Source organism: Myotis myotis, unplaced genomic scaffold, assembly GCF_014108235.1.
Source record: "Myotis myotis isolate mMyoMyo1 unplaced genomic scaffold, mMyoMyo1.p scaffold_m19_p_2, whole genome shotgun sequence".
Classification (NCBI taxonomy): domain Eukaryota; kingdom Metazoa; phylum Chordata; class Mammalia; order Chiroptera; family Vespertilionidae; genus Myotis; species Myotis myotis.
The window spans coordinates 36,588,571-36,865,069 of record NW_023416324.1 but is presented as its reverse complement, the minus strand read 5'-3'; the positions used below and the strand labels follow the sequence as shown (position 1 = coordinate 36,865,069).

At 52.0% G+C, this 276,499-nt stretch overlaps 2 protein-coding genes and 1 non-coding gene across 14 annotated transcripts in view; 2 read left to right on the top strand and 1 right to left on the bottom strand.

Annotated features, from left to right (window-relative positions):
- The first annotated feature begins 91,598 nt into the window (after positions 1-91,598).
- On the top strand, positions 91,599-241,933 carry SSBP3 (single stranded DNA binding protein 3). Of its 9 annotated transcripts, none has more exons than XM_036350998.1 (18): positions 91,599-91,788; positions 92,796-92,868; positions 93,092-93,153; positions 95,766-95,850; positions 205,825-205,914; positions 222,624-222,704; positions 223,578-223,637; positions 227,198-227,264; positions 227,366-227,442; positions 232,044-232,132; positions 232,793-232,841; positions 233,422-233,457; positions 233,982-234,036; positions 235,284-235,354; positions 238,861-238,939; positions 239,158-239,186; positions 239,320-239,421; positions 240,224-241,933. In XM_036350998.1, the coding sequence occupies exons 1-18, from the start codon at positions 91,733-91,735 to the stop codon at positions 240,251-240,253; spliced, it is 1,191 nt and encodes a 396-aa protein (XP_036206891.1). In that variant the 5' UTR covers positions 91,599-91,732; the 3' UTR covers positions 240,254-241,933. The 9 variants fall into 9 exon arrangements, with proteins under 9 accessions (XP_036206891.1, XP_036206896.1, XP_036206894.1 ...); XM_036351000.1 differs by having other exon boundaries at positions 91,603-91,788; positions 232,068-232,132; XM_036351001.1 differs by lacking the exon at positions 222,624-222,704 and having other exon boundaries at positions 91,601-91,788.
- A 6,825-nt stretch (positions 241,934-248,758) lies between these two features.
- LOC118677837 lies at positions 248,759-248,865 on the bottom strand. The gene has a single exon (XR_004974563.1). It is a non-coding gene; the product is annotated as a U6 spliceosomal RNA (small nuclear RNA).
- Positions 248,866-262,674: 13,809 nt separating this feature from the next.
- The window catches only part of LOC118676703 (NADH-cytochrome b5 reductase-like), a 19,594-nt gene continuing 5,769 nt past the window's right edge, over positions 262,675-276,499 (top strand). The window contains exons 1-5 of one of the 4 annotated variants that reach the window (XM_036350992.1): positions 262,675-263,222; positions 267,756-268,054; positions 268,209-268,357; positions 271,474-271,561; positions 275,543-275,647. In XM_036350992.1, the coding sequence (XP_036206885.1) occupies positions 262,838-263,222; positions 267,756-268,054; positions 268,209-268,357; positions 271,474-271,561; positions 275,543-275,647 (1,026 nt within the window). In that variant the 5' untranslated portion in view covers positions 262,675-262,837. Of the gene's footprint in view, positions 263,223-267,619; positions 267,711-267,755; positions 268,055-268,208; positions 268,358-271,473; positions 271,562-275,542; positions 275,648-276,499 lie in introns of those variants that run through there. The other 3 variants (XM_036350994.1, XM_036350995.1, XM_036350993.1) reach the window with 3 other exon arrangements.

Sequence of the window (276,499 nt, the reverse complement as noted above, 5' to 3'; positions counted from 1 at the left end):
TATGCAGATGAGGGAATGGGAGCCCAGGGAGCCTCTGGCCGCCTCCCTACCCTCTCCAGAGAACTGTCATGGCTCAGGCTCCCGGGTCTCAGTCTAGTCCCCTCACCTTACAGACGGAACATGAAGGCCCAGAAATGAAACGTGAGCCCCAAAGTCACCCAGGAAGGAGGGCGTCCAGAAACACCACTCCTGACCTCAGATGTGGAGTCCTGTCCACCCCCTCCCACGACAAGGCATCAAGTGAGAGAGGCTGCAGGGAGACTCCTGAGAGGGTGTCCCCCAAGGTGCAATCAGTGTTATTATCAGGAATGAGGAACAGAAGCCCCGCCCACCCACAAAGGACTCTCTCCTCTCTGCTCTTTAGTACAAAACCGACTCCTGTGTCTCGTCAGCAGTTCTGTCCAGGGTGGCACCCCAGTGGCTATTTCCATGGATGTCTGCCTCCCTTTCCCAGCTCACCTGGGAGCCCCCTGAGGGATGTGCCCCCTCCCCACCAGCCCCCAGACCAGGGCCCTAAATGCCGGAAACATGAAACACACCTGCACGAACCACAGCCTTGGGAAGGCAGGCGGAGAAGAGACCATAAGCCATAGCTATGCCAATGCTCCTCAAACTTCAGCATCAGAATCAGCCCTCTGCTGAGAGGGCTATTAAACACAGCCTGCTGGGCCGTCTCCAGGAGAGCCCGAGGAGCGGCGTTTCTAACAAGATCCCAAGGGATGCTTGTTTTGCTGGCACCGGGACTCTACTTTGAGATCCAGTGAGCTAGGTCAGCCCTCCCTTTTTACAGCCGGGGCAATGAGGCCCAGAGATTTCAAAGGCAGCTCCTGGCAGCATATCAACATCATCATCAGCAGCAGCAGCAGCACTGTCATCGTCACCACAGCCCTGCTGACCCGCCCAGCACTGTGCACGCACTCCATGTATCTCACCAGCCGCGGGCCTCGCCCTGCGAGGAAGGTACTGTGATTATCCTCTGACAGGAGAAAATGAAGGCAAAGAGTCATTTGTCCAAAGTCACACAGTTGAAGAACCCTGATCTGTATCTGGAGCCCACGAGTTCAACCACCACTCTACACAGTCTGCTTACAGCTAACGCTGGTCAAGGAATTCTCTAGAGCAGTGGTTCTCAACCTTCCTCATGCCGGGACCCTTTAATACAGTTCCTCATGTTGTGGTGACCCCCAACCATAAAATTATTTTCGTTGCTACTTCATAACTGTAATTTTGCTACTGTTAGGAATCGTCATGTAAATATCTGATATGCAGGATGTATTTTCATTGTTACAGATTGAACATAATTAAATCAGAGTGATTAATCACAAAGACAATATGTAATTACATATGTGTTTTCCGATGGTCTTAGGCGACCCCTGTGAAAGGGTCGTTCGACCCCCAAAGGGGTCGCGACCCACAGGTTGAGAACCGCTGCTCTAGAGGTTCCCAATTCCAGTTGGTTCATTTCTGGTGTGGGATGAGCTGTGCGGCACTCAGCCCAAAGGCCTGGTCCTCAGGCGCCCTGCATCTTCAGAAAGCCTGCCTCTTAAGCCCAGTGAGCCCAGAGTATTTTCTCCCACAAATACTTCTTTTCCCACATTACATCCTTCATCAGGCCCCACCAATGGGCCTTCCTGGCTGGAGGACAAATGTTTGCGTTAATTCTTCAGGTCCATATCCCAGCTCTCCTTCCCCATACAATGACAAAACACAATGGAAACAATCTCCATCTCTATTCCATGGTGATACTGCATTGGGTCACCATCAGGCACCAGTCTGTCTCCACCATCAGACTAGGAACGCACAAGGGCAGGGACCTCATCTGAGTCATGAGTTCTCAGCACAGGGCCTGCCGGGAGCAAGGGTTTAGTGACTAAATGATAAGGAAGGTAAATGATGGAAGGAAGGAAGGAAGGAAGGAAGGAAGGAAGGAAGGAAGGAAGGAAGGAAGGAAGGAAGGAGAGAAAGGAGGGAGGGAGGGACGGAAAGAGTGTAGGAGCAAATGAAGAAATGAACTAGTGAATAACCAAACTCCCAGGAATTCCCTCTGCTGGGCCTTTTAGTTTTCCCAGATAGGACTACAGACTTTCTAGGTAGGAGGGGATCTCTGACATCATCCACTCCAGCTCTCACTTTCGGCACTGTCCTAGCTGAACCCGTCCATGGGCCAGAACCTATAGCTCTACCCACCACACACATACCTCTAGTGCCCAGCCTCCACTTGCATACCTCCCAGGTTGAAGAGCTCACTCCGTCTAAGGCTGCCTGTACAGTTAAGGAGTTCTCATAGGCAGGTGGGTCTTGCCATCAACCCATGACCATGGCTCTAGGTCACCCAGAACAAAGCTGCTCCCTGGCCTGTGACACTGGCAGAGATGTGAGAGCACGCGCCCTGCCCTCTGCCTGGCCCTGGCCTCCCTGTCCAGACTGACTTCTAGTCTTCCCAAGCCATGAGCAGGGCTCCCCATGGTGCCTCCCACACCTGGGGTTTCCTCGGCTCCTGCTGTTCTCTCCATTCTATTAACTCTACATCCCAACCCTGCCCCCAACAAGGCCCGCTCAAGTGGCACCACCTCCAGGAAGTCTTCTGGGCCCCACCTAAGTGGAAATGACATCCCCTCCCTCAATCCCCTCACACAAACACTCACACACCTCACAGCCCTTTCTTTCTCAGTCATGCTGTTTTTTTCTCTTAGATTGGGCTGGTATATGTTAATTTCTCCTTGACCATGAGCAAGCTGGCAGTGTTGATTCATCAGGGTATCCTGCCCCCCTCCCACTAAATATTCAGGGCCTTGATCAATAGTAGATGTTCAGTGTCCAAAGAATGAAGGAATGAGTAATTGAATGGGAAAGAACAAGGGAATGTGTGAGTGAACGGAAATAAATACATGAATGAATGAATGAGTGAATGAATACACGAATGAATGAAAGAATGCTAGTATGTTGTCATCCTCTCCTATTCTCCAAGCTAAAGACTCCCAGTTCTTTCTGGGGGGCCGTGGGCATGACATGACACAATAAAGGAAGTTGTGGGATAAATGGGGAGGAGGACAGAAGGGAGGAACAGAGGAAGGAGGTAGTGATACCAGCGAGATAGGAAGTGGAGGTGACCTAAACATTGCTGCAAGGCAGGCCCCTCTCAGACCACACGCTGCGCTTTCAGGAGGAGCTGGGCAAGGGGAGCAGTGAGCAACCTGTCCAATGATGCCAGGGCGAGAAGACACAGAGCGGTGGGGATTGGGAGGAGGGAATGCTAGCAACGCCTGGAGGCCAGAGGCAGGATGCTGTCCAGCCAGCCCTGAACTCCCTGCTGCCCAGCAGGCTCAAACACGCCCTCCCTCCCCTTCTCTCACCACGTCCTCCTGTCCTCTCCCGTGGAGGCTGAACCCCCTCCTTGGCCCAGCTGCTGGGGGTCTGGGCCAAGCCCGACTTCCTCCATTGGGTCCTTGCAGGAAAGTTACTCACAACATGGGCTAGTGCTCCCCAACACACACACACACACACACACACACACACACACACACTGCCCAGTGAGTCAGCAGTGGCTTCACACACTCTGGACTCTGAGCCTTGTGCCCATAGGCCCTCCCCAGGGCCAGCCTCCTCCATCCTAGTGAGAGGCCTGCCAGTCCCAGCTCAAACCCCAGATGCCGCTGCCCCAGCCCGCACAGCACACCTGCACCAGGCACTCCCTGGAGCCCAGGACCCCGCAGAGGCAGATGTGCTAGGGAGGGTGCTGGAACGGAGCAGGAGCCCGCAGCAGGAGGATCCCAGGGAAGGTGGCTCTTCTGAGGCAGGGAGGTGGGGAGCCACTGCGGTGGTTGGGCCCTTACCCAAGTGATGGGACACTCTAGTGCCACAGCTTGCAGGAGGAGCCGAATGGGAACAACAGAGAAGCGGTCGCTGGGGAGGCTCTGAAACAGGCATCCGAAGTCCCAGAGCAGAGTCTCATGGGGGCGGCTGCAGGAGGCTGGAAGGAGGCACAGGAAGCAGTCGGGCAGAGGCACGGGAGGGGCGGGGCGGGGCGCTGGGTGAGTTCCTGGAGGAGCCTGGTCCCCTCTCCTCCCCCTCACCGAGCGGGTGGAGCATCCCCCTCCCCCTCACCCCTCCCCCCTCCCCCCCCCCCCCCCCCCGCGGGCTGCTGAGCCTGCTGTTCACAAAGGCCCAGGGCACCCGGCTGGCTGGCGTCAGACACTCCGCCCCACGAGGCAGGCGTCAACCCCAGGCACCCGGCAGAGTCTGGACCTGGCGGGTCCACGTGGAGCAAGCAGGGCAGGCGCTCAAAAGCCACCGCCCCCCCCTCCCCCCCCCCCCCCCCCCCCCCGTCTTTACTGCTAAACCAGCCCCTCGCCCTCTTAAAAAGCAACACCTAGTTGTTTACACTTTTATTGAGCACCTACTATGTGCCAAACACTGCTGCTGGGTGCTGGGATGAGGTTCTGAGCCCGACGCACTGTCCTTGCCTTTCTGTGTATCCACAGAAAAAAATAAAAATGGCGAGTCTTGCCAAAACCGGTTTGGCTCAGTGGATAGAGCGTCAGCCTGCGGACTGAAAGGTCCCAGGTTTGATTCCGGTCAAGGGCATGTACCTGGGTTGCGGGCACATCCCCAGTAGGAGATGTACAGGAGGCGGCTGATCGATGTTTCTCTCTCATCGATGTTTCTAACTCTCTATCTCTCTCTCTTCCTCTCTGTAAAAAATCAATAAAATATATTTTTTTTAAAAAATGGCGAGTCTGAAAAGAAGAAAGAAAATAAGACACCATCTATGATCTCTCTTCACTCAGAGAATCCTTGTTGATATTGTGGGGTCTGTGCTTCCAGCTAGACTAGAGCTGAAAGATGAACACATGCTGATTGGGGGAGATGGAGGCACCCCTCCTCCTCCCACTGCGTGTATGTATATATGTGATGTGATGTGATGTGATGTGATGTGATGTGATGTGATGTGATATATAATACGATAGATATTAAATATATAATATAGGATGCAATCATAAACCTGGAGCAGCTGCCTAGAAAAATCTCCACCAGTGTTCATGTTTGGGGTACAGGCTCACCTGGCAAACTTTGAAGGGACCGGACAGAGGATGATGGTAGTCCCTGAAAGACTGCATAGCTGGGGAAGAGGGGTTTGGCAGTAGGAGTGCATTCCACACCAGGATGGGAGAGTGGGAGGGATCAGTCATTCCAGACACCTCCCAGGGGCAGGCACTTGAAATCTTCCCGCCCCAGCACCTCTGGGAGAAAAGGAGAGAGCTGCCCCGCTGAGCTCAGCCACACCTGGGGCCCAACCAGCCTCCTGTGGGGACCTCTGGCTGTGCAACTAGATGGGGCCCTCTCAGCTCAGCAGAGGCCCCAGGTGTCAGCCACAGCAAATGACTTCGGAGATGGAGCTTGCTTTCCATGAGCAGTGAGTCACATTTGAGGACACCCAGAAACACATGGGAAAGGTGGGCTTGCAAGGAAGGGGGTCCCCACGCTGGCAGGGTGGCTATGGGTTGGTATAAACCATGAATTAATTTTTAAAATATATTTTTATTGATTTCAGAGAGGAAGAGAGAGGGAGAAAGAGATAAAAACATCAATGACGAGAGAGAATCATTGATTGGCTGCCTCCTGCACGCCCCCTCCTGGGGATCCAGCCTGCAACCCGGGCATGTGCCCTGACCTCCTGGTTCATAGGTCCACACTCAACCACTGAGCCGTGCCGGCCAGGCTCATGGGTTAATTTTAATGTGACACTGCTTGTAATCAAACAGTGACCACTAGGCATGTTCAGGTTATCAAAAAATAAGTGACCATATACTAGCTTGTAATCTGATTTTTTTTTCTCAACGATTATCCTAAATATCTTTCCATAGGTTTTGTTTTGTTTTGTTTTCGCTCTGAACAACAGAAATTTATTTTCTCAAAGTTCCAGAGGCTAGAAGTCTGAAATCCAGGTGTTGGCAGGGCCCTGCTCTCTCTGAAGACTCTAAGGGAGAGGCTATTCGGTGCTGTTCTCTTCGCGTCTGGTGTTGCCGATAATCCCTGGCGATCCTTGGCTTATTGTTTCAGTCCATTCCCCGCCTGAGTATTCACATGGTGTTCTCCTTCCTTTCCATAATTTTCATTGCTACATATATCTCTCCTTATGAATCTACTCAAATTTATTTAACCAATCTTTCTTTTTGCTTTTATGACTTTATTGAGATTACATACAATAAAATGCATATATTTAAAACACATAATTTGATGAGTTTTGACATTTATTTTAGATATAGATATATCCATAAAAACATCACCACAATCAAGGTAATGAACAGATTCTTCACCCCCAAAGTTTCCTTATGGCCCTTTGTAATCTCTCCCCTCTGTCCCACACACGCCCCTTCTCCACATCCCTAGGCAAACAACAGGCCGCCTCTGTCACTCTAGATTAGTTTGTATTTTCTAGAATTCTGTATAAGTGGAATTTCTTTTCAATTTTGGAATCAGCTTGTCAATTTCTAAAACTAAAAATAAAGTTTTTCTATTTCAATCAGAATGTTGCTAGTATATAGGAATACAATTGCTTTTTGTATGTTAAGTATATATCTTGAAACTTACTAAACTAAGTTTTAGTAGCATTTTGTAAATTCCTTAGAATTTTTTCATAGATGATCATATTTGAAAATTAAGACAGTTTTGCTATTTTTTTAAGTTTTTATTGATTATTAGAGAGAGAGGAAGGGAGAGGATGAGAGAGATAGAAACATCAATGAGAGAGAAACAGCGATCGGCTGGCTGCCTCCTGCATGCCCCCTACTGAGGATCGAGCCCACAACGGGGCATGAGCCCCGACTGGAAATCGAACCAGTGACCTCTTGGTGCATGGGTCGGTGCTCAACCACCGAGCACACCAGCTGGGCAAGACAGTTTTATGTTTTCATTTCCAATCTATAGACCTTTTATTTTTTTGCCTTGCCTGATTGTCCTGACTACAAACTCCAGCACAACGTTAAATAGTAGTAGTAAGATCCCAACATCCTTTCTTTACTCTTGATCTTAGGGAGAGGGCATTAATTATTACTTTATTCCGATGCTAGCATAATTAGTGATAACATAACTATACACAGCAATGACTGAGAACCACATAAGTATATAGCACTAAACCCACACTAAATGCATTTCCAACACAATTTTCCTTTTGGCACCTCACAAAAACCCACAGCCATTCCAACACCACCCAACACAAGTGGAAGATTTATGAAGAAGTCAAAGTGGAAAGAGACAGCAATCTCAATTGATTGTGGTTAAAGTAGCCTACTTTTCCAAATTCTACACGATCACATGATCATGAAACCACACTGCATTATGAGGACTGGTTGAAGGGTCAGCCCTTCTGCACTAGACTATGAAGTGTGAGGACTTACTCATCTTGACCCTAGCACCTGACATCACATCCAGCCAAAGTAGATGCTCAATGAATTTTGTTGAATGGTTTGTGTGAGCATGTGAAATAAACCCTAGACCAGCGGTTCTCAACCTGTGGGTCGTGACCCCTTTGGGGGTCAAACAACCTTTTCACAGGGGTCACCTAAGACCATTGGAAAACACATATATAATTACATATTGTTTTTGAGATTCATCACTATGCTTTAATTGTGTTCAATTTGTAACAATGAAATTGGGGGTCACCCCAACATGAGGAACTGTATTAAAGGGTCGCGGCATGAGGAAGGTTGAGAACCACTGCCCCTTGACTAACATTAAAGAGCCTGTGTTTGAATCCAGCTCTGCCACTGATAAGCTCTCAGACCTTGAGCATGTCACTTAATTTCTTTGATATTCAGTTTCTTCATTTGTTTATATCAGTCTTTTCTAAAACATAATTTTAGTTTAAAGACTTTTTTAAAATATAGTTTTATGATTTCAGAGAGGAAAGGAGAGGGAGAGAGAGATAAAAACATCAATGATGAGAGAGAATTATTGATCGGCTACCTCCTGCATGCCCCCTACCGGGGATCTAGCCCACAACCCGGGCATGTGCCCTGACCAGGAATCGAACCCAGGACCTTTCAGTCCTCAGGTCGACGCTCTATCCACTGAGCCAAACCAGCCAGGGCTTTAATGACTTTTTTACCAAAGAAATATATGCATATGGTTTCAAAATTAAGCAGTTTTAATTTGGAAAGATTTATACTAAAAAGCCACTGTACTCTATCCCTCTTCTCTTAACTGCCAGTCCAGCTCCCAAGAAGCAACACTTCTTAACTCTTTTAGCTATTTCTTCTGGTTGGTATCTACATCTTTACAAATAATGAGCTTATACGGCAATTTCTTGCTTTATCAGTTTTAAACATTACCTATAGCCATTCTTCCATGATAGGTGATAACATATACCACCATCATCACTCTTCTCTCCCCACACCCCAACAGTGTCCTACCAATGTTTTCAACTCCTCCATGATTACTTTTGTAACGTTAAGCAATACACATACACTTTTTTCCATTGTTCCGTGCTCCACAGACAGCAGTGCCTGGCTCTGCACTTTGTAAAATAAGGATATGAGGGCCTTTACTGCCCCCTTTAGCTTCTACCTCTCAGCTTCCCTATCTGAATTTTTAAACTGTCAAGGTTGTTGACATTAAATTGTGTTCTGTAACCATAATTAAATCTTCAAAGCTTTGACTATAGATTGATTTCAATGTACAGTCTTTACATTATTATCAACTAGGGCCATGGTCGGCAAACTGCGGCTCACGAGCCACATGCGGCTCTTTGGCCCCTTGAATGTGGCTGTTCCTAAACCTTAGGAGTACCCTAATTAAGTTAATAACAATGTACCTACCTATATAGTTTAAGTTTAAAAAATTTGGCTCTCAAAAGAAAATTCAATCTTTGTACTGTTGATATTTGGCTCTGTTGGCTAATGATTTGCCGACCACTGGACTAGGGGAATGTTAGTTACATCAGAGCCAACTGGGTTCTGTCACATTTCCTTTCTTATAGAGCTGTTTGTTTTTCCTGGAGTTTCTAAGTATTTTTGTTTTTTCTTGTACTGTTTTCCTTCATTTATCCTCATCCATTAGATCTGGGCCGTTGCAACGCTCTGTGCTTTTACACCCTGTGGCTATCTCTGTCACCACTCTATTATATCAGGTGGTCTACAGATGCACTTTTTTTCTGCACAGAGCCCCCCATCCTCCTGTTCTAAGTTGACCGGTTGCTCTATAGGTTTACTAGTGTGATCATTAGTGCGGTTCACAGAGATTCTGGTTCTCTGCCTAGATGTATGGTAGAATCCCATGTTCCTGCCCCCTTCATCGTTAGGTTGGCCATGTGACTGCTTCTACAAAGTTACATGGTTTCTTCTAGTTGGGAGCTTTAAGTCAGTGCATGATTTATCTCTTCTCTTTAGGCTGAGGGGCAACCTTCACTATGGCAGCTTGAATGAGAACACGGAGCCGAGTCCCTAGCTGGCTCAGAATGGGCACATTGATGTGAGCAAGAAATAAGCCCTTGTTGGGTTAGGCCACTGGACTCTGGGGGTGTTTGTTTCCTCGACATAACCCAGCCGCTCCAAACTCCTCTAACTGCATTATGGTCTCTCAAAGAGAGCAAAGGTCATGGCACCCAGTAAATTGGACAAAATAACTGAGGGAAGGGGAACTAGAGATAGGGCTCTCCCACTGTAGCAGGTCCAGTTAGAGAGACAAGCCATGCTAGGAATCTCCCACCGACATGGAAGTTGGTACTAGAAGTACACTGTTGCCATAACAAAACCTAAAATATGTGACATTGACTTGAGTTTATGCAGGGAGGAGCAAAGTGTTATTGGAGGTAATGGTGAAACATTTGGTACAACTATTCCTGCAGTGCATGGGAAGACAGGTCACAGACCTAATAAACTTTAAGCTCAACGAGAGAGGATGGAAATAGAACATGGGGAATGCGCATTGTGGCTGTTGGCTGTATTTAGCGAGGCACTCAGTGGACAGAGCATCCATCCGCCTGTGGACTGAAGGGGTCCCAGGTTCAATTCCAGTCAAGGGCACATGCCCGGTTGTGGGCTCCATGCCCGGTGGGGGGCTTGCAGGGGGCGGCCAATCAATGATTCTCTCTCTTATCATTGATGTGTCTATCTCTCTCCCTTCCTCTCTAAAATCAACAAAAATATGTTTATAAAAAAAGAAAAGAATTGGCCAGTTTGCAAGTTAAAATGAAATAGAGAAACAGTCAAAACATTCAAGGACTTGCAGGATTGCTTCTCAATCCCAATGTATAAAAGATGAAACTGAGAATTTTGAGTGAAAACAGAGGTATTGCCCTCAACACACAGCATTTACATTTAAAACCTCTAACTGCATTATGGTCTCTCACAGTAAAGGTCATGGCACCCAGAAAATTGGACAAAATAACTGAGGGAAAGGGAACTAGAGATATGGCTCTCCCACCATAGCAGGTCCAGTTAGAGGGACAAGACATGAGGGATTTCATTTAGAGAATCGGTGTTGCAATGTTGGAAGTCTGGAAGAACAGAAAGAGGATGCTGGTATAACCCGGATACTAATGACTTCAGGAAGCAGCTACTGCTCCCAGGGCTGAGGCAGTCAGCGACTGGTAACTGCCAAAAGCAGCTACTCTGTTCAGAACTGAGGAATAAAAAGGAAGTGGTGTGGATACCAGACCTAAGTGTTTGGAGGGAGGGCCCACTTGGCTGCAACTCAGACCTCTGAGGGGGTACCACATGGCTGATGTGTGGACACTTAAGGGGGATACCAAGTAGCTAGTAATGGGGACTGGTCTTCACACCACTTCACACCACAAACTTCTGAGTGGCTGGGGAAATGCCAAAAGAGCACTGCCTGACCTTCAGATTGACTTATGACCAGAAAGGGGATCTGTGGATGGGAAAAAAGGAATACTACGGAAAGTAACCTCCGAGGATGATCTGATCATAGATTCCTAACTGGGCCGGTCATGGGGGTAGTCACGCCCCAGGCATACAACTTCTTAGGAAAAGGCTTATCCTTGCCTTAAGTAAGCCCTGTCCTTAGGTTCTGTGTATTTAGGTTAACACACCTTTGAAATAAGCTCTAACCACACTCAAGCACATAATCTTGTGAACTACCCTACAATCCAATCCCCACCTTGCTTTTCCTACCTCCATGTAATCTTCCTCAGTTCCCTCCTTAATTTCAAATGAAAAAAAGAAAGAGAGAGAGAGAGAGAGAGAGAGAGAGAGAGAGAGAGAAAGAAGAGAAAGAAAGAAAGAAAGAAAGAAAGAAAGAAAGAAAGAAAGAAAGAAGAAAGAAAGAAAGAAAGAAAAGGAAAGAAAAGAAGAAAGAAAGAAAAGGAAAGAAAAGAAAAGAAAAGGCCAAAAGAGGCTGGAGGCTGAAGCCATAGCTGGCCTTTGCTCCTCGGGGATGCTGGTAGGTGCTGGAGTTAGGAAGGAAGTCCTGCTTCCCCTTCAGCCACCTTCTCATCTCCTGCCAATTCCTCCCATTGGAAGAACCTAGCAGGAAGCCAACAGGCAAGGACATCTGGGGAACGGTGGTTTGCTGAGTTCCATCAACACAGACCAACATATTTAAGGGTGAGCTTGGAGCTGAGAGACCATAGGAAAACAACAGACACCCAACAACGCATGCTGGCCCAAGATACATGTAAATCAAGGAGATATGTAAGGTATATAAATTCTGACCACTATGTTGTACGCCTGAAACTATATGTCAACTATAATTAAAACATAAATTTTATTTTTTTTCTTTTTATAAAACTCCTCTGTTTTTCTTTTATTAATTTATTGATTTTAGAGAGAGGGGAGAAAGAGAGAGAGAGAGAGAGAGAGAGAGAGAGAGAAACATCAATGTGTTGTTCCACTTATTATGCATTCATTGGTTCATGCTTGTGTGTGCCCTGATCGGGAATTGAACCTGAAACCTTGGTGCATCAGGATGACACTCCAACCAACCTAGCTACTCAACCAGGGCAAAACATAAACTTTAAATAGTTCCAGATAAGAAGTCAACTAAGTTTTTAAAAGAGTTGTAGTCTCAAAAAAACTACCAACTTGAGCTAAAAGATTGTAACTGTTCAAGTAATAAAATGTCCCTTGGGTCCCTAGCCATCTATAAGAAAATGACTGAGAAATGACTCAATCACCGATTTAGGTATATTCCTCAACATTCTTTTGAGATGTGGCCAAAGAGGGGGATGAAAAAGGAAGGACCTCCTACAGAGCGCCGCAGAGACCACAGAGAACAGTGCATAAAGGAGCCGTTACCCAAAGATAGCTTCCATCTCCATGGCAGGGGGCCCTAAACAGAATCGCCAGGAGCCACTATCAACTACTGTGTGTCTCCCACTCTTTCCTTTCAGAATAACAGTGTTTATCATAATTACCATCTTCCAGTTCCACCATTATGTTGGAGGTGGGAGAGCAGCAGGAACCATATTGTCATTTCTCCAGTTCACATCTGCAGGTTAAGATGAGCCACATTTGGCCCAGCTGGTTTTGGGCTTGATCCCCAGTTGAGGGCATGCAGGAGGCAGCCAATTAATGATTCTCATCATTGCTGTTTCTCTCTCTCTCTCTTTCCCTCCCTCCCTCTGAAATCAACAAAAATATATTAAAATAAAAATTTTTTAAAATGAGCCACATCTTCACCTGACTTAGAAAGCTCCGTGCATCATTCAGAAACCCTCCCCCCTGGATGACCTTAAAGGCAGAGATGATGGACAAGGGTATTTGGGGCAGAGGGCATAGCTTGTACCAAACCCTACAGGTATGAGAGACCACAATGATGCCATGCTGTGGAACAAAGAAGTGGGGCACACCACCCCACTTTGTCCTATTTATTGTTAAGGTTTAGCTTAAGGTAGGGCCATCCATCCCTCCTAGAAGTGGAGCCCATGTCCCAGCAAGAGGAGGGGGCTTCACCTAGGTCACAGAAACCTGCATGAATGCAGCCAGATCCCAGGCCTCCCAACTCCCAGTATGTTAGGAGTGGGTTTCCCCCTACCAGACTCAGGGCACCTCCTCCCTTCTTCCCACTGCCACCCCTCCCCGCAGCCAGGCCCTCAAGCTCTCAGGGTCCCCCAGGCCGGTCCTTGGCACTCACACTGCCCATTCTCATTTACTCCCTAAAACACCCCCGCAGTATCTGACCCTGAGAAATTTCAGACATCCCAAGGAGAATAGCTGCTTATAACCATTTGCTAATTACATGTATGGATGTCAATTAATTCATTTAGCTAATTAGCCACTCAGTGAGCACCACGCACCAAAGAACTGTAAAAGACAGGCATATGGTGCGGGAGGGGGTCGCTGGGTGCTCATGCAGCACGCAGGGACAGGGGAGGCACGGTGGCTGCAGCTCCTCCCCACCCCCAGATGGGTGGGGGGAGGAGGCTTAATGGCTAGGCTGCTGCTGCCATAAAATAGAATTACAGCTTTCCACTAATGGCACTGGGAAAACACGCAGGCGTGGGCACAGACAAGCACACATGCACAAAAACACAACTCTGTTAGCTTGCAAATATAGCATGCACATACCCATAAGCACAGCTCACATGCACACGCACACAGATAGACACACATACAAATATGTGGACACCTGGGGTCATGAGGAATCAATCCACAGAAATTGTTTTTTCAATGATTAAGTTAAGCATCTATTGTAGATGTTCTTTGAAAGAAGGGTATTTCTGGTTGGATATTTAACATGGGGGTGAAGAAATATAGCTGAAAAGAAATGACTGCCGAAACCGGTTTGGCTCAGTGGATAGAGCGTCGGCCTGCGGACTGAAAGGTCCCAGGTTCGATTCCGGTCAAGGGCATGTACCTGGGTTGCGGGCATATCCCCGGTAGGAGATGTGCAGGAGGCAGCTGATCGATGTTTCTCTCTCATCAATGTTTCTAACTCTCTATCTCTCTCCCTTCCTCTCTGTAAAAAATCAATAAAATATATTTAAAAAAAAAAAAAAAGAAAAGAAAAGAAATGACTAAGGCTTATACTTCAAGCTCAAGGTGAAACCACTCCCTGACCATTACTGTTCCCAAAATGGATACTACCTATCATTTCTTTTTCTTTTTAAAAAAAATTTTATTTTATTTATTGGGGGTAACATCTATATATATAAAAGCCTAAGTGACTGTTTGGTTGTTCAACCGTTTGACCAGTAGCTATGATGCACATGACCACCAGGGGGCAGACATTCAATGCACAGGCATGGAAACATGGAACAGACTAATGAATCTCAGAGGGAAAGGGGAAGGGGGAGGGTGAGAAGAGATTAACCAAAGATCTTATATGCATACTAGAGGCCTGGTGCACAGATTTGTGCAAAGTAAGGTCCCTCAGCCTGGCCTGCGGGGATCAGGCCAAAACCAGCTCTCCAACATTCACTGGTTAATAAAATTACATGTTTCAAGTGTACAATTCTGTAACACATCATCTGTGTATTGTTTTGTGTGTTCATCACCCAAGGTCAAGTCACAGAAATTTTCTTAACCAAGTTCTACCTTAGGTGGAGGCAGGACAAAGGGAATTCTCTTTTACTGCATCCAACTTTGCGCCAAGCACCGCGCTTAGCCCTTCCACGTACATTACTTCGTTTAATCTTCATCTAACCCACAAATGAATTATATTCATTTTTAAATTGATTTTAGAAAGAGAGAGAGAGAAACATTGATTTTTGTTCCATTTAGTTATGTGTCCATTGATTGATTGTAGTTTGTACCCTGAGGATCGAACCCGAAAACTTGGTATATCGTGATGATGCTCTAACCAACTAAGCTACCCAACCAGGGCTGAATTATATTCACTTTACAGATCAGGAAACTGAAGATCAGATGAGCCAAGACACTTGCCCAAGGCCACACGGCTGGGTTTTTATCTGCTTGCAGTTGGTGGGCTTTTGGGAAAATAGCTCTTTGGGGGTGAGGGGACCAACTGCTTACGGGGTGAAAATGGGCTGCTCACAGGCTTGTGCCACAGGGATGAGAAGAAAATTGAACACATGGGAAAGAGGATTGATGTGAGAAGAGAGACACACACTGGAGACTCTATCACAAATGTCATTTTCTACGGGAACGGGATCAGCCTCAGCTTCCTCCCATGAGTCCGCTCCGCTAGGCCCAACACTCGGGACACATGGTGAATGAGGTCTGAGCTCACAGCCAAGTGAGACAGAGGCTGTAACATAGGCTGTCACCAGAAGAGCGAGCATTTAAGCTGACTGGATGGAGCGCCCACGCTTTCCCATGTTCCTGCCCTCAAGAGAGGCTGGCTCCAAAGCCTAAGATTTCCCCCAACTCCTCTCCGGCTTCTTCAATCGGTCCTTCCCCTTGGAATCCCATCCTGGATCGGCACACCCTTCCTCACCCCATAATGACCACAGGGTTTGGCCTACCCCACAAAACAAGAATGAAATTTCCCCCAATTTAAGGGATAAAAAGAAAATTCTGACACCCCTCTTCCAGCCTCTCCTTTCACCTCCCCCCATGCCCATTTATCAAAGGGATAATAGGGGACCACAGGTTAAGAGGTTCGTTTACTCATCTATTCAACAAACTCCAGAGCATTCCTCTGGGCTAGAACTGGATGGATGGTCTCAAACACTATTCTAAGCAAAAAAAAAAAAAAAAAATTGCAGCTCAACCCCCAGTTCACATCAACATGATGTCCAGTACTTCTATCATTTAAAAAGCGTCCTGTTGCAAATGACAGAAAATCCAACACAAAGAAGTTTCAGCAGAGGGAATGTATTGGCTCACATAACTGAGAAGTCGAGAGGTACCAGGCAGCTTCAGGCACAGCTTGATTCAGGGACTCGCGCAGTCATTGGGACCTGCCTTTTTCTTTCTCATTCCTCCCTCTCCACATCTTGACTTCATTCTAAAGCTGCACCAAATTCAAGGCCACCAGGAAAGAGGTGGCTCTTTCCAAGAGCTCCAGAAGCACTGGGATTCACTCTGGTTAGTTGAGCTCAGGGCACAGGCTCACCTCTGGACCAATCAGCATGGCCATGGGAATGCCCTGCTCAGATTGGCTGGATCAAAGGGGAGAGTTTCATTGAGACCACTTGGACTGCGAGGACTTGTCAAAGAGGGGGGATGGCCGAGGATGGGAAGGCAAGCTACCAATACCCACTACAATGTTCTAAGCATTCAAGGCAGGCAGAGTAGGGAGTATCAGCCCCATTTTGCAGCTAAGGAAACTGAGGCTGAGAAAGGAGAGACGCCTAATAAAAATTACACAGCAAGTAAGGGATTGAGGCAGAGTTTGAACCAATTCCTTTTCCTTTCCACCTCGAGTCTTTCCCTTAAAACAAGTATCCGGCAGCACTCTCTAGGCATCAATCTGGAACGAACCACCTTCCTCACGCCTTGCTGTTCACCAATCAGGAGCCTGGGCCAGCAGGACCTCCTGGCTCCCTGGGAAAGACCTCCCAGCCTGGGGACTCTGGGAAAGCCAGCCTGCTCTGTCTACATCGAACCACAGCCCCACCCATAGCCCTTTGTGCTCACTCCAGGAAAAAGCCGAAAACCTGCAACACAACTCTCGCCAGGCTCTCTCTGCCCAGGTATGGAGAGGGGCCGGCCCAGAGGGCCCAGGAGCAGCCCTGCCACCACCAATGGGAATTGGAGGATACACACCAGCTTCCTGTCCCGAGGGTGGCATGATGAGGCGGGGCCTGTTCTGCCCCGCTGCCCACAGGAGTAACTGGCCTGCTAACACACCCTTTGCTGGCTGCCTTCCCTGCCCTGTCTCACTCGCTCTTTTCCCTGCTTCCTGGGATCACTCTTGCCCAGGCTTGGTTTCCAGTCCTTGCCTGGGATCTGCTTAGGGAAAAACACAATGTAAGATACTCCCCCCTACTCTTCTCTAAAAGGAGGGAGAGGAAGCTGGAGAGGGTTCAGTAGAGCCATAATTTTCAAGTCTTTTTCTAGTACAGTGGTTCTCAACCTTCTGGCCCTTTAAATACAGTTCCTCATGGTGTGACCCAACCATAAAATTATTTTCATTGCTACTTCATAACTGTAATATTGCTACTGTTATGAATCGTAATATAAATATCTGATATGCAGGATGGTCTTAGGCCACCCCGGTGAAAGGGTCGTTCAACCGCCAAAGGGGTCGCGACCACAGATTGAGAACCGTTGTTCTAGTAGAATGCTTTTTTCAAAGACTCTTCTTCTCTGTCTGGCTTTCAACCCCCTGCCCTCCGGAAATCCAGGCCTCATCCTTTCCTCCCTCCCTGTCACCCATTGAGTCCCTGATATTCCACAACCCCTTTTGAGTCTTGTGAATTCCTCAGTCCCTGGCATCTTCTAAACCAACGCCATTTTATTCTCCACCAGGTTGTGTGCTAAGGGGAGAGGGAAACTTGTGGTCCCTTGGTGAGGGAGGGAGTGGGTTGTGGAATTGGATGTAGTGTGCTCCTTCCCCAAGCATCTAAAAACAGACACATCCCACCCGCCAGCAGGGCTCAGAGGTTGAGCATTGACCTATGAACCAGGAGGTCATGGTTTGATTCCCAGTCAGGGCACATGCCCAGATTGAAGGCTCGATCCCCAGTAGGGGGCGTGCAGGAGGCAGCCAATGATGATTCTCTCTCATCATTGATGTTTCCATCTTCCTCTCCCTTCCTCTCTGAAATCAATAAAAATATTTTTAAAAAATAATAAATGTAAATAAAAACAGACACATCCCACACCTCAAAAATTTGTTTCCTATTGAACTCTCATATGTCTACATATTCTCTCTGATAATGTAATGGCCTAATTATGCTATTAGAGCTCTCAGCCCCTCTCACTGTGGAAACTTTACAAAACTCCCTTTAAAAAAAAAAAGTATTGATTTTAGAGTAAGAGAGAGGTAATTGTTATTCCATTTATTTACGCATTCATTGGTTGCTTCTTGTATGTGCCCTGACCAGGGATCAAACCCGCGACCTTAGCGTACTGGGAGAAGCTCTAACCAACTGAGCCACCCGCCAGGGCCAAAACCCTCTTATAACCCTCCGTGGCAGAGTGCCATGTGTCAGGGTCCCAGACTGCTCGAGGCCTGGTTTCTCCCCTGCTTCACGAGGAATGTCAGAGGTCAGTCTACCTTGCTGTCTCCCTTTATCTGCCTCCTCCCCCTCCCTCTCAAGGCTTACCTTCCCATGTTCCTCTGGAGTCTTTGGAGCTAGGGAATACCAGCTAGCAAATGCTGTGCAACAAATCACATCAAAGCTCAGTGACAGAGCACAACCATTTATTTGCTCACAAGTTCTGGGCCAGGATTTCAGGAAGCTGGGCAGCTCTCATGTGGGGTCTCTCCATGGGGGCAGTCAGGTGTTGGCCAGGGCTGGAGTCATCTGAAGGCTTCACCAGCCTGGGGATCCACGTCTCAGGAGACCCACTCACGCGGCTGCCAGGTGGGCAGGGAGCCTCACCACCACCGACTGCCCTATGGGGTCAGAAGCCCCAGGAAGGGCAGACGGAAGAATCAGCTTCATTGCTGGTGAGGGGAGATTGGGGAATGGGGTGGAGGTCTTCCACCTAACCCAGATGTCAGCAGGCACTGTAGGGTGATGGTCTCCCCCATAGGGGACCTCGAACAAGACCAGCCCAGCCAGAAGTTCCCCGAATGTGTGATCCCCAGAATCTGTGAGGGGAATACAGGATTGTTTGATGCCACTTCTTTGGGGTTAACTTGATATGCATTAGTAAACCATCAAACACCCGCTATCTCCACATGCACTGCATTTTAAAGCGGTGAGTCTGCCCCGGATTGTCAGGCTCCCTGCGATTATCAGTCAAATGGGTCACTACTTCTCTGCCTCCCTCTCCCCCTCTGCCTTCACCTCCTCACCCCGATGGAGAAAAAGCGAGAGGAGCAGAGAGAGAGGCCAAGAATGTCCTTCATTCCAACACATCAACTCCAGCAGACAGGAGGAGATGCTAACAGCCCACACCCCCACCCGTGCCTGTTCTCCACCCCTCTGCCCAGCCTCCTGTGCACACACACACCCTTCCCCATTGCTGTTGCTTTTAGCTCTTCCTCCTCTCCCCTCCTCGCCCCCCGGGCCTCTAGCCAGCATCTGTACAAACACAGGGCCTGGCTAAACACAGAGACTTCTAGTCCAGCCTCCGCTCTGAGGAACACAAAGACTCCGCAGAGCTGGAAGGTACAGCTTGTTCCGAGCTAACTGAGCGACGGTGGCAGGCCACCGAGGAACCAGCCCAGGGTGGGCGTGGGGACAGGGTCGGGGGTTAGGAATGTCCTGTTCCTAAAAGGAAAGACATTAAACTATTTTTAAGCCAAGAAGGGGATTTCTGGGGAGGTCACTGGGATAGCCCACAGAACAGGAAGAATCTTGGCAGGAACCCGGGTGGCGGTGCCAGGGGCCTTGACAACTGGAACATAAGCCAAACTTTTAATGATTACATCTAGGGGTGGGATCATGGAGCACTTACGCTTCTCCCATACATTGTTTGGACTTCTTTCTCAACAATCATGTATAATCATATATGATTTCCATTTAGAGAGAAAATGGGGGTTTGAAGTAAGGAGGGGGGGTGGCTGGAGCCCCACAACCTCTGTGCCCCCTCTGCCTTCTGGGGCACCTCCAGGGAATGATCGATCTCTCAAGACCTTCCAGCTCAGACCTACCGTCAAACGCCAGCGTCTGGACCTGCTCTGGGTCCGGGCTCAGCCTCGCCTGCCATGACCTGGCCCAGGACGGCAGCCAGCACCTCAGACCCACCAGCACCCCACGTGTAGAGATCTGGGTACCCACTGCTGGTCTTCCGCCTGCTGACAAATGATCCTGCCTTCCAGCCACAAGCTGTGACTCCCAGGCTCATCCGTCAGCCACCCAGCCAGTGCAATCGGAGTTTAATGATGTCATGACAGGAGTGATTACAATGGAATTGTTAATTACCTTCCAGCCATCAGCGGCTCCTGCAGGCCCTCCGCCATGTGGCAGCTGCCGCGGCCACCCCGTGCCTGCACGTACCTCCTCTAGCCTCATCGACCACCTACTGAGCTCCCAAAGGCCCTGGGATACGGGAAGGGCCTTTTGTGGAGGATGATGAAGCACCAGTGTGTCCCCCAGGCCCTGGCGCTCCGAAGGCCTGAGTACTTGCCTCTGGTTTGAGGTGTAGGACCCATGCCGTCAGTCCTGAAGGGAAACACGGACCACACTGCTTATGGGCACAGTCAGCGGCTCCCCACTGCCCAGCGTGAAGGCTAAACCCCTTAGCTGAGCATTTGAATGTTCCACGAGGGAACGCCCAGAGGAAGGTGCCTGCCGGCCTCTAGTTTCAGCTCCCATCACTCAGCTCCACACACCCCAGCAACACAGCTGCCTGCTGTCCCAGCCACGCCTCAGACTTTCCCCACCCCATGCCCTTGCCCAGGCTGTCCCCATCTTCACCCGTAGCTCCATGCACACAATTCCTACCGGGTCTTCCAGGCCTACACCAAGTGCTAGCTTTATAGAAAAAAAAAGGGGAGGGGAGGGTGACCAAGATCCTTTCTCCCGCCCACACGCCCCACCTCCAAGTGACTTTGGCCTCCTGGGACCTCCCCTAGCACTTCATATGACCTTCCATTCTCACACCACTCCCAGTGGCCATGTCCTGCCTCTCCCACAGCCGTGAGTCTCTAAGCGCAGGGCCTCGCACTCACCACAGGGCCTGGCGTGGATTCAGTGCCAGGTCTGAGAGCCGACTCAGGAGGAAGGACATTAAAGTGGCCCAGAGAAGAAGGCAACATGAGCCATTGTTTCCTCCTTGGGGGGACCCTGTGCCCCCATCCAGGCCCTCACCACCTTACATGGAGTAATGGCCCCTCACTGGTCTCCCTGCAGCCCACCTCCACCTGCAGCAGCCAAAGCAAGCTTCCAAACTGAACACTGAGTCGGGTTCTGCTGTTCCTTGGCATAAAGCCCTCATCCCCTCGGGGATACGTTCCTTAGTGTTCCAGGCTCTTCGTGACCATAGCAGGCACTTCGCTGCCTGCACAGCACCCCACCACACACAGGCCAAGGCCACAATAGCCATGCACATAGCTCACAGGTGACTGGGCCTCAGCTGGACCTACCTGGTCCAAGCTCAGCCAATTGGATGTTCTCTCTACCCCTGGGAAGTGGGCTTCCGGATGTGGAACTGGGAGGTGTATAAGTGCTCAGGAGCCATGGGGAGGCTCCGTCCACTTGGGGAGGACAAATGAAGGGACAAGCATGAGGAAAGGAAAGAAGAGGGCCCCAGAGGGATAGAAAGATTCCAGACCCTGTCCTCCTGGCGTCCAGGTGAGGCTCCTGTCTCCTCTAAATGTCCTTTCTGTCTTCTGCTTTCTGCTCTATGTGTACAAAGAGGCCTGGCCAGTTTGGCTCAGTGGCTAGGCAGGGGTGGGCAAACTTTTTGACTCGAGGGCCACAATGGGTTCTTAAACTGGACCGGAGGGCCAAAACAAAATAAACTGGACTGGAGGGCCAGAACAAAAGCATGGATAGAGTGTTTGTGTGAACTAATATAAATTCAAAGTAAACATCATTACATAAAAGGGTACGGTCTTTTATTTCAATAGTTTTATTCATTTCAAACGGGCCAGATCCGACCCGCGGACCGTAGTTTGCCCACGGCTGGGCTAGAGCGTCGGCCCTCTGACTGAAAGGTCCCAGGTTCAATTCTGGTCAAGGGCACATACCTCAGTTGCAGGCTCCATTTCCAGCCCCAACTGGAGGCAACCAATCGATGTGTCTTTCTCACATCAATGTTTATCTCCCTGTGTCTCTTCCACTCTCTCTAAAAATCAATGGAAAAAATATCCTTGCCGAAACCGGTTTGGCTCAGTGGATAGAGCGTCAGCCTGCGGACTGAAAGGTCCCAGGTTCGATTCCGGTCAAGGGCATGTACCTGGGTTGCGGGCACATCCCCAGTAGGAGATGTGCAGGAGGCAGCTAATCGATGTTTCTCTCTCATCGATGTTTCTAACTCTCTATCTCTCTCCCTTCCTCTCTGTAAAAAATCAATAAAATATATTAAAAAAAAAAAAAAAAAAAAAAAAAAAAAAAGAAAAAATATCCTTGAGTGAGGATTAACCAAATAAATAAATAAATGTATAAAAAGATGGAGGAAATTTTGCTCATCCAAACAAGTAGAAGAGGAAAATTTTTCCTCTACTTCTAGGTTCTTTTGATTGGTCTGATAATCAAATTGGCATAAAGCAAATTAACAAGAGAAAAAAATTTAATTTTGTACAAACCCAAAGATATGAGACTCAAGGGCAAGTTGGGCATGATGAGGCTTATGTACCAGCCTGGGCTAAGGAGTGGGGCAGGAGCCTGGGGCGTCAGAGGGGAGGGGTGAGGCACACGACAATAAGAAGGGCAGGTGTTTGTAGCTAGATGTTTGCCCTGCCATGCACATAGGTCACTCAGCTAAAAATTATCTCTGTAATAGCTCGCTTTCTGGGCCAGACCCCCTATCTAAGTTCCTTTAGGTAGTTGAGGGAGAGGTTAAAGTTTTTCTTGAGTCGGCTGGGTCTTGATTGCCTTCAGCTCAGTCCACATGCCATAGTGGCACATTCTGGGGACGCCTGTTCTGCTCCCCTTCACATGTATAATTCGAAACAAGCATCATATGTGTTTGGAAGAAATTCTCTGTAAAACCACTTGGGGAGCAGTAGGGATGTGGGGGCACACGTTCCCAGGGCTGGTCCACATTCCACAAGGGGGCAAGGGAGCTGCCCTCTGAGAGGCAGACCAGAGTGTCACGCTGCTTCTAGCAGCACCCTGGGGTAGGGATTCCAGAGAACCAACCACCCGTTTCAACCGCAGCCCTGCCCCTCACTGACTGGACCACTGATCTCCGGCCTCAGTTTCCTGGTCTGTGAAAGGGGTATGCTGATAACAGCACTGCCTCGGCGGGTGATTGGGAGGATTCAGTGCATTAATATGTAGGAAGCACAGAGTAGCAACTGGTAAGGGCAAACATCCACAAGTGTTAGCAAAGTGGCTGCCGTTGACATGAAGTCCCGGTACCAGAGTCCTGAGGTAAGTGCAAGTGTGCACATTTGAAGCCAGGAGCTGGGCCCAGGGGAATCCGAGAAGAAAGGAACTGGAGTGGACCATTCAGCACTGCATTCTGGGCAGAAGGCAGTGGACTCCCTGCCCTCACAGAGCTGCTGTTCTGGCGGGGAGCAGGCAAGAAACAGGGCCCTATCAGATGACGACGCACAGACAACAGAAGCCGGGAAGGCAAATGGGTGGCTGGAGGGCTTCTCTGGGCCAGGTGGTCAGGGAAGGCCTCTCTGAGGCGGTGACTGGGCGGACTAACCCCTCAAGCACCAGCCACGTGCAGGGAAGCCAAGGAGAGAACAGCATGTACAGGGCTGGTGACGGGGTGGGAGGGGCGGATGCCACCAAGGTGGGAAGCAGCATGTGAGAGGGCAGGAGAGGGGGACCCCCAGGGCAACAGCGAGCAGGGTCATGGGCAAACAGACCTCCCCCATAGATTCTGGTAGGTTCTTTGCTAGGAAGCATGAACGGCAATGGCGTCTGGTCTAACCTGCAACTCATCCCAGTGCTCATTCATGTTTTGGGGTGGCTGGTTCTCTTGGGGGGGGGGTGCAGGGAGGATCTGAATTCAGTGAGGAACAAAAACCAAGACAACAGGCGCAGGTACCCAGTGGGCCAGGCCCCCCGGCCTCTCTTCCTCTAAACTTAGCCCTTCCTACAGGGCTCCACCGACTCCCAGGTTCCCCCAGAGCCCAGGCTGACTAGCCTGCAGCCCTAAAGAGGCCGAGAGAACTCCCCTTTGTCCCGAGGACCTGCCAACGACCAGGGGCTCCCTCAGTGAGCACTAGTGAGGAGAGGACGGAGCACTGGTTTGGGAGTCAGCAGACTGGGTTTCAGTCCTCGCTCTGCCACTTAGTCCCAGATTCCTGGGCAAGCCACTGGGCTGCCCTGCTCTGTGAAACGGGCTCTGGTTCTAGAGAAGGTGGCTGGGCTTTGCTCGCGCCACGTCAGGGGCTATCAATCTCCAGAGACGCCAGCTGTCCCTTTTGCCCTCCTAGGTCTGGGGCCAGTGGGACAGCATCATCTCCGATGTGAAGAGCAGAGACAGGTACCTCCGGATGAATGCCTTCCAGGCGCCAAGCTCATGCCAAAGAACAATGGCAACAGGGCCTCTGGCCGGTGTGCCTCAGTTGGTTGAGCATCAACCCATGCACCAAAAAGTTGCTGGTTCGATTCCCGGTCAGGGCGCATGCCCAAGTTGCAGGCTTGGTCCCCAGGAGGGGGGTGTGCAGGAGGCAGCGATGGATGATGTTTCTCTTTCTCCCTCTCCCTTCCCCCCTCTCTCAACATCAATAAAAATACTTAAAAAGAAACATACAAACAAAAAAATAGCAACAGACTAAAACCACAAAGAATGAGCATCCAGTAGGACAGTGTTGCTACTGAGCAGATCACCCAAGCCGGCAGAGTCCAGGCTCTCAGGGATTCGAGTTTGGTGAGGAAAAAGATGAATTGGGTGTAAGTCAAAACACCAAGCACTTTCTTTGTTCCACGTGAAGAAAGCATAGCTTCTGACAGACCAGCGATACCCAGGTGGCAAGCAGGTCTGCCCCAAGGTCAAGGCAGAGATTATCACTCTGTACAGAGCTCTACACCCATCACCACTGACCCTCAGGACAACCTCGCAAACGTGGCTTCTTAAAATGAGAAACTGAGGCTCTGGGGAATAACAAGCAGGCAGTTAGCAGGCTGAGCTCAGAAGTTTGGGTGGGATGGGGAGGAGCCAGGCCAGAATCCCTGCCTCAGGCCTTTGGGGTTGGTGGGAAATGTGCAATCTTCCCAGGCTGCATGGGCTGACCACCTCCCCTCTCCTCTCAGCAGTCCCCCTTCCACACCCCCACACCCCGACCACCACCACCCCCACCACCCCCACCCCACCCTCCCACACACACACACATCATGGGGTGATTTTTCAACCCAGACTTTCCAACCTCACCTCTCCCAGGCAGCCAGACACCCCTGACCCCCCACAGCTGCCAGCCAGCCCTGCCTGCCTCCTGGAGCTGCCGGAAGTCGCTCTGCAGACACCCCCTAGTGGAAACAGCTCATTATGGGATGGGGAAAATGTGCTAGAACATTAGCTTAATAAATCAAGCGCTCCTGGGGCCCTGCAGCCAGGCTGCTCTGGGAGGAGGGGCTCGGCGCCCACCCCTGCTGGGCCTGGAGGGGCCAGGAGCTCAGAATGCCAGGGGATGCACCGCCCCTCCTACCCTGTGGAGCCAGGCTTGCACCCCCACTCCTCAGAGTCAGGCGTGCGCCCCTAACCTCAAGGGGCCAGGCTTGCACACCCTCCCTGTGGCCGCCCCCCTATGGTACTAAGAAGCCTGTGGAGAGGCCTTGGGAGCTCAGACCAGCCAGGGTTTGAATCCCGGTGCTGCCACTTGCTAGCCTGTGATCTAGCATGAGGGCCTCCTGGGAGCCTCAAGGTCTCATCTCTACAATGAAGCAATACAGACACTGCTGATGGAGGGCTAGAGAGCCAGTGCTCTCACAGCTCACCACAGCCTTTCCCATGATGCGGCCTTCCCACTTTTCAGAATGGTGAGAGTTAGAGCATGTAGCTGGTTATTTCCAGCCCTGCCGACCCTCTGCCCAAGGTCACTACCAATCCTTGGCCTTGCCTCCATCTCAGAGGGTACTGTGCAGGGTGGCCAGGTCCTAGAGCAGCGGTTCTCAACCTGTGGGTCGCAAACAATGAAAATACATCCTGCATATCAGATATTTACATTACTATTCATAACAGTAGCAAAATTACAGTTATGAAGTAGCAACGAAAATAATTTTATGGTTGGGGGTCACCACAACATGAGGAACTGTATTGAAGGGTTGTGGCATTAGGAAGGTTGAGAACCACTGTCCTAGGGGATAGCTAGACCTGCAGAGTAATAGGCTTACCTCTTGGGTGCCCGGGGGGCTGGCCGCCCTACCAACTCTACCTCCCACCCCAGCCAAGGAAACCCCAACCAATAGTAAAGAGGCTCCCTCCTACCAGGACCCAGGAGCCCCAGCTTCCCAGCAGCCTGCCACTCCTATGTCCCTTCTCCCTTCCAAATCCTTCCTAGTCCCTTCTCCCCACTTTCCTGGGCAGTGCAAGAACTGGCCCCTCAGCCTTTCCCATCTAGTCCTGGCTCAGCTGCTAACCACTGGGTGCCTGCAGCGAAGCCCCCCTCCCTCGGTCTCAGTTTCCTCCTCTGTACAAGGCTTAGCCCAGAGGATCCTAAGAAGGTCCTGCTTACCACCACCCACCACCCTTCGCTGGTCTAGGCAGGGAAGGGCTGCGATACCAGAGCTCCTTAGCAGGGAAAACCGCCGTATAGAGAACTAATTCCTCCTGCTCGCTGGGGGGTGGAGAGAGGCTAGAGAGAGAAAATTCAATTACCAGACCATCTATTTGTCAACTCCTCCCTCCCCATTGACTTAATTTTCTCCCACAAACCCAGAGTCAGAGGAGGCCAGAGGAGTGAGCCTGCAGGCCCAGGGAGGGAGGGACAAAAGAGAGCTGGAAAGGGAAAGGGAAGGGGGAACCCCAAAATGGACATGGGATGGGCCCACTGGACACACATCAAGCCAAGAAGCCTCACTTGGGCCAAGAACAAACAAGCAGCACCCAGAGACGAGAGAATAGATATTCTTCTGGGTCTAGCCCTGCCCAACATCACTTCCCCCAGAGAAGCCTGCCTGAGTCTCCCAGGCCCAGTTAGGAGCCTCCTCCGGGCTCCCACAACCCCTTCGGTTTCCCAACACCATGCTTATCTGGTCTGTTTACTTTCATTCATTTATACAACAAACATCTGTGGAACATAGTATGTTTCAGGCTAAATGCTGGGAATGGAGCTAAAAGCAAAAAACAGCCGCAGTTTATCAGGGAAGACTGATCCTATATAACAAAACCCTAGTATGCTAAGTGTCCAGTCGTCTGGTCAGCCATTCAACCAATCAAAGTGTAATATGCTAATGATATGCTAAGGCCACTCAACCACTCGCTATGACATGCACTGACCACTAGGGGGCAGACGCTCTGACCGGTAGGTTAGTTTGCTGCTGAGGTCCAGCTGATCAGGGACTGAGTGAGACTGACAGGACATGTCCTGGAGCCCTCCCATGGTCCCTTCCCGGCTGGCCAACCTCCCACATCCCTTCCCAGCCCCAATTGTGCACCAGTGGGGTCCCTCGGCCTGGCCTGTGCCCTCTGGCAATCCAGGACACCTTGGGGGATGTTGGAGAGCCAGTTTCAGCCTGATCTGCAGGCCAGGCCAAGGGACCCCACTGGTGCATGAATTCATGCACCGGGCCTCTAGTAATAACGTATGTATAAACCTGCTTCAAATATTTACTACTGTGCAACAAATCATATCAAACCTTCATGGCTTAAAAACAGCAACCATCACTTTCTTCCCTCCAACTATTTCTGTGGGCAAGGAATCCGGAAAGGGGACAGCTGGGTGGCTCTGGCTCCTAGTCCCACAGTCAGACAGCATCTGGAGATGGAATAGCAGAGGGCTGAGCAGCTGGACGACTGAGCATCCCTCTCTTCCTTTAGTCTCAGGACTTCTCCACAGAATCGCTCCATGTAAATGAACTTGGGCTTCCTCACAGCATGGCGGTTTGAGGGCAGTCATGGCAGCTGGCTTCCACCACAATGAATTCTCCAAGAGAACAAAGCAGACAGCCTTGGCGTTTCTATGACCTAGCCCGAGTCATAAAAATAGTGTCACTCCCATCGCCCTGCAGGTTAAGGCAGTCATAAAGGTCCACGTAGGCTCAAAAAGAAGACATTGAGACCCCATCTCTTGATTTGATGGGAGGAGTGTTCGAGTCACATTGAAAGAGGAACATATGGGATGGGAGATATTATGGCAGCCATTTTTAGAAAATACAATCTGTTACAAAACCCACTTAGATTTAAATAAGATCGCCTCAAATGCTCCATTCACCCTTGGAAGTTAACTCCTCCACATTTCACATTTCTGCAAATTCCCCAGGGGCTGATTTACATTCCCATAATCACCCCTGATTCTAAGTTCCTGCTTCAGCTGCATTTTGGACTATCCCACTGGCCTGCGGGTGTTAATTTTGTCACAAGCCGTAAGACTTCGACAGAAACGCAGCCCCTGCCTCAATTTCCACCAAGCCATCACCTAAGGCAAATGAGGACACCGTGGGCCCTGCTGAAGATTTAAGGAGGCAGAGGAGCAACTCCAGTGACTTGCAAATGAATAGTAGACATCCCTGCTTGTAATGGAGGCTTATTCTGGGCCTCTTCACTCCGAACACCTCACCCTCTGCCCTCTCTCCTCTTCTGCCCTCCTCTCTCTTCCTCACCCCTTCCTCTCAACTCCACCACTCACCCACATTTTTGTCAGCTGAGCAGTTCTCCTGGACAGACCCCTTGCCATAAACGTGGCCCCGGGCATTCATTTGGAAGCTTAAGGCTTTCCAAGTTCAGAGCCACCCTCCTTGAAGAGGCCTGGGTGCGAGGAGAGAAGATTGGCCTGGATTCCTTGATGCAGCCATGGATTTTTCTTCCATTCCCAAGCCAGGACCATCAAATGGGACAGGGGCTATAATGGGGAAGGGCTTTATGTGTGTCCTATCGCTTCATCTTTGGAAAAACTCTCCTCTGTCTCCTCTGCCTCCCCTCACTGCACTAGGAGTCCTTAGAAGCCGGAGCAGCCTAAGTCGTTTGGGTCGTTGGAGCCCACACAGGGTAAGCACACAGGCCAGGTTTCTGAGATGACAGCACTTCAAATGGCACTGAGCCGGAAGTCAGGCCCCGTTTAGGGTCCTATATGCAATTCACTGGAGCCAACCTACCCACCCCTCCCCAGAGGACAGACCTGCTCTGAGACCATTGCTGTAGGCTGTCCTCATTGCTGACTGTGGAGCACCCAACAGGAAGACACATCAGGAAACTCAGCAGAAAAGTATGCAAAGGGCACAAACAAGTCACAGAAAGAGAAGCCCAGATGACTAACAAGTACATAGAGAGCTGCTTATACTCACCAACAATCCAAGCAATAATCCAAATTAACATCCATCACAAAGGCAAAAACTAGAGTGGTGGATAATACCGGATGCTGGCAGGCGCGTGGGGGGGCAGGAGCATACTGCTGGTGGGCTGCCAAGTGCTTCAGTCATGCTAGAAAGCAACCAAACAACATTTAGTAAAATTCAGTAGGTGTGTGTCCCATAACACAGCCATTGCACCCCTGGGTATGCCAAGGAAATTCTCACCCAGGTTCAGGGGGACACGTCCATGACGAGTACAAGGCTGATCTGTCAAGGAATTGTTGTTGAGAGGAAGAAATTCGAGGCAATGTAGATGTCCATCACCTGGTGAATGGATCAGTAAAAGATGGTAGATGTGTGATCAGAAAACTGTACAGCAACTGGAAGCAACCTAGAGAGGCCTTCAAACATGCAGTGCTGATCGGGGGGAGGTGATAGTGAAGCTACAAAATGAGACCTCTCCCACCCAAAACAACGCGCATGTTTTACAAACACATTTAAGGTCATATATGGAATTCACTGGAGGGGGTGCTCATGGAAAGAAGAGACTGAGAGAGAAAACTGAAAGTGAGTCGGTGGAGGATTAGGAAGAAGAAGAAAAAGCACAGTGTTCAGAGCTTTGTATGTATCATCTCATTTCATCTTTGGAATATTCTACGAAGTAGGCACTATTTTTTTTTAATATATTTTATTGATTTTTTACAGAGAGGAAGGGAGAGGGATAGAGAGCTAGAAACATCGATGAGAGAGAAACATCGATCAGCCGCCCCCTGCACACTCCCCACCGGGGCTGTGTCCGCAACCAAGGTGCATGCCCTTGACCAGAATCGAACCCGGGACCCTTGAGTCCACAGGCCGGCACTCCATCCACTGAGCCAAACCGGCCATGGCCGAAGTAGGCACTATTAATATTGCCATTTTTCAGCTGAGACAGCTGAGGCTAGGAGACATCATTCTATTATCCAAGGTCACATCACTGTGGCAGTGAGTACAAGTGCCAGGTTTCCACCCCAGGCCTTGGCCATGGGGGTCACTTCCTTCCTGCCCTGTCTGTTGTCAACCCAATCCCAGCTCAGCTGAATTCTGAATGCGGCTCCAGGAGCCTGGCCTCGCTTCTCCGTCTGGTACTGTGGCTTTGGGGTGTCCACTAGCTGCTGACATTCAAACCTCTTTAGACTCTGCCTCATCCATGCCCTGGGATTTCCCCCTCCCCCAGCTCTGTCCCCTTCAAATCCAGCCCCACACTAGCCAGCAACCGCCCCCCCCCCCCACTCCCCCAAGAATGGGTCCCTCCAAGAGAAGTTCAGGTCAGTGCCCTCTAGGAGCTGATGGCTGCCACCACCTATACACTAAGTCCAACTCCATCCGGTGTTCAATGCCCTCCACACTTGGGCCCAGCTGATCTGGGAAGCCTCACCTCCCATTACTCCCCTACATACTTCTGATGCTGGTACTTGCCATGCCATGGACCTGCACACCACCTTGAACGCCTTCCTCGGTCCTCCTCTGCCAGTGGGACCCTCAAATCCTGGAAGACCACCTTCTCCTGGGAAGCGCTTGGGGCCCTCCAGATGGCTCAGTGGACTAGAGTGATGTCAAATCAGCAAAGGCTTTTAGAGACAGACCACGTGGGTCAAGGGTTGCCCTACCTCTCACTAACTGTGCCTTCTCTTTTTCTTTTGTAATAACAGAAAACTATTTATCCAAGTTCTTTCAGACATAAGGAATATTATGCTATGGTAGTTTTCTTGCCTTTTTTTTTTTTTAATTGAAGTATAACTTGCGTGCACAGATCTTAACTTCAAGGAATTCAATGTTTTGACAAATACCTTAGTCATTGTGATAGTCATCTTCCCTCTCTGAGCCAGTTTCCCCATCTACCAACTGGGATAATGTCAACCTTATAGAGTTGTTGCAAGAGAGCAAAGTATTACAACAAGTGGTTAGCACAGTGCCTGGCACACAGCAGGCATCATGAATGTCTACCACTATCACTCCTCACAAGCTGCTTGCACACAGCCTTCAACAACAAAAACTTAAGTGAGCATCTACTCACTTATGACCTGCAGGAGACCAAAGGGTAAATGAGAAATGAAGGCTGCCAGTCTCCTTTGGATTTTTTAAAAATATATTTTTATTGATTTCAGAGAGAAAGGGAGAGGGAGAGATAGAAACATCAATGATGAGAATCATTGAATGATGAGAATCATTGATTGGCTGCTGCCTGCATGCCTCCCACTGGGGATCAAGCCCACAACCTAGGCATGTGCCCTGACCAGAATCGAACCATGACCTCCTGGATCATAAGTCGACATTCAACCACTGCCATGCTGGCCGGGCATCCTTTGAATTATTAACCTGTGCTGTGATGGGTTCTGTGATAAAGGAAAGCACAAGGGACAACAGGAGTTCAAAAAAGGAACCCAGCCCAGCTTTGAGGATCAAAGAGAGCTTCCTCAAGGGGGTGACGCCTGAGCAGCATCTTCAAAAAGCCAACTGCTGAATGAAGAAAGGGCAAGAGGCCTGGGTGCTAGGAGATAAGATTTCAGGCAAAGCAAACAGTATGGGCACAGATCTGATGGTTGGAGGGAACGTGGTGTAGCTGGGGAACTGCAAGTAACAGCTACTGGAGTAAAGGGAGGGTGTGGGGTTCGGCAGAGATGAGTTGGCAAGGCCAACAGGGCAGACCACAAGGGCCTTGAATGCCACACAAAGGAGATGGGCTTGCTCTGAGGGCACCACAGAGCCAATGAAGAGGTTTACAGCAGGAATGAACAGGTCCATTTGCTGTGCATTTCAGAAGGTTCTCGCTGTGCTTTCTTCATCCTGCTTGACCCAGTGTATTCTTCATGTACCTCAGTGTACCGGCTCCTTGAAGGCAAGAACCATATCTGAGTTCTCTCTAGAGCCTTTCAGATCCTTTATGGGAAAAGGGTAGGTTGGGTAAATTAAAATAGTCATTTCTGCATTCCCAGAGCCTGGTTGCAAGAGGGAGGGAGGGTCTCCCAAAGTGAATTCAGCCCAGAGCTCAGAGCCCTCCCAAGGCTCCCTGAGGCCAGCACATGGCGATCCCAGCCCCTCAGTCAGCACACAAGGACCACCTCTATCTGGCTCCCTCTCCAGCCTGCCCTTACACTTCAGCTGCTCTGTCTTCCGGTTTCATTAAGACTCATGCTCTCTCATGACTTGTGCCTGCCCACGGTGTTATCCACATCATTCCCTCTCCCTGGACTGTCTCCCCCCCCCCCCCCCTTTACCTCTGCACAGTTCCTACTCCTCCCTTGGGACTCAGCACAAGCACCACCTGCTTCAGAGAGTCTTCCCTGATTTCTCCCCAGGTTGGGTGAGGGTCCTCTCAAGACCCCATAATACCAACCATCTTCCTATTACCCTGCCAGTAGTCTCTGCCCTGGTCTGTGGGATTTCTGCAGAGATGGATGGTCTAGTTCGCCTTCGTATCCCCAAGGCCTGGCAGCATCTCAGAGTGATGAGCTGTGGGAGCCCAGGGAGCAGGGCAGGCTCGGGGAGTCACAGGCAGCGTCCCTAGGACACAAAGGATGTGTCAGAGGAAGGCCCGAAATGAGGGGGAGAGGTAGGGTGACCCTGAGGGCGATGGAAGGCAGGGCAGGGCCTGAAGCAGAGGAGGGTGGGTGTTGTGATTGTGAAAGCTCAGTGTGAGGGAAGGTGTGGAGGAAGGCACAGCCCTGGGAGGACTGCAGATTAGGGTGGTGGCTGAGGGAGGGGGAGCAGGGAATGACTGCAGAGAAATTGAAGAGAAGAAAGGACCGGACTTTGTGCCTGGCTGTTCGTGGGTGGTAAGGAAGAGGAAGGAGGAAGGAGGAAAGGGCTCCCGGTGCAGCTCCCCTGGTCTCTAGGGAGAGGGGGAGGCGGCCAGCAGCCAGCTCCAACACCAGTTCCCTTGGACACAACCCCCATGGGCCCTTCCCCCACCAGCGCCAAGCTGCAGCCTCTGCAGCAGCCCCCACCCACCCAGTTTTCCCAAGGGGTGGACTTGACGCTCGGCTGGCTCCCGGCCCACCGCTCCCTCCCGCCGTCAGCTCGGCGCTCGCCAGAAGGGCAGGGGAGGGGCGGCCGCAGGAGCCCTGCAGGGAGGGAGGAAGGGCGGGTGGAGGAAACTGCTTCGCCGACCCCCACCGAGGAGCCGGGAGGCGCTGAAGAAAGGGCGTGACAGACAAAAGAGGAGGAGGAGCCTACAGTGTCCCCGAGCTGTGCAGATGCCAGACGCCTTCCCCTTCTCTTGCCCACCCCCACCCCCCCATTTTAGAGATGGGGAAACTGAGGCAGCAATTTAGGGGCCCAGCATGCAGGTTTCAGTAGGCCCATACCCTTCGCTTGGACCCCTCAGCCTAGAGCAGGCACTTCCACCCCAGGCTCAGGGGCCCCGAGTGCAAGGGCAGACTGGCTCGGCCTGAGGTTCCAGCCCCCCAGTCCCATGGGACAGAGGCTGGACTGAGAGGTGCAGCGAGCTCTCACTCAGCGGTGTGACTGCGCGAGTCAAGACCGCTCGGTTTCCAGGTGTAAAATGCCCGAGAACGCCTCTCAGACAAGGAGCCACTGAGGTCAGGGATGGAAAAGGGCTTTGTGAACCCAAAAGCCACAGGACCCCAGGAGGACTGGGCTCAAACCTCAGGTCTTTGCCCTGGGCAAGTCGCACCCCTCTTTGGGACTCAGTTTCCCCAACTGCACACTGAGACAACTAGATCCAGTGACCTTAAGAGCCCCCTCCATGGGGAGCCTGTAGGATGCACCCACTGCCTGCTAAAGTTTCACATTCTGAGCAAAGATGTAATCCCCACCCCACATCCACCACCCCACATCCATCCCACATCCACCACCCCCACCCTCGTTACTGACGCCTGGAAGCCCCCCATCCCGGCCGGTCACCCGTGGGCCACCGGTCACTGCAACCTCCCACCGACCCATCAGGCACTCAGTCCAGGACTAGGCGAACCTCAAGGCCCCTGGCCGCCCGGCTGCACCTCCGCCGGCGGCCCCTGGGGGGCAGTGTTGCCCCGAACTTGGGCCGCGGCCGCGGCTGCCCCCGCCCGAGCCGGCGCCGGGAGGATGCTCGAGTTCTGGGAATGTTTGCCCGCCCGCCCCCCCGCCCCAAACTCCGTCCCCCCGCCCCAAACTCCGTCCCCCTGCGGAACCCGCCCGGTGCGGGCTGCTGCCGGCTCCCACCTCTCCCCGCAGAAGGGGGCCCGGCTTTTGTTTTTGTTTTTGCGGGGGCCGGGGGGGCAGGTACGGGGCTCCGGCTGCTCCGCGGACTGGGCTGTGGGGGTCAGAGATCCCAGGAGGGCACTGAGGGCGAGGGGGCTGGTTCTTTCAAGAACCTGCCGGCCGCTTCCCCATCACCCCTTTTCCCTGTGACAGCCCCGATGTTTGGCGGATCCACCCCGCACCGCCGCCCCCAGATCCAGCGCCAGGGACCCAACCCCGCCAGGAAGTGCCGGGAGCGAAGGGCAGGGGCTCGCGGGTCCGGCGTTCCCGGCTCCACGACCAGCCTCGCTTTCACCGGTTCTGGCCCAGGCGCCGGGGCCGGGACACAGCCGGGATTTGAGGGGCTGGTTTTGGGGGGCGACTCCTGCTGCGAAGTCCCCCCCACCTCCAGCTGTGAGCAGCCAAGTCAGGGGCTGGAGTGAAGACGGTGAAGGGGAAACGGAGGGGAAACCCCATTCAACTTTGGTCCAACGGTGTAATTGGGGGGGGGGGGGGAGCAAGAATTTAAAAGCCCCAAACCCACAAGGCAGATTTTTTAAAAAATTATAATTGAAAACATCTCGAAGTAAGGGCCGCCAGAAACGGGCCCGCTCCCCCCAGCCTCATCCCCTCCCCTCTCCCCGGAGTCCGATGAAGTCATAATAAGTAGGCTGCAAAAAAAGTGGGGGGGGGGGGGCAGGGGCACAGGGGTCCCAGGTTGGGGCCCCGGGCGGACACAGTTTGGATGCTATGGTTACGCGATCCGACCCAAACAGCGGAGCCGGACAACAATAGCGGCCGCCGGAGGAGGAAATTCCTTCCGGGGTGGACGGCGCGGGGGGAGGGGCGCCTGGCTGGAACGCCGAGGCGGCGGCTCCGCCAATCAGCGCGCGGCCGCTGGCGGTTTCAAGGTGCCCCGCGCCGCGCGCCCCCCGCCCCCCGCCTCCCCTCGCGCTCCGCGCCGGCCCTGGAATTGCTGAGACGTTTCCCTGCACGCGCCCGGGTAACCCTGCGGGGGCCGCGGCCGGCCGCCCCCTCCCCAGCTCGCCCCCCGCCCCTCCGGAGCCCACCGCCCCGGGAAGGCCGAGCGTTCCGCTGCAGGAGCTGCTGGCACCGGAGGGAGGTGGGGGAAGAACTCCCTCCACGCCGCCCCTTCCATGGGGTGGGTTCCTGCACGAGCCTGTTTTCTATTTTAAAGCTCGTCTCGAGAAAAAATGAGAGAGAGGGAGGGAGGGAGGGAGGGAGAGCGAAGGTCCACCCCAACTCATGCAGCCTGGGAGCCTGACCCCTGCCTGGCTGGCCGCGGGGCCGTTATATAACGAGTTGGGTTATTGATATTGGCGTCCTGGCCGGGCATCTGGCACGCAGAGGTGCAAGGGCAAAGCTGGCACTTAGACCCCCTCCCTGTTGAAGGTACCTGCCTTACCGCGGGTCAGAGGAGCCAGGCTATTCATGGGGTGCCCGTGGGGTGACTGTGCCCTCTCCTCCCCCATCTAGCAGGGACTCTGCCCAAGTCCCCCCATTTAGAAGCCCCCAACTGGCTCCCAAACCCCCCCCCCCCCCCCCCCTCAGCCCCCTTGCAGCCAGGCCCTCCACTGTGCCTGCTGCTCTCCTGCCAGCTGCCCAAAGCCCCAGAGCCGGCGTGCTGGGCACTGCCAGCACCGAGTTGGTCCCGTTCCTTTTTTAAGCTCCCTGAACCGGGTTTCTGCGTGCTGATGCCTCCTGGGCATGGAGCACCACTTCGCTGAGGAGTAGACGCCTTTTTATTCATTGCATATTAAAAGATTCGCTTCTCTGGAAGGATCTAATGTTCAAAAAGTATTTGCCTCTCTCACTCTTTCTCTCCCTCTCTCTTCATATATAGCGGGGATAGCCCTCCAGTCCCTCGTGTGTCTCTTGATAAATAAATAATGAGATTTTATTAATTATGCACGTACACTATCTGCAAGCAGATTGCTATGTCTCTCGATGCTTAATAAAATAAAATAAAATTTTTTAAAGAAAACCTCTCCACACTGAAGCTGGATTTTTTATTTTTTTTCCCCCCTTGCAAGCAAACAAAAACTTCAAGGGGCCATATGTCCTCCAAGGAGGGAGAGGAAGGCAGAAGTTGGGGAGTGCACGGGGTACGGAGGGAGGGACTAAAAGGGGTTCCTCTGCAGATTTTCAAGGCAGCTGGAGGCGACCTGCTTCACGTTCACCATGGAGCTGAGGGCCTGAAAACGCACCAAGGTTCGCCTGGGCGTCTGTGTGCTGGGCGGGATGGGCAGCTGTTAATAGTAAACAGGGAGCAGGGAGCTGGCGGCAGCCCAGTCCCTCTCTCCATTCTGTGCCCCTCCTCAGAGCCCCCAAACGCCCGCGCTCTCAAAGCACACTTGGTTTCTGGGCATGTGGGCAACTATGTCCTCAGTGGCCAACGCAGTTCTTGGCCCATAGTAGCGCCTCCACAAATATTTGCGTGTTGAAGGAATGGAGGTGGAACATTACCTGGAGTGAGGGAAAGGTTGCAAAAATGGCCACGGGCTAGGTCTTGGGGCACCAGGGCTTTAGCCCTCAGATACTGGGGGAGGGGTTTGCCCCTCAAGCTTTCTGGCCCGGGAAGTGGCAGAGCAGAGCCGAGCGCTGAAAATTAACCTAGACGGGAGACAAGGGAGAGAGGTGCGACAATACAGCCGTGTTAGGCAGAGGTAGTGTGGCTGGAGAGAAAGGGACATTGGAGTTTCAGCACCTGGAGATGAAGAAGTGGGAGGGGTCAGAGGTGAGCTTTGATTCAAAACCTTCTGGTTCCAGTTCTGAATAGTAAGTCGGTATGAACATAGAGATTGAAGGTGCAGAAGTGAAATGCTGTGTCTTCTATCAAATAGGCAACTGAGGCTGAAATTACAGAAGAATGGAGACCCCAGAGGAAGCAAATACAACTGCCCATAGAGTTGTTTGTCCCGGGAGTTGTCCTTTGGGACCCATAGGCCCCAAGAGGATTCGGGGTCAGTTGGGGTCCCACAGCAAGACAGTGGCCCAGTGGCCGAGCTGGCACCCCAGCCCCACGCTTCTCGCCTCCTACTCAATAATTTGCACTACATCCACCTCACAGGAGAGAAAGTTTTCTCAGCCAGCGCAGGGCAGACCAAGTGTACTGACAAAAGGGTTAACTAAACTGGGCGTGTATTACGCAAGTTCAGAAATAATTTTTTTTCCCCCCAAGGGAGAAGTTCTGAATGCCATTTCTCCTGCCTTTGAGAGGTTTACATATCACTGAGGAGGTAAAACATAAGGATAAAGTTGAGCTGGCTGAGGTTACCACAGAGCTATCAAGCTGGGTCTTGTTGCCCGAGCCCTGGCATCTGCTGTGTAATTTGGGGAGCATTTAGTCTCCCAGCCGTGGGTGGGGGCAGCTGTCTGGCTTCTCTTCCTCTATCTTCCTAATTTAGAAGGACCAGGATCCGTTCCATGTGTGTGAAGAACATCTCTCATACCTAGGAAAGGGAAGGAGATGCAGAAGCTTCGGGCGTGTGGGATTTGGGGAGGAAGGACCCAGATGCAGCACGAGCCCCTCTGAGAAGTCATGACCTGCTGCGTGACCTTGGGCAAGGCCCTTGGTTTTCCCACAAATCAAATTGGGGGAGAGGTCGGCCAGGAGGCTGGTTGAAGATCAAGGATCCTTCTTGCTCTTTGGTTCTATGATGTGGGTCCAACAGGACCTCGGCGCTATTTTAATTGGTATCAGCTTCTGCCCCCATGCAGCCTTCATGCCCGTCTCTTGCCCCGCCCCCCTCCAATTCCAGTTGTGGGGTAAAGTACAAAAACACAAATCACCTGCAGGCTGCAAAGGTGTCCAAATCACAGACAGGCCCAAGCCCCAGTATTCAGTGTCTCCCGCACACACATGCAGCAGAACCCTAGGGTCAGACACCCTCCAGGCTGAGAGGTCATCTGGGATGCTGGTCTCTGTCCAGTCCCTGCTTGAATGCCACTGCCACATACGAACTCCAGCACAGCACAGCCTAAACACTACGAGTCCTGTCCACCAAGATGTCCTGCTAATACATCAAAGCCAGCATGTACCGAGATTGAACTCTTGATGTTATCCCCAGCAGACTTAGACTTGCTCCTCCTCCCCTTGTTCCTATGTGTCCTGTCTCAAAACACTAGCATAAAAAAATACATAAATAGGGCCCTGCCTGGCTTGGTTCAGTCGATAGAGCGTCGGCCCACAGACTGAAGGGTCCTGGGTTCGATTCTGGTCAAGGGCATGTGCCTGTGTTACAGGCTCAATCCCCAATCCCAGTCAGGAGACTCACATCGATGTTCCTGTCTCTCTCCCTCCCTTCCACTCTCCCCCTCCCCCTCCCCCAATAAAATATTCCCCTTTCATTAGTCAGTCTGCATGTCCTGATGTTCAGCCTTCTTACTGTCATACAGTCAGTTCTGCCTCCTCATCCCCTGCCTTACCATCACTCATCTCTATGGTGGTATCAGCTTCCTAGCTGGTCTCCCTGCCTCCTCACTAGTCCCACACAAATTATCCTCCATGATGCCTACCAGAGGGCTCTTTCTTTATATATATATACACGAGAGGGCCGGTGCACAAAATTCGTGAAGAGGGGAGGGGGGCCCCCTCAGCCCAGCCTGCACCCTCTCCAATCCAGGGCCCCTTGGGGGATGCCCGGCTGCCCTATCACAATTCTGAACCACTGGCTCCTAATCACTCACCTGCCTGCCTGCCTGGTCGCCCTTAACTGCCCACCCCCTGCTGGCCTGATAGCCCCTCACTGCCTCTGTATGCTGGCCTGATCGCCCCTAACTGCCCCCCTGCCAGCCTGGTAACCCTTACTGACCCCCTGCCAGCCTGGTTGCCCCCAACTGCCTCCCGCTGCTGGCCTGGCCGCACCCAACTGCCTGCCCCCCACCAGCCTAGTCACCCCTTACTGCCCCCCCCCCCGCCAGCCTAATTGCCCCCAACTGTCTCCCCCTGCTGGCCTGGTCGCACTCAACTGCCCCCCTGCTGGCCTGGTCACCCCCAACTGCCCCCCCACAAGCCTGGTTGCCCCTCACGGCCTCCCCGCCGGCCTGGTCGCCCCACACAGCCTGCTGTTCAGTCGTTTGGTCATCCCTCACTAACCCTGCTGCCAACCTGGTCATAGGCAGCCATCTTGTGAGGATGTGAGGGTTAATTTGCATATTAGCCCTTTATTATATAGGATGTGTGTGTGTGTGTGTGTGTGTGTGTGTGTGTGTGTGTGTATTTTTTTTTTCAGAGAGGGAGAGAGAGAAACATCAATGATAAGAGAGAGAATTACTGATCGGCTGCCTTCTGCATGCCTCTTACTGAGGATTGAGCCCACAACCCGGGCATGTGCCCTGACCGGGAACCAAACCGTGACTTCCTGGTTCATGGGTCGATGCTCAACCAATGAGCCACACCAGTCGGGCTACCAGAGGCTCTTTCTAAAGCTTAACCTGATTATGGCACTCCTCTGCTTATAAATAAATGATGACCTGAGTTGCTCACATAATCAAAATCCAAATTCCTTAGCATGTTCTTAAAGTCCTCTCACTCTGGCTGCAGTCCCACTGCCACCTCCCAGCTGATGGATCTTACACTCCAGCCACGTCACCTGGCTGGCTCTTCCCTGAACACACGTTTGTTCTCCATGCCTGTGACTTTGTGCATGCCGAGCCCCCTCCTTGGGACACCCCTCTTGGCACTAAAGAAAGGGGTGAACAGGACAGGGTCCCTGCCCTAGAGGAATCTGTATTCTAGAGCTACACTAGCCACTATGCCAGTGGTTCTCAACCTTCTGGCCCTTTAAATACAGTTCCTCATGTTGTGACCCAACCATAAAATTATTTTCGTTGCTACTTCATAACTGTAATGTTGCTACTGTTATGAATCGTCATGTAAATATCTGATATGCAGGATGGTCTTAGGCGACCCCTGTGAAGGGTCATTTGACCGCCAAAGGGGTTGCGACCCACAGGTTGAGAACCGCTGCCCTACGCTAACTGCCCACCACACAGACCAACTGTGCCTGTGAGATGTACTATCCAAGCCGAGGCGTTCTGTGAGTGCCAAACACAGGCCAGACGCCAAGGACTTAGTGAAAGCGAAAAAAGTGATAGCTTGTTACTAATTGGTTTATACCATTTCCATGTTCATAATATTTGGGACATGTTGGGTTTAATGAAATGTCTTGTTAAAAGTAGTTCCCGAAAAAAAAAAAGTAGTTCCCTCTGTGTCTTTTTATTTGATGTGCCTCACCTTTGTGAAGTCCATGATATGTCTACAGGACAGGGTTGCCAGGGGCACAGCATGCAAACAAGTGGTCGCAATGATCATGTGGTAGGAGCGAGCAATGATGGAGGGACACACTGGGTGCTTGAGGCACAAGTTAGGGGGAGATCCCCATGTGGCAGTGGTCAAGTGAGGCTTCCACACACCTGTGAGCATAATCACACACCTCAATGAGCACCTGGGTCCAGCTGGCATGCCGTGACCAGTGCTGGTTGAAATAAGTGCAAAAAGGAAGGTGAGGCCTCCATTCAGACCCCAGCTCAGCCCTCACCCAGTCCCCTTCCCTGGGAAGCCATCTCTGACTACCCTACCCCCGCCCTTGCCCCGTTAGGTCCTCCTGAGGGCTCCTCAGCCCCCTAGGTTTCCTGTCACACCACTGAGCGTCTGCCTTGTCATCGCCTCTAATGGCTGTGACCATCTGCCCACCCCTCCCCTGACTCTGAGCCTGAGGACAGTGCCTGCTTCCTCAGAGTGGCGTGTCCCAGGGCACACACAGTTGTGCCCCAGGAGAGATGCTCTGTGAATGTTGAAAGTTGAATTAATTCCTTCGTTCAACGAACATTCATTGACCCTGAGCAACCTTTCCAAGTACATCCTTAACATCCTTCCACCAAGCACATGTACCGAGGTAACTGGTGTAACAGTAACCGAGGCAGGGTGTCACTGATCCCCAACCACAGGCCAGGTACTTATGTAGCTTAACTCATTCCACTTTCTCCATGATCCTGTGAGATAGGCTTGACATATCCGCATACTTGTACAGCTGAGGAACTGAAGAGGTGAAGTGACTTGCCCAAGGCCCAAGTCACAGGGTACGTCTGGATGGAGCTGACATTCACAAAGCTAGCCTCCAATTCACAGGCCTTTGGCTCAGCCAGGATGTTCCTGGGACTCTCCCAGCTGACCCCTCGCCCTTCTCTCCCCTTTACTTGCTTCCTTGTCTTCTATCATCTCCAGTCTGTGAGACAGCTGAGTTAAACTAGGGCCCCAGCAGCAGGAAGGACCTCCTACCCCACACCCTGTGCAGGGGAGGTGCCTCCCCCATAGCTGCCTAGGGCTGAGCACCCCCGCCCCCAGCTGGGGAAAGGAGGAGGGAGGGAAAGAGAAACCCACCGGGGGCCTCTGGGGCACAGCCCTCGAGGAGCCCCGGTGTTTGGTTTCAATTAGGAGGACAAATTCCAGGAAGCCAGGCCAGTGCTGGGGGGATGGGGGTGCGCAGAGCAGGGCTCAGAACGAGGAGGCTCCTGAAATCTGGCCTCGGGAAGAGGCTCCCGCAGGGCACAGAGCTGAGGGGCCTGCTGGGAAAGAAGCCTGGCCTGGAGGTTGGAGTCCCAGTTCACAGTTACCAATTTCCAGTGTGCCGTCAGGGTGCTGGACAACGGGCATCAGGTGCCTGGCACGCAGTAAGCGCTCGTGGGCTCAGTAAATGGTGACCAACACGTTGCTTCTGTTCAAGCCCACATTGTTCTATAAATTGCAGCTCTGGGGGTGGGGAGGGGGGCCTGGTGGTTGACAATGCAACCAACTGTGTTTCCAGCTGAGGGCTGGGCACCGGGAGCCCACAATGATGGAAGCGGAGAGCTCCCGCACGGCCCAGGGTGACAGGTACAGACGCAGACTGCGATGCCTAGGGCCAATGTTTGAGCAGCACTAAGAGCTGGGCTCTGGGAGGCTCCGAGGAGAATGGAAGACCCAAGAGGGAAGGAACCTCTCTGTCCTGTTCATTCTTGTCTTCTTGGCCCCTAGCATCATGCCTGACACATAGGAAGCACTCAATAGATCTCTGTTGATTGGATGAGTGATGAACTCTTCTGGGAAATTTCAGGGAAAGCTTCTAAGAAGAGAGGTGCATCTACGCAGGGCTTTAAGAGATGAAGCAAAGCCTGGAGACCAAGAAAGAAAGAAAGAGCATTCAAAGCAAACAGCTGATGGGGATGTGGCAGCACGGAGCACATGGCGAAGTATTCATTGATTCACTCATTCAAATACTGATGCGTGCCTGTGACGTTGCAGGCACTGTGCTTAGCAGATGGCTGTGGCTGGATGGGAAGGGGATGAGCTGGAGGAGGCAGGGGCCAGACCATGGGGGTGGAGTGTGTGTCTTGTAAGGGAGCCAGGACTCTGCTCTGCAAGCTAGGGGGTGGCCCTGCGGGTTTATATCTTCTGGGACATAATGTGGTAACAGAACTGGAGCGTGGGAGTGGAGGGGTCCTGCTACACAGTGAGGAACCTGGGGCTCTGGACAATGTTGGCACGTGCTCAAGGACAACTAGGTAGGTAATGATAGAGCTGGGCCTCTTATGTTCTACCCACAGCCCAGGACCCCACCCTCAGCCCAAATCCTGGGTGCTGGCCTCCAGTTGGCAGCTATCTTGCTGAATGGCCTTAGCTACATCCCCTCCTCTCTCTGGACCAAAGGGCTTGAACTGAGAAAGAGTCTTCCCCATCGTGGGTCAGGTAGACCCGGTGGATGGGGATGACGCCAGGGAGTGCATAGACCACACAGAACGTCTAACCTCGAGCTCACCTCAGGGAAATCATTCCTTTTCAGTTCTTGCTTCTGATTAAGTCAAAGAGAAGGAGAATGACCCAGTCTGAGGCTGATGGTTATGAGAGAGAAACATTGATTGGTTGCTTCCTGTACACACCTTGACCAGGAATCAAACCTGCAACCTAGGTATGTGCCCTGACCGGGAATCGAACCTGCAACCTTTTGGTGTAGTACAGGACGGCGCTGCCACCAACTGAGCCACCTGGCCAGGGCAAGGCTGGTATGTCTTCAACGCCTCTCTGCCACTTGCTCATCGCTCTTTATAGCAAAGAGAGAGACTTCCTAGCAAGCAAGACTAAGCTAGAATTGTTTTGTTTTCATGGAACTTATTTTTATTTTTACCTTCTGTTTTTAGAAAACCAAAATATTGAGAGTACAGATACAGTTTCCTTGTTAGTTTTTTGTGAAAGTGAATTCATTTAAAGAAAACACTGAGCAAATGAGGTAAGACGATCCGATCCGGCAAAAATTGTGAAGGAGATAATGACAGGACTTTAGGGAACTCCTGGCTGGGGCATCTCTGACTTCAGTTCTAACAGCAGCCATTTTCCCAGGGAACTGATTAGAGTCTAGGTGCTGTTGTTCTTTTTTTTTAAAGAAGGAGAAGGTTGGAATTTCATCAGGTGTTTTATGAATCTACTCTGTTTACCAAGGAATTTCCCTCAGCAAGCTTCAATGTCAGCTGCATCACCTTGGCCGTGACCTCTGTGAAGGTGGGGTGGCTGGTCCTGAGCCACAATCAAGCTCTTTCTCCTGATTCTGGAGGTGACCTAGGGAAGGACTCGGGGACTCCCACACCCCGAGTCAAGAGCAGCTGTCAGGGGGGCCCTTAGAGGAATGTCTGACCTTGCAGTCATTTGGGGAGTAGGGCCAGTGAAGGCAAACACTGTGACAGGACCCCCTTTGCCCTGGGATAAAGGTGCAGCTCCTTCACCATTCTTTCTTTCAAGATTCTTCAGTGTCTTTGCATAGGCCTCACCTACATGGCTGATTCTTCCCCTTCAAGCTCCCTTGTCACCATTTCTGGGAACTCTCTCTCAATCTCTCCAGTCCTCAGCCCGTCTGAGCCAGGGCCTCCCGTGGGATCACAGCTTCCTTAACATCCCAGGTCCGGGCACTGTAGATCATGGTTGTCTATTTGTGTGCCTACTGTCCCCATCCATGGGGAGATAGTGTCTGTTTTGTCTCCATATCCCAGAACCCACCACAGGGTCTGCAGCAAGGAGGTACACAATAAAGCTTTGCTGAATTGAAGATGGTACTTTTAATATATTTTCTTAAAAAAAATTTTTTTTATTGATATCAGAGAGGGAGAGGGAGAGAGGGAAACATCAATGATGAGAGAGAATCATTGATCAGATGCCTCCTGCACACCCCCTACTGGGGATTAAGCCCGAAACCCGGCATGTGCCCTTCACCAGAATCGAACCTGGGACCGACCCTTCAGTCCATAGGCCGACAGCTCTATCCACTGAGCCAAACTAGCCTGGGCTGAAGATGGGATTTTTAATGCACAGAGTGGTGACATCAGTTCCAATCCCCTTTGGGGCCTTTCAAGGGCTTCCTCTTCCTCTGCTGAGTCTCCTGTAGGGAAAGGTGCCTGTGAAGAGTAGTGAGAGGCAAGGGAAAGGCCAAGTTATAACACCAGGGAGGTGGGGGTTCAAATCCCGTTTAGCTGTTCAACTGATTTAGCTTAGTCAGAGTATTCTCGTGAGTTAAGGGGAATTCCCACCAGAGGCAGATAGGGTGTGGTGAATAAACGAGATAATTCGAGAAAAGCAACATCCACAGGTCAGGTACACATGTGCTTATTAAATTATGCAAGTGTTAGAACTGTAGAAAGTGCAGAAAGCCCAGATGCCTAGGGAGAACAAGAACTCATTCCACCTAAGGGACTGAGGCAGGGGAAGCTCTCTACCTGAGGGGACTTTTGAATGGGGCTTTGAAGGATAAATAAAAGTTCCCTATAAGTCATCAGGAAATTGAAATAAGAAGGCTGAGGGTCCACAGGGGGTATACTCTGAGCCTCTCCACGGACCTACAGCAAGAAGAATTTTGGTTAAGAAGGAAGGACTTCTCATCCCAGAGCTTTAGGCATAATTCTAGTCTAAGATTTGACTAAAGGTATAAAATGGCCTAAAAAAAGTCAAGGGCCCCCTTCGCCATAAATCAGCGGTCAGCTGGTCCATCTCTCCATAGCTAAGCCACACAATTACTTTTGTCCCTAAACCTTGAGTCCCACCTTGAGTGAGTAGGAGAAAGGGGGCTGCTCCCCCTGCCCCCCAATGCCTGGGTTAGTAGCCAACAGGCTGGGCCCATGGCCAATCAACCCCCTTCCCTCCCTCTCCAACAGCCTGACCCCCACCCACCCTGCCTGGGTCCTTCATTTGTCCCTGAAGCCTTGACCCAGGGCGGTGACACCACATTGTTAAGTAAGCCAGCCTGGGGAGGGTCAGAAGGAGGCAGGGTCCACGTCTTAGGTCAGAACTCTGCCTTTCCTTCCCTAGTGGGTTCTTCCAAAACTAGACCTTAGACCTTGGGGGAGGAAGGAGAGAGTGCGGATGCTTCTGCGTGTGTGACAGAGTGTGCATCTCTGTGGAGAGAGGGAGGGAGGGTGGGAGGGAGAGCAGAGCCTGGGAGCGTGTGTATGCAGTGTGTGTGTGTGGCTGTGTGACTGCATGACTATGTGCGAGAGAGATTGGTGTGTGTGTGTGTGTGTGTGTGTGTGTGTGGCACTTCAGCCAGCAGCAAGCTGTACCTTAAAGGCACAGACCCTGCCTCTGCCCTGCTCCCCTCCACACCTCCAGCCCTGGCCAGCATCACCTCCCACCACCATCAGCTGGGAACCAGAGCTGGCCTGTCCCTGGTGGCTCCTGCCTGGGGGAAGAGAAGCCAGCCCAGCCCCCTCAGACACACCCCCTCCCTGCCACGGCAGAGGCTGGGAGAGCTCAGAAATGGGTCCTAACGTTGGAAGGAGAAAGGGGCTTTATTCCTGAGGAAAGCTGGGCCTCCCTGAGGGGGGGGAGGGGGGGCTGGGGAGGGGAGGAGGCCCAGCTCTGGGGCAAGACTGCCTGGTTGGGGTCCCAGCTCTTCACCTACTAGGGGTGGGGCATTTTGCAGGCCAGGGGCACCCGCGCAGAGCTGTGCAGCAGGCAGGGGTGGAGACCGCGAGGGTGTGGGTGGTGCAGGACAACCACCAGGGTCTCTGCGGCAGACGGGAGGCCCCCGTCTCAGGTCTGCGCTCGGCAGCCTTCCTGCCATCTTGGCAGCTGGGGCTTGCACAACAGCACGCGGGGGTGTTTGTTTTCTTCCCACAGCAACCGCCCCTCCCCCGCGCTCACACCCGGTCTGGGCTCCGAGGCGGGAGGTGCTGGGTGGAGCGCGGGGAGGCTGAGACCTGGCGTCCCGTCCTGCCTCTCCCTCCCACTCCCTGTGTGGCCCTAGACGGGCCCCTCGCCCTCTCTGGGCCGCCGTTACCCGCTCTGTAGAGCTACACGGGCCGGAGACCCCACCAGCTCCCCTAAGTCTAACCTCCCCAGGTCCTGAGTCCTAGGAGGGGCGTCATTTGATGAGAAAATGCCTCCACTTAGGAAAAGGATGAGGAATCACCCAGTTCTGCGTCCTCCGACCCTATCCCGGGGCCACAAGAAGTAGTGGCCCCGAGTGTCCATGAACCCCCGGCCCCCCTCACTTCCCCCGAGGGGAGCCGGGCGCAGTGATCCGCTGAGACGCACAGGGGGTGACAGCCGGAGCCTGGACGGCAGCGCTGGTCCCCCGGCCTCAGCCTCCAGCGGGGGGCAGGGTCCGGGTCGCCGAGCGCAGAGGGAGCCGAGGGAGCCCGGAGGCCGGGAAGAGGAGGAGGAACCGGGGGCGCGCCCACCGCCCGGGCCCCGCGGGCCCCTTCCGGCCCCTCCCCCCGCCCGCGCACCGTCCCGCCACCTGCTCCCCCGCCCGCTGGGGCGGGGCCGCCTCCCCGTCTCCTTGGCAACGCGCGGCCCCGCGGCTGCCCTGGCCTCCTTGCAGCCGCGCAGCCCATCTGGCCCCAAGCCCGTCCCAGCTGGGCTGCCCGAGGCCCCGACCACCGGGGAGGGGGCCCTCACAGCCCCGCAGCAAGATCTCCAGGCGTTCGGCTCCTCCCGGTGCCATCTGAGTTCATCCTGATGGGTTAGGAGCCTCCCCTACCCTTTGGACCTCACATTCCATAGAGCCCCCCCAATATCCACCCAGTGGGGCAGGGGGCATCTCAGGATCAGAGGCCAGCTTTCTGGAACTAGCCACCTGGGCTCAGATCCCCAAATACTATGACCCTGGGCAATTTACGTAACCTTTTTCCCATCGGAAAAATGGAGGTGATCATAGAACCTGCCTCATAGGCTGGTTGTGAGGATTACATGGGTCAATAAAGAAAAATACATGCAGTTAGCACTCAGCAAATAGCTGTTGTTATTACTGCAGATGGCAAGTGCTGTAAGAGAGGTCTTTGGGGGGTCAGAGTAGGGGTTCTAACCCAGCCCGGGGGCAGCAAGAGAAAGCTTCTTAGCTGGTTTCCATCGTGGGAAGTAGCAGTTAGCCAGGAAGCCAAAGGGAAGAGGGCATAGCAGCAGCAAAGACACAGAGGAGCAAAACAGCAAGGGTGCGGGATGGGACAGGGATGCGCAAAACAGCAGGGGTGCTGGACAGGATGGGGAGACTTGCAAAGGCCTTCAGTGTCGCTGGAGAGTGTGGAAGAGCTTGGCTTTCAGAGACACTGGGCCAGGAGCACTGAAGGGTTTTGAACAGAGGCATGGCATGCCCCTCGTTTTCCTAGAGATTACTCCAGCTGCCATACATGCCATGGCTTGGGGGTCCAGCGGTCCTTTTGAGAACTGATGGGGCCTGAACTAGAGGACATGCAAGGTCGATGGAAGGTGGGGACGGATGGATTCCTAGCTAATAAGGAAACAGACCTGGCAGGATGGTGACCTATGGATTGGACGCGACTGGAGAGGACAGAGTTAAGAATGGATATGGACACTTAGGGTGTTAGCTTGGGTACTGGGAGGGTGGCAGGGCCAGAAAGAGAGATAGGTCTGGGGTGGGAGGAAGATGATGAGCTGTGAGGGTATAGCAAGGGGGTGGGAGGTGCTGCTCAGCTTGACAACATTTGAGTTTGGAGTGGACCAGAGTGGGAGACATCAGTGCCTGGATGATCACAAGCCCTGCCATGGCCTGAGAGTTACCCCAGGGTCAGCAGGGGTGGGGACCCTCACCTGGCCACTTCCTCCTGCACTGAGAAGAGGACTTGGGCTTCAGGATTTTAAGAAGGATTCTAAAAATTAAATCTAAGTTTCGCTTCCCTGGGTCCAAAGAAATTCAGGAATTCTGACCCAAGTTCTATGTGTGTCATTATCTCTTTCTGAGTTTTGGGGGTTTGGAGGGTGGTTTGGGGTGAGGGAGAGGCAGAAGAGTACAAGAGATAGCTGCTATCTGATAGCATGTTGTGCCAGTCTGTCCCAGCTCTGTTGTTTGCCAGCTGTGAGGTCTTCGGCAACTCTTCCCACCCAGCCTCAGTGTCCTCCTAGCCATCATCCTACCCTTCAGGTTATTGTAAGAAGTGAGTGGGATGCTGGACACAGAGCTCCAGCATGGCCTCTGGCATCTTTGTTAAACATGCAAATTCCAGGATCTTCTCCAACACAGAGAAATATGCATTTCCATGGGTAGGCCTGGGAATCTATAGGTAAAACTGGCCCATCTTTGGGTCAGAGTCTCCAAGGACCACCCTGGGACTCCTCTGGCACTGGCCCACCCCTAACATTTGCAGCCTGAGTTCAAATGGCAGCCCCCCTGCCAGGTTCCTCCTCCTCTTCCCACCTGCTTCATTCCTACTGCGAGAGTCCTTGTGTGCAGGACTCAGGCTTCATGTCTAAACTCCCAGGCACACCTGCCCCCACCCCAAACAGCTTCCTTATTCACCCCTCAGACCTAGGATTGCACATGCCTACTGCACAGTCCCCTGGGAGGACAGACTCAGGGATTCCAAATCCCAGATCCTAGAGAATGATCAAGCATGATAAGCTTGGGCTCCAGATGGGCATGTCCCCTTGGCCCCACTTACACCTCACCTTGTAGGGAGAAGCAGGGGTGGAGAACGGCGTAGGGAAATCCTATACAACAGAATTCAGAGCAGAGGCCAGCTTCTCCGCTTCTGTTCCTATCGGCCTTTCCCACCAAGGCCCTCTGGCCTGCCCACTGGTTCCCAGCAGCCATAGCATGGAGGCCGCAAGCCTTTGTCCATTTGCGGGGCCCCTACCCAGCTGAGGCCACCTCAGACTTTGCTTCCAGCCTCTGCTGGCCCTGTGAAATACAGGGTCCCAGGCCTCCCACACAGCCGCCATCACAGCCCATATGTGCCCAGGCCCTGGCTTGTCACAGAAGATTAGAGTATTTATTATTCTCCTTTAAAAAAGAGGAAACAGAGGCTCAGCGAAGGCAGAGGAGGAATTCTATTACAGAGCACCTCCTGAATGCCAAGGGCTGAGGCTGATCTTTGTTGAAGACACGCCCACACAATACCCCTGTTAGTATTATCCCCAACGTCCAGGTGAGAACACCGTGGCTCGGGAAGGAAAGGTGACTGGCCCCAGGATCACCTAGTTCAGTGGTTCTCAACCTTCCTCATGCCGCGACCCTTTAATACAGTTCCTCATGTTGTGGTGACCCCCAATTTCATTGTGACAAATTGAGCATAATTAAAGCATAGTGATTCATCACAAAAACAATATGTAATTATATATGTGTTTTCCGATGGTCTTAGGCGACCCCTGTGAAAGGGTTGTTCGACCCCCAAAGGGGACGAGACCCACAGGTTGAGAACCGCTGACCTAGTTGGTAGAAGGCAGAGTCAGAAATCAGTCAGACTGCCCAGCTCAGGACCGCCCCCCCTCCCCCGCCAAGCATAGTAGGCCTTCAGTAAAGTCTGGCAAGAGGAGCTGAAGTTGGTTAGAAACCTGGGCCTGCCATTTCCTGTGAGGGCCATGGAATGTGAGGAATGTTCACACCCAGGGCAGCGCTGTGGGCAAGGTGACCTTTGGGGAGATAAAGTCAAATTCCAGGACTCAGAAGGAGGCTAGCTGAGGTGGACCCTGGGTGGTACCGCCAGGGACCAGGACCAGCTGCAGCCAGGCCCCCACCCCTAAACCCCTCCCCAGCTGCTGCACCTCCGCTCCTGCTGTTCCCTCAACTGGAATTTCCTTTCCCCCACTCTGCCAAGAACACCTCCGCGGCTAACCCTCTAACCCTGTCCCCAACTGTCGCCTGAACATTTATTTCCACAGGGAGAGCCCTGGGAACCTCAGCCATAGCTGTCCATAGCTAAACTCACCGCGCTCCCTGACTACCGCCCACCCCTCCCTGGGAGTGCCGCCTCCATGCCCCCGCTTGATTGCTCAGATGTTGGGGTGCTAGCCTTGCCCCTTCATTCCCCCTCCCTCTCCCTTCAAACTCTACCTCTCCTTGCTGCCTCTGGCCTCCAGTCTCAGACCCTCCAGCCTTGTCTCCCCATGGCAGCCAAGGCGGAGTTGCCAGACATAGCAAATGAAAATACAGGTGAGGATTGAAAAAGATAAAAAAACGCAGGACTCTCCGTTACATTTGAATTTCGGGTAAACGATGAGTTATTGTTTAGGATATTGCATTGGACGTACTTATGCTAAAAAATATTATTTGTTGTTTACCTGGAACCTTACAGGGCATCTTGTATTTTACCGGGCAATCCTAAAATGGAGTGTACTTCCCCACTCTCCAGTGTCCCCTGGGACAGGGGATGGAGAAAACGCCCACGCTTGGAGCACACTTTCCCCACTCACCCTTCTCTGCCTCCCTCCAGCTGCCTTTCAATTCTCAGAAATCACCTCCTCTAGGAACCCTTGGGAACAGCCATGAACTGAGGTAGGGGCTTCTCTGTGCGATTAGAGGCCGCCATACTTCCCTTATGAGAACCTTACATGCGCTGCTGGTCCCCCATCACTAAGAACTCATGAAACCAGCTTCTTTTTTGTCCACTATGTTCACTCCCCAGCCCCTAGCACCTCACATGGCCTTTAGAGTAACTTGCTGTGGAACCCATTGCCTTCTCTGGGTCTCAGTCACTCCATCCAGATGAGAAAGGGTCGTCTAAGATGGCCTGTGAGCCCTCGCCGGTGGGGCTCAGTGGATAGAGCGTCGGCCTGTGGACTGAAGGGCCCCAGGTTCAATTCCGGTCAAGGCCATATGCCCGGGTTGCCCGCCAATCAATAGTTCTCTCTCGAAACTGATGTTTCTATCTCTCTCCCTTCCTCTTTGAAATCAATTTAAAAATATATTTAATAAATAAATAAATACAATGGGTCTGTGAGGCCCCTTCCAGCTCTGATGCCTGCCCATTGCAGCCTGACCATGCACTTTGACCCTGGAGGTCCTGGGTGGGGGCAGCATAGGAGAGCCCTGGGAACCTCAGCCATAGCTGTCCATAGCTAAACTCACCGCGCTCCCTGAACTCAGCTTGGGGGACCTCAGGCCAAGCCCCAGCTCTGCCTGTATGTGGCCTCGGCACGGTTCCACCCTCTCTCAGCTTGGCTCTCCTCCTCCGCCAGGTGCTATCCTTGTGGGGATCACACGGCCCACCCCGAATAACCTGGTAAGGTTGTCAGAGGTAAGATGTGCAGCACAGCGCAGGGCACGTTGGAGGCTTTCAAAGAGCAGAGGTGACTGCCTGCTCTTCTCCTCAACTGGGAGGCCTGCATACCCAGGAGGGGCCCTGAGAAGCTGTAAGAGCTCCAGGCGGAGGAGGGAAGGCGGGGAGGGAGGGAGAAAGGAGCTGGGCTGGGAGCATTCAGGTAAGACTTTAAATCTGGTCTTAGATTTATTTATTTATTTGTTTGTTTGTTTATTTATTTATTTATTTTTAAAGGGCCTAAGCATTTTCTGAGAGAGACCCAGGAATCAATCCAGTCGACAGGGAGACACAACCTGAAGTCTACTCCCCACTCATTTGTGGGGGTTAATTTTCTGCCTAAATGGGGGTGGGGGGAACATGTGGGTCGAAGGGGGGCAGCCTGAGACACCTGGGTCCAAGGAGACACCCAGAGGGGGTTTTGTCCAGACTTATTGCTCCCATAATCTCTGGACTCCCCAGGCCACCCCAAGTAAACATGCTTGAGTGAGAACAGGGTGCTCACTGGCTTCAAGACAAGCTTTTCCAGCACCCCTATCCCAGCCCCCTTCCAACCAGTGGGCCCCATGAGGGGGGAATCCTGACAGGACCCTGGGGGCTGCCCTACTCCTTGACCCTGCTCTCCCAGTGCTTGGGCGGGGCCTTCCCACAGTCCAGGTTTGTCTTTTTTAATTTTTTTTTTTTTATTGCTTAAAGTATTACAAAGGGTATTACATATGTGTCCTTTTTTCCCCCCCCGCCCTTGACAATCCCCTGGCCTCCCCTACCCCCCAGTGTCTTATGTCCATTGGTTATGCTTATATGCATTTTTTTTTTAAATATACTTTATTGACCCCTTACAGAGAGGAAGGGAGAGAGATAGAGAGTTAGAAACATCGATGAGAGAGAAACATCGATCAGCTGCCTCCTGCACACCCCCCACTGGGGATGTGCCCGCAACCCAGGCACATGCCCTCGACCGGAATCGAACCGGGGACCCCCCAGTCCGCAGGCCGACGCTCCATCCACTGAGCCAAACCGGTTTCGGCTATATGCATTTTTTAATTTATTGATTGATTTGTTTTTTAGGGAGAGTGATAGAGAGATAGAAACACTGATGAGAGAAGCATTGATCAGCTGCCTCTTGCTTGGCCCCTACTGAGGATTGAGCCCAGCAGCAGCCCGGGCACGTGCCCTAACTGGGAATTGAACCAGTAACCTTTTGGTTCATGGGTTGACACTCAACCACTGAGCCACACCTGCTGGGCTAGTTTTATCTTCCCATCTGGACAATTTGGGGCAAGAATGAGAGATGCTGGCTTTCAGGTCAGATAGACCAGGGTTCTGGAGGGTGAGACTACAGTGAGTAACTCAAGTGCTATGAGCCCCCCGGAAATGAATTCTTGAACCTGAACAGGAATCTTAACACAAGGCTCTCTTCCTGCTCTTTCCTGTCTCCTCCCTCTCTCCCTCCTTCCCTGTCTCCTTTCTCTTCCTGCTCCCCTGCCTGTCTCTCCCAACCAGCCCCTGCAGAACTAGCTTCCTGTAGCCCATTAATCAGGCCTGATCTGACCTCAAGGCCAAAGAGGGGGAGGGAGGGAGGGAAGGAGAGAGGGAAGGAGGGAGAGAGGGAGGAGACAGGAAAGGAGACCTGGTCAGCTCTGCTCACCTTTGCCTCCATTGTCCCCTGGAGCCCTCAACCACCCCACAAGGCAGAAGCTATTTACAGGGGAGCAAACTCAGCCTTCAAGAGCCCAGATGTTAGTTCTGACAGACACCACACAACTGGTAGGGAGCCAGCTTTCATGCTTCCCCTCCACTTTCTAGGGCTCTAAGGTGAAATGCAGGAGGAAGAAGACGGTGTCTCCCATCCTGAGGCTGTGAGTCCTGGGAAAGGTCACTTCATGAAGCCAGAGCAGGCAGGTGGGAGGGCTGGGCTGGCCAGTCCCCAAGAGGCTGTGTGACCTCAGGCAAGTCACTTCCCTTTGGGCCTTAGGCCCCACTTCACCTTTCTGAGGATCCCAGTTAAAATCTGAACTGGAGTGACCTTTGCCTTCAGGGGAAAAGTGGTAAAGGCCTGGGCTTTGGAGCAGATAATTTCAAATCTTGGTCCTGCTCTTCCTTAGTTGAGTGTCTAAACTGGCCTCTCTGACCATCCCTTTCTATGCCTGTGAAATGGGGGTGATAGGCCACACACATGGGGTTTTCTGAGGATTGGGAAAGACAAGGTACATAGAACGGACAGTGCAGGGCTGGCACCGTGGAGGGCTCCACAGTTGGTGGGAGAGAAACCCAACGAGAAAGCCTGTGACTGTCATCTGTGGGATCCAGGCCTACAAGCTACAAGGTTCCCACCGCCTTGCTATGGGACTAGGCAAGTGGCTTCCCCACTAAGAGGAAGCACTCTTGGGCCTTGGAGGGCAGAGGAGAGACTCCTAAGTGAGACCTTTCGGCCTCTTGGACCCTCAGAGAGTGGACCCTCACCCATTCTACCTGGTCCTGGTCCTGGCCCTACACATCCATCCTGCTCCGTTCTTCTCCAGGCCAGCCCAGGCTCTGCCTCCACCCACCCCAGGACAAAAGGGCCATTTGACATTCTTTGTTGGTGCAGACTCATTCTGTGAGTGTAGGCCTTGCAGATGGGACCTGCCACCTTCCCCCCAGTGGTCCCCCTCTCCAGAGAGCTTTGCCCTACGTCTAAGAGAACAGAGGGAGGGATGGGCTTTCACGGACAGAGCCCTCTCTCAGAACATGTTCCCCACCCCCATCATTCGGACTGGCAGGAAGGAAACCAGGTGGGGGAGGGGGGCTGGAGAATTGTCTGAGGAGATTGCTCTTCGTGACAGTTAGAGATTGGGGCAGGGCCTAAACTGGGGCTAAAACCTAGTCTTCTTCTGGCTCCCAGGGAAGGGTTCTTTTCATTAATGGTTTCTTAGTATATTTTAAAGAAACTGGTCCCAACCTTGCCCTGGTTTGCTGTGTGACCTTGGGTGAATTCCTTTCCCTCTCTGGGCTTTGGTCTCCCTTGAATAAAGTGAAGAGAAAGAACTGAAAGATCTGGCAGGGGAGATTTCCTGAGCCAGACCCTGGCCAGGGCCTGGGATACAAAAGATGAGCAATCCTCCCAGAATCTGGTTCTAGGATCCCATCAGAAAAGAGCACAAATGATTCTTGAGGTGAGAGTAATGCTTCCATGACAGCAGGACCCCCTCCCCCCCAAATGGTGGAGAGCTAGCCTCCGTCCCCTCAGTCCTGTACAACCTCCAAAGCCCTCTACCCTCTTCATCTATTCATAGGCGTGCGAGACAAACGAAACCAGATCGTGCTCCCTTTTCACAGAATATAAGGCTGCAGGCGCACAGAGGACAGGCCCTGACCTGCCCTGAGAGTGGGGGGTCTGGAAAGTGTGCAAGGGATCTGTGTGAGCAAGGGAGAGGGCAGTGACACACCTCCTATGGCAGGTTTGGCTGGAGCTCAGGGTGTGCCGGGGGAGTGGCTGCCCTGGCTAAGGAGTCCGTCCTATGGGTGCTGAGGAGCCCAGCGGGGAGGGGGGGTTCTGCCAGCCGGTGGTCATTCTCTCCCATTGTAAGAAAGCGAATGAATGAGGGGGCCCGGACAGTTGTACACACAGGTACCTCCTGACAAAGGGGCCATGGAGCCTTCGTGGGGGAGGGGAGCAGAGCAATTCCTCCCGGGAAAGAGGGGAAGTGAGAGGGGAGATGAAGCAGGGGAGAGGAAATGAAAGATTAAGTGCATAAAGGCCATAAAGCTCAGGAACGTCCAGGCCGGATGGATTCCAGTTTATAGATACATTTATGTCCAAGGATGCCCAGCCTGGCCTGATAGCCCAGCAAGAGGAGCCACCCAGGGAGGCAGAGAGGACACTCGGCTGGAAGGGACCCCTCTTGCCCCTGTGCTCCTCTCTTGTACTGCCCCCCCCCCCTTACCTACCCCCAGCTCCTCGGGCTGGCTGACAGCCCAGCTGGAAGCAATTGTGGGAGCCTCCAGCCTGGAGAGCTGCATCCCACAAAGGGCCCTGGTAAATAGCAGCCCACACCCCAGACAGCCTGCAGCTCCCCCCTCCTTGCAGCCCCCTGCCCGGAAATTTAAAACAACTGCTCGACACAGTCTTAAATCCTCCAGGAAGGAGCTGGGGTTGGCAGGCAGGAAGCATGAGGCTGGCCAGGGCCCTGCCTGGAACTCCCTCTCTCCCCAGCTCCCACCCTGAACTCCCCTGAAATATCCCCCCCCCCCCCCAAGTCTTGCCATGAGCTTCCCAGGCCCCAGGCTCCCCATGCTGGCCTTCCCTGCAGGGCACTCAGCTGCAGCTTGTAGGAATTGCCAGGTAGACTGCGAACATCCAGCACATGGGGCGGTCTTGTCCCGGTCATCTCCCCGGCGTGTACCCAGCACTGGGCCTGTTACGGAGTAAATGCATAGTGTATATATGAAGAACGAGTAAATGAAGCCATCGGGTGACCCGAGCCATCACGCTGCTTTGGGGGTTCGGTTTTCTCATCTATCAAATGGGCATGATAACTTTTACCCAGTCTCAGTCTACTTCCCAGAGTCCTGGGGGTTAAGGAAGAACCTTTGTGCAAGTATTTTATTAACCGCCTGGCTGATGAGTCACAATGATTTCATTCTTGTCTTCCTGGCCTCAGTTTGCTTGTTTGTAAAACGAGGGCCAGAGTTGTGCTAGCTGGGGTCCCTCACAGCTTTGATGACGGTCTGGGGAGGCCTAGACGCTCCCAGGCTCTGTGAGTGCAGCTGGGCGGTTGGGGGAGGGCAGAGGGTATGGTGACAGGGAACGAGACCAGCCTAGGTCCAGAAGGCCACTCTTTTAGCTCCAGCATGAGCCCTGACTCACTGTATGATCTTCTCTGGGCCTCAGTTTCCTTTCCTGTGAAATGGGAGAGGGTGGACACAGGATGCCTGAGGTGACTCTGGTCTTCCAGTTCTGTGACAACAGGACGCTACCCAGAGGGCAGTGAGGAGCCATGCCGGCTCAGAGCAGGTCAGTCCTGTCTCAGAGCTCACTCCCGCAGCAGTGAGGGTTAGAGAGAGAAGGCTGGGGAGTCTGGAGTCTGGAGACCTGGGAGGGGGCTGTTGCCTTTGCCCAGGGGGCAGAAGATAGCAGCCTCCAGATCTTTCCTCCTTCTGTGCCCCATGCTGGCTGCCCTGCCTCTTCCCAGTATCTCCAGCCGTTTTTACCCCCTCCCTCACCCTTTCCTATCTCCAGCTTTTTAAAACTCACCCATCTTTAAGACACAGTTCAGGGACTACCACCTCCTCCTCCTCCTCCTCTGTAAGGTCTTCCCAGATTATCTCTGATGCAGTTAATCTTCTCTGCCACTCACTTTTCCAGCTCTGGGTACCTTCATCATGGGACCAATTGGAATGACTGTTGTGTGTATGTAATACATATGCGTGCATGAGTGCTCTCTCCTGGGCTGTGAGCTCCTGAGGTCAGGGTGGGAGTGCCGCCCATCCCCATATCACCTCCAGCCCCCACCACCTGGCCTGGCCCAGAGGAGGTACTCAGTACATGCAGGCAGCGTTCACCTGCAGGGGGGAGACTGGGCTCCAGCCCTAGCATAACTGCTAAGAGCCGTATGACCTGGGGCAAGTCATGTCTCTCTGGACCAAGGTCCCTCTTGGCCACATAGCACTTATCTCTATTATTCATTCTCAGGTCAGGACTCTGAAGGGAGGGCCCATCCTGGGCCTCTTCCGTGGCACCTCCCCTCAGCATTCCCTTCCTGTGCCCTGGATCACAAGGGTCTGCTCCAGTGTGATTCCCACCAGAACCTGAACTCACTGAGCACCTCGTCGCTGGGACCTCACAGTGCTCCGCACACGGGCTGCTCACAGGCCCATATAAAGAGGCGCTTGTCCACTCCTCAGCCCCCAGAGAGGGAGCAGTGGGATCTCCATAAACCTTGCAAGAGGCGAAGAACATTCACTGCCCAAGTCCAACTGCAGCCTTGCTTCTGTGTCCCCACCCTCTTGCCTAGCCATTCTCCAGGGGCTAGACTGGCCTCCCCAGAGAGGTGTGGGAAAGGGGTGCTGTCAACCCCTAAAAGCAGATGGATCTGGAGCCAGCACTGCTCTGCCCCAGGCAAGCCCTGCACGAATCTCAGCCAGAATCCCCCTCCCGCTCCCTCACCCCCACCCCCACAGGCTGGGACAGACCTCAGCCAGCAGGCCTCCCAGCTTTGATCAATACAGGGCAAGCAGCCAAGGCGGCTGCAGGCTCCATCCTCCCAGGAGGCCCCAGCTCAGCCAGGGTCACAGGGGGGAGGGGCTGCAGCCTGGCTCAGGGGCTCTGGGGGGTGGGGCAGGGCAGAGGAGAGGAGAGCAGGAAAGGCAGGCATCACTCATAGAGTCATTTATTCCTTCACCCACTCTCTCTTCCGCTCACATAGGTTCCGTGCACAGATATTTAGTGAGCACCAACTAGGTGCCCGGCCTGTCATCGGCTCTGGGGGCACAGTGAGAACAGCCCCTGTGGAATTGATGTTCTAGTGGGGAAGAGAGATAACACAAATAAACAAATACAAATAAGAGGCAGTTTCAGAAAGTGATAAAAATAAAATAGGGCAGGGTGACAGAGAGCTGGGGCCATATTACACATGGTGGCAGGGATCACTAGGATACCCGCCATGCTGGCTTGGATCAAACTCCGGGAAGCAGATGTGAAGATGGAGGTTTGCCTGCAGGGAGCTAGTTGGGGCACACTCATGGGCTCGGTGCCCTATGGTGAGTGAGAGGCAGGGTGGAGTAAAGGAGAAGTTAGTCAGCGGACCCCCAGGGAGCTCTGGAGCAAATAGCCTTTCACCCTTGTCCCAGCTGGAGGCAACAGGGCCAGGCCTTGGTACTGTTGACTCCAGTAACCAGCCATTGGGTAGCTGCCTCCGGAAGGGGCAAGACTTTGGGTAAGCCAGCTATCTTCAGCGGAGTCACTCCCATAGGTCTCTGCTGACAGCTGCTGCCACCAACACCTTCTGCAGCTGAGAGATGAGGACCCCAGATGAGGTCCCCTGGGTGGCACCCTTCAGCATCTTTTAGATGAGCTAAGATCAGGAGGAAGAACATTCCAGACAGAGGGAACAGCAAGCACAGAATCCTGGAGGCAGAAATGACCTTAGCCCAGTGGTCAGCAAACTGCGGCTTGCGAGCCACATGCGGCTCTTTGGCCCCTTGAGTGTGGCTCTTCCACAAAATACCACGTGCGGGCGCGCAGTACAGTGCGATTGAAACTTTGTGGCCCGTGCGCAGAAGTCGGTATTTTGTGGAAGAGCCACACTCAAGGGGCCAAAGAGCCACATGTGGCTGGAGAGCCGCAGTTTGCCAACCACTACCTTAGCCTGACTGAGGCACAGAAAGAAGGCCAGTATGACCAGAGTGTGCAGGGAAGGGAGAGGCACCGGACAGCAGTCAGAGAGGCAGGCAAAGGCCACCAACCCAGAGGGCCTTGGGAACCAGGAACTTGGAGTGTGAAGAGCACCCCTCCCCCCTCAGGGCAGTAAGAAGAGAGGGACCTGGCAATCACTTGTTATCATTACTCTGGCTTCTGGGTGGGGAAGGGGATGAGAAGGGAGTGGGGACTGGGAAGCAGTTGGAAAGTGGTGGGAGGGGTCTAGGGCAAGGACAATCCTGTCTTAGTTAGATGAGTAAGAATTGAGGGAGGCCTGGATGCTACAGGGCCTCGAGGAGAGTGCTCCAGGTGACTCTTGGCTGTCATGGGAGGTTGGAGAGATGCTTCTAGCATCCGGAGTGATGTTAAGCCACATGACTTTGATTTTCCCAGCCTTAGGTCCTGAAATTTGTGGACTGGGGAAGGCAGCTCAGAGACTTCTGGGCAGGAATCCCCTTTCCACAGTTGTTGGCCAGTGCCGATGCCCCCCCCCCCCCCCCCGCTGTGCCTGCTGGGGATGAGGTGCTCCCCCTCCCCATGGAACTCTGCTGGAAAGTTCTGAGAGCTGCCTCCTTGCAGCTATTCCCAGAGGTCCCTGCTCTGTTCTGGGTTACCAAACCAGCCACCTCTGTTCCCTCTGGCCCCCAAAGCCCCCCAAAGCTGAGGACATGGCTCCTGTCTCCACTTCCACCCCATGTCTCCTTACCTTATGAGTTACCCATGGGCAAGCCTGGCTCCTTGCCTGCCCATGAGTTCATGCTGTGAAATGCATCTGGTTCCAGACAGGTCTGGAGAGAAGTCATTTTGTAGAATTTGTAGAAGTACATTTTCTTCCGTGGCCTGATGCTGGTGGAGGCATAACTAGACTGGGAGTTAGGACAGCTGGGTTCTAACCTGCGTATGTGACCTTGGGCCAGTCACTTCTACTTTCTGGACTTCAGTTGCTCCTTCGTAAATGAGGCTGGCCAACTGGCCAACTGAGCTGAACCAAAATATTGTGAGTCCATGTATAGATTTGCCCTTGTTTGTTCTTCAAAGCCTGAGCCAAGGAATTTTCTGTTTCTTGTTCCTCTGACTCCTGGAGTCAGAGAATTCCAGAATGGTAGGGCTAGAAAGGCCTTGAAAAGTCTAACCCACTTCTCCTGCTCCATGCCACATGTTCTGTTGAACTTTACTTCAACATCACCATCAGTTGATTGCCTACCTTCAGAGCTTGTACACGGGGAGCTCACTACCTTAGTTAGGACAGTTCTATTAGAATGTCCTTCAGCTTTTATGATTCTATTAGAGGCCCGGTGCACGAAATTCATGCATGGGCAGGGTTCCTAGGCCTGGCCGGAGATCAGGGCCAATCTGTGGGGCAACCGGTGGGTGATTGGGCCCTCCCCTCCCCGCTGGCATCCGCCTTGGCAGGCCTGGGGCCTGTGGGTTGGGGGCAGCTCCTATGTTGAGCCCCCTGGTGGTCAGTGTGCATCAATAGCAACCAGTCATTCCACTGTTTGCATATTAGACTTTTATTATATAGGATCATTCAACAATATGTATTGCGCCTCCATCAAATGGAGCAGGGCACTTACAGCCGAGTGATAGAGCAACATCATAATTATAAAGGTAGATTATGTGCTCTGAGCACTTACCCTGCCAGCACTATACTAAGCACTGCACATACACCATCTCATTTAATCATCACAGTTTACAAATGAGCAAATGAGGGTTAGAGAGTATGTGAGATTGGGTCCCACTAGGAAAAAGATGGCAACTAAATGGTTTTTTGTTTTTGTTTTTTTTTTAAATATATTTTATTGATTTTTTTACAGAGAGGAAGGGAGAGGGATAGAGAGTCCGAAACATCGATGAGAGAGAAACATCGACCAGCTGCCTCCTACACACCTCCTACTGGGGATGTGCCCGCAACCAAGGTACATGCCCTTGACTGGAATCGAACCTGGGACCTTTCAGTCCGCAGGCCGACGCTCTATCCACTGAGCCAAACCGGTTACGGCCTAAATGGTTTTTTGAAGAGAGTTTAATACAGGACTACTTACAGAGGCGAGGGTAGGTTAAAGAAACCTGCAAGGGAGCGTGGAGAGCCCCAAGGTTAGCAACAGTAGGGAGCTGCTACCAGCTTTAGGTCTGAAGGGGAAAGGGTGGTCACCGGCACCTAGTGAAGCTGGGGCTGTAGCAACGAGGTGGGGGGTGAGGAATTCATACCCTCTTATCCAGTTCCTGTTGGCAGTTCCCATGGGTTGAATCCCCAGGAAACCAGAGGCAAGGTTTCCTAGGTGACGTAGTCCACAGAGGTCAGCCTCTGGGGCACACAAACGGAAGAGAAAGATAAAGAATAGATCTCGGGGAGGGGGTGCGGGCAAACTGAGAATAACCAGCCCGGAGAGTTAGGAAATCTGTCTAAGATCTCAAAGCCAGGAAGGTGTGGAGCCATAGAAATAAAGACATAATGATCAGCATGCTGTATTCAAGTTTTAACAACATGAAGAAGAGAGTTGTGGGAGGGGTTGGAAGGGCCTGGAGGAGAGGCAGAGGAGAACAGAGAAAGGGTAAAGTCATTCCAGAGCCTATTATGCAGAGGCTAGACATGTGCAAGAACACGGCCTGCTGGGAGGAGTAAGACACCCTTCAGGGCTAGAGAGTGCTAGGAAGTTTCCAGAAACCTCTGACGGGCGGCTGGAGAGGAAGCTCAGAAGGGTTGCTATTGGAACAAGATAACGCCATTATTCATTAATTTATTTAAAAGATATATTGATTGCACATCTTCTCTTTGCCAGGACTGTGCTAGGAGCTGGGATCACAGTGGTGAAAAATGTAGTCATGGTCCTGACCTCATGGAGCTTACAGTCTAGTGGGGGCATGGGTAGGAGCCAAACAATGAATTAATTACGATTGGCATCAGTGCTCTGAAGAAAAAGCTGGATTTTCTCCTGAAAGCAATGTAGAGACATTGAGGAATACCGATGGTTTAAACTTTTTAATGGTTGTTTGTTTGTTTAATTGAGGCATAGCTTACAAACAGTAGACTGTCCAGATCTTAAGTGTACCTTTTAATGAATTATAACCATCGCTCAGATCAAGATTCAGAAGGCTCTTTCAGGCCATCCCTCTATAGAGTAACCACTATTTTGATCTCTATTATCAGGTATTCATTTTGTCTGTTTTTGAACTCCATATAATGGCAATTTATTCGCTTCCTGGCCCATGCACCAAAAAAAAAAAAAAAAAAAAAAAAAGGCAATGTATAGTATGTACTTGTTTGTGCCTGGCCTTTTTTAAAAATTACTTTTGGACTGATTTCAGGGAGGAAGGGAAAGGGAGAGAGAGATAGAAACGGCAATGATGAGAGAATCATTGATCAGCTGCTTCCTACATGCACCACACTGGGGATCGAGCCTGCAACCCGGGCATGTACTCTGACCAGGAATTGAACCGTGACCTCCAGGACCATAGGTCGACGCTTAACCATTGAGCCATGCCAGCCTGGGCATGTGCCTGGCTTTTTTTGTCCAACATTATGCCCAAGAGATTAAATTGTATTGCCTCATATAGCAATTGGCTACTCCTGCTACTGGCTATACAATATTCCACTGCATACATATGTACTATATTTTATTTATCCATTTTACTATTAATGAACATTTGGGTTGTTTCTAGTTTTCTTACTATTATAAATAATGCTGCTGTGAACATTCTTGTACATTTCTTCTGTTGAACATATGCACACTCATTTTTGTTGGGTATATATTTAGGAGTGGAATTCCTGAAACATAGAATATACATTTATGTTTTGCTTTGATAAATACTGCCAGTTTTCCAAAGCATTGTATCAATTTACATGCCTACTAACAATGTATGAGAGTTCCAGTTGCTCCACATCTTTGTAAACACTTGAAAATGTCAGTCCTTTTCATTTTAGCCATTCTGATAGGTGTATAACAGTATCTCCTTGTGGTTTAGATGTACAGTTCATTAATGACTAGTAAGTGGAACACCTTTTTGTATGCTTATTAGCGATTTGTGAGGTGTCTGTTTAAATCTCTTGCTTATTTTTAAATATTTATTGAGAGAGAGAGAGATATTGATTATTGCTTCACTTATTTATGCATTCACTGATTGCTTCTTATATGTGCCCTGATGGGAGATCAAACTTGAACACTTGGCATAACAGGAATGATACCCTAACCATCTGAGCTACCCGGCTGGGTGCTTGTCTGTTTTTTTTTTTAAAAGAGAGGTTGTCTGCTTTTGTGCTCTTGATGTGTAAGAGTTCTTTAAATATTCTAAGTAGGAATTTTGTGTTGGATTTATGTATTGCAAATATATTTTCCCGATCTGCGGCTTACCTTTTCATTCTCTTAGTGGTATCTTTTGATGAACAGAAGTTCTTAATTTTAACAACATTCATTTTCTTTATCTTTTCAACCCTTTCCTTTATGGTTGATTTTTTTGGTTGTATGTGACGTGTTTAAACAATCTCTTCCCACCTCAAGGCCATAAGAAATCTTATGTTTTTGTCTAGAAACTTTGTTTTATCTTTCACCCTTGAGATTCTAATCCATGTTGAATTATCATTAGTATATAGTCTGAGGTAGGAGTCAAGGTTCATCCCCCCCCCCCCCCACCTTCTCCCATCCAAAGTTCCAGCACCAGTTTTTTGAAAATACCCTTTTCCTTCCACTGTATTGTAGTGGCCCTTTCCTCATAAATCAAGTGGCCATATATGTCCGAGTCTATTTCTGGGTTCTCTGTTCTGTGTCATTGGTCTACTTATCTAATCTGTGCCAATACTATGTTGTCTTATTTATTACAATTTTTTCATTGGTTTTTATATATGGTAGTGTAAGCTCTCAAGTTTTGTTCTCCAACATTCCACTATCTGCTTAGATTCCTTGCATTTTCCACGTAAATTTTAGAATCAGAGTGTTAACCTTAAAAAAGCTGTTGTGTAAGGAGCTGGGCAGAGGGCTTAGCAACACTCCAGCTCCCAGGGACATTCACACCATCCACATGCGAAGCTCCTGGCAGGAATGCAGGTGCCCCCCTTTTCATGGATCTCTGAAAAGAAGGGTGTAACTCATTCAGTAAGTGGACTATTCTACTAGAAGCAGTAGGGCAGGGTGATGGCCAGCTATCTTACTCTGCTTGTTCAACACGCATTCCCCCTCCTTGGTGACAAAGCCCACCTTTCCTTCCAGAAATTGATCAGAGCTGATCAGAGCATTCGATGGCACAGTGATTGGTCCTCAGGCGGTCATGTGATCCCTATCAGGCCAATAGGAGGAAAACCTGGGACTCTTGGGAGAGTTACCGGGAGAGAACTGCTGCTTCTCTGTGGTGATTACCGAGCGAGTAGAACATAAGCCTGGAGCCGTCAGTGGCGATCCTTAAGGCTTTCCAGGGAGAGAGCCTGTCTGAGAATGAAGTCAACACCAAAAAGGCAGGGCCAGGCCTTGGAGCACATATCTAATGGGGGTGTTTGAGGGCCTGGACCAGTCAAGCCTGGAGCCAGCACTCCCCCTGGGCTTTTCAGGACATAAGCCAAAAAATTCCGTTTTCCTTAAGCCACTTTGAGCTTAATTTCGGTCAGTTCCAGATTAAGTCACTAGGTGTGGGAATCCTTTTCTATCTCAAAAATCACCTCAGGAAAAAGCACCTTAATAAAATGGTGACAGTGAGGGTCACCACAGAGAGTCCTGGGTGCTTTTGGGAACAGGGCTGGGCAGGAGACTCATTTTATCCATATGTGTTAAATTTTCTGACCATTAGAATGTGTTTTCTGCTTAAAAATGCAATCATTTACATACAAACCGTGTAACTTATTTAAAGAACAATGGAAACAGTTTGCTTACATACCTAAACAGATCTATTTATTGTCTAATTATATGATGTCATTTTAAAGAATTTGAAAAATGCCAGAATATTGTAAAGAGAAAAGCTAAAGCATTTGTAACTCCACCGTGGTTGGCGTTTTAAGATATTCTTTTTTGGCCCTGGCCGGTGTGGCTCGATTGGTTGAGCATTGTCCCATGCAACGAGAGGTGGCAGGTTTGACGCCTGGTCAGGGCACATGCCTCGGTTGCAGGCTCGATCCCCAGTGGCGGGGTGTGCAGGAGGCAGCCGATCTATGTTTCTCTCTCATCACTGATGTTTCTATCTCCCTCTCCCTCCCTCTTCCCCTCTGAAATCAATAAGAATATTTTTCAAAATAATATTTCTTTTGGTCTTTAATTACTTTTCATGTTTTTTTGTTCAGTCTTATTTAATCCCTCTAGCAACCCTGTGATGTAAGTATCACCAGTCTCCCATTTTACAGAAGATAAAAACTGACTCTTATAAAGGAAATGACTTGCTCAAATGCAGAGCTACTAACAAATGTATACATAACACACAGACACACACATCATACACACATACTTTGAAAAAATTATCTCATAGTCTATAAATAGTTTGCATTCTTATCTTTTTCACTTAAAATTACAGCTTACACATTGCCCATGACATTAACTATTTCTTTAAATCATGATTGTTAATTGCTGTAAAATAGTCTCTGATATGACCGAAGCATTATTAATTTATCTAATCATAACGTATGGCTCTTACAACTATTTATTAAGTTTGTTGTGATAAACTCACTTGTATGTGAATGGTCATTTCTCTGGTTATTTGTTCAGGTTAAGCCACAGAAGCAGATTTACTGGGTCAAAAAACCTGAACCCTCCTGGCACAGGTTGCCACCCTTCCATCACAGGGTCACTCACACCTGCCCACACTCACTCAGGCTGGGATAACTGAGACACACGAATTCATCCAACATGCTCATCGTTGGGATGTGGGAGGAAACTGGAGTACCTGGAGAAAACCATGCAGAAGTGAGAATGTGCCAACTCCACACAGATAGTGGCCTTGGCTGGGCATTGATATTTTTTTCTTCTCATCAATGTTATAATGAAACAAGTGAAACAATGGTATTTGAGGACCAGCTGTATATACATTTATATACATATTAGAGGCCCGGTGCATGAATTCATGTACAGGTGGGATATCCCTCAGCTTGGCCAGCAATCAGGGCCCATCGGGGCCATCTCATCCAGTCCTGATTGGGGCCAGTGGGCCGGCGGGGGGGGGTGGGGGTGGGAGGGAGGGACTGCAGGAGGCTGGCTATGGGAGCACACTGACCACCAGGGGGCAGTTCCTGCACTGAGAGTCTGCCCCCTGGCAGTCAGTGCACACCATAGTGACTGGTCGACCAGTCGTTCGGTTGTTCAGTTGTTTGGTTGCTTAGGCTTTTATATATATTGATATGCAATTATAATTATGTATACTATTATATAATAGTATATAAATTACATATACTATATGTAGTATATATTATAATTTATTTATAAACAAAAGTCTGATTCCATTAAAATATAAATAATTTTTATAAATTAACTAAAGGCCCAATGCACGAAATTCGTGCAAGAGTAGGCCCTCGCAGCCCCGGCTTCGTCCAGAAGGTCATCTGGAAGGTCTCCCAGACAGTCGTTCTGCTGTTCAGCCGTTCAGTCGATTTGGATATTACTCTTTTATTATTATAGACAAGACTAACAGACATAAAAGTGGATAAAGGATATGAACAAGCTGTTTGCATAAAAACAAATACAAATGGTCAATAAACACAATAAAGATAAGCAACTTTGCCCTGCCAGCATGTCTCAGTGGTTGAACATTGACCTATGAACCAGGAGGTCACAGTTCAGTCATGGTTCCATACTGGGCATGGCACATGCCCGAGCTGTGGGCTTGATCTCCAGTGTGGGGTGTGCAGGAGGCAGCCAATCAATGATTCTCATCCCTGATGTTTCTCTCTCATCGATGTTTCTATCTCTCTCTCCCTCTCCCTTCCTCTCTGAAATCAATAAAAATATATTTAAAAAAAGATAAGCAGCCATAACCGGTTTGGCTCAGTGGATAGAGCGTCGGCCTGCGGACTGAAGGGTCCCGGGTTCGATTCCGGTCAAGGGCATGTACCTGGCTTGCGGGCACTTCCCCAGTAGGAGATGTGCAGGAGGCAGCTGATCGATGTTTCTCTCTCATCGATGTTTCTAACTCTATCTCTCTCCCTTCCTCTCTGTAAAAAATCAATAAAATATATTTTTAGAAAAATTAAAAAAAAGATAAGCAACCTTACTTATAATTAAACTAATTAATGCAAATTAAAACAATGAAATACCTGATTGTCAAGATTGCTAGTGAGATATCATATTATCAAGATTAAAAAGATTGCTAGAAGGTTGACAAGGAGGAAAGCTAACTGGAACATTTATACACGCATAGTGACTGTATAAATGGGCACAGCAATTTTGGAGGCTACTCTGTTCACCTACGCTCTGCAATAGTACGAAGCTATTAAATGAATGGGATGTACCCTTATGTAATATGAAAGATGTCTAGGATACACTGTTAGGAGAAAAGAAAAGTCAGCTCCAGGATCGTATATATAACATGAATTCAGCTGTTAGAAAAGGACATACCCATACAGCGTTGAGAGGTGCATAGAAAGCATTGGGAGGAATACACAAGAAACTGTTTCCTATGAGCTATTAAGGCTGCCTGCGGGGATTTAGGCAGGAGGAAAGGATAGTGGGGGCTATTTCTTTTCACTTTTTCTGTACTGTTTGAGCTTTTAAAAAACATCACACATGTTTTATTTAAAATATATAAAACACGCACACATGGGTGCTGTTTCCCAAATGAAATCTCCCTTTTCTGTAGGATCAAGTACCAACTCCCTAGCCACCTCCCACCATTACCGTCCACTGTGTCCCCTAATGCACCTCTAGCTTAGCTCCTGTGCGTGTCTATTAAACTTTCCACCGGCGTCTGTCAGCTTTATTAGACTTGGGGGGCACAGGTACCCAGTATCTAAGCGTAGTTACTGCTGATAGATGAAAAAAGGCGCACCACTGTCTCTGGTCACCAGTTTATCTTGACTTGCCATTCTCTCCCTGCCTTTTCTTCATGGTTCCCTAAAAGCGATAGTTGGTCAATGACCATCCGTACTCTCTCTACTGAGGAAGCTGGCCCAATAGGCATGTAAGCATGCATGTGCCCCCCCTTCCCCCCTACACGCACACATTCATATGTTTCACTTATCGTGTGATTCCATCCTGTGCCCATAAATTTATGAAGCCTGCCGAGGGTCAAGACCTCGGTCTAAGCCAGTATTTTCAACCGTTTTCATCTCACGGCACACATAAACTAATTCCTAAAATTCTGCAGCACACCAAAACATTTTTTTTTTTTTGCTGATCTGACAAAAAAAAAAAAAAAATAGGTATAATTTCAATTCATTCACACCGGATTGCTATTGTTGTGTTGGCTGTTGTCTTTTTTTTTTTTTTTTTTTTTTGACAATCTAAGGCAAAAGAGGTCAGTGCCCCTGACTAAATCGCCAGGTATTGCATGTCTTAAAAAGTCTTGCGGCGCACTGGTTGAAAATTGCTGACCTAAGCTGACCCACTTTCAGATGCTCCACCTTGACGACCCCCTTTTAGCTCAAGAGCACGACCATCCGGGGATGTGGGTGAGACACAGGTATGTCCTGCTGTTCCTAGTGACGGATGAATGATAAAGCAGGTGGACCTCTTCCCTGAAGTGTCCAATTGTCCTCTAAGATTCAGGGAGGACAATGTGTAGGGAGGCCACGCCCTCAGAAGCCACGCCTCAGCGCTCCATTTCACCAAAGGACCTTTTAGGAAATACTGCAGGAAACTGTTTCATTTGCTCCACAACTGGTTTTGAGTTGTCTCTCTAGGACAGTGACGGCGAACCTTTAGAGCTCGGCGTGTCAGCATTTTGAAAAACCCTAACTTAACTCTGGTGCCGTGTCACATATAGAAATTTTTTGATATTTGCAACCATAGTAAAACAAAGACTTCTATTTTTGATATTTATTTTATATATTTAAATGCCATTTAACAAAGAAAAATCAACCCAAAAAATGAGTTCGCGTGTCACCTCTGACATGCGTGTCATAGGTTCGCCATCACTGGACTAGGATGTCATGTGCTGCATCCATTCGCATGTTTTCTTTTTTGGCTGAAGCAACAGAAACAGACTCTGGCTACTGTGAGCCCCCTGGAAGGCCGTGCGTGCCTTGCAGAACTGAAGAAAAAGTTGGACCACGAGGCCCCGGAGCGGATACTGTGGGGACAGTTCTGGAAGTCCAGGCAGCAGGAGCCAGCAGGCAGCCTTTTGAGGCCGCGCCACACATCTCTGGTGCCTTGCCTGGCGTCCTCTCCGCCTCCCCTCTGCCGCCACTGCGGTCTTTTCTGCACAGGTCTTGACCCAATTTGCACCGACAGTGCTTCATTTCAAAATGAGACGTGCTGCAGCCTCTCACTTCCTGCCCCACGCTTCTCTGATGTGCTACCTGAGTTGCCTGTGGGAGCCTGCCAGGCACACATGCAGGGGCAACCCAGGGATGCATGGGTGAACCCCCTACCCAGGGGTTCAGAAGCCAGCGACACAGGCCTCTCCCTCCACCCCTCCTGCAGGCTGTTCTGAGACTCATGGTCTACTCCTCAGAAGGTTCCAGTGAGCCGGAGCAGTGACATGACAAACTTTCGGTTAGATTTCTCTTCCCAGTTCCTCTCTCCTGTGCCCTGGAACCACTTTCCAATTCTTGAACACGGGCTCTTGCTCAGGATCTAAGTTCAGGGGAGCCCAGAGGAAGACAGCACCTCATCTTGGGGATTTGAATACCTTGAGACAAGTCAAGGTTCAGATTCCAGGAAAAGCATTTCATTGTCCAGGCTTGGATCATGCTCCACCCTTTGGCCAGACTGATGGCAGGCCCCCCAAGACTCTGTCTAGTGGTGGAGCGAGAGCTCCCCAAAGCTAATCAAGATGTTCAGCAGAAAAAAAGGCAATGCGTACCCCTCAGTAGGGTTCCTTACACTCAGTATCTTGGGCACCATGTACATACTACGTCTAGACCAAGCTGTTCGTTTCCCACACGAGCCTACATCTGGCATTGCCTTTCTCAGGACATGGCACCGCTGTCCTCCCAGATGCCCAAGCCGGAACCCTGGGAGGGAGCCCCATCTCCTCTCTTCTCCACCACAGCCAGCTGACACCCAGCCTGACAACTCTGCCTCCTTAATATTTCTTGACTTTCTCTTGCTCTGCATCTCAATACGATTGCCCAGTCATCTCTTCCCTTATGCATCAATCTTCCAACTGGTCTCCCTGAGCGTGCTCTCTCTCTTTCTCCCATATTGTTCTTAGCTACTAGACTGATTTTCATAAGATGCAGATTTGAATAAATCACTTTGCTGCTTAAAACTCTTGACCAGCTCCCCACTGCCCTCAGGATGAAACTTTTGATGACATAATCTTGTCATGACCTGGCCCTACTGGCCTATCCATTGTCAGCCCTGGCACACAGCTTCCCTGGCAGCCATGCTGAACTAAGGTCATTCTCTTTCACCTATTTTGGGGGCCTGGAATGCTCTTCTGCAATAGTTAGCATGCTTTCAGCTGCAGGTGACATAACACCCTGACTCAAACCTGCTTGAACAGTCAGGAAATACATTATCTCACTTGATGTAGAGGCAAGATGGACCCCAGGCATTATATAATAACACTCAAAAATGTTGAGGAACCAGCTCTTTTTCTCTTTTCTCTGCCATCCTTGGGATCAGCGTCACTGTAAAGCTGAATCCTCTCCATTTGGAAGAAGATGGCAGTAGACTCAAACTTCCTTCCTAGACACAAACACACCCACAGGAATAAAAAGAGACCGTCTAGGGCAGTGATGGCGAACCTATGACACGCGAACTCGTTTTTATTTTTGGCTGATTTTTCTTGTTAAATGGCATTTAAATATATAAAATAAATATCAAAAATAGAAGTCTTTGTTTTACTATGGTTGCAAATATCAAAAAATTTCTATATGTGACACGGCACCAGAGTTAAGTTAGGGTTTTTCAAAATGCTGACACGCCAAGCTCAGAAGGTTCGCCATCACTGATCTAGTGTCTTTATTAGGCACTCAAGAGCTCTTCTCTGAAGCCCCCTAGCAGGCTTCCCCTCACCTCACACTGGCCAGAACTGGCCACATGCCCATTGCTGAACCAGTCACTAGCAACAAAAATGGGATTATGATTGGTCTTGTCATGACTACAACACCTGCCCTCTTCATTTTCCTGGCTAATTGATTTCAAAACTCAACTCAAGTGTTATCCCCCCCGGAAAGTTATCAGAGAAACAACCCTCCTCACCCTAGCTGGTTTGGCTCAGTGGATAGAGTGTTGGCCTGCAGACTGAAGGGTCCCGGGTTTGATTCCAGTCAAGGCCACATGCCTGGGTTGCAGGCTCGATCCCCAGTTGGGGGCATGCAGAAGGCAGCTGATCCATGATTCTCTTTCACCATTGATGATGTTTCTCTCTCTACCTCTCCCTTCCTCTCTGAAATCAATACAAAAATATATTAAAAGAAAGAAACAACCTCCTCTTATGTGTCTGTCTGCCTCCCCGCCCCCCACCTTCACCACCACCACCCCTTCCCCTGGAATGTAAGTTCTTTACATCAAGAAGCTTGCTCTTATTTACTCTGTGTCCCCAGTGCCTAGCTCAGAGCTGGCACAGGAGAAACTCAATTAGCTTGTTGAATATTTCTGATTTTTTTTTTTGAAAACCCTCTATTTTTTTAAAAAGGAAGTAGTCTTTTTAAAAAAAATCTTTATTGTTGAGAGTATTACATATGTCCCTCTTTTTTCCCCCCATTACCCTCCTCCACCCTGTTCCTTCCCCACCCCAGGCCTTCACTACCCTATTGTATGTGTCTATAGGTAATGAATATATGCCTATAAGATCTTTGGTTAATCTCTTCCCACCCTCCCACACCCTTCCCTCTGAGATTCATCAATCTGTTCCATGTTTCCATGCCTCTGATTCTATCTTATTCATCAGTTTATTTTGTTCATTAGATTTCTTGTTCATTTACTTTGATTTTTAGATTCCATTTTTGATAGATATGTATTTGTTGCCATTTTATTGTTTATATTATTTATCTTTTCTCCTTCTCCTCCTCCTCCTCCTCCTTCTTCTTCTTCCTCTTCTTAAACAATACCCTTCAGCATTTCATATAATACTAGTTTGGTGGTGATGAACTCCTTTAGCTTTTTCTTATATGTGAAGCTCTTTATCTGACCTTCAATGCTAAATGATAGCTTTGCTGGGTAGAGTAATCTCAGTTGTAGGTTCTTGCTATTCATCACTTTGAATATTTCTTGCCTCTCCCTTCTGGCCTGCATGGTTTCTGTTGAGAAATCAGCTGACAGTCGTATGGGTACTCCCTTGTAGGTAACTAACTGTTTTTCTCTTGCTGCTTTTAAGATTCTCTCTTTGTCTTTTGCTCTTGGCATTTTAATTATGATGTGTCTTGGTGTGGTCCTCTTTGGATTCCTTTTGTTTGGGGTTCTCTGCGCTTCCTGGACTTGTAAGTCTATTTCTTTCACCAGGTAGGGGAAGTTTTCTGTCATTATTTCTTCAAATAGGTTTTCAATAACTTGCTCTCTCTCATCTCCTTTTGGCACCCCCATAATGCAAATATTGATTTGCTTAAAGTTGTCCCAGAGGCTCCTTACACTGTCTTCAAATTTTTGGATTCTTTTTTCTCTTTGCTTTTCTGATTGGGTATTTTTTGCTTCCTCATATTCCAAATTGTTGACTTGATTCTCAGAATTCTCTACTCTACTGTTGAATTCCTATAAGTTATTCTTTATTTCAGTTAGTGCATGCTTAATTTCTGACTGGTCTTTTTTTATGTCTTTGACATTCTCACTAAGATCCTTGGAAGTCTCACTAAGTCCTTTAAAGCCCTCGTTAAGACCCTTGAGTAACCTTAGAACCATTGTTTTGAACTCTGCATCCATTAGCTTGCTTGCTTCCACTTCTTTCATTTGTAACGTGTTTCTTTGTCTCTGCATTTGGCTGCTTCCCTGTGTTTCCTTCTATGTATTTCCTTCCCAGCTCTAGATAGAGCTGTTATGTCTCCTGGAATTGGTAGAGTGGCCTTGTGTAGTAGGTGTCCTGTAGGGCCCACTGGCTCAGCCTTCCCAGTCACCTGAGCTGGGCACTCTAGGTTCACCCCTGTGTGGGCTGTGGGCACAGTCTTGTTGTAGTTGAACCTTAATTGGCATCACTGGGAGGAATTGGCCTCCAGGAAAACTGGCTGTGAGGACCAGCTGCATCTACAATGGAAGAGCTGCTAGGCAGGAGACACCCCTATGGAGCAGGATTTGCTTCAGTGGGGCTCTGGTGCTCACTGAGTCTGCCCCTTGAGTGTCACTTGTGGATGTGTAGAGTTGTAATCTGGCATGGTTTGAAGCTGTACACTGGTTGCACTGGCTCTGGGGCCTCCCAGGAGGTGCAAAGTCAGCCACTTGTCTGGGGCCACGTGGCTGGTGTATTGAGTTAGGAAGTGCCAAAGTGATGCCCAGGTGTGAGGCAAGGCAGGCTGGTGCTAGTGGGACTTTTATTGATAGGTTTGGAGTACACTGACTCCAGCTGTTGCTTGTTTAAAAGATTTTAGCAAAGTCTGAAGCCTGAGCCAGGACAGGCCATTCATATGAAAAAGCAGCTGCAAACAGCTTGGGTGGGGCTGCAAATTGAATGGGGCAGGGTCTCAGGGAATCACCAGGGTAGAGCGAGCAATGTGAGCCACACTGATAGAAACTCAGATATGGCTGCGAGTCAGCTCTGCAATGGGGGAGGTCCCAGCACGGGAACAATGACCCCTATGAACACCCCTGTCTGGGAGAAAGCCACTCCCGAGTTCCTGTTCCTGACAGTCCAGTTCCTCCCCACATGTCCCTGGATTCCCCCAAAGCTGCCGCCCGGTGCTGGAGCTCAGAGGAATCAGGACAGTGTAAGTTTGTGTGTGGGCCCTTTAAGAGGAACACCTGGGACTCCAGCAGCCTCCATCTTCCTCAGCCACAATCCCCGCTGGTTTTTACAGCCCAAATTTGTGGGGACTTCTCTTCCTGGCTCTAGAATCCTAGGCTGGGGTCTGGTGTGGGGCTGGATGCCCTGATTCTCATGGGAGCCTTGGAGATATCCCTCCCGATTAAAGAAATGCCACACGTGGGTGTCGCACCAGCATGTGCCACACCTCCGCCCCTCCTACCAGCCTCAATGCGCTTTCTTCTTTACTCCTCTAGTTGTAGGGCTTCCATTCAGCCAGGTTTCAGGTGGTTCTGAATGATGGTTGTTCTGTATTTTCATTGTAATTTCCACGTGGCTGTGGGAGGCGCTGAGTACTGGCGTTTACCTGTACTGCCATCTTGGTTCTCTCAAAACCCTCTATTCTTTTTTTTTTTTTTTTTTTAATATATTTTATTGATTTTTTTACAGAGAGGAAGGGAGAGGGAGAGGGATAGTGAGTTAGAAACATCGATGAGAGAGAAACATCGATTCAGCTGCCTCCTGCACGCCCCCCACTGGGGATGTGCTCCCAACCCAGGCACATGCCCTTGACCGGAACCGAACCTGGGACCCTTGAGTCCACAGGCCGACGCTCTATCCGCTGAGCCAAACCAGCTAGGGCAAAACCCTCTATTCTTTAAGTAAAAATGTATCTTATTGTATGATCTGTCTGCAACCAACTTTTCCCACTTAACAATACAGTATAAAAATGTGTCCATCCTATTATATCATCTTTTTAAATAGCTACACAGTATTTCATAGGATTGACACACTGTACCGCAAATTAGTGAACCAACCTCTATGGTTGTTGGTCATTTAGATGGTTTCCAGTTTTCAGCATCATGAACAGTGTTGAGAGGCCAATTTCCTTCTGCATAGATCTTAGACACTTGTATTACTTCCTTATGATAAATCCCTACAAGTGGCATGTGGTTTAAAAAGACAAATGGTTGCAAATTCTTTGATACTCTTCCCATAGCGAGGTATGGTCTACATTCCCTCCCTGGAAAGCAGGGTGAACTGTGCAGCTTGGACCCTGAGAGTACAGCAGAGGTGACGGTACCTGGCTTCCGAGGCCAGGTCCGGGAGAGTCATGCAGCTTCCACCTTAGATTTTTGGAATGCTTCCTCTTGGGACTCCCCCTTTGGAAACCCAGGTGACATGCAGGGAAATGCCCAAGACACAGGGAGAGGCCATAACAGTCCTAGCTGAGCCCAACTTTTGAGTCACCCTAGCCTCGGCACCAGATGTGTAAGAGAAGAAGCCTCTAGAAGATTCCAGACCCCCACAGCTGGAGTCTTGCTTGTTGAATCCCCAGACACCACAGAACAGAGAGTAGCTATCCCTTCTGAGCCCCGTCCAAGGTCCACGGAAACCCCCACGCATGACAAAACAGCTGCTGTTTACACGGGCAAGTTTGGGGTAGTTGGTTACATACCAATAGTATCTCAGAAACTTTATAAAGAATATACACTTTTGCCCTGACGTCGGCCTGCGGACTGAAAGGTCCCAGGTTCGATTCTGGTCAAGGGCATGTACCTTGGTTGCGGGCACATCCTCAGTAGGGGGTGTGCAGGAGGCAGCTGATCGATGTTTCTCTCTCATCGATGTTTCTAACTCTCTATTCCTCTCCCTTCCTCTCTGTAAAAAAAAAAAAATCAATAAAATATATTTAAAAAAAGAATATACACGTTTTAAACCTTTTGCTTCTCTATTAAATACTTAATTCAAATTTTATGACTCAATGCAAGAACACTGTTGTCACCTTGAGAAACTGTCTCCAAGACACAGTGGGGCAGGTGTGTATCTGGGCTGCTACTGTGAGCGATTTTACCAACATGCCTGCTTAGATGGGGCTCTCTAGAAACCAACCCCGACTTGAGAGTTTTGGCCTAAGGTGTATTGGGAAGTGCTCTTGGCAGATGTGCCCGTAAGGAAGGTAGGAAGGCGAGATTGGTCAGAGGCAAAAACTGACCTGCAATATGGCTGCGATTGAGGCCTCAGCTGGTCCTACTGAGAGCCCTGGAGGTAGGGCGGCCCTTCGGACGTGATCCAAAGTAAAGCTGGTCGATGGGCCTGCAGCTCCACAGCAGCCACTCCTGGGCGGGAGCAAGACATCGGTGAGGAACCCTGCAGCAACAGTCCATGCAGCTCAGCATGGGTGTGGCAGCCCAGAAGACGAGGCCTCGGTGGAGGACCAGAGTGTCCTGTCCCCTGCAGTCTGCCCCTTGCGCCGTCCCAATTCACTTGCGTCTGTGAAGTTTGACCCGTTTGGGAATCACTTCTCCAGGATTCTGTTAGGGTTGCTTCCTGGGAAACGCGAAAGAGGTCAGTGCAGTGAACTACAGCACCAACTGTAGAAGCTGATCTCAAGGCCACAACTGGTACTGGGGATCACCCTCCCTTCTGCTCGCATCTCTTCTGGTCTAGATAGCGTTCCTGGTGGAGAACCAGGCCTCAACCGTGAAGGGCCTGAGCCTGGGTTACCATGCTCTGCTTGACGTGTCCTTGTACCATTAAAGCTGGGCATGGGACACAAAGGATGCCCCAGTGGGTCACGTGAGCATGACACGCGTTTTCCTCTGCTCCTGTTCCTTAGCTACACAGCCGTCCCTCCTTCGATGACCGGGGTCAATGACCTCTGCCAGGATGGGGATTCCTTCCCTTGCTGATGGTCTCTTAGCTCAAGGAGTTCAAAATAATCAGGCAGCAGCCACAGTGAAAAGTTCACTGGAAGCCGGTAGCCCCTCATAGAAACATTACCCCTTCAGGACCTCCAGACCTTCAGAGCAGAAGTAGAAAGCCCCCCTCGAAGGGGGTGTAACTTTTCGAGAAGTACAGTGGAGCCTTGACTTAGGAGTTTAATTCGTTCCAAGATGGAGCTCGTTAAGGAGCTCGTTAACTCAAATTACTCTATCAACTCAATGCAAAAAATCAGCCGAGAGACAGCTGGTATCTCAAAAAACTCGTTAGTCGGGACACTTGTAAGTCAAGGCCCCACTGAGGTTCCTTGCAGCCAAAGGCAAGTCCTAAGGAGGAATGCCACTTCGAGCTGTCAGCAGCCAACGTTCCTAGAAGCTGAGGAACGAGTGTGCTGGTTCTGGAGAGAGAATGGCAGGGAAGCCGCCACAGTACCCACTGCCCCGAGATTCACTTCCCGGAAAATGGGAATAACAATAGCTATTGGCCTGGGTATTGGGAAGGAAATGAGAGCGTGTGTGTTAGAAACCCCAGGCTGCACTCAGCAAACATCAATTTCTACCCCCTTTACGTGAGCTCCGTGAATGATCGTGTTTCCCCTTTTGCCTTGGCCGGTAAGAAGCTGATCGCGTCATCTGATGTCCGTCACAGCAGATGTACTGCTCATCCTCACTCTCTTCTTATATCCCTGGTCCTGCGTGTTTCTGTTTTTCTCTTTAACTACCCCCGAATGCAATTCCTTTGAACTCGAATCGTGTTTGCAAAGTGGCAGAGCGTAAATGACTGCCTGGGAGAGAAACGTGCTTCTCTGAAGAAGTTCATTTTCCAAGAGTGACAGTGCCTCACCTACAGCACCGCCCCAGCACCTTGCTCAAACCTGGCCAAGCAGCTTACCACTGGGTCTTTGATTTGTTTTGGCATCTGCCAGCCAACCGGCACCCAGGCTGGGAATCCCTTCACGTAGGGAGTGACTCACAGCTCTGACAAGTTGGAAAAATACAAAAATGGGGGGATTCGTATTTGGCTATCAGGCACTCCCAGCAGCCACGGACACTGCTGGTAATCTCTACTCCCACCTTCTTTCCAGAAGGGCCCCTCTACTGGCTCCCAGATGGCCCAGTTAGTAGTCCCATCCTGCTATTGGAATTGAGCCCTTTAGGGGGCAGGAGGGGGCATATGTGGCCCAGATGCTGTGACGGAGCTGGGTCCTCCCACTCCCGCTACCCGTCAGATTTGCACCTAACCTCAGGGGATTTGGGGGATCCAGTCATGGAGTCAGGAGGCTCCAGGTGTGCCTGGCTGGGTTTTCTGCCTTGAGATCACTTCATCATCTCCAGGGTAATTCTTGTGAGCAAACGCCCCCTGCTCTTCCCTCCCTCCAGAGAAGGCCTCTGAGTGCCAGTGGGGTGCCACACCTGCTATTCTTGTGTCCCTGTCAGTGTATAAGATGAACCACTCCTCTGGGATTCATATCAGCAGACACTTTTGCTGAAGGACTGCAACCGTCCCATTGCTCATGGCTCCTGGTTCCCCCACCCCTGGTCCCACCATTTGTGGTTCTAGGTCAAGTTCAAGAGCCTGGGGTGCCCTGGATGAGCCTGAGTACTTAGCCTCCCAAGGCAAATGTCTTGCTCCCCTGACTTGCTTCCTCTTGCAATCCCATAATTGCCAAGCAAGAGTGAGAACATGAGGGGAGACTTGTGGGCTAGGGCTCAGCTTCTGAGTTTTGGGGGGATCTGGGAGGGAGAGAAAAGGCTAAAATAGTGAGAGAGAGGCTGGAGTCAGGATGCCCAGTTTTTGCCCTGCCTGCCACCTGCTAGCTAGGTGACCTAGCCAATCACCTCCTCTCTCCAAGCCTCAACTTTCACCCTTGGAAAATGGACAAATAACATCTATTTTTTAGGATCGTGTGACAGTCAATGAGTGATCATTTGGAAAACTAGTACCATCTAATATTTCCTGATCACACACCAGGCCGGGCACTTGGCCAAGCGCTTTGTAGCCGGGTTCTCATTTAATCCTCTGATGAACCTAAAGGTGGTGTAATGACTCCCATTTTACAGATGAGCAAACTGAGGCTTACAGAAGGTCAGTGACACAGCTGTAGTGGCAGAACCAGGCCTCGCACTTAGGCCTCTCTGACCCCAAAGGTAGACCTCTTCACCACTGCACAAGACCAGCCTTCAGTCCCAGCAGAGGGATTGGCACAGGATCTTTACTGAATTTTTAACAGATCTTTACTGAATTTTTTTTCTTAGCAAATCTCTGCACTGGGAGAAAAGTGATCATTCACTGAGCACATCCTATGTGTGAAGTGCTTTACACATTTGCTCTCAATCTCACTCCAAAAGGGTAGCAACATGACTCCCATTTTCCAGATGAGGAAACAGAGGTTCAGAGAGGTCAAACAGCGTTCCTTAGGCCACACAGCAAATAAGGGGTAGAGCAGGGGCTGAACCAGGTCCTCGTGGGCCTCCATCCCCATGTTCCCACTGTCTCTCTATGAGGGGTGCCTATAAGGCTGGTATCGGGGGTACACAAACTCTTTTTCTGAACCCCCTTACATACTGCCCCTCATGCTCACTGCTGAGGCAAAACCGCCCTCTCCCCGCTAGCCCCCCAGAGAAGAAGCGTTGGGACAGGCCCCTGAAGAAGTCTGACGGTGACGAGGGTCACACCAGGGCGGCGAGGAGCTGGCTGGCCTCAGGACCTTTCCCCAGAGCAGATCATTGCAAGGGGCAGTCTTTGGGTCCTGCTGTTCAGGAGGGGCACGGGGCAGAGAAAAACAGGGACTCAGGAGCCAGCTGACGGCATTAGCAACAAATTGCTGACTTCCCGGTTTTGCTGTGGGCTGCCCAGTGCCTGGCCCTGTTTATAATGGTAATTTGGGAGGGGAGGGAATGTGTGTAGGCGGCTTGCTGAGGGTTGGAGCCGAAAGTTAGGTTTCCTAAACCCACATCAACCTAGGAAACAGTTACAGGAAAGAAGGCCACAGATGGTTTTCTGTGTGTGTGAGTATGCATGCAAGAGAGAGGCCGGCAGCAACTGAGAGGCATCACAGCAAGAGAGACAAAGAAAGAAGAGCGAGAAGCAGAAGATATCTGTTGTGTCAAAAGATACACAACAGCAGATGAGGCCAAGAGAGGACAGGGAGGAGACAAAGCTATGCAGGAAGGGAGAGAGAGAAAGATAGGGAAACAAACAGCTATAGAAAAAGATAGCCCAGCCGGCATGGCTCCGTGGTGAACGTCGACCTATGAACCAGGAGGTCAAGGTTCGATTCCCGGTCAGGGCACATAGCCGGGTTGCAGGCTTGATCCCCAGTGGGAGGTGTACAGGAGGCAGCCAATCAATGATCCTCTCTCATCATTGACGTTTCTATCTCTCTCCCTCTCCCTTCCTCTCTGAAATCAATAAAAATACATTTAAAAAAATAATGCATTCAACAAATGCTTGTTGAGTATCTACTATGTGCCAGGTGCTGTCCTAGGCATTGAAAATGCCACAGTGGACAAAACGGACAGAATCTCTGCCCTATGGGTCTCTCTTGTGCAGCGGTTCTCAACCTGTGGGTCGCGACCCCTTTGGGGGTCAAACGACCCTTTCACAGGGGTCGCCTAAGACCATCGGAAAACATATATAATTACATATTGTTTTTGTGATTAATCACTATGTTTTAATTATGTTCAATTTGTAACAATGAAAATACATCCTGCATATCAGATATTTACATTACGATTCATATCAGTAGCAAAATTACAGTTATGAAGTAGCAACAAAAATAATTTTATGGTTGGGGGTCACCACAACATGGGGAACTGTATTAAAGGGTCACAGCATTAGGAAGGTTGAGAACCACTACTCTAGTGGGAGACTAGAGAATCCCAGAAAGACAGGTAAAAATCCAGAGAAGACCAAAGAAAGACAGAGGGAGGTGTGTGAAGAGACCCAGACAGAGATGGGTCAGGACAAGGAGACAGAAGAGGCAGAGACAGACAGGGATGCAGAGATAAAGAGAGCAATGGACCGCAACACAGAGAAGGAGCAGAGTGGCAAGAAGGTGGAGATCTGAGCACCAGCAGACGAGCAGCGTTCCAGAGGCGGAGAGGGGCAGAGCCCCGTGGGCGTGGAGTAAAGAAGCCCTTTTCCCGCGAGCCTGCGGGGTGCCCTCTCACTCACTCCCCCAGTGTCCTCTGAGGCAGGGCCCCAGCCCTTGGTGACCAGGGAGCAGGTCTTGGGTTCCAGTGCCACTGGCCTTGGAGACTCTGGGCTGTGCTGGGGTCGAGCTCCCAGGTGCACCATCCCTGCACCCCATGCTCTGGGCTCCCCTGCAGGGAGCTGCAAGATCTGAGATGCTCAATCAGCATGTGTTGACTTCAGGTACTTTCTCCTCATTATGTGGACGGACGGGCCAGTGAGGCCCAGGCTAATGGGCAGGGTGGCTGCTGGGCCTGCTGGGTGGGGGGGCGGCAGGAGGTGAACACTGACCTGGGAGCCGAGATGACAAGATCCAGGCTGGCTCCCTCCTCACAGCCGGCAGCAGGCAGCACACTCTCTAAGACTCCCGCAGCCTCACAATCGTGGAGTCTATGCATCAGGGAGAGCAAGTTTTGGAAGAGACCTGTGTTTGAAAGCTGGGACTTTGACGGTTGCCGATGCCTGTTTCCGTGGAAACGGGCCTCAGAATCAGAGGCTGAGCCTGTGAGCTCTGCTCTGGGTGCCCCAGATAGCGGGGGAGATGGTCGCACTGCACCTCCCTCATCGCCGGTCCCTGGAGTCCCCTCAGCCTCACCTTGGGCTGATCCCTGTGGGAGCGGGGCTGTGAACTCAGGGCTCCCAGGGCCATAACTCTCAGGTGCTGAGCGCTCACTGGGCGCCCACCCCAGCACGTGTCCTTCGTACAGAAGGAAGAGGATGGATGGCTCGGATGAAGAAACCTGTGGTCCCCATGACGCTCGTCCTCCGGGTGGACTTACTCCATCCCCACACGGACCCGTCTTTCACAAAACGTGCGTGTAAACCCGAGGTGAACAGGACACCGTCCTCGGCTTCCCTCAGGGTCCAGGAGCGCTGAGCTGGGCCCTGAGCCCACAGGCGCTCAGCAAGGCCGAGGCAAGGGTCTGAGAAGCCCCTGGTCCTGCTCAGCCCTGAGCCAGCCGTGGGGCCCTCACGTGGTGGCTGTGCCATGCCTCACGCTGCAGCCTCGCTCAGATCCCTTTACTACCGCTGGTGGGGCGACAAGTTCTACTTAACCTTCAAAGCTTACCTCCTCCGCAAAGGCCCTCCCTAGGCCGCCAGTGCGTCCAGGGCCCCGGCCGAGTCCTCATCTCTGCATTCCCAGATGGAGGCCAGGCGTCTCTCCATCTGTGCGGAGTCCCTTCCCTTCCCACCTTCTCAGGGACTGGGTGTTGGTGCGGTGTACATGGGTGGAGGGAATAGGAATTGGATGCGGAGACAGAATGAGTCCAGTTCTGGATACACGGACTTTGCAGCGCCCGAAGGACGTCCCGGTGGGGATGCCTCGTAACTACACAGATCGGGGACTGACGCTGAGAAAAAGGTCTGAGCCAGCGGCATGGATTCAGGACTCATGGAGGTCCGGGTGTGGTCCATGCCATGTGCGCGGGTGAACTGCCCAAAGAGAGAGAAAGCGAAGGTCAAAGACAGAGCCCGAGAGAAGCCCGATGGAGGCAGATTGTATTCCTGTTGGGGAGATACCCACCCTCCCCGTGGGAGGCTGGGTGGCATGTGGCTTGGAGCCAATGCGATGCTTGGCCCCTGGTGCCCCTCTCACCCACTCTGAAAAGAGCATGCCAGGCAGCCGCTGCCCTTCGAGGCCACAGAGCCGACGAGAGCTGCTCCCTGAGGCACAGTCACCCAGCAGACCACAGACCCGTGAGTGAGAAATAAACGACTTTTATGATGAGCCACTGAGATCTGGGGCTGCTTGTTAGTAACCTGGTATCAGCAGTAGCCTGACTAATAAAAGTGCAAGAGGAGGCTGAGAACAAAGGTTCCTTTACAGGGTGACAGAGGGGAGGGAAGGACTGGGCAGTCCCCGAGATGGTGAGGGAGAGGGTTTTGGGAGCTCCCTGACCGCTGCACCACCCCATGTCTTCTTTCTCACAGGTGATGCTGGGGTCAGCTTGCTCCCACCGGGCTTGGATCTAATTCTAGATGTTGATGACCTCCAGGCTAATCCTTCAGGCCAACTTCTCTGGAGCTCCAGTCCCCCACCTACCCGTCTCCTGAATATACCTGCCTGGACATGGAATGGGCTTTCCAAACTCAACGCGTCCACGACTGACCCCATCATTCTCTGCATCAACAGGCTCACTTTCCTTCCTGGGCTCCCCGACTGGCAGCCCCATCACCCCTCCCGGAAGCCTGGGCGTCTTCTACACCCGCACATACGGTCAGCTGCCAGGCCCAGGCAATTCCCAGCCTCAGCTTCTTTCCATCTGCCCTCCCAGCACCTCACCGCCCCGCCCCGCCCCTGCTGCTGGCCCCTCACTGCCTCCAGGCCTGCTGCCTCCACAGCAGCTCCAGAGTGCTTTCTGAAGCACACACAGGTTGTCCCCTGGTTAAAGCCCCTGCCCGCGGGACAAAGACCAAACTTCCTTGACACTCAAGGCCCTGAATGGTCCAGTCTCAGTTGAATGAATGAGTTAATGCTGCCCCTTCTGTCTGAAACATACCGCATACCTACCCCCTCTCCCCTGACTCCACTCACCCCAACCCCCTCTCCCCTGACTCCACTCACCCCAACCCCCTCTCCCCTGACTCCCACTCACCCTAACCCCCTCTCCCCTGACTCCACTCACCCCACACCCTCTCCCCTGACTCCACTCACCCCAACCCCTCTCCCCTGACTCCCACTCAGATATGTTTAGATTTGGCCTCCTCCAGACAGCTTTCCCTGTCCACCTCCCACTTCATTCCACTCCACCCACCCTGGGCTAGTTTAAATCTCTGTCCTTTAAGACACTCCCCCCGACCTCCGCTTTTTAAAAAAAATTGATTTCAGAGAGGAAGGAAGAGGGAGAGAGAGATAGAAACATCAATGATGAGAGAAAATCACTGATCAGCTGCCTCCTGCACACCGCCCACTGGGGATGGAGCCTGTTACCCAGGCATGTGCCCTGACCAGGAATCAAACTGTGACCTGGCTCATAGGTCAACGCTAACCACTGAGCAACCGGCTGGCCAAGCACCCCTTTTGAAGCCCCGTCACCTCCCTCTTCGCCTTGTCTCAGAGCTCTCAGCCCAGTATTTTTTTCCTTTCTTTCTTTTTTTTTAATTTGTGGTAAAATATACATTACATAAGCTTTATCATTTTAACCATTTTAAATACAGTTTAGTGGCATTAAGTATATTCACATTGCTGTGCAACCATCATCACCATCCATCCCCAGGACTTTTTCATCTTCCCCAGCTGCAATTTGTATCCATTAACCTATAACTCCCCGCCCCCACCCCCACCCCATCCCCACCCCCACCCCTACCCTAACCCCCCCCGCCCCACCCCCACCCCCCCTCCCCCACCCCACCCCAGCCCAAGGCAACCGCCATGGAAGTTTGTAGCTCTATGAATCTGATGACTTTAGGTGCCTCATATGAGTGGACTCATATAATATTTGTATTTTTTTGTCTGCTTATTTCATTTAGCATAATATCTTCAGGGTTCACCCATGTTGTAGTATGCATCAGAACTGCATACCTTTTTTTTTTTTTAAGACCTTTGGTAGTATTGCTATCTTTTATTTATTGATTGATCAGCTGCCTCCCGTACCCGCCCCGACTGGAGATCAAACCTGAAACCTCGGCATGTGCCCTGACCAGGAATGGAAGCTGCCACCTTTTGATGTATGGGATGATGCACCAACCAATTGCGGCACCCGTCAGGGCTGCGTACCTTTTTCAAGGCCAAATAATATTCCACTGTACAGCTTGTACTGCATTTTGTTTCCCATTCATCTGTCAATGAGTATTTGGGTTGTCTCCATCTTTTGGCTACTGTGAATAATACTGCTATCATTAGTGGTGTACAAATACGTCTGAGTGCCTGCTCTCACTGACTCCCACTCACCCTACCCCCCCTCTCCTCTCAATTGTTTATATATTCCACCTAGAGGTGGAGCTGGTGAATCGTATCATAATTCTATGTTTAATTTTCTGAGGCATTGTCATGTTTTCCATATTGGCTGCCCATTTTACATTCCCACCAACAGTGCACAGGGGTTCCAGCTTCTCCATATGCTTACCAACACTTCTTTGCTCTCCACCTCCCTCACACTCTCCCTTTCTTTTCTATAACAGCCATCATAATGGGCGTGAAAATGGCCATTTTGACTCCAGTAGCCTGATTCCCACAGGGGTGCCCGATGGCACCTCCCTCGGCTACGCCAAGGAGCTCTAGTTGTCCACTCTGGCGTCCCCCTGATACCACCAGGGCAAGGGCCATCTGCAGAACCATGGGGCACGTGCTCCGGCGCCGGGACTGCCTGTCATCACCTCCAGTGGGCCAACGTTACTGGTTCGATGTTTAACTCCCCACATCCTTTAGAACTCAAATGTCACCTCCGCAGAGAAGCCGTCCCTGACCATCACCCCTCCCCCATGGGGCCCGACCGCCATTACAGGCTCCGACAGCATCCTCTCCTTGGCGGTCTGGAATGCCTCATCCGTGTGCCCCTGAAGGAAGGAACCCCTCTCTCCCGCTGGGGTGGACGCTCCCTGTGGAAGGAGCCTGCCATCATCTTGATCATCACTGCATTCTCAGCACCGACCCTGATGCCCAGGCCATACCAGAAAGCCTTTGTCAAATGAATTCTTTATTCAACATTTAACACATTTTCACTGAATACCTGTTCTAGAAGTGGGGATAAAGCTCCCACCGTGCTTACATCCTAATGAGGGAAGTAGGTAAGAAAAAAATAAGCAAACATAATATGTCAGGTGGTGATTGTTGCTATGGAGAAAACCAGAACAGGATAAGGGGGGCAGACGCCATTCCACAGAGGTTCGTTAGGGGAGTGCCTCGTTAGGGGAGGGAGGGCCTTTGCTCATGTTTGATCAGGACCTAGAGGAAATGAGTGAGGCTGGGAGCAAGTGTTCCAGGCAGAGAGAACAGCATGAGCAAACGTGTGGCAGGTGAGTGAAACGCAAGGAGGAACTGTACCCCTGAACAGCGGCAGGGAGGGGAGCCACCGCAAGGCCAGTACACTCTGGAGAGCAGGTGGGGGAGGTGCAACGGGAACCTGGGAAGGAGGACAGCATCAGCTTCCTGCCTCTGGGTTCCTCTCCCAGGACCTTGCCTCGTCTTTTCTCTTACTTCCCAGCTTCCCAGGCTCCAGGCTCGGGACTTAGTAGGTGCTTTCTAAGCTAGAACTCAACCCGTTCAAGAAAATGCCTGAAACCATTTTGCTATGACAGGTTGGCTCAGGACAGGCAGAAGACATTAAAAAACACACTTGATTTTATTTTTAACTTTAATTTTTAATATAATTTTTATGGATTTCAGAGAGGAAGGGAGAGGGAGAGAGAGAGAGAGAGAAACATCAATGATGACAAAGGCTCATTGACTGGCTGCCTCCTGTACGCACCCCCATTGGGGACTGAGCCCACTACCTGGGCACGTGCCCTGACGGGGAATCAAACCGTGACCTTCTGGTTCATATGTCGATACTCAACCCCTGAGCCACACCAGCCGGGTAACACATTTGATTTTAAACTTAAACCCACTACCTTTGTCCTTAGCACCTCTTTGTTTGCTGGCTCTGCTATGCGAATAACATCAGGAGCAAGAACTTTCAATTTGCAAAATGTTTCCCCAGTTACTATCTCCGCTAAGCCTCTGGACAGCCTTCAAAGCAGTGCCCGCTCCCTTGTCCAGAGGCTGTGGCCTGGGGCGGGCCAGCACCACCCGCAGCCCAGCAGGTAGCTCCCTATCAGTTCCTGCTCTTCGTCTTCCCATTTGCCTCTGATTTAACATCCTCCTTTCACTAACACACTCAGAGAGTCCACTGCCAGCCTCCCAGCCAGGCTGAAGCCGGGTTTCTGGGTGCTGGGTTTTGCCTTCTCCCCCATGGAGGAGGCCCCATCCCCTTTGGGGAACTTCTGCTAAAACCAGGCTGACCAGCCTGGGCCCAGGCCTCCCTTGGCTGCAAGGTTTTGACCCGAGTTGTCTCCACGGTATTTTCAGGATCCAGGGTGCTGTGGACAGGAGGGGGCTGGGCTGCATGCTCACTGTCCATTTGAACAGGCCCCCCCCCCCCCGAGGCCCCCGCCCTCCCAGCAGCCGTGAGGAATACTGACCTGCAGCTGGAACCACCGAGAGGGGACAGACGGGATCCTCTCGCTTCCTGGGCAGGCACAACTTCCCGGCTGAGCCTATGGGCTTGAAGCCCCTTTAACTGAGACCTTCTGGAGGCCTGGCCCCTGCCAACCTGACCCCAGAGCCCAGGATTTCTGCCCCCCCCCTTGCCCCCCGTTTCTGGCAGCTGAGAGAAGGCGTGGCCATTCTAGCCTAAGCTTAGCGTCCACCTCTTTTCCTCCTCGCCCACCTCACCTGCCTGTCTCTTCACATTCTGGTCCCTGTTACTCACCTCTGCTCCTTTCACCACAGCTGCTGGGGGCGGGAGGCCCACCGGTGAGGGACCATCGGTCCCTGGCCAGGAGGAGCGCACGACCACACCCAGCTGTGGGAGGCACAGGGCACCGGGGGCTGGACACCTGGCCCAGGCTGCAGCGCAGAGAGGACTGCCTGTCCAGGCTGGATTTTAGGACCATCAGTAGGAATGTTACAGGAAGAGGCTTTGGGGCAGAGGGTTTCACAACAGTGTAAGCTCCACGGGGTAAGGAATTTTGTTTTATGACCCCAGTGCCTAGAAGAGTGTTTGATACATAGTAGATGCTCAATAAACATAGCTTAAAAGAAAATAAGAAAACAAAGGAAGGGAGGGAGTCAAGGAGAGAGAGGGGGGTGCAGGGGGGGGGGGGAGAAGAGAGAGATATCTCAAGAAAGAATGAGTGAGTCTGGGTTGGGTGTGTGAGGTCCCTGGGTGCATCCCGGGAAAGGAAAAGTTCAGTACTTCTAGGTGGCCAGTAGCTTAGGTGGGTGGGGCTGGGGGCAGTGGCCTTATCTAACCCTATTACTGGTGGTGTCCATTTCTTATATCCCCCCTGGGGCCCAGAGCTACTGTGAGGATTGGGGCCATTTTCCTCTTATGGTCCCTTTAGCTCCCGGTGCCTCCGTCCGATGTTAACATGCACACAGGTATTAAACCGGTGCTGGAGGCACACAGATGACTCAGAATTAGTTCCTTCCCCCTCCCCCCAGTCTGGCTGGTGGAGACAGACTGTAAACAAGTGGCTACAACAATAGGCAGAATGAACTCGGAGCTACCACTGTAGCTTCAAACAAAATGAGACCGGGCCGAGGGAGAGAGGGAAGGCTGTTGCTCCAGAAGTGAAAAGCAGGGCGGGGAGGGGGTGTTCCTGGGTTGTGGAGGAGATGGCTTTGGCAGGGATGTCAGCCTTAGGGAATGGAATGGTAAAAGAAGGAGGGTGGGCCTGGCCGGTGAGGCTCAGTGGTTGAGCATTGACCTATGAACCAGGAGGTCACGGTTCAGTTCCTGGTCAGGGCACATGCCCAGGCTGCCGGCTCCATCCCCAGTGGGGGACGTGGAGGAGGCAGCCCATCAGTGGTTCTCTTTCACCATTGATGCTTCCATCTCACTCTCCCTCTCCCTTCCTCTCTGAAATCAATAAAAATATATTTAAAAAAATAATAAAAGAAAAAAAGAAAGGGGTTGAGACCCAAGGATGTGGTCCAGGGAGGTGGGGGCCGGGGGTGGAGTGGGGCAAGAGGGTGGGGTTTTGAGTGCGGCTCCTGGGTGTTGGGCTTGCTTCTTACGTGACTGCATTTTGGATCCCAGTGCCAGCGGCTGCACGCTTAGTTGGGCTGCTGAGTGGTCCTGCCCCCGGGAACCCTCAGCTCCCGTCTGTCCAGCCCGCTGGGGCTCCCGGTCTCTCTGCCAGGGCCCTCCCACTGTCTCTGTTAGCTCCACCGGGAACTACTGACGCTGGGCCTCATGTCACGTCCCAGCAAAGGGACAGAGTGCCTGGCACAGGTTCCCCAAAAGTCATCCCTCTCTTCTGGCCACACAAGCTCTGCGAGGAGGTGTTGTTCCTTTTTACTCCGAGGTGGGATGGGGAAAGAAAACGACAGAAGGGAAATCAGCATCAGAGAACATTAGAGTCTCCAGAGAGGGAAGATCTCCTACCAGCCGCACCCCCTCCCCATTTGACAGGTGAGGAACATGATGCCCAGACACCCCTGTGCTGCAGCCCTGACACTGCCAGGGCATGGCCGCCATTAGAAGGGCCGAGAAGGGCTGTTTTCCTTTAGCCAGGACCTAACCAATCCTCCCACAGCGTGGGCCTTGCAGACCCGAGATGAGTCAGGCTTCTTGTGAGTCAAGTCTGTTGACAAGCATCCCTGGCCTTTCCTAGCCCCTAGTCCAGGGGAAAGGCATGAGCAGGCCAATCTAATTAGTGTGGGCTCTAAGGTACCTGAAGTTAGTCCCATTAAATTAAACTGCCTAGGGGAAAAAATAACTGTAATTATTTCCTTCTCTCCCCCATCCTTGTGTTTCAATTCCCTCCCCAACTCCAGGCCTCTCCCATTCACAAAACCACCTTTAGACTAGGGGCTCAGCAGAGCCCACCATGGACTGAGGTTCAGTGTTTCCCTTTTTCTGTCCCCTTCTCCTGAGAGCTCGGTTCCGGCGGAGAACAGTGTGCCTCCGAGGCTCCCTAGGGCTTGGCTGTATTCTAATTCGGGGAGGCTGTTCCATGGAGTAGAACATTCCTCCAAAAATGCACCCAGCGTCTCCTTCCTGAACCAATGCAGATCAGTTGGCTGCGGGGCATTTCTTTTAAAAGCCCCTTTTCTCCCTTCTACAGATCAAAATGAGCAAACTTGAATGGTAGGGAATTATCCTTTATTTTGTTGGAATCTAGCTCTGAGTCTTTCTACTCCGAACGTGTTTTCCCCAGGACACTGACCTATCCTTTAATTGTTTGGAGCTAGGCATGTTAGGGGGAGGGGCGTTACTTGTTTATTGGAACAGCGCAGTTAAAAAAAAAAATCAACCTAGGCTAACAGTTTCAAGGCTCCCCTAAAGATGTATCCAAACAGGCAGCCAATCAGCGCCTACACAGCTTTTTCTGCTTGACTCTTTTAAAGAGACAGTGCCGACGGTGTTCTATCACATTTAAAGAGAACCGCGCTCTAAAAAACATTCATGAAAATGGGGGAGTCCTCCCTATTGCGCTGGTTTTGGGTCTTCAGAGTCTCTCATGAGGGGCTCGCGGTGCCCTCGGGGTTTTCGGCCTGGGTAAAAAGGAGTCAGCAGCCAATAGCGGGGTCACTCTGCCAGCCTCCCCGGAATTTCCCATTGTACACCTGGGTCACTGACAATGGAAGCTTCCCTTCCCCCCACGCCTGACTCCGGTCGCCCACTCCCCAATTCAGCTCCGTCGATTTGAAGTTTGCAGATTTCCGTGGCGCGCCTTCCGCGTCGCTGGGCGCCCAGGAGGCGCCCCCCCTCCCCGGGAACGCCACTGCGTCCCCAAGCCCAGGGGCTAACTTGCCAGTGGGGGCCGGTCTCAGAAATTGGGGGGCCATCACTCTCCCTTACCTTAGCCCAAGCCCCCGTCCCCCCCCCCCCTCCCAAGCAAGCCAAGGGCCATTTCCACGCGGCCCCACTTTGGGGCTTTCCCAAGTATTTTAATGATCTAGTAAAGGAGGAGCCGCGCGCCTCAGCGCCGGCTCCCGCCGCCCAGCTCGCAGCGTGGAGCCCGGCCGGCGCTCGGGAAGCAGACTGGGCGAGAGGGTGGCCGGGGGCGGGGCTGCCGGAGGGTAGTCGAGGAGGTGGCCGGGTCGGAGCCCAGGGGAAGCCGGGCGGAGGGGAGGGGGCGATGGAGGGCGGGCTGCCGCGGGCCCAGCTAGGGGAGGTGAGGGGCCGATAAGAGACGTGGCGGGGGAGGGAGCCTGGGGAGCCCCGCTGAGGGTCCGCGCCCCCTCCCGCCGCCAGCCCGCTCCCGCCCCCCGTGGTCCACGCCGCCGAGAGCGCGGGTCAAACCCCCTCCTCGCTGGGGTCGGCGGACCAGAGCGCCCCCATCTTGACTCGGGTCCCCCCCCCCACATCTACAGAGATGAGAGGCTCGCGCCCCCGGTCCGCACGCCCGCCCGCCCGCAGGAGCAGGGGCAGCGGCTGCCCGGCGGTGGCCGCAGCGGGGACTGCCGCGGCTGGGCGCTGACAGGGCGTCCCCCCGCCGCCCCGGGCCCGCCCCCACGCGCCGATTGGCCGGAGCGGCCATCAATCGCGGGACGTTGACGCCCGCCCGCTCCCTCGCCCGGGTAGCCACGTTCGGTTGAGCTCCAAGTAGACCAGCGGCAGCGGCGGCAGCAGCGGTGCCGGAGGCGCAGAGGGCGGCGCAGGCGGAGCCGGGCGGGCGGGCGCGCGAGCGAGCCAGCGGGCAGCCGGGCCGGCGGGCGAGCGGCGGCGGCACCGGCACCCCAGGCCGAGCCGGCGCGGGAGGAGTTCCAGGGCGATGGGGCCGCGGCCGGGGCTGACGCTTTGACAGCTGGAAAGAGCGCGGAGCCAGCGCCTGGGGGGGCGGGAGGGGAGCGCGGCGAGGAGAGCGCGAGCGAGCGAGCGAGCGGGCGCCGGGGAGGGGGCCGGGAGCGAGGGGCAGCTCGGGAGCAGCCGGAGCGGTAGCGGCAGCGGCGGCGGCGGCGGCGAGGTTCGGCGCCCTCTTCTCTGCAAACCATGTTTGCCAAAGGCAAAGGCTCGGCGGTGCCCTCGGACGGGCAGGCTCGGGAAAAGTAAGACCATGTTCCAAGTGGCCGCCGGGCTGCGGGCGGGCGAGCGGGCGGGCGGTGGGAAGCAGGTGGGCGGCGGGGGCGCTGCGCCCCGGGCCCCGGCGCCGCCTGCCTGGCCCCGTCCCCGAGGCCGCGGCGGGCGGTGTGGGAGAGCCCATTGTTGGGAGCCGGCTGAGGTTGGGGCGTCGGGGAAGGGGCGTCGGGAGGCGCCGCCGGGGGAGGGGGCACTTGGTGGCCGCGGGGCGTGCCGGGCCCGGGGGTGGGCGAGGTCCCGCGAGCGAGCCGGGCCGGCCGCCCCACTCGGGGCGCTCCCCGGGGTGGCCGCACTTTGCCCCCCGGGTGCGGGCAGGGGGCGCGTGGCTTCCGCAGCCCCGGAGGCTCCTTTTGTCCGCCCGCGGCGTGAGGAGTGCGCACCGGGGGCTTTGTTCGGCCGGGAGCGCTCTCCTTTCCCTGCCCTCGGCCTCGCCGCTGCTCCCGTGCCCTCCCGGGCGCCGGGCTGGGCAGGGACGGCGGCGCCGTTTTGTCCCTAGGCTTGGGGGACAGTTGTTTTTTTTTTTTGGGGGGGGGGAGGTAGTGAGGACGGCATCAAGCACCCACTCTAGAGCGCACCAGGCGCCCCGGAGTCCAGCACCGAGTCCCCGGACCCTCGGAGAGCTGGGCAGAGGGTCGCCAGGAGTGTGTCGCGAATAGGAGGGAAGCTATGGGATCGGGTGGTTTGCGAGTTTGCGAGACTTGGGTGGGTTTGGCCCCGACGCCACTTGGGAAGTTCAAGTTTGGGGGCTCCTCTCCAGGTCCCCACGGTTTGCGGTGCCGCGTCCCCCAACACCCAGCCCCTGGCTGCTTCCCCCCCCCGCCCCCCCCGCGGCCCCTGGCAGGGCCGAGCGAGCGGCTCCCCTCTGGCCGGGGCCACAATGGGACAGCGTGGGCAGGGCCGGGAGCCGCGGGCAGGGTCCGGAGCAGTGCCCTGCGCCCTGACACCTTCCTCTCTCTGCCCCCTGCCCGCGCTCCAGGTTAGCTTTATACGTCTACGAGTATTTACTGCACGTCGGAGCACAGAAATCTGCACAGACCTTCTTGTCAGAGGTGAGTGGGACTCGCCCCGTCCTCCAATTTCTAGACACCCCTGCCTCCCCACTCTTCTGAGAGCCTTTGTTTTCAGGAGCAGCCACTGTGGCCACCATTTTGAATTTTTATCACCTTTTGGCATTTATTGTTAGTTGGTCTTCACAGCCTTTTGGCTCCAGGAAGCCCCCAGCCCACCCCTTCCCTCTGCTCCTCTAAGCGATCTCTGCTCTCTCCTCTCTAGATTCGATGGGAAAAAAACATCACGTTGGGCGAACCACCTGGGTTTTTGCATTCGTGGTGGTGGTAAGTTTGTGTGATAGTTTTGTGTGTGTGTGTTTGTTTTGTCTGGTCCCAGTGAACAAAGGCGGGAGCCAGGAGGAGACCCCACCAAGCCTTCCCCTCCGGGGTGCACGGAGCAGGACGGGGTGAACAGGGCAGAAGAGGCTGCTGCCTGAAGTTTTTGCCTCCTCTCTCTCCTCCTATTGAGAGCCTACTAAATCATGCCTGGTGTTTGGATAGAAACTCCTTACTTTTCCATCTCACTCCCGGCCGCTAGGCAGGCTCGAAAAACCTTGAAGGATTTTTGTCAATTCTGCATGCTGCTTTAATTAGAGGGAGTGGGGGTGGGGCGGGGTGGAGGGGGGATACCAGGTCTGTTTTACAACTGGCCTATCCTTTCTTTTTTTCTTTTACTATGAACTCAGAACCGAGAGAGAGAGAGAGAGAGAGAGAGAGAGAGAGAGAGAGAGAGAGAGAGACCGACCATTGTGGCCTTTTCCAGGCACCCTGAGAAAAAGCAAGAAGGGGCTGCAACTTCCTTTAAAGATACTGATTCAGACTGACTGGATCTTCCTCTCCTCTGTGGGCTCCCCCTCCCAGCATCCCTAAAACCACAAAGTTTCATTTTTCTGAAAACCTTAACTTGTCGCTGTCGACCTCACAGAGCACCCTTAGTTGGTCGTTGGGGGCTCCCTTATCTGTGACCCTCCCCCAGGCCCCTGGGTCCTGCTGGTGTGGGACCCCCTCCGCCTCGTCTTAGGTTGCCTGCAGGCTGAAGGGAGGCTTAAGGTCAGGGGGAGCCAGTTGGGAGCCGGCTGCTGTGGAGGAAGACCTGGCTGTTTTGTGTGACTGATTGGTGCGGAGTCTTTGACATCCTTTTGAAAAGGAAAAGAGAGCAGAGGGGCTTTGATATTTTGGTGGAGTTCAGGAAAATGGAGTGCCATGTCTTGGGATCTTAGCGCGAGTACCTGGCCGCCAGCTCAGGTTACTGTTTCAGGTCGCTTTGAAATGCAGGGGGATGAAGTGTCTGTTCTACCTTGTGCAGGGAAAATGAGTTTTTCATTACTTCAGCCAACCTCGGGATTGCCCAGTGTTGGAGGCAATTTGGTGTGGCAGAAGGATTCGACCTGTCGGAGCGGGTGATGGGTTTTCTGTGGTGGTTTTTGGAGAGGAGTGTGGATTGGTGTGACGGGTCTGACCGCCAGAAATCCAGGTTTGTGAGTAAAAGTTACTTAGAAGGGACTGGGGAGTTTGTAATGTTAGAAATCTTTGGCGTGTGGAGGAGTTAATCAGATATGTGCAGCTTTAGAGGGCAGAAAGGAATGTTCCCGAGCCCCCCTCTGCAGCTAGACGAAGTCCCGATTTTCCTGTTCTACCCATAATCTTCCTGAAACTCCCGCCTTGTCTGTGGTTCTGGGCTCAGGTCGTGGTCTTGTTAGAAAGTGCCTCATGATTTGACACTGAGCAAATGACCACGGCCTTCGGGGTGGGAGGAAGTGGTGGAGCTGATCCAGAGAGGGCTGCGCTGTGCTCATACACCTGGAGTGAGATGCTTGCCTGATGACTGGCAGGGCTGCGGCTGAGATGGTTCCTTCAGTGCTGGCTGTTGGCAGCAGGGGCAGGAGCACTGTAGGAGGAATCAGACTTCTGCTCTGGTGCCCATTTTATCCTTCAGTTCCTTTCCACCCCTGGGCCTTGGAGAGGGTTTCCAGGGCCTCACGTTAAGGCAGTGACGACCCTGTGTTTGCATAGGGCTTTACTGGTCGGTAAAGGACTTGTACGTATGCTCTCATTTAATACGAAGAGTTGGAGTGACCGTATAACTCATGGAGGGGGATGAGGCTGGGATAGCTCCCGCCCCACCCCCTCCACATCCCTCCTTTGCTGGACCGGCGGGTAGGTACCTCTTTGAGGAGGGCTCTCTATTTCAATATGAAAGGACAAGATACCTAGTTGACCTTTGGCTAACTGATACTTGTTCTTTGGTTGGGTGGGGTGGAGTGGTTCTTGCATAAGAATAACTTGGGGGAGGGCCTGGCTGGGAGTCGGGGTGAGGTCCAGCAGTGTGGGGGTATGGGCTCCTGGATTAAGAGCCTGTGGGTTTCCTTTATGGGCAGAGCCACCCAGTTTGCTATGCTTATGAATCATAGTCCTGACTTTGGCAATTTAACCTTTTGACTAAATGCAACCATTTGGGGTTAGGGGTGCGACAAAAGGAGCACAGACCAGACGCCGGGATTCTCATACAGATTCCTACCTGTCTGCCTGGGCATCCAGGCAGGGTGGGTTGTACTAACGTGTCTGAGCTTCAGTGCTCCCTGTCTGTATAAAGTGGGGGTGAATCTCCTGTCATAAGCACTGTGGTTGTCACAAGCAGAGTCTAAAGTGTAAGGCATTTAGCACACAGTAGGTGCCTGATAAATAAGAACTCTTACTCTTATTACAAATAGCTGGTTTGCTACAAGAGGGGTTAGATCCATTTTGTTTTCTAGGCCAACTTTGCCCAATGAAGGCTGGAAAAGAGGGGGTTGAGCCTTGGGGAGACGTGGTGCTGTTAACACTGAGCATTGTGCACTTGCCGTTGTGTACACGAGTCATAATTAGTAATCTGATCTTATTTTATTTTCAACTTGCAGCGTATTTTGGGACCTTTACTGTGCAGCTCCTGAAAGGCGAGACACTTGTGAACATTCAAGTGAAGCAAAAGCCTTTCATGATTACGTGAGTAACAAAATTTTAATCCTGGCAATAATTACAGGGTTGGATAGCTCTAACTTCTTTAGGACCGAAAGCAAATACACAGCCAATTGGCAGTGGGTTTTGTTTTCTCCTTGCCTTTCTTCTCTGCCCACCTCCTCGCTGCCCTCGCCCTGTGCCCTCCTCCCAGCACCGCTCTAACTTGGTGAATGGTATTTCATAATGTTGTAATTACGCAAAAGTGTGTGTAGATACCTATCTGAAGAATTAAATGGCGTTGAGCAGGGCTCAACCATGTGCGGTTTATGTTCAGAGTGGACAGTTAACTGGGAATGGACTGAGCCTCTTTGGTGTTGGTTGGTTTAAGAAAAAACGGACCACAGCCAAAAAGAAAAATAAAGCAAATAGGAAATTTGTGTTTTGGAGTAGAAGGGGTGTTGAGTGAGAATTTGGTGAAATGGACTTTCGCATTACTCTCCAGGAAGTGATCTTTCAAATTATGTTTTGGGTGTTTGTTTTATGTTGGTTTTGGTGGGGGGGGCTCATGTTGTGTCTGCTGAGATGATGGGTACTTTGAAGTCCTTGGCTAGTCCATAATCCTGTGTTCAAAATATTCTTATGAACATATTTAATGTCATCACATTGTAATGCTTTCTATTCTATCATTCACCGTCTACTTGGATGAGTTTTTTGAAATGTATGAAATGCTTATAGGAGAGATGCCTGCCCCATGTCCCATCATACATGGCAGCCCCCTCAAAAAAAAAAAAGGGCTCCAAACCTGGGTTGGTGTCAGACTTTCTGATCAGATGAAACAGGTTAGGATCTTCTGGGGGGGGAGATGGAAATATCTGAAGGTCTTCCCAGCCGCCTTTCAGTCTGCTTCCATTGGCCTTGCAGAAGGTTAAGTGTGTGTGTGCGCGTGTGTGCGTGCGCGCATGCTCGCACACATGCACCTAAGAGGTGGTCTATTTTTGTCTCACGCTTCTGCATGAAGTGGAAAGGAATAGTCCCCAAACTCTGGGGCATGGAAGTTGGTTTTCTGATTGTCACCGGGGCCCACCCCCTTGGCCAGGCCATGGTGTCCCCTGCGTGCAGAGTTTGAAGCTGGCCTAGGAGACCAGAACCCATCTGGTTGAGTTTCACAAGTGGGCAAATCCCATTACTGTGAATATCTTTATGGTGAAAATTTCCCCTGTAACACGAGGAGTTAGAGGCTCAGCTGGAGTCGGCCTGGATTTGAGACTATTCAATGTGATGAAATTCTGCCTTGACTGAAAAGTCAGTGCCTTTGGAGTGGAGTGCCGAGGAAATTCACCAGTCCTCATGCCCTCTCCGGGGTTGAGAATGAGAAACTGGCGAATGGTACAGCCGAGCAAACTTTTCGTAGTGAAAGGTGAGGTGCCTCATTCCCTTGAGATGTGGTTCTGGGAACATCCAGGATCTGGAGGTTGGAGGAGGAGGCTCAGAGGTGCATTAGTCATAGAAAAATAGTTGGTGAATTTGACCTTTCCACCTAGTAAAAGTCTTGTGCTTTAAACAAAAAACTATGGACAGCCAGTTCCTGTGTGGCCAGTCTACTGCTATGCAAATGGTTTTATTTTAGAGTGGGGGGATGGGTAGGTGTGCCTATTTCAAGCCAATCTCTTGATACAGGTGACGGTGCTACCTTTTGAAGCTGTCTTTCAGAGGCTAATGATTTTTAACGGCGTTTAGTGCTCCAGTAAGTAATGTGAGACCCTCTTTGGCAGTTTGTGGTTCGGTCTGCCACCTTGAAACGGTATGGTGGTTGGGAAACTTGCATGGGTTTGCTTCCAGTAGTTTGTTAAGAAATGACAGCAGAATTGTGGTAGTGATTTCTGAAGTTGGCGTAGGCATTTAGAAGACGCTAGCAAGAGGCCAGGGATTTGCAGATTTTAGGGTCCAAGCCCTTTTTCCTGGATTGGAATCCACCTGTGGCCCAAGAGTCAGATTGAGGGGGAGGAGGGATGAAGTGAGGAATGGGAACAGGAAAGGAATGTCTCTTTTGTGAAGGAGTTAAAGAGGTAGCATTGAGTTGCTGGGAAGATGAAGAAGCAAATGGAAAATTAAGAACTATTTAAGAAAATTAAGAAAAGGAGCTCTTACCGTCCTTCTCAAATCTTCATGTGTTCCCGCATTCCCATGGCTACCATCGCGTTAGTGCATATTTGTTGCTGCTAGAATTACTGCCGTAGTCTCTTTTCTGGACTCTTGTCTGGAATGCATGCTTCTCTTACACATTCACATTCCGTCCATCTTTTATGTTCTCTGTCGTGGAGGATTTTCAGGATAGTTTTCTGTACACTCTGATTGCTCCTCAATCTCAACGTCTATAAAAAACCAGCTATACACAGCCTTTGTTGGCGGCTTTCCATGTGCTGGGCCCCTGTGCTGAGTGCTGTAGGTTCAGTGACCCTGGGAGAGAAGGCATGGTAGCTCCATTTTGCTGGGCCCCTGTGCTGAGTGCTGTAGGTTCAGTGACCCTGGGAGAGAAGGCATGGTAGCTCCATTTTGCAGGTGGAGAAACTGAGGCTCAGAGAGGTGCATTCACAGCTGGTAGGTGGTAGAATTAGGATCTAAGTCTAAGCTCAGGTCATAACTGACTCCAGAATTGGTTGGTTCTCTTACGCACCCAGCAGCTCGGCCTCACAGGCCATGGCAACACCTTCTAGTATTCTGACTAACTTCTCATTCAGGGCTGTCTTTGCAACCACAGCTTGTTAATCTTTTCCATGCCAGAGACCATTCATCCACAGAGCTATTCATCTCTGTAGCTCACAATACCTTGCACCTAGTAGGTATTCATGCTAATTAAATGAAGGAGTAAGGAAGTACATCGGAAAGAAAAAATAGGTACTTTGGGGTCAGTAAGTAACCTGGTCTGGAACAGCCCATGGAACACTGGAGGGGTGTTCTTTCGGTGACTTCATTTTTGCCGGGTGATCTTGAGCCAGGTAATTTAATGTGGGTTCACTCGTTACCTTAAATCTTTATGGAAGATGAAGTGCAGTATAAATAAGAGTGTGCAGTAACTGGCCTTTCGTTTTTGATCAAGGAGATTCAGAGATTCTCGTGGTTTGTGGGGGAGTCAGTGTGGCCCAGGTACCAGGTTGGGGCCTCGATGGGTAGTAAGTAGTAAGTCTTTGCTGGGCAGGGACGCGGAGTGCGTGCCTGATTCTCGAAGGGCCAGAAAGGACCTCTGTCCGTCGGAAGATGCTGGTCTCGGCTCACTGACGGAAGTAAGTGGTTTTGTGTTCTGGCAGGTTGTTGATGGATCAGGGTGATCTCAAAGGCTCTGCTCAGGCCAAGGCCAGGCGATCGGGCCTGGAGTGAGCCAGATGACTCAGCGGGGAGGGGGTTTAAATTTTCTCTGAATTGGTGAGTTTTTATTTGAGTCACCATCTATTTTCTCCCACACATCTGGCAACTTCAGGTTTCTTGGCTCATTGTTCATAAGCCCGAGTGCCTGATGCTGACCACGTACATCGTGGAACATTGGGGGACTTGGTGCCCCGAGTGGACTTTATTGAGAAACTGATTTGTCTGTAGTCAGAAGAGCCCTGAGGCCACGGAGGAGGCTCACAGGGAGGACCCTGCCTGTCGTTTCCGTGCTGTTCCCCTCTGGCTGGAGCAGTGGTTCTGAGAGTGTTGGTGAAAGCCCGTGAGGTCCCATTGGGCTTTCTTAGACTTTTGTCTGGTTCTGGCCTTTGTGGAGCAGACACTCCCAGTTGCCAACGGTATCTCACTGCGGGCCCAGGGGGGTCCTGGCGACCCTCTTCACAGGATCCATGGGGTTGGTAGAAGTGCCTTTGGTGTCCTCTCAACCACCAGCAGTTCTTCCCCTTCTTGTGGGAGCTAATTTTGTGTTTTCCTTTTGGAGGCAAGAAATGAATGGAGCAGATAAGGCCTTGAAGCGGAAGGTGCTAAAGAGCAGTAATGGTTTCATGCACAGCTCATGCTGCTATACTTTTCATAGTGCTTTTTCAATATGTGGTTGTGGTTTGGCCTCACCGCTGCCTGTTGGTCAGGTTTTATTAAGGTCTCATCCCCATTTTACAGATGAAGAAACTGAGACTTGGGGTTTATATGTTTTGTCGAAGGGCATGTAGCCAGGCAGTGGAGGAAAGATGCTTGCTTTTGACTCAGAGTGTGCCCATACCTGTTCACTGAAGAACTGAATTTAGCAGAGAATAGGCTGAAGTTCCTGAGGGGTGAATTGCAGAGTCCCTGGCAGAGGTGGGACCTGAGCTCTGGGAAGGGAGCTTGTTACGGTGCACTGGCTCTTTTGGCTGGGAAATGTGATAAAAGCTATGGCCTTTCCTTCCAGAGAATGCATGTTCCTCCACAAAGGAGACTTTGTACATGGCTTCAGGAGGTTCACGGGCTGCTGCCCCAAATTCCAAACCCCTCTGTGATCCCCAGTGAGGAACTTGGGCGTGTAGTGGACATGGAGTCCCATGACCTTGCTAGTCTTAAGCCTTAGTTTCCCTCCCGAGGACCTTGTCATTGGGAGCCCCTGAGCTCCCTTACCCCTGTGCTCCTGCCCAGCTGTGACCCCTGTGACCCCTGTGACCCCCTCCACCCTCTGCTGGGAACCTGTCTCTGCAGGCGCGTTGGTTACGAGTCCTGGGCGTGCATGCGAGTGGAGGTATTTGTGGCTCAGTGGCAGGGGTCCAGCGTCCTTGGTGGGTTTGAAATAGCCAAGTGATATTTGAGAGGGTTCTCCTTGGATGTGCTGAGCTGAGGTTCCTGCCAGGCAGGGAGTGTCCACGCCTGCCAGAGCCTTTGGGAGCAGGGGCACGGGTGGCCGGGCGGCCGCAATGGGAGGAGAAGGCCGCAGCTGGGCTCTGGTAGCTGGGGGAGCGCTGTCCCCCGTGATAAGCCAGGGTAGCTATCTGCCCAGAGGTCCTGACAAGTTCACGGCGTTGCCTTTGGCTCTGACCCTTGGCACCCTTGTGTGGCAGATTATGAAAACAAAACGTACACAGTTGTTTCTTTCCCCTCTCCCTTTGGAGCTTAGACTTCGGGTTGCATCCTTTCTTCGGGCTCCCACCCCCGTTTGCTGCAAGTCCTCTTAACCCCCCGGAGCCTGCCAGACTCCTCCATCGGTAGCTAATTAAACACTAAATGAGTAACTGGAATTGCATTTTGCCAGAACCCAGGCAGTGCAGCCACTTTAATGGGTTTCAAGTGGCAGCAAGACCCCAAATTGCAAATCTTTGCCCTTTATTTTAAGGCGGGAGTGGGGCGGGGGGAGTGGTGGGGACCCAAACAAAGTTTTTGGCAGTGGTCACTTCATTTGAACTCCAAGACCAGCCGTGCGCACCAGTCTTTGCATAATGCCATCTTTGTTAGCTGAGCATTTGCAAACTTGGACCGAGAGCCAGCTCTGTGCCAGCCCTGGCGCTGAGGGAGCCGGGAGACACCCGGCTCTCCCTGCAGCGTCCCTTAGGCTGTCTTAATTTTCCAAGGGAAGCAGGTTCTCTAGTGGGGACTTGAGGCCAGAGCCGCCTTGCCCCCTTTCCTCGACCTTCCCACCTCCGTGTGTGAGTGTGTGTGTGCTTAAGTATAAGAGGGAGAAGTGGAAGGGAGGTGTATGTGCTTGAGGGCCTGTCAGCCAAGATAACAGAGATGTTACACTAGCTGTAGCCTATATCATAGTATCTAGGGTTTAGAGCAGCGGTTCTCAACCTGTGGGTCGCGACCCCTTTGGGGGTCGAACAACCCTTTCACAGGGGTTGCCTAAGACCATCGGAAAACACATATATAATTACATATTGTTTTTGTGATTAATCACTATGCTTTAATTATGTTCAATTTGTAACAATGAAAATACATCCTGCATATCAGATATTTACATTACGATTCATAACAGTAGCAAAATTACAGTTATGGAGTAGCAACGAAAATAATTTTATGGTTGAGGGTCACCACAACATGAGGAACTGTATTAAAGGGTCGCGGCATTAGGAAGGTTGAGAACCAGTGGTTTAGAGTATTTAGAAAAATTAATCTTTTTTAGCTTGGTAATAATTCTGACCACGGCACACGTACATTAGACGATTCACATAAACTTCTTTAATACATGTTGCAGGGAGCTTACAGCAAACGGACAATAATGACTGTTTGTTTTTGATTCGCCAGAGTAATGGGGTTTCCTGTAGCCTTGGTGAGATGAGTTTTAGGAATGTTTCTCTCTGTGCTATGCTTTTATTTCCCTGAGCCTTGAATCCTCTGGATTTGAAGGGTTTGGGCTCTGACTGGCAGCTGGGATGCATACCTGAACTCCAGTTCTCACTCTCGTTTCCTGGCAGGGCAGACTTTCAAACACTCAGTTTTCCCATCTGTAGAATGGGGAAATGGTGATCCCCTACTATGGTGGTTGTTTCTCTGTGGCTAGTACTTGGTGATTTTGTTTCCTTTCTCTTTACAGCCTTAAAGTCTCCCTCCCCCCCTCCCCCAAATTTTCATATCATGGAAGAGAAAATTGCATATTTTTCTGGGAGAGCAAGTTGACCGTAGGGACTTGAATTTCTCAGTGATGCTCTCTGATGCCCTGACATGTTGTGGAGTCCTCCCTCCATCCCAACTGTCTTGTCTCACCTCCACACCCCTGCACGGGGCAGAGCAGGCTTGTGCCACAGGCTGGTACTGATAAATGCTCTCCTGAGGTGTCTACGCGCCTTATCTGTGTTGGACAGAGTGGTCCTGTCCCACTCCCACATGTAGCTGCCACAGAGCTAGATGGTGAGGCCCAGAGAGCTGGCGACTTGGCCTCAGCAGAAATCTGAATTAAAATTTCTGCTTCATACCACTTGTTAGCCGGGGTTGGTGCGGGCGGGAGGGGGGCTTCACTTCTTGAGGTCCATCCTCTTGACTGTGAAACAGGTGCAAAGGGTTGTCCTTGCTCAGCCAGCCTACGTGGGAGTTGCTGGGAGGAAGGCTTGGAAGCTGTTGTGCAGTGAAGTGCCATGGCAGTGTTGATAGGGATGAACAGGTTCGAAGCCCCTGGGTTGGGATCTTGTCCTTGTCTTCTTTGTGTATGTGCTGCCCTGGCCGGCCTTGGGCCTCCCCTGACTTTCTGATTGAGTGCGGAGTTCCAGAGAAGGGCCTAAAGGAGAAGGGGGCTTGTGCATTGGACAAACTGGTTCTGGGTGCGTTGGTTGCTTTCTCTTTCCACTTCCTAGGGTGAGCTTCAGGCCGTGGTCAGCTGGCCCCCAGACAAGGAGCAGAAGACACTGCCGAATGTCAGGGTGTTGATTTAGTTCCATCGTTGAGTGCCTGCTCTGCTCACTACCCTGTTGAAGAGACAGATGTAGCTCAGGATGTGATAAGTGCTTAAACACACTTGTGCAGAACGATCTTGGTCTTTGGAGGGATGGATTCAGAGTCAGGACAGGTCACAGGAGTCGGTAAGCAGTCCCACCCTGGGAAATACATTCAATGCAGGGTTGCAGGTGATGGAACCAGAGGTCACCTAGTCATCTTGCAAGTAGGCAAACGGAGGCCCAGAGACGAAAGATGCCCCCCCACCCCCCGCCTGAGGTCACCAGTAGGATTCAAACCTGCAAACCCGATCAGGGTCCTGGACTCTTACTTTTTCCCTTTGCTGCCTTGCTCCACTTACAAGCTATGCAAAGTGGACACCTTAATTAGCCTGTCTGTGCCTCAGTTTCCTTAGGCAAATGAGGGTAATAATAAAGTATACCTGCCTCATAAGGTTGTCATGAGAATTAAATGAGTTTATGCGCGTGGGCATACATACACACACACTACATATAGCGCCTGACACAGCGTAAGTGCTATGTCAATGTGCTGTCATTCTTATTATCTCACTTGTATGAATTCCGACTCTCTGATGGCCAAAAAGGGGACAGGAGCAGGGGTTTCGGGGTGAGAAGTATGAAACATGAACCACCGTTGGCTTGCTCACATGTTGATTAGCTCTCTGGGTCCCTGGGTTTGCGTCCACCTTCATCAGGCATACTCGTGCTTGTGAGGATGAGACGATCCCACGTGTGGCTGCCCCTGGCCAGCACCTGGCCCGTGCTGCTCAGTCAGTGTCCCATTTTTCTCCTCTTCCAGCCACTTCCTTTGCTCTCAGAGTCCGGAGCTGTGCCCAGCCCCCTCTGATCCTTCCCTTTGGTCCCTACTTGGTACTGCACCACCTGAGATGGATCTCTTGCACCCTTGCCAGTCAGCCCTCTGTAAAGCAGGTAGTGTGGCTGCCTCCACCAGGCCTGTCAGCACCACCCCCTTGGGAACACCCCTTTTCTCCCCCCCCACCCCCAAGAACTTTGTGTCTTTCTTACTCACTTGCTACTTGCTGCCCGGAAGGAGAGTGATTTGGGGTCTGGGTTGTATCTCTTTCCTTCCTCCTTCTAGATGGGAGTTCCTGAGGACAGAGCCCTTACCTTCATCCCTGCCTGTCTCCCCCGTTCCTGGGGCCTCTTGCAGAGTCTTGAGTAAACCCCCAGGTTGGGGAGCTACACTCTGGGCCTTGAGAAATGAGAAGGGTTTGATCCCTGCCCAGGGATCAAGCGTGTTAAATACACATTTTAATGGAGATGGACAAGTGGCTCATGGTAACTTAGTGTTTTTGCAAACTGAGTTGTGACCCGTGAGTGCCTTGTGAAATCAACTTAGTGGGTCAGATTGGCAATTACAGAAAATGAAACAACTGTATCACAAAAAGTAAACATAAGTATTAATTTGGGAAACTTGTTTCCAGTGATTTATGCGTGCCGTGTGCCCTGGGTTGTGGTGTGAAGTTTGCCTTATTGTGGGTCTCAGTCTAAACTCGGAAAGCCACGGGCCTGGCGAGGCTGAGGTCGAATCTTGGGACCTACAGGTTGGGTGACTGAGGCGAGGTGATGAGCGATTGCTGCTGACCTCAGTCCCCTGATCTGTAACAAGGAGGGAATCAGCCCCACCTCCTAGGGTTCTTGGGAGGGTTGTCTCCCCATCTCGCTTCCTGAGTGGTGCCTGGGGGAGCTCTGCACCTCTGCCTTTGGTATTTCCTGCCGTGTTGGTGGGGCATTGAGCACGTGTGGATGGTGCTCAGCAGATGCTTGCCAAATAAGCAGTAGCTCGTAGCTCCCACTTGAAGTCTGCAGCTTGTCCCCGCTGGCTGGCCTTGGGCAGCTACTCCTGTCTGCCTGCCCTTGAGGAAGAGGGGTTCCCCGGCCCCCTGTGGAGGGTGTTGTCTGAACATCTGCAGGGCTCAGGCAGTGGCCACAGCAAGAATCTTGAGAACAGGTCTCAGGGCAGGCATCCTGTCTGACCCAGGTTGGCCCAGCCTCCCAAACTCCCTCTCCCCTCTGGGTGACAGCTGTTTGCGTAGCTCCCAGGCAGGCTTTGTATCTCCTGCTCTTTGTGTGTTTGGGTGAAGCCCTTGACATTTCACTTCTGTTTCACAGTCCTCTGACCTTAAGAAGCATGGCTGCTCCCTGCGGCCTCTGTCTGAGGTTTTCTTCTGATCCTTCTCTCCCCGTCACAAAAGGCTGTTTGAGAGAGCAGGCTCTGGGGTGGCAGACGTCCCCGCGCCTGGGATTTAGCTGCAGCCTTGCCAGCTCTCCTGGGATGGACAGAGTGTGGCTTTGCAGACTGGCCCGGAGCAGCGGCCGGTTGTTGGGCCGTGCGTCCTGCTTGCTTGCTGGTCAGTGATGGGTACTAAAGCTGTGTCATGGACAGTGCACAGAATTTGGACTTTCAGATGGCCTTGGGTAAGTCATGTGGTCGGAGCCTTAGTTTGTCTGCCTGTGATACAAAAATACGTAAAATAAGGCCTCACTTTTTTTTTTTTTTTTTTGCCTCAAGCTTCTTTTTGAAGTCGGGTGAGAGCAATTGAAAATCGTTTGTAAGTTGTGGTCCCCATTTGAGAAGGCTGTTTTAAATGTGAACAGGCCATCAACTCATAGAAATGTATATAACAAAGGAGCCTGTCTATTTGCAGATAGGGAAACTGAGGCCTGGAGTCAGGTGGTAACATGGCAAGTCTGCGGCTGGATGGGCTCCTGGTTCCCTGGGCAGCCACTGACGTTCGCAAACCTCCACTGAAGAGGCTGGCGCCTGGGTCTGTGCCTGTGCCACCCGTGAGGAATTTTGCAGCTTTCTTTGGGAGATGCCCTGGGCTTCCCGTGGCTTTGGCCACCCGGCCTGTGCTGAGGGGGCAGGCGGCCCAGTGGGCAGGCCTGGCGTCGGGCGTGTGCACACTGCCCTTCTTTTCTTGCTGTCTTTTAGAAGGCTTCCAGTAGAGAATGTTATCCTCTCTCTGGAGGCCCTGGCTCTTGGCAGCGCTGCCCGCCAGATCCCGCTCGGCGAGCCCACTTGTGTTACATGAGGCAGCGCCTGGCCCACAGCTGCGGATCTCCGGGCTGGTGAGCTGCTTCAAAAGGGGATTTTACAGCATGACAGGGAATTTCAGCCACCGCGTTATCTCCGAATTGGCCAATTGATGGTTTCAGCAGAGCATTTCAGCATCGGGGAAGTCAATACAATTTGAGTTAGTTGTGATGGCTGCCACTTTAAATACCTCAGTGAATTTCTGTCAGCGAGCGAATGCGTGGAATAGGGAATTGCAGAAAACTTGATCACCGGAGTGCTTCAGTCGATTCTGACCCCAAGCTACAGAAAATGAACTTAACTCTAGTTGACTGTCGCCACGTACTTTCTTTGGCATTATTTTGCTAGCAGCACCTTCATCAAAGGCAACTTGAAGAGATGAGATGAGGTAAACATCACTTGTTTGAGTCCGGCCCCCGCAGTTAGGGAGCGCTGGTCTTCCATGGGACGTTGAGCCATTGGGAGTCGGGTGGTGGTTTCTTGCTAAGGGATACATTACTAAACTATGGTGTTGTGGTTTAATAATAATGAACCCTTTATTTAATTAAGGAAACAGTTGTTTATTGAGCATTTACTGTGTGCCAAGACCTTTAAAAGTGTTTTTATTTCCTTCTTACCCTATTTGGGCAGAGTAGTGAACAGGATTTTCTTCCCATTTCATGGAGGAAGAGCTGATAACAATAGCAAACAGTTACGGAGTGCCAACTGTATGCCAGGCACTGTTCTAAGTGCTTTAGGTTTTATCTCAGGTCATACTCAAAACAGCCCTGTGGGTGAAGTCCCATTTTTCTATTTTGCAATTAAGGAAACTGAGGCACTGGAGGGATTCAGCATTGTTGAAGGTGGACTTAAACTAAAGTGCTCTTCGCTACCCATCACGTTGCCTCCCTAAGAATTAATACCAGATTTGACATCTTTGCTCCCTAATTAATTGATGACCCACTGCCCAGCCTGGGGTGGTTTGATACTGGGACGAGGAAGACTAGGGTAGGAAGTGAGTCCTGAGGGGGAGGGGCAAGCCCACGCCCTGCCTGTGGGTCGTATGGTACCCTAACCGTGCTGTGCCTGGTGCTGTGCTTCTCCGAGGGCGGAAGGACTGGGCTGGTATTCTGTGACCTCACCCAGGAAGAAGACATCAGGCTTTGGACCCCATACACCTTAAAGAAGAGTTTCCCCATTTCTTCACTCCCAAGGCCTTCTTGTATTAATCCCCTACCCCACTGTGGACTCCAAACAGATTGCATGCATTGAGTCACCATTCATTTTGATGAAGAAATAGGAACAACAAGCACGATATAGTTGCTGCTAATAGAGCTTCTTATTAGCTCAGGGGAACCGATGTGAGCACACCAGTTTGGTGGAATTCCAGTTCAGAAGAAACATTGGGAATTCGGATTCCAATTCAGTTGAGGCAGACCTGATTCTTGCTGAGCAATTCTCCAGGGTCCCTAAAAGTTTCAGGAGACCCGAGTCCATAGGCTGGGGACCTCTGGGTCAATGCCGTGCTTCTCACACCCATCTAGCAGTGTGTGTGTGTGTGTGTGTGTGTGTGTGTGTGTCTGTGTGTGTCCTTTTGGCTCTGTTCTGGGATGGCCAGGGGTGGGCTCTGTGGAGGGAAGTCCCTCATGATTTCCTGTGGGAGTCTGGAGGGTTGGAGGGCAGAGTTCCCACGAGGTCACCCACTGCAGAGCAGGCAGTGCAGGCAAGGCTTTTAGAGACAGGATGGGTGGCCCAGGGGTGTGAGACTGAGTAGAAAGCTCCCATCTCGAGAGGATGCTCAGAGTCCCCATCCCTACAGACTTGCAAAGGCACACATGTTCACTACTCATCTTTCTCAACCAAATTTCCCCACTCACTGGCTGTGTGACCTTTTCACTGGCCGCTGTCTTCCTTTGGGGCCTCAATTTCCAATTGTTGCACATGGAGACAGGGATACAGATGAGATTTCTGAAACAGCAGTGACCAGCATTTACTGCACATTTGCCCGGGGCAGGGGCTGTGCGTGCGTATGACGTTTAATCCCCCTAACTCCACAGGGCAGAGTCTGCTTTCTACCCTGTTCCTTGAATGCAGAAACTGAGGCTCAGAGAAGTGACCTCGTTAGCCCATGGTTACGAAGTCATCAAATAATGGAGTCAGGACTTGAAACCAGGGCCCCGTTCCTTGAGCCAAACTGTTATTTTAAGAAACTTTTGGATGACTTTGTGAGATGGGGACCTTAGGGGGGAGATGCACCTCGAAAGTATTGGATCATTTTAGTAGAAATCTATAAATGAATGTCTAAAAAAAAAAAAGATGTGACAGTTTGCCTCCTAGTGAGATGAATGCAGATAAACCTGTTTTGACTGTTAACTTATTTTGTTGCTTAAAAGCCAGTGACTTGTAGTATTGAATTTATTTCTCTTCACAATGTTTAAGTGTTTGCCACTTCTTGAGTGACGTGCGTGAATTTGGGAACTACCTGTACTTTGGGAATGGAGGCTGCTGTGTGCACGCAAGGATTTTGCCTTGAGAGGGAGCTGAGGAAGGTTTGTGTGGCGCAGGCTGCAGCCGAGGAGTGGCTGGAGAGCCACGTGCGCACCTGTGTCTGAGGGAGTCGACGGAGCCACAGTTGCTCTGAAGTTGGGGTCACAGTGGAGAGCTGATCGCAGGAGTCTTTGTGACTGGAAGCCTAAATATTTATTCTGTTCTGTCCCTAATGAAAACAAATTGTCAACAGTTGTTCAGTAACTGACTAAATTAAAATCTGTAATTAGTCAATTAGATTAAAGAGTTGGCACAACCTGATTGTATCATGCTGGTTAGGTTATTAAGAGAAAGGGTGTGATTTTTAATTACTGAATGCTAATTTTGACAGTTTCAAATAGAAACAGACGTGTTTTTCCCCCCCTTTCCCTAATTCTGAATGGTTTGGAAAGTAAAGACACTCGATGTGTAAATTATGTTTTTTTGAAGGAAAATATTCCGAGAAGGCCCTTCTGTAGAGTAGCGGGGGATTTTAGTTAAGAGGCCACACTGGATTTCAGTGAAAGGGTTAGATGGAAAGCCTTCCTTTTTTGAAGGAAGGATGGCCTGGCGTTTGGCAGCTTGGTTTTTGCTTTAAAGGAAAAGTTGATTTTAGCTTCAAGCAGTTGTGTCATTGAGTTAGAGTTCTTCCTAGGGTCTCCCTTAGTCTGCCACCTAAGGGGTTTTTCTGACCAACACCTAGTAAGCTATAGGTAATAGGAGACAGACTCAGGGAGGAAATATACCACTGTGTGTATATTAAGTGTGGTGGGACCTCACACTAGTGCAGGCGAATAACAACATCCTACTTTTTATAAAATATGGCCTTAGTCTCCGGGCAATCCAGCGAGAAGGACAGATGGGATGTGAATGTTCTTAGGGCCTCTGCTTTAGGGCTGAGCAAAGTGAGGAAGAGCTGGGGAATGGGGAAGGGATGTCAGAGGTTTGGGGTGTTGGGAATGGAGGGTTGCAGAAAAGCAGCAGAAAGAAGGGAATTTCTGTAGGTATAGTGGAGGGTGGACAGAGAGGAGAGGGAGGCATCTTGATTGGGAGGAAGATGGGATTAAGAAGCAGGGCCAATTTGTGGATTTAGAGGTATAGAAAGCCAGGCAGAGAATTGAGGATGGAATAGGGCAGGCCCGTTTGAATTGGAGCAAGTGCTCTTTCCATTTTGTGTTTCTGCAGGATGCCATGGTGTGCCTCCCCTGAAAACAGTGAAATATGGGTTATCCATATCCTTGGAGTCAGGGATAAGGAAATCTGAGCTGCTAACAGCCACTCACCCCATGATACAGGCTGGGTCCCCTCATCTGCCAGAAGGGGCCTCCGGTCCCCTCACCCTCTTCCCACCTCCTGGGAGTTCATGATGGGTCAGCTCTAAGCTGGAAGGCACTGTGCACATGAGTCATTTTGTTTAGGGGGCTTAGAAGAGGCTCAGGGGCCACTATAGGAAGGCCACCCAGCCCTCATTTCGCCCAAAGTCTTGTGGGCAGCAAGAGGTTGAGACTCTTACCTCCAGGCCCTTGGCTGCTGGGCTGTGGGCTCTTTACAACCCCTTGGGCAGCCTCCCAGTCTTGGGGAAAACTGCCCCAAACCTTGTGCCTCAGGAGCCACACCCAGTAGCTTTGTTGGTGTTAAAGCATAGGCTCTGTCTTCTGCTGGCTGTGTTTTCCAGGACACTTTTGGGAAGGACCAGTTAAAATAGCCTCCAGCTTTCAAGATTTAACATTATAGTGGCTGGTCATCCATAGTTTTTTCTTTTTAAGGAAGCAACTTTGCTTTTTGTGTCTGGATTCTAATCCCCTCTAGGCCTTTACTCATAGTGTACTCATAGGCCTCTGTGTCCTCATCTGTTAAATGGAGATTGCATTCAACTGGCAGTACTGTTTTGAGGTAATGATGCAGAGCATCCTAGAAGATGCCCAGTAAATATTTCGGAATGACCGCATGATAGGCTGAAAGACAGCCAGTGTTCTTGGGAAGGGGGTCTCTGCCTAGGCAGCTATCCTGGGGTATGCTCAGGCACACGCATAACTGAGAGGAGCAGAATGAAAAGCAGGAAGTATTTATAAGTGGTGGATTGGTATATATTCTGAATTTGGAATTCCTCTTTCGGACTCAGGATCCACAGCCAAGGTTAAAAAACCCATGAGAGGTGGAGGTGGTGGTGGTGGTGGTGGTGGTGGTGGTGGTGGTGTGTGTATGTGTGTGTTTGTGTGTGTTTGTGTGTGTCATGGCAAATAGAAGAAAGGAAGTGACAGCACTAGGAGAGAGTTTATTTTAAAAGCTTCCCCACTGATAGATTTGTAGCTCTGGGTACATAGGGAAGCTTGTAAAACTTGATTCATTTTCTTCCTGATGTCGGTTTTTGTTGGGGAGTCGAGGTGAGGACAGAGCCAGCCAAAGGAACCCACCACTTTGAGGTTAGAAGTGTTTGTCCCCAGTGCACCCGCATACAGGGCCAGAGCAGTCAGTGTTCTCAGCCCTGCTCCCTGCTCCCTGCCCCCAGAGGATCCTTTTCTTCCTGGGATGGAGGAGAGTCTGTTGCTGGGGTCTCATCTAGGGATGAGCAAGGACTTCCCGAACTCAGGACGACTTCCTACTTCCTTCCTGGCCTACGCTGCCCAGAGCAGATCGGGTTTGCTCTTTTCGTTTGCTTAGGAAACAGGCCCTCCCCGTCCCTGTCCAGGCCTGCTCTGGAGACATGGACGGGCAGCTGGGACAGTCGTTGGACAGCAGCAGCTAGGGTGTGTCCTAAACTGGAGGGCCAAGTGAGCTGTGATACCCTGAGACTTTGATACCAGCCAATTGCCGGGCTGTAGCTAAGGAAAGAAAGGGCCAACCTCCCCGCCTCAGGGCCTTTGCACGGCTGGCTGTTCTCCTTGCTTGGGGCACTTCCCTCTGTCAAGGGCCTGACACCGGATGGATACCAGTTCATATTTGTGGACTGAAAGAGTGAACAGGAAGTACAGAAGACTGCCCACCTACCAGGGCCTGTCTGGACATTTGAATGGCTCCCTAAAGTCTTCATGCTCTCAGAGCAAGGCCAAGTTTGGCTGCTTGGTTTGAGCTCTGGCATTGGCATTTGCCTTTCTTTTCTTTCTTTCTTTTTTTTTTTTAATGAGAATGGCACAACTCAGGACACCAGTTCCTTCATTTTATTTATTTAAAATATTTTTATTGATTTCAGAGAGGAAGACAGAGGGAGAGATAGAAACATCAGTGCTGAGAGAGAATCATTGATCAGATGCCTCCTGCACGCCCCTGCACTGAGGATCGAGCCCGAAACCAGGGCATGTGCCCTTCACTGGAATTGAACCCAGGACCCTTTAGTCCGCAGGCCGACGCTCTGTCCACTGAGCCAAACCGGCGAGGGCTGCCTTTCCTTTCTGAAATAGGTCTTTGACACACTGATGGAGCTTCAGATTGCGGTGTCCTCGGAGATGTGTGGGAAAATGCTCAGTGTTCAGTTAGCCCAACCTTTTGCCAACTAAGGAGCCTCTCAGGCTAGAAGCCCCGTGACTCCTGTCTTGCCTCGTTTTTGCCTTTTGTAAAGGGGGTTGGAGAGTGGGTGGGCAGGGGTGGTGTCTGGAATCCTGAAGGCTGTCACTCAGCTGGTGTCGGAGTGGAGTGTTAACCTAGGATTACGGGAAATAGCCCGCTTCTGATTCCTCTAACTCTCCTGTTTATCTGGGAAGGAATATTTTACAGTTTGACCGCCGTGTTTCATGGATGGTAGCAATACCAGGCCACACAAGTCTACAGTTGACCTTTGCATTACCTGAGGAGACTCCTGTTTGCTTAGCTAAGGGGGATAAACAGGATTCCAGGGGGTTGCTGTGGGTGTTCGTGCAGGAGGTGGCTCCTCATTGTGAGTAGCTCTTATCTACTCCTCAGGCAGGGTTCAGCCACACCTGGCCCAGGCGCTTCTTTAGTTCTAAGCCGGCCAGTCTGGCTTTTTCTAGGGCTTGGAATAAATGCTCACTTCCTTTAAACCCCCACGTCCCCATGAGAATGATCCTAATGAGAGAACAGTTTTACCCAGAATCCACCTGGGGGGTCAGAGCAGGTACTCAGCCCGTCCCTCGTCACATTAGTTGATGCCTCTGAAGTGTGGCTACAGACAGACAGGAGATGGCAGAGTCTTTGCCCTTACAGAGCTCGAAGAGTCTTTCCCTTTATCTGTGGTTTATGTGTTGTAAGGTGCTAACTGTGCATCTTTAAATGGAAGATACATCCTGTCGGTTCAGGTGAGCAGGTCCCCCAGGAAGGGGACATACCCTGTAGTCTCCCCTCAGGGGACTGCTGTTGTGGCAAAACCGGTGAGGTTACTCTTGCCGTGGCCAGCCCTGGCCCCTGGACACCATGCTCTGGTTCAGTGATTTTTGGACTGGTTGCTCTAAGTTAACTGAGTATTCACTTCCTTCTCTGTGAAGCGGGGGTGAAGGATACCTCGGTGGTCCTGGTGTTGGTGTGTGGCTGTCGGGGGCCTCGTGAAGGTGTTGCTACGTTTGGAGAAAGCAATGACTACACCTTGAAGACAGAAAAGCTGGAACAAAAATGTTCTTGTCCAGCTTGTTCTAGTAAACATTTTAAAAATGTAGCTATTGGGGATCATAGATCCATTGTAAAAACTTGGTTATTGGGAACATAGATCCATAAGAATATAAACAAAGAATGAAGGTTATACTAGTTTTAAGGAAGCTTTCAGAAGCCTACGTTCTCTCAGCCCTGAGTTGATTTTTCTAGGCTTTATCAAAAACACAAATCTCCCTCCTCATGGTTGGGGGTTGGGCAGTGCAGCCAGGCCCCGGATACCTCCTGGCCAGTCCTGGCCCCCTGTCCTCCTGTCCTGGCCCCCTCAGAGGCTCAGGTGCCTGCCATAGCGCCACCCTTTCCGGTGAGTCAGCGCCAGGGAGTTTGCCTGGAATATCCCTTCCCGGGTGAGGGCTGGGGTCACAGGCTGGGCCGCTCTGGGCCACAGCTTCTCAGGAAGCGGGTGTTGGCCCGGTCCAGAGCTGCCTTGCCGACGTGAGATACAGCTGGCTTCTCCCCCCTCCTTTTTTCTTTTTGAAAATGTGTTTAGTGCTGAGCGTGTGTCGCCCCAGCATTTCTCAGGCCAGAGGACAGGAGCTGTCGCTGCCTGCAGCGAGAGACTGCTTCCCACGCAGCGCGACTGTGGCCTGATCCTCGGTCTAGTGATTTGGCAGGCCAGTGGCTTGGGGCCCTGTCCAGGGTGTAATCTGGACTCCAGCATTGGGTATGGGGGTGAGGAGGAACCATGGGGAGGGGCCGCCTTTGTAGGGACAGGAAGAGAAGAAGCGGGGAGGGGCGACTTGGCCTGTCCAGGCCACAGAAAGGGTCACTCCCCTCCGAACAGCAGCATTTGCTGCTCTGACTTGATGCAGGGGCCATGGCCACCACCAGCTTGGCCGCCCAGCCAGGACTCCACAGGAGGGAGGCGCCCAGACCCCACAGGAGGGAGGAGCCTGGAGCAGCCTTCCCAGCCTCTGTGGCTTGACGGGCCCAGTTCCACTTTTCTTCCTCTGGATATAGGCTCTTCACCACTCCTCAGGCCCCCATTGGCCCCATTGAGAGACCCGACAGTCTCTCCCGGGGCCCCAACAATTGAGTGAGCCCCAGCACCTGACACACCGTTGGTGCTCAATAAAAGTCTTGCCTTTTTAAAAGGGTGGGAGTGAAGGACTTGGCGCAGTATGAGAAACGCTTTGCCGGGAGGGCAGGGCCATATTGCGCCGTGCCGGGCCTGGCACCCTGCAGGTGCTCAGCTACTCGGGTGAATGGAGTGGTGGCCAGAGGACAGGACCCGGCATGGGCCGTGGCACGGGTGGCAGCAGGGAGGGAAGGAGCCAGGCTTCTTATGCTCCGGAGGGCTGTGACTCCTGCCTTTCTCCGCTGTCCCTGTGGGTGGTGACAGCCAGCCTCCTGGCCTCACCCCTAAATTGCCCCGTCGTTGGCTTGGGCCTAGGCATGGATGCCAGCTTGGCTTTGTTAATGTAAAATGCCTCTCCCTTACTAACATCGAAATAAGACAGTTCAGAATCTGCCATGAAGACAGCACTGCGGTTTCCCTGACTGTGGGATGGAGGCCCCACACCGGGAGCCAGACGTTCAAGGTCTTTCTGGTCTGACCTCGCCCACATTTCAGATTCTGCCGTCTTTATTGCAGACCTCGTCCTGCGCTGGACACTCTCACCTTCAGTTTAGATTAATCATCGCAACCACCGGTGAGGTAGACAGTGGTCTTCAGGGGGAAAAACCCGAAGGGCCAAGCAGGCAGGATTTTAGAGAGCATCTGAGGCCCTCTTGTGTGTGTGTTGCTGGTGACAGCCCCTCCCTCCGGCCCCAAAACCCGGCACCTCGCTTCTGTCTTCTTACTCCTTTGTAGAGAGTGTCATGTCTGTCACTGGCTGGCACTTTGAGGGTTTTTCTTCTCTCCCAATAAATAATTCTTTGTCTCTCTTCAGGGTGGCAGATTGGGTTAGAGAGAGGCAGCCAATCAAACAAGTGGGCTGCGGAGGGGCCTGGACGGGCTGGAGGGGATGAGGAGAACCAACGCGCAGAGGTGCCGCTGAGGCGGCAGGGGTACTGGGGACACCTGCGCTGCCTCCTAAAGCCTGTGCTCGCGCACTTCTTGCCCAGGGATGTGAGCGAAATATTAGGCTAAATGGAGAGTTCCTTCTCAGAGGGGAAAGCGGCTCCCTTTTCCTGTCCCTTTGTCTCTTGTCCCCTTTGTCCCAGCCCTCCAGCTCTGCGGCCTCCCCTCCCCCAGCGGTTCCTTCCTTTGTGCCCCCGCCACTCACCAGCGAAACTTAACTTGAGCCTCCAGCGTCCACAGAGGCCCCTGCCTTCTCTCTGCTCCCCGTGAAACAAAAGTAGCTCGTAGGTCCTGGCCTGGCTGTCAGCACACGGACTGAAAGGAACCAGACAGGGCCCCAGTTCCCCAAAGGTGGTGGTTAGTTTTGAAGTTTGGCACTGGCTGTTGGCAGCCCCCTCAGAGGGAGCAGCATGGGGGGGAGGGGGTGCTGCTGCTCTAGTGTGAGGGGCCCGGCAGGGGGAAGGACGGTCCCCTTCCTTGGTGAAGGGCCCTGGGACCTCCATCCGAGCTGCTCTTTCTCCTGCTCTGAGTGGTTCTGGGGCCTTTTGGTCACGAGTTCTGGAGTTCTGTGTGCGACACCTAGAAATAAGGATCTGCTAAACCACAAAGGAGGCAAACCCACCGTCTGGGTACTGAAGCAAACACTTTTGTTGTAAGATTGTCTTAATCAACTCGAAACAAGCGTTAGCAACCACTTGGGGGTGAAGCAAAAATTGGGGGAGCCAGGCAGGCGTGGCTCAGTGACTGAATGTCAACCTATGAACCAGGAGGTCACGGTTCAATTCCCGGTCAGGGCATTGCGGCCTCGATCCCAGTATGGGGTGTCCAGGAGGCAGCCAATCAGTGATTTTCTCTCATCCTTGATGTTTCTAGCTCTCCCTCTCCCTTCCTCTCAGAAATCAATAAAAATATATTAAAAAATAATTGGAGAAAAACGGAATATTGGGGAAGAATCTATCCATTTAACTTAATTTGCTGAGAAATAAGGAAAGGATCTTCTTGATTTAGTTTTTCATGATGAAAACGGGCCCACCAGTGTCTGGTCTCTATCTTAATGGCCAGAGTTCTGAGGGGTGTGCTTCCTGGGGTTGGGTGACAGGCACTTCACTCAGCACCAAGGGGACCGAGACCAGCAGAGGGTCCTGGAAGCGGGTGTGGAGTTGCTGAGGCAGAGCAGAACGGTGGTCAGTCGGTGTAGCTTCGTTGTTGCCAGAGTACCTTAAAATATGTGCGTTATGAATTTCATTATACATGCTTAAAATCATGTTTACTGGAGATAACATGTACATTTAGAAATAGTATATTCTGCTTTCAACTTAGATAGGACATTTTATTCTAGGTCTTTATAAGCATTTTTGGCATCAGTGTCTTAAAGGCTGTTTCCAAAGCCACTTTCTGTTTTCTAACCTGCCTTTTGGCACATGTCACCAACACTCTAAGTTGTTTGAAATCTAGTTTTCAAATTTATGTGTGATTCTGGCTCTAGGACTTTCATCTGAAGCCATAAGGGACCCACTATAATATTAAGATAGTGGGTTTGTAAAACTTGTCTCATAGGTGTCTGTTGCCGCAAATGCTCCAGCAGCTTTGAGGCCCTGTTCTGATATGGGGAACAGCACTGCCCCCACCCTTTAAAATAATCTTTATTGATTTCAGATGGAGAGGGAAATAGAAACATCAATGATGAGAGAGAATCATTGATCAGCTGCCTCCTGCCTGCTCCCCACTGGGGATTGAGCCCTCAACCTGGGCAAGTGCCCTGACTGGGATTCGAACCATGACCTCCTGGTTCATAGGTTGACGCTCAACTGGCCAGCCACACAGACTGGGCTGGCACTGCCCTTTTTGAGTGTCCCTGTGTGACCCTGATATTTCTCTGAGCCTTAGTTTCTTTATCTGTAACAAACCGTGACAACAGTGCCGAAGGCTCACTTCTCAGGACTAAGTGTGAAGAAGGCAGGGCAGTGCCCCTGTATACAGTAAGCACTCAGCAGATGCACTGTTGAGGCTGGACAGGTTGGAGGACTCTGGGCCTTCTGGTTTTGCAGAGTGACTGTGAGGGCTTATCAGGCAAGTCCCGGAACAGCCCTTGTGGGAAAAAGCCAGGACCACGGTGGTTTTTGGTTTTGGAGTGGGGGAGCCAGTCCAGGGGAAAGAGGGTTCACTTTCAGCTGACGAGAACCCAGTAATGGGGCCCAGTGAGGCCTGTGGCCCGTGACCATTTACTGATTATCTTCTTTAAAAGTAGCCCCTGTGGCCGGCACGCTGGCATTCCCAGAGTGTCATGTTTTAAATGTCTTTGCTTTGGGGCCTGTGTACCCAGGAGGTGAGAGTAGGCTACCCGTCCGCAGGTACCTTTGTCTTTTAACCATCTTTATTACAAGCTGGCAAAAACGTAAATGGAGATGTAACAGGCGCCAGGCTCTGCGTGTGCCCGTAGATGTGTATCCCCATCGTCATGGTCATTGTTTGCCACCTCTGGGCTTTGGGTGACGGACGGCACACCCCTGGCTCTTGGTGGGGATGGAAACGCCCAGGATGGACAGTGGCCACTGTGTGTTGCCTGCTGGTGTCCAGGCTTACAGGGCAGATTTGCATCTCCGTTTGTAAATAAGGGCTGCTTTGAATAGCCACCTCTGATGTGCCTGTGGTGGCGGCCCTGGGGTCCCCAATTTAGATGGCTGACGGTAATTTGAAACTGAAACAATCAGAAATATATATCAAATGAAAAAGGAAGAGTGTGTGTGGGGAGGAAGGGAGACAAGACCCGCCCATCCTGGAAGGTGTCACCTGGCTGAGACTTCCCGTGTGGATGACAGGGGCCCATGCTTACCACATGTTGAGGGCGCTGCCTGGAAGCCAGTTTTCCCTCAGATTCTTGTTTCATTGAGAGACTTAGTGAAATGAAATGGAAGCGGGCAGTGTGTTCAGTTATTTTGTGAAGCTTTAAGCGACGCATCCCTCCTTCCAGTGTGAACTCTGTTCCAGGCCCCAAAGTGAGAACGTGTAATGGGTTAAGAAGCTGGCATTGCTAACATTGGGGTAAAATTAATTTCAAAGCCGACAGACCTTGAGGGGGAGGGGTTGGGGGCCAGGGGCAGGTTTCTTCTGAATGGGCAAGGCCTCAGGCCCCTTGTGCCTGTGTGTGAGCATGGGGGGTGGGTAGGGAGAGAAAGAAGAGGGAGCACAACCAGACGACCTAGAGACCCAGAGGGCGGGGGAGGGGGCCTGGAGTGGAGGATGGCTCAGGCTGGGGGAGGGGTCACTATTTGCATAACTGATTGTTGTTGCTCCTGGGGATTGTGGTGGGGGAAGGGAGGCCAGCACAAAGGCTCTTTCCTCCCCTTTCTACTTCTCTCCCCTCCCCCCTTCCCCTGCCAGGTCCCTGAGCCTGGTCAGCCCCACCTGTGTCCCCTCTGACAAGCACAGGGTTGGCCTTGCCCTTGTCCAGTGGACAGGGTTTTACTGCCTGGGTTCCAATTGCAGGCAGGGCCCCCGCAGCTGCCTGTCGAGTCAAGATAAAGTCCAAAGGAAGGCCTCTGGCTGTGCGTCTCCCTTCAGAAGCCAGTGCTCTATAGAAACGGTTTTTTGTGTGAGCTCTGAAGCCTCGAGACTGGAGGTTTCTGGAGGGAGGCTATGGCTGGAGTCTCCTCATAAGGTGGTTTTCTGGGGCCTCTTTCCTGTGGCCCACAACCTGACACGTGGAGATTCATTAGAGTTGAGGGCAGCTCTGGGCTGGGTGCCTGTAGCAGCATCAGATGGGAGTCCCACGGAGGTGAGGTGGAGGTGCTGGGTGCGAGCTCAGTGTTTCTCAGCACTGCAGACCCAGAGCATGCCTATCTGCTGGGCCCACTGCACAGCTCTGCTAAACCCGTAAGTGGATGCATGATTCCGGTGTGACCCCAAGCAGGAACACGTACTACCAAGTGGTTAGTCATCCACTTCTAGACTTTTATGTTTATCCAGTCAGTGTCATCGAGTGCCCTTGGGGAGGCTCCTTCCCTGCCTGAGCCTCAGTTTCCCCATCAGTAAAATGGGGCTGACATTCCTTGGTTAGGTTGTCTGACTCAAGTCAGATGCTCCATGGTGATTATTGCTGTAATGCTGAGTACGTTGAGCCCTCCAGGCTCTGACCAGAGGGTGCCCAACATCTGGGGACACGGGGTCAGAAGCAGGACCTGAATTCATCTGCTGATGATAGAGAAGCCTTGGCTGAAAGTTAGTGGGCAGTACCGGTTGCTGATTTGAAAGAAGAAATCTTTCAGGTGCCTCTTCTGTAACCATTGCCCTGTTTGTTCTGCCCCAGGACAAGATTCTCTGTTGTGAGGTGAAACTCCTAGTTTCTCCCAGGAGTTGGGCGGGGGAGTGGAGGGGGGGCACTTTCCAACTTCCCAGGGGGTGCCCTTCTCCCCTCCCCCATACCAGAGTTTGATCTTTGTGTTTAGGCTTAGATCATCGTCCTCACAAAATGAGCACTGAAAACATTTTAAAGCAAGTTCAGGCCCCAGTAGCCAGTTAGTTCCCTGGTACCCCAAATTGGATTGGGTGGGGTTGGTATTTTAGTTACCAGCTTCAAGTCCACTGGGCTCCTGGGGGCCAGGGCTGGCTGCTGCTTATTCCTGGCAGGTTGCCTGGGGGGAGTGTGGGTTTGCTTCACACTCTACACTGCCAGGTGGGGTGAGGGGCAGAGGGAGAGGGGAGGGGATGGCTTGTTCCAGGTGGTATAAGCTTCACTGACTGCTTCGTTTCTCTGAGCCACAGCTGCTTCATCCGGGGAAGAGGGAGAATGTAAGCATCCATCACGGGATGGTGGACGGTGTTTTGTGAGCAGACTTCATTCTGGAACGTTAGATATTTGGTATTGATAATCCCAGAAAGATGTGGACAGGTCAACACCGTGCAGGTGGGAGGAGGCAAGCCAGTGGTGCCTGAGAAATTGATGACTCTGCCCTTCTCTGGCTTGCTGAGGGATTAATAACTAAGGTCACATGGGAGACAGCTTTCCCAGGATATTTCCTTGGAGGGGCTGTCTTCCCAGAGCTTGTGCCTCCTCAGCCGTAGGAGCCAGGCCTCCGTCTTGCCAGCCTCCCAGTCACTCTGGCCACTGACCCGAGACACCCTGTGTGCTGCCCACCACCTGGCCGCTGCACATGTCCCTGCCTCAGCACTCCGTGCAAGTCCTTACTGCTCCCAGGAAGCTGCTGGGACTGCTTAGCACGCCTCAGAGACAGGCTTCCAGCCTTTCGCCCATGGGCTCTTTGAGCCCTTCCGGCAACTGTGAACTTCCTGGGTACTGGTTCTACTTCATAGTAGGCTGTACTTCCTGTCTGAGGGGGCTTACAGTCCAGTAGGGATGATGGGAGCTAGAGCTTCCATGGTTCCAAATTACACAGCCTGGAACAGGTGCGGCCCAGGGCCTCAGCCCCGACACCAGTGTGTGTGGCTCTGGTGGACTTAGATGGACGGAGGGGGGTCTGCTGAGTGTGGGGTGCTGAGAGAGACATCCCTAGTTTTTAAAAGCAATACTTGAGCTGACATCTAAGGCCACCCAGGGCACCCCCAGAGGCCTTTTGGCTGAATTCCCTTAACCCTTCTCAGCTCTGTAGAACCATGGGGGGCAGTGCCTGCTATTTATAGAAGAGGAAACTGAGGCTCAAGTGGGGAAGAGGCCACCTTGATTGACAGGAAAGGGGCCTCAGAGGCTGTTGAAAATTTCCCTCCAGCCCCCACCAGTGGGCTGATAGGTCTCACCTTGCTCCCAAGGCCGTTGCCATTAGCAACCAACTTCCCCTGTTGGTTCTGGGGGCCCTCCAGGGGAAGAGGGAAGAATGTGGAAGCCAGGCTGTCAGTCAATCAAGTGGCATTTCAGTGTCTGTGTCTGTGAATTAGTGCTGGTGACGCTGGGAGGAGGGCCTGGGCACACCAGAGCCATCCAGTGCATAGGCCCATTGGTTTGCTATTCATTGTCCCAGTAATGGGAAATTGTATGCAGGGTCACCTTGCTTTATGCAAATAGATGCCTACCCCTTACCCCATACACAAAAGAATATAGAAGGAAGGAAAGCACAGACAAAGTAGAGGATTATTAGGCAGTAAGATCTGCTGGGGTCATCAGGTAGACCTTGCTCTTGACCTGCCTTAGTTGTTCTCCAGCTCTGTGGCCTTGGGTTAATCACTCGGCCCCTCTGAGCCTCAGTATAGCCATCCATAAAATGGGTCAGGTACAAGTGTACATCAGCAGTGCATGTGTACAATGCTCAGCATCTTGTCCGACATCTCTGAGTTCTCAGTGAAACATTGCTGGTGTCAGAAGAATTGGAAACCTGCAGATGGGTGGGGGCTGCCTGTGACTTGGTTACCCTTTATGGAATGTCATTCAGGACCTGCCAGAGGCAGGGCACCAAGGGGATACAAAGCTGGGTGAGGATCAAGTTGATTGTCATTCAGAAGGCCAGACAGACCATTTTTTTTTTTTAAATATGTTTTATTGATTTTTTACAGAGAGGAAGGGAGAGAGATAGAGAGCTAGAAACATCGATGAGAGAGAAACATCGATCAGCTGCCTCCTGCACATCTCCCACTGGGGATGTGCCCGCAACCCAGGTACATGCCCTTGACCGGAATTGAACCTGGGACCTTTTAGTCCGCAAGCCGACGCTCTATCCACTGAGCCAAACCGGTTTCGGCCAGACAGACCATTTAACAATTGAGTGGCAGGTCATAATTCATGCTGGGAGGGGGACACAGGCGGGGGCCCAGAGAGGGGTGTTGATGGCTTCTTTGGGGGCTGGGAGGGCTTCCCGAAAGGGGGGGCAGGTGTTGCTGCTGGACCTGAAAGAAGACAGAGAAAGTTGAGGGGAAGGCCATGCATGTCTTTGTCTTTGAGGATTGTGGACAGAGTACCCTGACAGCAGCTGACATTTCTTGGGCTCTTAGTTTGTGTCAGGCCCTGGTCTAAGTGGTTGGCATATATGAAGTAATCTAATTCCCATAACCAACCCTGTGAGGCAGGTATTATCCTGTTTTGCAATTGAAAAATGGGGCCATGGAGAAATGAAGGAACTTTTTCAGGCTCACACAGCATGGAAGATCCAGCATTCAAACCCCACCAGGCTCCAGACACTACACACACACACACACACACACACACACACACACACACACACACACACACACACACGGCCTTGTGAGCCGCTGCCTTGCTTGATAGGACCCAGGTCTGGCTTTTGGGAGCTAGATGCTCATTCCCTAGTGGTATGACTCACTAGTTGAGCAAGTTGCGGAGTCCCCCCACTCCCACCATAGTTTATCTGTAAGATGAGAATGACCATGTCCGCGGACCGAGGTGAGGCTCTTGGATGAGTCTGCTCTTCGGGGTCTGTTCAGACAGTGCTTGGTGGGTGGGGAGCTGTCATCCCCAGCAGCTTTCCCAGGCTTGCAGGGTAGAAGGTATTCAATCCTCAGGCAGGCTTCCCGCCCCGCCCCAGCTGTCCTTGTTTGAGAGGCCAGGAGCTGTGGGACTTGGGCAGGATTAGATAAAACATGGGCAGAGTGCCCAGCATAGCACTGGCACGCGCATAGCCCCTGTAAACAGTAGTCATTTTCATTATTGTGTCTTATCTCTTGATATTAGTAATTATTATTGAGGGTTCTCTCATCAGTCCTGTGGGGTGATTGCAGTCCCACTTTATAGAAGAGGAAGCACTTGGCGAGTGGAAAATGCATCCAAAGTCACAATAATTGGCAGACAAACACTGAGTTGGGTGTGTCACCCTCTTGTCCCTGTGCTCCTGTGTGACATCACAGGAGGCTCCAGCAGGCTCTCCCGTGTGTCCTAAAGCAAGGCTTAAAATTACCAAGGCTTCCTCAGAGACGGCCTTCCGAAGCGTGCTCATGGACATGTATTCACATGGGCTCTTTCTCCCGCTGGAACACTGGAGCTCACGACTGCGTCTCTACCCCCCTAGCAAGGCATTTATCCTCGGTGCCAAGGTGTGCACACACACATCCTAAACCTAACTCAGTCTTATAAGAACACACAGCTTCTATCCAGAGACACAGTGTTTGCCTGCTGGGTTATAAAAATGATGCAGTGCAAGAAGTGTCCATAGCTTTGGGCTTCTCTGCAGACCCTTTACCGCAGCCCTTTGGTGCACCCGCCTTGGGTGGCGGTCTTGCAGTGATACCGTAGTTCCCTTCCCACCCCACCAACACTGGGAAAAGGTGGTTGGTTCTGTCGATTGCACACTGGGCCCTGTGGCTTTGAACCGATTTCCAGGCCGTGTGTGCTCGTGCCACGCAGCATTGGGAAAAACCAGCGAAGACACAGGGATCCCAGCATCCCTTTGTCTCGTGGGATGGGGACAGAGAACCAGGCCCTGAGCCGGTCCCCAGTTTAGAATTGAGCCTCACCTCGCTCAGTGGTGCCACTACGAGCAGCCACCATGTTTGTGCTAATTCTTTGTGGATTTAGAAGCCTCTTCAGGATCGTGTAGTGCCTCAGGGCCACTCTTGTGGAGAGGAGCTGTAATCCCTTAAATGTAATAATCCCCGCACTGGACACTTTATAGAGCTGTCTCCTGTACATGAGATCGTTGGCTCTCTCCAGCAGTCCTGGGGGAGCAGCGGGCTCTTAGTCTGTGTTGTTGATGCAAAGGCAGGCCGGTGGCTTTTGTGACTTTCCAAAGTATGTGACGTCCAGTATGTGAGGAAGCTAAGATAAATCCAATCTGAAGGCTACTTGTGGTGTACGACACAGATGGCAAATGCTTGGCACACGCGCCGACATTCCTGCTTGCTCATGTCAGACGTTGAGCGTTGGTCACAGTAACTCTTTTCCTTCCGACCCAAGTACAGTGGGGCCTTGACTTACGAGTGTCCCGACTAACGAGTTTTTCGAGATACGAGCCGTCTCTCGGCAGATTCTTTGCTTTGAGTTGTGAGCTAAAATTCGGGTTACGAGCCAGCTTCAGATACCCCACCGCTAGTTGGCGCAGCGAACGTCACAGTGAACGCCACAACATCAGCCCAGCATCATGTGTCCCACTTGTTCACTTTTTGATTTGACACAGGAGTAATTTGAGTTATGAGCTCCGTCACAGAACGAATTAAACTCGTAACTCAAGGCCCCACTGTACCGTATTCTAGTCAGCTGTTGTCAACCGAGTAGCATCAGCACGCAAGATGAATTCCTTGTCGTCAGTGTCACACTCCCGGCTGGAAATTGGACAGCGATGTGTGAGTTTGCTGGTGGTTTGGATTTCCAGATACAGACCGTACCTGAATTCCAGTTGGAAGCCCCATACCTGTCTGACAGAGCCAGCCACCAGCATTCAGGAAGGGCCTGGAGAATCTCAGTAACGTGTGTGGTGGTTGGCTGAGGAAGGGCTGTTGAATTGGAGTGCCCAATGCTAACCCAGCCGGGTGTGGAAGGTGGGACAAGCTCATTGCCAAAAAGCGAGTGGACCCTCCCAGTTGAAAGAATCGTAGAGAAGGAAGGACGAACGCCTTTCTCTTTTAGGCGGTCGCACTGAGTTCCACTCCAAGTTTTGATTTCTCCTGGGATATCCCAGGATGATCTTTGGTCCCACACCAGGACCCTCAGAAGACTTGGGGGTTGAGTGAGTGGAGGTGTGTGTGTGTGCCTGGGATGTTGAGGGGTACCATACTTGGGAATCCCTCTTGGCCAGAAGGGCAGATCGAGTTCTCAGACTGGTTGGCGAGTCTGAATATTTAATCCTGTTCTGGGCATCTTCATATACTAGGGTTGAGCTGGAGGCTTGAGTTTGAAGCTCTCATTCAAGTTGAACCTTGACTTCTGCCTGTGCCCTTGTGTGGCCAGACATGAGCGTAGGTAACTGGCACTTCACCTCAGCCTTTCCTCCATGCTGAGCCACGGAAACTGTCTGCCAGGGTCGCCTAACCAGTGGCTCTCCTGTTTTGAGCATGTAACTCTTCAAATATCAGCTGCTTTCTTGCTGTCAGTCTCCACGTGGATATTCTTGACCTTGGTTTTCAAGATGCCTTTTTATCTGTCCACGTTCTTGCACAGTCCCTTTCATCTCCCCCAGCAGTGCTCACCCCCTCTCCCGCTGCCTGGTTCACCCCCAACCCTAAACCCACGGAGCCTCTTTTGGAGTGAGTTCAGCTCAAACCCTTGCCTTTTCCAGGAAGCCTGGCTATGCCTCTCCACTGGGAGGATTTCTTCCTGCATGAAATACAGATTTAAAGAAAGTCAACAATAGTGGTTAGAAGGGACCTTATGGGACACGAGCTTTGGTGGTTTTTAACTTACTTTTTTTTTCTTCTTCTTCTTAGCAGGAAAACCTTTTCTTTAAATGAAGTCTTATGCGGAAGCCCAAATAATAAAACGAAAAAACCAGAGCTGTCTGCTAGTTCAAGGGCAGTGGGGTACTGAGGCTCCTGCTGCCGAGTTTCCCACCTTTACGCGTGGCCCACAGGGTTTCGCCCTCTAATTTAACCAGGCCCAGGAATCGGAGCGGACTTGGCGGGAGATCCCCGTAGATGAGAGGCACTGGGTTGCCCAGGCCTCCCGGCCGCCCTGGGGCGCTTTCTTCAGTGAGATGTCCCCGACGTGTTTCAGTAAAAGGCTGCAGCAGATGCGTGCGGGAAGTGCAGGACGGGGCAGTTTCAGGGAGGGCTTCTTGAGAGTTTTTTGTGCATCAGGATGCATTGCAGATCTCAGAAGTGGGGCAGGGTAAGGCATGGGATGGGTAAACAGCACAACATACACTGGTTCTTCCACTTATTGTGACCACAGGACTTCATCCGGTTAAGGAACCCTAAAGCCGTTTGAGAAACACTGCAGGCAGGGAGACGACTGGGTTGTGAGCCAGTGCTCGATCTTTTTCAAGATGTGGGCAGCTGTGGGTCCAGTGGGCAGTCTGAGAACAAGTCCCTTTTCCTGGGCAGTAGCCTCGCATCTCCATCCTCTAGAGCTGCCTTTCTTCATTGAGCACCTGTTCTGTTTGGTGTTGGGTGAAGGGCTCCCATAAACCTCTGCCCTGCATGCCATTAGGTATCAGTGATCACCAAGGATTCTGCTTCTTGGGTGTGACATAACGTCCCAGTCCTTCGCTGTGGGACATTGAGATGGTTTCCAGTTTTCTCATTGTAAACAACACTGTTGTCATGAACATCCTGGTGGCTAAATGTCTGTGCACTTAGATGTGCTAGTATTCTTACGCGTGGAATGCTTGGGGCACATGGCATACACAGCACGCTTTAAAAACAAAAGTCCGTCTGAACTGTCAGCACATCGCTCTCACAGAAGATCTGAGTTTTGCACCCTGGCAAAGGTACTGATGATGCGTAGTGTCGGAAGGCGGCAGCTGCAGAGGCTGCCAGTGCCTGGGAGGTCAGAGCAGGGCCTCATGGCATTGGCTGTGCTGCCTCCTCGTTCTGTGTCCTCTCACCCTTCAGTGCTTGGTTCCAGTGGCGGCCCCGTGGGGACTTTGCACATACTAATTGATTTAGATTTGGATGTTTCTCTCTGTAAGATCGAGGTAGTGGAGTCCCATTTATCTGAATGCTTTTTACGTCCCTGAAACCTTGCGTGAGAGGCACAGATTGGACTACAGAGACAATGGGGCATCAGGGACCTCGTTCGCTAGAAGGTTTCTGTCGCTGCTTTTATTGCCTGGATCTTGTCTGACTCCTAAATGGCTGGTGTCTCAGAAGGGGAGTCTCAGGGGCGGGGGTTTATGGGCTGGAGTGGTTGATGACATTCTTTTTTTTACCCCCTTTCTTTTTGCCCAAGTAGATCATTTTGGAGAAGGACTGACTCATGGATATAGATTAGGATTAACCCTTCAAAACCAGGGGGAGGCAGCCGTACTTGGGCCTGTGTGCAGAGCCTCTGAGAATTTCGCATGCACTTCAAGTCAGCCTCATGAAATAAATAAGATCACATTCCCTTCCCGCACAAGGAATTCAGGGTTCTGAGAGGTTTAGTGACTTTGGCAGTGTCACTCGCTGTCTGACTCCACAGCTGGTTTTTACCATATTTTTTTTGTCCAGAAAGATTGAATACCTCTAAACTTGCATTAGAATGAAATCTGAACGGTTTCAAGGTCTTTTGTAGAAGGTGAGTTTAACAAGATCTTGTTATTTTTAATTGTATAAGTAATACCTAAATACTTTGTGTGCTAAATTTTGCTAAAATATAGAGCTGTATAAAGTATACCCCTCTGCACCCCCCCCCCCCCCCCCCGCCCCTCACCCCCGTGTCCTCTTCCTTCTGGTAACCAGATTTGACCAGATGGATGGCATCCTTCTAGTCCTTTTTCTGTGCATTTACATGCGTTAATATCTGTCTTGATTGAGTCCTGAAAGCTATTTCAGTTCTGACCGGAAGCCCCATCATTTACCAACTATTTCTTTAATTTCAACAAACCTGAGTTAAATAGCATACTAACTCACTCTGTACCTTCGGGCAAGTCACCTGTCCTGGAGAGATTAAGGGTCAGATTCCTCACCTGTCTTCTTGGAGTAACAGTCTGGAGTTTCACAGGGTTGTTGAGAGGATTGTAAGATAACCCTGTAAGGGCCCAGTATAGGGCACAAATCAAAGTTCTGGAAAGTTACCTGAGATTGCGCCCCCGTATTACAGGATCTGGGAATGGATATAGTCAGTACTCCGCCTGACTGTCATGTGAGCAAAAATTATACAAATAGCCATGAATATAAAATAAGCTGTAAATAAACTATAAACGCCATCAGAGTTGTTAGCTGCAGTGAACCCGCAGAGGGAATGAGGGACAGCTTTCTGGAGGAAGTCCCTCCAAGAAGGAGCAGTGGGTGCCTTAGTAATACTACCTTATTTATTGATTTATTTATTAAAAATATATTTTATTGATTTTTCACAGAGAGGATGGGAGAGGGATAGAGAGTTAGAAACATCGATCAGCTGCCTCCAGGGATGTGCCCACAACCAAGGTACATGCCCTTAGCCGGGATCAAACCTGGGACCTTTCAGTCCGCAGGCTGACGCTCCATCCACTGAGCCAAACCGGTTAGGGCAATACTACTTTATTTAGCCCTGTCTTTGTGCCAGGCAGTGTTCTAAGTGCTCTATGGAAACAAACTCATTTAATCCACACTATTAACCTTAAGGCCAGAACTGGTATAATTAGTTTCCTAGTTGAGGAAACTGAGGCAGAGAAGAGGTTAAGTCACCTGCTCAAGGTCACACAGCTAGCAAAATGTCAGAACCAGTATTTGAGCATAGGCATTCAATGCTTTTAAAGTTGTTTAAAAAATATATATATATTTGTTAATTTCTTGTAGAGAGAGAGAGAGAGAGCGAGAGAGAGAGAGAGAAACCAATGATGAGAGAATCATTGATTGGCTGCCTCCTGCATACCGCCCCCACTGGGGATCCAGCCCACAACCCGGGCATGTGCCCTGACTGGGAATCTAACTGTGACTTCTTGGTTCCTAGGTCAATGTTCAAGCGCAGAGCCACGCTGGCTGGGCTGCATTAGTGTATTTAATGCCTGGGTCGCACAGCCCACTGGGTTTCAAGGAGAGTCTGGGTGGGGGAGTGTAGGAACTGGTGTGAGCAAAGTGGGGTGGATGGGGGTGGGGTGAGGCAGCTGTTGGCAGATCTGGGAAATCGCAGTACGTGCAGGCAATTGGGAGTGGTAGTTCATGACATGCCTGGATAGGGTGATTGCAAGCAGATAAGGGGACACCTAGAGTCACTCTAGTGGGAGAGCATCTGCCCTCCCTGGCACCCACCCTAGTTAGCGCCAACTCCCGGCCCTCCTGCCTGCCTCTCGCTGGCCACTCCGTAGTTTAGAGAGAGGCAAGCTTTGTGCAGCTCAGTTTCTCAGTGTCTTTCATTGTAGCTTCTCAAATAGCTATTATTTGTATTTTGATGATTGCATTTTTGAAATTAATTTAAATCTAACTCTCCAGACTTGTCTTACCGCCAGCATTACACACACACACACACACACACACACACCCCTTCTTTTTTTAAAATATATTTTATTGATTTTTCACTGAGAGGAAGGGAGAGGGATAGAGTTAGAAACAGCGATGAGAGAGAAACACCGATCAGCTGCCTCCTGCACACCCCCTACTGGGGATGTGCCCGAAACCAAGGTACATGCCCTTGACCGGAATCGAACCTGGGACCCTTCCGTCCACAGGCCGACGTTCTATCCACTCAGCCAAACCGGTTAGGGCTGCATCCCTTCTTTTAGGGAATCATGCTGGTGACATGACAGGGCACGTCCTCACCTCTTGTACCTGTGGCTGCCAAGGGCCTTTCGACATTGTGTGTGATGCCCTTGCACTATGATTGCTTCATCGCATGGCACAATGGAGCCTCTGTCAACATGCCAGCTAATTAATTTTAACTTTGTAATATTACTTCATCTCCATGCACCATTCACGTTGTCCAGTGTTTTCCCCAGTGCGGGTTCGAGGGAAGCTCTGGAAATGGAGGATGTGGATACTGACTCTCCCTCCTGCTCCTTCATCTGCATTTCCTCCTCAGCCTGATTTTTCACAGCTGTTTTAGGGGAAGTGCTGGGCATTCCTTTTGGGAGAGGTCTTAATTATTAGACTGTTAAAATTCAGCACAAACCTCCCTAATGTAGTCTCCTTCACAGCAGAGTTGTGCAAGAACCAGGAAGAGCTGAAATTGCAGGCAACCGGTAACGAAAGGCTGTTTGGGTTCCGTACTGCCAGGTTCACTGTCTCTGCAGCGAGGAGGCGTGGCCATCTGCCTGGGCAGGGAGCAGAGGCAGGATTTGTAATTGGCACATGTGCTTTTGGGTATGTGGAAGGGGTATTTCTAAAGGGCTTAAAATAGCCTGTCCTTTTTAGACAGGAATTTGTTTAGACCATCCCAGGTCGTCCTCCTTTCCTCCCCATTTTTCACATTTCTGATGTTGCACTTGGGCCACGCATTAATATTTGTTTGCAGGATTTAGTTTTCTGTTTATGTTTTCTCTTCTGCTGGTGGTGTGTTGTGATAAGCCTCTCCCTCACTTTGTGGTGTACGGAGTGCTGTTGGGACCTCAGTTTTCCTAGTGGTCTGACCCTGGCAGGCCACTTCCTCCTCCTGAGGCCTCAGTTTCTCCATTTGTGAAAGTGGAAGTGCTGGCCTACCTGTCCTCATTCTTTGTAACCCATCTGTTACCACACCCTTTATAATGGAATGCGTTCGACTCTGGAGTGGGGTTCAGGAAACTCTTTCTCTATAGGGCTTTGTGAGTTGTATGGTCTCTGTCGCAACTACTCAGCTCTGCCATTGGAGCACAAACACAGGCATAGAGAGTACAGAAATGAATGGGTGTGGCTGTGCCAATAAAACTTTATTTACAAAGACAGGTGGTGGGCTGGATTTGGCTCTTGGACTTTAGGTTACGAAACCCAGCTCCAGAGTGTTCTCTTTGGATGCTGTCGTGTCTTCTCATGCACCAGGCTAGTCTCAGGGAAGAAGTTCTTACTTTAAATAGAGACCAACACTTGAGTCCTGAGCCAGCCTTGCTGGGAGCCTGGTCTGTCACCCTGTGTTTCCCCTCTGGTGACACCTCTGGGGTGGTGTCCCTTCCAGAAGTCTCTGGAGAGCAGGTGTGCCTAGCTCTATGCAAAGCACCCTGTTCCTGAAGAATTGGAAGATTTGGTAAATCCCAGGTTAAGTCTGATTAAGGAAACTCCGCCACAAATAATATACCTTTCCCTTCGTATTTTCCCTGTGATACACCTTTCTAGTGGGAGAAAGAAAAATCAAATCCTCTTTGCTTTTGTCAGCGTAGGGGTTTTATTTGCACATTTAAAAAGACTTGGTGGTATACAGGGTGGTTTCAGGGATAACAGCATTGTGATCCCTCCCCCCCTCACATATAACTTCTTGTTTTTTTAAGAGGTTGTTATTTTGAGGGCCAGAGAAGACTGTTTACTGGGAGGAAAGGAGTGATAAATAAAGGTGACCCCTCTCCTTTGTAACTGTCTGTCCAGTGTGGCATCAGATGGTTGATTTGGTAGCAAGATTATCTCTCATTTCTTTGAGTTGTGCTAAATAATTTTCCAAGTGAAAAATGCTCATCATTCACATTGTTGCTGAGGGCTGCGTGTGTCCTCCCCCAGTCCTCCTTTGAGCTGGAGAGAAGGGAACACTTGTCCCCACTTCCCAGATTAGCAAAGCAAGGCAGTTAAGAGGTTTGCAGTTCTGGATTGGAAATCTCATCTGGCTGCACAAGCAAAGTGTCTTTATCATTCTCCCTTGGAGACGGAGATGTGACTGGGCAGTTTCTGGGTGTTTGCTGGGCCGGAGTGGGCTTCCTGCGGCCTGGTGCCTCCCGCCTCAGGAATGCCCTGCAGAGCGGTGCCTCCGACCCTGGTGGCTGGAGGATTATGTTACCCTTGCTGTCCAAGACTCTCCATTTAAATATGTAACCCACATAAAACAACAGCGTGCTACACAGACCTGCTTCAAGACAGTTTGCTAGTCTAGCCAGCCACCCCCACCAGTCAGATTACTACTCCAGAGCACGCAGCGAGGCATTGGTGTTATCTGGGGGAGAGAAGGGGGGGGGGGGTGGAATCCACCACTAAAAGCAGAACTAACCTCCAGGGCAGCCTAGCCTGTGGCGTAGGTGCTCTGACAAATGTTTGGACAGCTTAAGAGGATAAACCTAGAACTTAAACAAATAAAACCAACTACCTGGTCTGAAAAAACTTAGATTTGGGGGCCTGCTATTCCCTGAAGCTCTCTCTGGGCCAGGAGCTTAATGAGGTGGTAAATATACCATAAGGTGTACCTTCCTGGTGGAATAACCTCTCCCCTGAATGGCAGGAGGCTGTGCCTGTGTAGAGGCCACCTAGAGGAGCTGGGGTGAGGAGGGGCCACTGTTTGTGGTCCTGATGGGGACCTGGGCATAGATGCCCTTTCCCCACTTGTTAGGGAAGTCAGTCTTTTCACAACACAGCACCTGGTGACCCCCCCTCCCCCCGCCCCCGCCCCCGCCCGGCTCTTTGCCAGGCCTTTTTTGAAATGCTGTGCAGGGTGGAGAGTCTGCTCTGAAGACGAGCACCACGTGGTGGGCATGAGGAAGCTCTTAGCTGAGTGCCTACTTGGTGCCCGGGTCTGCCCAGGGTTACAGTTCTGGCAGGAACCACCCAGCGCACTCTGGGGACCTCCTCATAGTCCAGTGAGGAAAGGAAGGGTTTTCTTGCTTGGGTATTTGGGTGGATGTGTTTCTTTGTGTTCGCCTCTGCTGTCCTTAACACAGGCGTGAGGAGCTGGACGCAGATCATTAAATAAGATGCAAGACTGGGAACGAGACGTTGTGAGTTCTAAATTTTGCCTGAAGCCACCCAAGGAACCTTTGTCAGGCCTTGAACCCTCTTTTTCTTGAGCTTTTAATTATGCCCCTCCATCTCTCTCCAGGAGACCTTCTGGTTGTACCCTATTGTAGTGAGGAAGGGAGAACTGAACCTAAGGTTGGAATAGGGATGGCAATGCCTACCAGTCAGAGACTGAAAAGTGAGGCCTTTTAATGATAACGCCCATTGCCTGGCAGTATCACTGGGGGGCGGGGGGGGGGGGAGGGTGGTGTCCAGAAAGGTCACTTATCTTGATTTTGGCTGTCGCTTCTGCTGCTTATAGATGCTGTGCTGATACATACCACTGATTACGCCCTGTTTGTTTTGCTGGCTGTGGGGAGAAGGGAGGCTTCATACCTCCTCTCCTGAGGCCATGCTCTGGCCCAAAGCCGCCCCATCTGGGGAGGGCCTGCTCTATTGGGGGCAGCATTTCTCTGCTTATCCCACCCGAGCCATCAGGGTGGGGTGGGGTTGCAGCTTTGGAAGGACTCCTGTTCTCTTTTTAGAGGCATTCAGTTGTCCCAATATTTCCCCTTCTCTGCTTTTTAAACCTCGGTTCAGTCTCCTGAGAAAGGGGCAAAAAGCTCAATTTCAACCAAGTTGCAGATTGTGAATCTTTGTATATTGTGATTTTGTCTTGATTATCCTTTGTCTCGAATTGTCATCACCCATTGAGGGTAGAAATAATTGTAAGTTTAATGGTGGGAGGACATGCGTTGCTTTGTGAGTGAGGGTGTGTGGAGCCTTGCTCTAACCCTAACCTACCGCTAACCTGTAGTGTGCTTGTAAATGCATTATCATGTAATCCAGGCTGCAACCTGGGGAGAGAGCTAGGCATGGTGCCCCTTTTTGCAGATGAGGAAATTGAGGCTCAGGAGGTTCAGATATCCTCAAGGTCCTGTGTCCTAAGTTGAGCTGAGACTTAAACATTTGTGCTCTGAAGCCTGTGTACTTTTTCTGTGGTACCACACTGCCTCCTAGCTTCCTTGTGGAAACACCTGGGGGGACCCGGGCTGATTTTCTCTGTGATCCTGCTTACCTGGATCACAGACTTTCCAAACACATTGGAACTGGCTGGGGACCCCTGAGCCTCTCCAGCACTGTCATTTTACAGCGAGAAAAGATGGCCTGGAAAGAGAAGTGACTTAACATGATTGTACAGTGAATGTGTTTACTGATTCTTTAAGTATTTGTTGAGTGCATGCTGTGTCCCTATATTCTATCACATTCTTGGAGATAAAGCAGCGAACAAAACAGCTGAAAATTCCTACCCTTGTGGCACTCAAGCCGAGGGTTTCATATTCCCATAGCTTTTCTCCCTAAGCGTGTAGGCAGCTCCTTTATCCTGCCATGGACGCAGGAAATGCAAAATAATTTTAGTGTAATATTTTGAGCTGGATGCAAGGAGATGGGTGAGTCAGTGGGGAAAGAAGTTATGTAACTGATTCCAAAACTAAGAGAAAAGATGGTTGGTGTGCTCAATTGTTTTAAATACCCATTCTTTCTGCAAGTATTTCTTGAGCACATGTTGTATGCCAGGCACTGTTCTAGGTCCTGAGAATTCAGCTAGCTCTGAAGGATTTGGAATTATAATGCGTTTGATTCTTACTGAAACCCACTAGAGGCGGGAGGTCCTGGTTTCTCTTCGTGGTGATCACTGCTTTGTGATCTGAACATTTTCCCAAGGTAGGTTGTGAGTGTTTACTAAGCACTGTGGTCTGCACCCAGCATGCCAGGGTGGGTGACACTGGTGCAGGATGCCAAGAGGGCAGCTCAGCCTCCTAAAGTGATGAATGCTGTCCTGCTCTATTTCTTATACAGGATCTACTTCCCAAACTTGTTTTCTGATTCCCTGCTCCACAGAAGTGCCTTAAATATCCGCGTTTTTACACGATGGAGCTTTTCTTACTTATCCAGCAGCTCAGTCACCATCTGCAGCTTTTGCCACAAAAACACAGTGACCTCTGCAGCCTGCAAGAGGGTGGGTGGAGTTTGACCAAGGAAGACAGGAAACCTTCTGTTTACAACAAGCCCTCTCTGCAGGTTAGTTAGGGGCAGGCAGGACATTTCCATGTCCCTGTAGGAGTCTCTCTGTAAAGAACAGCTGTTTTAAAACAAGAAGGGTCTGACCACTCCCCTTTGTGTATTTCTCCCATCAGCATTTTATCAGCTGATAATCTCTAAAGTCCCCTGGGAGTCTCCTTGGCCCAAGTTTCCCTCTAGGACGGGGAACTCACTACTCAGCAGTGCAGCACATTTCAGTTTTAGACAGTTAGAATGGTTAGAAGTCTGTGTTCTTGGTCTTACCACCACCGAGTGGAAAGACTTCCTCTTCCTTATGACAACTTTATTTTGGGGGGGAGGGGGGTGTTAATTATAGCAACTCATTCATGTTCTCTGTTCTTCCCTCAAAACTCCTCCGCCTCCACCAAGGGGCTTCTTTCCATTTAAAATAACGCCTGTTCTGTTTTGGAAGGCATCTTGCCTGGCTTCTGGTTTGCCAATGTCCTTCTGAAAATGTGGCTTCTAAAACTGACCCTCAGCCCCCACTCTTTGGCCTGGCACCATCGACCTGTCTGGAGTTGGCGAGAGGGAGAAGTGTGGCAGCAGCCGAAGATGCTCTTGAGTCAGGAGCTGGCCGTGATCCGCTTTGCTCTGCGGTAGGTATTAAGTACGTTCCCAGGCCCGTTTCCTGCTCCCCAGTGCCAACATCCCTGCCTCTTAAGTGAGGTTTAGCTTAATCCCCAACCCTACCTAAATGTTACTTCTGTTATTATTCAGAGCTGTGGGTAGAATTTCTCTGTGTCGTTGAGAGCGGGGGTGGAGACGCAGCGGCGGGTTGCCCACTCTGCCTGGAATCCTCTTCGCTGTGTCCTTTGTTCCCGGAGCCCTGTCCAGCTAGGACGGGTCTGCTCTCTGTATGTTGTGTATTGGAGCTCATACTGGACAACCCCCTTTGTGTACCAGCGGGGGAAACTGAGGCCCCGAGAGTAGAAGTCAACGCGTCCCCACTCTCCTCTCACACAGCAGGTTGCTAGTCTTTGTGGCTGGGAGCCAGGCTTCTTGCCTCTTGTTCTGGTGTTCCTTCTGCTCGGGAGCAAGGCACCAGCTGCAGCCCCTGAAAATGGTCTTTGGTTTAGCAGTTGTGGAATCGCTTAGGAAGGTTCTGGTTCGTCAGCATGGTCAACAGGCACTGCAGTTTGCACAGAAGCCCTGAGACTGCCCTTGCTTTGCTCTCCACCTGCACTGGGTACACCTTAGGGCAGGGGTGGGCAAACTTTTTGACTCGAGGGCCACAATGGGTTCTTAAACTGGACCGGAGGGCCGGAACAAAAGCATGAATGGAGTGTTTGTGTGAACTAATATAAATTCAAAGTAAACATCATTACATAAAAGGGTACGGGCTTTTTTTTTTTTTTAGTTTTATTCATTTCAAACGGGCCGGATCCGGCCCGCGGGCCATAGTTTGCCCACGGCTGCCTTAGGGGCACACCTCCTGAGAATCCAAGAGTCCAGTGTGTCCATCATATGCTGTGTGCCCGGCAGGAATGAGCGCCATGAGAGTGCAGCGTTCAGTTGCCAGATGAACGGTACTCCTTGAGGGCACACAGCCGTGTTAGTCTTCATTTTTGTTTGCACAGGGCTTTGCACATAGTAAGTGCCCTATAAGCATTTGTTGAATGAAGGTTTGGGATAAATGACACCAAGCAATGGAAGAGCTCGGTGGCAGCCTGCCCATCTGGGGGGTTAAAGTCCTTTTTATCTTGCACGGGTTCTTGGGCACTGCAGAGGGATTGTGTAAAGGTGTGCTCACAGCCCTGCCCTCAAGTAGGTTAGGGAAGTAGAACCTTGGGCCTGGATGTTGTGAGTGCTGGCTGCTCACCCACCTTGGTTGTGGAGGAGGGCCCTTCCTTGAAGGTTCCTGTCCCAGCCTCCTCCATCAGAGTTCCACACGTCGGAACACAGTGCCCAGGTGCCCGTTGAGCATGCTGCCCAATGATGAAACTCCAGGCGAAGCCACCCTTCCCTCTCCCCGGGACAGAGCCTGTTCTCAGCCTCACCCCTCCCCATGACCTCTCCTAAGCTCCTTCGTAACCCGACCGACCCATCCATGCGCAGAAGGGCTGGGTGACGGGTGAAAGTGCTAATAAAAATCATCACTCCTTGGCCAGGCCGATTGTTGTACGTCTTGTTAATGACTTGGCAAAGAGAACATAGGGACTTTAATTCACTGGACTGGATTCCCTCCCAGGTGTCCCCGGTGAGAGGTGGAGATGGCCAGGCTGACTGGGCAGCGGGAGAATGAGGTGGTGGGGGGCGTGCAGGGTTGATTTTTCCCTTTGTCTCTACTGATAATGCTAGTACACTGGCAGGGCACCTTCTCTCTCCCCTGCCCTGCCCACTCCATGTTGCACATTCTGCCCTCCCCCCTGCCCCACTCCTTGCCCTCCCTACCGACTCTACAAGTGAATCTGGAGCTTCTGCCTCCAGTGGAGCTGTGGTCTGGTCTGTGTGCAGCACAGCAGCTTGGTTGACCCAGCACCTGTGGGGGGCACTGTGCTAGGCACTCTGGGGAGACTGGGGCCGTGCCCCCTGCTGCCACCTGCCGCCAAGCCTTTTATTAGCGTTCAGGGTTGCCCTGCAGCTTCCTCACTGCCTTCCCTCACTGCCTCGTTCCTTTCCTCCCTTCATCCTGCCCCTTGCCCTTCTCTTTCCTCTTAGTGGGCCCCTAGTTTTCTCTCCTGTTCTCCCTCCTTTCCTCCCCAGGGACCTGCTCTTGGCCCTCTGGGGAAACCGCACAGGCCTTCTGGCTGGTCAGTCAGGAGCCTCTGCTGCCGGTGGTGAGCCCCACTTCCTGCCCCCTGACTCCCCACAGAAATGGGGTGAGGTGAGAGGCCTTCACCCCCAGTGGTGAAGCCATCGAGGGCATTTTTCTGCCTCTGTGGTTTTATTAAGTCTCTCCTGTCAAACCTGAGAGGCTGAGGAAAGTCGTTTTAAAGATTTATTCTTGAAGGACCCCATGAACTCAGGTTGCTGAGCACAGAGAGGGTTGATTGGTTGGGGTGGGTGGGGGAGACCTCGGTTCTGAGAGGGAGGGAGGGAGTGGCCGGGGCAGCTCAGGGAGTGGACGCTCGTGCCTGCATCTCCCGTGACTTGCAGGTGTGGGGGAGTGGGAGGTGGAAGAAGCCGTCTTCCCTGCGCGCCAGCATTGGGCATGGCATCGCCTGTCCCTTTAGAGCCAGCACCATGGTTTCCAGGAGCTGTGTGTGTGGGGTTGGGGGGTGCTGCAGGGAGGCGGGGACTTGTTTGGCAGCAGGCGCCCATCAGACAACTGGAAAGTGCCAGTGCTTTCCTGGCCATCTGTCCCCCTCCGCCTGGCTCCCGTCCTCCTCCTGCTCACCCCAGAAGGGCCTGCAGTAGTCTGCGGTGCGAGGGCGCGGAGCCTGGCCGGGAGGGCAGGCAGAGCCCATCTTGCCTTTGTTTAGCCCTGTCTCCTTCTCAGCTCCTGCGCGGTGGACGAGTTGCCAGGTGCATGAAAAGTTTGCTGCACGGCCACCGAGTCGGTTGTTTGTGGTGTGGTGGTGGAAGGAAAGGTGGATGTGTGCAGAGTTTCCTTTCCACTGCTCGTCTGTTTGCTTAACTGGGGACCTTCGCCCCCACCCCCTTCCTGCCCCAGGCACTATTTTTCTTTATTCTTGCTTTAATTTGTAAAAATACACCCAGAGCAGGACAACTTTCCTGCTATTTGGGTTCGTTTGCACATCAACCTTCCCCAGCTAGTTAAAGGGTTAAAAATTATGGGGAAGTTCAGCCGGCACTTGCAAGATATGGTTGCCTTAGCAACAGGCCTTCTAATCTGGTAGGTGACCTGAGAGACTGGAGAAGATGTAGGGGTTGGTTTGGCATTTCATTATTTCATGAGGCTGCCTCTCCAGCTGGTTTCTCTGCTGAGCTTAAAGCTTGCTGTTCCTGCCACTAGAGTTACTGGCACATTCCAAAACAACAGTGTTGATGGCACGAGCAGTGCGTTCATGGGGCCTGGCCAGGCAGGGTGGGCGGAGGAGAGGGAGCTGGGTTCCAGGAGCCCCATGTGGTACGGTGTCCCTCACACAAAGAGGAGGGTGTGGACAGGCGGGTGTGCGCCCAGGTTCACTCTCCTGCACACAATAGCTGCCTTCTTGAGGCACCCATCGTGGAAACTGAATCCTGGTTTTTAGTGTCGGGGAGGGACTGCCTTCTGAGGAGATTTTAGACCGGATTTTAGGAGAACTTCTTTAGTTTGCCAAGAATTCTCCTGAAATTTTCAGGGCTTGTTTCAAGTCTGGGGAGACCACCACTGCAGCGCCCACACTTGGTGCCGCCTCTTTTATTCATGTCCAGAGAGATATTGTCCAGAACTTCGGTTCAGTTCCGCACATTAGCTTTGTGTCCGCTGTGTGCCCGGCCTCGTGCCCAGAGCAGAGGGGAGCAGGACCGAATCCTACTTTCGTTCATTTACTCAGCAAACGTTCATTGGAGGCCGCATGTGCCAGGCACGGTAGGGAAGGGGCAGGTCTCAGCACCGTCCTGGCCTGAGAGCCTCCCTGTGAGTGAGGGGCCTTCTACCTAACTCCTTGTCTTTAGAGGGACCTTGTAATGAGGGCAGGAGTGGTTTTCAGCTCAGGAAGGCACCAGATGTTCACATGTCTCACCCCACCTTTCTCAGGGGTCTGCTTCATTTCTGCCCGTTACCCCTTGGCTGTAGTTACTCGGAAATCCCAGGGCCCCATGAATGGCATGTGTAGATGGCATGTTCAAAAGTCCATGCCTCCTTAAGCACCAGATCCCATACAGAGTTTTGTGTGAGCCCCGACCCAGGTTCAAAGGCACTTCCGATTGGTTGGCTTCCTGGGTTTCTGGCTTTTGATTTTCTTCCCTCTGAAGAGGTTGAGTGTTCCTGGGAGGGAATTTTATATGGTTTACTCCTTCTCCCCATCATAATTATGAGCTCTCTGAAGCGGTCTTTGTGTTAAAGGTTCATATAGATGCAGGTAGTAAGGACCAGAGTGGCAAGGGCCTATGCACTCCTGGGCTGTGGGATCCCAAGCAAGGACTTGCCTCATGTCCTTGTTGGGCTGCCCATCCTGCCGAGTGGTGGCAGGTGCGAGTGGTGACAGGTGCGAGGGGAAGGCTGGGCTGGAATCTGGGTCTTGATGGGTGGGAGTGCGCCTGCATGCAGAAGGCCAAGGGACGTGCACCCCTGCCAGACCAGGAGAGCCCATAGACAGTAGGATACACTAGATCAGAGGATCGGGTTGGTGGAGGCTGGGACTGATGTGGAGTGGGAGCCTGGCCCGGCGTTGGGTGATCTCGGGAGGGGATAAGTCTGCCACCCGCAGCCCAGGGTCTGAGTCCAGCTCAGCTTCTGGTTATGTGTGATTTGGGTAGTTAGCCCCCTCTCTGCTGTTGTCTTCTGTCTATAAAACAAAGGAATTGACCTCATCATCCTCAGTCTCTCTCAGGTCTCTCAGTCCATGTCTGTGGTTGGAAGAAGCATATTGGCAAAGTATCTTTGCACTGCTGGGCCTTAGGCTGGCTTCTCAATATAGAGTTTTCCGGTTTTTATCTGGCTTGGGTATAATTTTGCTAATTCAGTTCATTTCAGTGAAGGTTGTTGTGTGCCCCCTCCCTTGCCTTGGGCTACAGCATTGGGGAGAGGGGGGCAGGCCACACCTGGGGAACCTGCCCATTTTTGTCTGACTTCTGTGGAGCCAGGGTTCTGACTCTGTGTGTCAGGGGGTCCTCAAACTACGGCCCGCGGGCCACATGCAAATACAAATATTGTTTTTGTTCCCGTTTTGTTTTTTACTTCAAAATAAGATAATGTGCAGTGTGCATAGGAATTTGTTCATAGTTTTTTTTTAAACTATAGTCCGGCCCTCCAACGGTCTGAGGGACAGTGAACTGGCCCCCTGTTTAAAACGTTTGAGGACCCTTGCTGTGTGTGGTTTACTTGGATATTCTAAACTCTAATTTCCCTATAAAAAGAGCTTCTTAGCGTGGGGGTGGGGTGAGTGTACTGGGTACACAGGGCCTTTTTACGTGGAAGCATCTCAGAACAGCTAAAGGGGAAAATCTTCAAGGCAAAGCTGCTGGGGTTGGACTGGCTGTGTGTGTGTGTGTGTGTGTGTGTGTGAGTCACCAGGTGGAATGGGAGGCCAGTTGAGCTGAAGATCTCTGGGGCCTCTGGGATATAAAAGTAGAGGTGACCTTGGTCTTTCCTACTTTGGCTTAGATTTTGGTCCAAAGTTCTTCCTCTCACAATGGGCCTGTTTTCTTTGGAAAGAATGGACCTGCCTGTACTTACCAGAATTAGAGAGCAGAGGCCTCATTAGATGCAAACTAAACTTAAACTATGTGTTCAGCTCCAAAGTTGGCCAAAGCCCTTGGAGAACTGCCCTCTCCGTGACGGGGTCTGTGGGGAAACTTAGTGCTTACCTTATGGATGAGGACACTTAGGGCCGCACAGGGGATGGAATGACTGCCCGAGGATGCATTACTGGCGGGCCAGCTCTCCCTTTGCCAACTCTCCAAGTTTCTCGCCTTCCCTTTAGAGTCTGCTGAGGGACTTACTTGTTGTGAGGTTGGTGGGTTTCTGTGCTCTCTTCTGGGATCTTGGTTGAGCCTCATGGATCTTGTTGATGTTTTTCTGTTATTAATCATTCTTTGTTATAGAATAAGTAGGTAATAATGACGGAGAATTGACCCCCACATTGAAATTTCAGAGCAGTGGATTGAGATTGTGCTTCTCAAATTTTGCATCATCTGCATGTTTCTCCGAACGTAGTAATAATAGTGAGTACAATGCTGATCGTGGTAGATGCTCAGATAGTGAAAGAGATGAGTGGAACACAGCTGCTTCCTGCTATGGATCCTAGGGAGGTGAGATGCGTATGATGATAGCCACCTCGTTTATGTTTGCCTTGTTGTGTTGGAGTTGCCATAGTAAGACACGAAGTGGATGGCTTTCCTCCCCGGAGAGTGGGAGGTGAGGGGCAGGAGGAAGTGCTTTGGAGATGAGATGGAGCCTCATAGGAAGTGGGGGCGAGAAACCCAGTGGGGACAGTTTTGACAAAGGTTCCCTAGGAATATTTTGTGAGGAAGTTTGACTTCGTGGTGTCACTTGAAGAAATTAGGACCCATTTGGCTTTTCTGGATAATGCCACTTCCTGGGGTGACAAGGGAATTCCTGGCCAGATGAAGTAGGATTTGCATCGTTTTCCTTCAAGCTTCCTAAGGTGTCCTGTGGTAGTTCTGAAATTTTGGGATTTGATGAGCAAACTAGTGTGTCTAGGCCTTTGGTCCTTTTATGTACCTTGAGCCCAGGGCTGTGGGAACTGAGGATGCCTGACGTTTTGTGTCTCATATTAAGGAAGCCCGCTAGCTCGCTGAGCATTCCCGCTGCCTTTCGACTCATCAGGAGTTCCTTATGGGGAATATACTTAGAGGTGTTGGGCTGGATGGATGGGTGGATGAGTGGCTGGGTAGATGGAGGGTCGGTAGAGGAGCATGCTGGTCCAGGCTGGGTTGAGTTAGGAGTCCTTCCAAAATGCCAAGTTACATTTGAGGACTTCTCTACAGCTGAGTGTACAGGCAGCAAACAGGTCCCAGATCTCACAAAGGCCCAACGAAGTTTCTGATCCTTCCCTCAGAGGCTCTGCTGGAGGTTCCTTCCTATCGGCTTGGTCCATTGAGGAACCTTGTCTCATATGAATATCCCACACACTAAGGGGATATGGAATGATGAAGATTACTTTTAAAGTTTAATTTACATTTAAATGATCACAGCATTACTCTAGAGATTTGTGAATTTTCGCATTTGTGGCTTTGACGTTTCACAAGTGACACAGGAGTCATGTATGACCTCCCGGAGTGTAACTTTGATTCTTGGTCTGAATGGCAGGTGGGCCCATGAATCGCTGAGCTGGTGGGTAAGCCCGGCACTCTGTCCGGTGCCCACAGCTCTCGGGCTCTGCTTGTTTCATACATAATCTCATTTCATCCTCAGAGTAACCCTGGGAATTGGATGTAATCGCTGTGGCTTTACACTTGAGAAAACTGAAGAAATATATTGAGCACCTACTATGGGCTTATCTTGAGATGTATGCTTATCTTAAGCAGTAGAAGGAAGAAAAATTTGCCCATCATTCCACCACCAGATCTAACTTTGTGCTAACTTTTTTGGGTCAGCATTTCCTTTCAGGCTGTTTTTCCTCCATTTTTGTTTAACATTTTTGCATAATTGTGTTCCAGTCAGAAAATTCTTGTCACAAAAAAATAACATTGAAGGAGCTGTGGAGATTGCTTCTGCTTTTAGACTGAGCGTTCTTCCTGTGTTGGTGTGGCTTTTGGAGGGTCTCCTTGTGGGCCTTCTGGCCCACCCCTGGGCTGTGCTAAACCGGGAGCTGGAGTGGTCCATTCAGCGCAGCATCCTGGGCTCAGGCATTCAGACCCAAGCAGGGCCCTTTGTGTCTAAAGTACTAGTTGATTGGAGTGCTAATGAATCAATTAGAAAATTACTTGCTGCTGAGATCCTCAGCCAAAGGAGGGTTGTGCACAGCCTTAGAAAACCACCCGAAGGCCATACGCCTGTAAATCTTGGCTGTGACCCTCCTCAATTGCACCATAGCCTTTCTTGGACCTGTTAATCACTTGAGAAAACGGGCCGACTTCTGCTTCGCAGGGCTGCCTTGTGCTTGGCATGGTTTTCTAACTGGTACTTGGACCCATTCTCCCACTGGTGAGAAGGAGAAGAGTGGAGCTCCGAGAAACAGGAATGGTGCTGCGCTTTAAAAATGGAGCCATGTAGAGGCCAGTCTCCTGTTCTTTCCTGGAGTCTCCCACAGCAGTCTTGTTGGGAGGGACTATTTTTCTCATTTTTATGGATGGCGGACACGGGGGCTTAGAGAGGTACGCAACCTGTCTTCTAGTTATGTACCTAAGGGAGGCAGTGCTTCAGCCTTCAGCTTCTCAAGTCTTCAGGCTCCCATCTGCTGTGATGCCTTCCCACCCGGATGCCTCCTAATCATATATCTTAGTGGATTTTAATAGGCTTGCGCTAGGACTTGCCGGCGGGGCACAGCCCATAGGGATGGGAATGATAAAGGCATGTCTGGTTATATACCCAGGGTTGGGGTTTGGTGAGGTTTAATCTGGGGCAGAGGAGTTGGAGTGACAGCTAACAGCTGTGCCTAAAAGGACCCTGGGTGGGTGATTACCAGGGGGCTCCAGATGGCCAGTGATTTGTGTTACGCATTTCAGGACACTCGCCAGGTGTGCTCAAACCTGAATTGGAAGTGGATTGAGGAGAGGGCAGTTAAAGAAGACGATGAATTTCTGTGAACCCCGACTGAAGTGAGGGCGTCTCTTGAAGAAAACATCTGCACAATAGTTTTGACGTGTTTTTCTGGCTCTTTCACACCTGTCTCCTCATTGGATACCCATCTCGGGTGACCTCCAGCCCTCGTTTTATGCTTACGACGGAGGCAGCACTCATCCCTTACCCGTTTTCTCCAAGAGGAGCCTCCGGTGCTCTCTGAGGCTGAGCCTGTGTAGCCTCCTGTTTTCATTTGGCTTCATTTGGAACGAGTGGGTGCCGGGCCCTTTAGTCCCTTGACCCGGGGACAGGACTGCTTGCTCATAAATACGGATTCTGCCTTTTCCTCCCTCCACAAGGTATTCCGTGTGTTGCGGTGGTTTTGCTATTTCTGCCTTCAACATTGGTGCCTTGGCTACCCCCAGTTTTGTTCGTATAACAAACATTTGAGTGCCTCCACGTGCCAGGCACGTGGTAGGTGCTGGGAGTACAGCAGGGAGCAGCGTAGATGATATCCCTGTCTGTCCTCATTGAGCTGACGTTCCAGTGGATGGGGTGGAAATCTGATGTAGACCTTGGGCCTTGAGCTCTGATATGGAAGATAGGACCATAAGAATTCTAATCTCTCTCTTTCATAGTGGCCTTTTTAATGAGCCAGCATTGTGCTGGGCACTTTATCTATCTGTCTGTCTGTCTGTCTATCTATCTATCTATCTATCCATCCATCCATCCTCACCCGAGGATATTTTCCCATTGATATTTAGAGAACGGAAGAGGGAGGGAAAGACAGAGAGAAATATCGATGTGAAAGAAACACATCGATTGGTTGTCTCCTGCACGCATCCTGACTAGCGCTTGGGCCAGGGAGGAGCTTGCAACTGAGGTACGTGCCTTTGACCGGAACCCTTCAGTTTGCAGGCCAACACTATCCACTGAGCCAGATCGGCAAGGGCTGTGCCAGGCATTTTATATTTAACATGTTCCATCCTCAGGAGAGCTTTGTTAAGGCAGATGAGGCCACTGAGAGCCCATAGTAGGTGCTCAATAAATTTTTTGTTTGCTAGATGAAGGGCTTACAGCTCACATGCGGTGGAGCTGAGTTTCCAACCCACCTCTCAACTTGACTTCAGGCTGCCCCTGCAGCACTGTGCCTGTCACTTGGACTGGCTTCTTGACCTGCTTTGTGGACTTGCTTTGAGTGTGCATGAGTGCCAGCACCTAGGAAGGTACTAGGCCCCATTGTGGCCTGTAACCAAGTAGATCTGTATTATCCACCATCCCTGCCACTGCTGGAGGATTGCGTTGTTTCTGGTTTTGTAGAAATGGAGGTGAGAGTTAGAGGTTACTCACTTCCCTGGCCCTGTTAGTCTCCTGGTCTCGCTGTGGTAGAGGAGTGAGACTGGGTAAGACACACCTTCCCCAGGACCCCAGGTGACTGCTTCTTAAGCTGGCACAGGTGAGGTGATGTGTTCAACCCCCCAGCCCCATCTACCTGGGCCATTTGATGTTGACTTGGCCCCACCAAGTTCCAGGTATTGAAAATCAAAAACAAATAAAGCCCAGCTCCAGAAGGGAAGCAGCTTGCTTTCTCTTTGTGGAAGCTCAAAGTGCAACAGCTGTGTGGGTAGGCAGCTCGCTGGGTGTTAACCTGTTTGGCAGGCTGCTGGAGTAAAGTTCCAGGCAGGTGTCTAGCGGGTGGGGGAGGGAGTGAGAGGCGTGTAACTGGCCATGGGGACAGGGAGAGGAGGTCTGCTTTCTTTGCCTCTTGTCTGTGCCATTGACCTTCAGGCCCCCCTTTTAACTTTCTTTTTTCCCCTCCCCCTTTCTGCACACACTCTCCTAATTTCCACTCACCTTCCCTCCCCCCCCTCCCCCACATCTCTGTATTTCCCAACACCTTGTGCATTGCTTCAGACTCTCCTTGGCTGTTCTCAGTTGGCAGGCCAAGGGGCAGAGTCTGCCACCCAGTAAAGATGACTCAGATGGGGACGGGGACTCTGACTTGTACCAGATGGTGTTGGTGGGAGGTCAAGGGTGGTTGCAAGATGTCAAAGTGCAGCTATGCTGTTTCAAGTCACGTAACCCTGAATCGGGAACAGTACGGAGGAAGAGGAAAGGAGTGGGTGGGTGAGTAGGAGAGAGGTAGTTGGAGGGTTGGAAAGGATTCAGGTGTATTAGTTTCCTAGGCTGCAGTACCAGTGTCACAAATAGTAAGGAAGCTTTAGACAGCACAGGTTTATTCTCTCGGAGCTCTGGAGGCTAAGAAGTCTGAAATCAAGGTGTCGGCAGGGAACATGCGCCTCTGAGGGTCCTGGGGGAGAGTCTGTCCCAGGCCTTTCTCTTTCAGTGTTGCAGTTCCTAATGCTCCTTGGCTTACATCAGTCCCAGCCTCTGCCTTTGCCATCGCAGGATATTCTCCTTGTGTGTCCGTGTGCCCAAACTTCCCTTATTTTGTAAGGACACCAGTCATTGGATTAGGGCCCACCCCACCCTATTCTAGTGTGACCTCATTTTAACTTCGTTACATCTGTAAGGATCTGTTTCTAACCAAGGTCACGTTCACAGGTCCTGGGGTTTAAGACTAGAGCACATTGTGTAGGGAGGTCCACAGCACAGGTTGTCAGTGCCGGGCCCCAAATCTAGATGGCACATTTTGATTCCTGTCTTCAGGGACCTTAAAGGTCCTACCTAATCTACTCAGTCATTTCAGTCAACCCAGTAAGTTTAGGTTTGGGATTTTCTGTGTGCCAGGTTCTGGACTTGGCCCTACAAACAGGTGAGACACCAGCTGGTTTTATGGTGAGAAACTACTTCTATGGAAACCAGGGTTTTTAGAAGACAGTTGAAAGGAAATGTGCATGCAAGTACTTCAGGGATGTCCTTAGAAATACAGACAGGCTTTTCCTTCCTCCTCTGCATTTTGAGGCTAGCTCTGTCAAGCTGTGGTTTACTACCGCACTGTTCTCTGGAAGAAGGCATCTGGGACCTCTGGATTTGGAGGTTCTTTCAGTGCCTCAGTTTCCTCTCTGCAGGTAAGGGTGGGACTTCGATGGTTATTCAAATGTGCTTCTTGTTGTCTGTTCCAGGCCCAGTTGGTGGCTAGGAACTGTTTTATGGGAAGAGCAAATACTGTGTAGTGTCAATAAGGATGTTTTTTGTAGGGGCTTCTGTGTTTTCGCTGTGGATAAACAAGAAGAAGCCAAGTGTGGGTTAGTGGCTCCTGGCGTGGGTCGGCCCCTTTTCTTCCCACACAGGAGTTTCCTGTGCCAGCAGGAAGAAGTGGGACCGAGCCCTCTCGCCACTCCCGAGAATTCTTCCCATGACTTTACGGTCTTCCTGCGTCTGAGAAGGATTTCCATACAGATGACAGGAGTGGAGTAGAAAGCATTTGTAGCTATTGTGTTGGTGAAAACCAATGTAATGTAAATAGGAAGTCTGGATTATATGTATCCTCAAAACACTGGGACTGAAAACCACACACACCAAATGAAATTCACAGCTGTGCGCGTACAGGGTTCAGAGCGCTGTCTGCAGGCGGCAAGGGCGCAGGCAGTGGGGACCACGTTCTGTTCTCCATGCTTCTGCTCCTCTTGTTCCCCACCCCATCCAAAAGAATTTAATTAGGCATTTTGTCCAGTTCTTTAATCTCTTTAACGAGGCCTTCACCAGTCTACAGAACACGTTGATTCAGCTGGATTTGACACCCTTCCCATCAGTTGTTCCAGGGAGGTGGCACACTTTTATGTGTCCATGAAAGACCAAGCCCCAGAGGATCCAGGGAAGTGTGTTGAACATACTAACCTCCCCACTCTATTCCCAGAAGATACGACTCCTGGGAGTGGTTTGGATCACCAATTCCCAGACAGGGCCTTCAAGAGCCTCTTTTGGGCAGAAGCATAAGTACTTAGGCCAAGACTGATCCTGTGCTCCACATGGGCAGTTTTGTAAGTAGATATGTTTCATGTCTTATTTCCAAAGTAGTACATGGGTATATCTTCATTGCGAAGGAAATTAGATAACAAATATAAAAGTCTGGCTCTTTCATTATCCAAAGATTAATACCCTGATTTATATCTTGTCAAGATGACGTAATTTCTAAACATGTGCCTGTTCTTAAGAGACCAGGTCCAGTGGGGTGATGCCAGTCACATGACTGTCTGAACCCAGGCCGTCGTGCCCCTTGCCCATGGGCTTCCTCAGTTGCCAGGTGCCTGGCTTGCTGCCTCCATCTCCCTTCTACCCCTTCAGGTCTTCTCGAAGTCTTTGGAAGAGCAGGCTACCTTCCTGTTTGCCGAGTTGAATCTTCTGCGATTCTAGAACCTGTGTAACACATGGCTTCCCTTCCAGGAGGTTTGCCCGCACACTTAACTGCCTGTGGCTCTCGGGCTCCTTCCTTCAGTCGGAGCTCTTTGTAACTGACGTTGCCAAGAACAGATTTCTTTCCTTTGAAGAAAGAATTGGGGTGTAATTCTTTAAAAAAAAAAAAAAAGATTTTTAATGATGTCAGAGAGGAAGGGAGAGGGAGACATAGAAACATCAATGTGAGAGAGAATCATTGATTGGCCACCTCCTGCACGCCCCCCTACGGGGGATCGAGCTCGCAACTCAGGCATGTGCCATGACCGGACATCCAACTGCGACCTCCTGGTTCATAGGTCGACGCTCAACCACTGAGCCACACCGGCCAGGCTGGGGTGTAATTCCTGCTCCAAACCCTAGAGTCCGGGACTGCTCTTCCAGGGGGACCTTGTGCGTGTTGAGCAGACAGGGTTGTATGGAGCTGTGGCTTTTAACCTTCATGGGACCCTGGATCTCTGGGATGGCTACATTCTGGAATCCCTGTGCAAACACTGCATGTTCACATCCACAAATCCCTGTGCGGAAGAAGTCCAGGGGGTTGCAGACTCTTGGAAGTCCATCCCCACGACCCTTCAGAGACAGACATGGCCCCTACCACTGGGTGGCTCTGATAGCTGGCATGGCCTCTTAGTGTCTATTTTGCCTTCTATAGGGTGGTGGTAGTGATGGTTACCCAACAGCTATGCCGCAGTGACAATGGCAGTGGTTGTCAAAGCAGCTCACATTAGGTCAGTCACCTAATCCTCACCCTGACTCAGTGAGGGGAAGGTACTACCAGCCCCATTTCACAGATGCAAAACGGAAGCTCGGAGAGGTGAAGTAACATGCCCAGATACACACACACTCACACAAACACACACGATTGGAACCCAGGCAGTGTGACTTGAGAGCATGTGCCCAACACCTGATTTGCAGCAAAAAAAACCCAGACACCATAGTAGGTGCTCAGTAAATGGTCATGACAATATTAAAAGCAGCAGAGGGCTATGGCATAGCCAACCTGTGAGTTGTGGGACTTTCCTCCCCCACTTGCCCCCACCTGTCCTGAGTATTCTCCCGGTGCAGGATCCAGGCTCCACAGCTCGTGGGCGGAGGGGCGCGCAGATCCGCCAATCCTGGGAAATGTGTAAAATCCTGTTCCTGAAAACCGGCCGGGTTCTCATAGTGTCCCGGCTGGCATGTTTTGCTAGTCACGAAACATGATCCATACGCTGTATTTTAGGACTCCCCATCTGTCGGCATCGGGCATTGGGAGAGGGTTTTCACTTGAGGGAGTTCAGAGCGTGCCAGCTCACTTGGGGGGAGGGCCCCGGGGGAGGTGGGCAAGGAGGATCTGTGACAGCGGGTGATCTGCTCCTCCACGGAGGGCCCGGTCTACCGAGGTGGGGGCCTTGGAGCCTGGGAGATGGGGTGTGCTGGCCGGCAGCATCCCAGATCTCTTTTCCCATTACTTCACTCAGTTTTTAGACAGGTCCAATTTTTAGTTAAGCAAACTGAGGTACAGGGAGGTTGATTCTCTTGTCTAAGGTTTCAAGACTGAAGAAGCTAAGCTGAGATTTGAACTTAAGTCTTTAGACTCTCCCTTATCCTAGTCTGCCCTCCTGTTTCCTGGGCTTTAACTCTATTGGTAGTTCAGGGCAGGGTGTGGGAGAGGCTGCCTGGGAGTGGAAGGGAGTCAGCTGAGGGAGGGGTGAGGTTGAGCCCTGCTCTTAGGCCCACTTTGCAGGGAGCACAGGGCCTGCCCTGGAGCCCACCTCTCTGGCCTGCTGGTGGTGGAGGAAGAATGCTAAGAGGGCTATTGATCCACCCATCTCCTCTGAGGGAGGGCCGCAGCGCAAGCAAGCCTTTCTTTTTAAAAATGCATTAACTTGACCGTAAGCAGGCCCCAGTTTAAAAATAAATAAATAAAAACAAGAAGCAAAACAAGTAGGAGTGGGAGGGAGGCAGGGATGGAGCAAAACCTTAGAAAAAACTAGAAGGCACTGAAAGGCACCCTAGCTAGTGACTTGGTTGAAGCGTCATCCTGTACTGTAAAAGGTTGGGCTCGATCCCCAGTCAGGGTGTGTACAGGAGGCAACCAGTCCATGTTTCTCTTTCCCTCTCTCCTTTCTTCTCTCTCTAAAGATCAATAAAAACATATCCTCAGTGAGGATTAAAAAGAAACCCAAAAAGCTGAAAGGTTATCCGAGGAGGGTTCATTTCGATGTCTGTGACAGTTCCAGGCTAGAATGCCTTGCCTGAATTCTGGAGCCTGGGTCTGCCCTGCTTTGCTGTGACCTGGGTCATCCCTACCTCTCCTGCTTAGTCTATGCAGGAAGACTCTCCCCAAATCCAGAGGTTTCAGGAAACCCCTCTGGGGTGGGGGTGGGGTGGAGGAAGCCCCACACAGGGTGTAATGGCAATCCATATTGAAAGCCTGCCTTACCAGTCCTGACTTGGGCAATTTCAGTCTCCGTTTTGCCCTGAAGCTACACTGGCCTTTTCTTGGTTTCTCAAAAAGTGCCTTTGCAGGTGCTATTCCCGCTGCCTGGAAGGTGTGTTCCCTTTTCCCTGGACTCCAGGTTAGGACCTGCTCATCTTTCATCAGCCTAAAGGGCACTTCACTCAGTGGGTCAGGCTCTTGTATGCCTCAAGGTTCCCAGCACTTCTTTTTTTGTAGCTCTTAAAACCAGCACAGTAAAATAACTCACTCATATTTTACAGCATTTAGCAGTTAAGCCTGGGGAAGGCAGGACTAGTCTGTCCTGTTTGCTATAAATGGCGACTGCCCAGCCATGCACAGTAGAGAAGGTAGCAAATCCTTGTGGAATGGGTGGATGAATAGCCCATGGATACCATTTGGGAGGGAATAAACATTGAAATCAGAATTTGGTCCATATTGAAGCCAGGATATGGTTTCAGAGTGGAGCCCCCAACACTAGAAAAGGGGAGACTTTTGCCAATAGTCCAGTAGGCCATGGTGTAGCATGGCCTGTCCCTTTGTGGGTGGAAAGATATGGAACCCAGAGAACAGAAGGGATTTCATCTATATTATACAGCAGCCCGGCCAGTGTGGCTCAGTGGTTGAGCGTCAACCTATGAACCAGGCGGTCACAGTTTGATTTCTGGTCAGGGCAGGCTTGATCCCCAGTAGGGGGCGTGCAGGAGGTAGCCAATCAGTAATTTTCTCATCATTGATGTTTCTCTCTTCCTCTCCCTTCCTGTTTCTGAAATCAATAAATATATTTAAAATGAAAGATCACACAACAGAGCCTTTGAGGATTTTTATTTGGTCTCTGGTTTAATTGTTGAAAGGTAATTAATACATAGCAGGCACCGCTTCATTCGCTTCTTATTGTGGCGACTCAGGTGTGGCAGCACCAGTTTGTGGAGGAGGAACAGGAGGCCCAGTGCACGTGGTCCCTTGCTTCAGGACACAGCAAAGGCAACATTGATCAGATCTCGGCTCTTTCTGATTCCATAGCCTGGTGCCTCCCTAGCCAATGGAGCTATGGCCACTTGTAGGAGCCTTGGGTGCTTCCAGCCCTCTGGGTTGCAGGGGACTGTGGCTCCCTGAGACCACCTTCTCTCCCCAACCCGACTTCACCCCCTCTGTCTGTTCTCCCTCTCCTCTGAGAACCTCAGAAATTGCTCTCTCCCTTTTCAATCGCCCTGGGAAGCCACTGTGGATCCTGGAAAGGTACTAAGGATGATAAAGCAGAATTTGCACCATTCCGGGCTGTCGGTCATTTGTAGGTAAAAATAAAGCGTGTCCTTGCTCCTCGCTACATGTGGGCTTTCTTTTGGAATTACAGTGGAAGCCACTTACCTGCCGCCGCCCCCCCCCCCCCCCCCGCCCGTCCCTTGGCTGATATGGGGATTCCTACAGTTTGGGCACATGGGTGGGCTTCATGCTGCTCACTCCCCCAGAACAGGACCCATGGGCCTCCTTCCATGCGAAGTGCCTCTGCTTCTCTGCAGTGCCAACAGCTCAGGAGCTCTGGCACGCACAGGCGCCGACTCCTTTTGCAAATATTGCTGCAGCTGAAAAGCAACAAGCCACCTTTAGAGGACTTTGTGTAGCCTGCTTCTTTTTGATATCTGGAATGCACAGAGGCAAGAGAGATAAAATTAATTTGTTCAATTAATTTTGTAAATATTGACCAAGCAGAAGTTTTATGCAGGTCGCATGTTAGGGACCCAAGGGTTACCAAAAAACAACATGACCCAGTCCCTTCCTTGAAGGTGCTCATCCTCTAGACGGGGGTAAAAAGATGTGTTAAGACAGAATTAGAGCGGGAGAGCCACAGAGTCCTGATCCCCACACCACCCTTCCTTCCAGAATTCCCTCACAAAGTCTGCCTGCTGCCTGGGGAGCTAAGTGCCTTTCCCCTTTCTTAAGGCACCTGCCGTTCTCCCACAGTAAGTTTTTATTTTTTGAGTGCTTACTATGTACTAGGGTTGGGCACTCGGGTAGTGCTTTACTTGTATTCATTTCTTTGGACTCAACATGACCCAGTGAAGTAATTACTAACCATCACCCTCATTGTCCAGTTGATGAAACTGAGGTCCAGAAAGGTTAATTAACTTGCCCAAGATCCCACAGCTACACTGTTTCAGAGCCTGGATTCAAATGTAAGCAGATGAGTTCCAGAGCTCACTTTCTTAACCTGCTGGCTGTATAGACGAGTCCCACACTGAGAATCTCTGTCTGTTACGCATCCACTATCTGCCCAGCATGAATTATCCTAAGTAGATACTTTCTTCTCTTAAAAAAATGTTCACTGTGCTTTCCATGTGGTCTTTAAATGTACTTAATAACCCTCTGGGATACCCTCTGGAACTGCACCCCAGCCCCCAATTTCCTTTTTTTAAAATCCAGGTTCTCTGTAGAGGGCACTCTACTTCAGAGGCTGGAGTGGAGCCAGAGCCTGTGGGAGAGAAGGCCACTGAAAGCATTCTGCAAACCGTAAAGTGCCCGTGAAATGAAGGGCATGCGAGAAGGGGCGTGCACGTAGAGGACTAGCTTGTAGCGTGATCCTCATGCATCATACTTGGGGATTTCTTTGCACCATTGTCACGGTCTGGTTTCAGGTACCTGTGAAAAATTATGGTAATTAAAATGTAATTTGGAATCCCCTGTTGGCTCACAGCAGCTGGTCCAGATGTAGGAGGCTGGGGCTGTCTGTGCTGGAACAAGCTGAGGCTTGTTAGGGGTGTCACTTTGTTCTGCCCTTTGTGTTGCTGGGGAGAAGGGAGGGGTCAAGAGATACAGGAGCTATTTTTGCACTGTTCACGTCATGTTCAGCATTACTGGATGTTTGTGGTTGGTCCCTGTTTAGCCTCAGCCGGAAAGAGAGAACTCCCTTTGCTGCCTGGGCCTGTTTGGAAACTCAGGCTCATACCCCTTGGGCATATATATTTCTCTAAAGGCGGAGCGACCCAAAGTGACCATGGGGTCACCCCGATAGTTCGAAGTTGTCTTAGTCAGTCTTAGATTTTCCAGGACTCTTCAGAATCCTTCCTGAGGTGGTGTGCTTATCCACTCCTCATTTATTCAACAGATGGCTTTTTGGTGTGAGATACATGCTAGATCTGTTTCCTGGTACTTGCAAAGTGAAGTCGAATAAAGTATTGCCCCTCAAAGATGTTATAGTCTAATTGGGGAAATGGAAAGTAAACATTTGGTTTAGCATGTGCAAAGCAAGCATATGTGTTTGTTGGAAGAACTGAGGATCCAGTGCTGCCATAGGAGGGGCTACAGAGAGGAGGGGTGGGAACACAGAGGAGGGTGCTCAGATCACACAGGGCGGTCAAAGGGCTTCCTGGAGGCGGCAATGATGTTGGATGATGATGTTGTTACTGTTAATGTTAGGGCAGTGGCCGGCAAACTGCGGCTCGGCAAACCGCGGCTCACGAGCCACATGCGGCTCTTTGGCCCCTTGAGCGCAGCTCTTCCACAAAATACCGACTTCTGCGCATGGGCCACGAAGTTTCATTCGCACTGTACATGCGCACCCGCACGTGGTATTTTGTGGAAGAGCCACACTCAAGGGGCCAAAGAGCCGCATGTGGCTCGCAAGCCGTGGTTTGCCGACCACGGGCTTAGGGGGACAGGAGGTTTCAAGTGTGCACTTGGATTTATTTGCTGTTGAGCTTTATTCGTATATATACTTGATGTTGTGGCTATAGTCATTACGTCTTCTTTTATTACTCAGTTGAAGTCTTGGGATTTTATTTTTATATCCAAAGGGCTCACTGTCTTTGAAAAGTTTTAAAAAAAATGCTTTGTGTCATCCAAGCCCTTGTTGCTTCAGAGGTTAGAGATTGGAGGTCAGCCTTGGCCACAGAAAGTCTGCCCTTGAAGTTCCTGCCTCCCTTGGCCACTTGGCACTCTCTGCACCACTTCCTCTTAAAATGGCAGGCCAGAGTGGGTTACTGCACAGCAGGGGTTAAGGCAACCTCTCTACCCCCCCGCCGCCCCCCCCCCCCCCCCCCTCCGCAACCCTGGATCCTGCCTGACCTGGCTTGTGCACTGGGCCTTGAGTGTATGTGACAGGGTCAAATGTCAAATAAGTGGTCCCACCTGCATGTCCTGCTGCACCTGCATGTCCTGCTGGCGGTGTGTGGCCTGGCTGTAGGCAAAGGGGTTGCTGGAGCATCTCATCCCACTGTCAGGACCAATTGTGGGTTCGGGGACTGTTGCAAAGTGGAAGTGCCAGGAAGCAGAACACGTCACCTGAGGCAGCCCGTGAGTCATGGCTGCTTCGGACAGGGCCCGGCCTCTAGAGTTTGCAGAATGCAAACTTCCCACTTCCGCTGTTTGTATGCATGCATTCATCCAACATAGCATCTCCCTTCCGCCCGGCCCTGGACATGGTGCTGAGAAGTCCAGTGAATTAGGTGCAGCCCTGCCCTGGGGGTAGCTGACAGGTCCCCCACGCAGTGTGCCTTCTGGGACCCTCTGCAGACAACTGGAATGTCCCCACCATCCTTGTGAGCCACATGCTGACACTGCAGCAGCAGGCCTGTCCTTGGTGTGGATTATTTGCTGTTAGTATTCCAAATGTCAAGTTACCCTTGACTTGAGCTGAGCAGACGAAACAAAATGGCAGACAGATTAGAAGGGGCTTGAGAATCCTTTTAGGATTTGAAAAACTTACACTGTTGACTTTGAAAAGCTGCTGAACCAGGCCCGTCTGCAGAGGTGGGGGCATCTGCTTGATGCCATTGGCTCCTTGGGTTTGAGGGGCTCTGGCCAGTGCTGGCTCTTTCCTCCCCCTCCGGGTGCATGGGAGCCAGGGGTGCTCACTGAGCTTGGGCAGGAATTGAGTCCAGTCCCTTCTCATTAGTGTTGTGAGAGCAGGACGGGAGGAGGGCTGGAGGGGAGGAGCTGGGGCCTCCAAGGGTTTCAGAAGGGTTTGGGTGGGTCCACCAAGGTGGGAGGCCAGTTCAGTATCTGTTTAATCTCATGTTTGCCTACTGCAAAGACCTAACAGGTAAAAGGGAACTAGATGGCTTATATAGTCCCTCTGAATGGATGGTGAGAGGATTAACAAAGGTGCAGAAGTTTCTGGCTAGAACCTGGAGTGCATTGCTAGAAGAACCTCAGAGATGGTCCATTCATGCCCTTCTTTCTGTAGATGTAGCTGAAACTCAGAGAGGTTAAGTCATCTCTGCAAAGCCACACAGGAAGTGGTGAAGCTGGAATGTGATCAGTCCTTCTGGCTCCAGTACCCGTACTTGTCCCATGACATCACGTTGGCTCCTGCTCTGAGTCCTCCCTTTTTGGGAAACTTATTTCTCTTGCCCTCCCCCTAAGGGCTTCCTTTTCCTGCCTGGATTCCCCAGGAATCCCTCCGGGGGTGCTGCCTCCTCCAGCCTGGAAAAGTAGTAAGAGCTGAAGGTGTGAGTGAGAACCCAGCCCCCAGCTGCTTCTCTGCCACCTTCCAGGGGACAGATGCTTGTCATACAGGAGCCCGCATACCTGTCTCCTGAGGACAGACCAGGATGAGTCTCACTCCCTGGGCTGCTCAGAGCTCCAGGAAGGGTTTGTTGAACTGATGTGTCTGGGCTTAGGGGAGATAGACTCTAAATGGCATGAAGCTCTGCAGTCTGTAGCGGATAAGTTTTAAGTCTGGCCCGACACAGGATCTTAAACCCAAACCTTAATCTAGCTCTCTCTCCTGCCGCCACTGCAGGGCAGATTGCACAAAGGTTCTTGATGTGGCTCACAGTCACCTGACCGAGAATCCAGAAGGTGGTTTTTGCCTTTTCTCCCCTTTTCTGTGCACACTTGCACAAGTGCCCTTTGTTCCCAGGAAACGCAGCTTTCTCAATCTCCATCCTGGAAGTGTTGCTGGAATGTAATAAATCTGATTGTGTTTATGTTGAAGAAATGAAACACATTACTGTGTGGGGAGGAATGCAGCAGAGGCCTTGAAAGGGGGCTGTGTTTATGACAACAGTGTGCACATGTGGCTTTATTTTTGAGAGCAGTGCTTTCCCTCCTCTTGACAGGACTCTGTTAATAAGAGCCATCTCTTGTGTCCGGGTGTTGGCAAACGGGGCAGAGTTGGCCAAGGCCCTCTCCGCTGTGGCTGTCACCGTCTTAGCTCTGAGAGTGCGGCTTCTCTAGATCCTGTAATTTCTCGGGGATGGCAGCTCTTCAGGGACATTGCCTCTGTACTGGCCGAGGCAGAGCTGATTAGTGAATTCTCCCGCTCCCATTCCAGGTTGAAAACAACGGGATGGAATTTAATAGGCATAAATGTAAAGTCCTGTATGTGGGTTCAAAAAAAATCAACTTCACAGGCACAGGATGAGGAGGCTTCATTTGAACAGCGAGCGAGGGAGTGACCCTCGAATTTACCTGGCAGTCGTCCTGTGTGCCAGCAGTTGGCCGTCACTGAAAGAAGGTAACGCAGGCTCGCTGACAAGGATCATGTCTGAAAGGGGAAGGATGATGTTGTTACTGTTAATAATTCATAGTCATAGCGAGGTGCTTTACATGCATTATCATTTTATCCTTAAAGTCGCCCTCGGACGTCGGTCAGAGGATCCTCTTTTTTGGAAAAGGAAACCCAGGCTTCAGAGGTTAAGTTACTTGCTCGATGTTACACTGCCAGGAAGTGCCAGAAGCAGGTGGAACCCAGAGCCTGTGCGGTCATCGGTGAACCAGAGTGTCAGATGGTAGAGATTCTGAATGAAGAAATGCTGAAGGCAGTTTTAATAATGTCTGGCTTTGATATGGTCTACCAGGCCCCATTCTAAACAGTTTGTATATGTCAACTCCATCATTATCTCTTTTAATGATGAAGAAACTGAGGCACAGAGAGATTAAAAATAAGTTGCCGAAGATGATACATCTTGTTAAGTGACAGATCTGGGATTCAAACCAGATAGTATGGCTTCGAGTTCTTAATTTCTAGGCCCTGCAGCTTTGGAGAGAATAAGACTGTGTGGGGTGTGAGAGAGCCTACTATGCTCTTTGTTCTTTGAGGCAGAGCCACGACCTGCATGTGGGTGTGTATATGGGAGAGGCTTCTGCTCCTAAATCTGGACACCAGGTGGCCTTGGCCTAGGCCCTTGGAGGGAGGTTGTGAGCTCCCTGCTGCCAGTGACTGCCCACCTGTTGGGGATGCTGCAGAGGCGGGAGGGTGGAGGAGACCACCTGTGTGGGTTATGGTAGGCCCCCAGGGCCCATCCTTGTAGCTGGCTGGCTCCCAGTCCTTTGTTGAGGACAAGCCCAGCTTTCCTGGCACATCCCCCACCCCCGGGCAGTGGTATGTCCCCATGGACCACTGTAGGGGAAGTAACCGTGTCTGCTGGGTCAGCCTGCCCTATTAGGAAGCCCCGGCTGTCAAGCCCGGCAGAACTGCTGACAAAGGCACTGGGAACAATGCTGCGTGGGAGGAGGCATGTGCATGTGTTTGCTCGCCTCCTGACCTGGGTGCCAGCCGTGACATACTTCATTTGTCCCCTCTGGTTCCCTGCGGGCACTCAGCCTGACTCTGATGCGTTTGACTCCCATTCAGGTCCCTTGTTCAGCTGCAACTTTGGCTGCAGGGCATGGGAGCCAGTCAGCTGGCCCTGGCCCCTCCTCATGCCAGGGCAGTTGGTTTACAAGGCTTCCTGGGAGTTCTTACCAAGGAGCCCTGGGAGCCTGTCAGCTCCTCGTCTCAGGTCAGGGAATGGAGGCAGAGAGAAGTAAAGTGACTTTTGGAGGCCACCTAATCAGCAAGTCTGGCTGAAGCTATAATCTGGCCTGGTGACTTGAAATGGGGAAGAGAGGGCTTTCCAGATCATCTTGTCCAGACCTTTCATTTCACGGATGAGGAAACGAGGCCCAGATTTGCAGCTGGACCTGGCTAAGGTATTTCAGATTGTCAATGGCAGAGCCAGGACTAGAGCCCAGATCTCCTGGCTCCAGATTCTGTGTCCTGCCCACTCTGCAGCTCCTCTTCCACTTTTGGTTTCCTTGCATCTCATTTCTGCTACTGCTTCTGCAGGGCTGATGCAGTGATTGCGACTGCCATGCTGCCTTCCTTGGCTGCCAGTGTCTGATTTTCCCAGTTGTCACTTCCTTGGCCTCCCAGGACTAGTAGCTGCAGCTGGTTTACAGGACTTAGCTGAGTGGAAGGAGCATGGGCTTAGCGAGGCAGCTTTTCTACTTGGGAGCAGTGTGACCTTGGGCAAGTCACTTAACCTTTCTGAGCTCTGGCTCCTCGTCAAGATGATTTGGACGAGATAACCACCAGTGACCTTCCTGCTCTGCAGATCTGTGGCAAGTGATTTTCATGAAAGTGAGTGAGACCCATATGGACCTGTGGTTGGAGGCTCTCAGGAAGGGCAGGCGTCTGGTAGTGTGACAAGACCTGTGTTGGGAGTCACAGGGCATGTGTGCATTTAGAAACACTGTTGCCTTCCCTTTGTCGCTGGCAGGTGATTGGGGCAAGGGATCCCATCATTCTTGACCCCTCCTCTGCCACTTCTTTTTCTGCACCCAGGCTGTGTGCACAGACATTGCTCGGCCCTGGTGCTGCCCACCCAGGGTAGAGAGGTGGAGGGTTGGCCAGCTGATCGGCATGGCTTTGGAGGAAGAAATGACAGCCAGGCATAGGCAAGCAGCAAATCCCATGAGATCTCACTAGATTGGATGCCACTGGATTTTGTCATGGGACGAACTCAAGCCCTGTTATTAGGCCTCAGAAACCCCCCTTCCACAGCAGGTCACAGGTGTGGGGCAGAGGAAGGAGTGTCGGAGCAAAACCAGAAGTCTGGCCTTTTGTCACTGTGCTCAGTTGTGCAATTGCGTTGGCTGTTTACATGGTTTTCATTCTTTGGTTTTCTCTTTGGCTGTGAAGTTGTACTATTTTCTGAACTAATCCTGTTTCATGTAACCTGAACCCAAGTATCTGGACATGAAGGGTAAGCTTTTTCTCCCCCCCTCCTCTTCCTTAACAAAGGCTGTCCTGCACTGTAGCATCTGGAAATGATCCGGCATCTGGTTTAAGTATGTGTGCGTGTGTGCACACACTTCTGTAATATAACATGTCCCTACCCAGATAACATGCCTTTGTCTCTCCAACCAGGCATGGACCTGTGTTTCTTTCTGGATAGATGAGATGACTTTACACATGGTGTGATTCCATTGGGATATGCGCTTATATGCGTACATACACACATGTATAAACCTTTATTTCTACTTGGAATGAGGACAAGTTCAAGGGCTTGATATGTATAGAAAAGCGTTTTTACTGATAGATGTGGATGTGTTTTTCTTTGCCAAGTTTAATAAACCATTTAACAATGCCTTCAGTGACTGTAATTAGCGGTTTCCTCATTATTCCCAGGCTCTGCTTTAGCAGGGTCCCGGGATCCCAATTCCCACCACGAGTGTGGCGGTTCCCTACCCGGAGTTGGTGCTCTAGAGAGGCTGCACGGTTGGAGGTGGCCCATGTTCGCCATCTGTTAATGGTGTCTCTTCGATGCCTGGGGTTGGCGTGGGTGGGAGCCTGTCCTGGGGGACTTCCAGGTCAGTTCTCCAGATTTAGGCTCAGGATAGACTGTTTTGACTGCCCAAGGTTGGAGCTGTTGGTGGTATTGAGTTGTGGACTGTGCCAGCAGCTAGAACCGTGCAGGTGACGGGCAGGGAGCGCCGAGTTCCACTGTTTGATCTGGTGGGGAATGGCCCAGGGGGAGGTGAGTGAGATGACTGATGGTGGCGGAGAAGGACCCTGGTGAGCAAGGGATTGCCCTTGCTGCCCTTTGCACCTGGGGCTCCTCTGTGAACTGCAGGGTGAGGTGGGGGGTTGGTAACACTTCCCTTGTGGTCATCACCGATCCTTCTTTCCTGGCACCAGTGCCCCTTGGGGAGCCCTCCCTCTTGGAGGCGGTGGTTAGGTTTATTGATTTCTGCTTTTTTTCTGTTGACAATGGAATTAGGCCCAGGTCTCCCTCTGGCTCGGGTGTGGTGGAGAGGCCGGTGATGAGAGCCCTTGAGCGCAGTTCCCTGTCGGTTTCAGCCCGCCCTCTGTGCTTTGGGGGCTGCCTGTGGAGGATCGGTGCAGCAAGTCCTTCTTTCTTTGGCTTAAGGGGTGGAGGGGGGAAAGAGAGAGAATTAGGGACCTGGTATAATATTTAAACCAGATAACTTCATAACCAGGCCACATGATGCATCGGTATGCGGACCGCAGGTGTAGACCTGGATTGTTGGAGGTGTATGCTCCCCTAGGGTATGTTGAAGGCTTCCACCTAGCTTATGGAACATTTGGCCAAATCAACCCAAAAAGCCATTCAAGGTTTCTCTCCCCTGCCTGCTGGCCCCACCCCTAGCAGCCTAACTTGAATTGTGAGGTGACGAGGACAGCCCACCAGGGCCACCCCTCCCCCAGGCCCAGGGAGAGGTGCAGCTTGGGCAGCTGTTTTGTGTAGAGCATTTGCTGCCATGGCATCCAGGTTCCTAAGAAGCTGGGGTCTCCCGTTTGGGATTGTGCCTTGGAACACTTGATGGGGAGCTAGATCTGGAAAGTGTCCATTCCTGTGGACCCCTGGCAGCCTGTGGTCTCCTTAGGGCTTGGTCAGCTCCCCTGTAGCATGGGGCCCTGGTGGCAGGCGGGGGGTCCTGACGAGGGGCTGCATGTGTTTGCCAGGCCCCCCCCCCCCCCCCCCGCCCTCTTTCCTGCCGCTTCCAAAACAGAACTCACGATCAGTTGTGCAGGAGGCCCAGACCCTGTCAGTGCGCAATCCTTGTCCCACAGCAGGCATGCTCCTGGAAGGGAGGAAGGAACCAGTTCTGTCCCTGGTATAAGAGGCTTTAAAAATGCACCTTGATTTAAGATTCAGCTTTTTGCAGCATATTTTTAAAATGTCAGAAAGATAAATGGTGCAGCCTTCTTAATGTGTCTGCCTTGAACAGCCTTAAAAAAATAAGTCTATCATTCATCCTCAGGGTCACAGGCGTGTTCACACCCACCCCTACACTCCTGCCTTTGAAGGCGTGTATGCCCATCTCTCTTCTTTGAGCAGAAGTTCGGTGGGGATTCGGGTCTAGACTCAAAGTCCCTTTCTTCCAGAAGTCCAGAAGGTACATTTGTTTCTCCAGGATTGAGACTGATAAATATTTTGGGGAACTTTACTGTTGGATCTGCGAAACAGGCACTAGCTTCTGGCTGCTTCTCTCAGGGACCCTTCTCACTTCCCATGAAAACCCACCATCAGCCAGAGGGTCAGAGGAGGGGACACGAACGCTCCAGCCCCTGCCTCTGAGACAGCATTTCCCTCTGAAACCGGCAGGTCCCTGCTCCCTGCTCAGCATGACGTGGGGGAAGTTGGGCCTGGTGTGAGGGGAGCCCTTGTGCTTGTGGTGCCTTTGGCCAGCACTTTGTTTCCAAGGTTGGGGGGATAGAGAGGCCATGAGCCACAGGGAGGGAGATGGCACTGGAGGGTGAATCGGTCCATGGGGTCTGTACCCTGTTGTCATTGTGTTGTGTAGCTTTTCTAAAGGTACCCTGGCAACTCAGCTGTTTGTTTTTCTCCCAGAAGGAACTGGAGGAACCCCAGGGTTTTTCAAGGGGTGAGTGAGGGTGCCAAGACGTCATTACACTGATTAAGGAGCATTGGGCAGAGCAGCCTCTGCCTACGGGAGAGCTATTGGGAGCTTCTGGTGTGAGGTTGTTGTGCCAGTTAGTCCTGGACGAACCTGCAGGATTCTCTCTACTCTCTGGGCTAGCCTCCTCCATTGTATTGATGAAGAAATGGAGGCCCAGAGAGGTCACACAGAAGTTCAGCAGCCGAGCCAGAACCAGAGCCCCCCAGGCATCCTGACCTCTAGTCAAAAGCTTTTAGTGACTTTGATCTGCTATCTCAGGTGGACCTCACTGGTGATCCAAAGGTCCCGATTATAGCACGTGAACAGAGCTCTCCCAGACACCTGGCTTATGCAGGGCCATCTGCCCTATTCTGGACCCATGACTTACATCTCTGGGGACCATCCCTTTAGCTTGTGGTCCTTGTCTGTGCTTCTTATTCCCCTGCTGGGTGCGTGGCTCACAGAGTCCAGGGAGAGAGGATGGAAGGCTGGAGGCATCTCCCTGCATGGGATCTGCCTGGGTGTGAGGTTGAGATGGTTGTGGGGCAAGAGGGGAGACTGGCCCCCATTCTCCCTCCCAGTCCCTCTAGCCCAGCGGTTCTCAACCTGTGGGTCACGACCCCTTTGGGGGTCGAACGACCCTTTCACAGGGGTCGCCTAAGACCATCGGAAAACACATATATAATTACATATTGTTTTTGTGATTAATCACTATGCTTTAATTATGCTCAATTTGTAACAATGAAAATACATCCTGCATATCAGATATTTATATTATGATTCATAACAGTAGCAAAATTACAATTATGAAGTAGCAGCGAAAATAATTTTATGGTTGGGGGTTACCACAACATGAGGAACTGTATTAAAGGGTCGCGGTATTAGGAAGGTTGAGAACCACTGCTCTAGCCACTCTTTCTCATCCTCTAAAAATCTTTTTAAGGATCGTAACATTTATCATGAGCTGTATTATGGGAGACTCTTCTTCATGTTTAAAAATAAACGCTGGCTTAGTGGACTATATTTGGTATATGGAAGTCGTTTACATGTAAATGTGCTTATAGGACAGCTGCTTTATTTAAGATGCAGAGTGAGCCCCAGCTAGAGAGGGCGCATGGGGGTGGGGCGCAGAAGGGACCTCCAGTCTGCTTTGCTCAGGACAGTTGGGTTGTAGTCTTCAGTCCTGTTGAATCTGTCATCCCTTTCCCGGGGGACAATTGCAAAACAGGGTGACTGGTACTTAAAAATTCATAGAAAATGTTTCTTATCACAACGTCATAATTGTTATGACTCAGAAAAGAATTGCCATTCCACTCTGCCTGCCTGCCCTCACTTTTGTTGCCTACTGAGTCTGCAGCAGCAGCTGCAGAGCCGAGAGAGAGAGAGAAAGAGAGAGAGAGAGAGAGAGAGAGAGAGAGAGAGAGAGAGAGAGAGAAATATCCAGGGCAATGCTTTATTTATGTTAACGGCTACATTTGACTTGAAAATTCCGTCCCCTGAGCCTTGAGGTCAGCACATTACAGAGTGATTGATGGCTGTCAGGAGCAGGCAGGGCGGCAGATTGCAGAGGGGGAAGTGGACAGATGATGCCTTGGCTTTGGGGGGCTTAGCAGAGCCCAGGCCGTGAAAGGAACGCCATGGAAAACAAAGCAGATGGAGCACTCCGCTTTGGCCCCTGTCTGTTTGCTCCTTTCTTTCTTTCCTTTTCCCTTCCCTTTCTGTTGAACATTAGGAAGTGGGAGGGCACCCCACTCCAGCACACCCTAGAATGTATCGCTTTTGGATGTGATGCTGGGTTCAGATCTCAGAGAGCCTGGGCCCCCACCTCTGAGCATCTGAGTTGTTTTTAGGAACCACGAGGCTCTTCCTTGTGTTGCCTGTTGGTGAAAGCCCCGTAGACACCCCGGGCATCCCCTGCCTTCTCAGCCCATTTCCTAGGTCTGGAAACCAAACAGGGAGGACCAGCTCTCTGGCACATCACCCCGCCTGACCATCCAGGCTACTTGGATTGTTTCCAGAGGGCTTTCTGGCTAATCCTTGTGTGTTTTCGCTGGTGAAAACAAATGCTATTGGACCCACAGGCCTGTTTACAGATTGGGAGACGTGGGAATGATGGAGGGGCTTTGAATTTTAAACATTAGCTACTGGAATTGCAGGTGGGGGCATTGGGTGGAAGGGCCGGGGTATTTCCATGAAGCACTTCTCAGTCAGTTGTGAGGGAGGAACAGGCCGGCCTCGTTCACTCGTGTGCTCCACCCACATTGAGCCCCTTCCAGTATAAAGTAGGAGTTCTGAGTCCCGCCTGGGGTCCCAGCCCGGTTAGAGAGTAGACACCCGACCAAGAGGGGCTGGGATTAGGTCCTGGGGAGCAGAGAAACAGCCTGGCTGCCAGAAACTTTCTGCAGGCGTGTGTGTGTGTGTGTGTGTGTGTGTGTGTGTGTGTGTGTGTCTGCCTGTCTGATACCTCACTGAAAAGCAGGAAAAGGAGACTGACCTCCTGGCTAAAAAGGGGAAGGCACTGGGGAGGGCATTCCTGGCAGATGCTGGTGGGTGGGGTGTGGGAGGAGCGGGAGGTGAGTGAGGCTGGAGCAGTGGGTCTCCTGTGTTAGGATTAGAAGGCCTGTCCCTTGGCGCAGGCAGGATGGCCGGTGGCTGGGATTTGTCATTTCCCCTGCCTCCGCCTCTCCCAGTCATTGCTGCTCCTGTGCAGTTGTGTCAGAGACAGGACTGGCTGTTCATTCATCCGCTAATTGTTTTGATAAGAGACTAATTATCCGTTGCGATCATCAGATTACCCTGAGCTCCAGGAGGGAGATTTGAGAGTTTGAGCTGCTGCAGCACCATCTCCCCTGAAAAGGACCCAGCGTTAGCACCTACCCACGTGTCCTGCTTCCCACTCATGCCCACCAAGCCATTGGGGACGGTGTCACAGACGGCTGGGGTGGGACCTGGAAATCCACCCAAAGCACAATCCCTGATGTCAAGCAGGACTTTCCCTTGGGTTAATCTTCGCCACTGTGTTAAGTCCACAGATAAGAGGTTTGGTTCTAGGGATTTCAGAGCAAGGTGAGGGGTGCGTGGAGAAAACAGAGAAGCCCCATTAATGCCTCTCATGAGTTGACACCAGCAGACAGGACGTTCGGATGCCTTCTGGACTGTTGTTAAGTTTTACTTACATGTGATTTTGGTATAAAGAGAGCAGTAAGTAAAAAACAACCCGGAAGGGAGATTATAAATTAATCCACTAATTGAATCCCCAGCAAAGGTAATCGGGAATGATGGCGTCGTAATTGATCTGACACTGACTTTCACATCAGTGGGAGCAAAGTCAGGGAGGGAGCTTCTCATCTTTGGAAGAGAGGTTGCGCCCCTAAAGCCTTGGCCCACGCGTGTGTGGCCTTTCTCCACAGGGCTTGTCAGAAGGAGGCTTTCACCCTCTGCCCCTCTGTCTTCATTCAGGTAATGTCTTTAGATCCCAGAAAAGCCCGTGAGCCTGGCGATGCTTGAGCTAGAGCAGCGGTTCTCAACCTGTGGGTCGCGACCCCTTTGGCGATCGAACGACCCTTTCACAGGGGTCGCCCAAGACCATCCTGCATATCAGATATTTACATTATGATTCATAACAGTAGCAACATTACAGTTATGAAGTAGCAACGAAAATAATTTTATGGTTGGGTCACAACATGAGGACTGTATTTAAAGGGCCAGAAGGTTGAGAACCACTGAGCTAGAGAATGAGGACTCCATCCTGCTGCTTCCCTGTGAGATCAGAGGCTCATAGAGGAATGGGCATCCGGGGCTGTGGGAGCTGGCCGGGTTTTGGAGGGTCTGGCAGAGTTGCCCGTGTAAAGTTAGGTTCTGGTCTGAGACACCGCTAGTGTCTGAGGTTCTGTCTTCCCCTGGATAAACTGGAGCTGCAGTAGGTGATGTCTAAACCCCCTTTTGGCTCTACGCTCTGTGGTTCCTTTGTGTTTGAACCCCTTCTCCCAGCAGAGCAGAGAGCCAGCAAACTTAAGTTCACCCTCATGGTTGCCCAGTGCCACTGCTTCTGCGTACTTTTTGGGGCTGACTTGCCGCCTGGCTCCCTCCCATTGTCTTCATTTTTGGGGCTCAGCTATCTTGAGAAGTTTGGCAACATGTCAGGCTGTAGATCTTGAAAACCGCCCTCTAGAAACGACCTCGTTTAGCAGATTTACTGGCATAGTGGGCCGCCATACTAAATCACGCAGGTCCGCTGGACTTGGACGCCTCGACACAGAACTTTTCAAAAAATCTCAGGCAGGATATATCACTGCCCCATTAACTCCCTGCCATTAATCTACTTCTAAAAACCTGAAGTTTTCCCAAACAGACTGGAAAGTGGTGAAAAACGGACCCATTTGGTAAATTCTGTAAATCAGGCTGGTTTTCTCCTCTCCTCGCTCTCCTGTGGGTCGGCCCTGTTTGCCTCGGTGATGGAATGCCATGGGTGGTGGGGTGGTGAGAGCTACAGCCTTGCCGGGTTCGGGGCATGTCCTAGGGATGGACATGGGTCTGGAGGGAATGCTGCTCTTTATCCTGCCCTGACCTGTGGGATCACTGAGTGAAAGGAGTTCTCAGGGGTGGGGATTGGGCTGTCCGCGGGAGGGGTTACGGAAGATGTGAGGCTGAGCTGTACTCGGTCCCGGCAAGGGCAGAGGGCCAGGCTAAGGACTATCTGGAAGGGGCAGGCTCCTTCCCTGATTCTTCCTTGATTGCTGAAGGGGGATTTTGTTGTGATGGGGCTTTGTCCACGGCCCTGAAGACTGTTGAGAGTCTGACCACACTTCTGGTTTCTCCTTTTGGAATAAGATGGGATCCATGAGCTGGGGTTTTGGAATCCACAGACCTAGGTCTGAATGCCAGCTTTCTCAGTCACTCACCTTAGGAATTCAGAGGCATTTGAAAAAGAAAAGATGTGACTTGGAAGTGTGGGGGCCTAGGATAAGCAAAAGGAAGAACTAGCTACCAACTTTAAGAAGTAAGGCTGCTGTCTCCCTCCCTTCCTTCCAGCTCCTCTATTCTGCCTCTGTAAAATGGGACAGCACAGCCTGTAGGTGAGCTGGAGAATTAAGCGAGTTAATTTGTGTAAAACGGGTAGGATCTTCCTGGCGCAATGCTGGCTTTCTGTAAATAATAGTAAGCCTTACGGCGGGGGATACGTGGGCATATCTGCTGTGCCCCCCTTGTTCATCCTGCTGAGGTGGGCCCATTAGCTTAAGGACGAAGACCCTCTTCATTGCTTGTCCTCCCGCCTCCTGCCCAGTGCTTGCACCCCCACTCTATGGGTGGACTCAGAGCTGGACCCCACGTTGCAGCCTCCAGAGGTCAGGGCCTTCCTCTGCTACTTCTAGTGTCGGTCCTTTTCACCCCCAGAACTGGTGTGAATGCCACTGGACTGCAGGCTTCTGAGCGTTTCCCCACCCCCAAGCACCCACGCCTCCGCAGGCCTTCTCCCCACCCTCTGCTTGCCCGAGGCAGATAGATGGCAGGTGAGGCCAGGAGCAGTCCTCTCTGCCTGTTGGGACAGGGTCAGACAAGCAGGCCGGGACAGGAGGCTGGAGCACCTCCTGCTCCAGGGAGGATGGGAGCCTCATTCCAGGAGGACTCCTTGGCATCCTGCCCTGCTGGAGGAACTGGTTTCAGGGGCCTGGCTCCTTGCTCCGACTGCTGGAGGGGTCCTGGGGGTTGGGGGGCATTGATCTTGTCTGTGTTTCCTGGAGTTTACTTTTTTTCTAGTCTTGGTAAAAGTATATGCTATCTTTGCATCTCCTGTCCTTTCACAAAGCTAATTAAGCCCTTGGGACTTAGATTTTTTTTTTTCTTTCCTAACTAAAGAGTAGTAAGCCCTTGGGACTTAGATTTTTTTTTTTCTTTCCTAACTAAAGAGTAGTTTTAGGTGCTCTGGGAGCTTAATTGACTTGCTCAGGGGGTGACCATTGGTTCCCAGAGCTGGGAGGGGGGAGGACCCTGTACCTTGCTCCTCTGTACCCTCTACTCCCACCCCCATCATTATTAATGTCCCAGAAGGCAGCAACCCTGTTTTTCTTCCTAGGGACCCTGTAGGGTACCTGGTGCGGTTTCGGCGCAAACCAGTGATTAAATGGGATGCCTGCCCCATGATATTGGACTTTCTAAGGGTCCTGGTCATGCCAGTTGACATAACACTGGAGGCCTAAGTGGGTTGTTGGTTTTGCCTGAGCCTGGCTTAGTTGATTGGCGTGCTAAGTTGGGTGGAGGGGAAGACAGCTGACTTGTTCTTGGAGATCATAGCTGTTCCTCCTTCTGCCCATCTAGGAGGAAGGGCCTCGTCTACCGCAGCTCCTTTAGGGCACACCCTGTGAGCCTGCTTGACTTGGCCTGGCCATTATCTTCTGGTATTTGAAAGGAATCATCTTGAATTTGCTTGCCAGATGCATTACTAGGTGGTGGTGATAGGAACACAGTACATTGTGGATCCTTGAGGGGCTTGTCTGCTGGCCCAGGGGCAGCAGCTTCGTGGTGGGCACCAATCCGAGAAACCTGGCCACTGTTCAAGCAGGAGATACTGGCCACAGCTGCTCATACACACACACCTCAGCTCACCGTAGCGTTCTACTTCCTCACACCACAAAACCTCACAGGTGGGGCTATGGTGGATTTTTTAAGACCTCAGATCCACGAGATTCTATAGGCTCATCAACACCGTCTCTCCGTACTCATCCCTGACTGCCTGAAACTACCATCCACCTGTTCCAGCAGCCGGCCAGGGATGGGGGACAGCAGAGACTTGTGACCAGACCACAGCCTTCATGTACAGTGATCTCATAAATGGTGCCTTGGGAAAGCTGGACCCGGGGCCATAGCTGTGCTGCCCTCCTTCCCCACCTGGATGTCAGGTCGACTACTACATTTCTAGTCCCGAAGCTTCGGAAGGGGCAGGGTAGAGCATTTTGCATTCCATTTTCCAGCCTCTTCCCCAACCAGCGTTCTGTGTTTATCTCCAAGCAACCAAGCAGTATGTAACACATTATGGCTTCACTACTCTCTTCCTTGCTTACCCAGCTCCCCTTCTTTATAGGCCAAGAGATCAGACACCTGCCCTCCACTCTCAGGGACAGTCTGTCCATTTTAATACCCTGATGGGCGTTTGCTCCCTTTACCTCCTCCTGCCCTTATGAACAGAACAGCACATAGTGGACACTCACGTATGTTTGAATGAGTGAATGATGCTAACCTGCCATCCTTAGAACGCTTACCTTGTGCAAGTCAGCATGCTGAATGTGTCCATGTCTCCGTCATTTGATTTGCCCAGCAGCTCTCTGGGTGTAGCATCGATCCCCCGTCTTTCACAAGAGGAGGAGGAGGACTCTGGAGTGCAGGCAGGTCAGGACTTCAGGCCCCTGGCCCGAGAGCTGCACTGCTTGTTTGGAGAGCCTCTGCAGCAATGGTGGAGAATTTAGGGAACGTAGGACGGCGTTCAGGACGGTAGCAGGTGTCGATGAAAGGAGCCCTGGACCATTGCCGGGCATCGACTCCATTCAGCCACTCAACCTCAGGCAAGTGGTGGCCCTGCTTGAGTCCTTGGTTTCCTCATCTGGAAACGGGACATTGGGATGAGTGGACACTGCTGCCAGGTTCTCTCTGAAATGCCAGTCTGGCCATGCTGTGCCTGTGTGTACACTTGAGAGGTGGCTTTTCTTGTGGATGAAGCCCAAGATCCCAGGCTGGGCCTCCAAGGCCCTGCAGGCTTGTTGCCTTTACCTATGTCAGCCCTCGTCTCTCAGCATGACAGAAGGACTCCTTGGAGTTCCTTGATACGCCACATTCTGTTGCACCACTGTGTCTCTGCACGCGCAGCCCCCTTGCCGAGGTACCCAATGCTCCTCTTGTGTGCTTGGAGGGCAAGTTTCCCATTAGGCCTGGGCTCCAGGCTTTCCCCCCAGCAAATCTTTCCTGCCTCCTCAAGGTAGAATGAACTGCTCCCTTTGTACTTCCATTCATTCATTCATGCATTCATTCATGCATTGGTTGCATGCCAGGCATGGTGCGAATTGCTAGAGTTACTGAGACAGCCTCTGGAGCTTACCTCTGCTGATTGAAGTTGTTTATGTGTCTTCCCTGCCCAGTTTCCTTGGAGTCAGAGCCTGTCTCTGTGTCTCTGTCCCAGGTTCCTAGCACCTGGGTGGTGCTCAAGATCCTGAGTGACTGCCCAGCAACTCGGATATTAACCCAAAATCTGTTTGTGTAACCTTTGCTTTCTTTGAAATCGGGCGTCTCCCCTACTTGGTTCTTTTTTTCCCTTCTTTGCAGGGGGAGGGGGAGGCAGCCAGCATTTCTCATTCAGAAATTTGTTTTTCTTTCTCATAACTTTTATTTGATGTTTTCGAGTCACAGGTGTTTGTGTCAAACCCCCCCCCCAACACACAAACACACACACACACACACACACACACACACACACACACACACACACACTGGAAGCCCCTGGAGGTCAGGAGCACATCTGATTCACTTCTAGAGTCCTGCTCCCTCCCACCTACCTGCTTGGTGTGAAGCTGGTGTCCCAGGTATGTAGTATGAGTATTGGCAGGAGGCAGCCTCCTGTTGGTGCACTTCAGAGGGACCGGGGAGCCGAGGGAGCCCCCTTTCTCCTGTCAGAACCTGAAAGCTTGTGAAATCTGTCTAGCCAGGAGTTTGAAACAAGTCTCCTCCCCTCTAGTCTTAGGGTTGCTCATTCCTTAGACCTTGCAGACCACCTGCCTCCTTCAAAGAGAAGGGGGTCAACAAAAGAACAGTAAAAATACCAAAGGGCCATGTCTTTCCTTCCTTCCTTCCTTCCTTCCTTCCTTCCTTCCTTCCTTCCTTCCTTCCTTCCTTCCTTCCTCCCTCCCTCCCTCCCTCCCTCCCTCCCTCCCTCCCTCCCTTCCTTCCTTCCTTCCTTCCCTTCCTCCCTCCCTCCCTCCCTCAGGGCCCTCTTTTACAACCTAATAAATTGACTCAGAGCCTGCTTTTGGCCATGTTTCCTGGAGGTGGTCATTGTCCCTTTGGGAAGCTGGCGCCTGCCTGGAGGGTTGATCATTAACACATTCAGGGAGGGTCTGGGTGGTGAAGATAGGGACACCCAGAGTAGTCTTGCACTGGGAGGGGGGTGGGGGTTGTCCAGGACCTTCCCAGTTATTGGACTAAAGTTGGTTATAAGGTCCATCAAGATGCTGAGCCAGAGGCAGCGCCTCCTCCCGGGAGAACCCCTGTCGGTATTGGTGCTGCTACTGGTGTGTTTGGAAGTTGCCTCCATTACAAGAAAACCCTCGGGGTACCCCTTACCCTGTTTTGCCCGCCTTCTCCCCAACAAAAGCACATGTCTGAGCACCTACAGGGAGTGCCAGGTATAGACCTGCCTGGGAGCTACTATGAAGTTTGCAGTCCTGTTTCTACAGGAGCTTTTGACGATGGGACCGTTGCCACGTGGAGAGGCATGGGCCTTAGATCTAGTTCTGTGCCTTGGGCTCAGGTCTAGCTCATCACTTAAGATCTGTGTGAAAAGGAAGTCGGCTCATCTCAATCTGATTCCCGCCTGGAGGTTGGGGATGAGGATGCCGCCTGGAGGTTGGGGATGAGGATGCAGTCAGTCCTGCTGCTTCTCTGGGTTGTTATAAGGATTAGAAAGAATACGTGTACGTGTAGAAGCACTTGGCACATACTCATGCTCAGTAGTTGCTGGTTCCCTCCCTTCCCTTCTCCGTTGAGTATAATCTGCAGCAGCCACTGGTGTAGAGAGCCTCGAACACTAAGGATTCAGCCAAAGAATTGCAGCATTTCCAAGCCTCATTTTGCTCATCTATAGAATAGGGTTGCTGAGGGGAGAAAATGAAATCATAGGGAGGATGGCGCCTGGCATATCCTGGGACAGGACAACCTTCTCCCTTCCATCACTCCCTCAATATGTTTTAAGGATATTTTTTAACTGATGTAGGTCAGGCTAGTGTAGTAGTCCAGAAAAGAGTTGCAGTGACAAAGCAGAGGAGGGGAGAAGATGCCTGTCTTGGGGAAAGGAATCTAGAGAGGCTTCTGGGAGGTGGTGAAGGAGACCTGGGGAGGAGGCTGGAGCCTGGTCCTTTCCCAGCAGTCCTGTTCCTTTAAGCCTGTGCTTTCAGCCTCTGCACCAGGAGGTGAGACTGCAGAGAGCTGCTTGGAAAGCTGTACCCTCCCCTCCCCCAAACTCTGGGGGTGTGAAGATGCACTGGTGTAACTATAGCTTGATGTTTTGGTGTCTGTGAGAGAAGCAGAATTGGCTCAAGCTGCTTTCTCAGTTAAGGGGATTTAAGAAGAAAAAAAATTTAATCCAACCCTGGTGATCAATCTGACACCTTCCCTTTGAGCCCCAGATGGCTGATTGGGGCGGAAAGTTGGCCACTGCTGCTGTTGGAGAATGGAATGGTGCATCTATCTCTATATATCGAGAATTTTGGCTCTGTGTACATGCGCACACACTATATATAAAGCCTGCCTGCCTGGTTTGGTTTTTTTGGAGGATATTTAAATATTCCCAGAAGGTTCCTGTTGGTTAAATGTCATTCTTGGAGGTGTCATGTTAACAGGGCTTGAAACCAGGTTCGTCTGCCATGGTTCAGTCTTCCTCTACCTCCTCTCCCCTTGCTGAAGCCCCAGGCCTGGAGAGGAGGTGGGTAAATGGCTCAGAGGAGGAGGATGGTGGTGCTGCTTCTCCTACCCTAGTGTAGCAACCCTTGTCTCTTCAAGATAAATTTGGGGAAAGTTTGGGAAGTGAAAGGAAAACATTCATTCTACCATATTCTATGACAACTTCTAGACTTGGGCAAAATGCAGCCTGGGTCTGCACATGTATTTGTGGTCTGCTGCTTTTTCTCTTGATAAGCATATGTCCAAGTACTTCTGGTTGTCCTTACTAACTGATAGGCTGTATTTAACCATTCTCTACTACCGGATCTTCCTTCCTGTCCTCCCCCTCCTGGCCCCGCCACTGTACACAACACGGCAGTGAACATCTTTGCATTTCATTTTGGATGATTTCCTTAGACATTCCCAGAAGTGAAATTACCGGGTCAGAAAGTATGGACTTCTTCTCCTTTCAAGATTCTTGAGTCATTTTGCCAAATTATTTCCAAAAGGATTGTCTTGATTTATACTGATGCTAGAATAGATAAATGGGTATTTTGTACTTGCACTGGGGATTATAAAGAAACACGTTTTTAAAGGAAGCTCTCTTTGCTGTAGATGGAAAATGTTATAACCCTGACTTTTCTACTTTGGGTACGAACTACCAAATCCAACTGCTGTGTGCTTCTTGGAGTGCCAGGTGGGGGGTGGTGAGTCTGTTCTGTTCTCTGACTGCTGGGGACTCACAGCCCAAGAGAGGGGAGAAGGGGGCGGACAGTGGCAACCAAGCAGACCAGGTATGATCTTGTGTTACTGTGCGTGTAATGAGCTACATGTGCTCTCAGAGGTTATGGAAAGGAAGTGTGTGGCCTAGAGGATGAACAAGAAGGCTCTGATAGTACCCTGATTCATCATTTTGTTCCACAATGTTTAGGGGGCCTCCTGGGCCCCAGGCTCTCTGGGGATAGGTAGATAGATAAGCCAGCAGTCTCTCCAGGCAGACAGAATCACACGCAGGGAATTTCTACATGATGTGACAGATGGCTGGAGAGGGTGCCATGGATGATCAAGGCTGAGTGACAAGCTTTGTTCTTTTGTTCTTAAGGTTTTAGACTTCTTTCTCCCTTGTTCATCAGGAGGCTTCCCTTACCACCAAGGCTGGGCCAATCAACAAGTATCCCCTCCTTGTCCAGGGCTCATTCCAAGGTGGCTTTCAACTTCATGGAATTTCCACACTGGAAGGTACATTGGAAGCCAGCACCCCAGTCCTGTTGGGGTAAAGTCAGTGACTGGGTGTTCATTGCTTAAATAGGCAGCTCACTCTGGAGTGGGCCCTTTGAGGTCCTTTTTAGAAAGGATCCAAAGAAATATGTGAGGTCCTTGTCCTGGGAAGCAGTTTTGGAGTTGTCACACCCAGCGTACCGTCCATTTAACAATCTACTTAGCAAACCTTTGGCTGGGGGCGGGGGTGTGCTTTCTGCGTGTGCGAGGAGGGGAGAGCCTGCTGCCCCACCAGCCAGGGCTGGGACAGCTTGGAGCCCACTGCTCCTGGTCATATTGCATCGTATAGAAGAATTCTCATGCTCTTCTCCTTGAAAGTCCCTGAAGCAAGGGCATCCTTTATTCTTCCTGCTTCGCCAAGGAGTTTGTACTATATGGTAGGGCCTCCAAAGTGCTTTTGGGGATGTGTCACACACACTTGGTTGGTGTGGTTTGTTATTGTGTGGTCACCCTCCCCAACCCCTGGCAGAGAACCAAGTAATCTTGTCTTCCCCTGGGGACTGGGTCTAGGGTTACATGTTGGGGGCAGGTGCCCTTCGTGAGCATGGGATAAGCCCTAGGGTAGGGTGCTGGTCCCAACTCTGCTACCTGAGTACTGGCTGGCTGGGCCCCTCCAGGCTCCAGTTTTCCATCTCGATACCGACTAGGCCCGGAAAGTGAAAATCCCAGGATTTATGCTTTCTGACTGATGTGAGGTTTGGGAAAGCCCACCCATCTGGATCCTAAGTAGCACCTGCTTAAGACCTATGCACAGACAGAGGTGATAGGCAGTCAGCCTGCAGCCAGGAGCGGAGTGGGGCACTTCAGGCCCCAGCACCTGTGCTGACCGCAGGAGGCTTGACTATTGATGCTACGAAACACAGGCACACAGCTGGCTGTGGTTGGTCATCTTCCCTTTACCCCCAAGTTCTTGGCTGGAAAGCAGAGAAGCCCTGAGGCAGAAGAGAAAGCAGAAACCCCAGACTGTGCCTGGGAGAAGGGTGGATCATAGGACTGTGCTGCCAGCTGCCTTCCATTGTCTGGTGTGCAGCCACCGTAGACCCCTCCCCCAGGTCTTCCTTTTGAAAATAAACATATCAACAGGATTGATTACCTGATTGGTCCCTGGGCAGCAGGCTCTGGCCTGCATCTGGAGCCGATTTCTCCACTGTCACACACCCATTGTCTTGGATTGTTCACTTCCACAAATCAGAGGTTGGCTTCACTGCCCTAACCCTACCACGACCCCTAGATGCTTGTTTGTCGGTCCAGTGAACACTTCCTGTTCAATGAAAAAAAAAAAAAAAAGGCCAAAGCCACGTGGGCAGCCCCTCCAGTCCCCCTCCGCCTCCAATGCAGACAGGATGTTCCCATTGCAGCCCCTCCCCATGCCCTAGCCCTGGGCCCCTCCCGGGGCCTGCCTTTCTAAAGTGAATTCAAAGTGGAGGAGACATTTCCAGGAAGCAGGACCAATTATCCTCTGGGGAGCGGGAGCTCGGCAGGGAGGAGACACCCAAGGGCTTCAACTGGGCACTGTCCAGTGGCCCCTGCCTCCTACATGGAACCATAGCAGGCCCTGAGCCTGGCATGGGTGTCAGTCTGGTCTGAACACAGACTCAGGACCTGTAAGAAGATGAGACAGCCTAAAGAGCATGAGAGGGTGTGTTTTTCCTTTGGGCTCAGAGCAGGGGCTACGAGGAGTGAGTAGGAGCATGTTCTCCGTCCTCTATGAAATCCCGCTATTTTTCAAGACTCAAAGTGAGCTACACCCTCCTTGTGAAAGGAAGCCCTCTCTGATCACTTGCCCTAAACAATCTCCCTCTCCTTTGAAATACTACAAAGCTGAGGGCTGGTGCTGTGTGCTGGAGCCCTTTTCCTGTGGGCTGCCGCTTTGTTGCACAAGAATGAGAAAGGCCTATCGGTCAGTGAATGCTGCAGAGAGGCAGTTGGGTTTAGGCTAAGCCAATGTGGATGAGAGCCTCCATCGGCCATGGGGCGCCCTTGGGCGGGGGGTGGCTGCTGTGGGCGTGAGTCCCCACAACTGTGGTCCAGGAGACACGACACAGCTTATTTTGGGTAGAGTAGATACAAGGACTGTTTGACTGTGCCACCTTCATGCTTTTTCTAGTGATGACAGTTTGGCTCTTCAGCTGAAGACCTTAGAAGTTGGGGCCTCTGCTATGCACATGCGTGGAGCGCAGAAGGGCCACTTGTTCAGTGTTGTTGGGCTGCTTTCTGAGTTGGCAGCTCCTGCTCTGAGCAGTGGCAGTGGCTATGGCGGTAACAGGCCATGGTTGTCTTACCCTTGTGGGCCACATGTCTGGCTCATTTGCTCCTGACGAGGTAGACTCAGTTGAGGATTTTTGTTGGTATGGCCCTTCAGAGTTTTCCAAGCCCTTTTATCTCCACTGTCCTTTGTGAGCCCACCCCAGTCCTGAGAATCAGGCAGGGGCAGGGTGCCCGTTCTCACTGCGCCCAGGACCTGGGGACCTCTAGGGTAGTGGTTCTCAACCTTCTGGCCCTTTAAATACAGTTCCTCATGATGTGACCCAACCATAAAATTATTTTCGTTGCTACTTAATAACTGTAATGTTGCTACTGTTATGAATCGTAATGTAAATATCTGACATGCAGGATGGTCTTAGGCGACCCCTGTGAAAGGGTCGTTCGACCACCAAAGGGGTCGCGACCCACAGGTTGAGAACCGCTGCTCTAGGCGGTTGGGCCCAGCTTTCACATCCAGGCTCTCCACACCGCCTCGCTGCTTTCTGGCTTTTGTTCAGAGGCAGTGTTCACCTGTCAGCCCTTCCCGTGAGCATTTCAGCTGCTGGCCTTAAGGCTATGAGCAGTGTCCTCACTCCCAGCCTTTGGTGGGTTTCTACCCCATGCCCATGGTCAGACTGTAGCTCTGCTGCCCCCTTCTGGGGTGGCTCTACGTCGTCTCCCGGTGCCTGTCCCCACCTTACTTTCCCATCAGAGATTTGGCCGTGGCAGGAGCAGAGGAAGAAGTCTGTCACTGGAGGGTGTCAGTAAAATAGATGCAGGCTTGGAAGGTATCAAACGGCAGCTTTCTTATTGCTCATGATCCCTGAGAGATGAGGGTGGGGACCTGTGCTCCTGCCAGGTGTCATTAACAGGCACACAGCGTTGGATCTGACCCCACAGAGGCCCAGACTCACAGGCACACCATCACCCTTAGTCTGCTTTGGTCCTGGGAAGTGGAGTTCCCCTGCCTGTCACACAGGTAGGCATTTTGTTCCACAGACCAGCCAGTGAACCACTTGAAGGGGGAACTCCTCTCTTTCCAGGAGCAGCAGAGGCAGAGCCGGAACCCTAGGCCGTCTGCTCCATCCCAGGATTCTGCCCGCTTTTCCACTTAGCTCTTGCTCTCCCCCTGGTCTGGACAAGTACTTTGTAGATTGCATCAGGGAACCACTTACCCCAATTAAAATAGCCAGGGTGGGGTGGGAGGAAATGGGCTGGGTGTGCTGGGAATGTTTTAGCTAATGCAGGGAGTGCTTTTAAAAAGGCAGGTAGGAAACTTCTTCTCTTTGTAGTCAATTAAAGACCCTTCTTAAAATTAACCCCTGGAAGGTGTGCCCGTGGGCTCTGTTTTCTGTGTGTAGCCACCTCTGTGCACCACTCTCAATGCCTTTAGAAATTTCTCTGAAAGGTGACCAAGTGTTTTTCAAAAGAGCTCCCCCGCTGTGATAAATACCAGGTAGTGACTGAGCCTGCTTTCCCCGGGGAGAGAGAAGAAAGCCTGGCTGAGCCTTGAAGAGCCATCCCAGAGAGGCTGGGAGGCTGGCTGTGCCTCCCGAAGGCCCACACAGCCTGCTGGCAGCAGCAGGCACGAAGACGGGCATCTTGTCAGAGCCGGGCAGATGGCGTTCACCTGCTCGGGACACGCTCCCTGGTGCTGGGGCCCTTGGAGTTGTTGGGATAATAACGGACAGCTGCCAGCTCTGGGACCGAGGTCTGCGGGCTTTCAAAGGCTTGGAGTGTGCGGGGAGAAGGAGCCGGCCTGGGGCCTCTCTACCCAGCAGCTCGCCTTTTGTTTTGAGATCTGTGCCCCCCTCCCTCCCTGCATCAACATCTGAGCAACAAGAGCGGTTTAATAGAGGACAGTTCTGTTTTGGGAACGACAAGAAAGCGCCTTGTCGAGTGTGACCTGGCCTCTCCTTTGTCCAGCCTCCCCCGGCTTTGTGTGCGCCTGCAATGGTTTTGTTCTAAGGGGCAAAGGAGTTGGACATGGATTTGTTGTGTTCCTGGGGTTTTCTTTCTTTTCCCTTTTTTGGCAGAGGCTAAAGCTCTTGGTTATTTCTGAGTACCAGGCACTGGGGAGTGAGGGATTTTCGGAGCCACTCCAGGGTCTTTGACCGCGTGGTGTCAGGAACAGTGAGTGGCAGTGAAGCCAGCTTTCCGCCTGGCGTTTCTCAGCTCATTGTAGACGTGTGTAAGGGACAGACAATTTCTCATAGCGCAGTTGGCCTTGAATCCTAATAGGAGCGTTTCCCCAAATGTCAGTGGAATGCAAGGCTGCTTTGAGAACCAGCTTCGTTCCTCTTCTCTTGCTGTTTGCAGAAGGGATGCTGGTGTCTCCTTGTGATCCGGTTACATCGTGGCTAAAGTCTCCACTGGCCGGTGTGACTTGATCGAGCTTGTTGCAGCCGCGTTGGCTCTCATCGGGCTACTTGCAAACTTGCATATTTGGGAGGTGGCTCAGTTTGATGGGGTCCGATAGAAACATAACCTCCTTCACGGCAGAGCTCATGCCTCACCCCTTTGGGCCAAGACTGGAAGGCAGGTTTGCCAAGCAAATAAATGGTGTTACTAAAAGGCGGGAAGATTAGGAAACCTGCTTGATAATCCTACCACTGGAAATCTGTGTGTTTGCTTACACGCACTGGGTGCACTGTTGACAGATGGGCCCTGTTCAGTCACTAAAGCTATATTCTGTGTCTGCCTCATGCAGTTGGTCAGAAGTGCAGTATAACTTTGTTAAAGTGCTAAATCAGACCAGCTTTTCATCTTCTATCCCTAATTATTCCAAATCAGTGAGATTTTTCTTTTATAAGCCACCAACAGAGATTTTCTTTTCCTTAGGTATTTTTTTTTTTAAATGGGGCAGTTTAAAAAATATATGTTTTTATTGATTTCAGAGAGGAAGGGAGAGGGAAAGAGAGAGAGAGAAACGTCATTGATGAGAGAGAATCATTGATTGGCCACCTCCTGTACACCCCCTACTGGGGACTAAGCCTGAAACCCGGACAAGTGCCCTGACCGGGAATTGAACCCTGACTTCTGGTTCATAGATCAACATTCAACCACTGAGCTACACCAGCCAGGCTTTCTTGGGTATTTTTCATTTTCACAGCTGACCTAGGAAGAGTCCTGCCCTTCTGTCCTGCTCTTCTTTGTTAATTTAATGATTGATGAGCAGTTCTGGTTGTGGGTGCGTGTACTTTAAAACATCACTTAATGTGTTTACAAATACTAGGGGTTCAAAGATACGTTAAGAGAGGATTGCCCTCAGGGAGCCCATGCTTAAGCAAAGTCAAAGCATTGGGCACAGGACAGTGGAATCGGTTTCATGCAGGACCCAGGCCTGGGTGAATCCAGGCACAGGGGAGAAGGAAGAGTTGGTTCTCCAGGGCCAGGGGTATAAAAATTGGTAGAGAAGGTGATATAGAGTTGATTTGAGAGCGAAGATGGGGTGTTTGCCGGGCAGCCAGTATGCTGAGAAAGCTCTTTTCTTCCAAGGAAGGCTGTGTGTGCCCTCAGCGTCTAGGATCAGAAGAGCAGAAAGAAGAGAATAGGATGGGAATGTAGAATGTCCCAAAGTGACGGCCTAGGGAATGGCGTGAATCCTACTTGAGCCTTCATTCTTTCACCATTGGAGTCCAGAGGTTGAGTCAAGGTGAGCATGGTGGTGTGGACTCCAGTGGAAAAGGCTGCAGTTGTCGAAAGAGCCTGCTGTCAGGCAGATGTCAGCTCTGCCACCTACCACTGCGCGACCCTCGGTAATCCAAGCCTCAGTTTCCTGCTCTGTGAAATGGATCTTATAAAGTATTTACGTCTTGGGGTTGGTGTGAAGGTAGATAAAGAGAAGTGATCGCAATGCTCAGCCCACAGAAGCACCAAGTAATGTCCTATTTTTATCATCTTTATAATGATACTACCAATAACAGCTCCTAAGAAATGTCAGGGTGCTGGCCCTACTTTACCAGCCAGCATCTTTCCCATTCGTCCCAGGGATAACCCAGATAAGGGGTGAGCATGGCATCAGGTGAGGCCGCTGTGGCCATGGCTTTTTACCTCTCTGTCACATAGCCTGGTTTCGAATAACCTGATGTTTGCCGATAATGAGCCTGGTGTCCTGGCCTGAAACTCTATGCCTCTCTGGACCTGTAGCTTTTCCCCTGTCCTCTAGGGGATATGTTCTGTGGCACATGGCTGACACCAGCCGGGGGCTTATCGCTCCTAGGTGTGCATAACTGCATTTCTCCCATTCTTTCCCTTAGCAGGTGTGTGATCTCGCTTCCTCCTTGGGAAGGCCCCCTGGGTTCTGTGCAAGACCTGGTCCTGTTCTGGGGCTGCTGACAGTTCAGGAAGAGGAATAACAAAGGAACCCAGGAGCTGCCAGTCCAGATAGAAGAGTGCCAGGAGTTGGGGACAGGGTGGAAGTGGGGAACACATTCAAGTAGGGAATCTGGGAAGGGCTACTGAAGAAGGTGGCATTTCCAGGGGACCTTGAAGTTAGAGTATTTGCACAAACAGGAGAGTGGGGGATATCTCTGTGGAAGATAGGACATAAGAAACAGGAGGTAAGAATGACTGGGCTTGGAACCACATTGGGAGAGGGGAGGAAAGTCTATTGGATGGAGAACCAGAGAGTGATGGCCCTTTTTGAGCCCTGAAACAAAGTGAGTTTCTTTCCGTCTATGGTGCGTCTTTTATAAGAATGCCCGAACTTGAGTCTCCTTACTCTGGCTCCCAACTGCCCGGCCTGGCAAAGGAAGCCAGTGGCCTCCGGCTTGAAGCTTTCTTCCATTATTGAGAACATTCCATGGCTTTGTGACTGCTCACTAAAGTAACTTTCTGCTCTCCTCACCAGATCTAATTTGCTGTTCCTCAGCCATGACATCTGATAATAGAACATTTACTATTTATTAAATGTCTATCATGTGCTGTCCACTGTGCAGGGCAGGTGCTGTGCTTCCACTGAGTAGGGAAGGGAGGCATTTGGGGGACTAGTGACATTGGGAAGGGAAGGGTCTGTGTCTGTGCTGGCTAATTCACATTTACTGAATCTCTTGATTTCTGATAAGGACCCTGGGAAGTAAGAGAGTGGTTCCCCTCTTAGTTAACAAGCGGCTTTTAAAGTCTCTCCGTTTGCAAAAGTCAAAGCTGGGATTTGTTAGCCCAGCTATGGCCCTCGTGCCACTCCTCCCGCCATGCACATGTGGCCCTGGTCTTCGCAGCCTTTTCTCTTGTCATGCTAAATCCCAGCGGGTGTGCTAGAGTGAGAGAGCTCCAATAATAGCAGCATCGGGTCCCATGCATCCTTGCCCCTCCATGGTGCTGCTGCTGGTGGTGGTGGTATGCGTTTTCTATGCTCTCCTCCTCAGCAGACCAAGGTTCATCTCAGCAGACAACAGCTGAGCAGCCTTTGGACCAGGCCCAGGGGTTGTTTGCAAGGGTGAAGACCAAGCTCTGAGAGCATCCTCAGATGCATCCTCCAGCCTTGTACCAACAGTAGTATTCCCTTTCACAGAAGATCCAGGGTCCAGCTCCAGCAACCTCTCTGTTCTTCCACCTCTTCCTGTGGCTGCCCTCTCGCCACCTGCCCTTGTACCTGCAGCCTTTGCATGCTCTGGACCTTCTGGCTGGAATGCTCTTCTAGAGCCCTACCTGCTGTGTCCTTCACCGACCTCTACTTCCCAAACCTCATTCAGCCTCAACAGCCTGCCCCTCTCCTCTGAAAGGCCTCTTCAGCACCCCCATGTGAGACCAGCCCTGTGCCCACCAAATGTCTGGAACAGGTATTTTCTGATCCCTGGGGAGACCCACTCCAGAGCTCTTCACAGGAAATCAAGGCATTGCTGCTGTGTTCTGGAAGACAGCTGGGTGGGTATCTACACCTAGGCCACTGGAGTCACACGGAGCCATGGTCCCCAGCTCCCTTCTCTATGTGGTAAGCAGCTTTTCTGCCTGCTCTTGTCAGAATTCCCAGGTTGGAACCTTCCCCTGCTTTCCATGTCTGTGACATTTGGCACCAAGCCCTCCCCCAGTTATATTCAGATCCACCCCTACCCACCCGTTTTGCACTGGCTCAGGGCTGCCTCCCACCTTAACCTTGGCTCCAAGCTTTCCCTTCCTTACTTTGCAATGCTGTCTTCTCCATTCTCCTGCCCTGGTGGTGTTTGGGGTTTGTCTACATCCTGCCCATCATTCTTTGGGCAAATATCATAGAGGTAATGCTGTCCAATAGAAATAGGATGCGAGCCATACATGTCATCTTTAATTTTCTGGTAGCCACATAAAAGGACAGAGGAACAGGTGAAATTAACTTTTATAACACACTTTATTCATAAATGAATATGGCCAAATTACTATGTTAGATGTAATCAATATAGAAATTATTGATTTATTTTCCATACTTACTTTTCACGCTAAGCCTTCAAGATCTAGTCCGTATTTTACGCATCTCAGTTTGAACTGCCCACATTTCTAGTCTTCGGTAGCCTCTTGGGGCCAGGGTTTCCATGTTGGATCATGTGGGTGTGGAGATGTAGATTGCGGACCTATTTTATGTTGTCTCTTGACTGCCATTTATTGACATTATAGCCTTAGGGGGGTGGCTCCCCCTCTCTGAGCTTATTATCTGCATAAATGTGCACCCTTACTTCATGGGGTTGTTGTAAGGACTGAACGAGATGATGTATGTGAAGGCTCTGCATAGTGCCAGGCACATAGTATTGGTGATGGTTAATGTTGAAATGGTGAATCCTGCGCACCTACCGGGGCTGGCTTGATGCCAAGACCTGCCTCCTGGCCCCAGGTAGTCCATATCAAACTGATCAGGGACCAGGAGTGACAGGGATCACCATGCTCAGGGCCGGAGCTAGCAGGAGTACCAAGGAGGAGTGGCAATTGAGGAGAGGCTTCCTGGTGGAGACGACCCAGCCTAAGCTTGTATGGGTCCCTTGGCCTCCAGAGCACTCTGTGACAGCACTGGCGCCCTACAGCTCCTGTTTGCTAACTCTTTGTCCTGTGTAATTAGTGCGGTGTGCCTCACTCTTGTCTCTAATTGTGTTGTACAGCATGTACTTTATTATATCAGGGTATAATACCACGAGCCTGGCAGTTATCTTGTTCACTAATTGTTTCATGTGTTTGTCTTGTCTGCCCCGCCAGATTACCGTTCCTTTTGAGCAGCAAGCGCATCCTCGGTGCCTTTTGTCTCCCCTACTGGGGTGGGCTGGGCATCCAGGCCCAGGTTTGAGTCCTGCATCTGCCACACTGACTTGGTCTGTGCTTGCAAACAAGGCACTCTCCCTCCTTAAGCCCCCATTCAGCCCTAACATTCCCTGACTTAGTGGTTATCTATCCATTGGTTGATCCTCAGTGTTTAGAAAGTGGTGAATGGTTGCCCTGGCCGGTGTTTCCAAGTGGTTAGAGTGTTCACTCACATATGGAAGGGTCACAGGTTCAATTCCCAGTCAAGGGCATATACCTGGATTGCAGGTTCAATCCCTGGCCCCGGTTGGGTCAGAGCTCGTGTGGGAGGCAACCAATCAATGTGTGTGTCTCTCACATAGATGTTTCTCTCTCTCTCTCTCTCTCTCCCTCCCTCCCTCCCTCCCTCCCTCCCTCCCTCCCTCCTTCCTTCCTCTCTCTCTCCCTCCCTTCCACTCTCTCTAAAAATTAATGGAAAAAATATACTTGGGTGAAAATTAACAACAAAGTAATGAATGGTCATTCCTTTATTCAACAAGTATTTATTGAGCACCCGTGAAGTGCCAAATATTGGGGAGATAATGAAGAATGACACAGAATTTCTGCCCTCGGGGTGCTTAAGGTTTAGAAAAGGGAACAAATATAAAGGAATAAAAGTGTTGATACCACACTTGGAGTCATAGGCTACATTCATTCAACAGATCTTTGAATGCATTTTGTACAGCCTTGCCCTGTGCTAAGCATTGGGAGTGCCACAGCGAGCCACACCGGCTGTCTCCATCCTCATGCTTACTGGCTGGAAGGGGAAGACAGACACACGGACACATGAGGGAAGATGTCATCACGCACATGGGGAGGTGCTCTGAGGGAGAGTGGGGGCACCAGGCTGGGAAGAACAGGTGTGGGGTCCCTTCTGGGGGTGTTGCACCCCTCCGACAGAATCCAGAGGGGGGCCCACAGAGTTGGCACCTCCCTCCTTCCCTTGGCAGCGTGTCCTGAGACTGGGTGCTTATGATTTCAGGGAGGCTCAGGGTGGAGGGCGCTAAACACAAACCAGATGAAGGCGGTGCCTGCGGGTGCCTGGGAGCAGGGGTGGCCCGAGAGCATGTGGCTGGGTCACCCTTTATAATTACAACACTGTGGTGAAGGCCTCGGAACCCAGGTGGTGGCGGGCGGGGGACGCCGGCTTCCCATCTGCTCAGCCTTTTTCGGCTCTGAATGGATTAGTTCTGTTTGGGTTGGAGCTTACTGTTGTGTGTGTTTTTCAACACCCCCCAGCCCCATTTGTTCTCTCTCCCTGGCCTGAGTGCCTGCTCAAGGAGCAGCGAGGGTCCCAGCTTGGGAGGGAGAATTGTGAAGTGGCTATTATCCAAACAAGAAAGGGAATCATTGGAGTTTGCATTCTTCTGGGCCCCTGTGGAAACTAGGATGTGTCTGGGGGGGCAGGTGGGATGTCAAGGCCATGGCAACATGAGAAGGTGGGGTACAGCTGTAGAAACTGGGGTACAGTCTGGTCTGTGTGAGTGATCCCATCTGGTGCACTGTGCCCTTCAGGTTAGTTGTTGCTGTAAAATCAACGTTGGTGCTGGTGGTGGTGTTTCTTACAGGTGGGATGTCCAAGTGGGCGCTAATTCATCCCACCAAACAGCCCCGGTGATGCTTCTGGAGCAGGAAATTAATTCTGGGCAGAGAATTAATATTCTGGCAGCGTGCTGTGGTCCAAGACTCCATGGGGGCCTGCCACTGACTTCGCCAAGTGGCCTCGCCTGTCCAGTGGGGACACTGGTTCCTGTCTTCCAGGGTTGTTGAGGAGGAGTAGGTAAGGAGTGTAAGAGAGCATGTCACCCATGGGACACAGGAAGTGTTCAGCAGAGCCTAAGGGTGCTCATCTCTGAAGGCCACACCAGGAGCCCAGGCATTTAGGGTATTGGGGATGCCGTGGACACTGCTGCACTTTAAAATTTTGATTTCAGAGAGGAAGGGAGAGGCAGAGAGAGAAAAAAACATCAACGGTGAGAGAGAATCATTGATTGGCTGCCTCCTGCACACCCTCTACTGGGGATCAAGCCCGCAACTCAGGCGTGTGCCCTTGACTGGAATCAAGCCCTGGACCCTTCCTTCAGTCCACAGGCTGACACTCTATCTGCTGAGCCAAATCAGCTAGGGCTCGCTGCTGCACTTCTTGATGGGGTTCAGGGAGCTGCTGTAGGTGAGGAAGACTATGGAAAGCCAGCGCTGCTCTTACCTCCTCTTGGAAATAAAGGGCATGGTTTATCACTCCTGTTGGCGTTCCCTCACTATCCCCCGAAGCCTGCCACGGAACGGACCTTCGGGGAGAGGGGTTGGGAAAGGCAGGGGAAGCAGCCGCAGTCTCGAGCTGTCAGAGTCCACATTCTAGCTTAGAATCAAAATTTCACACATGTGGAACAATTAGAGAAAAATAACAGATGGTGTCTGATCAGATGTCACCACTCTGTGAAGCCGTCCCAGACTGCTCCCCCTTCCTCCTCCTGCAGAAGTAAGCTTGCCTTTCTCCAGGGGCCTGGAGCTGGGTGCAGGCCTGTGCAACACTGCATGGCACTGGTTGGTCATTGGTCGTTTGTGCCATGAACTGTGCAGCAGCTAGTGTTTGTTGAGTGCCTCCCCATGCCAGCCCTCATTGGTACCTGCTCAGGCCTCCTCCCAGGACCTCCAGGCTGGTGTGCGCTTTCTCTTCTGCTGGGCTCCTGAACCCCAAGCCAGCCCTTCCTGTGCAGCTTCTACCAGCCGTGGGCAAACTACGGCCCGCGGGCCGCATCCGGCCCGTTTGAAATGAATAAAACTAAAAAAAAAAAGACCGTACCCGTTTATGTAATGATGTTTACTTTGAATTTATATTAGTTCACACAAACACTCCATCCATGCTTTTGTTCCGGCCCTCCAGTCCAGTTTAAGAACCCATTGTGGCCCTCGAGTCAAAAAGTTTGCCCACCCCTGGGCTAGACTTTCTTTGGGCCCCTCTTTCTTGGGTGTTTGGTCCTGGTAGCCCTCTCCTAAGTTTGGCCTTGTTGGTAGGGGCTTTTGGCCAATCTGCAGGAGTCTATGAAGACTTGGGCCAGCCACCAGTCCAGTGCTGTGAACCAGTTATGTGATGTCCACACTCCCCACTCCTCCCTGGGCCTTTGTACTCTTGACTTGAAGAAAACTAGGATTGCACTAACCAATTTCTCTGGTATCGGTTCTGAGACTTGACGTTTCTTTTGGAGATTGTGTTGGCCTAGAATTGCCTTTGGTGTTCTGGACCCTGACCTGGGCCCTGGAGATGCCTGTGAGGCCATCTGCCTCCTGGGGTCTCATGGTCAGTGGGAAAGACACAGACGTCAGCAGATGCTGACGGTGCTTCAAGGGACCCAGTCACTGGGCGGCATCCCAAGAGATGGCCCGGCTGTCTCTACCAGAGGGCTTCCTGGGCACCGGGACATGCCGTGTGAGGTCCAAAAGGAAAAAGAAACCGCAGTTGGTGACTGAAGGAAAGAGTGTGATAGAGCATTCCAAGGCAAGGAGAGAGTCTGGTGTAAACACTCGGAAGCATGAAAAGACATGTTCAGGAAGGAGGGCTGTGTGGGTGGAGCTGCACCTGTGAAGGGCAGGAAAGCCAAGTGCAGCCCGAGCAGAGTCCACCAAGGTTGTGGGCCTGCATCATTAGTGGCCCGGTGGGTCTGTTCGGAGAAAGTAGGGACGGGGAGAACTGGGGCATGCACACCGATGAGGAGGCAGATGCAGTGGTCCAGGCCTGAGGACCAGGTCCAGGTGGAGAGCGGGGAAGATGGGCACTGGGTGTTGTATGGGAGCGAGAAGTCAGATGGGCCACCGAGAGCTGGCGTGACTGGGAGGATTGCCCACACCCCCTTGACACTCAGACATTTTCCTAAAACTTTGGTGCCCTTGGGCCAAAGAGGGTGGGCTTAGGCAGTGATTATAAACAGCTTAGATTTGCTGAGGGCACTTTTTTTTTTTTTTTTAAAGCCACCTCTATTTGATTTATCCAGTGAACAAAAGCATGGTGGAGTCAGGAACACATTGACCAGTTCTGGGCATGTCTGTCTCCTCCTGTAAGGCCTTTGGCTCCCCTCTGGTGAAATGGTAGGGGGTGGGGGAGACATGGGACCAATGCCTGAGGGGTGTTGTCCCGCCCCCATGACTGCCGCCTTTGTTTCCTGGGGTTTGAGGATCACACAGGGCAGGGTGGCTCCATTCTTGGCAAGTGGAGTGGAAAATGCCAGTGTCTTCAAGCCTCCCAGAGGGGGTGGGGATGCGTGTGTGTGTGTGTGTGTGTACTCGGCTGGGCGTGCCCCCAGACATCTCTCGTGGACAGGGCATCTGTGCTAGCCCAGCTTGGAAGCTGCATGGAATCCCTTCCCTTCTAAAATATTGTTTTCCCTATTAAGTATTAATAATAATCAACCACCAACCCTCTGCTGGCCTGAACCCCAGCACACTCTGGATGGTTGTCGCCTGTGCATGTTTGTATCTCCACGCCTGTCCTTGACCCAGTGTGGCACCTTGCACAGAGCTGTGCGTGTGTGTGTGTGTGTGTGTGTGTGTGTGTGTGTGTGTGTTTTGTTTTGTTTCTGCTCCTTTGGAGCCACCGCAGAATTTCTCACCACTGCCAAGTTATTTCCTTGGGATATATTTAGATGGAGTGAGATGATCGAGAAGCCGGCGATGTGTACATGCACAAGGATGTTTGCACGTGTTGACCGTGTTTCAGAGCTGGTGTCCAGGAGCCGGCTCCTTCCTCGGTCCTCCTCACACACTGGTCAAGGATGGGGGAAAGGGTGGGTGGCAGGACAAGTCTTCTCTCGCAAAGATGAAGAGCAGCCATTTGGGCCCCAGCACAGGACTCTGCCGTCTTCTTCCCATTGTGAGTGAGAGACTGAGAACTGCAGGAAGAATGTGGGGGAGGCAGCTGTGTGTGCTGCGCTCTGCCCGGGGCAGCTGTCTCCGGTGTGGGGGGGACTCCGAGTGCACCTGATAAGATGTGAAATGAAATCACTGGTGGTTTGTGTTTATAATGAAAGACCTAGGGACAGCCCCCGCGCCCCAGGGTGGTTAGGCAGGTGGGCCCTGCAGCCCTGCTCTAAACTCTTCCTCCCACTTCCTTCCTGCCTGCCCCCTTTGCAGTGTGCCCTCTCCTTTCCGTCTGCGTTTGTGCCATTCACGTGGCAGCATGGCTTGGTATGGCAGAGGTGGGGTCTGACGGACCAGGGGCCGCGGTCCAGGGCTGTGCTCTCAGTCCTCCCCAGACCTAATCAGCTTACAGTGGGACAGGGCAGTGCTCTTGTGTTATTAAATTCAGAGCCTCCGTCTGCATGATGGAGGCAGCTTTAATGAGATTAGAAAGCTTAACCGAGATGCCAATTAAATCTGGGCCCGTACCTGTTTGGGCGGCTGTCTAAGCCCCGACCTGCATCTGGAGGCTTCCTGCAGGCTCCTGGAAGCCCGGCTGGGGAGGGGAGGACAGATGAGGCCTGCCCATCTGGCCACCATTCCTGGACCTGGTGTCAGTTTCCCCTGGTCAGGGCAGGGGCGGTACTCAGGAGGATCTGCAGGAACATGGCTCTAGGAACTCCCCAAAGCTAGATCCCTGCAGCCTGGGAGGGCGGGCAGCTGGGTTGTTGCAGAACCCCCAGGTGAATTTGATGTGCAGCCAGGTTTGGAGACCAGGAATCAAATCTACCCCTTTGTTTTAAAGGTGAAGGAAAGGGCATCATGGGGACAGCCAGCGGGCCTGATTCTGTAACTAACATCCTCCTTTCTTTTCAGCCCCTTTGATTGTCTGTAGGCAGGGGATGCTGTTGCCTTCCCATTCACACCCAGTGTTCTGTTTGTTTCTTCATTTGTACTTCACACCCCTGGGGGAGGTACAGCAGGGAAGGCTGACTTCCTGTTTTACAGATGGGAAGTCACCACTGTACAGACTTCACCAGTTTGAGACCTGCCCCAAACTGGTGTCAGACCAGAGGGCCTGATGGTAGGGTTCAGGTCTTTTCTTCCCACAACTGAACTCTTCCTTCTGGTCCCCACTGGAGGGCGTGGGGTATGTGGATTTGTGATGACTGGACCCAGCCAGGAAGAATTGTGACCTTGTGAAGACGCTTAACCATCTAGGTCTTCGCCGGCAAGACAGGTCGAATGTGAAACAAAGGAGCAGAGGGTGTTGGGGGATTGAGCTTGGCTATCCTTGATGCCCACTAGAGTGGTGCCTTGTTTACGGCGAGCGCTGCCTGGCTTGTCCCCACTGGGCATGACTTTCTCAGTGGAGAAAAGGCAGAGGCGGGTTTAGAGCAGTGATGGCGAACCTTTTGAGCTCGGCGTGTCAGCATTTTGAAAAGCCCTAACTTAACTCTGGTGCTGTGTCACATATAGAAATTTTTTGATATTTGCAACCATAGTAAAACAAAGACTTGTATTTTTGATATTTATTTTATATATTTAAATGCCATTTAACAAAGAAAAATCAACCAAAAAAATGAGTTCGCGTGTCACCTCTGACACACGTGTCATAGGTTCGCCATCACTGGTTTAGAAGGATGTCCATTCAACAAGTATTTATTGAGCACACCTGGTGGACACAGGCTAGACACTGGTCTAGGGGAAGAAGCAGAAACTTCACTTTTACAAACTCTGTGAAGCAGGGCTTATAATCCCAATTTGCCAGGTGAGACCACCAAGGCCCAGACATGTTGGAGACCCAAGTCCCAGATCTCTCCTGCCGATGGCCAGGTCTGTCAGCTGGAGGCCGCCTCTAAACCAGAGGATCGGTGGGACTCCTTCCTGTTGTAAGGTTCTAGTTTCAAAGTCCCTAAAGGCCTATGGACTATCCAAATCTAATTAAAAACTCCTTTCTTCAGTGGAGAAGATTCAGGCCATAGCTTCAAATGGAATTAGATAGAAAGAGAAGAAAAACAGACTGCTATAGATCGCATTTGCAGTGGAGAGGGGAGCTTGGTCATCCATCAACGATGGTCCTGCCATGTCTATGTGACTTACAAATTTCAATCAAGAACAGAACCAAGATTCAAATTCAGGTTTCCCCCCAAGGTTCTCATGTTTCTAACCTTCATTCAGTGATTGTATGAGGAGAGAAGCATGGAGATCTTTGCAAGATGAGGCCCCTCTACCCCTTAACATGTAGGTTTATGGAAGTATGTTCTGTTCTTTAAAGTTACATCTCTACAAAAGGGAAAAATAAGGAAGACATTTCCTGGAAGAGCCAGGCCTAGCTTTGTCCAAAAAGCTCTTTCGTAATCCTCTGCCTGTTATCAATGGTTATTGATTATTAGACATAGTAAATATTTGGATTCTACTTTTTGGGACCAACAGTCCTATAGGGAGATATTCTTTGTCCATATAATATAAGGCGAAGTAGAAAATTTTGGAAGAGTCACAGATAGTGTTTCATGTGAACTTGGAAGATAAAGAAATCCTGCCCAGTGCCTAGTATGGCCTGAGGGATGGACAAAGAGATTGGAATGGCAAAAACCAGCAAGGAGGTGGGCATTCAGGTAGAGGGGATGCATGTTGCAAAGGCTGGGGACCAGTAGTGCTCCCTGGGGCTGAAGCTGGAGGCCCAAGAAAAGAGGGAGGTTGGCATGGGAGGGAGAGACAAGCTGAGAGGAGGTCATAGTCCTTCCATTATCTCCTTGTTTGTCTGAACTCATGCCAACCCCAGGAGAGGTATTGTATTGGAGGAGGGCACATTTTGAGTCATGGGTGAATGCTTCCCTCTCTGAATTAGCTGGGGGGGGGGGGGGCGGGGGCAGGGGGGGGGGCTAAAGTTCTTGTTCTTGGTTCAGTGCTCTGTCCATATCCATGGCAACCTTTGGTTAAGAGTTTGTTGGTATTGAGTGTTTATTGGTGCCTCGTGAGATGGTTGGTTGCAGGTAAAAATATGTATCTCCTAATAGTGAGATATAGCTCATGAACCTACTTGGGGACTTCAGTGCTTGCTATGGGCTGGGAAGCAGGGACATTTGAGCTGGGCATTGATGGGTGACTAGATGTCCTATAGGTAGATCAATGGAAGGTGATGGGGGAGCTTGTTGAGCAGAGAAAATAAAGGTAGCACAGGGTCCCCCAGTTGAGGGGCTGCATCTGTTCCAGGACATGGTAAGCGCAGGGAGTGGGTGCAGCAGGGGTGTGCAGCCAGACGCCCCTGTGGGCTCCTAGAGCGCCCCCCCCCCCCCCACACACACACACACTTCTCTCTGCCTCTTGCCCCTCCCTTTTGTCTGCCTCACAAGTTCTCATTTTATGTGAAGTGAGGGATTGAACCAGCAGGAAGGAGGAGTGAGCTCAGGGCTTGTCCTATGTCTTGTCTATGATCCCAAGAACCACGTCTTTCATAAATCTGTGTGTTTTGGAGGGTCTAGCTGTGATTGGGAGGGGATTCCTCTGTCTGTGGGGCACATCTTCTGGTACAGACAAAGGCGTCTTGGGGTGGGACTTCTGCCTTGCTGTCTCCGTCAGTGTCACCCAGGTCCAGGGTGGTCCCCTCCCCCTCTGCCTGCTCCCAAGCCCGGACGGTAGTCGGCAGGTTTTCTCCGTGCCTTTAAGAGGCCTATGGAAAAGGGGGCTCTTTGGGTTAGTGGAGCAGATATCTCTCTTCAGGGAGGCCAAGAGCTAGGACATCCAACCTGTCTGAGAATGAGCAGGGGCTATGCTTTGGGGATGGAAAGGAGGCTTGGCTGAGGCTGGCAGAGGCAGCTAGATCATAGCAACTCATAAAGCCCACTTGGATCTCTCACTGCACCCAGCCCACTGGCCCAGTCTCGACTTCCTTCCAAAGTGGGAGTGATAGTGGGAAGTTTAGCTCCTCGAGGCTGCCCTCTCCCTCTCATTGCCTTGGTTCTCCTTTGGAACTACAAATGCTTTGCCCAGCATTAGCTTAAGTCGTCTTCATAGCTGTCTTGGGAGGGGAGTCATAGCCATGATCTCACTTTACTAGGTGACCAGTGGCTCTAGGAGAAGTGTCCTGGAACTCCTGTGCCAGCAAAGGCTGAGCAGCACCAGCACCAGGTTTTCTGAATTTCCTAAGCTTGGGTTTTACAGGCAGAGGGAACAGTGTGTCCTGAGACAAGCGTGGGCATGTAAGGTGTGTGTGCAGAAGAGTGTGTGTGTGCGCGCACGTGTGTGGTGGTGGTGGTGGTGGTGGTGGTGTTTAGAGGGGAGGGAGTTGTATGGATGTAGCCAAATTTTAAGTTAGTAGTTGGCTGAGTGAGCTCTGGTCTTGGAATTTGACCTTGTAGATGTGACTATTCTTGAAAATCACGATTTTTGTAAGGACTTGATTCATCCAAAAAACATTTACTGAGCCAGCATCTTCTCTCTGCTGTGCACACCATTCCTGCCCCCATCCCTGGGAAGACAGCTAGCTAATTTAATAAGGAATTAACAATCAGATGTGACAAATCCTGTGATGGGGAACATACATAGGACGAAGTTAGCACCCAGGGGGAGAGTGGCTGGGCATATTCATCAAGAAAGAATGGGTGAAAGAAAGGCCTTTGTAAGTTTGCTAAGAGTACTAATATATGTAAGTAATAATAGGTCTTTTTTTCTTTTCTAATGACAAATAATCTAAATTGAGACCCGGATGAAGGTCTCTAAAGCTTCCTTTGTACTTTCAATACCATGTGAATTGATGGGGGGTGGGCACCTCTGTGGGGAATCCCTTGTCTGTTTAAGGAGCCAAGTTTGGGCCTGATTCTCAGTAGATGAACTGCCTGCCCCTCAGAAGCCTTTCATCAGGCAGGTCATCTCCAGTCCTTTCAGGCCAGGCTCCTTTAGCAGGTTTCTCACCAGGACCCTAAAGGATGTGTGTGTGTTCTAGGATGCTCTGGGCCAGTGATGGCAAACCTTTTGAGCTCGGCGTGTCAGCATTTTGAAAAACGCTAACTTAACTCTGGTGCCGTGTCACATATAGAAATTTTTTGATATTTGCAACCATAGTAAAACAAAGACTTATATTTTTGATATTTATTTGATATATTTAAATGCCATTTAACAAAGAAAAATCAACCCAAAAAATGAGTTCGCGTGTCACCTCTGACACGCATGTCATAGGTTCGCCATCACTGCTCTGGGCCCGTTCTTGGGGGATGCTAACAAGAAAGCCCTGCCTTGTGTACCTGGTAGACACCCAGCAAATATCTGTGCACCTCTTGGTGGGAAGCTGCCTTGCCCTGCCTCTCCCCCGGGTGCAGACAGAGCTCGGCGGGGCAGGGCTGCATCAAGCCCTGAAGCAGACCAGCTCTGGTGTACACTTGGCTTACCGCGTCAGCCCCTCTGCACTGGGCCTGGGCCCTGTTCCAGATGCCACGCGGCTGGTTGAGGGTGTGATATGTCTTTCAGGGGCTGATACCTGTGATCACAGAATTTGAGTCAACCAGACCAGCTGTTGGCTTCCTTAGAGATACTAGGTACCAGAGCTATTACTTTTCCTGCCTAAGAGATAGAGACAGACACGTACACACACAAATATACGTGCATGTGTGTACACACACCCACACAGTATCCATGACCAGTTAGTCCTCTTGTTGGGGGTGTTCACATTTCTGTAAAAAGACCATTCTAGTCCCCCCCCTGCCGCCCGCCCCCCTACCCCCCCCCACACACACACACATCAGCACCACTCCCTCTGTTTGCTCAGAACCCAGGGTCTGGGAGCAGGGGTGTTGAGAGTTACTTCTCTCTGGCCTAATCCAGTGCAGCAAACCTTCATTCTGCCACTTCCTGGGTGCCTGGCCGGCCTGATCCTGGAAGACTTCCTGGACCTGCTGCCTTTTGGCTGGGCTGGAGGGCAGGTAGAACAGCAGGGGAAACCATGGGAGGAAGGGGCACGAGGCCACATGTTTTGCGTTGACTGCTTGGCCAACCCATCAGCATTGCAGTGGCCAGGGCAGCTGGGGACTTAGGTAGAAGGGACCGAGTTGTGCGGTCTCACTCCTTCTCGTAGTCTCACAGCCCACCCACCTTCACCCTGTCATTTGATAAATGAGGCACATGGGGCTCCAGAAGGAGGGGTTGACCTGCTCTTGTTCACCTGCTGGCTTTTGTGGAGGCCGAGCTGTCGCACTCTTTTGTGTCAGCTACAGAGTTTGGTAGAGGGGAAGAAAAGTGGACTTTGCAGTCAGATAGGCCTAGGTTCAAATCCCAGGACTGCCACTTTCTGGCTTGACTGTAACCATGGGCAGGGCAGCTCCCGGGGCTTTAGTTCTCTTCCCTCTGACATAGGGGCAGTAATGCCACCTACACCCTGGGACTGTTGAGAGGATCAGGGATGAGGCACTGGGAAGCACCTGCTAAGTACCAACTGTTGCTTCTCCTGTCCCTCCTGTGGACAGTGCAGGAGAGAGAGGGGCTGTGGCCAGAGCCCATCATCTCTGGAGGAGTAGAGCCCTCGATGGGGAGGGGAGGGAGGGGCTCTCTCTGGCTTCCCTGGGCCTCTGGAGGGCTGAGACGCAGGCTCGGCCATGGCCATTGCAACCGAGCACCCACCTGGTGGACAGGTGTAGCTTTCTCTCTTCCTCCTACGTACTCAGTTGCTAGTGATTGGGCCTGGCAGGCACTTGGGAGCTGGCTGCCTGAGGCCTCCAAACAAGGTTCTCTGCCTTCAACATCTCTGGCAACACTGGCGCCTTGAGTGGGAGGCAGGCTGACGCCCGGATTTCAGGCAGGAGAGCAGCGACACTGTCTGTCCCCCATCTAAGAGCTGGGTGTGGAGGGCCGCCCGAGTGGACAGTGGCCGACTCTAAGTGCCCAGCTCCTCGTAGCGTTGTTTGGTCCAATTTCCTGTGCATTGTGACCTACATCATTCTTTATTTGCTAAACCCTCTGAGCAGGCAGCAGTAATAAATCAATTAATGACTCCGATGAATCGTTTAATGGCTGACAAAATAACACTAAAGCCAACAGCTTGCATCTCTCCAGCAGTACCAAAGGACGCTGGTTGACTGGGGTGGGGGACAGAACAGGGACTGTTAGCTAAATTAGCTCAATTAGTGCTGCTTTAAAGGCTTAGGTGGCATCTGCTCAGCTCTGCGCCTGTGTGTCCGACCCTGCACACCACGGCGCAGGCTGCTCGCTGGCTTCCTGGCCCATCGAGAGAGCCCTGGGATTCCCGGCCAAGTGTAAACGTCCCTGCGCTGATATCAGGGGCCACTGGTGAACTTCCGGACTGTGCACATCGGTCCTTCATGGCAGGAACCGGCCGAGAGAAAGTGACTCTACCCCCCCACCCCCAAACTTGGGTGTCAGCTGAGCCAAGTGTGCACTCCTATTCTTGAAAGATGTTCTGAGGGCCATGCCTTTAATGATTTCTTTTAAACTCTGGGAGAGAAAGTTTGTAGAAGCAGCAGGTTTTTTGTTCTCTGCACACCTCAGTCCTGGCAGGATTAAGTTGTCATTGGAACCAAGCGTGCGTGCGGGTCCACGCCAGGGAATTTCCCACTTTCCAGAAGCAACTGCCAGAGCTCTTGTTCAGGAGCTGTCACTGGCCTACTACGACATGTTTGCAGTTGTAAGTAGCACCTTTAAGACAGTGAGTAGGGGTGTGTGTGTGTGTGTGTGTGTGTGTGTTGCTGATGGTGTAAACCAGAGCCTGAAGCTCATCTCTCTTTAAGAAGAAAACCGGCGTTGTACGGATAGCGTGCTGTTGATCCACTCCACACCGTTCATTTGCGGGGGCACCTCCAGCCCTTAATCTCCTTGTCTTGCGTGTACATGCCTAGGACCGGCGCCCTGTGCTGTGTAGCCCAGCTGGGAGGTGTTTGCACACGGGGGAGGGCGCCCTGGCTGGTGTCCAGGGTATAACCAGGTATTAATTACACGGGACTCCACCTCTTACACAAACGGTGCCCTTTGATCCAATTCCCAGAAGAAGCCGGATGCTTCCTGGGATGGATGGGCAGGGCACGGGGGATGGTGGCCATGGCCTTCTCAGCACGGGGAGGCTAGTTCCCCTTTCTTTTGGAAATGTTGATTGGAGTGCGCCCCTTTTTTTCATTTCTTAAAAAAAGAAAAGGTCTTTTCCAGGGAGGTGCGGGGGGGCTGGGTGGAGGTGTGCAAAGGGAGGGGATGGGGGACATCTGTGACAGCGTCAACAATTAAAAAAGGAAAGAATTGGTGTTTTCCTAACGTCGGACAGAGACAGGCCACTCCTCGGAAGGGTGGCTTCTGAATAGGAGAGGGTGGTGTCCCCCTCCCCCCTCCCTCCTCTGTGTTTAGGGATTCCACCTGCCAGTGCTGTGTCGCTGGAACAGAGGCTTCTGTTTGCTGAGCGCCTTACACTCCTGAGCCCCTTACCTGAAAGTCATATTTAAGTTCCCTACACCCCCGCAGAGGGTAGAGAGTTCCCCTCCTCCATAGATGACAATGAAGGACCCAGAAAGGTACAGGGAGGTGCTTGAGAACCCCAGCTCCTGGAGCACGGAAGGGCTGGACCTCGAATCTAGACTTTTCCCCAGCAGCCTCCTGTAAGTGTTATTTCAAAACGCAGACCAGAGCCGCTGGGCACAGCAGAGAAGCCAGGCTGTGGTTTTAGCAGACCTGGACTTGGCTTCCATTCTGCCCGTTCCAAGCCTTGTGACCGGGGACAGGTCCCTGGACACCTCTGAGCTCCGTTTTCTCATCTGTAGTCCCTGCCGGGCTGTTGGGTGGATGGGGGACAGAAACTGGGTAAGCCTCGCTGAGGGGAGCTGGGCTAGCGGGGTCAGCAGTCGCAGCTTCTCAGACTGGGTGGGTGGCTCCCCTTTGGAAGAGCCCCCTCTTGTTGGAGTGGGGGCTGAGTAAGCCCAGAGCCCACCCTGTAAACCAGAGGTGGGATTTGTGCTCCGAAGGAGAGGCTGTCAGGCCTGCTTTTCAGGGAGGGCTAAGGTGACAGCAGTAATCTCTCCCTCCTATCACCTCCCGCATCTTCGAGTCCTGTTGTCCTTTTAGGCCCTGGCTTGAGTGCTACCTCTTCTATAAAGCCTCCCTGATCCCCCTAATCCCTGTCTTGCAGCGCCCGCCCAGAGCGCCTCCCCACACCCCTCAGTTCTCTGTCACTGAGACTCATTCATCCTCCAGACCTTGAGGGCAGAGCCTGCCTCTGTCCTCCCATCCCAGTAGGCACAGCGCTTCCCGGGCAGCCCCAGGAGCCAGTGTCTGCTGAATGCATCTAATGCGTCTGAAGCCCTCACAACCGGTGTGAGCTCCCACCTTGCTTGTTTCTCCTCTTCCCAGGGTAACTTGCCAGTGAGACCCAGCAGACTCCTCAGGGGCATCTTGAATTCTACACACACACACCCCTCACCCCACCCCACCTGACCCCCCTTCCTGAGTGAAGGCCAACTTGGTGAAATATTTGCCAAAGAAACCAGAGTTAGGATGAGGTCCGTCTACTTGGGGAAGAGCAAGACATAGATGATGCCAAACGTAGAGAATGCACTGCGCTTACCCTATGTTTGTAGTGACCTGTGTAGTGTTTCTTTTTTATCATGCCAAAAAGCACACAGACCTCTTGGGAACTGCAGGGTTGGGTGGTGGGTGCGGGCACATCATTTTGGGGGGTTTCTTGAACCCAGGGTAGGGGGTGAAGGGACAGAGAGACTGAGTGAGAGTCACTTAGGATAACGCACTTCTCTGTGCCCGTTTCCTTACCGGTAAACCAAGTGACATCTTCCCAGGGATACTGAAGAGTGAGTAGCACCCCTCCCCTCTCTCCTGGTCTCTGGGATCAGTTGCTTCTCTGCATCCCCACTTCGTTCTGCATTCACCCCCTCACCCCAGGACACAGAAGTGAGATTGGACTTTTGGGAAGAAGCCCTCTTGTCAGGACACCCTCCCTTGGGCCCAGTGGCCTTCCTCTGGCTGATGGGGCCTTTTTTCACCTGCATGTGGCCCCTTTTCAGGTGGCTTGGCTAAGAGCTCAGTGTGATGCCCACTGTTTCCTTGGAACAGCAGGGTCTCAGCTGCCTGGTGTAGAGCTGAGCTGAGGCCCAGGGGCAGGAAGGTTTGTCCAAGTCACATGGTAGGTGGGTTCCAGCCGGAGTGCTACCCTGACCCTCACTCAGTCCAGGACTCCTCTCTCGTGTAATCCCCAGGAGACACCAGGCAGCACTAGGTGTTGTGACTCCCTTGAGCAGAGGAAACGGAGGCTGAGACCGTCAGCATGGCTCTGATGTAGCAGAGTGGAGATCAAGCCACGTATTTTATTTTATCCCTGATGCGGTTTTGCCACGTCCTGACTGTGAGTTCCCCCAAGTTGACATAGCTAACCCACCACTTCCCCAGGCCGCTCACCCTACTGCTCTGACCTGGAGCAGCTTTTGGTGGGCCAAGCGTTTGCCACTGGACCAGGCTGCCCCCGGGCTCTGGGTGAGCACGTCCTCCCTCCACGTGACAGCCCCTGGCTATTTGGAGGCAGGGATCCTGTGTCAGTCACTCCTGTGTGTCATCTGAACCTATTTTTAACTCCAGCTGGCTCTGGCTCTTCGCATAGCAACCGCTCTGCCTTCTTCACGCTGCAGAATTAGAGGCCCTGTTCTCCAAAACCAAGTCTCTTGTGGTACATACATAAAACCCAAAGGCTTCTCCTTGTACCTTTCCCTCTTTTGACCCCACTCTCTAGGTCTTGGCCTTTGAACCTGGGTGATGCCATTCCCTTAGCGACATCTTCAGTTTGTCGATGGTGCTAAAATTCCCTCCAGGAAACTGGCCCAGAGGGACCCAGGTCACTCCAGTTTTGTGCACAGAATGGTCTTGATGACACCAATGCAAGCGTTCCTCCCTCTCCCGGACACGAGCATCACTTAGTGGCCTTCGTTTCTCACTTGTCCTCCTGTGGTCAGCGCAGAGTGTCCTCACTCCCCTACGTGACCCATTGGCACACAGCCAAATCACGTACCCCAGCGTCCCGGGTGCTGGCCATGTGTGCTGGGTTTCAGTCAGAGAAGGCTGCACTTGGTGGTTTCGCATGTTGGACCCATGCTACACGCCAAGGCCTGAGTATTGGGGTGGGGCGAGGAGGGAGGGGATTTGCAGAACGAAGCTCTATTTTGTAGCCTTGTAAATCAGTCAGGAGCTAGGCCGACCTGGCAGGAGTCCCAAGGTTCACTCCAAGCATTTGTTACTCAGTTTTCCAGGGGCTTCATGTGCATAGAACAATTTTTAAGACAGAGTAAAAAGTGGGGGGTGGGGGCGTCTCATGCTGGTTTGTGAGTGAGGATAACAGGGGTTCTCAGGTTGCGTGCGGCTGGTATATAATGCCTTATAGGGAATGTCCCCTGGACCCTCACTTCTTGGCGGATGCACGAATGCTTGTCGCCTCCCACGGGATACTACAATACTAGATGGGAGGCTGCTAGGAGCCGTGTTGGTTCCTCTACAGGGGACTTCTTGCAGGGAGTAAGGAAAGGGCCCGGCCCCACAACAGGGCTTGCCAAGTCTGTTCATTCTTGGAGCCTTGGGTTCTCTGGGTGTTAGAAGGTTTGTCGGGGATGCTTGGTACCGGGTAAGGCGGGGTTCTCAGGGGCCACTCTTCTGCTCAGAATTCTTCCCTGGTGCTGCAGCAGAAAGTCCAGTCCCTTAGCACAGCTTTCAGGGCTCCTCACCGTCGCTCAGATTGCAAGGCCGGTTTGAACCCTGCTTTTCCACCAGGGAGGGGGAGAGAATATACTTGCTCTGGGGCAGGGGAGGTGCTCAGGTACCCCTCACTCCTGAAAAACAGATTTGGATAGTGGGGGATGCCTGCAGTTGGAGTGGACCTGGGCAACCAGCTGGCTTGTGTGTGGTTGTGGAGCCACTCTGGGGTCACAAAGAAACTTCTTTAGGGAGAAAGTTGTGGGATCCGCCCTCCTTGGAAGTCTCCCTGGCTGTGAACAAAACTGAAATTCTTTCAGAGAGCTTCAGGCATTTGTCTGAAGGCACCTGGGACTTTTCCAGTTGACTCTACCCAAGAGGCTTTGAGGAGGCAGCTGACTGGAGTGAGCCACAACACCCTGCAAGGCCTGTTTTCTATTTAGAAAGAATTTTAAGTTAGTTTTGTAAAAATGCATGAGTTACCAAACTGCATGCCTAATTGGATTCTGCCTTTTTAGTCCATGTATATGTGCATATGTGGGTAAATGTTGGTGAGGAGGGCCTGGGGTGGGGGGAGCCCAAATGTCATCGGCTGTTATCTCAGGCTCCAATAACTAGTAGGTTTGTGGGTGGCTTGTAATCTCTGATCTCTGCGTGTTCTATAATGCACGGAGGAGAGGTAACATGCAGGGTCCTCTGGAACGAAGATCGCCTGCCTGTTCATGTGTGAGCTGCTGTTTCCAGTCCCTGCCCCCCCTCCCCCCACACACACACACACCCCCACCCCCCAGGTGTGTGGACTGGGCTGGGGAGAGCAGCTCGAAGTCATCTTCTCTGACTCCTCCACCTGACATGTGAGGACACTGAGGCCAGAAGTGAGAAAGGATCTGTCCATGGGGTTCCAGCTATGACTGAGTCGGGGGGGGGGGGGGGGGGGGGGAGGGTCATCTCTGGCTTCCGAGTCCAGCACTCTTTCCTCTCCTACTCCAGTGGTGACTCCCATCCTATGCAGCTACCGCAGCCCCAGCCAGCTGTAGGCCTCAGTGAGTGTCAGGGGGTTTCAGTTTGGGTTTTGTGTTTTTAGAGAAAACTCACATGAGACGCTTTGCTGAGTGCCTTAATGGAACTCTAAGTCAGAGTTGGAAACCGCAGGGAGAGGCCGATTCCTAGCAATCTGGAAAGGCCTGGCTCCAGATGGCCAGGTTTGAGCAGGTCTTTGAATAATAAGAGTCATAATCATTTATTGAACACCTGCTGTATGCCCACATTGAAATGGGCAAAGCCCTTGCTGTTGAAGTGAAGGGGGGCAGTGTCATGTTAATAGATATGTGTGTGTATGTAGGGGGTCCCTTGGATTGGATTTTGTGAGAAATGATTATTTCTTAAACCTTTTTTCACCCTATAACTCTGGTTGCTGCTGTTCTTTTTTTTTTTTTTTTTTTAATGATGTTCTGTCCTTTGGAAAGTTTTCATTAGTCACATATTTTTCACGTCATAATCAAAGAATAGCAATAACTGTCATAATTCAGGATACAGATTTAAGCACTGCAGACTACTTAATGCTGCTGCTGGAGGAGGCTGTAAATGACAAGTCATCTCCTCGGCTTCCTGCCACCTTAGTCACTGCTAACATGGCCTGCCTCTTTCTGATGGGGAGCAGAAGTCCTTGCTCCACCCAGATGTCAGAGAATCACACGATCCACTTACTAGAACCATGGCCACCCAGCCCTGACATTCAAAGGACTGTGGACCACCCACCCACCTCCAGTTTCTGGAACCCCTGACTCCTTCCTGATTTCGTGGAAAATGAGATCTTGGAGTGAGCCATGCTCCCAGGTTCAAGTTTTCATTTAAAAGGACTTAAAAAATAAAGATATATTTATTTTGTATTCATTATATATAAAGAGCTCTTCTATATCACTAAGGAAAAAAGTCACATACCCAGATAGCAAAGGGCATGAATGTTTTATCATAAAAGTAGATCCACAGATGGCCTGTGTAAACCATTTCAAAAGGAAGTGGTCCAAAGATAAGTCAGGTGCCAATCTGTAATTAGTAGGTTAGCAAATACCGATATAATGCCGGCTATTTTAATTGATTAAATAATGATACATCTATATTAATAGTTTCAGTTAAAAAATCATGTTTTCTTTGGCCACTTAATTGGGGGGTGGTGGTAAGTGCTCATGACATTATTTAACAAATTACAGTGACCAGTTGTTTTTTTACTTTGCTGTGTTCTAAAATAGGGCAGTGTTGTTGTTGTTTTTGTGTGTGTGTGTTTTTTTTGGGCAGTGTTTTAAATTAAATGATATATGCTAATTTAAAGAACTGAATTGGTGAAGCTTTCCAGATCTTTCTTTATACACAAAGCATTGCTTCTGAAGGCTGAGGAAGAGTAGGTCTGGACTCTGAAGAAGGCACATGGAAAAGGGTGTTTTGAGCTGGCTCTCCACAGTGTTTGTTTCCTCGCCTGTAAAGTGGGGGTGCTTGTATCTGCCTCAGAGGACCATTTTGAGGGTCCAGGGAGAGATGGTGTGAAAGCACCAGCCTTTCCTGAGCCTCAGGCCAGATGGTTTCCACCATCCACACCACCAGGGCTGGGCCTCCACCAGATCCCCCCACCTCTCTGTGGGAGCCACACCCTCCCCATCCTCATCCCAAGAACAAGTCAGCTCCACAAAAGAGGGTTGGCTTTCCCAAACTGATAGCCGCTCCCACCCACTTTCTAATCATTCTTGGGGGGACTTGAATAATGACGAACTACATAGCAGAGACCAGATCTTAGGAGGGTGCCTCTATTTTGGAAAGATGTCAGTTCTCTCTCCTTTAAATTTTTATATATAGGAGTGGACAAAAGCAGGTTTAAGTATCCACTTTCATTAGTGGTTGGGTAAATTATCAGCCATCGTTAATGAAAAGATAAAATAACAATAATGATGGTAAGAAGACAAATAATACAATAATAAATAAATAATAATATGAGAGCAAACCCTATGTTTCGTTTGTTCACCCCTGTCTAGAATAACTTTTTTCTTTTGGGAGGGAGGTGACTTTTATAAATGATCTGAAGTTTGGAGGGATAAGTAGATAAAAATAAACAAGAAAACTTCTATTAAAGAGTTAAAGGAGATAATAAAACACATTGTAAAACCGATAATTCGAATGGACTCTTAGAGACATAGGAGAGAATTCAAATGCTCAGAAATAGCCCTTTGTAGGAACTTTGTCTCTGGTTTAAAATGACTGGGGCAATTGCAATTAACTATTTGAGGAGTAAAGTCATATTCTTTACCAAAGTGATATCCTGAAGGATTAAAGAGTTAAATGTAAAACCAGTCTTTGAAAGAACAGGAAGAAAATACAGGTGGGTGCTTACCTCGCCCCGTTCGTTGTTTTTTAAACTTTTCTGCTCCTGCTGCTGAGGAGTCATTGTTGGCTGTACATCACGAAAAGTTGCATTTTCACACTTTTCACAGAATCGCCAACCACAAACAAGCAGTGTAGCTATTGGATAACCTGGCATATTCCCCCAGGCGGCCTTCATCCCAGATAATAGGACTGGGTGTCTTCTTCTTCTTTTGAGTGGGACTGTGGCCTCAAACCTAGGCAGGTGGGAAAACCTAATCGGTAATGTTTGGGATGTTTACAACACATTACAGCAGCCAATGGCTGCATGAATTTTTAAAATATGCAATACCTGACTATTTACTCAGGGCACTGAATTCTTTTCCCTTAGATTGTCAAGTAAAAAAATGACAACAGCTAACACAACAATAGCCATCCAGTGTGAATGAATCAAAATTGGACCTTTTCTTTGGCCAGTCGCAGAATTTTGGTAATAGTGTCATGAGATGAAAATCGCTGCATTACAGGATGGTTGTCAGAACCTCTTTAATGACAGAGAGGAAGGGTTGCTTTTCTGTTGGCAGAATCATTTTGAAACATTGGGCCAGAGTGGTCACCCCAGCTCTACCCCATTCTCTTTACTTACGGTCTGTTAAAATACCTACTGTGTGCCCATACCGAGTCCTCCTTGCTTCCAAATTACTGAGCTTTCCCAGTTTACAAAACACAGCTCATTTAATCCTCTACAACCCTGACGAACAGGAGGGACAGCAGCCACCCCCACTCTTTATAGGAAACTCCTGCAAAAAAGCCAGCTGGCTTGCCCACGCCACCCCTGCTGGTACAGGCTCCAGCGCTTGGACCCCGGAGGATTGGTTCCTGGGTCTGCTCACTTTGCTGCATGGGATGTGTTTGTGGGATTCACACATTGCCTCATCCTTCCGTCAGAGTTGGAAGTCAGGAGCTGTCTGACTTCTATTTTCTGGCTGAGGAAAGGGAAGAAGTGACTTCTTCAAGGTGGTGGCAGGCTGCATTTATGAGAGAAAAAGAGGCATTCCTGACCCCGGGGCTCACTCTTGCCTCAGAACCAGTCAGACCCTTGGGAGATGATGAGTGACTCTGTTCCAGATCCTTGGTCCTGGTGAGGTCTGGGGACCACTGAGACCTGAGGTGGGCTTCCTACAGGAGGAGCACCTGGGAGCTTCAGGATGAGTGGGGAGGAGCAGGGCACAGGCCCAGGCAGGGCGGTCGGGCCTGTGTTGTCCTGAGCAGCCCGCCCTGGCCTGTGCAAGCACGGGGCCAGGCACAGACATGCTGACCACACGAACAGGTGGGACACAGATTGTCTGGAAGGAGGCCAGGCTGAGGCGAGCAGCGTCTGTTCACCCCTGGGAGGCATTTGTTGAGGCAGATGTACCAGGTAAATGCCAGAATAGCAGCCTTTAAAAGGAAAAGTAATGATGCCCCCCACCCCCAAAACACACACACACACACACACACACACACACACACACACACACACACACACACACACACACTGTGCACCTCCTGTCTTACAGCACCAGGACCCTGACAGGACCAAAAACACACCTGCCCTCCCTCAGCCCCTCCAGGGACCTTTCCCAGCTGGGCTGTCTGTTTCCTCATTAAGTTGTGGGTATTTATTAGGCTTCTCCTCTGTGCAACATGCCAGCCTCTTAGAGAGGGTACAGACACTTAGGAAGCACTCGCCTGCCCTGAGGAGCTTCGTAAAGCAGCCAAGTGGGTGAGGCAGGGCCTCCTTGCATTCATAGCAGCTACAGCATGCTGGCCACCCACTACAGCTCTGCAGTGTGCGTGCAACATGGTGGGCATTCTCCCATTTGAGAGACGAGGAGATGGAGGCTCAGAATTCATCACTTGCCCAGGAAGGGCAGTATTGAGGAGGGTCTGTGGAGGATGTAGGCAGACAAGGAGATGGGAACAATGTCTCTCAGGAGGTGGGGGCAGGGGGTCAGAATTCTCTCGTCATGGGTGCAGCCTCTCTAACTCTTCGCCTTCCTGTCTCCACAGAGTGCAGCAGCAGCCCCAAGCCCAGTGCTTGGCAACATTCCCCCCAACGATGGGATGCCTGGAGGCCCCATCCCACCGGGTTTCTTTCAGGTATGTGCTGGCCCTGGGTTGGTCCTGTGCTCCTTTCACTCTAAGCCAGTCTCCGGCGGGAGGGAGGGAGAGAGAGGACTAAGTAGTAGCTCAGTTTGCCATGGTCTAAATACCGTTGCTTTATGCTGGTTCGAGCCCTTCCCTTCCCATCGCTTTCTCCACCCCTTCCAAAAACCAAGGAGGGGAGAAAAGAGATGGAGAGCAGACTCCTCCTGCCTGTGCTGGAGTTTGTTTTCTTCACGCCCGCTTCACAGTCAGACACAGCCGCCCCTGGTCAGGCAGGCGGCGGGCTGCTTCCAAGTCCACATGGAGCTGTCTTTTCACAGAGGCGTTCTTTTTCTTAAACTAGTAAACCGTTCTTTGTTTCTGTTTTGTTGCTGCTGTCGTTGTCATTGTTTACTTTGCCTGTCCAAACTACAAACCTTAGGCGTAATGTAAAAAAACAAAAACCCACCATCCTGGCAGGTCTCAGAGTCCTTTCCCTCTGGTTAACCACTTGATTTTTTCCGAGTGCGATCACAGACGGCACCCCACTAGCATCTGTGCCCGCACTCGGCCCGCCAGAGGCAGGAGCAGATCCCACGTTGGTCGAGAGTCTGGCCTTTTCCAAAAGACACCTTGTTGGGCTCTCAAGGGCTCTATGTTGTCAGGATTGGGTGTGGCTGCCACCTCCTTTGTGCCTCCTCCTCCTCCCCCCTCTTTGCATCTCTTCCTCCTCCTCCTCTTCCTCCTCCTCCTGTGCACTCCCCTTTGAGGGGCTCATTCCATTTAAACCAGATTGAGACCAGGAAGTAGCGTCTTGGAGAGGTGTCGGCATGCAGGGCTGGAAGGAACTTTTATGATGAAGCTCTTGAGTGTAACATCCCATTCTTTCAAACCTGTCTGTGGCTAGGCTTGAGAACCTGCCCGAGTTCCCCGGGCCTTTGCAAGGTGAGCGCTTCCAGATAAGAATACGGAAGGAGCACTTGTGTGGAAAAGAAGGCAGAGATTTTTCTATGAAGCCCACGAATTCTCAACTGTGCCCAGTGAGGCAGAGTCCAAGGACACTGGTGCTCAGTGGAAGCCAGAATTTCACACCATGTGCCCAGCAGTGAGAAGCGGGCTGCAGGAGGCAGGAGCTCCCTGGCACTGGAGCATCCGAGCAAACATGGGGTGGATACCTCTTAGGGATGTAAAGGATAGGATTCGATCTAGAAGACACTTTTGCTTTGCAAGGTTTCACTTTTTGATGGATGTTAACTTCCAGGACAGGAGGGTTAGGACACACTGCTCCACCAGACAAGAAGGGAGGCACTGAAATATGGATGTTACCTGAAAACAAATAGCATATGGCCCACCAAGGGGTGGTGGTCAGGGGAGTGAGAGGGAATAGGAATGGTGGTTCAAGGCAGTGGGTGGCCACCCATGGTGTATGCATTCCTAGCATGCTGCCCAAACTGGGTATCTTGTCCTAGGGGTAGAAGTGGGTACGGCCTCAGAACTCAGTGTGTAGGCTCCAGGTTGGACTAGACCGGGCATGGCCTGGGGCTCAGCTTGTGGTAAGGCCACAGGCATTGGGAAGAGGGGCCAGACTTCAAAGAGAGTGAAACGTTAAAAATCCTTGGAAACCCGTGGGTCCAAGGAAGACAGGAGCCAGGTAGGCTTTCCCTTTCTCCCAGAGGGAAATCCAAGGGCTGCGATCTGAGACGGTCATCCATACCACAGGACAGCCGTCTTCTGGCCCCTGCACCCAGGGCATTCCGCACCCAGCTGGTGGCCTTGCCCACAGGTGTTCTGTCTGGGGGCTTCTTTCTCAGGATGCCATGATGCCCTTGATTGAATGCAGATGTGGCTTTCCTGCCTGGTGGGCCGAGCCCACCCAGGGACCAGGCTCCACCTGTGTGCATCCCTGTTGAGGCTGGCTGTCATCTGGGTGCCAGTGCAGATGGTGGGAAGAGGTGGGCAATAGCTGTATTTTTAAAAATAGGCCATTAACTTCTATTTTGGCCTGAGTCTGGGGCAAAGCGAGGTCTGCCTGATATGTGGGTAGCTCCCTGCTTCCTGCTTTGGTATAATTGCCCATGGTTAAGGCTTAATTCCAGACATACTTCTTGGGCCCTCCCCGGTGACGTTCAGGGGTGTGTGGTCAGAAAGTCCAGACTGATTCCTGTCCTTATTTAGCTGCCACCAGCCACCATCACACAGGGGTGGCTTTTGGACCCTCTTGACTTGAGGTATTGTCTAATCCGCTGTCAGGCTAAACCGTCAAGAGCTGCCTAAACCATTGAGCAGAGCTGAGTGCCCTGGCCCCTCTGCTTCCTGGGGAACTTTGACCAACACCCCACCCATCAGAGGGCATCATTTCCCCATCAGTCAAATGAAGGTGAATGGGGTCCTTCCTGGCCATGATGCTGAACCCCTCAGGCTGGGTCACTGCTAAGGGGAAAGGGTATCATTCTGGCAGGAGTTAGCGGCTTCCCATTTCCGGAGCAGGCCAGCTCACAACAGGAATATTAGTTATTGATTGCCGGCCCTGCCCCTCACTCATCTTGCAGGCGGCCACTCTGATATTAGAAGGGAAGTAGAGATGGTATCCAGGGTTTTATCTGCAGCCAACAATTGCACTTCTTCCCCTGCTTGGCCACGGCCTGGGCAGGCAGCTCTGCTGTAGCAGGGTCTTTGCACTGAGGAGCAGCCTGGTTTGGCTGATGCAGCTTTGTTTTGGCCAGACCCTGTCCCAAAGTGGCAGCCCAGTTTTCAGGTCAGCACTCCACCCCCAGTTGGTGCTAAATTTAGAAGCCTGCCAGGGTGGTGGGTGGGAGGGAGCAGCTGTCCGTTGTGCGCCGCGCCCCCCGCTCCCCCCCCCCCCCCCCCCCCAATTCTGGCTCCTCGGGAAGCAACAAATGGGACTGACTCCCTTCCTCGGGCCTCTGACTGCCAGGCTGTGAGGCTGCTCCTGGGGTCAGAAGGTCTGGCCTCCGTGTGTTTACTCTTTCTTACGTGATGTTCGGTTTCCGAGGTGGACAGTGCCTGCCTGCTTCCTGTGCATGAGATTGTGTCTAGTAGCCGCAGGTTGAGGGCTGACAGGGAGGTGGCTTGGGACCCAGCCATATTCACTATTGGGGAATACTGTGGGGTTCTTGGGTCATGGTAGAACTTAGCAAGGCCTTTCTAATTCTGTATATTCGGTGTAGAAAGATTGCCTCAGTCTTGGCATCCCAGCACCTGGTGTCCACTAGGGCCCCAGGAAATGTTTGAACTGAGTTTATTTGTGTTGCTCACATTACCAGGAGTGGAGCCAAACCAGCCCCAAAGCTCTAGATCTGGCATTCTGACCAGGCTTGGAGGTCAAGGGTGGGGTTCCGGAGTGGGGAGGGGAACAGAGCTGGAGCCTACGGCCCCTGTGTTAGTGCCCCACCTCCTCTCACATGCTTGCTGAGTGACTTTAGGCAAGTTGCTTCCCATCTCTGGGCGCAGTTTCCTCACCAGTAGATGAAGCCAGGTAGACCAGATGGTCTCTGAGGGCCCTTCCAACTTGGATTTTCTGCTTTGGCTCCAGATGGATTTTACATAATCAAGCAGCGGCATTTTTTTTGTTGTTTTCATGCAGCTTAAGTCAGTTGGGCTGCACATCTGGCAAGCTCGGCTTGGCTTTGACCAGGCCCACTGGTCTGGGTGGGTCCCCAGCGCCCTTGGCCCTAAGGTGGCTGGTTCTAAGAGAGGCGCTGCCCAATGAGGATGTCTAGGCCCAGAGCTGGAGAATTACAGGAGGGCAGGGGTCATGGAGAAGGGAGTACTGGGTACAGACTGTTTTTGTTCTTGTTTTGTTTTAAATTCCAATAATTGTTTTCAGTTATGTAGTGTTTTTAGACATGCGACTTACTTTCATTTTGATCACAGTTGTTTTTGCAGAGGAGGCATGGCTGATTGGGAAAGTGAGACTTAGGAAGGTGACTCCCCAAAGTTATCAACCCAGGGCTGTAATGGGAGTCTAAACCCAGGGTTCCTGGGTCCCGCTCCTAGTGCCCCAAGTGTCAATACCTGCAAGTACCTCCCAGTCTAGAGGAAGAAGAGACTAGAGAAAAAGATGGGGAGAATGGAAGGAGATGGAATCTCTAGCCATCTTCTCTTGAAAGTAGCCAGTGTTTCCATTCAGATGCCAGCTGTGATTGGTTGGGAGTAGCTGCTGTGTAGAACATTGTGTTGAGAACGATTCTGAAGCTGTGTCCAGGCCTAATGGATACCCACTGGCCAGGTTCACCATGAGCAGGGGCACATGGACAGTAGTTCATGTCCTGCGTGTTGGCCATCCCCAATTTACTCCGGAATTCTCATTTGTAGATGTGGAATGAAGGCTCAAAGGCAGGTCAGACTGTGTTTGTGTCAGTCATGGGACTGAAGTGAAGGCATAGGGTTTGGCTCTAGGCCAGAACTGAGTTAACCGTAGTCTGCCCACATGAGCACTCGGCCCGCAGAGAGACTGACAGGTAAGCCCATGCCCTGTCGCAGGAAGTGAGAGACTTGCCTGCCCAGATAAGAGATTAGGGAGGCTTCCTGGAGGCAGCACAGCCCTGGCTGCGACAGTGGGAGACGGAGCTGGAGAGGTTGCTGGCTTTTGTTGATCTTTGTTGGAAGGTGCAGGCTCTGTCCGGTGGCACTGGAGCACCAGGTCTGGATAATGCCTTGGCCAGGTGTGCATTGCAGACAGTTACTCTGCAACGGCTCCGTTGGCTCTGAGGAGGCAAGGGCCTGGGTGCTGAACACATTGACGGACGTCAGCATTGCAGAGACCCAGCCGAGGGCATGGGGCTAACAACTGGGCCTTCTCTGGAAAAACAGCCCTGGGGGACCCAGCTCCCTTTGCCAAAAGCTCAGCCCATCCTGCTCTGAACATATTTTCTGCTGTGATGGGGGCAGTAGGAGTTGACACATTCCCCATTCCTGCCACCTTGGACAGACAATGAGGTCTTCCTCCAGAGAACCCTCCTGTCGGTTATGGGGGTGAGGAGAAGGAGCAAGTGATGTGTACAGTCCAGGAACCAAATAAATGACCCGGAAACAAAAGGTCCACGATCTTGGACCTTTCCTATTGAGACTATAGGGAACACGTCTCACCTCCCACAGAAGTAGCTGGGGTTTTTCTGGGAGAGCAGCAGCCTCAGGGCACTGGTGACAACTGAGTATCTAGGTTCCGCATGTAGAAGGTCCTCAGCCTCTGCCTCTGTGAGGCCGCAGCCCTTAGATTCGGGTCCTTGTGAGAAAAGAAGAGGGAGACCAGTTTGAGCCTTGATAGGGAAGACATTTCTACCACTTGCCAATTAACAGTGAAGTAGTGAGCTCCTTGGCCACTCGTAACCGAGCAGGGACTAGATGAGCAGAGAGCCTGGGGGACTGTGAGCCTTGGAGTGGGGTGCAGTGTTTCCAGGGAGGGTCAAAGCCCAGTAAATGAGAACGTGCCAGTGCAGCAGCTCGGCGGGTCCTAAGAGCCTGGCCGAGGACTGTCCATTTCCTGCCTCCCCTCCAGCGGAAGCAGGCAGCCGACACCGAGTGCACTGACATTCCTTCTGCCAGAAAGCCAGCAACAGGAAGGACTTCCCTGCGCTGGCCAGGGCCAGTGTGGGACTCGGGAGCCTTGGGGAGAATTAAACCACCTTGTTTTTGAGGTTTTCAAAGCCTGCTGCTAGGGAGGATTTGATGATTAAGGACCCGGATCCCCATTTGATAAACTGTGAGACCTGGCCAGGCTGGTTGATTAGCCCTTAGCCCAGGTGTGGTCTCTAAGGACACTGACCTCCTGGTCACCCAGCCCTGGGGAGCACTGCAGACTGAGGAATCAGACAGAGATCTCACCGTCTGGTGGGGGAGACAGGCAGAAACTACATGGAGGGTCCGTGTCATGGGGCAGGCAAGAGGAGCAGAGCAGCCAGCCTGGCCTGGGGGCTGTCTGGGAAGGCTGCCCCCAGAGGCTGATATTTGAGCTGAGGCCCTAGCAGTGGGCAGTTGGGGGCAGGCAGCCGGACGCCAGGATGGGATGTAAAAGGGTGAGCTTGGGATGGCAGGAGGCCTGGGTGGCTGGGCTGGGTGTGGGAGGGCAGATCCGGGAGAGCCCGAACTAGACTCACAAAGGACTTGAACCTGAAGACAGGGGAGCCGTGGGTTTCTAAAATGCAGGTGACATGATCCCAAGAAGAACAGCAGTGGCAGGAGGGCCAGGGCCTCGGCAGGCTGGCCCATGTGGAGTCCAGGCTGCGGCCCCTCTGGAGGTGGCCAGGGCCTGAGCTGGTGTAGTGGCCGGTGCTTCCCTACCAGATCCTGATGGCCCCTCCATGGAAGCTGGAGCTGGGGAGGAAGCGGAGCCAAGAGGAGGCCCGGGGTTCTGGCCGGCACGGGACCAGGCTGGGGAGGTCTTCACGGTAGGGGTTGTGGTGGGGAGAGGGTGAGTCCACTGCCTTCTCTCCTGCTGGGCCCCCTGTGGTGCTGTGGCTATCCAGCCTAGCCCTCTCTGGTAGCCCCAGAGTGGAAGTGTCAGGCCCCTTCTTAAAGTTGCTGGTGGAACACTGTCCAGATTAGAAAAGGCATCCCCTTCTGTGGTTTCATTTGACCCTGTAAGGTGGGCTTGAGAGCTGATAGCATTCCCACTGTACGGATGGGGAAACTGAGGCTCAGGTGGGCCAGAGTTGCTCAGGGAAAATAGGCCTGCACGGGGCTGTGAGATCCAGAGCTTATGAACCTCTGTCTGGGGAGCACATCCCCTCCCCTTTCTGGGCCCCACTCTCTGACTGCAGCCCCTCGTCCTGTCTGCTCTGTGGGCGGGGAGTGTGATATATCCATTGGCCTGTGTGTGAGGTGCTGTGTCTTGGGTGAGTGGGGACAGAAGCCCCCCCTCCTTGCAGCCCCTGGCCCTGCCGTCTGGCTCCAGACTGACAGAAGGCAGGGTCGCCCCTGCTGAGAAGGATTAAGGAGGAGGCGGGGTGCCCCAACTGCTGTTCTCCACCCCTCAACCCCCATTCCAAGCTGACTTGGCTCCTGAGCTGGCAGCCCCTCCTGGTTGTTGCAACGAAACCAGTGGTGAGCTTTGAGCCTGAAGACCCCACCTGGGAGTTGGGTGCCTGGTTCGAGGCAAGGCGAGCCCTGCTGCCAAATGGCTACTTCCCCCATTGGGGGGCCATCCTCCCCTCTCTGGGCCTTAGTTTGCACATGTGTCCTGAGGCTTTATAAACCCCTGTCCCCTCCGAAGCATTGTGGCCGGGCTGATCTGGTCACTTACTCCCCGCCCCCCCACCCCACCCCGCCCGCCCACTGGTCCCCCTCCCCAACAATCGCCTGGCCTATGTGGAAAGGCTGGGGAGGGGGGCTTTTTCTTTCTTGCCAACACCACCTCCACAAAGGTCAGGCTGTGCTCCCGCCCTGCCTGGCAGCCAGCCTGGTGCCGAACGCCTGCCCAGGAGGCAGATGACCGGCACCGGGCTCCTAGCAACAGTGGACAAAAGGTTACTCCTTTCGTGCCAGGCTCCCTCAGCCCCTCGTCCTCCTTCCTGAAAGGGGGGGGGGGGGGGACTTGCGGCCTTGACTGGCGTGTGTGCACGCATGCGGGCCTGTTTGTGTCCGCACACTCAAGCTCTTCCCCTCCCCCCGGAAAAACGTGAACTCCACATGTCGTGCCGTGACTCTCACTGATGAAATGGAAAGTTGAACATAAATCAATGTCTGCCGCCCTGTTAGCTATGCATCAGCAGTCCCTGCCTGGGAGATTTGCTCGGTAACAAAGCACCCAGCGGCTTCGTGGGCCTCGGCTGCCCCCTAATGCGGAGCCAGCCCCACGCCAAGGAGCCCCATGGGGCTGTAGCGAGCTCCTGGCCGAGCTCCTGGCCGCCTGCTTCCCACCCCCTCCCCCTGCCCTCAGGCTTTGCTCCCTTTTGGTGAGAGGGGAGGGAGCATCTTGGACCTAGGAGGCCTGGGCTGTGCTCCCGCGCCCTGAGACCCCAGCAGCCGGGCCCCTCTCCCTGGCCTCTCTCCTGAGCTTTAAGCCGATTCCTGTCTCCGACTTTTGTGGATCTGATGCTCAGGGATTGGTGTCAGCAGCTGCCTTCACCTCTCGTTTATTAAGAGCTTGGGCTGGTTTATCCTTTCCCCCTTTGGACCTGGGTTTTTACTTTGGGTTTCTCTTAGAATTGAATTTTCCCCTGTGCCTGAGCGCTGTTCTGTGGGTTGTCAGCTCACCCGCACTGTGGCTGTGTCTGATCCCCCATAAGATTCTCCCGCCTCGGGGGGCGGCGGAGGGGGCTGTGTTTAGGTTTTGCCTCTTCATAGTTGGCTAAGGGGGTAGACCCTCTTTTGTTTCTGTCCCCACCTTTCTTCTCTGCGAATCATGCTGAGGTTTTTCTCCTTTTTTTAAAAAAAAAAAAGGTCAAATTCCTCAGCTCTTGTAGCAAAAGAGGTTTGAGGACAAAAATTCCAGAGGAGTCCTGTAATAACACGCCTTGGCATCATGTGGATCAGGATGGACCCCCTGCATGAGATCACGCCACCCCAAAAGGAAACTGCTCTGCAGGGGGCCCAGGGCCAGGGGGCTGCACTGGGGGTCGGGAGCATTCTGGTGCCTGGCTGGGTGCTAACTGGGGCTCTGTCCTAGGAGCTGGGGACACAGCAGGCGACCACGGTGGGCTCCAGGGCCAGGTCCTGTTTCTGCCTCAGTTAGCTCCCAGCTGACCTTTCCCGACAGGCTCCTTCTTCCAAGCGAAGGCCTTGGGATGGAGGGAGCCCTGGGCCAGGCCGCCGGGGGCTTGTGGACTTGTCTTCTGGAAAGCCGTCTCTCTCCGAGTCCAAACTGGTGGGGCAAGCCTTGGTGAGAGCATGGACGGGCCACAGCCTCTGTGAAGTGCAGGCTCCAGGCCGGGTGCTGGGATCTCCAAGGGCTCCTGGACGGGACAGCACGCCAGCTCCGTGGGCTTCACCAGCTAGGAGTTTGGGAACGTGGTGGGAATAAAAGGCAGGTCAGCAGCCTCCCTCCCAGGGGCTGGCGTTCGTGGGCGGCCTCTAGCCTGGGCCAGCCACGGGTCAGTGGGGCAGCGCGTTCCCCTCCATCGAGTGCTCTTCCTGTCAGTGGTGTCCCTTCATTAAAGAAGTAAATGCCAGGTTTTTAGCCGAAACCGGTTTGGCTCAGTGGATAGAGCGTCGGCTTGCGGACTGAAAGGTCCCAGGTTCGATTCCGGTCAAGGGCATGTACCTGGGTTGCGGGCACGTACCTGGGTTGCGGGCACATCCCCAGTAGGAGATGTGTAGGAGGCAGCTGATCAATGTTTCTCTTTCATCGATGTTTCTAACTCTCTATCTCTCTCCCTTCCTCTCTGTAAAAAATCAATAAAATATATTAAAAAAAAAGAAGTAAATGCCAGGTTTTTGGTAAGACAGCTTTTTCTATGAAGGGCCCGATAGTAAATATTTTAGGCTTTGTGCGCCATCTGGTCTCTGTCGAAACTTCTCAACTCTGCCTTTATGTCCTGGAACCAGCCGTATGTACCTGAGTGAGTGGCTGTGTGTCAATAAAACTTTATTTACAAAAACAGCTGGCAGGCCAGATTTGGCCCAGCGCCACAGTTTGCCAGCTCCTGCGCTAGCTCCACACGTGGTGTGCTCTTGGGGTCCTCCTGCTGCGGCCGACCCCTGCCTCCGCTCTGGGTGTGCCGCTCTGGGTGTGCCGTGTGGCGCAGGGAACTGAGCCTGGACTGGGGTAGTGAGTCCATGTCTCTGGGATCCGACTCTCCACCTGTGCACAAGGTGGGGGGAGCGGGGGGAGGCAAGGAGCGTGTGTGGAGAGAACTTGGATCTGGACGCTACCTGTACTTTCATTTGCTGTGCTTCCTCCCTTTGTTTTGAAAACCATCGCCTGCTGATTGTGTCTTTTGTCACTGGCACAGCTCGCCTCAGACCTCTTGAGCAAAACGTTTGCTGAGCGCCTCCTGCGGGTGTCCGGGGGCCTGTCCCAGAAAGGGATTCAGGTGTGCGGGACTCTGGCCCTCGCTGGCGGCCCGGTCCGTCCCGGCTCCTCAGAGAGGCACGGGGAAAGGGGTCCTGGAGTCTGTGCTCAGGGGAAACAGGGTCTCTGGGTAATCTTTGCTCAGACCACCTCAGTGCCTGGAGGATTCCGGGTGTTGCACAGAGGTAACCCCGGGGGGTAGACATTGTGCACAGTCCTGCTCCCTCTCATGGGTGACTTTCCACCATCCCAGGGAGGTGGGCCACCACCCCTTGCCAAACTTCTCCCTGGCAAAACTGGTCCAGTGTCCATAGAGGGTCATGACTGTTGTGGGCTCACCTCCCAGGCAACCAGGAGCCCCCTCCTCAGGTGGTTGCTTCCCAGTGGGTGTGGCCCAGCCCGGCCCCCTGAGGGCCCACTGTGCCTGTGTCAGGCATGGGTGGGTGTGAATATGGCTCAAGCTCCCTCTGCCCTCAAGTAGGTAATCTTGGCTTTCGATCTGGCCTGTACCCCCCACAGACACACAGAAAAGACTTGTCCCCGGAGGGAACAGATAGAAGAGGCCAGGAAGGCAGCTGTCCAAGCCACTGCTGAGGTGTTCCCGTGGGTCCAAGTGAGGAAGTAACTTTTCCTCGGCGAGCTGTGTGTTAAAGGGAGGGAGAATTTAAAGCTCTGCTTCCCCCCAACCCCACCCCAGGTGGTCAGCCTCCCGTTCCAGGGAGGCCATGGGTGGAACAGAGTGAGGTTTGGGGTGTCCTCAGCACTCAGGCACACCTCGGCCCTCTCCCCAGAATGGGTAGCTAGCATTTCTGTCACCATTCACGTCCAAGGAGCAAATTGCATTGTCTGTCACGTGCCTTTTACTTTTACCATGTGTATAATTGTAATTTTATATTCACTCAATTAAAGTGACACGCCCAACAGGCAGATCATAGAGGCCACCAGTAGTGCAGTCATCCGTCTCCCGCTGCCAGTTGATAAACTCTCCCCCCCCCCCCCCCCCCCCCCAGCCTTCCCTGCCCAGGAGTCGGGAGGGCCAGGGGTGTGTAGGGTGTTTCGTCTTTTAGCAACCTAAAACTTCAAGTCCCCGTTCCCCGAAGGCCTTCTGCAAAGAGGAAAGGCATACGTGGCCAAAATGGTAACGAGGCGCCTTCTGCTTGGGTGCCAGTCCTCTTGTGGCTTTCCTGGGGAGTGTCACCTGGACTCCCTGCCAGTCTTACAGAGGTGACGCTGAGGCCCAGGTGACAAGACAGGATCCCCACCCTAGGGCTGGGGCTCTCCAGGCCAGTGCTCACCACGAGCCCCAGCCTGTCCTCGTCCACCCTCTCTTCCGGGCTCGCAGATGAGCCTCGGTTCTGCGATCCCACAATGTCTAGGCAGGTGAAGGCTGCTGCGGGGAGTGGGGTGACATTTGGTGAAGGAGCAGTGAGTTTTGGAAATACTAAATGTAGCACATAGCTTTTATTTTCTCTTTCAAAATAAAAATCGGTGTGGGGTGGGTTTTTTGTGGGGTTTTTTTCATCTAATTTTTCATTTTAGGGAGCTGTCCTCCTTCACCCCAGAGTCTAGCTCAGGGAACCAACTTGGCTACCCTGTTGGTAGCGACTTTTTCTGCTTCCTTGAACACAAAAATGTTAGAGGTACCTGCGGCTGTGGGGGTCTGCCTGGTGGCCAAGCCTTGCTGCCCTGTTTGGGCCCTGCCCCGGGTGTTCACGTGGGGTACAAGGCAGTGTCCTGCCCTTGAGCAGCCACAAGGTACCCACAGATGAGGCAGAATGACTGAAGCGTACGCCTCTATCAGCAGAGCACCTGGGTGGGAAGCATGGAGGACGATGGGCTTTGAGCAAGTTCAGCTCCCGCCCTCCCTGGAAACGGGCAGTGAGTAGCTGCTGGAGCATGAGACCTGGGGACTATGGAAGACTGGGGAGCTTCTCTGTGCCTACCGCTGTCACTGTGCCCTGGCCCTGGCGACCCTGCGATACTTGTAGAATGTCCCCCAGTAGACTCACAGTGTGCCCTGAGGAGCTGGGCTTGGAAGCCAGGGCTGTGTAGTTGTGAAGCCACAAGCCCGTCTTGAAGATGGATGGCTTTAGGTGGAACCAGGAATTTAGCCAAGACGTGGCCAGGAGGCACAGGGGGTGCTGCTGAGAGTGCTGGGTGCTTTTCCAGGCCTTGGACCCTTGTGCTGGGGCATGCTCGCTGGGCAAAGGCTCTTTCCCTTACCTGTGTCCTGGCTCCAGGGTTTTAGTGAAACGGCCCTGCGTTTACCTCGGTCACACCCACCCAGAGCCTCCCTGGGCCCCTCCTAATGACTCTCAGAAGCTGCTGGATGTAACACTACCCAGTGTTGAAATTACAGGAAAAAGAATTGAAAGGAAATGTGGGAATTATGTATCTCCGGTCAGAGATCTTGGGAACGTCTGAGACAGAATGGCAAGTCCATTAACAGGTCTGGGGCAGGGTGAGGGCCCAGGCAGGAAGTGGGCACAGCTCCTGCTTCCTTTTCCCAGACTCAGTAGAGGGATTTCTAGAGTCCTGTCCTCCCCCCGCCCGCCCCCCCCCCCCCCCCGCCCCAGTGAGGGGGCTTTATTATGCAGGAGGTCTGACCAGCTGTTCTCATCCAGCCCCGTGGCCTGCGCCTGTGGCCACAGCTTATGTGTCACCTTGTCTTGAGCTTGTTTGTCACTGTGTCCTCATCCTCCCCACTGGCCTGGGAGCTTTCAGAGCCGTGAGATGTATGTGGTGAGTGACTAGTGCCCCCACAGTCCTTCAGCGCCCAGTAGTCCTTTCTCTGCTGCTCACGGCTTGTAGGATGGTGGACCCGCTAAGATCCCGGGGCTCCAGCAGCAGACTGGGATCTAGCTCTACCATGTAATAGTCATGCAGCCCTGGGCACGTGGCTGCCCTTTCTAGGCCTCCGCTCCGGGCTGTAAAGTGGAGCGATGGAGAGCCCTTCCTGCGAGGGGCGGAGGATTCATGAGCGGATGCAGGCCGAGGCCACATTCGCCCCCTGGGACGTGTGGATCCGTTCCTGTTACTATAATTGTACCCATTTCACTGACGAGAGAACAGAAGTCCTGTCGGTGGCAGAGTCCAGATTGAAACCCCGTTCCCTCATCTCCAATGAGTGGGGGTGTGAGGTCATGAAGAGAGCCCTGGGCTGGAGTCAGGAGATGTGGCTATGCCACCAGCTGTCCCCAGTGGCCTGGGGTGTCCCACCGCTGCGCTGGGCCTCTCTTCCTCCTGGTTAGTGAAGGAAGGGCGTTGGTGGCAGGACATCTCGGCCAGCAGGAAACGGGCTGCCAGTCAGGTGTGGTTCTCTCTGAGCTTCTAGTAAGGACCCCAACCCTGGTCGAGCCTCGTATTCTATGCCCCTTGGATGTCCGCCCACCTCCACCTCCCCTGTGCCGAGCCAGGGGCATAGAGGAGGCAGCCCCTGAGGCAGAAAGCCCCAAGGTCCACGGAGGAGGCAGTCTAAATGGAGCAGGACTCAGGCGAGCCCTGGCCAACAGGCTTCCAAACACACTTATTTTGGTTCAAGCTTTCAGTAAGTAGAAGCCTGGGGGCCTCTCTGGGGAGATGTCCATTTGGGGGGAAATCATCAGTATTGTCAGCTTCAAGTCCCCCTCCTCTCCCCTTCCACCTCCCTCCTGTCCCGCCTGCTAAATGTGTTCAGATTTGGGGGAAGAGAGAAGCCTCCATCCCTACAAAGGTAGAATCCTCCACCGAGATCCTTCTTTGTCTGCCTCCTACCTAGCCTTTTGCCTGAGTGGGTAGCAAGTTGAAAGACTATAAATCTACTTTGGTCTCTTGTTGAGAGTGTGTGTAGGCCGGGGGGGAGGGGGCACTTCTTATTGCCGCACTTCCCCAGCATGGGCCCTGCTCTCTGCTCCTGAGACTGTGCCGGGTGCCGGGCCCTCCCTCTGCGGTGCCGTCTGAGGGACAGAGCCTGGCCCAGGTGTGGTGAGGGGACAGCTCCAGGTGCGTGGAGGTGGCAAAGGAGAGGACAGAGCTCTGGGTGGGGTGGGCGACCCGCTGTAAATGGGAGGGCTGTCTGGCGCACAGAGCCCTGTGGTGCGGGAGCCGTGCTGGGAGGGGAGAAGCAGAGCCTGACAGGGGTGCAGAGGAGCTTCCCCACAGGGAGGTGACCTGTGTGGAGATCATGGTGGGGTTTTCTCTTTGGATGACCGGCTGGTCGGGCCAGGTTACCTTGTCCTCGGTGTTCTGAACCCCAGCTTCCATCAGAGGGGAGACTTCTGAGCTGCTGCTCCTCCCCAGACTTCGCCCACTCCCCATTGCTCCCCACAGGCGGGGCTGGGGCCTCACTACTCACCAGTCCTCTGTCCGGAGCAGACTTGTGTGGAGGCAGACCCGTGCCACGTCCACTCACACTCAGGGAGCCCCGAGGGAGACACAGAGCCGCCTGCGAACCTTGGGGCGTCCAAGAGACAGTCGAGCCCCCTAGACTCAGGTTCAAGTACTGACCCTTCGTAAGCACGGCCATCTATATGGAGGCCCCCGTTGGAGTTAGGCACTTTGGGCGCTTTATGTTTTCTGTCATCAGTCATGGAGTCTGCCACTACTAAGCTCGCCCGGCTAACGGGCGCCCAGGTGCGAGGGACCTGGTCAAAGCCAGGCCGCTCTGAGGAAGACTGGCTGTCTCCAGGGGGGCGATGCAGGGTTAGAGGGAGGAGGCGCTCCCTTCTTGCCAAGAGCTGAGGAACCCACAGAAGGCCTTTTTGCCCTTTTTTGGCAACTGGACCTCACCCTTGAACCCTCCTCCTGTTCGTTTTCTTTTTCCTTTTTCAGGGGTTGGCTTCAAATTATCTTATTTGTTTACATTGCACCCAAGTTTTATGGTACAAAAGACTTGCAGGTGCAAATATGTCCCGCCTTCATTAACTTCCCCTTCCTTTTTAATTTATGTGATTTCAATTTTCCTTCCCTGTACTGTTAATTAGGGGACCCTCTAATCAGTGCCATTATCACAGTGGTATTCATGTTTAGGAAAGCCGCTAAACAAATGCTTGCAAAATTGCTAAATGGCTAATTAATGTCTGTTAATTAAGAAAATTGCTCATGGTAACAAACCATGCCGTTGCTGGCAGCCGCTAGAAAGACACACACTTGTTGAAATTAGTAGCATGGCAGGTAGGGGAACATCTGCTCCACGGAGCTTTCCAGAAGTGAGCAGCCCTTGGCTTGGGCAGGAAAATCCAGGCCTGTCCTTAGTGGCACCCCGGGCGGGGTTCTTGCCTGGCCCCCTCCATCTTTCTCTGCTCGCCTCTTCTCTGGATCTCCACACCCACCAGCTCGGGCAGGTGAGAGGCTGGGCAGCCTGGCTCTGAGCGAGAAGACGAGGGAGAAAAACGTGTCTCTCCAAGATTCTTTCTCCCTGTCTCTTTTCATGTCACCACACCCATTCCCATGCATGTTTTAAATTTTTCTCAAAGGCAACTTCCAAGGGCAACAGCAGCCATGGGTGGATAAGAGTGAACGGGGAGGGAAGGGCTCCTCAGCACCGGCGTCCGGCTTGAGGGCCCCGAGTGGGCCGGAAGGCGGGCTTTTCATGCTCTTTGACTTGCAGTAGGAAATACATTTGATGTGGTGACCCAGTACATACATACATATTTACAAATGAAATAGAAGTTAATGAAATATTTGCCTTCGAACACACAAAGCTCTCCAATATCTTTTATTCTATATTCTTATTCCGTTCCCAGCTTTTTAAAGAAACAGTAGTTGCAACCCACTAAATTGATTTTGCCACCCACTAATGGGTTGCAGCCCACAGTTTGACCAACCCCATGGTTTCAGTGAATTCATCTGCCTGCTTCTCCTGGGAGGTGTCGAGGCCAGCATTGCCGAGGGCTTTGGGGGTCAGCCTGGAACCGTGGATGGCTCACCCCCACTGGAGTGGAAAGCCCAGCCCCCGCACCCACCCACCCAGCCGGCAGGGGCCTGTAGCCCTGTCTCCCTCTTCTGCACGTGCCCGCCCAGCTCGGGGCTGCAGGGGTGAGGGTGGGCCTTGGACCCACCCGGCTTCTCGTCCTGGCTCTGCCATTTACCAGCTGTGTGTTGGTGGCCAAGTCCCTTCATCCCTTGAGACACAGTTTCTTCATCGGTAAAATAGAAATGAGAAACTCCACCTCACGGGGCCACTTTCCAGTGAAGGTAAATGAGTGCCCGGCCCCAAGTGGGTGCTCCGCAGCCATCTCTTTCTCTCGTTTCCCCATTCGTTCAGTCTGGGCTTCACCCCGCTCCTTCTGTCTGTTTTCCTTCAGCATCAGTAGCCAGGCCTCTAGGTCCCCGTGACCTGCATCTGTCCTCCCAGACTGGGCGCTCCTTGAGGGCAAGGTCTCTCACAGGCCTGGCAGACGGGTCACTTTCTGTGCGCACTGTGCTCGCTGCGCCCACGACCACCAACGTATTTAACATGGCAAACTCGACTCCAACACCAGTCGGTGCCGGGCCCTGCTCCCGTGCTTTGAGAAAGGAGCTTGCTTGACTGGATTCTTCCCTCCTGTCAGTCCCTAGGCAGGTGTTTAGCAGCTTCTCTCCCTCCCGCTCGCCGTTTCCCACCGAGGAGCTGGCGACCCAGGCAGCAGCTCGCACCTCCCCGCCAACCAGAGCCCGCCACCCGCACGCCCGCCGCCCACCCTTCGTTTTGGTTTAATTTTTGTTCTTTTAAGCTTCTCTTGCGCTTCTCCATGTGCTGTGATCTATAACCTGCCTCTACTGTCTGGCCTCACAGGGTCCTCCGGGGTCACAGCCCTCGCCGCACGCACAGCCTCCACCCCACAATCCCAGCAGCATGATGGGACCCCACAGTCAGGTAACGCGCTGGGCTCGCCCGCCCGGCCGGCCGGGGGGCACGGGGCACCAGGAGGACAGAGCCAGCAGAGGAAAAACAAAAATCACAACGTGCTCTTGCCATTGCCTTCGAGTCTTGATTGACAAATGAAGCGTTTTGGAAAAAAATATATTATTTTCTAAAGAGAGTTTTCATTCCTTGGACATCACACCCGCCTGGATATGAAACCAAAAGAAGAGAAAGCCATTTCTGTGACCTTGTCAGCGGCCTTTGCGTTTTTGTTTTTTCCTCTCTCACTTTTGGTTTGGTTTTTGAGTTGGTTAACCATTCGTTTGTAATCGAAGCTGCATCCGAGCCTTTTCTTTGTGCACTCGCTGCTGAGAGCTTTCCTGCTCATTCCCTGCACTGAGTTAGGGAGCCGCTGTCCCCTCACCCTTCTCATTGTGCGTCCCCTCAGCCCTCGCTCCCCCTCCCCACCCCACTGTCAGTGATCTCCGTGTGTGCGCGCGTCCAGCTTTGCACACCCCGAAGAGCGTATGTCTAGGCTCCTTTCCTGATTCTTTGGTGTGCCCTTCCCAAGAGCAGAGGGTTCCCTCCCTTGCCCACATGGATGTCACTGTTCGTCCGCGTCCTGTGCCAAGTCCCAGCTGCTGCCCCGTCACCCAGAGTCGATCTCCGTGAACGGAGGCGGAGGCAGGGTCCCGCGTGTGGTGGCACCTACCGCTCCCTCTGCCCAAAGGAAGTTTTGCCCAGAGGGAAGCGGCCACTGGGAGAAAGAGAATTCAAAAGATGGCTAGTTGTAACCAAACTGGACTTTGTGGAGTGGAGCGCATTTGTTGTTTGTCGCTGTGCGGGAGCGCAGGCTGTCATTGAACTGATTCCCTGTAATTGCAGCCTTTTATGTCACCGCGATACGCAGGCGGCCCCAGGCCCCCGATCAGAATGGGAAACCAGGTACGGTACCTCTTCATGTTCTCTCTCTCCCCTCACTCGGCCACCCTTGACCCCAGTTAGACTTTGACTCCCATCAAAATGTGAGGAAAGGAGTGGGAGGTGGGGGACAGGTTTTAACAGGGTAACTTTGCAAGCAGGTCCCCAGGAGGGCCCTGCGTCCACTCCGTGCCCTGGTGCAGCCCCGGCCAGCATTTTGCTGCTCCTCTTGGGCAGCTCGGGCAGCAGTGCTGGAGCTTGGAGAGCACAGCAGCAGGCGCTGGGGTGGGAACGCAGGGAGGGTTTCAGCTCTGCCAGGGAAGGTGGTAACACCCCCCTTTCCCTCCCAGCCCCTTCTTGGAAAAGGGTCTTCCTCCTTAATGAAGTTAATTGACAATGTGCATTTTTTCCTGGAAGCTTTAGCGAATTGCCAAGGCTGGTAAATGGAACCCTGCTATTAAGGGGAGAAATGGCCCGTAGGAATGCTTAGAGCAGGAGCCTGGGAGGCAGCAGAGCAGGACGCTCCGGAGTTTCGGCCGTGTCTGCCTGCTCCCAGACCCAGCTCCCCACAAGGAAGGATTTGTTCCTGTAATTAGGAAAGCGGTCTGCTCACGGGGAGGACTCCTCGGCCTGGGGTGTGCGCCTCGTGCTGGCCCCTTGTGCTGGCAGTTCTAGGTGGTCTGGAGAATTGGCCCGGGCCCCGCCCCAGTTCAGCCCATCCAGGGGCGGGAGTGACGCTGGTGACGGACAGATGAATATCCTCTTTTGAGGACAGACCAAACCTTAAAGAAACTTAAGGGAAATTTCTTTTTATGCCAAAATATTTTTTATGTATAATTCTTTGACCTTGCAAAAGCCCTTAAAAAACTGACAGCAGCTCCAGTGCCTCCAGCCCTTGTCGCCTCTGGAGCTGGGAGCTTGGTTGCCAGCTAGCTGAGTGTTCCCTGAGTGGGGTGACTTCCTTCTCAAGGCTCCGCAAGAAGGCCCCTGCGTGAGCCGGTGTGCGGGGACCACGGAGTGCTGCTTCTAACCAGGAGCCTCCAGGTTTTGAAGTTAATTTGCCTCTCAGGTTCCTCCCCCCGACACTTTTTTTTCTTCAGAAGTCTTTTCTTTCCTATTTTCTCTTGACATGAAGGAGACGAATGTAGAAAGAAGAATTAGAGACTTGGTTTTTTGAGCCGGAGGGCCCCCTGGATACCTCACAGATGAGGACACAGAAGGTCAGGGTGGTGGGGCAGTGATGTCCGAAGTCTCCCCGTGAGCTGGGCTCCAGTCCAGCTCCAGCTCCAGAGCCAGTGCTGTCCGCACCTCACCTGTTATTTAGCTCTTGTGGCTGTGGAAGTGCGGCCCCTGCCTTTGTTTTAACCAGTCGGCAAGTGGGCCTCCTCCGCCATCACACACCCGGGCCCCAGCTGCGACTCTCCCTCTGCCTGTGCAGGGCTCCCCTGGCCTGAACCGGCTCTGCCCCAGGACGCTTTCTTGTCATAATTGTGGCCCTTCCTCCAGCTGTGAAGGGACACGAGAGGAGGAAACGTGTTTCTATTTGTCAGTCAATCATGAGCACATACCCAAGAGCAAATGGAGAATGAATCGTTATCTTTACCTGGTGTGACAAGCCAGTCTTCCCAACCTCCCGCCACCCCCGTCAGAAGGTGACACCGATTTTCCTGTTTCCTGGGAACTGGAGAAATTTTCGTCCTCCAAAGGGGGGGAGGATTTGCCCCTGGGAGTTCCTTGGAGAATGACTCGGTTGGGGCTGCCAGTCACCAGAAGCCTCCCGCCTACCCCACCCAGCGCAGGTGGAGGCAGCAGAGGCAGCAGGACTGGCTCAGGCTCACATGGCCTCCTGGCTTAGGGCGATGAGAGGGCCCATAGAGGGACAAGAATCTAAGGGTCATTGGCTTGCCACAAAGTCTTGTAAGAACCAGCCTCTTACCTGCTGCCAGACATTGCCCAACCCCCACAGCTGCTCCATCTACCTCAACATCCTGGGACCCCCCCCAAATCAAACAGCCTCGGAGGCAGACAGGCTCAAGAAATCTCCCAGCCCCCCAAGAGGGCAGACACACACCAGCCAAGTGACTCAGAGCTTGGGGACTTGGAGAGGAAGCAGGGCTGAGAGAAAGCAAGAGGTCAGGGCAGCCTGAACCCCAACTGGAGAGAGAGGCTGGGTGTCGTCACCCAGTGTCCTGTTCCTTCTCCCTCCGCCCCCTCAGGTAGAAACGGGAGGTGCCACTTCATGAACACCGGGTGCTCCCCAGACCTGTGGCCGTCCCATAAGCCTCCCCCGCCCTAGACTCCATACACACCGCATTTGGAAGCTGAACTGAAGACTGGTCCCTTCCCTTCCCACCACCTCGTTCCAATACCAGTTTGGAGTTCATTGTTGGGCCAAAGGCAGACCAGGGTCCCACTCAGCCCTCCCACGGCAGTGAGCCGGTGGGGTGGGGGTCCCCATCACAGGTGCCACCTCGGAAGCACTGGCTTCTGCAGGTGGGAAAGCATGGCCTGCTTTCCCAAAGGCCTTTCCTCTCAAAGGCGGGGCCCGCATCTAGTCCTCGGGCCTGGGGTTCTAGAGTAAACTTTCACCCCAGCGCTCACTCTCTCTTTTGCAATGGCAGCTGAAATAACTTGAGTCCCAAGTAAATCACTTTTAATATATATTTTTTTTATTGATTTCAGAGAGGAAGGGAAAGGAAGAGAGAGAAACATCAATGATGAGAGAGAATCATTGATCAGCTGCCTCCAGCACGCTCCCTACTGGGGATCGATCCTGCAACCTGGGCATTGAACCATGTGTCCTGACCAGGAATCGAACTGTGACCTTCTGGTTCGTAGGTCAACGCTCAACCACTGAGCCACGCCAGCCGGGCCCCAGTAAATCATATTAGTAGGTGTGCCAAGAAAGCCACGGCCCCTGGCCTTCGCCATCCTAACAGTAACATCCCTGCATCAGGCTTGGGGAGCAGGCTCACAGCACCCTGCTCGCCCCGCTTCCGAGGCCTCCACCCCCGGCGTGGGGAGGTGGCATTTCACGTGAGGGACTCGGCAGTCCCGGGTGGTCTCTCTGGCTCTGCCAGTAGGTTCCTGGGGCCTCTGGGCCTCGTTCCCCTCTGCCTCCATCTCAAAGCCACCTCCTCCCGTTGTTACAGGGTTTTAGCTGGTGGGTCTCGGGATCCCCACAGTTTAGAGATAAGGACAAAATGAGTTACATCTCCATGAGGCGAAGGAGAGACAGGGTAGGGGGATGGTAGTGAGAGGGAGGGGCTGTTGCCGCTGAGGAGTGGTGGCGGGCAGCGTGGCCAGAGCGAGACCCGGCTGCGGCGGGATACGGGCCCACAAAGCAGCAGGGCGGAGCAGTGGTTCCTCGCCCAGAGACGAAGCCCGACCCACACGGGTGCTAAGGCCCCCGGCTGGCTGCCACCCCCAGGGGACCTCCCGCTGGCTGGCAGGCAGCAGGAATGGGCTTGGGGAGGACATGAGTGGCCCTAGCTGGTCAAGTGGGGAGCTGGGGCATGCAGGCATGTCCCCCTCTGTCCTCCAGCCTGGGGAGCAGCCCTCAGCTCCTGTCTCATCTCTTTCAGCCTCCGGGAGGAGTTCCTGGGACACAGCCACTGCTGCCCAATTCCATGGACCCCACACGACAACAAGGTAGAGAGGGATGGGTGGGCCGCCGGGGCGTGGGGAGTCGGAGGGGCTCCTCTCTCTACTGCCTGCCCTGCCACTCACCACTCATCTACTCTCTCATGCAGGGCACCCCAACATGGGAGGATCAATGCAGAGAATGAACCCTCCTCGAGGCATGGGACCTATGGGTCCCGGCCCACAGGTAACTGCCTGTGTCCATCCATTCCCCTGACCATTTGTGTGCCCCCGCCTTCTCTCCTCTTCCACAGTCTGTCAGCCTTTCCACCTCGCTCGGCTTGCAGGGATGAGAGCAGAGGGTGCGGCCAGGTCCCCAGCTCCTCTCTGCCCCAGGCTCGCTGGCCCCACGCACAGCCAGGAACAGCCCCTCAGCAGGCAGAGGGGAGGGACCCCAGGGAGGGTCCTGGTTGGCTGGCCCTCCCGGGGAGGGGTGTGCTAGCCTGTGGTGTGAGGGGTTGGGAAGGCAGAGGGGCTGTACCCAGGCAGTGGGTGGTCCTCCCAGAATCCCAGAGCCTCCTCCTGTCCTGGGTGGGTGGAGTTGGGCTTTATCATGACCCAAATGCAGGACAGATGAGCGGCTGTCCTAGCTCTGTTTCCGGTTCACCATGGACAGACAGTTTCTCCTCTGTGCGCCCCCGAGGCCTCTGTCCCCCCTGGTGCCACCAGGTGGGAGGAGGCCAGGCTGCCCAGGCCCAGCTCACTTCAGCCCAGAGCTTTTGCCTGTGTCATAAAGTGGGGCCCTGCCGAAGATTTCAAGTGCCCTGTCTACCTCTCTACGGTTACCGCACAGCGCGTCACCGGGACGCCCCCCAGGGCCAGCAGGCAGGGTCGGCAGGCCATCCCTGTTTCAGAGCCTTCTCGCGGTTGGCTCCCATCTTAGTGGGGGAAGGTGGCTGCTCCTGCAGGAGCTGTGGCAGGTGCTCTGTTCTCCCCCTTGGGAAGACTGCCTGAAAGAAGCCAGAAGTTTGGGTCAGGGGCGGAGCTCCCTGGAGTGAGGGCAGAGGGTCCTTCACTTCCTGCCGTGCCCACGAGCCTGCTTCTCCTTCCCACCTGCTTGTAGATGTTCGGATGCTCTGGGCCCCTCCCAGATGTTTGGTTTCTGGATCCCTGGGGCTGGAGTAGCATCTCCCCCCCCCCACCCCCCCGCCACACACACACACACACAACTACCTTCTGCACCCCAACCCCCCTGCCCCCGCCCCGCATTGTGCTAACAGCAGGCCAGCCCCTGCTTTCTCGGGGTGCTACCTGGGTGGTGGGGACACCTCAGGGAGGCCTTGCCCTAATCCTAAAAGGCAAGCCCACTCCAACAGCAGCCTGTTCTGGTGTTTTTCTTTCTTACCCCCAAACCTGACTTTAGCCCAGCCGTGGGCAAACTACGGCCCGTTTGAAATGAATAAAACTAAAAAAAAAAGACCGTACCCTTTTATGTAATGATGTTTACTTTGAATTTATATTAGTTCACACAAACACTCCATCCATGCTTTTGTTCCGGCCCTCCGGTCCAGTTTAAGAACCCATTGTGGCCCTCGAGTCAAAAAGTTTGCCCACCCCTGGTTTAGCCCCACTTTCCCCGTGACTTGCCGTGTGGCCTTGGGCGAGTCTCTGGCCTCCTTGGTCCTCCAGCTTGTTTGTGAAATGGGGAGATGTGAGTGGCCCTCCAGGATCCGCGCTTTCCAAGGGGAGAGGACCTGGTGGGCATGGTCCCTCCAGGAAGCAGCCCTGCTGCTGTTGGGCGGGGCAGGGGCAGGAGCCACAGGTGGTGCCCGGACCTCCCTGAGGCGTCTTGGGGAGTGAGCACCCTACTTGTCGTCACACTGTGCGGCGGTGTCCTGGGCTTCCGCCCCCCCCAGGCCTCCCTCCCCGCTTTTGCTCCAAGTGCAGGTTGCTCTCCTGCTGGGAGGGCAACAGGACGCAGCAGCTTTGGCCCCTGGAAGACAGACACCTCTCTCTCTCTCTCTCTCTCTCTCTCTCTCTCTCTCTCTCTCTCTCAGTGGACTGCCTGGGCAGGTGGTGAGCTTCCTGTTCTGTTCTGGAGGAGCCCGAATGAGGCTGAGATTTGTAGAGGGGATTCCGTAGCTGCACGTGGGGCTTAGAAATGGTCCTCAGGAGCCCAGGTTCTGTGATGCGTAAGGCAGGATTAGGGGCTTTGGCATTTGTTCTGCTGCCCACAGCCAGAGTCCCTGCACACCCTGAGGACTGACAGCACCTCAGAGCCAGCATGTCGTCTGCTCACGGGCCCTGTCGGGTCGGCCGTTCTTTGTCTCCAGTCTGCGGACAAGGCACCCCAGTCCCAGCTCTGCTGCTGGCGTAGCTGCTAGAGGCACTGTCACTCCGCTTCTGTGCCTCAGTCTTTTTAACCTTTAGAATGGGAATAGTGGTGGGGTTGTGAGTGATTACAGATAAGTGATAAAAGTACATAGCACGGCCTGGCACAGGTAAGCATTGTTGTTAATTGTGGAGTTTGCCCAAAGTAGCCAGCAAGTGGCTGAGCCCAGGTGCTAACCTCCCCTGTGTGCTGACCCCAAATCCGTGGCTCTACTCACTGCCCCCTGACACCTCTACAGTGGCCTGGCCCCTGCGTGTCCCTGGAGCCTCCACTGTTTGCTCGATCAGATGTGTGGGAGGCGGGCTTTAAGAGTGCTGGCTGGCTCTGGCTGGTGTTGCTCAGTGGTCATAGTGTTGCCCACACACTGAAGTGTTGTGGGTTCTATTCCTGGCCCCTGTTGGGAGACAACCAATCAATGTGTCCCTTTCACACCCATGTTTTCCTCCCTCCCTTCCTTCCTCCTTCTCTCCAACCCTCCTCCTTCCTCCTGCCCTTCCACTCTCTAAAAATCAATGGACAAACTATCCTTGGGTGAGGATTAAGAAATAAACATTTTAGCCCTGGTTTGGCTCAGTGGATAGAGCGTCGGCCTGCGGACTGAAGGGTCCCAGGTTCGATTCCGGTCAAGGGCATGTACCTTGGTTGCGGGCACATCCCCAGTGGGAAGCGTGCAGGAGGCAGCTGATCGATGTTTCTCTCTCATCGATGTTTCTAACTCTCTCTCCTTCTCCCTCTCTGTAAAAAATCAATAAAACATTAAAAAAAAAAAAAACATTTTAAAGAAGAGTGCTGGCTGCCTAGGGGTCCATCTGTGGCTGTCCTTCCCTGCCTCCCCCGACTCCAGGCCCTGCTCATTGCTAGCCAGCCTGGCTGCTCCTGCCCTTGTCCACACCCTTGGGGCATTCTTCTGGCGTCCAAGCCCTCTGTGGGTGACCAGGCAGAGGAGGTGGCCCCGTGGCAGTGAGGTGGGGGAGATGGTCTCTGGCGGAAGAACTCGGCAGCAGCCTGGGCTTGGCTCTGAGTTGGTAGCTCTGGCTCCGACTTCCTCTTCACCCATCCCTCTGGCCCCTCCGGGGTGTGGCACAGAGTGTGATCCGGAGGCTTCGGATCCCGGTTGAAACCCAGCTGTGCCATTTGCTGCCTGACGTTGGGCAGATCTTTCTTCCCTGAGACCCTCAGTCTCCTGTGGAGCAGGGATGAGCCCAGCCCCATGGCATTGTCACAAGGACCAAGCCAGAGACCATGTATAACGCGTGCTCTGTGCTCAGTAGAGAACAGCTCATTTGGGCTGTTCCTGTGCCACCAATTCTACCAACCTAATTCTTTCAGACTCTCCTGCAGGACAGAGCTCACTTTACTTTTCTCCGCTTCACTGCTTCACTGATCGATTCGGCACCTGGTGTGTGCCCACTGCTGCCGGGAGTGAGGGGCTGGCAGGTCGTGAAGACGCAGCTCCCATCTTCCAGAGGCCCTTGGAGTTCATAGGAGATGGACAGGTGGTCGTGATCATAGTCCAGAGTGGTGTGGGCAGTGGAGGAGGGGAGTGCAAGGCATTCTGGGAGTGGAACGGAGCAGTTACCCCCAAAGGGTCGGGCAGGGAAGGCTTCCCAGAGGAGGTGCAGTCTGAGCTGGGTATTGGAGGGTGTGTAGGAGCCCACCTGGTGGAGAAGGGAGGCAGGCAGTCATTCCTGCCAAGAAAATAGCATTGGGAAGGCGAGGCAGGTTTGTCTGCAACAGGAGATGACCCAGGTGGAAGGCCCGGGGGCCTGGTCAGGTGCTCTTGTGGACCGTCCCACCTGCCTCTGGGCTGGACTGAGCTGGGCTGGGACTCCTGGGAGATTCCCAATTCTGTCTGGACTCTTCTCTCAAACAGAACCTGGATTCCTTCTGAGGGTAGAAACCTCCTGCTCAGGGCACTGTGCCTGGTGAGGCCCCACATGCTGATGCCTGGATTAGGCAGCTTGGTCTAGGGGCGGGGGCACACCCAGGCCTGGGCTGGGGGGGGGTGTCTGTACATGCCAGGCCTTTGGGACAGCTGCAGGTCAGGCTTTTGGGACTGTTTCTTCCCCTCCTTGTTCAGCCCCGGCCCTGGCCCCAGCCTGCCAGCAGCTCCTCCCTCGTTGTGTCCGAGGTGCTGGCCCTTCCCAGTCAGATCTCCTTTCCCCGCCTGGACCTGAGGGGGAGGGGCCCAGAGGTGTGAGGGGCTTGCTTGACGTCCGTGTGCTTTTGAGAGAACCCCCTTGGAGCCCTGAAGCTGCGTCTAAAGCTGTGACTGTCCCTCTGTGCTGGCTTGTCATCGTGATCCCATCACGTGGTTCCCACCCTCCCTCCACCTTTTAAAAACAAATGTGTTATTTTTTCTCATCAGATTCTCTTCACAGACTAACCCTCTCACTTATATTCTGTCTGTTTTCCCTCCCTCTTTCTCTCTCCGGTTCCCCTTCTCCTTCTCATAGACTGACCCTTGGTTATCGTTGCAGAATTACGGCAGCGGCATGAGACCACCACCCAACTCCCTCGGCCCCGCCATGCCCGGGATTAACATGTAAGGCAAAGTGACCCGCCAGCGGCTCAGAGCCCATGGCTTTCCCACCCTCTGCTGCCTTCCCGGGACACTTGTGACCTGAGCCATTACTGGCCCCTCTCGGGGCCTCAGTCTCCTCATCAGTACAGCGAGAACGCAGCGAGAACGCTGCTGCCAGTACTGGTGATGCGGCCCCACCCCATAGGGTGCTTTACGTGCCCAGCACGGTTCTCAGCATGTTACATGGCTCAGCTCACCTAATCTTCGTAATAGCCCTGCAAGGAGGTTATGTTAGCTACAGGGCGGGTAACCGAGGCACAGAGAGGTGAAGCCACTTGCCCGGCTCACACTGCACAGAGTGGGAGGGTCCAGATGTGACCCCTGTAGGCCGTTCTAGGGCTTCCGTGTTTCTTACCCCCTCTGCGGTGATAGATCCCTAGGCAAGCGCACATGCGGAGGAGGTTTTCTGTACTTCACAGGTTTTCATGTAACTTACAGGAGTTGGTAGGTCTCTCCCCATGGAACTACCCATTACACCCCAGAACCCGGTGGTCCCTCAGGCCCTGGGCTGCTAGGCAGGACCTCCTGTCAGTCACTTCAGCCCTCTCACTCTGCCCCTGCTGGCACCACCCTTGGAGTTGACGGCACCTTTTTCACTGTCTCCATCTCTCCCTCCGTCAGGGGCCCGGGAGCTGGCAGACCCTGGCCCAATCCTAACAGTGCTAACTCAGTGAGTACCAGGTCACGTGGGCGTGTTTGCCAGGGAGGGGATTGTGAGGTGCAGGGTGGTTCCTGTCCCCAGGTTGGAGGGGAGATACAGCAGGTCTCTACCTGACGCCTCCAGGAGAAGCCCACCTGTAGGCCCAAGCTTGGGAGTAACATGCCGGGGCCATCCTGGGCTCAGCCCTGCGCAGCCCAGCCCACTGCTCTGCAGAAACAGGTGTGAGCTGAGAGCTGGGCTCCAAGCACTGTTCACATAGAGGCTCCTGCAGGACCAGCACTCGGAGGAAGGCTGGGAAGGGGCCACGCACAGACGGTCAGACGGTCCAGGGAGAAGCGTAGAGGCGTGGGGCGACGTTCCTGCTGTCCTGCCCTCTGGAGCTGGAGGGCCCCCCAGGCTCCCGGGGAGGTTTTCAGGATCAGCTCGTTGCAGGAGCTGGACTCGGCTCACACCCCTGCCCCTGGTTCAGTGGGTGCCACAGCCGGTCCCATCAAGAAGGGGTCGTGTCCCCAAGTGGGTTTAGAAGCCAAAAAGTGCTGCCTGTTGGCGGAAGTGACTCTGACACGTGCTCCCTGCCTCTTGTTTCTAGATTCCATACTCCTCCTCATCACCCGGTACCTACGTGGTAAGTGTGTGAGTCGGGTGCTGCATGTCGAGCCGCTTGTGACTGAGTGTGCAAGAGAATTCCTCAGGGAGCCCTGTCTCTTTCCCTTTCAAACACATCGGAGCACAGATTCCAGCTGTGCTAGAGCTTCCTGTCAGTATTCTGGAGTTTGTACCTCCTGCTGGTCCCAGAGTTTCCAACAAGCCCTGGAATTGGCATCCCCATCTGGGGGCTGACTAGTGGGTGGGTGGCTTGCAGCACAGGCTCTGGTTTCATCAGTCAGCATGCATAGGAGTACACATGTACACACACACACACACACACACACACACACACACCTCGGTTTAAAGGAAGAAAGGGGAGAAGCCAAGTCCAATCCCCTAAGGCTCAAACAGGCGGGCTCTGCGTGCGTGATGGAGGATGAGCGAGAGCCAAGTGCCGGCTGGGCCCCGTGAGCGCTTGCTGCTGTCCTGGCTGGAGCTCGGTGGCCTCACCCCCATGTTACCACCCTGGGTTTCTGATGTCGATTTTTGTCTCATCTCCAGGGACCTCCTGGCGGTGGCGGCCCCCCAGGAACACCCATCATGCCTAGTCCTGCAGGTGAGGGCTTGGGGAGGGGTGCAGGGAGTCCTGGAGGGGCACAGGTGCGGAGCCAGAGCTTGCCAGCCGCTCCTGAGCAGCACATCCTCCGCAGGACATCTTGGCATCCGGGATTGGGGGGCATGAGGCCCCTGGTGCCATGAAACCCCTGTGTGGCCTCAGCCAGATCACGGCTCCTCTCTGGTTAAGGGACAAGCAGAGCAGGGGGATCTGGGACAAGAGTCTCACTGGCCCTTGGTCTGAGGGACCCCTATCTGACTGTACATTTCTCCAGGTGACAGAAGAGGCTTTTGGATTCTGGCAGCCGGAGCCCAGGACTCTGTGCCCGGTCCTCTCTGTAGGAGGCCCCTTCTCCCTTTTCCTTTAACCAGAGGAGGGCATACAGCACACACGCAGCATCACGATTGTGTGTCTCTCCGGCTAAGAATAGCATGCCACCAGCTAGGAGGAGTTCAGCACGCAGCCCTTACCACCCAGAAATAAAAAGCGAGAGGTGGTTGGATTTCTGCCTGAGGAATAGGGGGCCTGCTCCTGATACAAACCTGTTAGCTGGTTTCCTAAGGAGACCTTTCTGCCTAATTGGGGAGACGGAGGGGTCCCTCTCTCCCACCCTCCCCTCTTGGCTCCCCATAGCGGGAACCCTCAGCCGCAGGGGCGGAGCTGGCGGGCGGCAGCGTGATGCCCCGGCTCCCACTCCGACTCCTTGCTGCTGCTGCATTCTTATGAGCTGCGTGACCTACATTCAGACTGGGTCACGGTAAACCACTCCCTGTGCTAATGTGGCTCCTGCCAGCCCTGCCTCTGCCCTGCCCCACCGGCCTGGCAGGGCGGCCCCTGGATGATGTGAGGTGTTTCTCTTTCCCCGATTTGATTAAAACTGCTGGGTTAGGGAGAGCACAGGTGGCGATCTGGCTGCCCCTGCATTGTCCCAGCAGGAGCAGATGTGAGGTGGGGTGGGGAGCCGAGAATTGGGACCTGTAATCCCCCTTTGCCTTGTCCACACTGCTGTCCAGATGTCCAGACACCCCAAAAGTCTTCATTTCAGGGTTGAGTGGTTTTCACAGTTGAATTTTCTGTGATTAAAAACTTTGTGAATCTTCATTAAATACAAATTAGCCAGAAAATGGCGGTACTTAAAGGAAATTTTAGGTGATAAAATACAAAAGAATGAGTTCAAGTGCCACGAGTTTGTTTTAATTAAGAAATGAATTAATCACCCCGACTTGCGGGTTTCCACTATTCTACAGATTCAACAAATTCCAGTGACAACATCTACACAATGATTAATCCGGTGCCGCCTGGAGGCAGCCGGTCCAACGTAAGTCTGCTTTCTAACAATTTACATATCAGATACCATAACAAATCATAATTAACTTCCGCAGCTGAGGGGAAAGCAAGTTTAATTGATTTCAGCCATTTGTTTCCAAAGATGAATAAAATAAACCATCAGAAAAGTGATTAACTCTTGGGCACCTCAGTTCCCATCTCAGCTGCCAGGGGCCAGGAGAGAAGGGGATGAAGTGATTCCCACTCATCTGGTCAGAGCGGGGTGCCCACGGTAGGGGCCCTGCTGCCCTGTGTGGGGTGTTGGTGCCAGAAAGCACCGGCTGCGGGTGGGGTTTGGGCCGTGCCACACCCTTTGGCGCCTGTTTCCTTGGCCACGCAGCGAAGAGGGGGGCCACGCAGGAGCACATGCCTACTTGGGGACCTGCCGCCCTGTGCCTCCGTCTCCTTTGGGAGCCCTGTGACCCTCGCCCCTTGCACCTCTTTGCCTCTCTTCAGGCCATTCCCCCGGCAAGAAGCCCCCCTCCCCCTCTTGGCCTCCAAGTTCCCACCTTCAGTGATGTTGCAGCTCCAGTTCTACCTTTTCTCATCACCCACTCCCTGCCCCTCAGTCCGTGTCATGTGGGACTTGACGATGCAGCTGGAGCCTGTCTCCCTCCCAGCGGGGAGCGCCCCGAGGACCGTGCGGGTCTCTCTCCTCCAGGCAGCCCTCCCAGGTTGGCCCAGCCCGCCTTGCCCCCTGGAGCTCAGGGTTTGGAAAGGAGGCTGCCTGTGACATCAAGTCTGTGGACTGCAGAGCCAGAGGGTGGGCTTGGGGCCCCCAATTGCCTATGGCTTTTGGGGTGCTCTATTTGGTTTTGTTGGCTCGGTTCTTAATGTGATGTCTAAACCACCCCACGTGCTGAACTCTGGCATGAGCGGCCCCACGCTGGTCATGGCACGTGTTTAAGCTCTTGCAGCCTCTGTGGTGAGGGTCCGTGGCCGCCGCCTCAGGTGCCAAGGTAACCAGGGTCAGTGGATGGGAACCTCGCATCACACCTGATGCCCCTCGCCCCTCCTTCCCCTGAGCACCTCCCACCATCCCCCCTCAGCACCCCTGTTTCCCACGAGGATGACCAGCTCTCGCATTTTAGCTCTAGAAGCCTCGTGTCCCAGGATGGCATCCCAGGACACACAAGGTCCTGGTTTATGGCAGCGGCTGCAGAAACTTGGGCGAGAAAGTGTGAGGCCTATACAGCGGCCAAAACGGGGACTAAGCACCCTGTTCAGTGTCCCACGGAAATGGCGTCCATCCCCTCCTCTCTGGTCGCTGTCGCCGGGCTCCTTCTGACTACGGTCTGTCCCTGGTGACCTGTGGCTCCCAGGGGGGCGACTCGAGTGCCGCAGTCACGGGCCGATGTCGCCGCCTGTGGCTCTGCCTGCAGGGGAGCCGCCGTGCTGTCGGGACGGGGCAGGTTTCGGTTTCATGCTGTGAGCCTTGGGACCGTGTTTTCCAAGGGTCCAGGTGATGAAAATGAGGACACCAGTGCCAGTGGGACCCAGACGCCACTGGAACAAGGACGAACGGCGGTGTTATTCTAACGACAGGTGGGAGGACACCTGCGGCTGCACTAGGGCGGTAAACGGCCAGGAGGAAGGTGCTGCGCGCCTCCCGCAGAGGAGGGATGTGACCGCGCAGGGCTGGGTGGAGACGGGCACGTCCTCCTAAACCAATCAGAAGTTCTTTGCATCCTCCAAAGAGACGCCAAGGCTCCGTCAGAGAGAGCGGCAGCCGTGTGCATTCGGACGCAGCCCTGAGGAGCCCGTCACCCGCCGGCCCCTGAGCTGAGCAGCTGCTGCTGAGGCGGAGGCTGCGGCCGGGTCCTCCGGGTGAGCAGAGCAGGGCTCTGATGACGAGCGCCCTGGGCCTTTCTGCGCAGCGTTGACGCCGGCAGATCCTGCCAGCACTCGGGTGAGCTTCCTGCCGGAGGTCAAGTGTGCGGCGCGTCCTGCAGTGGAAGCAGGTCCGACCGCAGGCCTTGGACGCTTTGACCTGAAAACTAGAGCTTCAAGTCGTCCTCTCGATTCCTGTGAAGAAAATGCAAATCGGAGATCGTTGTTCTCTTGTCCAAACACAAACGTAGACGTTGCTCGCTGGCCTGCGTGTCTGGCCGGCAGTACACAGTTGATTTGGCAACTTCCATTTAGTCTGCAAACCGCTTCCTGCTCCATGTCCCGGACACCTCGCCCCCACGCTGCTCCCCAGGGGCCGGTAGGCTCACCTGTGGCCTGAGGCTCTCAGAAGTAACGGGGGTGTTCGTTCACTTGTCAGTTTCCTCAAAACATGCAGGTGCAGTTAATGAGGTTTTGACTATAGAAATTGAGAGCCTCAGACACGCGCCCACAGGGAAGATGTTAAAATGTTGGCCTGCTGTCCTGTCCTCTGATTAGGAAATGCATTGAGATGAGAATGGAGAAAGGAATTAACACTGAGAAAGAAACATATGCTGCATCCCCAGAACCGTCTGAGGTCTGTACAGAGACCATGAGGAGCCTAGATGTTTGGGGTCGTGGGTAGGGAGGCAGAGTGGCTGCACAGAACTTCATGCGGCCAAGGGAGTGACTCGACTTTTAGAAACGAAACTGCTTGAGGACTCAAAAATATGTCGCCAGGAAGGGCAGCCACCTTAAACAGGACTTTCGTAATTTCTTTATTACAACTGTAACTTAATTGGAATCCAAGCAAGGACTCCCTGGGTGAAGGACTGCTGCTTACACGAACACCCAAAGTTCACTCCAGGCAGGCCCAAGGCCGAATGGCAGAGCTGACGCTGTCCCACAGAAAAAAGCCCCGAGTCGGTCCTGTGGCCTGGGCCACGCCAAGCTGGCTTATCTGCAACCCCCGAGCACAGGTGACAAGAAAACAGGAGCTGCCCGGGACCGAGAAAAACATAAACTTGTGTGTTTCTGAGAACTCGACACCCCGCAGAGAGGAAACACCTGTAAATCACATCTCTGATGAGGGGCTTGAATCTATAATACATAAAGGACTCTTAATTGGAACCCAATTAAAAAATGGACCAAGGGTCTAAATAGACATTCCTTCAAAGAAGAACAAGTGAACAGTGAAATGATGCTCGGCATTATTCAGTGCAAACGAAAATGACAATGAGATGCCACTTCCTACCCAGGAGGATGGCTGTTGTTGGAAATAACCCATGTCGGCCAGAACGGGAAGAGGCAGAGCCCCGCCCCCTGCTGGTGGCGTGTCCGGGGCTGCGGCTGCTCTGGAGCAGTCGGGCCGTCCTGTTCTGCGGAAGGTCCAGCAGTCACCTGCCACCCTGCCAGTCCATGCCTAGGTCTCAGCGCAGAGAAAGGAAAACATGTCCCCACAGTAATTGTGCACAATGTTCATAGCCTGATTCCTAATAGCCAACAAGTAGACACAATCTGAATGTCCAGTGTTGGGCCTTGAGCGTGTGAGGGAGGAGCCCCCAGAGTGGGAGCTCCTTGAGGCCGGGGGGCTGGGCCGCTCAGCCGCCGTCTCTGTGCTTCTTTCAGTTCCCGATGGGTCCAGGCTCCGACGGCCCGATGGGAGGCATGGGCGGCATGGAGCCCCACCACATGAACGGATCGTTAGGTGAGCCTGCTGCCCCGCCCGGCCCTGCCCCACAGCCTCCTCTTGGCCTCCGCTCCTGGCTCAGCTGGGCCTGGCCCACGGCTCTGGCCTCACCTGCCCACAGGAAGATCTGAGAAATCCTCTGCACAGAAATAGCGGGGGACTCGGGTGGAAGGGTTTGCAGGCCCCTCCACGGAAGCGTGGGCAGGAGACTGAGCGGGATTCTTTCTTGCTTCCAGGGTCAGGTGACATAGATGGACTTCCAAAAGTGAGTGTTCGATGTCTCCTCCCTGGACACGCCCCCTGTGCCCCCACCCCCACCCCTTCCCCCAGAAAGCCTGTCTCCCAGTCCGGCTGGCAGGCCACGGGGCCGGGGCTCACCTCCTCTCCTCTCCCCGCAGAATTCTCCTAACAACATAAGTGGCATTAGCAATCCTCCAGGCACCCCGAGAGACGACGGCGAGCTGGGAGGGAACTTCCTCCACTCCTTCCAGAACGACAATGTAAGTGCCCGCTGCCACGCTCCTGTCCTCCCTGGGCCGTCCCCTGATCCCCAGGGTCTGGGGACTCCTGAACGACTAGAGAGCCTCCTTCCTGGCTGAGACCTACCCACAGGGCCCGGGGCCTAGCAGCCTTGTGGGTCTCGCCTTCCTCCCTCCCCCGTGTGCCCTCACCCCTGCCACCCGAGTCTGACCCCAGCAGACCCTCCTGGAGCCTGTGTGCAGGTGCGTGCCTCGGGTGCTGCGCCTCAGGCACTGGTTGAGCTGATGTGGTTGGAAAGCCTGGCCTGGCCTCTGACCGCTGGGTCACAATCCACCAGTCCGTTTCCATCTGTCCTGGGGAGGAGGTTCATGCAGACAGTGACTTCCTGAGGTCTCACTGCAGAGGGGCTGGCCGTTGGGCTTCTGTCCACAGTCGTCTTTGAAGGAACAGCCTCGTGGTTAGGCAGTTTTTGAGAACCCCCAACGGGCTCCCACCCCAGGGCACCCTGGCTCACCTCCCAGTCCTCTGCAGCCCTGTGCCTGACCCGATGGCAGGAAAGCCAGCTGCAGCCTGTGGCAGGTAGGGGGGTGGGGGAGTGGGCAAGGGCGCCTCTTCAGCTGGAAAGGGGTGATTTGAGGGAAAGGGGGGTGAGTTCCTGGCAGGCACAGGCTGCTGCTGAGAGGCGCCTCCTGGCCCTGCCCACCCCGTGTCACCCAGTCTCAGCCCAGCCAGGCCCCCAGCTGGTTGCCTCTGCAATCAGACCCCCACAAGTCTCCCACTCCCCGGCCCTCACGACCCCCTTCTCTGCTTCTCCCCGTGCAGTATTCTCCAAGCATGACGATGAGTGTGTGACCCTCCTCTTCTCCGAGATGCTGAGAGAGCCGGCATTGCAGGCGGGAAGATGCCAGAAATTATGCAAGAAGAAGTGAGGTGTCATTGCCCAGGCGCTGGGGGAGGGGCACAGACGCTCCCCCTCCACCCTGCCTTCTCCACTCCCCCACCTTTCCCAATTTTAGTTTCATCCAATAAAAAGGCCGAACTTTTTATTCCATAAAACATGAAGGACAAAACTCAAAATAAAAATATATTTCAAGTCATTGACCAGAAAAATCCCACCCCTTGCCCTTCCCAAAAGGATCTTTTATGTACATGACACTTTTTTGTTGTCTTTTGTTTGGGTTTTGCCATTGTTGGGATTTTTTTTATTTGTTTTCTGGGGTGGGGTTGGGGGGGGGATTTTTAAAAAAGGAAGCTTCTAGCAAACCCCCACCCCATTTCACCCCAACCAACCTCTTTGCTTTCTTCTTTAAAAAAAAAAGAAAAGAAAAAGGACAAAAAAGCCCCACCAAGCCCTGCTGTCTGTACCCAAGCCCTTCCACCGGAGAGCTAGTCTCAGCGTGCGATCTCACGCTGTCTTTGTAGCCACCGAAGAATAATAATGATGATAATGATAATAATAAACTGGGCCGTTTACAATCAGTGGTTTATTTCAAAGGGCCTTTTTTGGAAAGTAAAAGGAAGTCACCCTTTTCCATTAGAGGTTTTGGCTTGTGCAGATGGGCAAGGGAGGGGCGGGGACTGTTTTGTTTTGTTTGCTTAGTTTCTCCTGGACAAGGTGGCAACAGCAGCTGCACAACTTGGACCCCAGAATGCCCCCCACCCCGTGATGTGGCCGGAGGGCCAGGCCGCCTGGTTCGGGCTTCAGGACTCCACCAGGCGGACACTCGCTGGAGACGCGCTGCAGCCGGTGGTGGCGTGCGCTGTGTGCCCAGGACTGCTCCTCCCCCAGGGGTCCCCTGCAGCCCCGCCTCAGCCCCCACCCCGTTTTCCAGCGAGAAGCCTGCCAGCTGGGTGGTGGTCTGGAGCGAGTGGGGGGCCCACCCCCGACAGGATGGCCGTGACTGGGACATGAGACTGACCTCCGTCCTCGTCCCCTGGCCCTGCGTCCTCGGTGTGTGCTGGCAGTGTAGCTGGCGTTTGGGGTTTTCTTTTCTTTCTGTTGATTCTTCCTCCTTTCTCAAAGACGGGATATTGACCAGAACTGCTCTGCATATGCTTGGACTGAATGGAAAGACTTTGGAATAGCTGTGGGGGTGGGGGACACCAGCCACCGAACGGACGCGCTGTTTCCGGTCCTGTTTTTATTTTTAAAAACCGACACGTGACAGTGGAGCCTGTCCCCTCCCAGGAGGGGTGACTCAGCCTCCCTCACCTCAGCACCCTCATGGAAACCTCTGTGTCTTTCCCTGGAGACACACGAATTCTTTGTACATTTACTCCCCTCCCCGTCCCTGTAGCTGGTCTTTGTTTCTCCCCTTTCTGATCTATGTATATCATATTATGTGAGATATCATCTGCCTGAAAAAAGACCTTGTGCGGATTATTGGGAACATTATAGCTGTTTCTGTGTTTTTTCTTACTTTGTAGCCTGGTTCTGAATTAAGAGAGGAAAAAAAAGTAATGATGACACATTGTAGTTTGTGTACGATATATGTTGATAACGTTTTATTAAAGGGACATCTTTTTTCCGCAGCCCTTCCTGCCATGTTTGGGGGGGACGCGGGTGGGAGTTTATTATACGGATGACAAGATGCAAGACGCCGGGCTGCACCGGCTTTTCCCGCGTGTTTGTGTCCAGGCCCCTCCCTCCCCGCACGCTCGCCGAGCTCTCTGTGGCGAGTTGCAGCGGCCTTTGGTGAAGGGGTTGGGAGGGAGGGCATGGGTCTCACTTCAGAGACTTGGGGCGTTATTAAAGCTAGTTTCGGTTTCCTGTCTTGCAAACACAATTTGGCTCTGCAGCGTGGATGCTTCTGGAAGTAGAGAGAGGTTCCTGTGGCCTGTGTTTCCCGTAGAGAGTCAGTCCCAGCGAGGACGGCCCCCTTTCACTGGCCCTGGGTGCGGGGCTACGGGAGGCTGATGGATTTTTTTTAATTTTTTTTTTTCACTAAGGCAAGGGGAGCTCTCGAAGGACTTTGAGTAGCACAGTTTGGTGTGAATTTAGGAAATGGGTATAAGCAGCATCGGAAGAAGGCCGGGTGGGCTGGGAAGATGTGGGGGTCACCTGGGCGCGAAGTACCAAGTGGGGTGCGGTGAGCTGCAGTGGGTGCCGATTTGAATTTAGAAGTTTCTGTCTCCCAGAGCTCTGGACCCGTTCCAGGCCAGCGGCAGGACGGGAGGGGAAGTGTCTGCAGCGTGAGGCTCGGTCGCCTTCACAAGATCCCAGCCAGCAGAGGATGGGGTGCCAGTTGGGTGTCCTGCCTTTGCACCATGTAGCCATGGGCAAGTGAGTTCCCACCTCTGCTGGGTTTCCTCGCCTGTAAAATGGGATAATGGTTGACCCCCCTCACAAGTTGTGCTCAGAACGGCCTCCACGAGTCAGCGGTGGTGCCCGCTGTTAGCAGCATCACCTCACCTGGGAGCCCACATGGGTGCGGTGGGAGTAGGGAGGGTCCAGGAGCCCCCGTTTGCACCTCCCTCATCTTAGACAAGGTTCTGTAGGCTCCTCCTCAGCACAGACACCTTTGAACTACTGGGAAACATCACTGGGAAACATGAGACGCACACCGTGGCTGGGCTGCCCTCAGCTCTGAAGAGGTGTTTATGCCATGTACCAACACAGTGCTGGGCAGGGGAGACGGTAGAGATGATGGGCAAACATCCCTCTGTATCCTGCTGCTAGCCGTGTGCCCAGGGCAGGACTGAGGACAGGAGCCGTGGGGGGGGGGGGGGGGGAGCGTGCTGCGCTGAGGGGGACCCAGGTCATGCTAGGGAGGACGTCTGTAGTGAGAGCCTGCTGTGTGCCTCACTCCTGCCTCTGCTGGGGGGGCTGAGGACACGGTGCCCTACCGCACCATCCCTCCACCTCTGGCAACCCCTGCAATTGCCTTTGCAACATTCATGGCCCTGGTGAGGGCTGTGCAGGGTTGGCCTTCTCACCAGGAGCAGAGCGTTGAGGAGAGAATGTTTTCAACTGCCTCCCAGACATGAGAGACGCGCGAGGGCCGGGCCAGACCCAGGCCCAGCAGCCAGGAGAAGGGTCCCTGAGTGAGAGGAGATGGGGGGAGGGGGGCGTCCTTCCTGCGGCCCATCCCTGACACGGAGGAATCAGGTCAAAGGCCCAAGCTCATCCTGCCAGCATCACTGTCCACAAAAGTCCCACTTCTAGGGGACAGCCACCCTGGGGGTCCAGAGTGAGGGCTGGGCCCAAGTCAGAAAAAGCTGGCCTGGCTAGAGACACCCTCCTGGCTGGGCACCCCTCCCTGGAGCCCGAAAAGGAGAACCTGGAGGCAACCCAGCTGATGCCAGCAAGAGGGCCAGGTGGGTAGCCGCCAAGGCGCAGGGCCAGAGCAGGACTCGGCTGGGCTCAGCTGGCTGGTGCTGCTCAGCCTGAAGCCCAGGTAACCCTGAGGAGCCCTGCCCCTGGTTCTGCTGCCTCTGCAGTTCCACAGGCTCTGGGCTGAACCCGGAGCACAGCCTGGTTCTGGGAGGTTTCCGCCCTGAAATGAATGGAGCTGGATCTTTGTGGGCTGGGTGGAGAAGACAGGGTGATCGTTGGACGTGCCCTACCTCTGCTCTGCCCTGGGCTCGCTGGGCATTGTCACTAGGGGTACTGGATATAAAAGGCCAGACCAAGGGGAGGGTGCTGGAAGTTAGGGGTCCAGCCCTGGTGCAGAAATCTCTGCTCCCACATGCCTATAGAGGCCCAATCCTTGGCATCTGCTACCTGGACATTGAGCCACTTCTTGGTATCCTGCCCCCATCTCAGCCCTTGACAGGCCTCAAAGATCTAACTCACTTCTGAGCCGCCTTACACTCCATTCACTCATGTCTTCATTGCGCACTTACGTGCCAGGGACTGTCCTGGCACTAGGAATATGGTCATGAGTAAAACAGGGAAGGCCTGGCCAGTGTGGCTCTGCTGGTTGGGCGTCACCTCTGCACCGAAGGGGTTGAGGGCTCCATCCCCAATGCGGGGTGTGCAGGAGGCAGCCCATCAATGTTTCCTTCCCGCATTGATGTTTCTCTCCCTCTCTAAAAAAAAAAAAAAAAATCAATTTTTTAAACTCTTAAAAAAACACCCGCACACACACACGTAAGGATGGAGCTGCAGGGTGAGGTGACGCTCTGTGTTGACAAGTTCAGTTTGAGATGCTGTGCGAAAGGTGTCCAGGTGACGATGTCAAGGAGGCAGTCTGGCTGGAGACACTTCGGGAGTTGTTGGCATCTGGGAAATCTTCACAGCCACGAGCCTGGGATCATCTGGAGAGCAAGTGGACAAGGGCCCAAGGACTCTCAGCAGTGAGAGCTGGGAAACAGACCAGCACAGGAGGCAGAGAAGCGAGTGAGAGAGCAAGGTGCCCGGAGGCCACTGAAGGAGACGGCAGAGCCAAGTGCCCTTCGCTCAGACCCGCCTGACCACCCTCCTGCTCTCTTGCCCTCAGCACTTCAGGCCCCAGCCATGGAGGACAGCTCAGTGATTGTTTCCCACGAGGGGCCGTTTTCCTTGCTGTTTTCTCTTGGCATGCCTCTCCTGCTTGCCCTTCAGAATCCAGCTCAAGTGGCCCCTCTTTCAGGAATTCTTCTGGCTGAGTTAGAGGCGTTCTCTGAGCCCCCATGGCCCCTTGGCTGTATTGGCTCAATGTCTGCCCCATTGGGCTGGGAGCTCCTTGAAGCCAGGAAATGAGTGTTCCCTTCGCCAGATCAGCCAGCACATGCTCAGTGAGCGTTCACGGAGGAGTCAGCCTGCTCAGGTGTGGGAAAGAGGTGGCCGATGGCTGCTCTATGAGTGTCTGTCAGCCAACTGGGTGCTCCCTGAGGGCTGGGACCATGTCTCTCTCATCCTGAATCTATGACTCCCACAAGGTCTGGCACACAGTAGGTGCTTATAAAATGGGCTGAATTGTTGGACTGCCCCTAGAAGAGGTCTGTAGTGGGAAACCCCTGGTCCTGACCTTGAGTTCTATCAGGGCCCCAGCTGGGTATGAGGAGACCCATGGGGTGTGTGTGTGTGTGTGTGTGTGTGTGTGTGTGTGTGTACGCATGCACGGGAGGTGACAGGAAGCAGGGAGAGGCCACTGATGCTCTTGACAGACTGGACTCTTGCCCTGGGCAGCAAGCCCATGCCCTGGATACCAGCTTTGGGTGTGGGAGGAGGGACAAGGGTGTCTGGCATGGTCTAGTCTGAGGATTGCAGGTGATAACCAAAGCAGGGTCCATAACAGGAGGGGCTGGCCGCCTCCACCCTGCTGTCAGCCCTGCTGAGGATTTGGGTCCCTGTGCCCGCTCTGTGATATGGCCTGAAGCAGGTAGTGGGTTGAGAAGTGGGTAGAAGTTGAGTGGGAGGCACACACTGAGCTTTTGGCTTTGAAGCGTTTAATTTCTAGCCTCAGGTCCCTGCAGGTGAGTCTCCTGGCTGAGAGCACACCAGGTGTAGGGCCCCAGAAGGCAAAGCAGGGAGCCTGAGTTTCAGCTTCAGGATGACAAAGAATGAGAGGCTGAACCAAGAGTAAGCCGCTGGCAGAGGTGTGGGTGGGTGGAGGGTGTTGGTCCTTGGGGCCCCAGGGGCAGAGGGGAAGGTAAGACCCTTCTCAGGGGCAGAGCTGGGGTTAGCGCCAACTCGCTCAGACCTCTAAGTCTCCCCAGCTTTCTGGCTGTTTGTACCACCTCTGAGCAGTCCCCACAGATTCCTAGGAACTATGACTTGAATTCCTTCCTTTACAGCGAAGGGAGGGCTGGTGGCTGTAGGCCAGGGCATGAGGGATGGGCTCTGATGAGGCAGCCTCGAACTGTTCTGCAAACACACCAATCCCCTCCCCATTCCAGCCACCACCTTCTCAGCTACTCCCACACTTCATTCAGGGTCTGCTCAGAGGCCTCCCTGACCTGTTACCTCCCCCTCACCAGATGCAGATGGCCCACCACTGTGTCCCTTGCTGGGCATCACCCTGGGCCCATGGAAATGCCTCATCTAACCAGGCGTTTCACCTTCTCCCCGGTGGTCTGTGGCTGATGAGGGACCTCAAGGCCCCACCACTTTGCCTCAATTTGGGAAACTGAAGGACCATTCAGCTCCAAGCTCCCAGTGGCCGCCTACAGTGAAAGCAGCCTTTCCACGGGGCTTCTCCTCGAAACCTCCTGGTCAAGTGCAGCTTATTAACCTCCTCACTTGCTTACAGGCGTCTGGAGAGTGCTCCCCAGTACCCCTGCCACACCCTCCCTCCCAGTCTGTTCCTGCTTCCCTGCTTTCCCCACCATCTTCCCAAATGTGGTGAGGGGAAGACCCTTATTTTGTTCACTGCTCTATACCCAGGCCTGTGGCAGGCTTGCCACATATTTGATGCTCACGGACCCTCGTGGGATGAATGAACCAAGTGCCTGAGAGCTTACCTGAGGTGAGGGTGGGCCCCAGGACTGCCCTGTAGCAAGCACCCATCTCTGGGGAGAGGGTCCCTATAACTGGCTGATCTTCCAGCAGCCAAACAGGGAGTCCCACTGTCATTATGGTGTATTCATGCCAAAGGGAAGACCGTCTGCACTCAGGTCACAGGCTTGCTTTAAGGGACTTTCTCAGGAAGCAGGGAGATCCTGTGCAAAGCCTGAGGGCCCTGGCCTGCTCCTTTGCCAGCACTCAGCTTGCAGCTGAGGGACAGAGCCTCTGGCAAGCCTCCCTAGGTCCAGCCCGCCTCGGGGGACAGAGCAGCCCACAGGGGAAAAGCCACCTTTTCACGGGGTTCTGAAAAATCCAGATCCAGTGCCTTGAACCCTCCTGGACAGGTGCAGCTTATTAATCTGAGGGGGAAACCTGAAACGGAGGTGCTTCACCCCATTTTGCACATGAGGAAACAGGAGAGGGAAGCTGGAATATAGGAAGCTCTTAGAAAAGGCTTCCCTCAGTCCGTTCCCGCTGCTGAAAATGAATCGAGGAAACTTAACAATCAACAGGACACAAACCTGACCTGATGAGAATATATTCACAATGGCAGTGTCAAAATTTTTGTTCCAAGTCTGTTGCTCAGAAGCTCAAGTCCCTGTAAGTGGGTTTTTGTTATTTTAAAAATATTTTTATTGATTTTAGAGAGGGAGAGGGAGATAGAAACATCAATGATGAGAATCATTGATTGGCTGCCTCCTGCATGCCCCCTACTGGGGATCGAGCCTGCAACCTGGGCATGTGGCCTGACCAGGAATTGAATCGTGACCTCCTGGTTCACAGGTCAATGCTCAACCACTGAGCCACACTGGCTGGGCTGTAAGTGGGTTTTTATGCCTATAGTGTGACCTCCCATTCCCCCCACAGTGCTTCTACTTCCTCCCCAGACTCACTGACTAGGTAAGTAGTCTGTTCTCAGGCCTGATGCCAAACAGGCCTTAAAAAAATCATCCTGCATTTCTTCCCTCTCTGTTTAGGGGGGAAAGGAATGTAAGGTGGTGAGGATGAGGTAGGTGGGTACAGCTCTGGGGGTCGGGGGGAGGCGGGGGACTGTCATCACCAGCTTTCCAGCTCTCCCCACTACACCATGTGGTCTCTGAGCCTGTTTCCTCATCTGTGGGGAGGACAAAATCCTCCATCCTGCTGGTCTCACCCTGCAGGTCCGCTGCAAGGGGCTTGAAGTCAGAGTGCAGTGGGTACCAGGCTCCAAGGCTGAGCTCCGAGGTGGACACACCAAGACCAGCCACAGGGCTGTCCTCACTCAGGGGGGCTGAATGAGGGTGGTCGTCAAGCTGCAAGGTCCCACCTGCTTCCCCACAGCTTCAACACTCAGGCTCACTTCGCTCACTCCCCACTCCTCCCCCATCGCCAAGGGCCTTCAGCCTGCTCAGCCTGGCTTCAGGCCACCACCATCACTCACCCAAGAATTACCGCAATGGCTTCCAGCTGGGCTCCATGCAGTCACCCTGCCAACTTGTTTTTAAAATCCCTTTGACTCAGCAATTCTGCTAGGAATTTATCCGAGGGCTATGCTGGCAAAAGTACTCTAAGACACATGAACAAGGATGCTCATTGCAGCATTATTTGCAATAGCTAACAACTGAAAATAACCTGTCCATCGATAGATATTAATGCAGCTGCTCAAAAGAACAAGGTAGCTCACATGTGCTGACGTGGCAAGATCCTGCACTCCCAAGGCACTGGGTGAGAAAGGGAGGTGCCGAAGTCTATAAATAGGATGACACTAGTAACATACATGTTATTCCACGTCCTGTGACAGTATAAGCATGAAACCTTGGAGCTGTGGTTACTCTTAGAGAGGACTAAGGGTTGCTTCGGGCGGGGTGACTTCACTTGTATAGTACACGTCTAAGTTCTTTCCATTTCCACCATTTATATGTAATAATTATCTTTTCTTTTTTTACTTTTAAAATATGGAACGCTTCATGAATTTGGGTGTCATCCCTGCACAGGGGCCATGCTAATCTTCTCTGTATTGTCCCGCTTTTAGTATGTGTGCTGCCGAAGCGAGCACCTCATAATTATCCTTAAAATGGGCGCCAGGCAAGTGATTCCACTGGCCCCACCCAGATCACCTGCCATGGGAAGACTGGGATGCTAGGCATTCAAGGCCCCTTGTGGGTTGGCCACTCCAGCCTCACCCCAACCTGCCTGACTCAGCAGAATCCTGACGCCGCTTTTTCATACCATGTTGTCCCCAGTGACCCCTTCACACCACCAGCGTAATCTGTCCTTTTCCCAGTAATCCCTTTGCCACCCCACCCGTCCCTGCCAAGCCAAAAGGTGTTCTACAGTGGCAGGAACGCCAGCCCAGGGTCGCTCCCTCTTCAGAGCAGAAGTATCCACACCCCGCTGCTCTCAGCGGTCCCTCTGAGAATTGCACTCAGCCCAACAAAGCCACCCGACCCAAGGTCCCCCCAGTTCTGGGGAGCAGTGCACATCCAATGGTGTGCAGAAAGGCTCGGCACCCCTGGTGGGACCCAAAAATCAGAAATGGCCAAGGCCTCAGGTGCACACCCACCAGCTCAGCCTCTCCTCTGCCCCATGCTGCCACCCTCTCTCCGCAGGGGCTGACAAAGACTCCCCACACTTGCACCTGCCAATCTCCATCTGTTTCCTGGGGAAGCCTACCTAAAACATCAGCTGTGTAACCTTGGACTTATTCCTTACACTGTGTCTCTTTAGGGGCCAGCACAGTGCCTAACACATAACAGGCACCCAACATTTTTCCTGAATATGGAAACGACACTGACCTCGCAAGGGCTGTGTGAGGATTACACAGAGGCAGTGCACAGGGGCCGGGCCAGAGCAGGCCTTGATGCTACTAGAACAAAGAGAGACAAGCCGCGCCAGGGATGAGCTGATCCATTAACCAGGACAGGGTGAGAATCTACAACAAATACTCAGCTGTTCTGCAGCCACTGTGGGAAGTGTCCACAATTTAAATAATCCCGCAAGAACCTCGTGACCGGCACAGAGCACCCATGATGTGGTTTTGAAGCTACAGTCTTCAAAACAAGGTAGATCACATTAGCCCAAGTTTCAGATGAAGAAACAAACTCAGAGATGAAGACTCTGCGTGGGCAGAGCTGGGGCAGGTCACGTGCAGGGCCTGCACTGTGTGGAGGCAGGCGACTACGGGTGCCCCGGGGACAGCACCCTCACACCAGCACAGGCTCCAGTGCACCGGAAGCACACTTTATTGTCAGGGGGACCCCAGGCTCAGCCCAGGATGCAGCATCTTCCGTGGGGGAGGGAGAGAGGACTTCGGGCCTCAGAAAGGGCCTTGGCTCACACAGCACCGTGCAGGTAAAGAGCTAAAAACTTCTTGAACGTCTCCGGCTGGAAGTCAACTGGCCCAACAGGTTCCTGGAAAGAACACAGCCCATTAGGATCCTGCTACTAGGTTTAATGGCAGCAATTAAACCAAAGGTTGGTTCCATGTACATCCTAAGTACCTGGACAATAATGCTTCTTTCTCTCATGAACCAAGGAAGGGCCTGGGTCGTTGGCGCCAGAGAGGTACCCCAGAGTCGAGAGGACATGAAGCACTCCCAGCTGCTGCTTCCAAATCTTGTTAACCCGACCTGACCTAACTCCTCTGACTTCACCCACTACAAATGGTCTGTTGCTCCTTCCCATCCCAGGAACAATAAATAAGCCCTCACGCACTCCACACATTTATCAGGCACCTTCTCTCTGTATGGGGCTGTGCTGGAAACCCGCAGTGACTTGAATCGGGCCCCTGCCCTCACGGAGCTTACAGCCAGGTGGTCAAATGGGACAATAAAAGATGCTACGCCTCATAGCAGAAGTAGGAAAATGATGGAAGAAAAACAGGAGAAAATGACTAACTCATTGACTTCCATACACAGAAGAGATCATGTATAAATCAGTCTTTTTGGGAGGAGGGGGGTGAATCTTAAAGGGCAAGTAGAATGGAGCAGAAAGAAAAAGGAAGGAGACTTCAGAGAGACCAGTACATGTGCTGTACGGAGGGACACATGAAGGCAGGAAAAGCAAGGGCGAGGAGGCTGATGCTGGTGGGGCTGGGGGGTGGGGGTGGGGGAAGAGGCCGGTGGGAGCAGGAGCTGAACTGGAGAGGGAAAGAGGAGCCACTGACCACACCAGGGCGGCCTGGCACTAAGTGTTCTGGAAGGAAGAGGAGAGGCGTGCAGGGGGAGGGGAGCAGGACTGAGGTCAGAGGTGCGGAGGAGGTGGGTGAGGCTGTGCCAGTGAGACACACTGTGTCTGGGGCAAAGAGAAGGGTCCAGGCCCAGGAGGAATTTCAAGGGTAGAAACAACACTGTGCTGGAGATCTAACTATGCAATGACGTGCTGACAATGTTCAGAGGCTGAACAAGGCCCTGTGTGGCCCACGGGACACAGCCAGTAAGATCCAGCAGCGCCCTGCTCTGTTCTCTCATCCTGATCCCACTTTATGTCTCTTCAGTGCTTAGCGCTGCCTGAAGTTACATTATGAATTTATTTAGATGCTGCACCGCCCACCCCACAGGAAGCAGGCCTGACTCAGCTGATGCTGGGAGGGCAGCAGTCACAGGAGGAACTCCCTCCCTGTGGAATGAAATGAATGAATGCATCGCTAGCAGGCCCTTCCTTCAAGGAGCTTGGAGCTGCGTGTGAGGGAGAAAAACATGTAAACAGGGGATGCAGAATGTGATCGTGTATGATGGAATATAGGGGCTATGGGAGTGGGCTGGTGGGGCCTTATGCTAAACCTGGAAGGACAAGTGGAGGGTGGCCAATGGAAGGAAAACGGGAATGTGTGTGTGTGTGGGGGGGGGGGGGGGGGCTCCTTTGCAGCATCACCAGGATTCTGAGCTACTTAAGTGCAGGGCACACTGGGTAGCTGAGGTGCTGGGTGTGGTGGTGCAGAGGGAAGCGGGAGGGAGAGCTGGGCAGAGCTTAGGGTGGAAGGCGTTGTTTTAGGGGATGGGCATGGCTGAAGGAGCCCTCCAGTCAGAGGTCCTGGGCACCAAGCTCCTAAAGTCAGGGTCCCACACATGAGTACCCCCTCAACCCCACTCCCGCTCACCCTGGGGAGGGAGAGTCACGACCCTGCTCCGTCACAGGCTGAGATGGCTGGACTTACCACCACCACCTTCTTTTTGATCACTGGGAGGCACCAAAAATGCTGATAGAGGAGCTGGTCTGAGTCCACCCAGACCAGATTCTTGATGCCCTCACTAGAGGCCAGATCTGTGGTGTTCAGCTGTAAGACCAGGAAGTGGAAGACTCGGCCATCAGTGCCCACACTCTGCACGACTACTGGCTGCTCCAAAACCTTCGCATCGTTCTGAGAGGAAAAGGGGACAAGTAATCAAATCGGGAATTGTGGGAATTGTGGAGCGCAAGTAAGAGCACAAACAAGGCAGCTTCTCTCCTGGCCTTTAAAACAATGCCCACTCCCACTTGTGGTTTCACCACAAGACAATGAAAATGGGATGAGGAGTTCAGGGCACTGACCAGGGCCAGGCCATCCCCCCTCGCCCAGCCTGGCTTTGCCTGGCCTTTGCACAGGACAGGAAATCCTCAAACTCCTGGTGACATCAGCTCTGTCAATGTGGGCCCGGAGGGTCATTGGATTAATGCAGTCTCACTCCACTCTCATTCCATCTGACAGATGAGGAAACAGATTCAGCAAGGCAAGTGGCTTGTCTAAAGGCACAATGATGCGTGACAGCAGACATCTCTGAACCCAGACTGGCTAAGTCGAGCCATGCTCATCTCCACTCCCGCTGGCTCCCCAAGGCCTGGCATCCTGGAACGCAGGCAGTCGTCTGCCTGGGCTTCATGCCCTCCATGCAGCTCTGAATCAGCCATGTCAGCTTCAGGGTTTCACCAATCAACCTATTTGCTAATTCTCTTTCAATCAGTGCCACCTGCTAATAAAAACAACACTAGCAACATTTGCTGAAGACCTCTCATGTGCCAGGCATTGTGCCAGTCTTACATAAAGTCACTTCTACTCTCATAAATCTTGCGATATATTCTCACTTAACAGATGAGGAAACCGAGGTTCGAAGAGGTGGCATAATTTGTTTGAGGTTACCATTGAGGTGTGAGCCCAACCCCATGCTATTAAATCACTTAAAACCCTACTGTTCTGGCCCTAGCTGGTTTGGCTCAGTGGATAGAGCACTGGCCTGTAGACCAAGAGGTCCCGGGTTCGATTCCAGCTAAGGGAGTATGCCTCGGTTGCAGGCTTCTCCCCGGCCCAGGCCCTGGTCGGGCATGTGCAGGAGACAACCAACTGATGTGCTTCTCTCACATCGACGTTTCTCTCTGTCTTTCCCTCTCTCTTCCACTTTAAAAATAAAAAAATCAATGGAAAAATATCCTCGGGTGAGAATTAACAAAGATTAACTTGCTCTTGGGCAAGTTACCTAACCTTCCAGAGTCTTCAGGAAATATACAGAGAATAGAAATGTCCTTACAAGGACAAAACAAAACAAAAAGTCCCTACTGTTCTGGTCTATACCAGTGTCCCCTGTGTCCACCAGCAGCATCCCTTCTCTCTCACAGTAGGGTCCCAGCTTGGATGACAATCATGTTCACCCACAGAGACTCTGCGGCAATCAGTCTCATGACTGCTACCCACCAGACAGAGATCCACTGGGCAGCCCCATGAAGCACAGCATCCTTGATTCGAAAATGCTGCCTACATTCACCCCTTCAGGGAATCTAACGTTAGGAATAGCTAATGTCAAAACTCAGTATGGGCCACACCGGGACTGCTGGCCTTAGAAATACCTGTTCTCAACTGCATGAGAAATAAATAAAAAGAAAAGTGCCTCTAAGTGTTAGCTGAGAATTCTGTACTGGCTCTTATCTCCCTCTACAGATCAATAAAGCTGCAGGCAGTACATAAATTTCTCAGCAATTTTTCCTTTTACACAGAGGCTCTTCCTATAATTGCTCACCTTCACATCCCCAGGAATAATTTGTACCTGGAGGGGCTGGTGAGGGGAGCGCTCCTTTCTACCCAACTGGGTGGCAATTAGTGACAGCGCTGCTACCCATGCTCTGCTGGCAATAGCTGGCACAGAAGCCACAACGCGCCTGCAGGCCTGGAACCCAGCCCGGGATGATCTGACTCCTTCCCCTGCCCTGGGAGGCAGCAGTCCTTCGAAGCTGGAAGGATCAGGGCTCCGGTGCTTGCCGACCTACTCATTAGCTGTGGGCTCTTGGGCAAGTTACCTAACCTTCCAGAGTCTTCAGGAAATATAGAGACTAGAATGAAGATAACCTTACAAGGACTGGAAAGACACAAGGAGGTCACAGAAAGATGTGACAGCTGCTAAACTTATGGCTGTGTCACCTTGGGCAGTTACTTAGCCTCCCTGAGCCTGTTTCTTCATCTGTAAAATGAAGCTAACAGTATCTGCCACAGGGGGTTGCTACACGGACTAAATAGTGCAGTGGTTTCAAACTTGAGCTTGTACCAGCATCACCCGGAGGGCTTGTCCAGCACAGACTGCCAGGCCCACCCCCACAGTTTCTATACAGTAGGTCTGAGGTGGGTCTGAAAATCTGCACTTGCAACAACTTCTCATAGGATGCTATTGTTGCTAATCCAGGACTGTACTCTGAGAACCACTGACATAAAGAACCCTAATTAAATGACTGCATGTAGCAGATGCTCAAACCAGGCAAAGTCTATGCCACTCTCCATCTCATTTGGCTCACCACCTCCCCAGCCCCCCTAGTTCCCAGATGGAGTGTGATGGACAACAGAACATGCTGAATTTCCTCACTCCCCCAGGAGGGCCTTCGGCTCTAACCAAGATCTATTCTAGACGTTGGCAGCAACTCCCACAAACGCTTTCCCGCAACCTTGAGGTAGCTCCATGTGGCAGCTACCCAGCATGCATTCGTTTTAAACCATATAGGTCCCCGAGCCCTCTTCTTAGAATCAAGGGGCTACCACCAAGGGGACCTCGGGTCCCCCGCACCTGTCCAGACTTGGGAGGCAGGTCAGGCCACTCTCCTGCCGGCCCAATGGAGCCTGGAGCTCTGGTTCTGATACTGTGAACAGAGGCAGTACACTGCAGACACACAACAGAAGCTGCAGGAGCTGGGGACACCAGGTTCCCATCCTTTCTCCACCACTTACTGTTGTGTAACCCTGGAGAAGCGGCTGAGCCTCCCTGCGATTCAGTGGCATAATTTTAACACCGGGGGTCCCAGTGAAACCGTGTGGACTACTGTGATCAACAAACAAGGCATCTTACGTAAAAGGCAGGCACAAAGCAGGCCCCAGCAGATGGCAGTTCATCTCTGCAGGGTGAGTGGAAGTGCCTGAAGTTCCTCTGTCGAGCAAGGATTCCTTCCCTGCACCCTTCTTTCCTGAGCAGTGTAAGGCAGCTCAGGGGTCTTCCCCTGACACGTACCCCATAGAGAAGCCGGGCCTGGGCCAGGGCATTGCCAAAGGCAAACAGGATCATCTTGGCCCTCAGCTGATCTGGTTGAAAGCGTAGCGGTCGGATATTGGCTGCCTCCAGCAAATACAGGGTGTGGGGATAGGGGTAAGGATAACCCTCCTGGAAACCTGCAAGATACACAACCATGGAGAGGGCAGCAGATTAATCGGCCTGCCCACGCCTCCGGAAAGGCAGATACTACCACCCTCGCTCAGGGGCTGGCAAGCTTCTGCATGCCAGCCTGGCCCCCTACCCATTTTTTAAAATGAAGTTTTTTACTATAGCACCACCCTGCCCACTCACTCATTCACATAAGGTCTACTAAGTAGCTGAGAGATAGACCATATATGGCCTGCAAAACCTTGACTATTTAGCTCTTTACGGAAAATGTGAGCCAACCTGTTACAGGTGATTCTTGCATGAATCTAACTCCGCCCCTTCCTCTTTTGAGCACATGGATGATAATGCTATCAGAAGGGAAACCTGAAACCTATGGTAATTTTTTTTTTTTTAAAGCACATCATCTGGCCCTGGCTGTTGTGGGCCCGTTGATTGGAATGTCGTTCTGTGCACCAAAGGTTTGACTCCCAGTCAGGGCACATGCCCAGGAGGTGGGTTTGAGCCCTAGCCCCAGTTGGGGCACGTGTGGGAGGCAACTGATCCATGTTTCTCTCTCACATCAATGTCTGTCTATCTGTCTGCCTCTCTATCTCCTTTCCTCTCACTCTGAAATCAATTTTTTTAAAAAGCAAATCATTTGCAAAATTCAATACTTTATTATTAATAATATATGACTTGCCTCATACCTCACAACTATCTACACAACACTGGTGCTGAGAATCCTAGTATGTGCTCATCTCAGCCAGGACCCTGCCAGTCATCATTCTCCTCCCCTGCAGGCTCTGGCAAACCCTTAGCAGGCTGGGGGCTTCTAGAATGAGTAACCTGCATTAGTGAAAGTGGGTGAAAAGGGGGAAGAAAGAGGCTGGGAATATGTAGGCTCTGCAAATCCCAAAGAGCGCTACTTAAGAGAGACTTAGCTTTCCCATCTGCCTCAGTTCTTGCTTCAGTCCCTCAGCACTCAGCACTCACTCTGTGCCAAGCTCTAAGACAGGCACCAGGGACAGGCAACGCAGAGCCTGCCAATGCCTTTGAGGAACTCAGTTCAGAGGGGAAAACAGACAGGAAAACCGATCCTAGAGGGACATGTCAAGATACAAGGTGAGTCAGGGGCTGTGGGAGGAAAGATAACAGGTCCGTGAAGAGACTGGAGCATTTCTGGGAAGAAGTGATTCCTGAGATGAATTATGAAAGGTGAGGAATTATCAAGCTGAAGACAAAATGAGGCAAATCGTCAAAAGTTCCAGGTGTGTAGAGGGAAGAGTGTGTCAAAGCATGGAAGTGAGAAAGGGCATGATGCGTTAAGGATAGCAGGAGTAAAGGGGGCCTATGGGAGAGCAAAGATGAGGCTGGTGAGAGAGGCAGAGGCCAGACCTGCAGGCCTTCACGTGATAAGCTAAGGAATTCAAACTCTGTCCAACAGACAATGGGAAGTGGGCCTGGAGAGTGGTGGGATTACTTTTGTTTTGGAAAGGCCAGACTGTGAACTAGACGGGCAGGAAGGAAAACAGCCAGGTCACACTGACCAGCTGGGAGACTATGGCAGTAGGCTGGGTGAGAGACAGCAGGGACTGGCCGGGGCCACAGCGGTGGAGATGAAGAGGTCAGGAGACAGTGCGGCTCACAAAGGCTGAGCGGACAGCAGGAGTTGTGGGCCTGCCTGGCCTGACTGGGTAGCTGGTGGTGCCTTGGATGAACAGCACTGCTCAAGGCCTGTGGGGCTTCCTCAGTCCTACCAGGAGGCTGGCCGGAGTTTACAGAGAAAGAGGGTCTTTCAAAGGACCCATGACTACAGGAAACACCTGACCCTGATCAAAGTCCCTCAAGCTGCCCATTAAAACTCTGATGTCACAGAGTTGCTCTTCAAGTGTCAAAAGCAAAGTCAACCTTTGAGCAAATCATTTACCCTCCCTGAGCCTCAGTTGCTTTGCCTCTAAAGGGAGACAACAGTGCCTGTCTCACAGGGCTGCACCATGGATCTTAGAAGAAAACGCATGGGAGGCGCCTCGAACATAGTAAGTACTCGGCAGATCCTTCCCCTTTGGAAAAAGCATGTCTCATCAGCACACTGTCTGAAAGGCAAAGGCTCCAACACTTACCTGTGTCGTCTTTCTCATCATAAACATTGGATTCCTGAAGACCAATAGTGGGAGATATGGGATAGAATGTCTCGAGAACATGATTCTTAGTAGCTTCAACTTCCTCTCTGGAGGCGATGGGGGGCAGAGGATCCTTGGCATTCAGCCGGGTTCCGCTAATACCATCGACCTGAAGGAGAATAGACTCTAAAGGGGAGAAAGACGATTAGTCTAACCTGGTCTAAAGCCTTACCTCAGCTTCGTCCTGCCATGCTCGTCTTTTATAGCTTTCTGAGTGATCACCCTAATCATAGAAAACAAAACTTTGGTTAAGATATTAATCCTGGGACTAATGCATTTTTCTTTTTATTATTTTATATATATATATATAATTGCCCCAGCCGGTGTGGGTAAGTGGTTAGAATGTCAGCCTGTGCACCAAAGGGTCATGGGTTCCATTCCCAGCCAAGGGTACGTACCTGCCTCTGGTTGGGGCGCGTGCGACAGGAAACCAATTAATGTTTCTCTCTTTTTTCCTCTCTCCCTCCCTCCCTTCCTCTCTCTGAAAAAGCAATGGGAAAAATACCCTCAGATGAGGATTAACAAAAAAATTAAACATATATTGTTATTGATTTTTAGAGAGAGAGGGAGGGAGGGAGGAAGAGAGAGAGAGAGAGAAATACCATTACCTACCTCCTGCACCCCCACCAGGGATTGAGCCCGCAACTTGGGCATGTGCCCTGACTGGGAATCAACCGGCATCCTTTTGGTGCACTGGAAGACACCCAACCAATTGTGCCACACCGGTCCGGGCACATTCTTCTTCCTGTGTTTCCTTCCCAGTGACCCCCTAAGACCTGGCGGTTTCTGTAGGTTCGAGTCTGCTCCACACAGATCATCCCTGCTCTAAGCTGGAGACCCAGAAGTAAGTGAGAATTACTCTCTGCTCTCAAGACGCTCACCAGGTAGTAAATGCTACAGCAAAAGTGAACCACACTCAGAGGTCATGGAGGTGGGAACGGCCTCCTTCAGGAGGCCTGGGAAGCTTCCTGAAAGAGGCATTGCCTTCAAACCAGCCTCTGAAGGTTGTCAAGGGCAGAGTTCCTCAACGTTAGCACTATTCTCATGTTGGACCAGATGATTCTTTAGTGAGGGAGGCTGTCCTGTAGATGTCTGACAGCATCCCTGACCTCTACCCCCGGGATGCCAGAACTCCCTCCCCACACCCACAGCCCAAAGTCATGCCACAATAAAAACTGTATCCAGACACTGGCAAATCTCCCCTCGAGGGCCACACTGCCCTGGATTGAAAACCTCTGGGTAAGAGCTTGCCAGGCAAAGGAAGGGGAGAGAAGCATTCTAGTTAAGGAGTAACAGGTGCAAAGGCATACAAGTGTGCTCCTCCATGGCAGAGTTTAGGGAAATGACTCCAGATGACCAGAGTATGGTATGGTGGGAGGGAGAGCAGAGAGAAAGAAGTGCTGAGAGTAGAGGCTCAGGAAAAGGCTATTAAACCCAGGATGTTCTCAGTAACCGAGTGAAAGAAACCAGGCCAGAAAGCCTCACTAAGTTGGATTAGCATATTTGCTACAAAGTGACATAGGTGTACAGAAGAAAACTCACATCTGACTAATTAGCAAGCCTGCCACTCTGGATGTGAATGACCTTCACAGAGGTCCCCACAGGTGGCCACATGCCACCACCAGAACTCCTTGAGAATGGCTTCATAAGAATTCTCCACGGAGGCAAATCTTCCTCTAAAGATGTGTGGTTTTTTAGAAATAGTCAAATAGCTGTGCAATAGTAATGGATCAAGAATGAGGATCTTGCTTGATTGGCATGGCTCAGTGGTTGAATGTCGACCTATGAACCAGGAGGTCACAGTTTGATTCCCAGTCGGGGCTGTGGGCTCAATCCCGAGTGGGGGGCATGCAGGAGGCAGCCGATCAATGACTCTCTCTAATCATTTGTTTCTATCTCTCTTTTCCTCTCTGAAATCAATAAAAATATATTTTTTTAAAAAAGAACAACAAGCTTATGTGTTGTGTGGCCATTAAAAACTGCCATTTAATTAGCATACGGCCTCCCTTATTGGGTATGCAGAAAAGGGATACTACATCTATGAATAGATAAACTCTATTTGTTAAAATAAATCATACCTATACCTCAGGAACAGTTTTCTGAAGTATTTCCTGTTTCCTCACATTTAATCTGCAAGGAAGATAAATGTGCCTGGACCTCTCCTAACCTTGGGTTTTAGCTTCTCCCCACAGACCACTCTAGTGTGGTTTCCAATTCAATTCCCTCCACATCCCTCCTCCAGTGACAGCTCCAAATGGGGCAGTTTAATTAGAGGTAATACTTGATGATGGGCCAACAAGTGCTCCTCTATTAATGAGGTTCACTAATTTCCTTAGTGGTGCCATTACCTCTGCAAAGCTGACTCCTTGCCAGGAAGTCGACTCAAAGGGGCAAGCTGGAGAAATGTGACCAAGCAGATGTCCTGAAAATCCCAAATTATTCCCTCGCTGGTCTCCCTGCTTCAGGTTTCCACTCATCAGAACACCTGTGTACTCTGACCACCCCTGCCTGAGACACTTAAAATTTGGTACTCATTCACACATCCCTTCAGTCAGCACCCATCAGGTACCATGAACTGTTAAGACACTGCAGACAAAGTTCACAGTGCAGTGGAGCAGACAGGAAAAATCTATAATAATAAAAGTGTAATACGCTAATTAGACTGGATGTCCTTCTGGATGAAGCCAGGGCTGCGAGGGAAGCCCAGGTCTTGGGTGCCGGAGGGAAGCTGGTGTTGGCAGCTGGGGGAAGGAAGGCCTACTCTTGCACGAGTTTTGTGCATTGGGCCTCTGTATTAGATAATTACAATACAGTATACTATGAAAGAAGTATGCATAATGGGCATAAGAATCACAGAGTAGGAATAGTTAACTTGTGTGGATACACACAAGAAGGGGGCATGAGTTGAGTCTTACAGGTAAGAATTTACTTAAATGAAGAAAGTAGGAAAGAGCATTCCAGATAGAGTGCACAGCATGTGCAAAGGTGTAAAATCTTGATGCCAAAAAGCTTCAAGTGGCTAACGTATAAATTTGGGCATGGAGAGTGATAGGCAGTAGAGCAAGAGACAAGGCTAGAAAGACTAGCCGGTGGCCAAAGCACAGAGGGCCTTGGGTACTGTGATAAATGGTTTAAGCCACTGGGAGACAGTGAAGGATTTGGTATGAGAGGGACATAAGATGTGTACTTTAGAAAGATCACTCTAGCAGCTGCGTGGAAAATGGGTTGGAAACGGAGAAAAGCATGCATGGGATACAAAGGCTCTGGCAATAGAATATGAGCTTTGTGAGGGCAGAGACTCTGTGTGCTTCATTACCTCCTTACGTTGTCACATTTAGGCCCCTGCAGGCACTCAATAGATACGGCTGAATTAACAGTCTTGGAAAGAAGTGATTAAAAACAAAACAAACAGCCCTAGCTGGTATGGCTCAGTAGATACACCGTCAGCCTGTGGACTGACGGTCCTGGGTTCGATTCCAGTCAAGGGCACATGCCCAGGTTTCAGGCTTGATCCCCAGTGGGGGGTGTGCAGGAGGCAACCGATCAATGAATTCTCTCTCATCACTGATGTTTCTATCTCTCTCTCCCTCTCCCTTCTTCTCTGAAATCAATAAAAAAATATATTAAAACAAACAAACAAACAAAAAAGCTGGGCCCCTCAAGCTGCCCATTAAAACTCTAATGAAATTGAGGATGTGCCTAAGCCTACAAAATTGGACCATGAAGGACAGAAGTGAGGATACACATTGGGGGTGTGGTGGGGGGGAGGGTGCTGATCATGTGAGCTGGTGGTAAGGCTAAGAGTAGAAAGATAAAAAACAGACTAAAGCTTTCTGGCTAACAAATGACCAACCTCGGTTCCAGGTGGTGGATACCCTGGAGTTTTTGGCGCAGATCCGCCTGGCCAGAGCAGGATGCTTTAAAATCTGGGATTTACACAGCTGTATCAGGCTGTCCACAATGACAGGGCTTGGAAAAAAGAAGAAACATTTGTAGACTTCAAACAACATGTTGACCCCAAAATCCATCACCTGGAAATCTTACTGACTTGGGGGAAACTTACCAATAGGTCTTTCTCTTGGGGACGTCTTCAGTGGAGTGCCAGAGACGGGCATGAGAGATCACGTTCAGAACGCGTTCATCTTGGTTCTCTATGTGGTTCCGTGGGTCGTCAACAAGGCTAAGTACTTTGTCGGGAAGACCTTCAATTAACTTGGTCTTGGTGAGCCAGAGGGCCTGCTTTACACCTTTGGGACAGTCAGTCACCAAAAAAAAAAAAAAAAAAAAAAAAAGACAATTCAGACTGAGATACTTAAGCCCATCTTGTGGCAAAGGCTGCAGAGAGTGAGAGAGAGAGAGGAGAGAGAGAGAGAGAGAGAATGAGAGAGAGAGAGAGAGAGAGAGGAGAGGGAGCCATCTAAGGGGTCAGAACTAACAATAAGGAGCAGAAGCTAGCACAGCCAGATTTCAACTCCCCTTCAGGAATGACTGTCTACGGATGGGTGGTTAACTGAGACCGTGCGTGCCAGCCCCAAAGCCATTAAAAAGGGGCTGAGACGGCTGAGCCATAAGGGTCTGTCTGCTGCACTCAGACCGACCCTGGGGGATCAGGTCGATGGATGCCCACCTTTCCAAACCCAGATCTCTTCTACTGACCCACCCCCATTCCTGACAGGAAAAGCCCATATCTACCAAAGGGACCTCATGCATTAGAATTAAACCCATGCAAACGTGTAGAAACGGAATTTCTGGATTTTTCGGTGGAACATACAAAACCCTGGAGCAGGAGTGGGGTTTGAGTCCCCACACTGCCACTGCTCCTTAAACTTGGAAGCGTTCTGGAAAGTCTATAACAAAACTCCGGAGGATCGAGAGCTAGAGAACCAGATGGGGGTAGGGAAGCGATCGGGGACTTTACAACCCACTGAATCCAAACGCCTCTCGGAAAACAGGAGTCACTACTGGCCCCGTTTCGCAGACGAAGAAACCGAGACCCTCGGAATGTCAATGTCTTGCCCGGCGCTACCGAGGGCAGGGGTCAGCGCTGGGAAGAGGAACGAGGTCCCCTCCCGCCCGGCCTGGGGCCTCACCCTCCAGGAGGCGGCAGCGCTGGTGGAAGGTGTGGCAGGTCCGGTCCTTGTACAGCGGATGCTCGTGCACGGGGGGCGGCTGGCGGAACCTTGGATGCGTCCAGCCGCGATCCCAGGGCGGGAAGACCGGCCGCGCCAGCCAGGGCACGAAGTGCATCTTCCCCGCGTAGGTGATGGGCTCCAGTCCAGGGATTTCGTACACCCTGTCCAGGGGAGGAGGCTCGGGCTTCCGCGTGGAGCGGACTCCCCATTCGTACGCCCCGCGTTTCGGGGCCCCACAGCCCCCAAGGCCGAGCTGTCCGGGGCGAGCCAGCGCCAGCCTGGCGGGCCCCGACGCCAACGCCATGCCTGCCGACTTGCTCTCCTCAAGACCTCCACCAGGACGCCGCCATCTTCCCATGCGCAAGGCCTGCTGGGAACGAAAGGGGCTGGGCGCCGAGCCTCGTCCTGTGAGTGGCAGCCACTCGAACCAATCAAGGCCAGGCATCCTTGTCTTGCCCCACCCTCGGGGGCGGGAACAGGAAGGATCCTCGGGTGAAGGGAAGCCCAGCTGTGTAGGTGAGTGGTCGGGTCGGGGCAGGGATGGGACCAGAACACCTGGAGTTCAAACCCGGACTCGGAGGAACTTGGGCCGCTAACCAGGAGCTGGAGCTTGGCAAGGACTTCCCTCTGAGCCCAGGGCCCTTTGCTGTAAAGACAGAATAGAAACGCCTAGGCCAGCGCACCTGCGCAGCGCCCTGCACGTAGTGGGTGCGCTGAGTGCCCTTCCCTCTCCGCCACTTCTCGCAGCTGCGGGCCGGTTACCGCGTCCCTCTCCCACGCCTGACAGCGGCCCTGTCCACACACCAGCGCCGCGGCTCGGGTCGTGGTGCAGGCCTCTTCCCAGCGCCCAGAGGGACTGACTTTCCTCCCTTTTCCTCGGGATTTCCCTTTCCGCCTCCTGGAAGCGGGGCCAGAGCGATGGAGGCGGTCTTTGCTCCTGGAGCAACACCTCGTTATCACATGCCCACTGTGATCGTCTAGGGGGGAAACAGCCAGGAAGCAAACAAACAGTTGGAGAAGAGAGAGAGAGAGAGAGAGAGAGAGAGAGAGAGAGAGAGAGAGAGAGAGAGAACAGTGCCTGACACATAGTAAATACATGTTTAACGAATGAATACTAGTAGAAGCAAATAGTGTGCATGATGGGGAATGAGAAGGGGCGGTCAGGGAGGGCCTCTGAGGGGAGGTGGCCTTTAAGCAAGGCCTGAAGGGTGAGGAGAGTCATCCAGTAGAGGCAGTGGGTGTCAAGGCATGGCTGAAAGGTGGTGCCTCTGAGACTGAAAAGGCAGAGACGGGAAGGAGGCGTGAACCGGGTCTTTAAAATTTGTGACTGACATGGCCAACTTCTCTACCAATTTCCAAAATACCAGAGAAAGTGGGATTACTAAAACATGGAAAAGGTAAATTTAAGGCAAAGACTGATAGGAATAACCCTCACAATGTATAGCTGCTTACAATAAATGGAGTTCTTTCCCTCATCTCACTTTATCTTTCTTTTAAATTAATCTTTATTGTTGAAAGCATTACAGATTTCTTTTGTTTTTTGTGTGTTTTTTCCCATTGACCCCCTCCTCCAGCCACCCGCCCCTCCCTAGCTTTCACCACACTATTGTCTGTGTCCATGGGTTATACATATCTATAATAATAAAAGTGTAATATGCTAATTAGACCAGACAGCTGAACGACCTTCTGGACTTCCTTCCGGACGAAGCTGCTGCAGCAGGGGCCAAGGCAGAGGCAGTTAGGGGCGATCAGGCAGGCAGGCAAGCGGTTAGGGGCAATCAGGCAGGCAGGCAGAGTGGTTAGGGGCGATCAAGCAGGCAGGCAAGTGGTTAGGGGTGATCAGGTAGGTAGGCAAGCAGTTAGGGGCAACCAGGCAAGCAGGTGAGTGGTTAGGTAGGCAAGCAGTTAGGGGCAACCAGGCAGGCAGGCAGAGGGGTTAGGGATGATCAGGCAGGCAGGGGTGATCAGGTAGGTAGGCAAGCAGTTAGGGGCAACCAGGCAGGCAGGTGAGTGGTTAAGGACTATCAGGAAGGTAGAAAGAGTGGTTAGGGGCAATCAGGCAGGCAGGTGAGTGGTTAGGAGCAACAGGCAGGCAGGCAGAGGAGTTAAGGGAGAAAGATCAGGCAGGCAGGCAGAGGGATTAGGGGCAACAGGAAGGCAGGCAGGCAGAGGGGTTAGGGCAATCAGGCAGGCAGGTGAGTGGTTAGGGTGATGAGGCACGCAGGCAGGTGAGTGGTTAGGGCACTGAGGCAGGCAGGCAAAGTGGTTAGGTGTGATCAGGCAGGCAGGCAGGCAGGCGAGCGGCTAGGAGCCAGCAGTCCCAGATTGTAAGAGAGATGTCCCACTGCCGGTTTAAACCAGCAGTTGGCCATCCCCCAAGGGGTCCTGGATTGCGAGAGGGTGCAGGCCAGGCTGAGGAACCCCCTCCCCGCCACCGTGCACGAATTTCATGCACCAGGCCTCTAGTATGCATATAGGTTCCCCAGTTAATCTCTCTCCCTCCCTACCCCCACCTTCCCTCTGAAATTCATTAGTCTGTTCATGGTTCTATTGCAGAGAGTAAGAAATTGGCATAGCCAGGCTGGCATGGCTCAGTGGTTGAGCATCGACCTATGAACCAGGAGGTCACAGTTCGATTTCAAGTCAGGGCACATGCCCAGGTTGCAGGCTCGATCCCCAGTGTGATTGTACAGGAGGCAGCTAATCAATGATTCTCTCTCATCATTGATGTTTCTCTCTCTCTCTCCCTCCCTTTCTCTCTGAAATCAATAAAAATAAAAAAATAAAAATGAATTGACATAAAGAGGGTACCAGACCTCATTCCCTCATATACATAACTGGCACATCACATGCAATAAAAGTGGGTCAAATTGATGTAACACCACGCTAGGCTGCAAGCTCTGTGAAGATGGACCCATGTCCCCTTTACCTCTGCTATAGCATAGCACCTAGCACTGTGCCTGGTTCCCAGACTTTATCTGTAAACAGAATGAGCACTCACCACTCACTGGAGCCTTACAAATGCCAGGCCTGAGCTTGGTGGTAGAATACAGAAAAAATAAGATACCACCCTTGCCCTCAAGGGGGTCCCAGCCTGCTAAGCCTTCCTGAAATAGCACCAGTAGTAGAACCAGGTTTTCTGAATCCAAACCCTTTCCTCTGTAAGATAAATTTATTGCACACAGGGGGACTCCCTTCTAAAACCAGTGAGAGTAAGTGATAAGAAAATTTGGACAAGCTCTGATCAGGAAGAGCCTTGGGCATCGGGCAAGAAGATTGGATTCAATCCAGTAGGCGATGGGGAGCTGTTAGAAGTTGCTAAGCAGGGGACTGGTGTCATCACAGCTGGTGGCAGGTGCACTGATGGATGGTGTAGAGAGACTAGAAGCACATCCTTTGGGCCTGTGGGAAGCTCCAGGGTAAATGGATGTGGGAAGCAGGAAAAGTGGAAAAGTTCTTAATGATTAATATTCCTTGGGAAGGCCCTAGCCCAGTAGCTCAGTTGATTAGTGTCGTTCCCAATACGGCAAGGTTGTGGGTTTGATCCCTGGTCAGGGAACATACAAGAATGAACCAATGAATGCATACATAGGTGGCACAACAAATTGATGTCTCTCTCCTCTCTCTCTCTCTCTCTCTCTCTCTCTCTCTCTCTCTTCCTGCCCCCTCTCTCCCTTCTTCTCTCTCTAAAAAAAGATTCCTGGGAAGTGATTGGTAACCAAGAAACAGGACTTTCAGATCCTCTGGCCAACTTAGTGGTTTAGCCCTCTGCCCTTCCACAGACTTGGCCCACACCTTGATCCTAGCACTTTACGCACAAATGAAATTAGTGCCATTGGGAGGCTCCGGGGTAGCCATAAAATTCAGTGACAGTTTGGCAAGTTGGACCCCTGTTCTGTGCCATCAGGCGCTGGGAATTGTATGAAGACCCTCCCCCCCGCCCCCTGCTCTTACTCCATTCTTCCCCCGTCCTCCAAAAGCATGAAATCTAGTGAGAAAGAGCACTAGCCTGGAGACATAAGAGACCTGCTAACCTTACCACTCTGGCTTCCTGACCTGGGCCTCAGTTTTCTGTGAGGTGAGGAAGAACACGGATTGAGTGGGGCAGTGCAAAGTGCTTGGCGTAGACTCTGGCTCAGTTGGTGGCATCTGTTCTATATGGTTATTATCCCTTTAGAGCATTGGTTCCCAACCTTCCTAATGCCGCGGCCCTTTAATACAGTTCCTCATGTTGTGGTGACCCCCAACCATAAAATTATTTTTGTTGCTACTTCATAACTGTAATTTTGCTACTGTTATGAATTGTAATGTAAATATCTGATATGCAGGATGTATTTTCATTGTTACAAATTGAACATAATTAAAGCATAGTGATGAATCACAAAAACAATATGTAATTATATATGTGTTTTTCCAATGGTCTTAGGCGACCCCTGTGAAAGGGTCGTTCAATCCCCAGAGGGGTCGCGACCCACAGGTTGAGAACCGCTGCTTTAGTGGCTGACTCTCCCACAAGGCCAGTTGCTCCTCCAGAGCACAGACTAGGATCACTCACCTCTGCATCCCAGCACCTCATTCAGCGCCCCTGTTCGTGTCTCCGGCAGGAATGAATGAGTGGAAATCAAAGGCGGGGGCTCTTAGAAGTCGTTGCATTTTAGAGGAATGATATTTAATTAAATAATGTTTTGTGACGTGAGATTTAGCCTCAGTTCTATTCTCAGGCAAGAGGGAGAGAACGTCCTCTTTTACTTCAATTTCCCTGTGGAATTTTAAAATATTTTTAAAATTCAACAAGATTTTCTATGTAAAGTGCTTAATCCAGCACTCAGAGCACAGGAAAAGGTCAGGAAACCTTGATGCCAGCTTTGATGGTTCTGTTCTGTTTGCCTGCCTCCCGCTCCAGGCACCAGACTCCAGGGTGGTTCATCCCTGTCCTCACTGCTCACACAGCGCACGCACGCACGCAAGGCATCTGCACGTCTCAGGAGGATGGGAGGAGTCGAGGTGACCAGAGTGTAACGATATGTTTTCCCTCTCCGGACCTTCCAGGGAACGGGGCCTGGGCCAGTGACTCTCACAGAGCCAGGCCTGCTCTGGGAAGAGCACCTGTCGTCTCCCCCCCCCTCCCCCTCCCCAGGCTGCCTGAGCCTCTGATGATGGATGAGAAGGAGGAGGACGATGATGAGGAAGCCTGGCTGCAGCTTCGGCCTGTGGAGCCCTTGCCCTCCCAGTGCTGCGGCAGTGGCTGCTCACCCTGTGTGTTCGACCTCTATGACCGAGACCTGGCGAGGTGGGAGGCAGCCCGAGCCAGCAAGGACAGAAGCCTGCTAAGAGGGAAGGAATCACCGGTAAGGGTCTCCTCAGACCAGAGGGCTCGGGTGGCAGCATCTGTCTGGCCTCAGGTCCGCCAGGATAGATAGCCTCTCCCTGGGGAAAGTGGGGAAGATGCTTGCATGTCTCTTGAGTCCCGCTTTCTAGCCGCTGGATATTTTCCTGTTGTAGAACTTCCCCTCCAAACTGAGCCCAGAGACGTTCCTGGCCTTCCGCATCAGTGCCATGGACAAACTCACTCAGGACACCTACTGTGTGCGGTTTGCACTACCCGGGAGCAGCCAGCTCGGCTTGCGGCCGGGCCAGCACCTCATCCTACGGTACACTCAGGTAGTGGGAGGATCAAAGCTTTGCAGCTCTGCTTTGCCATTTGCTAGCTGTGGCCTAGGGCGACGGCTTAACCCCCCACTAATCATCTTCAAAGTAGACATGGTAATACATGATTCAGAGGGTTCTTGGGATTGAACAAGAATGCATTTTCATAGTAAATAAAATAGCAAACACTAGTAGCACATACTATCCAAGGGACAATTCTGTGTGCTTATGAGCTCATTTAATTCTCACAAAATCCCGAGGAGTAGGTACCGTTAGCATACCCGCGAAGAAACTGAAGTCACAGAGGCTTAGTAGCTTGCCCAAGGTCACACAGCTAGGAAATGTTGGAGCCAGGATTGGAAGGCAGGCAGGGTGGCTCTAGTGCCTGTGGTATTAACCTGTATGATTCGTGCCAGTCGATAGAAAGGACACTGTCTTGGAGAACAAGGGACTTGCCCAGTATCACATAGCCAATAAGTTGTGGAGCCCGCGTTCAAACTCAGACAGCCCAGCTCCTGAGTTACACTCTTAACCACTCTCAAGTTTCTTCTTCCTCCAGCCTACCTGTGTACTCTCCTCCCGCCTTTGTTTCCACCTTCACCTGTCCAGGCACAAAGACCCTTTGGGACCTCCAGATGGAGGCCTCTGCCGGGCAGTTAACGCTGTGGATATGAGGCTCAGCAGAGAGATCTGAGCTGCAGACATGGGCATGGGAATCATTGGCATCTACCTGGACAGCATTTGGGAGCACGTGGCATGGAAAGTGGGAAGGGCGGGGAACCAAACCCTGGCTACTCTAGCATTTACGGTATTGGCAAGAGGAGGAAGAGCCAGCAAAGGAGACAGAAGGTGAAGCCAGAGGACAACGAGAACCAAGAGAGAGCATATTACTGGTCATCCTCTGGCCACTTGCGTTGCACTGACCCCTGGTGTTTGTGCCCAGCTCATTCTGACCTGTGGCCTGGCTGGCAGTCCTTAAAGCTCACCATTCCCATGGATGGGAGGGGCCAGAGGGCAGGTCACAGCTCCATGCAACTGACCATAAGTCAGGAACTCCCTCCCTCTCCTCCACCCTCTCCGCCACTCCAGTGACCTTCCTAACCCATGCAGCTGACCATGTCACTCCCTGTCCAACACCTGTGCTCATGACGCCTACATAATGGCATCCTAACCCAGACTCCCAGCTTCCTTTCCCATCAAGTTCTCTCTCCCCCTGCTGCATATGTGCCCCTTGTTCCAGCCTCATGATCCACTCACCAGTTCCTGCCCTACGTCATCCTACCTCTAAGCTTTTGCCCAGTATTGCCCTGCCTGGAATTACTTCCCATTCTCACCTGTCAGTGGCCTGCTCATCCTTTAACCCCAGCTCCAGGAGGCCCCCTGAGGTTCCCGGTGCTCCCAGTGAGTGGTTGCTCCCTCCGTAGCATGTCAGTTTTGCCTGTTGTAGCAAATGTCACCGAGCTCTTTGCATCCAAGTCCAGCTCCTGAGTCACACTCTTAACCACTCCTCTGATTTCTGAGAGAAGAAGGGAGAGAGGGATAAAAACATGAGGCTAATCATTGATTGGCTGCCTCCTGCAGGCCCCCTACTGGGGATCGAGCCAGCAACCTAGGGTATGCCTGACCGGGAATTGAACGCTAACCTCCTGGGTCAGCACTCACTTGCTCACTGAGCTACACCGACTGGGCAGGACAGGCCTTTTACAAAAACCTTTGCGTACATTGCAGGGCTGGAGAAGGGGAGCTCTGAGGAGTGGTGGTGAGGAACATGGCTCGGCAGTCAGAGCTGTGGGTGACTTTGGGCAAGTGGCTTTCCTTCTCTGAGCCTTGGGTTTTTCACGTGGGTTATTATTTGAATTAAAGAAGATAATGCATATAATGTGCTTGGTGTGTAGTAGGCAGGTAAGACAACAAGGGTGCTATTTTCGTGACAATCATCCTGCACCCTTGTTGGCAACATTGTGCGGAGGATTTATACCCGGGGTCGGGCTTTGGACTAGGGCAGCGGTTGCCAACCTTTCGGACCTCACGGACCACCAGTTGGTGACCACTGGACTAGGGCACCTTTGAGGGTCCTTCCCAATCTAATGAACCTGGCACATGGTAGTAAGTATTTAATAAACAACTTGTTAAAAACAGTTGTTTTTATCTTTATCATTCTATGGTTGAGAAGAAGTCAGGAAAAAAACACATTGATGTCCTAAAAACAGCTCACATCATCAATGTATCCTTTTCAAAATATATATATGTTTTTATTGACTTTAGAGAGAGAGGAAGGGAGAGAGAGAAACATTGATGAGAGAGAAACATCCATTGGCCGCCTCCTGCATGCCCCCAACCAGGGACTGAGCCCACAACCCTGGCATGTGCCTTGGCCAAGAATTGAACTGGTGACCTCTTGGTGCATGGGTCAGTGCTCAACCACTGAGCAACACAGGCCGGGTATCATTGTACTCTTGAAGCACTTTCCCATCTGTAATCCCAGTGGAGCTACACCACAGGGACAAAGGTGGTTGGCCCCATTTTATCAAAAGGGGCAGTTTCATATGGATCATAATTTACAGATGAACTAGAGGCCTGGTGCACAAAATATGTGCACTGGGGGAGGGGGGTCCCTCAGCCCAAACTGCGCCCTCTTGCAGTCCAGGAACCTTCGCTCCTTACTGCCTGCCTGCTCATTGTTCCTTATGGCTCAGCTTGCTGCTTCTTAACACTGCCCTGGAGGTGGCAGAGGCTCCCGCCACTGCTGTTGCGCTCGCCAGCCATGAGCCGGCTTCTGGCTGAGCATCGCTCCTCCTGTGGGAGCTCACTGACCACCAGGGGCAGCTCCTGCATTGAGCGTCTGCCCCCTGGTGGTCAGTGCGCATCATAGCGACCAGTTGTTCTGGTCGGTCCTCTGTAAAGGTCGCTTAGGCTTTTATATATATAGATGACCTGTGGGGGGATGCAGCCAGCCTGGGGCAGCGGGGGACCCGGTGCTCTTTTTCCCTGCTTGCCCCTCAGTGAGGACCACTGGGGATGACCAGGCCCACCTTTGCTTTCACCAGCCTGGTGGAGCGGATCCTAGACGGGTTTGTCGAATGCCTGCCTGCCTGCCTGACTGAGTGCTTCTCTCTCCCAGAGGGACAGTAGATGGCTTAGAAATCCAGAGAGCCTACACACCCATCAGCCCTGTCAATGCAGAAGGCTACTTTGAAGTTTTAATCAAGGTGAGCTGACTCACACGATGCTCCGAGCTGTGGACGGAAGCCCCCATTTGCTGGCTTGGGTGGGATGGGGCAGTTCCCACTGATGTGGAAGAGCCAGTGCTCACATGGAAGGAGGCTGGCCCGAGGGAAGAGAGGGGCTTCTCCCATCTCCTTCCTGGTGAAGGGGTCTAATCGACCCCCAACAGAGGGCTTATTCCTGACAGATTTTATGAAAAGGAGCCTCAGACTGAGCAAGTGGAAGCTGCTCCTCATTTTTGTGCCTGTCGGTGGAGAGAGCACTGAGCCTGAGGGGGAAGGGGACCCATTGTGTGCTGGGCATGGGGGTCCTCAGACAGCGGAGCAGCCAGAACAATACAGTGTGTTAGACACATAGCCAGGAGGCCCCAGTACAGCACAGGGTGGCTGGAGCTGTGGAAAGCAGGCTGGGCCTCCTCGCAGAAGATGCTGTATGTTTAAGTAAAGCAGTGGGGAACCAGAGGGAAAGGTGGGCGGAAGCTCTAAGTCAGTGGTTCTCAATCTGTGGTCGCGACCCCTTTGGCGGTTGAACGACCCTTTCATAGGGGTCGCCTAAGACCATCCTGCATATCAGATACTTACATTACGATTCATAACAGTAGCAACATTACAGTTATGAAGTAGCAACGAAAATAATTTTATGGTTGGGTCACAACATGAGGAACTGTATTTAAAGGGCCAGAAGGTCGAGAACCACTGCTCTCAGTGCTGGGAACTGCATGTGCAGTGGAGAAGGAGGCCTGATGGGGGAATCTGCTTATTTGTCCTGGATCGAAAGGGGCCATGCAAAGAAAAGTGGGATGCGGAGCACCTTGTGGACCAAACTAACCTGAGATTACTTCTCGGGGAAGTGGGCAGGGGCTGGGGCATTTGAGTTGGGTCTTAAAGGAGGAGTAGAAATTGGCAGTGGCAGGGAATGGCATCTAGGCCAAGAGGATGGATAACCAAAGGCAGGGAGAGGTGAAACAGAGCAGGGTCTTGTGGAAACTGTTCCCAGTCTGAATGGCAGGAGGAAAGGTGCTTGTGGGGCAGCCAAGGTGGTGAGGGGGTTGGCAGAGATGAGATGAACAAAGTGGGTTGGATACAAAATACCCCAGAGGCCCAAAGAATAGACACCAAGTATATAAGAAGTCATGAAGGTCCAATTATGTGGAAAAAATAATTAGGTGGGACTGCATGAAATTGCTTATACTCTAATATTTTTGACTTACAGAAACAGCAGTGTCATGTGGGTCAGCCTAACACATAGCTCTAGATCTGTGGTCGGCAAACTGTGGCTCGAGAGCCACATGCGGCTCTTTGGCCCCTTGAGTGTGGCTCTTTCACAAAATACCACAAAATACCACGTGCGGGCGCGCACGTACAGTGCGATTGAAACTTCGTGGCCCATGCACAGAAGTCGGTATTTTGAGGAAGAGCCACACTCAAGGGGCCAAAGAGCCGCATATGGCTCGAGAGCCGCAGTTTGCCGATCTTCAGTTTGCCGACCACTGCTCTAGATCGTCATTTCTCAAATGCAGTCCTAGGAAACACCAGTGTTTAAGAATAGCTTTCACATCCTTTTATCTCCCTCGTAGGACAGGGATTACCCCCATTTCATTGATAAGCAAACTAAGGCCCCAGGAGAACTTGAAGCTCCACAGCCAGTAAGTGTGGCAGATGGTGAGCCCTGGCCTCCTGACTCCAAGACCCCAGCACTGTCTCTGGCTCCCACCTCCCCTGCCTGCCTTCAGAGCCCGAGTGTTTACTCCCTCCCACATAAGCTTGGATGGGATCCCTTCTCCGCACAACTGTTTGTCTGGGAGATTCCACAAATCCTCTCCAAATGGCCTGCTTCCCCAAGCTGCTTGTCTGGGTGTGTTTCTGTTGAAAGGATAAGCCTAGAGACAGTCCCCTCCCAGCTGCAAGGCTGCTTTTCTCCTTGGTTTCCCAGAAAGCCTCTCTATAGAGAGATGCTTAATTACCCCTAAGCCGCTGGCTAGGAAGAGCTGGAAATGTCTTTGCAAATTGGGCAGACAGATGGTTTTAGGTTTACCCTCCCTGGTAGATGAGAAGGAGGAGTTCCCAATTCTCAGGCACCTCCTGGGCACCAGGCACTGCTTCTGGCTCTTTATTGTTTCGTTTCAACCTCATAACCACCCTACAGAGTAGGTCATATCCCCATTTTACAGATGGAGAAGGGATGACATCAGAGGGATGATGTCATTCTTCCCAGGCCCCTTGGGTAATACAATTCCAAGTGGAAGAACAAAAGTTCAGCGTCTGTCCTAGTTAACTAGTGTGTACTGAGCCAGGCTCTGTGTGGTCTGTGCCTCCCCTGAGACTGGGGCCAGAAACCAAGGTGTGCTCTGAGACAGCCTCCAGCAAGTTAGGGAACTGTAGCTTCCCTCCCAGACCTCTTCCAGGTGAGCCTAGCAAGGACTTCCCTGGCTTCAGGCACCTGGTGTCTAAGGAAGTCAGGGATGGTGCTAGAGGTGGCTGGGGGTGCCGAAAAGCATGTCTGGTGACCAGAGCCCAGCCTGGTTATAATTTCATATCAAACACCCTTCCAGTCCTGTGGTTCAGTGCTTCCCTCCTACCCCCACCCTACTGTGTCCACTTGCTGTTCCCAGCACCTGACCTGGGCTGTCCTACCCCTGACCGTACCATACTTGATGCCCAGAATCCTCTCTGCCCTCTACCTCCCATTCCCAGAGAATTCGATCTTACCCAGTTTTCAAGGTCCAGCTCAAACGCTTCCTCCTCCAGGAAGCTATCTTTTTTTTAATGTATTTTTGTTGATTTCAGAGAGGAAGAGAGAGATAAAAACATCAGTGATGAGGATCATTGATTGGCTGCCTCCTGCATGCCCCCTACTGGGGATGAAGCTCACAATCAGGGCATGTGCCCTTGACCAGAATAGAACCTGGGACCCTTCAGTCCACAGGCTGATGCTCTATCCACTGAGCCAAACCATCTAGGGCCAGGAAGCTATTCTTGATCCTGCTCCATTGGAAGGGACTGCACCTCCTCAGTGTTCTCCCAGCACTTTATCCTTCTCATGCAGTATTAGGGAGTCTCTACCGTGTGTATGTCTGAGACAGGACAGGTTCCTCCTGGACTGTGAGCTCCTTAATCTGAATAACTGAGTGATTGATCAGTTCACTCATTCATTCATTTGTTCATTCATAAATGTATGAATGGTCCAGCTGTCTTCAGCATGGTGCCTGGCACAGCGAGGGCAGGCCCTCAGAAAATGTAGTCTGCCTCACATGGAGGAATCTCCACATCCTTCATTTTTTCATCCATCCAAGAAGCAGTGTAGGCTGATGCAGAGCTTTCAAATGAGTGGGCTACACACTGATTCCAGCCCTAATTTTATTTGGATTTGGCCTGTAGAGTTTTTTTAAAAATTTGACTTAATTGCTGACATTTCAAAAATGTGAGATTTAACATAAAAATATGGATGTTTTGCTCCTATGGAAAATCAGATCTGGCATCATCAGCCCCACCAACTGTACTGGAATCTACAAAGTGGCTTCTTCCTTTAGAAGGAACATTCACTCCCCAATTTACCACAGTCCCTACCGTTCCCTGCTGCCCTCTGGAACTGAGACTGAATATTAGTTGTCACTAATCATTTCATACCCAGTTCTGTGCTCAGTTATGTTACCTGTATGGGCCCTGAGTTATCTGGGTTGAGACCTCTGTAGTTAAAGCTGAAGGTCCCCCCCCCAAAAAAAAAAAAAAGCTGAAGGTCCTATGGATTCTTACCCCAGCCTCACCATTTCCCTTGTGTGTAAGCTCCTGGGCCTCCTCTGAACACTGGGAATGACAGTACCAATCCTGTGGGATGAGGAGGATGATTAAATGAGATGACGCTTGTACAGTATTTAGCGTTGCAGAAAGGGCTCCCTGGGAATGGCTGGTGTGGTGTGGATTGGCAGCACTGCCCATCCCGATGAAGTCTCCTGTGTTTGCTCCCAGTGCTACCAGACTGGGCTGATGTCCCGGTATGTTGAGTCCTTGAGAGCAGGAGACACGGCTTTCTGGCGAGGACCTTTCGGAAACTTCTTCTATAAACCAAACCAGGTCAGTGCCAGCACACGGAATCCTCAGGAGACCCCCTTCCTTCCCCCCTCCCCTCCGTACCCCTCCGCACCCCAGCTTAGCCTCCAAGACTGCAGCTTCCAGTTTCGGGTTTCTGAGTCTCACGGTACCATTCTTCCTGAGAGTATCCTTGGGGCTGGACGTGGGAGGCGATGGACTAGGCACTAAGAAATACAATCGCCTGCCCATGCTCCAGAACTGTCCATGGCTGCCCATCTCTTAGAAAACTCCGACTCACGTACTTGGTATTTAAGACCCCGATCCCATCTCACCCGCAGATATCTTTCCAGATGCACATTCCTGTTACAAGACCACAGAGACTGCCCCCTAATTCTGTCTCATGGCTCACTGCCTGGGAGGCCACTGCTTCCCAGCCGGGAAGGCTCTCCTCCTTATCTTCATGCTACGCTCAGAGCCTTCCCTGATGTTCCCAGGAGGGATCAGTAATTTTGCATCAGTTGGTGCATATCTGGAAGGCAGTTTGGCAGTATGAAGTCTTGAGAATCTCTGACCCAGTAATTCCACTTCTGGAAGTCTGTCCTGTGGCAGGAATCCAAAATGCTGACTCTTGCACATGTTCATTACAGCTTTATTTATGGTAGCAAGAAATTGGAGATAGCTGAGTATTCAGCCACAGGGGAACATTTAAGTACACTGGGTTTCAGGTACTTAAAGGAATTATCCTGGATTTTAAAATTATGTTTATAATTGATATTATATGTTTATATTATAAGATCAAGTGACAAACACTAGGCACAAAACTGAATAGACACCAGACTGGGAAACTAAGTTAAAATGCACAGAAAAAAAAAATATGGAAAGAAAATGCAATTA

What these genes read in the sequence shown, in the direction of transcription:
- SSBP3 (XM_036350997.1), top strand. Translation starts at nt 134,409, where the DNA reads ATGCCAGGGTGGGTGACACTGGTGCAGGATGCCAAGAGGGCAGCTCAG. An exon ending in CCTCTGCAGCCTGCAAGAGG is followed by an intron (nt 134,661 to 135,222) that starts GTGGGTGGAGTT and finishes ACTGACCCTCAG; the next exon opens with CCCCCACTCTTTGGCCTGGC. An exon ending in ATCCTAACAGTGCTAACTCA is followed by an intron (nt 232,842 to 233,421) that starts GTGAGTACCAGG and finishes TCTTGTTTCTAG; the next exon opens with ATTCCATACTCCTCCTCATC.